General features: G+C 39.6%; 1 protein-coding gene across 1 annotated transcript; it reads left to right on the top strand.

The window, feature by feature from the left end:
• Positions 1–127,965: 127,965 nt before the first annotated feature.
• Positions 127,966–247,322, top strand: FSHR (follicle stimulating hormone receptor; the record flags this gene model as incomplete). The annotated part of the gene is made up of 10 exons (XM_084901011.1): positions 127,966–128,117; positions 179,600–179,671; positions 209,044–209,118; positions 211,656–211,730; positions 229,242–229,313; positions 230,480–230,557; positions 233,599–233,667; positions 233,779–233,853; positions 241,545–241,730; positions 246,089–247,322. The coding sequence occupies 10 exons, from the start codon at positions 127,966–127,968 to the stop codon at positions 247,320–247,322; spliced, it is 2,088 nt and encodes a 695-aa protein (XP_084757137.1).
• Between the last annotated feature and the right edge of the window lie 41,036 nt (positions 247,323–288,358).

Raw genomic sequence — 288,358 nt, 5'->3', positions numbered from 1 at the left:
GGAAGCTGAATGATTTAAAGAATCATTTTCACTGTTTGTTGATGGCGGGGCTTTTTAAGTGGCAGGGCTTGGATGTTTCTGCGAGCAGGCTTTAGCATTTTTGCACAGTCCTAAGCAGCACAAAATTGAATTAGAGCAGCTTCTTGCAAACCATCATGAAGAATATGTATTTATCAGTTTTAAAAGCTTCCTGGAAGATTTAAGAGGGCAGGAGTATTTCAGTCACAACCCATTAACCCTATTTATCATCCATTGAAAATGTCTAAGTGTGAAACTATTTTCAATCTCCGTTAATGTGCCTAGAACTGACATAGCATATCATACTTAATTTCCACACTGCATTATGTAGTTGTGTTTTATATTTGTGCATCCAGAGATGGCAGATCTCACATACAGAGGCTCTCCTTTCTGCACAGCCAGCTAGCATGACTGAGGCTTGAGCTGTCCATCCTTTAAATGAACAGGAATCAAAGCTACTATGCAAGGCGGTTCCTCTTAGTCCTCTCAGTATACCACACCTCTCCATCTTAGAAAAGGTGGCACTGAGCATAAAATATGAAGTAAGTTTGATTTATACATATACTTCAGCTCTGAAGAACATGTGTATGTTCTAATTTTGGCTTTTTTAGTTATTTTCCCCGTTGATTTTGCATAAAGTCTATTAACCTTCTATTACACCCAACTGGACAGCAATTGGTACAATAAGTTGCACTCATTAAAAAATTCACAATGTTTTAGTTACTCTGCTAAATAGCTGTGGGCAGTGTTTCACTAACTACTTAAGACAGCTCTAAGACTTAAGCAGTGCAGGTATGACCATCATAACTGCTTCATATGTGAGGGAGGTAAGAAAGACTCAGAGAGTGTAAGTAATGGGCCCACAGACAGAGTTATGAAATGTGATTCAAACCCTGTGCTGTCTGAGTGTGAAACCCAGTCCTTGTCTGTAAAACACAAGGAGAGCCAGACTTGAGAGATAAACACACATAATACCTATCATGTAGAGGAAGTATAGAAAAAGTATACACTTTTTTAAAAATATAAATCAAAGTATATAAAAGCAGAAAAGTCAGTTGAAGCCCTCAGGCAAATTCGAAGGAAAAAGGGATAAATACTAGCAAGAGATGAGACCAGGATCTGGGTTATAAGTAAAGAAAGTAATTGGTGGGCCAGGATTCCTACAGGGGCAGCAGAGCCAAAACATGCAGGGAAGGTCACAGGGGAAGCAGGAGGGAGGCAAGGAGACAGCGGCCAGGATTCAGGTGAGTCACAGAGCAGAAAAGGGTCAAGGGGAGACAGCTCCAAGACATGTTTTCATCCTTTACTGAATGTAGGATGTCTGGCATTGTTCTGCCAATATTCAAGGGTGAAGCTGGTCCAAGTGAAAGTACCTCATAGGAGGGGAGATCAAAACACACTGAAATCTGCGGGGAATGGAGAAGTCCCACCATTGAAACAGTTCCAATTTGGGCGGAGATTGTGGACAAGGTTATGCTGCAAAACTGGATCATGCATGGGGCTGAAGAATGGAGCTCTTGGCATTGTGGCCCTATCCATATCTGAGCCTTTCTTTATTTCCACTCCAAACTTGCTTCAGGCAACAATCAGTCATATACTCCTCTGTGATCTCAAAGCATTGGGTATATGTCTCTCCGTGTATGGCACTTATGTTAGACTAATGTGTCTCACCCACTAGCTGTGAATGTTCTGAGGGCATATCCACTGAGGACATACTATTATTTTTTAAATATCACAAGCTTGCCTTTACCAAACACACTCAATGCTTTTCCTCTTAGTGACTTTTTTTCAAGTGATGGGAGAAAAGTGATGGAAGACAAGGGAAGTGACAGTAAGGAAAGGTATGCATAACCCCAGGAGTCCTCATCAACGAAAATTGGCTTATCATCTGCATGCTTCTAAAGATTGTTGCCCTTCATGTGTACTAATAAGGACCAGCTCAACTCAATTTACCTGCTTAGAGTGCTCTCTGGCTGTCTGGGAGCAAAGACCCATTCTTATTCAGGACAATATTCTATTTCTTTGGGTTTCATTCCTGAATCACATAGGGATGCTGCTGAGGTAGCTGACATCCCAGGAGGTAATGGAAATGGAAGCCCCACTTGGCTTGGGTGAGGGCTTGCTTTAGTAACCCTGCTAGCCAGGCAGACTGGGGAGCATACGCAGCATTCCTCCATGTGTCCCTGAACTTTTTTAACCTATGTCTATGTTGAACCATACCTCCTGAGCCTGAATTTTCATGCTGATTTTAATCATGTGCAGGAACAAATAATGCATCTCACTCTACTAAAATCACAGGTACTTAAGTAGATTATTAGTTCCATGTCTTAAAAATCACTATGCTTACAAAGGTCAGCTAAGAATATAAGCTTTGCTTGTGAGAACGTGGTAAGTTCTTAATGATGACATTTCCAGAGGATGATCTCTATGTAATGAGTAAACGTGCTGATTATCCAGGTCCAGAATTGGCCTACTAGGTTGGCTGTGTTATTTAGATCCTTCATATTCTTGTGTATTCTTTGGCATACTGTGTCTAACTAGTATAGAGAATAAAATACTAAAATATATAACTATGATTATGGATTTATCTATATTTTTAGCTCTGTCAAATTTTTGCTCTATAAATCCTGAATCTCTGCTTTGAGTTATAAGCAATTTTAGAATTATTATGTCTTTCCATTGATTGCTTCCTTTATCATTATTAAGTGATTGTCTTCATGTGAAACACTCCTTTCTTATACCCTTATCACGGCATGTCATTTCTAAAATTCTTTCTTTCAAACCATCTGTGTCTTTATATTTAAAGAGTTTCACTTTTATATGTTTGGGCCTTCCTATTTATTCAGTCTGTTAATATCTAACTTTAATTGGAGTGTTTAGTTTATTACAGTCATACCAATTTGCTATTGTTTTTCTACCTGCCCCATGTTTTCATTTATTTATAGTTTCCTCCTTTCTTTTCCTGTTATCTGTAGGCTAATTAAACATCTTTTACATTCTATGAATTCCCTGCCAGAGATCCAAAGGCTTGTAGTTCTGCCTATTGTCAGTGCCTGAAAGCTGCCGCCTTATATATTTTGTCCAGTGTTATACTCCCATGGAGAGAGTCAACTCCAGAGCCAGCTGCATTGTAGTTGAAAATGCTACACATTTTCCGTTTTTGATGAGCACCATACAATATGAATTCTTTTTAAATTTCTGTATTTGTAGGATACAAATTTGTAGCAGTGCTGAAAAAGTAGGTACAATTGTCTTTTAAGTCACACATTTTATGTATCATGACTGAAAGTTGACAAAAATGGAGCCTTTCTAGAGGAACTTCCTCATATGTCCTGCTTTCCAAATTTTTAAACTGGACTAAAACCAATATTGTTTTACACATTGTTTGTTAATCCAACAGGAAATCAGACATTCTGCCCACAGGACTGATGACTATAGACACTCTGTCTGAAGTTAGAATGATGAGCATGTGTAGCCAAGATTAGTTCATCTTAGCACCTATAGAAATTATTTCTCCTGTTAATGTAACTATTTCTTGCCTTTTCTCATAAAACCCCCTTTCCTTCACCCTGTTATCAGGACACTATTTGAATTTCTGCCTGAATCTGTGCTTCCAAAATTGCAATTATTTTATTATAAATAAACTGCCTTCTTCAGTTTTTTGTTTTTAGGTTAATATACCTAACTGCTAATGGCCTGGTGCATGAAATTCATGCACAGGGGTGGGGTGGGGGGAAGGGTGTCCCTCAGCTCAACCTGCACCCTCTCCAATCTAGGACCCCTCAAAGGATTTCCTACTGCCGGTTTACAGGGATCAGGCCTAAACCAGCAGTCGGACATCCCTCTCACAATCCGAGACTGCTGGCTCCTAATCACTCACCTGCCTGCCTACCTAATTGCCCCTAACCATCTTGCCTGCCAGCCTGCTCACCCCCAACTGACCCCGCTGCCAGTCTGCTTGCCCCCCGCTAGCCTAATCACCCCAACTGCCCCTTGTAACAGCATGCTCACACCCAACTGCGCCCCCCGCCCCAATGGCCTGCTCACCCCACCTGCCCTCTCCACTGGCCTGCTCACCCACAACTGCCTCCTTGCTGGCCTGCTCACCCCAAACTGACCCCACTGACAGCCTACTGGTTCCCAACTGGCCCTCCTGCTGATCTGCTCACCCACAACAGCCCCCCCCTTCACCAGACTGATCACCCCCAATGCCCCTCCCCACCAGCCTGATCACCTACAACTGCCCTCCCCTCTTGGCCTCTAACCACATCTACCTCGGCCCTGCCACCATGGCTTTGGCCAGAAGAATGTCCAGAAGGTCTCCTGGGAGGTCTCCCAGTCTAATTAGCACATTACTCTTTTATTAGTATAGATAATACTACTGCTAATACTAAATACTACTAATAAAAAAAATAATAGAAATAATAATTATAAAAAGAAGGATGTGGACAGGAAGAGGAGGAACAATAGAATTGTCTTTTTATTCTCCCAATAGAAAGTAATATTATACACTTGTCAAATAAAGAGGCAATAAAAACCATGCAGTCAAAATAAATAGAAAAAAAAAAGACTGTATGTAAGTGCTTTAGGCATTTAATTAACAAAATATTTTGCTATTTTTCTGGACTCTGAATTTTGAGCTGTCAGCATTTAACAGTTGTTTTCCTTAACAAGCATTCAAAAGAACATATAGGTTTCATGGCCCACAAAACCTAGATTTTAGAATTCTGAAAGATCCTATAATGATATTAAAGTAAATCAACAGAGATTTTAGATTAAAAAAAAATAATCATTTGAAAGAGTTTAATTTGCTTAAAGCAGCATGCAATGATTTTGGAGGGGAGGGATATGGGGACATTGGTTGGTGATAAAAGAACAAACCCAACTTTTCTATCATTTTTGCCTCCTTCAGTTTGGAAAAGGTAAGCTCTAAGGAAAAAAAAAATATTCCTTTAAAATTTCTACTTGAATCACTGCATATATCATGGGGGATAAATCTATTAAAAGACTATAAGGAAAAGCAAATATCCAAAGTTCAGCTTCCAAGAGAAACAGAATATACACATGCATGCAGACACATACAGACATACATATTTTCCACCTCCTATTTTTAAACAATATACCGGTACACAAATAAATACATTTGGAGAACTAAATCAGACATATAGATTCCCAACCGCGAAGATGATTCCCTCCCATCCTCCTCAAATCCCACAAAGAAGTTGGTGAGGGGAGCAGTTTCCATGATCTGTTAGGCTCAATTAAGACCACAGCTGTCTTAAAAAATAAACAAGAGAAGAGGCTATTTTGCATTAGAATGCATTAGGGGAATAGACCTGGGAAGCACAGATGGCTGTAAGCAGGGACACTGGAAAATTACTACTCTCTTTATTTTCACAATATCTGTGTGACTTTCCGGTCTCAAAAACCCTATCCCCACTCCCTCTCATATCATAGCCAATTAGCAATAGAAATTTTTATTACTGGCTGTGATGGCTGTCTTTTTCCAGCTAATCTTGTAAGGATAGGTGCCCATTTGTTTCTGGGCAAGTCGTAGCACACATGCTTGTTATGTATTGGATAAAGGGGAAAAAATTGGAGCCAGGTTCTAAAAAGGTATTTGGCAACATAGATGTCTTTGAATAAAGCACTTCTGAGCATTTAAAATGGAAATGAAAATGACACTATATGATATGTTTAGGCCCAAAGCTAACTGGCAAGTTGAGAACCAGAAATCCCTGGTCCCATTCCAGGTTTAACTAGTAACTCATTTTATGAACTCTGCCCTCTCCATGTCATCAAAATGCCTCTACTTAAAATTGTCTAGCATTTAATTATCTCTCACTTCTTCATAAACATACTGATGAGAAGATAAGATTCTCTGATCTTCCCAAAATACAGCTGAGTACATTCCAAGGAATAAAAATGAATACAATAGATACAAAGTAACAATAACACAAAGTGTGCTTGTTTGGGTGCGAGCACTTGACTTTGAATACTGCTTCCTGGTTGAGTGGCAAAGCTCTCTGGAGTCTCTGGCTACTGGGTGTGGTTGTTGAGGGCTGTTGAACGCTTAGCAAAGTCTATCCACTGCATTTGGGGTGAAGTGCAACCTTGCAAGAGTTTCATTTTTACAAGACAGTCCACCATGCCCATTGTCATCCTGTGCACTGAAATCCCCACTCACATTAAAGACTGCCTCTCTTCATTACAGTGGCTTTTCCATGAAGTCCCCTGGCTGCTCAATAGAATATACAATACATAATGTTCAGGGGAAATGTAATTATGGTTATTTTTAACATTTAATAAAAGAAAAATCATTTATTTCCCAACCAGAAACTACTTGTTTCTTAATTATAGTCTAAAAAGATATAGGGTTTACTTAAAAATCCCAATTTAAACTGACCAAAAGTAAATTTAGGCAAGTTTTTTAATATATATATATATTATACATATATATATACTAGAGGCCCAATGCACGAAATTTGGCACTGGCATGAGCCCCATTGTGGTCTGGGAGCCCTCAGAGGATGTCTGACCAATGGCTTAGGCTTGCTCCCTGGCAGTCGACATCCTTAGTGCTGCTGTGGAGGCAGGAGAGGCTCCTACCACCACGGCTGCGCTCACCATTCCTAAGCCCAGCTTCTGGCTGAGCAGTGCTCCCCCTATGGGCAGCTCCTGCATTCAGCGTCTGCCTCTGCTGGTCAGTGTGCATCATAGCAACTGGTCACTCTGCCAATTTGTGTACGGTATTAGCCTTTTATTGTATAGGATTTAAATTGACTATATCTTCTTTTAGGATCTAATTGTTAAGTATGTAGTGAAGAAATTTTGTAAGAAAATTAATTATTTTTGGTTATTCTAATCTTTTACTGTTTGCAATGGCTCTGAAGTAACATACCTAATAAAAAAATCCCCCTAAACCTCAATGTCACATAAATACTTCCCCAGAATACCTACTTTTAACTGACCATGTTCCCCCTTTGAGGACCATGCTTCTTATTCTGTCATCTCAAATAGGGACCTTGGGGACCACAGGTGAGGTTGATGTTCTCACTCTCTACCACTATTTCCCAACCTCTAATGAAAATCCCTGCTGCTTTGATTTCTAGGCCTTCTAGAAATACCACCCCTCCCCCTTCCTCATTGCCATAATTGATCACATCCTTTATTATTAACTACATTACCCTGCTGAAAATTTGGCACTTTATCATCCACATGGATTCCATATCTAACATCCTGACTGTTCATTTCTTTGACCCTCTCCACTGACCTACATACCACTCCATCTTTGATGCTCACTCCCTGGTGTACCTTAGTCCTTGCTGTACCTTTTGTACCACTTTCAAAATAATTTATTTCTACCACCACTCTATTATCACCCTTATCATCCTATCTACTTTTAAATCTGATCATGATCAAGTGTCTCCCACATAAAGAACAAATTATCAAAAACCTCTCCATTTCCCTCCTGACTGACCTCCATTTCCCTCTTGATTTACCTAATATCCTATCTTTTCTATGCCCCTTCAGTGTCAAACTTCTAAAGGAGTTACATGTCTGCATTATCCACATTCTAATCTGGTTTCTTCTCTTCATTGTTTACAAATGGCTCCATATCACTGAATCCAGGGGCTATTTCGCAGTCCTCATCTTACTCAATGCTGCTGACCACTTCCCCCTCTTACAAGACTCCGTTCCTCTGATTCTGAGACTTACCATTGCCCTGCATCTCCTCCTCATAGCTCATACCTCATCTCCTCTCACATCTCATCCTCCTTCCCACAGGTATTAAATTCTGTACTTCCTCAGTGCTGGCCAAGACCCTCAACTCCACTTACTCAGTATCTTCTCCACGGGCAAGCTGTCCATGCCTTCAGCTTTAAGTACTACAAGTGCAATCTACAGTTACATCCGTCATACTTCCAACTTTAGTATATATCAATATCTACCTGCCTACTTTACTTCTCTGCTTTGATGCCTCAATATACTTCATTCTTAAGTTATTCAAAGCCAAATTAATTATCTTCCTGTATCAACTCCCACTAACTAAATAAATAATAGAAACTGGTTCTATTCCAAGATTTGGTCAACCCCCTAAGCTGATTCTTACAACCTCCATATTCATCATTCTGTGTCTATTTCCAACTTCTGTTTATGCTATCTTCTAAGTGTCCTTCAAATGCATCCTCTTGTGTCCATAGCCACTACCTTCACCCTAAGCCAACCTATAAGTACTCTTACCTGGACAATTCCACTGCAATAACTTCCTAACAGATTCACCTTTACAAATTCAAGTGATATTTTCCCAAAATAAAATTTATCATGCTCCCCTAATCCTTTAAATACATAATGGGGCCACTGTACTGAATATGGAGACCTAATCTCTGCCCCTCCAGGAGCCAGTTAAATTATATTCCTTCAGCTCTCCTTCAGATGTGGCCCCTCTGAGAAACCTTTCCTGCTTCCCTGACATCCTCTGCCCCCTGCAGTTGTCCTTAATGAAGTGGGATTCAGAAAGTTCTAAATCAAGTTTGGGTGAAGCTGATAAGTAACTAATGAGAAAATCAGAAGCCTCACTCTTCCCCTAAAATCTGAAATGCTACTGGTAAAATTCTCCAGCAAAAAAAGCCCCTGTCTCTTTCAAAGGCCATTACCCTTCTTCACCAGGAATGAAAATGTGTAATTCCCAGCTTCAACAGATTGTTTTTTACCATGCCTGGCAAACATGGTCTTTTTATCCATTCACAACTCAGCTGAGAGCAGTCAGCACAATCAGAATGAAGAGGTCTTTTGCCTTCAGAAAAAAAATGACAGCAAATATTAAATAGCATTTAGTGTTCACTGTTTCAATAAGCTCATTAGAGGTCTCTAGTCTAACTTTCTATAGAATTATAAGGCTATAATAGAAACATTTACCAAAAGTGCTAAGCCATTTTTCAAAATGATTTGGTGTCCCCAATATTGAAGAGAATCGTTTTGGAACACATTTTCACAGATCACCTTAATTCAACTTGAACTAAATTCATTTATGAGAGCTGCTAGGCTGTACATCTCAACTTATCTCTGCCTTGAATTTGCCTACGATGGATATTGCTTGAGCTGCAGGGATCATTGAGCAGAGAATACTTCTGCCCTTCCTTGCCCTTCTCTGTTATCAGAGGGAACTTGCAGCTTCTTATGTTTCCCTAACGAGGAGTTCAGAAGTAGCCATTGCATGTGGCCTGGAAGGGGCAATAGAAAATGGCCTTCTCCATCCTCTGGGGTGGTTGTTGTCTCTGTCAAGAGTGGTGGAGAGTGTGGCAACAGGACAGAAGCAAACTCTAAGAAGCTGTTAGTCAAGGCTGCCCTCTCTGGGTCTGGGACACACCTGCTGAACCTGACCACCAAATCAGTTTGGGAACATGCTGCTCTCATCTCTGCCCTTTGCCTTGAACCTGCTTGTGAGGCCTAGCTTTTTTGTGGTACTCCATTGACAGTCCTTTATGAAACTAAATGTCTCTTGGATCTCTGTGCTAGAGTCTTTCTCATTCCATCATTTTCTATGTGGTGACAATTCCCAAATCAGAATTCTTGGTCAGCTGTCACTCCTGAGCTACAGACACAATTACCTCTTAACCTACTAGACAAAGGCACCTGGATGTCATATAAGCACCTCAAACCTGAGATGTCCAAATCTAAACTCAAATCTTGCCCCCCACATCTGCTCTGTTTTCTAGATTCCCTATGTTTATGGAAAGCATCAACTCTCTTCCAAGTAATCTAAGACACTACCCTGATGTATTAGTCAGCTACTGCCATAATAATAATGAATAACAAACCATATCAAAGCTCAGTGGCTTACAATCTCAAACACGTATCCTCATGTCTGTAGGCTTAAAATGATCATTTGATTAATCTTGCATGAGCTTGGCTGGGTAGCTCTGCTTCCTGCTGCAGATCAGTGTGCTTAGCACAAGTGATAGGCTGGGTCCAGGTCTGCACCACATGTGTCTGGGACCCTGGCTGAAAAGGCAAATGGCTCTCCTGAGCATTTTCTTCAGATACCACACTATTAGATCACAAGAGTCAACCAAGACTGGCTGCTACACTTAAGGCCCTTGCTTTGATATAAGTTACATGGACATATCTAACATAAAGGAGATGGAAGTAAATATTTTCTCCAAAAATAATTTAATCTATCAGATTAGGCACCATTATCAATGATCTCCTTCCCTTTATCAATATTTTATCACTCCTCTACCACCATCATTCCCAGTTAATGACTAAATTGTTCATTCCACTTTCTAAATATTTCTGGACTCAGTGATGCAGGTCACCATCATGCCCTCCCTCATCTACAACAGCTTCTGGATGTCCTACCTGGCTCCAGGTCTCCACCTCCATGTCTTGATAGAAATAGTGTTAAAATTCTGACTCCTAAAGGTGTATCACAAGTACTTTGTTAAAAGTAACTTCATTTACATTTTAAATTCCAATTTTTACCTTCCCGTTCAATGTTTAAGCCACAAGAGCACCTTTCAGGTCTCTGTATCTATGTTGCTCTATCTCAGCTCTGAATCACTGGATGTCTCACTCCCTTGATCTGAAACCCACATCCCCATCTCCCTCCCCACCATTGCTTTGTGTGGCAATTGTTCCTTTTCCGTCTATTCATCAGTTAAATATCCTTTCCTATGGGAAACCATCCCTGCCCTCCAAAGGCATTGTTAGGTTTTCCTCCAAAGCACTGCCACAATGCAATAATCATCTTCTTATTGCCTGAGTTCCCTATTTCTCACTAGACATTGCCTTATATACAGTGTGGGATCCATCTTAAACAATGTGCAGCACAGAGTGGGTACTCAGTGTATATACAGCATAAATAAAGATAAATATGGTTCTAATAAAAGTATTGTAGCTGAAACCAGTTTGGCTCAGTGGATAGAGCATCAGCCTGCAGACTGAAAGGTCCCTGGTTCGATTCCGGTCAAGAGCATGTACCTTGGTTGCTGGCACATCCCCGGTTGGAGGTGTGCAGGAGGCAGCTGGTTGATGTTTCTCTCTCATCGATGTTTCTAACTCTCTATCTCTCTCTTCCTCTCTGTAAAAAATCAATAAAATATTTTTTTAAATAAAAAATAAAAAAACTTTGGATATAGGAATAAAAACATCATTATAATCTTTATTTTTTTAAAAAGTATTGTACTCAAATTTGCTATGAGAATTATAAAAATTATCAGAGTTGGTAAAGTCATCCTATATAATAACAGTGTAATATGAAAATAGACCAAATGGAGGAACAACCAGACCTTATGATGTGCTCTGATCACTGGGGACAGACACTAAACACAGGGGCTGCCCCCTGGTGGTCAGTGCACTCCCACAGGGGGAGAACCGGTTAGCCAGAAGCTGGAAAGTTCAGGGGAGGTGGCTGGAGCCTCTCCTGCTTTCACTGCAACACTGAGGATGTCCTCAAGGGCTCCTGGACTCCAAAAGGCTGCAGGCCTGGCTGAGAGAACCTCCCCCCGCCCCCACCCAGTGCACAAATGTCCTGTACCAGGCCCCTAGTCATTAATAAAAGGGCACAGAGATATGTGCCCTTTAAATCATTGGTCACCAACCTTTTGTACCTTATGAACCACAGTGGTTCAGGAACTACCGGTTGGCAACCGCTGCTTTAAATAGCTCAAAGCTGATATTTAGAAACAATATGCTATCTGCAGTATTTATTTCCTATAATCCTTTTCCCAGATTGGTGCCTGAGTGTCTCATTCCCATAAGGGCAGGTAGCAAATTTGTGTTAGATAATTCCCAGTGCATTACTAGAAAAGGTTTAAGAGTTATGCTTCCCATTGGTAAGTACATTTAAACAATCAGTTTTTTAAAGATTAAAAAAAAAAACTTAAAGGATTTGCTCATTAATATTGGGATTTCAAGCACTGAGAAAAAATACAAAGAGATATTTGGAGACAGTAAGACATTCTTGGAAAATTTCAAATTACACTGGATAAGTAGTCACTGACTACATCCTATATAATAAAAGCCTAATATGCTAAGTGTCCAGTCATCCATTCAACCAATCAGAGCAAAATATGCCAATGATATGCTAAGTCCATTCAAATGCTCACTATGGCGTGCACTGACCACCAAGGGGCAGAGGTTCCAACTGGTAGGTTAGCTTACTGCTGGCCAATCGAGACTTAATGAGATAGGACAAACTTGTCCTAGAGCTCTCCCACGGTCTCTTCCTGGCTGGCCAACCTCCCGCATCCCTCCCCAGCCCCGAATGAACACCTGTGTGGTCCCTCAGCCTGGCCTGTGCCCTCTCGCAATCTGGGACCCCTCGGGGGATATCAGAGAGCCAGTTTTGGCCCAATCCCACAGGCCAGGCCAAGGGACTCCACTGGTGCATGAATCTTTGCACCGGGCCTCTAGTATATAAATAATAAAAATGAATCCCCGAAATTCCTTCTGACTTAGATTTTATATTGCATTTATATACTCTGCCTCCTTTGAATTTTGTAATAGAAATGATGGATCAGTTTTAGAGATGCAAAAATGAAAAAGCTTAGGGACTAGTATAAAATAACAAACAAAGGTACAATCAATCCAAAATTCAGACCAGAATCCAAAAGCTTGTACTTCTTTAAGGAGAGAGAGGGAGAGGGATAGAGAGAAGAAGAAGAAGAGGGGAGAGGGGGGAAAGGGTGTAAAGGAGGGAAAGAGGATGATAGAGAGATTTAATTTAATAATGCTGATCTAAATTAACTATCTAGGAGATAGAAATCTGCAATTTTGTGATTGGTCTTAGTTCCTCTAGAGAGCTTTGATATGAGCATTTGGTTGTGCTGAGAGTAATCCCTGTGTTTAAAATGGAAAAATTTGCTTTACTGTGGCTCCTAAAGCATAAACTAACAACATTAGGAAGCAGCTTAACAGTGATTATGAGCATAGACTCTGGATGGAGCCTCAAATTCTGTCTCTGAATCTTACTAATGTGTGACCTTGGGTAAGTATTTAACCTCTCTGTACCTCAGTGCCTTTATCTATAAAATAAGGATGCTAGCACAGTGATCTCATAGGGATTGTTGTGAGGGTTAAATACGTTAATGTCTTCAAAGTTCCTGGCACATGGTAAGTACTTACAGAAAAATATTCTTATCTTTTGCTCAACTGAACAAAAAAACTATTTGAAAGCATTGCAAATAGGTATTTTGATCCTCAATGTAGCACATAATTCATTTTGTGCTGTGTGTTATGAATATGAGGCTGCCCCCTCTAAAACTCTAGGATTGCACTGATTATTTAATATTTTATAAGGTGGGTGGAGAAGCATGCTTTAAAAAAAATAAAACAAAACAAAATAAAAGCCCACATCCAATGGGTTTTCATTTGTGCTTAAAGGGTCTTGGACTTGGTGGTCAAATCAGAATGTGAGCATTAAATTGGGGGTTAGATATCATTCTAGAAATATACTGATTGGCATCTGGATAGTGAAAAAAAATTGTAATTATAATTTAAGAATAAATGGACTTTTCTAACTAATGCCATTTGGGGAATATTTTAAGGCCCCAAACAAGGTGAAAATTCTTCCATTGAAGAGACTAGGAAGTTCTCAAATGCCAAAGACCAGTTCTCAGTGAAAAGCGTTAATTCTAAAACTCAAGACTTAACTTCAGGCTTTGTTTTCTGAGGAACAGAAGGTTCTTAATAAAGTTGCCTAGACAACAGCAGCTCAGTCCCAGGGCAACAGTCCCTTTGATTTCTCACCAGCCTACACCAGCTCATACCAACCCTATAAACAACTTCAAAGCCATTCAGGGCCCCTAGGAATGGCTGCTGGCTGCTGTTAGTAGACCCATGTGGCTGCAAACAGAAGGATCAACATATCTAATTCAGCCTACCCAAGGTGTGGGCAGGATGTAGGTCACAATGGAGCAGCTGGTGCTTATGGGAGTCTCATATCAGGGTCAGCTCCAGAGTCAGTCCTCCCACAGAAGAAAATGAAGGATGGTAAAGGAGATTCAAAAGAGCACAAGGTCATCTCCAGTGTTTGCTTTCTTCTCTAAACCTTTCTGAGTTTTTCATCTGTTTTTCCATAATAAGCACTTGTTTTTCTAAATATTTCTAATGATAAACATGAATATATTTTATACTCAATCAGGAATCAAATATTTTGTACCTTTGTATACAGACCATAAGATATTGAAACTGAAAGATTTTAATCCTACGTGTCTCCTTCATGGTATTTTTATCACAGTTTTGTTCAATTGTTGAATTATTTAGATAACATCTCTCTTTCCTTCTAGTCTGCAAGATCCGTGAAAGTGGCAACTACCTTTATCTCTTACACCAATATCATCTCTATGCCTGGTGCTCAAAGGCAATTATTGAATGAATTTTTAAACTTTATAAGCAGTTTAAAACTGTAGCCGATTATAATAAATGTTGCAAGTTATTTGAAGAAAGTCCTCTTAATTATATAGGGAATCATTCTGACAAGCTCTCTTTGTGAAGCAGATAAAAAGCCATCATGAGGAAAAAGTAAACTGAAATAATATAAATGATAATGTTTCAGAGTTATATTAGAAGTATTCTGTTTAAAATGGGTAGTGGGTATATCTTTCAGTGGATCTAAGTCCATGAAGACAGAGTATGTTGAGATAAAGATACTATATAAACACAGATAGATATGACAAATAACAATATGTTATATTGTGTGTGTGTGTGTGTGTATATATATATATATATATATATATATATATATATATATTGAACATATATATACATACAATATAATATATACATACCCCCAAAAGTTAGCAGCTTATTTAATAAGTACTTATTATCTTATAGTTTCTGTAAGTCAAGTATCTGGGTGGTTCTAGCTCAAGTCTCTCACAAGATTGCAATCAAGCAGTGTCTGGGGCTATCATCATCTCAAGGTCACTAAGTTGGGGCTGAAGTATCTCCTTTCAAATATATATAATTATGTAACCACCACCACAATAAAAATATAGTGTATTTCCATCATTCTCACAAAGTCCCTCATGTCCTTTTGAAATAAATTCCTTCTACTACTCCTAACCACTGATATGTTCTCTACCCGATCCCTATAGTTTTGCCTTTTCTAGAAGATCATATGAAATCATACAGTTTTTGCCTCAGGCTTCTTTCGCTTTTATTGCTGAGTACTGTCCCATTGTAGGAATGTGCCACGCAATTTTTTTTTCCATATACAAGGTGATGGACACTTGAGATGCTTTCAGTTTGTAGCAGTTATGACTAAAGCCGCTATAGACATACATGGAATACTATTTAGCCTTATAAAAGAAGGGAATCCTGCTGTTTTCCATGACATTGGTGGATCTAAAAGACATTATGCTTAGGAAAATATACCAGTCACATAAGGACAAGTACTGCATGGTCTCACATATGAAAACTAAAATAATCAAACTTATTAGAAACAAAGCAGAAGAGTGGTTGCTAAGGGCTGAATGGAGGAGAAAAGGAAGAGGCAATGGTCCAAGAATACAAAGATTCTGTTAATCAAGATAAGTTTGGGAGATCTTCACACCATAGGGCCTATGATTAATAATACTGTATTGTATATTTAAAAAGGTTACACCCTAGCTGGTTTGGCTCAATGGACAGAGCATTGGCCTGCGGACTGAAGGGTCCTGGATTTGATTTCTGTCAAGGGCACATGCCTGAATTGTGGGCTCAGTCCCCAGTGTGGGGCATGGAGGAGGCAGCCAATCAATGATTCTCTCTCATCATTGATGTTTCTATCTCTCTTTCCTTCCTCTCTGAAATCAATAAAAATATATTAAAAAATAAAAATAAATAAAATTGTTGCTAAGAGGGTACATCTTATGTTAAGGACTATTACCAGAAAGAAAAATAAAATAAAAACAAAGGAGGTGAGAGAAAACTTTTGGAAATGATGGGTAAGTTTATTTTTAAAGTTTATTGATTGTGGCAATGGCTTCACATGTATAAACTTATCTCCATCTACAGAAAGTTGTACACATGAAGTATCTACAGATTTTATATGTCAATTATACCTCAATAATATGTTTTTTGAGTGGGAGTAAAAAAATGATAAGAAGATTAATATTGTCCAGAAGGATAGTATAAAGGAAATTAACAAATAAATAAAAGAAAAACTAGCATAATTGAAGGTCATGAGTCTCCATATTGAAGAAGGCCATTGAACACCAATTAGTTACTTTTTGGTCCAGCAGTGAAAACTATCTACTGAGACAATAAGGTAAACAGTGAAACTAACATAAATTAACAATTAGGAAAATGGAAAATGAGAAAGTAGCAGAATGTGTCATGGTAAGTTTGCTAAATTCTCCTGCCATCTTGGGGGACATGGCTCCATATTACACTTAGCCCATAATGTATACCTTGTAATTTCTGAAGGACTAGTTTTCCCCCTTTATCTGTCATGGATTAACATGTGGTACTATTGTATATGATGAGACTAGTATGAAGATTACTACACTCACTGATGTGCTAGAGATGGCTGGCTTGTGCTGGCTCAGGAGAGTTGTTAAATTTTAATTATTTGACATTACATTGGTGGCTTAAAATAAGCCATGGTGGAGGTATTTACAGAAGAAATCAGCAAATATTACAAATCAAGGGGGGTATTTTACTGTTAGCTTGTTTCTTCTTAAGAGCTAGTTTACCTGTACACCACTACAACAATTTACTATGTAAGTATAAAAATGTATGAAATGATCTATACCCTATTCAGTGTGATGAGACCACCAAACATTGAGTGTTGCAGCAATACATACTTTCTATGAGAGTTTCTAAACTCTTTCTCATAAGTTTTGTGCTTTCCTGGTCATAGACAGGTAACAAACACCTGGAAGCCTGATACTGATCCTTAGGCCACACATTGGGTATATAAATTCTATTCTCCACCTTTAAGTCAATTTCATCTAGCTTAATATCTTCGTTAATTCCTATCTAACAATAAAAGTTTAATATATGCTCAAGGTAAATTTTCAAAACAAGTTTTACTTTTAAAATATTTTCTAAAATAAAATAAAATAAGCCCTAGCTAGTTTGGCTTAGTGGATAGAGCATCAGCCTGCTGATTGAAGGGTCCCAGATTTGATTCTGGTCAAGGGCATGTGTCCAGTTTTCAGGCTTGATCCCCAGTGGGGGGAATGTAGGAGGCAGCAGATCAATGATTCTCTCTCATCATTGATGTGTCTATATCTTTCTCTCCTCTCTGAAATCAATAAAAATATATATATTTAAAATAATAATAGAATAAAATAAATTAAATGAAATAAAACACTGAAATGCATAAGAAACTTTCTATCACACAATAAGTGATCAATAAATACCAGGAGTGAATATCAGTAGATTATGAACTTTTTGATTCATGGATCATTGTTTTTGTTTGGTTTTGGCTTTGTTTTATATGTATGCTCCTTAATATTTAGCATGATGCTTGGACCTTCCTACATGTCCAATACCTATTTATTGACTAACTTAATGATGAACAAATAGATAATTATAATGTTTATCTTCCTAGACTTAATTGATACATAGTTTTGACATTGAGACCAATGCACAGGAGTATCAGAGCACAGGAATTTTGCAAACCTCAACATGCACAAATCCATTGGGAGCATTTCCTCTGATCCGAAGTTGCCCATTTTCTGAATTTAGTCTCAGAATTTGACAAAAAAAGAACAATGCAAGGATTTGCATTGAACTTACATCTAAACTGATATGGAAACTTATATGGCCCTTTGGTTTTTCTTAAAGGATAATAAGGTGTACTCAGTGTAAAGTAACCTGGCCCTAGTCATCTCATCTGCCAAGTGAGAAAACTGGAGATTTTTATTTTATTTCATTTTAAATTCTATTATTTTGCATAATTAATGAATTGCTTGTGCAAAAGGACTATCTTACTCAAGAATAAAAATTAGTTGTGCTTTGTGCAATGAAGTAGAAATCATTAATTTTTTTATTAGAGGAAATAGACTTGCTGATCTATAAGTGTCATCAGGAAAGACTTCATGGAAGCTGGTGATTTGACAAGTTTGATTCAAAGTTTGTGGGTACCTAAACATCTGGTGTGATCCCTCTTTTACCTTCTATGCCTGCCATCTATCATCATCAGAAAACAAGGTGTCAACGACCATGAGATTCAAGAAGCAGAACATATTTCTAAGAAATGTATAAGGCCAGACATTTCAATGGCACCTGATGAACCGTGTAATAACATCTGTATTTCCCTGTAAAGGTTTTGTCACATCTAACTGATGCTCAGAATCCTAAAAGAATGTAGTAGGAGGAGTGTCATCCATCAGATTCAGGGGAGCCAAGAGTCTGGCTTACAATTTATGTTTTAAAGCCATAGTTCTTAATCTCTCTATGAAAAGCTACATGCCTTTTGCACAGAATTTAGGCAGAAATTTTTACATAAATTTAAGAAGGTCTATGACTTCTGTAGCTAAATAATTAATAAACTCATTTCTCTCTGAAATGATATTATTCTGACTCTTTTTAAAATCTTCCCTTTCAAAAGTGGCATTCTAACATGTGGCATTCCAACATATCACATGTGTTTTGTAGTCTAATATATTACATGGTGTGTGGGCAAGTAGCTGAACATGCCACATGGCCATGTAAACCCACACCTTTCTCCCTACCATGTGCCTAGAATTGCTTTTCTTCTATACTTATTCATGTTTCTTTGTTTTGCTTCTTTTCTGTCTCTGTTGACCCTTATATTTGGGATCTGCCATGACTTCCTCCACATTCAAGCCATCCCATGTAAACACAAACATATACTCTGTACCACACTTCCCTCCACACACACCCTTCTCCCATAAAGACAGGGAACTGACACCATGGCTGCAATGAGGACTCATGAGGTATTGGTGAGAGTGGTTGTGATGCAATAGTTTGCGAAATTGTGTTCTTGTACTTTTAGTTCTATGGTCCTGCCCCAGAGATTTAAAGGGGAAGAATTCCTGGTAGAAACGACTCTCTTTTAATAATCACTATTTCAAATAAGGATTCATAAAATATTTTTTAAGTGGGGATTTATATTAGGATGATTTCCTGAAACCAGATCCTGGAATATAGATTCATGCATAGTAAATAAGTGGTCTGTGGCCTGATGCAAGTCCTTCAAAGAGAATGAAAGTACCATATTTTCCAGCGTATAAGACGACCCCCTAATTTTACAGTTAAAACATAGGTTTAGGCCTATATTCTCTGTATTAGACTACCCCCCACTTCAAAGAAAAGACTTACTTTGCCGTCAAGATCTGCAGGTAATTTTTGTGCAATTTTGGTCTTTTGCCCCCGATGTTCGGTTGACTTGTTTTCATTTCAAAAGTTGTCTTATACGCCGGAAAATACGTAGGAGTTGTTAGATAAAGGATGGGGGTTCCAAAATGGTAAAAGACACCCAAGGAGTCCTGGCACAGCAGTAGCAGTGTCCACTATAGGCTTCTCGCCTGCCAAGTCCGCAGATGTGCCCAGTTCTCCTTTCGCCTAATTTCTTAAAGATATTCCTGCTGACCTCTCCCTCCTCAAAAGTCTTTTGCTTTGGCTTCTGTGACATGATCATCTTTAATCATTTTAGCAGCTCCTGCCCCGCCATTTTGCAAGGTCATCTAACTTTCTCTGACAAGTAAGTTTTTGGAGTTCCCCAAGCCTTTGATTTAGGATGCCGTCCTTCCCTATATTTGTTCTGTCTCCACTCTCATTTGTTTTTAACGTTGATATCTCCAAACGAGGCCGTCAACCTGATTTCCAGATGGGTGGTGAATATAACTGTCCTCTTTCCTTCTGATACAAATATTTATATATATAAAGTTTTATATAACCATCTGTATTTACAGAAAGCTAAACATGAGTTGATATTGATGACTCACCTATTACCACATGGATCACCACAGTGCTCCCTCCTGCTTATCTGTAAAATCCCACTGCAACAGTGAAAAACTTGGCTCCCTCCATCTATCCCAGATACTCACATAGAAGTATCAGAATTGTTAACTCACACCCGCACAGGATACAGTTTTATTAACCAGAGCATATCATACAGTTTCTTTTGTCTTTAGTTTTACTGACTCTAGTCACTTCTGAAGTTACTTGGGCCAGCGCCTTTTCCTCTCACTCTCCATGATTAAGTTTTCATCATTAATCTCACTTCTGCTGAACACCATCCCTAACATAGACTGAGTAACCAACAGGTAATTTTTGCATGGCTGCAAAAAAAATAAAGATTTAATTTGAAAACTCTCAACTGCTTAAGAGAGAAAGTAGGAAAAATAAGACAAGGCAGGGTTTGGTTCAAGCTCCATCACTAGTTATAATTTGTGCCAAATTAACATCTCTAAAACTCAGCTTCTTCACCTATAAACCAGGGATGTGGATAACCTAACCGGACTGTCGTGAAGGAAGTTTGAAAGAATGTGCATCAATTTCCGGGAAAAACATCAAGAACACAGTGAGTACATTCTAAACATTAGTTCCTTTTCTATTTTTGGAGACTTCTAGAGTAATCAAAGTTTATTTCAAGGGTTCCAAGGAGTACCTAATCACTACAATTACTTTTCCCTGTCCAGCTAATGAGCCCTGAAATTCTTTCTAGAGGCTCTGAGCTTTGTATTAATGGTGACAATTTAGGCTTAAATGTACACATTTGGGGAGAAAGACAGTAATACTTTTCCAAGGAAGCAATTAACAGCAATAATATTAACTGCTAAGAAATGTTAGCAATTACTGTGCTTCAGGCACTGTGCTGAGCCCTTTGAATGCAAGCCTCACAATGATCCTCCTTCGAAAACACCATTTTTAAGCACATTCACACATGAAGAAATTCACCCATCTTCCAATCACTGCCTTAATACCTTAACCAAATAGAGAGGCTAGACCGGTATATGGTGGCGGGTCCCCAGGCTTAAGAACTGGGGATATAAAGCATAAATGTGCATATTTCCAATAACTACTTTTGCTATAGTTATTTCTCACCCATTTGGATTATGTCAGACATCTGTGCCTTCCAGAATTCAGCTCATCTTAAATCTGCCACCCGGTGACCTCAGGCAAGTTATTCAACAATGCGTGGCTTTAGTTTTTGGGTTCCTTTAACACTGAAAATTCCAATGCGCTGAACAGGTTTTGAGAATGTCTTCCTGGGATGAACTTTACTGTAGGCTACTTATTTACAAATGCATAGCCACACTTCCTCACTCGTGCCTTCTGCCCTAAACTATTTGCAAAAATGTAATTTGCTGTCCCTACTCTTAAAATGGTCTCAAATAATACCTTCCCTGCCGATTCCTCTTGCTGCATGTTTCTTTAGTAATTAAAACAGAATTTCATTTCACATAGGGAACCCTGGTTTGAAATGCCAATATAACACACCCAAAAGCAAAGTTTGAGCTCTCTCCTGCTTCAAGCACTGTGCTGAGGGCTGTAAAAGCATTATATCATCTTACTCCTTCTATCAACCCTGTGATATAGTTACAGATCTTGTTACCCATTTTTTCAGGTGAAAAAAATAAATAACCCACACACATACACCCACACATACAAACCAGCTCCAGAGACCTTGGGCAACTTGCCCAGTAGGTAGCAGCAATACAGAATCCTGAATACCTGATTCCAAAACCCAAGCTTTTGACTTTTAAACTGTGTCTCTTGAGACAGGTGATAATTTACATCAAAGTGTTAATAAGAGGAGCATTAAACCAAGGTGATAGAGCTAATATATGATAAGGCAAAACTGTGCTCTAACTGTACAGTGCCTATTGGACACTGAAATGTTACTTTCAGAGGCAAATTAGTACTTCCATTTGCCAAAGGAGGAGGATGAGATTTTTAAGTCTAAGAGACTTGTCAAAAGTGGCTCTGACTCCTGCCCAGGTAGCTTCCTATTGCTAAGATGCCAATGTCAGAATTATTTAGAGATATTCACTTTAATCCAAAAAAACAAAAAAACAAAAAAACAAAAACAAAAACAAAAAAAACAAGTTGTAATTCAGGAGACCTAAATCAGCAGGTGATTTTTAAAATGTCCCGGGAGCTTCTGATTTCTGATATATTCCCAGGTATACAAGCATCATACAGATTTGCCTAATACAGGGGTAAGTCCTATTTATAATAGTAAAATTCCAGGTTGGTACTGATTAAGAGGATTTCTGATTCATATTCATTCTCTCTCTCTCTCTCTCTCTCTCTCTCTCTCTCTCTCTCTCTCTCTCTCTCTTTCTCTCTCTCTCTCTCTCTCTCCCCCCAACCTCCCGCCTTCCTTCTCCCTCCCTCCCTCCAGGCAAACATGGAAAACTTTCAAAACACATTTGTGCCTTGGGTGACAAGAACACTCTCGCTTCTAACAAGATCCTAACCCTTCATTGTCTCTGAGGCAATGGAGAGCTAGAGGGCACCCAGCGCCTGGCCCTCCAGCTCCTGGTATCAACATCATGTCTGTAGGATGGGATACTTATGAACTGTTTTTTCTCTTTAATCTGACCAGGCATGCTTTGGTAATATCTTTACCCCACTCCTTAAGCTGCCCTCCCCTGCTGCCCACCTTGCTTCTTCCTTTAGCTTCATCAACCCTGTACCCCAGAAAAGTCCCTTCAAACAGCCACTTTCCTCTTTAGTCAAAATACTCCCTCCCTAGAATTTTTTACATCCTACCTTTTCCTTTTCTTTCACCATCCATTTCTTCAGTAAATTAATTTAAGGAATATATTTTGAGTATCTGTTTCCATGCCATTTTAGAAGCTAGGGAAAAAATCCTACAGTGTTATGTTGCTTGTTCTCTCTCTCTCTCTCTCTCTCTCTCTCTCTCTCTCTCTCTCTCTCTCTCTCTCTCTCTCTCTCTCTTTCTCTCTCTGACACACACACACACACACACACACACACACACACACACACACTCATGCATCCTGACCATGGCTTTCTACAATAGTAGGAAGTCCCATATACAAAGAGTCCCATTTTCTGAACCTTTCCTGAATTCTCCCTTTCCCCTTATATATGAACTAAAACTGTACATGATGAGGGTTTTATCTCCCACTTGAGGATAAGCCAATCAGATAGATGACTCCTAGCTAAGGCATCAGTTATTGATTATGAACTTAAGTCTCTCCTCCCAATTAACCTACATTTAATAATTGATTTATTCTATCTAAATATCCTTCTCTGTGACAAAATGTGGGGTGTCTTTGGCATCCAAGGATGATTTCCAACTCTCCTCAAGCCACTATAACACACAGCCACCTTCTTCACTCCCAAATCCATGGAAAATTAGTATCTACAAAGATCTTGTTTTTCCCAACCTAGAAACCACAAAGTGTATTGCTCTACTCTGACTCATCATACATACTTTCACCTAGTTTAAAGTTCTGCATAAATTTGGAGCTATTTTAATGTGCCTTTTCTGCATTTTTTCTTTACAGTTTTCCCCTCATTCTTCTGGTTAGATAACTAATCCATGCACCCAAGTGCGGATACATAAAATAGAAATTACAAAAGTGTTTTGTTATCCCTGACTCTGCAAGAGGATATAAAAGCAGGTCATTGACAGAAATAATTCTGGCATACACCTAGTCAGGAAAAACATGTTATTAAAGAAACACCCCCCCCCCAACAACTTTTTAGAGACAACAGACCCTACATCATTCTGAGTATGATTTTCAGATCTTTTCCTGAAACAGACCTCCGTAGGAAATCAAGAGTTAAAAGTGCAGACCATCTGAGATAGAAGGGAGTAGGCATGCCACTAACAAGGGGATACAAGTGCAGCAAGGAGCTCTTGTGCCACCCGGCACGTTTTAGTCCTCTTATGTTTGCACTCTACAGAGTAAAGGCCAAAGTCTTCTCCAAGGCCCTGTATGATCTCCCCACTCCTCCAGTTATCTCTTCCCCATCCCTACCATGCTCCTTCTCACGCACCCCACCTCCCTGATCCTCCAGAAGAGCCAGCAGGCACTTCACAGATGTTATTGCTGCTGCCTGGGGCATTATCTGCCAATGGCAACCATATCCCACCCCAACACTCTCTGTTCCCCATCCTTGCTTTATTATTTTCTATAACATGGGTCTCCCTCTAACTTACTATATATATTACTTACAACTTATTTATATATTTTGAAGTTCAATACATAGAATGTAGTTCCATGCTAGAAGGGAAGTTGTCTGTTTTGTTTTAGAAAAATACTCAGTACAGAGTACATACTCAATAAGAATTTGTTAAACAAACAAGTTAGCTGTGCAACCATGATCCATGATTATAAAGACAAAACAACAAAGTAATTCAGTGTTTTCTGTTCTGGCACTAACAAATAGGAACTTTTAAGTATCTCACAGGCAAGGCATTGACCACCATGAATCACTGTAAAAAAAATCTATACTCTTTCCATGTTTTTCTGATAGCATTAGGAACAAGATTCTTTGGGGGCTAAAATGTCACGAACATTTACTAATTTCCTTTTCACGAAATCAAAGGTCAAGTTTCAGGTTCAAATCCATGGTAGGCAGCCGAATCTTGCTGAAATGCAATAACTTTTTTCATGGTTTCTTCATTTAATTTTATTACCAAGTATTGTAGTGACATAAAATTTCTTTCTTTAAAATACTATTTACAGGAAGAAAAAAGAAGGGGAAGGGGAAAGAGAGATGAGAGCTAGGGAGAGAAAGAGGAAAAGAAGGAAGGAAGGATTAAAGAAAACAGTGGCTGGGCATTGATGCATGAACCAAGAGGTCCCTGGTTTGGTTCCCAGTCAGGGCACATGCCAGGTTGCAGGCTCAATCTTTAGTGGGGACATCAGGAGGAAGCCGATCCATATCACTCATTGATATTTCTATCTCCCACTTCCTATCTGTCTAAAATCAATTTTAAGATATTTAAAAAAACAAAGTAAAACATCAGTTCGGATGGTATATATAGTTTGTAAAAAAAAACAAATGTTAAAGATGGTATAGCAATTCCTAGCTTTTGGAAACACCTACCCTTGTGATTACACAACTCCCTCTTCCTAAGGGACACAGAAGGCGTGTCCTTTGGATGTTAATCACTGCCAGCTGTAGCTGCCCAGGATACCGGTCAAACACACAGTGTGGGCACATATCCTACAAAATGCATGCTCTGGGATAGCCCCTGAGTGCCAGCCAGGTGCTGGGAAAGTTACATGAAAAGAGAAGAAATTATTAAAGGGAAACAAAATTCACGACTCTTACTAGCCTCCTGTTAGGTTGATTGATGTTTAGAAATTGGTTGGAGTATAATGGACCTGTGCGAAGCCTGGGGGCTGCTTGTAGGTGAGCCTCAGAGGATGACGTGTCATTTCATCATGCCAGTGAGTGGCAGTGTGGAGCCCAATCCCAGGCAGGTGGTGGGTTTATCCCCTGTGCAGTCTGTACAAGAACACTGACGTGCCCCTGTCCTGGCCTGAACTCATCTTACCCTCAGAACACAGCACAGCAATGTGCTGATTGCTGAGCCTCCAGGGACCAGGGACCAACTGCACCACAGACAACTGCACTTGTCATTCTGATAAAAGAGCCACAGACATATTTGAACTACACAGAAATAACAGGGGGAAAAACACATCCTTCTTATCTTTCATTGTACATTTGAATGCAATTTATTTTCATTTTTATATTTTAAGGGGAAGCTGTTGAAGATTTCATGGTTAGAATAGAAATGAAGTACAGAGCATTCGGCCCCTTTTTTTTTCCACAAAGGTGACAGGATGAATATATTTGCCTTCAGCTCTGAAATTTGTATTCTCTACTATCTGGGAAAATAATACAGGATAATGTCCATTCTGCTGCCTTTTGCCCCATTCTGTTCAACTTTGCAAGGTAGAATTTTAGAGAAAAGTGAAGCACATTCATCTTTAGCTGGTAATTTATTTCTCCCCCATGTAAATATTTTAAAAGGCATATTATTATAAGTAACCTTAACTTTTGGTGAATTGAGGTGACATTGATTAATAAAATTACATAGGTTTCAAGTGCAACAAATCTATAACATATCATATGCATATTGTATTGTGTGTTCACCACTTAAGTCTCCTTCCATCACCAGGTATACCCCCTTTCCCTCTTCTACCTCCCTCAACTCCCCCCTTTCTCTCTTATAATTAGCATACTATTGTCTGTGTCTATGAGTTTGTTTCTTTTTTGCTTAATCCCTCACCTTTTATCCAGCTATCCTGCCCCCCCCCAAAAAAAAAAAACACACCCTATTCTTCTTTTAAAACTGAATAGATCACTGAGCTCAATTCAGTCTCACAGGATTACTTCTCATCCTTCAGTCCCCCTGTGCTTCCAAGGAAACCTCTGCATTCCTTGGAGAATGCCCGCATAGGAAGGGGTGATGTTTTTGGACGCCATCGGTCATTTCAGAATTCAACTTCCCCATGAGATCTCTTGATAAGGACTTCTAATACAAGTAGTACCTCCTTCCATCGCTGAATTTTCAGAATGAAGGCATGCCTTCATTAAAGGAATCTGTCGTGTTCCTTACAACCACCATCTCAACCTCAAGTTAAATCAGAGATGTCTTCAATGAGTTTTGAAAATCAAGAATATTGCCAATGACTTAGAATTGAGCTTTGGGGGAAAAAAAGGGGGGGGGGTAATAATTTAAAACTAATAAGGCAAGTAGTAATTTATGATAAGAGTGTGGGAAGGTTGATCTGGCCTCTGATTCCCCCTTGGATATCTTCTGACAACTTTAACCTGTGTACAAATTTTGTTCCAACCCCCAAAATAATGTTTCTTTATTGAATACTGCTTCACAGCTCATGATTTTACCCAGGATTATCTATGATCTGGAATGCTCTTCTGCCTAACTCCATTGTATTATTGGAAATTTTCTTCCTCATTCAAGAATGATTTTAAGCACCAGTGTCTTATGGAACTAATAAAAATAATAATATTAGTTTATTATTTAAATAATGGTGATCTCTTTGAATGATGATCTCAAATGTAACATCACCTCCATAAGACAGATATGGTTATTCCCTCTTTACAAATGATAGATCCTTGAAGAATCTTGAGGTTTTCTGTGTATAAGATCATGTGACCAGTAAACAGATCATTTTACTTCTTCTGTTCCAATTTGGATGTCTTATATTAGTTTTTATTTCAAACTAGAACCTATTTGCTTGAGCTAGAACTTTTAACACTGTGTGACTAGAAGTGGTGAAAGAGAGCACTCTTGTCTTGTTCTTGATTTCAGAAGAAAAGCTGTCTTTCCCAAGGTTTGCTTTCTGTTTGTCCTTCTGATTGACTGTTGTAACATGTGTCTGTGCCTGAGTTCTAAACTTATGATTCTTCTCAGGTCTTTTCTGAGCCTAAGACTTTCCCTGGGATGTGAAGTGACTTTCTGATTTTGCCTGGGCATGTAGTTGGTTTGAATGTCTTCATCTTTAAATGTGTGGCTCCCAAAAGAAGAAAAAGTAGGAAATGAAGGAGGAAAAACCCAGAGGTGCCAAGCCTTTACCTGAAAGCTTCAAGCCTTTGAATAGACTCAAGAGTTTCAAAGTATCAGACAAATATTCTGCAAGTATAATTGTGTGAGGGTAACGGATTCAAGGCACACCTATCTTCCACCATCTTTCCTAATATCCAAGTCATACTTTTTTTTTTTTTTTCAATCCTCACCAAAAATATTTTCCCCTTGATTTTTAGAGAGAGTGGAAGAGAGGGAAAGACAGAGAGAAATATCAATGTGAGAGAAATACATTTATTGGTTGCCTCCTGCATGTGCCCTGACCAGGGCCTGGGCCAGGGAGGAGCCTGCAACTGAGGTACATGCCCTTGACTGGAATCAAACTTGGGACCATTTATTCCACAGGCCGATCCTCTATCCACTGAGCCAAACCAGCGAGGGTTCCAAGGCTTACATTTTAAAATAAAATAATTATTTTTTACATTTTTGTACCCCAGGTACAAAAGGTGCAGTAATTTTGATTAATTACTATCCTTATTCCTAATAATTTGCAAACTATTTTTCTATGCATCACCCACTTTTATTTGATGGCTTATTTGTTCATCTGTTTATTTGTTTATTTATATACTAGAGGCCCAGTGCATGACATTTATGCACTGGAGAGGGGAGGAGTGTCCCTCAGTCTGGCCTGCACCCTCTCGCAGTCCAGAACCCCTCGAGGAATGTCCACCTGCTGGCTTAAGCCGGCAGTTGAACATCCCCTGAGGGATCCTTAGCATTCCTAGGGAAGCAGAAAAGGCTCCTGCCATGGCCACTGTGCTTGCCAGCCTTAAACCCAGCTTCTGGCTGAGCAGCGCTCCCCCTGTGGGAGTGCACTGACCACCTGGAGCAGCTCCTGCATTAAGTGTCTTCCCCTTGGTGGTCAGTGTGCATCATAGTGACTGATCATTCCATGCCTTGGTTGATTTGTATATTAGGTTTTTATTATATAGAATTCCTTCTTCTTTTTTTTTTCTTTTTTAAAAATATTTTATTGATTTTTAACAGAGAGGAAGAGAAAGGGATAGAGAGTTAGAAACATTGATGAGAGAGAATCATCAATCAGCTGCCTTTTGCACACCCCCTACTGGGAATGTGCCGGCAACTAAGGTACATGCCCCTGACTGGAATCACACCTGGAACCTTTCAGTCCGCAGGCCGACGAACTATCCACCGAGTCAAACTGGTTTTGGTAGGATTCCCTTCTTTATGTATAATATAATAGACACTTTAGAGCCCTCCATCCAGTGCAAAGACTGGAAATTACCAAGAACTTAAATCATAAAATCTTTTTATATTCCTTATTACATGACCTACTAGCTCATAAATTTCTGAATATTATAAATATAATTTTTTAAATGAATTTTTGTTTATTAAATTCAAATTCTATATTTAGCTTTTAAACGAACTTGATTATGATTTCCAAATAGTGTTTATACTGCTGTGATCCCTAAGAAAGGAGATACCTACCAAGACAGGCTCCCAGAGGCTCAGTGGGCTCAAATTAAAAAACAGCCTAGGAGCCATTTCTACTCAGGAGCCTCTTACACAAACTGTGCTTTAGGGAGAAGCTTGCACTAAACTATCTGCTGCTGCACCGAACTGCCTGCCAGCACTGTGTTTCTGCCATCTGAGCCAGCTCTTATAAAGGATTTCCTGAATCCGATTTCAACCAACAGGACTGAAGCTTTTCCCTATACAATTGTAGCTATGATATCCCCATCAGCCATGTCACTGATCAACCAGAGTGGCTGCATTCTGACCAATTAGGAGGGTGTCTCTTGGACCAATCAAACTTTGAGGATTGGGCCCTTGCTTGCATGAGGATGAACCAATCATGGAAGGGGCAGGAACTTTTATAAACCAGCTCCTCTCTGGCTCTGAGAGCACACTTCCCCCTTCCACTGATGTTTGAAGACTGTGTTTCCCCTGCAAGAATTGAAACACCAAAGATGTCTTGCCAGAACTGAGTGGAGCAGACCAGTAGAAGGCAGAACAGACCTGCATGAAGCAGAGCAAAGCAGAGCTGTCAACCTGGAAAAGGGCCTAGCTGCCTCAACCCACGGCCTGTTTTCACAGCCATGCTATATCACAATTTACTGAATAAATTTTTCTTCACTGCACTCCAAATTGGGAATCACTGTTGATATTGTATTGATGCCAATGACCTTAGGTTAACACTACCTTATATTTTTCTGCACTATTTAAGGTTGTTTCTGTGGAGAATATGTTTCAGAGCTGCTAGAGCCCCCATTCTCATAGTGGAATTCTGATCGATCTCTTCCTAATGTCTTCTGAGATGGTTTCTCAACCCAATCTTCCAGTATATTAGCTCAATTATAGCTTAACCTTTCCTATTTACATCTCTCTGACCTTTCCCATGGGCATCTCCCCTCTCTGGGAAATCTCTTAATACTTCAATCCCAGATAATGCTCTTTCCGAGGTTCTCTACCCTCTTTTATATTTCACTAGTGGCCTGGTACACAAAATTCGTGCGGGATGTGTGTGTGTCCCTCAGCCCTGTCTGCACCCTCTCTAATCTGGGACCCCTCAGGGGATGTACAACTGCTGGTTTAGACCCAATCCCTGTGGCTGCCGCCATCTTTGCCCCACTAATTTGCATATTCCCTCCTTATTGGCTGTGGGCGTTGAAGAGTGATGGTCAATTACCATATTTCTCTCTTATTAGTATAGATTGGTGCCCTGGCTGTAGATGGGCAGACTAGGAAGAAGGGAGAATGATGCTCTGGGACAGATGAGTATGTGTACAATATTTGGTGTAGCATCTATCTATTACCACTCAATTTCCATGCTGATATGAGCTTACTGCCTCTGGCTGGTACTGGACTGGATCTGCTACTTCTCTCTCCTATGGTAGCTATTGTGCAGGTGATGATCTATCCAAAGCAATACAATAGGGAGGAAAGGGCATGACTATAAAACTATATCTAGAAACCCCCAATGTCCATTCACATTTTATTCCCTCGAACTTCTTTTGGTCTGCAGCCACACCCCAAACCCCTCTCACAAAAATATATTCAGAGGCCAAATCACCTTACTCCCAAAGTGTTTCACAATGTTTTAATTTTATTTGGTAAACTTGTTTTGAAACCTATCAACCTCCTTTTCCCTTTTGTGGGAATTCTAAGATTCTAGAGAAGAAAATAAGGCTTACTTGTTCTCCAACTGGTCCAGAGCTAGAGGTCAATTTTCTATTACTTGTACTTTAAGACATCTTTATTTGCTACTAATCCACTACATCTTACTCTATTACTGTCTAGTATGTGAGAGAAGGAATCATTTTTTCTTCTTCTTTATGTCATCAGTGTCTGGACAGTATCAGAGAGGTATACTGAGGACCTGGCATAGGTTAAGTGCCTTGGCTTTTATGAAGGGAAATAACCTGGAATTCCAAATGTCAGATAGCTTAGTGTTTAGCAAAAGATGAAGAGAGAAAAACACACCTGAACTGGTCTTTTGTATTGATTTCAATGGTGGAGTAAATGAACCTAGCTTATCAAGAGTTAAACACATAAATTATATTCATTTCAGAATGCCAGTGTATGAAGAATGATCTATTACATTCCAACATGATTGCACTGATAACTAATGCAAAGCTAGCTTTTCAGCTGTGTATCAAACCCTTTTCTTCTGCCAGGTATAACGGTACTTAAGTGCCTCCCAAAGCAATTGCATTTTTGTTTCTGCTTTTAATACCAGACCATTAATCCCAATGTTCTGTTTGGAATAAGGTAATATGCGTGAATCCAGGCTTAAGAATTATGATAGTTAAAGGGCCACGTTTAAAGAGGCAGATGCAAATGGGATTTCATTTCTTTCTGGTATTAGATTTTTAAGTGCCAGAAAAATAACAATCTACAGAGAGGAATTTTTCAGTAAGAGCTGCAGCTCTGATATTTTAGTCACAGTTCTACCGAAATCAGCTGCAGATATGAATCATATTGGAGTAATGGCAGTTCAAAAATGAAATTGTATAAAACTGATTTAAATTTTTGACAGTATGTCTATGTTGTATAGACAATTAAAAAAAAAAGAAATTCATGGGACAAGGAAGTGATTACTATAAAGCAGATATACTTCTTTCTTGAAAATTATAATGCAATATTTTATTCGCTAATGTTTTGTCTGCTCCTTCTCCAGCAAGCTTTGCAGCCCACTTGAATCAGGCCCATTTATTTGATGTATCTGATGGAAAAAGTAAAAGTGATTGAGAGACATGCATTTGGGATCAATTGCCATTGAAATGGAAATATTTTTACATTTATACAAAGAATGAGAACTTTTCTACCAAGCGTCCACAGATTTCTTTTTTATGTTTTCTAGAATTAGAAGGAATCCCCACGTAATAACATGGACCAAATCTTTTTTTTGAGAATGGTAAATCAGACACTAAAGTTATTTGTGACCTAGATCCTTCAGTGGATGACTTTGATACATTAATTCTCCCACCAGGGGAGGTGAGTTCCATTATCCTTGCTATGGGAGAGGGTGTGGGGCACAAGGAAATAAGGTCACAGAGAGAATCAGTGCCGCAGTCACAGGCCTTGCTTTCCTACTCGTTGCTAACTCCCCGTGATCCATGATTGAGGGGAACTCTCTGCTTTTACCAAATCAGTATATTAAAATCCATAGCCACTAGGTAGCAAATACAAAGGTGTTTCTTTATAGCGCAAAAGAATTTCCTAGCTGCCGAGACCTGTTTGGCTCAATGGATAGAGCGTCAGCTTAGGGACTGAAAGGTCCCGGGTTCGATTCTGGTCAAGGGCATGTACGTTGGTTGCTGGCACATCCCTAGTAGGGGGTGTGCAAGAGGCAGCTGATTGATGATTCTCTCTCATCGATGTTTCTAGCTCTCTATCTCTCTCCCTTCCTCTCTGTAAAAAAAAAAAAAAAAAAAAAAAAAAAAAAAAAAATCAATAAAATATATTTAAAAAAAAAAAAGAATTTCCTAGCAGATCCCTTTAAATGACCACGACATTAAAAATACTAACATTTAAAAATTTAATATTAAAAATATTGAGCTATTTATTTTCTATTTAATTTGCATTCACCATTCCAATAATAGTTTCCATTTATCAAGTGTTTATATATCTTATGCATATTATGTATTAATTCTTCACAATTCCCCTGTAAAATGGGTTCTATGTTTAGCCAACAAGTGAGGAAACTGGAGCACAGAGAATGAATAAATATCCTGAGGTCATATACTTAGAAGGGGATGAAGGCAGGATTTGAACCCTAGTTTTCTGAGTCCAAAACTCATGCTCCAAGTCATACACCATATCTCTGTTGCATAGAACATTTTTTCCACCTGTGATATGACACTATGCCACTTAGGAACTACATCCTTTTGACCAATCACTCTACTCATGGTCATATGAATTTAATTTCAGGCAGGTGCTCATTTAAAGTTGTTACCTGTATTTGCCCATCAGTTCACTGGATGAGGATATGGAGAATAACAGAATATATGATGTGGTCACTGTCCTGTGGAAATCTTAGTCTATTGGAAGAAATCTCCTGAATACTATCAATGTATCCTAAATATTGACACCTATTTATTGAATTTTCAGTATTGTTTTTAAAACCCTAATTTTAACATTCTATTTAAAATAATATTTTACAGTGATTTATACATTCTTCTAAGCCAGCGTTTTTCAACCGCTGTTCCGCGGCACACTAGTGTGCCGCGAGATGTTGCCTGGTGTGCCGTAGGTGCAGACAAGACAAGAATTTTATAATTTTTCACTATTTTGTTTACTTAATATTTCATAATAAAGTAATTATAAAATACTTTCTTTGTGTTTATTTGATTCCTATTCAAGAGAATTACTTTATATATAGTTAATATAGGCACAGAGTTAAATTTTTTAACATTTTCTAATGGTGGTGTGCCTCGTGATTTTTTTCATGAAACAAGTGTGCCTTTGCCCAAAAAAGGTTGAAAAACACTGTTCTAAGCTATTCTGTGCTAGAAATTGGTTTTTGCAGCCATATATCCTATTTTAACTAGCAGATTTTTTTTCTTCATGTTTTAACATTGGGGAAGTCTATAATATTTCTGCACCATTTCTCACCTTTTTAGAACTTTTGAGGGAGAGTAATCTCAACTGTTCAAAAACTATAAGTTAACATTACAATAAAATGATGCTTTGAATTTCCAAAAATATTCAGAATTAAGTAAATTGATTGACTCAAGAGAAATGACACCTTCAATATTGATTTAATCTTTCCACCTAGGTATATGCTTTTGTCCACTCATTCAAATTAGCTTTGAATATTAACAATCCTATTTGACGTTGTCTAACATGAAATTTCTCATTAAAATATACCTGAGATGAACTAACATTTTTAAGTTTGAGAATTAAAATTTATTTATTAAATAACATATTTGCTGTGTTTTTTAAATTACTAGTTTTCTATTATATACTTGTCAATGTTTTTTCAATTTTAGTAGTCATTTCCTTTAAGTATTTGTGTTTTTATTCTTATAAAACATCTTTATTACATATGTTTAAAACACTTCTCTAAATACATTCAAGTATTGCTTTTAAACCAGAAGGAAGTGGTCTTCTGTGCAGCTCAGCCTTACTGACAGGTTTCCCTGCGAAATGGTGGGGTAAAAGTAGGCTTATAGTTGTGTGACTAAGTTGATTCTTGTATTATTGTTTATTAATTATTACATTATTTTCCATGCGAACAATTGTGAACCTACCTTTGCCCCACCTTGTATGCAGAGTAAAATCCAAACTCCTTATTATGGCATATAAACCCCATTAGTTCCCTCTGTGAACTTTTCTCTAGTTAGTACATTAGCTCTCAACTCTGGGCAACTTGACTCCCTAGGGCACATTTGGTTGTCATATGTCAGAGGAGGGAAATTGCTGCCACCTAGTTGGTAGAGATTAAAGATGCTGTTAAACACCCTACACTACCCACCACCACAAAGAATTCCACAGTCTAAAACATCAATAGTGCTGAGATTTAACACAAAAACAAAAAAAACAAAAAACAAAACAAAAACCTTCCCCAGACAAATGGGGCTGGGTTGTTCCGGAATGTTCCTTGCACTTAGGCTTCAGCCTCCACCTTTAATTCCTATGTGTAATGCCTGCCTCAACTCCTACCAACTCCCAGAGCTTTCCAAGTGCAATGCCCCCTCCCTCTTCTGCAGTTTTATGGCACATTTTGGTCCTATTTATATGTTACCTCTCTTAAATGTTTTATTTCCCCAACTGTATTATACATTTTTGAAGTATAAAGAATCTATCTCCTCTCTCTCATATACCCCCATGATACTTATCACAGGGCTGCACATATCAATATAATAGCTGCTAAAAAGTATTTGTTGTTTGACTTGACACAAGGAAAATAGTTCATTTTGATGGTGGCCTCCCTTTATTGCCATGTCGTTCGCTTACTATATAATTGATTATGGCTACTTGCAGTCATTGAATTCCTAATATGTAGACTCAAGTTCAGTTTCTTTGTTTTAAGACACTGACAGTTTTACCAGGTCCACAGCTCAAGAAAACATAATAGAATATTTGTGATCAGGTATGGTCTTATTTCCCTTTGTCAGGTCTCTTGGCCTGTTATTATCCCAAATGAGTGGCCATATGGAACAAATCACTAACATGAAGGACAGGGCAAAATTACCAGGAAAGAAAGCATGAAATGGTAAACGTTTTATTTAATCTAGAATGATATGGAAATGTTTCATCTGATGCCAACCTGCTGTTTTAAACAGCCTCAGCCTCATTATTCAGAACTACTAATGCTAATGTGTCTTTGCAGTGGGAAGCTTGCTAAGTAGGCTAAAAAACACAGTAGCTGCTTCTCATATGTATAAACAGTTCAATTGCAATCAATTTATTGGACATGTATGGAGCATTTATAAATAAAATGTCCATATGTACAGTGCATTGTTCACACTGCACGGTGGATGATATAAAGATGCCCTCAGAGGCCTAGCACTTTTGTGACCCTTTTTGTCCATAAGCTTATCTAGAGATAACTAACCACTCTTTGACGTTTATCACCATTGATTAGCTTTGCTAGTTTTAAAATTTCATATAAATGGAATCAAACAATATGTACAAAATTTGTGTTAGGCTTCTTTTTTGTCAACAGTTTGTGAGATTAATTCATGCTCATACAACTATAGCTTTTTTATATTGCTGTGTATTGTTCCATTGTATGAATATTATTCTATTTATTTACCTATTCTATTACTGATAGGCATTTAAATTGTTTATAGTTTGGGGCTATTGTGAAGAAAGCTATCATAAACTTTGGTTTGCATATCTGTTGTTTCATACGTATACATTGAGTAGATATTTGAGTTTTCAAAACAATTATACCAATTTACGCTCCCACCAGCAGTAATAAGAGTTTCAGTTGCTCCGCATTCTCAAGGACACATGATATAATTGGATCTCTTAACTCGGGGCTTCAGGTGGGGTTATAGCAGTAACTCACTACTGTAATTGCATTTTTAATTAGTACTTTCTTGATGACTATTGATGGTGAGCACATTTTCTTATGTTTATTGGCTATTTGCATATTGTCTTCAAATCATTTGCCAATTTTACTTTTAGTTCACTCATCTGCCTTTTTTAAATGATTTATAGGTGTTCTTCGTATATTTTGAAATGAATTCTTTGTCAGATATTTGCTCTGCAATATTTCCAACCTGTGACTACTTTTTCACTCTTGCAATGATGACTTTGGGTGGATAAAATTTCTGAATTTTAATAAATATCATTTAATCAATCTATTTATGGTTCAAATTTTTGAGTTATATTATTAAAATGGCTGCTTACTTCAAGAACAGGAAGATATTTTCCTATGTCATCTGCTATATGCTATATGCTTTATTGTTTTACTTTTCACTATTAGTCTATGATTCATCTCAAAATACTATGGTATAGATTGATAGGTATCAAGTTACATTCATTTCTATATGAATATCCATATACCTCAGCACCATTTATTGAAAATACTATCTTTTCTCCCTGATTCATAGTGACATCTTTTGTTTTAAAGAAGATGTCTGTAGATATGTGGGTATATTTTTGGTCTCCATTCTGTTCCACTAGTTTATTTGTCTATTCTCTTGTCAATATATCACACAGATTCTAGGTCCAGCAATGGAATAACCATAGGGTGGATTCTGACCAATAGTATTTTCATTGGCTGAAACAGTGGTCAGCAAACTGCGGCTCGTGAACCACATGCGGTTCTTTGGACCCTTGAATGTGGCTCTTCCACAAAATACCATGGCCTGGGAGAGTTTATTTTGAAGAAGTGGTGTTAGAAGAGTTTTAAGTTTAAAAAATATGGCTCTCAAAAGAAATTTTAATCATTGTACTGTTGATATTTGGTTCTGTTGACTAATGAGTTTGCCAACCACTGGGAACAACCAACAACTTTTCATGATAACTATTATAATTATTCTACCCCATGCAAAGGTGAGCTTATACATCAATATTTACACTGTAAGTTCCTTGAGGAAATCAATTTTGCTGCCTGTTTTGTAATTGCCATCCTATACCTAGTAGATAATCAATAATAATTGACTGTCTCAAACTGTGAAGTTTTTCAACTAATAGATAAATAAGAATGATGGTGTTAGAATATTTAAAAGGCTAAAATCTTGTTGGGAAAAAAACAAACAAACCAACAAACAACAACAACAAAAACACAAGGTAAAGTTATTTTACATAACACCAGGCAAGTTGTTAATCTTTTGTGCTCTGTTGATCTATGTGTAAAAAGACAAAAATACTAGTGTAATAATATTTCAATCTTATAGAACTACTGTAAGACTGAATTAAAAACAAATTTAAAAAATAAAAATAATTTTTCACTTGCTAGGAAAAGCTAGTTAACCTAAGATGGTATTCTTTTTTAAAAATATGATGTTCACCACCAATCCATATTTATATTATAAAATTTATATTATAATATTTATATTCCAAAACCTTGTAAGATCCTAATGAGCATTTAAATTAGCAATAGGAGAATAGATTAATTTTAAAACAAATTTAGAGTTCATTGTTCTAGTCTTTGCTTGAAAACTGATCAACAAATTATATTATGCATTTATACACCAACTCTCTATTAACTAGATCCCTTTCTCAATTGATTTGGCCAGGTACATGAATATTTGTAATACTCACAAATGCTCAATTAAATAATTGAAACTTTCTTTGGATTTGTCCAATTTAATTGAGTATACCCATGAAATCAGAATCAAATGTAAATAATGGTTAAAAAATGTACAATCTAAACAACACTTACATAACACAGAGATGAAAATATTTCTTTCTCTGTTTCTGTCCCAAGAAAAAGAAGGTGTTTATTTAAAAAAAAAAAGCCAGAATAAATTATTTTCTTATATTTGATTTTTAAAATTTATTTTTAATTTCAGTTTTCCTCACTACAAGGTGTTTGTCTAGCTCATTTTTAGTTCTCAATAAAGTGTGAATGAATGGCCAAAACTGATTTAGCTCAGTGGATAGAGCATTGGCCTTTGGACTGAAAGGTCCCAGGTTCAATTCCAGTCAAGGGCATGCTCCTTGGTTGTGGGCACATCCTCAGTAGGGGGTGTGCAGTAGCTGAACGATGTTTCTCTCTCATTGATGTTTCTAACTCTCTATCTCTCTCCCTTCCTCTCTGTAAAAAGTCAATAAAATATATTTTTTAAAAGTGTGAATGAATGCAAAATTACTCCTTTGTGCTTCCAGACTTGTGTTATACAATTTGCATATCTTGTTACAATAATTCGTTAACATACAGTTTCCTCCTGATCTCTGAAGTCCTCAAGAGTTAAAACTCCTTTAATTATCTTGCTTCCCCATTGCCTGACACTTAGAATATGTCTCAGCTAATGCTGATAGGCTCCTCATAGTAAACTCACAGTGACCAGGATAAACATAACCACCTTTAAGGCTTTGACAAAGACGGTACAAAACTGAATAGGAAAGTATTAACCAGCACATTGTGTTAGGCAAGGCATTTTTGCACACAGGTGAAAGGGGACTGACAAGGAGAAGGAATGCCCTACTAAGGTAGAAAAACTATGAAAAAGTCAACTCTGTACACAAAGATGGTGAGCTTCCTATTAAAAACAATTGACCACAATACAATGGGACATAAGTTCTTAACTAAATTAGTATTTATAGAAATTCAATAACTAGATTATACTTCTAATATGAGCTGTCTTTGCCATGATAATGAGTTTATATCTTTTCTGTACCCTACCTTTAGGCTGGATTAACTAGCCATCTATCTAGCCAAAAAAATTAGTCTAGCCATTTGTTCTCTTCTCAACAATGTCCAGAATTGTAATGTTGAGTCTCTATTCCAAACTTGCCAACAATATTGCACTTAAAAGACTATACTGTATAGGTGACCCTGCTTGATGGGAAAGAGAACTAATCAAGATGATGAAGTAGGTAATATCTATGATTGCCTCTTGCCATGACTACATTAAAATCGCAACTAAATTATAGAACAACCACCCTTAAGAATCACTTGAACAGAATTTCTATAACCTGTTCTCAGAGCCCAAATATTTCACATTGTCAAAATGAGAATCCTGGGTTTGGGGATGAGGAGGATGAGCATAAATAGGTAAGATTCTCAATTCTGTGAAGAAACAGGGAACTAAGCAGAAAGGCAAGCAGGGATGTAGGAGCTGGGAATTCAGCAGTAGGAGGAGGACAAGGACTAGGTCTTGGAAGCAAACATCAGGGTGTATTCAGGAGCCATGGAGCACATGCCAGAGGGCAAGCCCCTGCCACACCTGGCCCATTCAGAGTTAGGCTGGAGTTATTAGTACTTAGAGCCAGGGATTAGAGAAAGGCCACACTGTTAGACCAGCAGCTTTTAGCTGCGGGGAGAAGAGGCATGCAGAGTCTGGATCCAGGCAGGGCCTGACATACCTAACAAATTAGATCAATTATGTGACTTTTCCCACAGATTTTTCCATGCAAACTCTGGGCTGAGTGTCAACTTCAGCACCGGCGTATGTCAGGGCTCAGAGAACAGTCTCTTCAACCAAATAATACAAATTGAATTTATGAAAAAGAGAATCGACTGTGTGGGTTAAACCAGCATTTTCCAGAGATGCTTTATTATTGGTTTCAATAGACCTTTATTATACATTTTGGAACACATTTCAAGTCAAGACGACAGGTAGGTTTTTGTTGAAGACTAAATTTCAGCAGCAACGTTTGAAATCTGTGGTGTGTGCATATTAAACCATAGAGGCCTTCACTGCAGAGGATGAAATGATTAAACTCTGCCTCTATTTCTGAGATCCTGCAGCATGAGGGAGGGTATGTGTACTGTAAACAGTTTATTTATAGCCTGGCCTTGAGACAGAATATTCTCTCTCAGGTGCTCACTGGATGTCTCTCTGTTCCTTTAGGTATGTGTCCACATCATGTTAGTCTGTGTTTGGTGAAAAATAATGTGAAATAAAGTGATAGCAGACCACACATGGGCAGAGTGACCGTAGTCACTGCCTCCCTTTGGGACCCTCCTCTGCTCACATTACCTCACATTCCTTACATAGAAGAGCAAGCTGAGAAACACAGTCAGGGTGCCCCATTACCCTTGGAGAATCTGATTTTTTTTTAATGAACCAAGAAGACGACCAAGGACTAAAGAGAAATAAAGAGTGACGGTGATGGAATTAAAAAGGCCTAACCTTGGATCCTGGCTTCCTTCTCACTCTCGTAGCTGAGAAATCATGAGCAAGCTACAGCACCTACCCCTGCCTTTGCTCCATTATTATAAAGTGGGAGCCATGAGGTCTCTGACACCTTGGGTTTAGGTGAGATGAACAAAGAGTGGTACATGTTCAGGGCATGGACCCTGGGCCATAGCAGCCTGGCTGAAATCCTGGCCTTGCCCCAGTCACTTATTTCTGTATCTCTGTGAAATGGAGCAAACCATAGTCCCTAGCTACTAGGGCAGGTAGTGTAAAGACTAACTGGGTTATGATGTGTTATAACAAAGAAATATATTTCCCCATGTTACTGTGTAATGTACCCTGTGCAGGTCACAGAAAACAGATTCAGGCATTTGGACTGGGTTCTAAAGGGAGTAGGCATGATGAGTCAACTTGGTATAGGAAAGAACGTATGGATTTATTTATTTCCTTACTGCCTTATTTCTGGTTTTATTATATGTATTGTTTTATTAAGTAGTTGCCCATCTCCAGAGTTTCGACTCACATCACCATCTGGGGGAATGCCACCCCCAGGCCAGTTGTATGCAGCAGCCATGTGGCTCTTAGAAGGCTGGTCTGGGTACAGGTTTGATTGTGTAATATCTCTAACCATGGAACCTTGCTTACCGCAGGGTGAAGAGGAATCACAAATGAAAACTGACTTTTAATTTCTTGCCATCTAGGTAGGATGAGGCTCCAAGTCAGATTTAATGTGATTGAAAGGCAATAAAGAACAGCGGCCGATCCTGTGCAACCCAAAGTTGTAATTTTATTTCTGCCACAGAAGCACAGAGCAGTGAATGTTATCTTCTCTCCAACTGTTTTCTCTTCCAGTCCCTAGGAAACTTACCCAAGTTCCCATAGGGAGCATGAACAGCACTGTAGGAGACTAAAGGAAGCAGACTGGAGGAAGTTGGGGAAGGCCTTAGTCCAAGACTACGAGAGCTGTGCCTTAAGAGAGAGGAGGCCTGGCTTTGGCAAATCAGTTGGCACCACAAGACAATGGCAGGTGCAGAACTAAATCCAGGAGGAGTGATGTCAAGGCCATCTGATAAATCCTGGACAAGTTGAGGACAATCTTCCTCAAGTGAGGAGGAGGCAGGTATGTTTAGAATCAGGAATAAAAGTATCATCCTCCCGCCCTCTAACTGGTTTGATCCTGAGACAGTGAGTTATAGGTGTACTTGAGTGTAGGCAAAATTGGGGAGATAAGAAGCTTGACAAAACTCTTAAGTTTAAAAGATGAAAACAGAAGGTTCTTTGAGCTTGAGATTCCTTAGAGAAAATGGGAGGAGAATTGACTGGCCTTCCTATATATTAAATATATTACATAACTTTGAAATTAAGACAGGTTTTATTGGCACACAAATGGAAAGATAGGCCAATGAACCATAAGAGATTTTACAGAATTAGATCAAAATGTATATGAAAATTCATTACATGATAAAGGTAGCATTTTAAGAATAAATGGTATTGAAATAAACTGTGTTACCACCATATGGAAAAAGATAAAGTTGGATCCAACATGTTTTCCAATGAACTGCTTTGATGAAGAAAATAGTTCTGAGAAAACATGGGTGAGTTCCTTTATAAACTTGGAGTGAAGAAAACTTCCCTAACTATGATTCAAATTCCAGAAGCCACACAGAAAATTAATAAATTACTCTAAACAAAAACTTAGCAAGCTGGTATTTCAACAGACAAATGATAAACTGGAAAATATATTTGTAATACATATCACAAAGCACTAATAATTATAAATTGGAACAAAAATTACAGTAACAAACAAAACATAGCAAAAGTTATAAAGAGAGAATTCATATAAAAAGAGATATTAATAACTGTTTTTCATATGACAAGATATTCATGCAAAGGAAAACATAAATTAAAACTGCACTGAAGTATCACTTATCACCTCTGAGAACAACAGCCACCCAGAAATTTAACAAATACTCTCTGTTGGTGAGGTCCAAGGATACCAATCATTGTCATGCTTGCTGGTGAATGTCCATGGAGGCTAACCTAGGAATAGTCATAAACATTATGAATGCATTGTATTATCTTTCTAGAACTTCCATAACAAAGAACCACAGACTGGATAGCTTAAACCAACAGAATTTTTTTCACAGTTCCAGTGACTAGAAGTCTGAAATCAAGGTTTGGGCAGGGCAAAGAATACTTCCTTGCCTCTTGGCAGAGCTAGAGTATCATGGAGATGGAATCTAAGCTGGGTAAGAAGAGAAGTGAGGGCATGAGACATGTCAGTGTGCAGTTTTCTTTGTGCATGCGGCATATTTGCATGTCTTGCATGTACTATTGTTTATTTATTCATTTCTAAACATTAATTGAGAGCCTCCATCTGTGTTATGCACTGTTTTAAACACTCTAGGATATGATATTGAGCAAGACAGGAAAGTTCCTTCATGCTACCAAGTTCCATTCCAGGAAATAGTTCATAGACAACAAAGAAATAAACACACATACACACAGAACAAATTTAATAATGTTCACAGTTATGCAGATAATTAAAACTGGGCAATTGAGGAAAGGTTAACTACATAGCTAATACATTTAAGGTAGTCAAGAAAAGCTTCTGTGGTGAGGTGATATTTAAGCTGAGATCTAGTTTGTTATAAATACAGACATGAGGCCAGTGTAGCTAGAGCAAGAGAGCTGAGGCGGGAAGTAAGGGCATTAGATGGGAGAGGTAAGTAGGGGCCAGATCTGACAGAGCTTTGTAAACCACAATAAAATGATAGGTTTTATTCTAAGCATGCAAGGCATGATATGAGCTGATTCGTGTTCATCAATGCTCGGTCTAGAAGCCGTAGAATGAATTGTAGAATCATTTGCAGTGGAATTAGGGAGACCAGTTAGGAAGTTATTACAATAATACAGGTGAGAAATTATGGTGTTTTGGTTATGGAGATTGAGAGAAACATAGATTTAAGGTAAGTACAGTTCATATGTACACATGTAATACCTTAATCAATAAAAAATAAATAATAAAAAATATAAGTACTATTCAATATTTTGCACTTTTATAGTGGCCAATACTTTATTCCTAAACAGGGACACATATGGCAGGTCAGAGAAAAATAATTTTGAGAGGTAAGTGAATACTGGACTTCAACATTGAATATTGTCCCTAATTATATTCACCCCATAGCTATGGGCCCTAGAGGCAATCTCAAGCATACTCATTTATTACAAACTAGAAGCCCGATGCACAAAATTCATGCAAGGGGCTTGACCCTCACACTCCCAGCTGCCTCAGCTGGCCCTAGCAGCCCTGGCTTCGTTCAGAAGGTCATGGAAATGGCCATTCTGCTGTTTTATCTAATTAGCATATTAGGTCTTTAGTATATAGGATGGTTCCATTCTACCAAAAGCTTACTACAGTGCCAATAGGAAATTCACTCCTTGTCTGAAAGAAAGGAGAGAGGAAAGGAAGTGAGTGAGGGAGGGAAGAGGAGAGGAAGAAAGGGGAAAGGAAGAGGAGGAGAGGGGAGGGGAGGTAAGATGATAGGAGACAAGGGAGGAGGAAGAAAGGAAGGAAAGAAGAGCAGAAAGCCATTGAAAAGATGGCTATATCCCATCAAAGGGACTTTTTAGGGGAAAGAATACAGTGCATATGTAGCTCAGTTTTCAGTTGTTAATTATTAATTTTCAATTGTAAATTGTATTTATAATATTCAGCACGTCTTCTCAGAGGCGTGATTTTAAAAAATAGCATTTCTATTTATCTGGGAAAGGATTAAACATGCACTTGTCCTAATTTCCTCAGCCTGCATGTGGCGGTGAGCGCACCTGTCCCTGCTGTCCTCTACAAACAATGAGGGTACGAATGCTCATGGAAATCACTGCACTGCCAGTGAGATCGGGGGATGCCTCCATCCACATCAACCTTTAAGATGAGGAATAACATCTGCCTTTGCATAAGGTGAGGGCATGGAAAAGAAAAGACCCCAGAGACATGAGGGACATCAACACGCTGACTGTGACATAAATACTAACTATTGGTCTGGAATGGCATTGCAGTAAAACCTGTGTAATAACAGATTGAAAAGAAGAAGGGGGTGGGGGGGAGAACAGCTTAAATTGAAAACCACAAGTAAGTTCTAAAGGGTAAAGATACAGGTCAGCCCAGTGGATTCCAGTGACAGTAATGGCAATGGTCTGTGTAGGGGAATATGCCTTTAAACAATTCCCAGCAGGACAGCCAATTTAGAAACTCTGGTCCCATATCCAGCGGTATTATTTCAAAGAACGGGTCTGGGAAAGAATATAGAGATATTTGAACCTGAAAACTAACCTTAACATAATTTAAATGTGCTGTGGACGGCCACACCTGTGCCATTGGCAATTACTGTTCACAGCTTCATTTTCAGTACAGTAAACTACAACCTTAGCAATTTTATTTTCTATCCCTTTAGGATGGCTTTGAAGAGGTCCTGCATTTGGGCCTCACTTGCTCACAAGTAATAGAGTGATATTCACACCTTTATTTAAAAAGTCTCAAATTGGAGAAAGGATGCCCTCAAACTTAGATGCTTTTCACTTACTGATAGGATTTTAGAGAAGGTGCTAAGAATGTATAATGGTGGGTTATCATTAACATTTTCTGGATGTATTCTGGATGTAATATAAATTGGAAATACATGTTAATCGTTAAGCAAAATTTATGTTGGTGAATTATTGCATAAAATTTGTGTCAGAAGCACGACACCTGTCAGAGAGTCCCTTGACACAAGGTGACCAGGGTGGCGATGCTTTCCCCAGTGCTTAATCATGTGACTCTATAAAACAGAGCATTCATTTGAGAATTGCTGACACCAAGTAGCAAAAAAAAAATAGGAGCCAAAAATAATGTTTTTGGAACATGCTGTGATGAGACTAAAGCGAGTAGGCCTGAGAGGTATTCTAGAATCAAATTAAAATGGCACTGGTGGAGGCAGGTCTGTCCTGGAAAAATTGCAGCAAAACATTTTTCTTTCTCAATGCAAGAAGCTGCAGGGGGATGCAGAAGAAAGGGCTGTGCCAGCACCTTCCCGGTGAGAATGTTTCTTCAGTACCGAAATCGCGAGAAAACCTCCCTTGGCTTCATCTTAAATGATCAAGTCACTAGACCAGTCTCTGAGTAAGTGAGAGCCCTTGGAAAAGAATTATAGTCTCTTTAGTTCAATTCTGCAAGTTAGGGCTACAACATAGTAAATCCACTTGACCCAACAAAGAACGAAGTATGGCAAGGGTATATTTCAAAAGGTTGACCGTTATTTAATTTCCTTCTCAATCCTCTAAGTCCAACATAGTGCTGGATACATGGTCCATAGCTAGCCCTTCATGCTGGGTGATTGATCCAAATATTATTGAGGTGATTGACCTCAAGTTTGAGAAGGCAGATACTGCACCTTTTGTATATACACTACCACCATTTTGCAAGAAGAATAGGAGTTGTCTTGCTGATTGTCTAAACATTTTTAAGTGATAGAGAAAACAGTAATAATGCATATTAAATTATGTGTGTCATTCTGTAGTTGTTACATTGCTAACAGCACAAAAAGTTGAGGAAATATTCATCAGGTAATTAAAAAACTATTACCTAATTCAACAAAAAGTTTCTTAAGGCCTTGAAGAAATATTAATTTCTGGCATACATCTCCATTGTTTTATGTTTGTATTTCTCCTTAATGCAAAGATGATTTCAACCAATATTCATATGGGAACTCCTCATATTCATCAGTTGCAACCATAGGCTATCTACAGATAAAAAATTTCAACAAAAACATTATATGTGAATCAATTGGCTTAATGAAATTTGGAATAAAGAATACTGTTTATAATTGATCCTAAATTGTATGCTATATCCTTTATATCAATAAATTCAAAATAATTCATAAGAGAGAGAGAGAGAGAGAGGAGAACCAGTTCTCAGACACTTACCACAAACCCACTGAGGGCTGGGTATAGAGTAGATAGTCCTAAAAGTAAAATCCCCAAAGGCAAAGAAAACGAGGCTTGAAATAACCAAATTTCCATATTTAAAATATAGAAGTACAGATGGAAATCTGGGGCACAGGAAATCTAAAAATGCAAGAATTAACAGATGCTAGTCAAAGCAGGTAGAATTGACCGGTATTCTATGTTTTTGAGAATACCTGTAGTCTTTGCTCATACTTTTCTCTCTCCACAGAAACTAGTAACTAATTAATAATTATTAAGTAATTACTATATAACAGAAATATACTAAACAGATTGCATAGATCATCCATTTAATGACAATAACCCCCAAAGTCAATATGGTTATCCCCATTTTTTCACATGGAAAACAGGATAAGTGTGATGTGAGGCATCTTGCTCAAGGACACAACCTGTCTCTCCCCAGGGCCCAGTCTCAAACTCTGCTGGTAACTGCTTCTGGGAAGTTACTGTTTTTTTTTAGACTAGAAACAAGTACTTATTTCTATTGAGTCAAATCTTCCTGGATTTAATCTTTCCAGCCTGTATTCACCACAATTGACTCTTCAACAAGCTACCTCACCTAATCTTTTGCCTACATATGTTTTCTACCCGTTTGCTTTTTTCAAGTACTCTTCTTCAAAATAACTTATCTTCACAAGTCTCAATGCCAAATTCTACCTAGCCTTTAGGATTAAATTTAAAAGCAGTATTCTCTGTGGTGGATTCCTTGATTTTCCTAGTTAAAAAAAAAATCCTCTACTCTTTTCATCCAAAACAGCTCTTAACCCCTTTCCACGCTGAGTTAGGCAGCTTCCCCCAAACCTAGAATGTGGAAGAACTCTACCCACTTGGTCCTACAACTGCCAATATCTACTAGCATAACCAAAGATGAGAAATCCTGCAGTGCATACTTTTATAACTTTATTTTTCTCTATGTTACCCCCATTGATTTTACTCTGGAACCTATTTAGTTCACTCCAAATACTCATTAATAGCACATGGCTCCAGTGTTCAAAAGCAACCACAATTGGGGAAATACTGGTATATATTATTCTCCTTGGCCATGGATGCAGGGACACCAGATCAGGTTTTATCTTATATCACTCAATGCCACATACCCATTTAATGCTTTGCATTTAGAAACTGAGAAAATATTGGTGGAATGAATGAACATGAATAACGAGTTACATACTTGAGTGGCCACAGACAAAATGTGAACTCTGCATATACTTCCACAAAGCTTGGTTTTTGGAAGCACTCATTTTACAAGTATCCAACTAGATAACATCTCTATAGCACGTTGGGCCAAAAAGCAGCCTAAGTAGCAATTGACAGAACCAGAGAACATCCATCACAAGATGTAGGTCTGAACTCTTTCTCAGTTTACTGCACAATTAGGAGAAAATAATAGCAAAAATTTAGGAAATACCAATACAGCCTGTTATTATCCCTAAGGTGTCATCCACACTGTCTTGCCAGAAGTCTAAAATGTTGATAGAGGTTCCTTCTTTTGGATAGGCCTATTCCCTATGCCCCTAATTGCAATCTTCAGGTAGGAATCTCTTATGTATACCTTATGATTTTATCCTCTTTTTAAAAAAAAATATATATATATATTTATTAATTTTTTACAGAGAAGAAGGGAGAGAGATAGAGAGCTAGAAACGTCGATGAGAGAGAAACACCGGCCAGCTGCCTCTTGCACACCTCCTACCGGGGATGTGCCCACAACCAATGTACATGCCCCTGACCAGAATCGAACCTGGGACCTTTCAGTCCACAGACCGACGCTCTGCCACTGAGCCAAACCGGTTTCGGCGATTTTATCCTCTTTTTTCAGATTAGAGACCACAAGAGACCATGGGTACCTTCTAGGGAGAGGCCCTTGGGTGGAAAAAAAACCTTAAAATAAGGTCATCATAGGGCTAACTTATCAAATGTCAAAATTTTCCCAAATATGTATATGGGTACGTATATTGGTATGTGCCTTTGTATATAAAGGTTTCTTCCTTTTGAAAGCTTTTTTTCCCCCAGCTACTGACATCTATGAAGACATTGAATAGTTAGAATAAAATTTGTATTAATAACAAAATTATTTTCCTTTTAACTTGATCCAGAGCTGCCAGGAGGAAAGCTCAGTGGAAAAGTTTGAAAACTGCAGATATAATGAACCCAAGTTCTGTACAGCCTAGCAAAAAAATGATGGAAAGATGCATCTTTATTACCAATTACAGGCTGCCTGCTGTTTTCCCTGAAAAATGATCAAATCTGATACCTCCTAAAAGCAAGTCACTGATGCATGCTCCTTCCCTGCCCACCAACCTGGGGCTGCCTTCTCCTGCCTCATGCCCATACACACACTCCCCACCATGATTAATGGTTCAGGAAGAAGAGGAATGGCTGCATTAGTGGTACACTAGAACAGGAGCTAGTAAAGGGAAGGAGTGAAGAGGTAAAAAAAAAATAAAACAACTATAAGATAATTCAAGAGAATTATGCAAAGGAAAACACACTGAATGGGAATGGGGGGAATAAATAATTGAGATTTATGGCAGAAGGGAAAAAATAGTGAAAAGAAGAGGGGATGAAAGAGCCCACCCAAGGGAGAAAAGAAAGAAGGCAGTGGTGGGTCCTGGCAGGAATATTTGTAACTGGATAAAGGACAGAAAAGAAACAGCTCATAATTTCTTGACATCCTGTGAAGAGGCCATCAGTTCTGACTCCTTATGTTTTACGCAGGTTTGTGATGTCAGAAAGCCCATTTCTCTGGCCAAGTCAGAGGCCCTTTAAAGTAAAATCAGGTGGGTATGGGGCTGACAGGGACTTCTGAAAGTAGTAATATGGGGATAGTGGCTAAGGATAAAAAGGAAGGAATTTTAACTTTATTCTAGAATTGAGATGCTACAGATTCTGAACTAATAGTGAGGCATGGTTCATCCTATGCTGTGGATGTTTCTCCATCAGAGCTATTTTCTTTCCAGTGATCAGTGAAGGTTTTCCTTGATAACAAATGCAATGAATATAAGAATCGGGGGCAATGCAAACTTTACTTGATAGGAGGGAATATGTACAGAAAGGAGATCCCGTAATTGTACTGAAAATGGGAAATTGGGGGAGCAAATATTCAGCAGACATTCACTAAGCACTTTCCAGATGCCAATCTATCCCCTTCTGAGTGAGCAGAGCTGGAAATCTGGAATGGAGCCCAGGATCTGCACCTTAGCAAACACTCAAGCTGATTCTGGATTGCTAATTCTCCAAACATTTTTCCAGAAACACTATTTTAGGGCATATACTGTATATCTGTACTAGAGGCTGGATGCACAAAATTCAAGCAAGAATAGGCATTATTAGCTGTGGTGGCCGCCCCTTGCAGCCACAGCAGCTGCAGCCCAGCCTTCATCTGGAAGAATGTCTGGTCTAATTAGCATATTATGCTTTTATTATTATAGATTATTATAGATGGCCCCTTGAAAGGCCACTATTTTATTTTTATTTTTCAATTAAATCTTTATTGTTGAAAGTATTACATATGTCCTCCTTTTCCCTCATTTACTTCTTCTAGCCCTCCCCTGTTCACCACCCTATTGCCTGTGTCCATTGGGTTAAGCATGTAACTTGTTGTTGCTGCTTTTAATCTAATATTCCATAAAAGAAACATTAAGAATAATACTTGTATGACAAGAGAGAATGTGGTATAGTGGAAAGGGCACAGTTATTATAGGCAGACAGACTTGGACTCAAAGCCCAGCTCTATCAGATACTAATACTAGAGCAATGGTTCAGCTCTCAAAGTGTGGTTCCAAGTATCATTTGGAAACTTGTTAGCAATGTCAATCCCATGGTCTCATTCTGGACCTACTGAATCAGAAACTCTGGGCATAGAAACCAGGACTGGTCTATGCTTAACAAGCCCCTCAGATAATTATGAAACACACTGCAGTGATGCTTTATTTAAACTCAGAGCTTCAGTTTATCAATTTGTGAAATGGTGCTAATAACCTGCCTATGGCTTACCCATGGCTTAAGGTTGGTATTTTTAAATGCTAGACACCTATATTAGTCTTTAGGTCTTTTCAGAGTTATAAATGACAAATTCAAATTATTACATTAAAAAGAGTCCAGCGAAAACATAAATCTGGGGAGAACTGATGAAGCCCACACAGAGGCTTGGGTCGATCCTCCACACTCCCCGATACAGGGCAGGTGTTTCACCTACAACTATTTTAACTCCCTGATACATATCTGTTCCCTTCATCAGACTGCGAGCTCCTCAAGGGCACAGTTCATGCCATCCAAATTTATTTTTCTATAACCAGGATAGTAGGGCCTCAATTCATGTTTGAATAAAAGATCACAAAGGTTAAAAACAGTCTCTGAATCGTCTTGACATCAGAAAAGAGAGAGGAGAGAGCTGACAATGATATAACAACTCATCTAGCATGTACCAGCCCACAGGATTTGTCACCAGCCCAGAGCAAAGTGTACCAATTCTTTGCTTAGATTTCTGTGTCTTTTAAAACAAAGGCATGGTGCATGGGCTAAAGATGGAGCCTCGGCAGCACAATTTTTCTGGATATAGCTATTTCAGGCTTCCTTCTGCTGTGTGCACAGCTCCACTGCAAGTATATATGTCTCATCCCGAGCAAACTTTGTCCTAGGTTTGGTGAGTTTGATAATTATCCTGTAGGCAGGTTCGTGAAAAGATGGGAAATATAAATGGTTTCCTATGACTCACTGGGTAAATCATCCCTCAATTTACAGATGCTTAGACAATTCATTAATTGATCTAAAGCAACGGTCAGCAGTTGAAATTTTTTTTGAGAGCCAAAGTTCTTAAACTTATACTTCTTCTAATGCCACTTCTTCAAAATAGACTTGCCCAGGCCATGGTATTTTGTGGAAGAGCCACATTCAAGGGGCCAAAGAGCCACATGTAGCTCGCTAGCCACAGTTTGCCAACCACTGGTCTAAAGCAACATTTCACTTGAGGGTGCATTATAATTCAGAAGAGAATGGGATTCTGCTGGTCTAATTGGGCATAATGCTTTACCCGATCCCTCTTATCTACCTACTGGTCTGAACACAGGTAGGGTTGTGGTCAATTAACAAGATTCCATCTGTATGGTCTGCTTGGTGAAAAAAATATTTCCAGCCTCTAGTTTTGACACATTCAGTTCCTCAGTAGCCCCAAATCTTTCTTCAGTATGTACATTTCTTTCTCTATTTGATCCATTCTTCAGCTTCTCTTTATTTAATAAGCAATGCCCAGCATATGTTCAGAAAATATTTAGTTATTCCATTTCTAGTCCTTGCTTGAACACTTCTTTGATCCTATCTGTCTGTCTGTCTAACTGACACTTATTTTGGTTCTCCTAGTCACCTTAGACTATTTAATTCCCCCTGACATTTTTAGGGTATTATCTAGAGACTTCTATAATATCCCAGAATCTGCTTCCTAGTTTATTAATCACTCCCATTTGTCAAAAGTCATACTCTCAATAGTGTACAAGCAGTTCTTTTTCTGCTTTTCCATCCACCTCCAGTCAGTGGCACCTTCCCAGGAATATTAACTCAGAGTAGTATACTGTTTAGTATACCATTCCCAGGTGCCAACTTGCACTTACCAATATTACTAATAATATTAATATTGCCAAATCCAACTGCCATTTTTCTCTCCTTACCTTAATCAACCTCTCAATAGCATTTGACACAGTTGACCCCTCTTACAAAACATGGTTTGTTTTCCTGTGACATTATGTTTTTCTATGTGTGTTTTTTTCTATCCTATTGTCCTTTGCTAACCCTTTCTCCTCTACTTCATGTCTGAATCCTGGGCCCTCTCCCTCTTCTCTTCTCCCTCTGTACTCCTCACTCCCTGGATGATGATAGGGCTCAGATTTAGGATGTTAGAGTAAGAACAGTTTTAGTGACATCAATACCTAGAAAGATCTGATTGAGCAGATTAATAAACCAGGAATCCAATGTTTTGAGACAGCTGCCTATATGGATCTTGGAATCATCAAAAAAACATGTCAGGCAATAAAGTATGATAGCATTTGTGAGCTAGGTTTCAGATCATTTGATGAACCTGAAGGCAAGCCTGTAAGTGTGGATGACAGAGCCAAAGAACCACAAGGGGCTGGAGGGCTAAGAGTACCCTTGGGATCTGAAGTATGATAACAATCTCACCTCTCAATTACTAATGACTTTAGTCATCAGTGACCTTTCTCCTCTGGACCATGTACTGTAAGTGTGTCAAAAGATACAGCATTGTACTATTCTCTATTGTTGGCCATATTGTAGGCCCTGGAACCGTGCCCAGGAGAGAAGGAACTGGGTTATATATCCTTTCAGCTTTGCTCATCCATAATCTCACACAAATAATAGACTAGCACATAGCACATGTCAAGAAGGACCCAGGAAGTATTAATATAGCTTTTGGAAACAGAATTATCTTTTCCCTCAAGTTTGTAAAATGCTTAGAGCCTGTACGGTTCCCTTTACCTTCTTTTTCCATAGGGACAATCATTCTGTCTAGACAAATGTAGTACAGCCATAGACTCAGGTTGGTAAGAGGGGTCTGAGGGTGGATTGTGAGTTGGGTCTTGAGTATCTGGCTCTTGAGAATATTGTGCAAAGAATAATCTGTGGTGGAGAGAGGGGTGATGCTCATATGGTTGCCTCTGATATCATCAAAGTGATGAGAATAATTCTAATCTTTTCAGGGGCCCAGTTTCTGAAATGGGGGAGCATGCCCATCACCCCATGGCTGGAGAATTCAGGCCTACCATCCTTGACCGTGGATTTCAGTTGGTTTTCAAAAGTTAGATCAATCCAAGAAATATCTGGATATTTCCCCACTTCCAAGTAACATTAGAGTGTTCCAGGCATGAACCTTATAAATTCAACTTCCAAGGCATCAATTTAGGACTTCGTAAAATGGACAGGGACATTTCGGTGAGTGAACTAAGAATCAAGGCTAGAAAAGGCCACTGAAAGCAACACTTTAGAAACTCAATGGTGTTTTTGAGGGTTCTACAATCTATCAGGACTCACAGAGATCTCTGATGGAGACAACAAAGAGAGTATCCTCTTCTTTCTGCTTCTTCCAGCCAAGTTAGGGAAGAAGTAACATTAAATAGTTTATTTTCTCTGGTGATTCATTTGGTCTATGTGTATATATATATATATATATATATATATATATATATATATATATATATATTCTAAATATGTTTTGTTGATTTAGACTCATCTTTTCATTTCACAGTAACCATCACATCCACCATGACTGAAGAGAGCTGCCTAAGAATATAGGCTGGGAAGACATTAGCAGCCTTTCAATCCAAATCTTAGCAGAGGAAGATGTACTCCCTGGACACTCAGGGCCTTGAAGCTTCATAATTAACATGAGATCAAGCTCATCTAATAATTGTTGCAGACCCAAGTGAATGAATGGAATTGGTCCTAAAATTCCCTGACATTTGTGTAGTCCTATAGCTCCCAGTTATATTGTATTCCTTATCATTGGAAAATGTGTTTGTGGCTTTCTAAGTCAAAGTGACCTGAACAAATCTCCCTTTCAGCCTCAGCCCCAATCCAGCACTTTTGCATTTTAAATTTATAGCTACAATTCTATTAGTTACCAGCAGTATTCTCTAGATTAAAGCTGCATCAGATATCAGTTTTCTTTTTTTTTCTCCTGAAGAGTATAGTAAAAAAATAATAATAATAACTCAATAAATCTGGCAAATTAGCAATAAGATCTCAAACTTTGGGGCATATGTGTAACTGCTGTTGTGTCAGTAAAACTACTGACAGCTGAACCAATCAGACTACATATTACTATTTACAAGCAGAAAGAAAGAAAGACAATTCTTCCACCTAATTTGAATCAAGTACCCCACAAGGAACAAAAAACTTTCGGAGGTGAAGAATAGTATTATTTTCTATGCAACTATCATAATCATATATGAAATAGAATATTTTGAAAGGTCATTTCTTCAGGGGTTTTTTTTCACTCTAAAGTTGAAAACTTGGACGGTGTGAGTTTGGAAGCATTTCCCCTCAAACCTATCAGCTGCGGTATTAGCTTGGATACGAAGAAATCACCTTGCCCTGATTGATGGTTGCCTGATTGTAATATAAGAAATATTAATTTCAAGTTCATGAGAAGCACTTAGAGAAGGAAAGTAAGGATGCCATTCATTGAAAAGCTTATGAGTATTCAGACCACTGAGATCTACTCTACTTGAAAGGAGAACGGGAGAGCATGGAGTCATAAAGTGGCTTCTTTTTGGAGGGTTGTAATTGAGTCAGTTATGAGTAATCAATATCCCTGCCTTCATTGTCCATGTCTCCCTAAAATAATTTTCTTCCCAGACAGTGGCTCATAGCCCTGTCTACAGTGACTGCCATGGACTTCAAAAGCAAAACAAAACAAAACAAAACACTTTATTCCGTAACTCTTCCATCTCAAAATAGGCAGCCTCCAGTAAAGGGCTGAGTGTGATGCCCTTGTGCCTTTGGAATCTCACCCTTGCACTCAGCATCCACCCAGCATGTACCACGTACTCAGTTCCAGGCCCTTTGCTGGCCCTGCAGTGGTAAAAGGCACTGACTCCGCTCTGAGCAGGTCACCGGTGGGAAGCTTTATAGATACTCTGCTCTCCACCTGCAATGCATTCCTTTACCTTATTTCCATTTGTTCCAACTCTACATTTTCATAAAAGTTCTATCACAGTCCCATCACATTTGTTAAATATTCCCTGAAACTCTTTTTTTTTTTCATGAACACATGAAGTCTGTATTATTCTTTTGGCATTGAATCATTCCTAGTCTGAGTTGTGTATATATGTTGTTATTTATATTATTATAATTAATTATATATCAGTTAATATGTCCTGTGCATTTATGAGTGTTTTTTTGTTTGTTTTATATTTTTAATATGTATTTTTATTGATTTCAGAGAAAAAGGTAGAAGGAGAGAGAAATAAAAACATCAATGATGAAAGAGAATCACTGATTGACTGCCTCCTACATGCTCTACACAGGGGATCAAGTCCACAACTGGGCATGTGCTCTGACTGGGAATTGAACCATGACCTCCTGGTTCATAGGACAATGCTGAACCACTGAGCCATGCCACCTGGGCATAGGGCATTTGTTTTATTTTCCCAGGCTAGAACATTCTTGAGAGCAATGACAGCTTCAACTGTTTCTGGAATCCTTAAAAAAAAAAAAAACTTAGGTAATACTGTATGTGTAGTAGATATTCAACTACTTTTTAAAAAAAATAAAGAAGAAAGGACAAGGAGAGGGAGGATGGAGAAATAGACTAAACATTTATGAATTCTGATCTACCTAATCAAATCCTCATCAATGTTAATAAATCTCACAAAGGCTACAAATACAAATCACGATGGATGCCAGGTAAGAATATTATAAGAATACTGAATTTTCTCTGTAAATCAGAAAGCTAAGCTTAGTGGCCTTATTATTTATGTTTAGTGGTGTGTGTGAAGTTAAGAAGGGAGGGAGGAAGGAGGGAGGGAGGAAGGGAGGAAGAGAGAGAGAGAGAGACAGAGGGTGGGGGGGAACCTGTGAATGAGACATTGAAAATATAATAATAGAATCCAAAAGGACTGGCTCTTAAGTGTTTAGTCCTTTCTAAATCATGCTTTTACTTATAGTTTTACAATCACAATATTTTTCTGCACGCATCCATTCCTATCATCTTCCTCTCCCAAGACCTACCACCTCTTAAACAAAAAGGCAAAGCTTCTACGAATGACTGGCAGCGGGAAATGTCAGCTGTCAGCAAATTGACACCAGCTAGTGTAAGTACATATGGGATTTTGGCCCAGGACTCCAACTCAGCTGGTGAGTGAGGATCTTGGAAGTTCCAGAGACAGCTGTCCTCCACACTAAATGTTAGTGAAGACAATTTGAACCCATTCCAATTCGTATGACCTGAGCAAGGAGCAAGGTGACAGAAATGAATTGGCAATTTTGCTATTTGGGTAATCTGATCAATATATCCAGCTGAGCAACATCACTAGCTTGCTGAGGGGTTTCCTGGCCTGGGACAGGACTTTAGCCAGACAGGGGCACTGGAAATCCATGGCCCCAATTCATCTTCAGGCTCCAGAATTTTGGGGGAAGAGACACCAGAATAGGAATGATGTGTCTTTCGCCTAAAGAAGCCAGTGTGTTATATACCTTATTGAAGGTGTGGAGTGGGGAAGCAGTATGCATTGTTTAGGAGGTGAGTAAATAATAAAATCAAATGGAAATTTATGAGGTTTCAAAAATATAAATTATTGAAGATCAGCACTAGTGGGTTCATAGGAAATTGGTATTCTCAACTTCCTAATACTCAGTTTATAAGAACCACAAACATGTGAACAACTTCCTAAACAGCTGTGAAGATTTTGAACTTCTGGGCTATTGCAAATGGCAAGATGTAGAATTTTCTGCATAATGGGGTATCCAGCAAAGACCAAGCTTTAACCTATTTTTTTTTCAGAGAAGGAAATTCTCTATTTTAAAAAATTGTACGTCATTTGTGTTTCAGGGATTTAACTTTTGGACAAGGAGTCTCTTTGTCTGGGAGAGAATGCTTTGTAAAGTTAGTTTGCAAAACATTTTCCTAAGGGCACCAGCAGTTCTTTTTTTGAATCAGGGGAGTTCTCTTGGATCTGGATTCTAGAGTATAAAGAACCCTGGACATATTTAGTAATTGATGGACAGTAGGGATAGTGTAATCTTGTTCCTGTCACATGGTGAACATCAGGGAGGTAGGCAGGGAACATGTCCACTCAGAGACTCTGCAACACAATCGGGATATATGGTCTTTAGGAAGTGCCTTGCTTTAAAATAGAGGACCTGGCCATATATCAAAAGAAGTAGCTCAGGAGAAAGCCATGTCCCCTCTGGAGGCCAGAACAAAGGTACTAGCAATGTCCATTAGCCTAGAAATTATGGTGCAGAAGGAGCAGGCAAACCTAAAGGAAGACAGACTCAAGAAGGCAGGCGGTGACAGGCAGAAGCTCAGAGGGGCAGCTGGGAGCCAGAGGCTGGCTAAGACAGGAAGAGACGCCCAGGCTGATTTGTGAAGTAAGTATGAGTAAGCTCTGGAGATGACAATGCGACAAAAGACTAGGCTTCCTTAACTTAAGCAGGATGGGAGCTCTCACAGAAATTTGGAAATCAATGTAACTATGTCATTATTTTATAGACTCACACTATTTAGGTGAGGGACATGTGAATTATATCTGTAATTAGTGTACAAGCCTTCCTATTTTTACCCACATAAGAATGTGCGGTAAATAAAAATAGGAAGGCTGATTACCACCCACTCTCAAAAAAAGAGAGAGAGAGAGAGAGAAAACATGAAAGAAGTCTATAAAAGGTGAGTCGTTTTTCTGGGTCACATAGAGATAAGAGTTTCACTAACATTCTGTTAAGAAGGGGAAGTCAGTACTGACATGTAGTATGTAATAATGTAGCTTGTTATATTGCAACTATGCTTGTTATTTAGCTAATGAGATGTAATTCACCCAGAATCAGCAAAAAAACACTTGTTTGTTAACTTACAATGGTTGTATTAAACTGACAAATTCTCAGATACCTAGAAAATCAACACACACAAAATGTCCAACTGAAGTCTTTACCTCTTATTTGGATATTACATGATATCTTTCTCACTAAGATATCACCTCATGTCTTTAGAATGGCTATAATCAACAAATCAAGTATTGGGGAGGATATGAAGAAAAGGGGACCTTTGTGCACTATTGGTGGGTTATAAATTATAAATTGGTACAGCTACTATGGAAGTTACTAAAAAAATTAAAGCTAGAACTACCATATAACCCAGCAATTATATGGGAATTTAGCCAAAGAAATCCAACACTAACAGGAAAATATATATGCATCCCTATGTTTACTTCAGCCTTATTTATACTAGCCAAGACATGGGAGCAACCTAAATTTCCATCAGTAGATGAATGGATAAAGAATGGTATAACTATCCAGTGTAATATTATTCAGTCACAGAAACAAGAATGAAATCTTACCATTTGAGACAACACAGATGAACCTAGAGGATATTGTGCTAAGTGAAATATTGATAAGTCAGACAGATAAAAACAAATGTCATATTCTTTTACTTATATGTGGAATCTAGAAAACAATATAAATGAACGCACTAACAGAACAAATTGATGGTCACCAGATAAAAGGGGATTGAGGGAATGAGTAAAAACAGTTAAAGAGAATAGAAAGTACAAATTGTCAGTTATTAAAATAGTCATGAGGATATAAAGTACAGCTTATGGAATGTACTCAATAATATTATAATAATTATATATGGTGTCACAGGGGTACTAGACTTATTGGGGTGATCACTTGATAAGGTATATAAATGTCTAATCACTGGGGTATTCACCTGAAACTAATATATTTTATGTCAACTGTAATTGAAAAATATTTAAAAAATGAACATACATCTCTAAGAACAACATCTAGAGGTGTCATGTGAAGGGTCCTTTTCATAATCATGTACCAATGCTTTGGGGGCTCAACAGCCATGTGCACAAATCAAGGGCCAAATGGAAATACAGAAATCTGACAAACCTAAGCCAGGTGAGATACCCATATTAATACCTCTCCTTGGCTATCATTGGATACTTTTCCTTATATCACTTTTTTTTCAGTGACATTAACTTTTAGAAGAAGGGCAAAATTTGAACTATCTCCTGATTTTAAGAGCTGGACCAGTAAATGGATGGATGCCCTGAAGGCATCCTTAGGAAAGAAACTTAAAATAAAATCAAGAAAATGTGCAAGTCCAGAGATCTAGTTGAGATTCACTTTTACTCTGACCAAAGGCAGCATGTTATAGGATTAGGAGCCAAAGTCAAGTATTGGGCCTGCTGCTTAATTTCCATGTATGACCTGACCAAAGCAATTATGTCTTCCTGAGCCTCAACTTCTCCGACTTCAAAATGAAAAGATTTGTGAAAATCAGCACATAAGTTTGCTCTGAATATTAAGTGAAATGGTGTATTTAGGAAGCATTTTGTAAACTATATGTACTGTTCATACCAAACTATAATCTTCAGGGGGTTTGATTTGGAAAGTCCAAAATTGACACTGGAATAAAGCATCGTGTTTTTATAGGTGTGGATGACAGGAGTGGTGAAATACTTTGTCAGAGGGAAGGAGACTCTATGGTAGATGAAAAATCAGAGTCTGAACAAACCCATCTCTATGCTGACCCCCTCATACCTGTGCTGAGATTGGGGCAGAGAGAGCTTTTCAGTGCAAATTGATGGGGCCGTCAGTACACAACTAGGCATTTCTCAGCGCTTCAGGATCTAGCTGGGACCATGTCTTGCAGCCTGTCAAGGGTCAGAAACAGAGAATAGGTGAAGAATTAAGTTCTTGGGAAATCTAGTCAACCAAATGTAAGTTTGAAAAGATAAAAGAAAAAGAAGTCATAATAACTCTTTATAGGTGACAGAGGGCATGGCTGTAGAGGTGAGATACTTTGTTTTGCTATATACTGTCAGTAAAGCAATTTCTTCTCTTAGAAAATGATGTTCCTGTGGAGTCTGAGCTGTTTGTTATTCTGAGCCCCAAACAAAATATTTTTCATAAGAACATCAGAAATGTCATGCTGTATCAAACTCATGGTCCCTCTATTCTCGTGTTTTGCCTTTGAAAGTAGCACCAAGAGAGGGTTCAGGCAAGGACACACATCTTTATTTTAGTGGCTTTGAAAACAGTTGTGGCTCACACTTAGTAATATATTTTGTTCTGAAATCCAGTATTCACCACCTTCTCTCTCTCTCTCTCTCTCTCTCTCTCTCTCTCTCTCTCTCTCTCTCTCTCTCTCTCTCTCACACACACACACACACACACACACACGCAAAAAATTACACCTATACATACCCATGTATATGTTATGTTGTGTGTAACTGATATTTTGTATTTTATTTGATTTCGTTAATTTTAACTACTGGCCCCAACCCACTTAACTGATTTCATGATCCACTAATAGGATCACAACATATAGCCTGAACACCTTGCTCTGCATGCTGTCAACCTCAAAGAATCTATTACCCATGAATTTACCCAAAGCCATCTTTTGGGGAAATGAGTTCTTTAAGGTAAGTACTCACAACCTGAAGTGGAATTTATTCTCACTTGTGAGTCTATAGTATGTTAGGTAAGACAAATATGATCAAATGATCTAGATAAAGGACAGCAGCCTTTGCTTTCCTTCTCTTTCTCAGAGATTCCATCCTTATGGCATAAAGACCATAAAATGAAGCTTACACTGGATTGAACCTTATCACAGTGAAAGGCTCTGAATATTTCTGAATTGCTTTTTATGACAAGGTCTCTCAGGCACTGATTTATCAAACATATACTAATTACATCAGGTTGTATTTCCCAAAGATGGCTGCAAAACCATCCTCCATCTTACATACTTTTCTTCAATGTAATCTAATCACATGCCACTAAGAGTTGTGTCCATTTCTCTACCCCATCAAATCTAGTTGGACCGTATATCTGCTTTGACCAATATGTATGGGGGAAGTGACCAGTGCCAGCTCCAGGAATAGTTCTCAGCTGATCTGGCAGCATTGCCTTCTTGCCTTTGGGAGGCAGCATCCAGGAAGAAGTGTAACTACTCAGAGACCATCATGGGAGAAGCCCAATTTAGCTGAAGGGGCCCTTAAGGATGAGATGTCACATGGAGAAAAGAGAGAAGTCAAAGTGAACCATGAATAAAGCAACTCTCTTGGCAGAGACTTTCCAACTGTAGTGATCAACCATTCAGCCAGATCCTTTCTGAATTTCTGGCTCACAAAATTTTGAGTAAAATAGTTTTTGTTTTAAGCATCTAAATTTTAGGGTAGCTTGAAATGCAGAAATATATGAGCAAAATAATTACCTATACCATGTAAATCTGAAGTTCTTCTATGGTCTAACAAACGGAATGGACTTTGTGATTTTCTTTTGAATTTAAATTTTTGCTTTTTTCTAGTAATAAAATAAATATAGATAATAAAATTGTGTAAATAAAAATATGAAGCACATGTTCACAAATACAATGTTCCATTTCACCAGTATTTGTATTTCACTAGTATCTATCCACTTTTTTTCTTACTGGGTGCTTAGTATGTGTTAAGCATTTCACATTTGAGCTGGATCTTTCAGGATGAATAAGGTTAGGAAGAAGAACTAGAGAAGAACACCGAACAAAACAAAGGAATTCTAAGAGAAGGTGGAATATTCAAAGGCAATAAGAAATAAAAAGGTGGTGGGCTGGATGTGATTCAAGGGATAAGTGATCATTGGATAGAAAGGAACAGTAAGGCTTAGTTAGTGTGGTTGGGGCCATATTATCAAGGGCTTCAGATGCCTACTAAGAAATCGAGACTCAAACCAGCAAGTGATAAGGAACCAAAAAAGTACCTTTGAGTAAAAACATGTCCTGAGTGTTTTAATACTGAGGAAGAACTCACCAGAGGATGAATAATGTGGCATGACCTCAGGATCCCAGTTCACCTCCCCTAATGCTCTGGACTAACAATAGATAAAAGCATACACCAATGGGAATCACTTCCTTTATTTGTTTCCTGTACTAAAATGGAGGGAGGGAAGCCACTTCCTAGGATCACCTGTTCACCTGTGAGTGTAATATAATAATAGGGAACAAAGACTTTTTTAAAAATAAAGAAAGGAAAACAGTTAACCTTAACTACAGCAGCTCAGAGTGGGGAAAGTTTGCACTGGGGGCATATATTTCAAACACTGGGATAACACACTTTATCCTCAGATCTAAGACCACATTTCTATCACAGATTACAAAGCAGAAAACATAAATCACTAGCAGAGATTTACCTTTCTGAGGTGCATTCAGGGGAGTTTTCTCACCCTATGCACAGGATTCAACTTCAGAGTTTACCCTTCCCTAACGTTAGAAAACAGGTTTCAGCAAAAACAGGGGTCAAGATGTTTGGGGTTTTGCAACTAATCTTATTATTACCTCAGAACATCCAAGCAAAGCAAAAGGCAACCAGACCAGATAGCCCATGGCCAAATACTGTAACATAAAGGGACATCGTAGCCCAAGGAATCTTGCTGCTGGGAACAAAGAGACAGAAAAGCACCTTAACCTCTTTGCATGCAAACATCATGGGAATGACACAGGGAAATAAAATTCTCCATGGCAGTGTACAGTGCTTTATGATGATGACCCAGTCTCCAGGGATATTTAAAATTCTGAACCCAGATTCACTGAGTTCTGATTCCCTTCTCATCAGAATTGCTATCCCAATTTTAACTGCACTTCCCCGAGGGCACAGAACATCAAGTCACCATATTTATAGCTGATGCATAATTGCTGTATGCAATATTTATCCAGCTATTCATCTGTTTGCATGTCTTCTGTCTAGCTGTTGAAACTGTCAATAGACAAGTTTCTCAGGATCTTGTAGAGGAGTATGTCACTCACTGGATATTTTATCCATTTGTCTGGTTCTTTTGTTTCTTAAGGGGGTCACCCACCTTTACTTGTCCCTTCTTGAACAGTTTCTTTGGCTTCTTGGTGAGGATTATGCCTCCATTTGACTTTTATTTCTATCTTATAACTCTCATCATTGATGTATTCCAAGGTCCCAAGTTATCTCTTTGAATATTCTATACCGAGCTCCCTACCTTATATAATCACAGTACAATTTCAAACTATTGGAGTTAATAAATAGGACGAGGATTTTATTATCCTTTAAAACACTCCATCAATGTGTATGTATATTAGTGCTCTAAACTGTAGGAATGCCATCTTCATACTTTCCAGAGATTCTAATCTGTGCGTATGAGGAGAGGAGCCAGGCAAGATTTCTCTGGAGTCCAAGCTCTTTCACACTCAGCTGGTCAGGACCTCCAGCTCGTGAGAAGAACTCCAACATGGTAAGCAGCCTCTTCTTAGCTCTCCAATTTTGCCACCTCTCAGTTTTGATAAAATTCCAACTGAGCCCTAGTACAAGTGTTTGCCTCAAGACTGGAGAACCTGGTTAACTCATTACCACACCAAAAATATGAACCATTTTCTTCAACCTTTTTATTTTCCAAAGCTTTGACCAAAGGACATTTTGACATCCTGGTTTGATACTAACCCAGCACTAATCTATAGCATCAAGAGTGGCTGTATCCTCTAGGGCTGGTTGGCCTTGTCCAAAGTATGATCTACCGTTGTTTCAGCTTTTAATTCTTGCTTCCCCAACATATGAGACTTATGGAATTGGAGGAATAAATTTTATTTTGACAGTCAAGCTTTTCCTTCACCCATTGTAAATTTTCCAGGGGAAAGTTTTAACCTTAATTTTTCCCCCATTGTGCCTAGCAGAATGCTGGGAAAATGGCAGATGGGTAACCACTAATTTTTCATTAGTCGATCTTAGATTTATCATTAGAACTTATTGCTTTAGTTTTGTCCTTCAACATAGTCTTGAACTCTAGCTCTCAATGTTTCTCTATGTATCTACATTTCTATCCTCTCCCCCACTTATTCCTTTTGGTCTTTCATTTCTTATGAGTCTCAGCCTTCACACATTCTAGTTTAAACCTAAACAACAGGCAATGGTATCTAAGTGTCATCATTATTGAAGGGCAGAGGGTGAGATGGGATAGGAGGTACATTTGTCTGGACAGGGGAAACCCTCTTTGAGCCAACCTCCTTTGGAGCCCAGCGCTCCTGCTCTCCTTGCTTTGCCTCATCTGTTGTGGATGTTATGGAGATGTCCCCCTGCAATGCTGCCTGCTCTTGGCATCTGTCTGTTGTAGCTCTCACCAACAACCTCTTCCCTGCTCCATCCACCCCCTTCAGTGAACAGGGCAAAATCCCTATCTCTTTCTCCCCTGCTGTTTGTAATCATTTCAGGAACAACAGTTGCCATAGCTGCCCTGAGAAGAGCAGGTGCTAACAGCTGTGTGTGGGCCAGACACCAGTGATAATCCATAGATTCTGCTGAGAATGTCCTCTTCTGCTTAGATTGGCCACAACTTTCACTATGATATCCAAATGGATAGGGAATTGACAAACCTTTATCTCTTCCTATCACATCTAGGAAAAAAAATCTACTTTACTTTAACTTATAATTGTAAACTTGATTTGCTAAGTGGTAATTAGACAGTGGAAGATGGGCAGTCCAGAGCACTCTTTAACTATTTATAGACCATGTCATCGCTTTATTTATCACTACTACCTCTTCGCAGATTCATTTAACCTATAAATTATCAATGGTGTCTATGGAAACAAATAGGCATAATGGACAGTGCTCTTGGAGAGAGAAGAGGAGAGAGAGAAAGAGAGAGAGGGGGGGGGGGAACAAAAAGGACCATATCAAAAAATAAAAAGTTTCCTTTTTAAAATCACACACATGTCATTGTCATTATATCTGTGATTTCAAAAGACAGAAATTAGGGCCAGTTTTCCTCCAGCACAATAATCACTCTTCCTTCAAGAAAGTTGGGTAAAGCTGGCAAGCCTCCAAGATCTGGCCTTTTTGTCTTGAGTGTCCCCCATTTCTCTGTCCCTCCCCTCCTTTAGTTGTCTCCTCCTCCCACTCTGGCATCCAGTGTTTGCACTCTCCCCATAGAGAAGTTTCCTAATAGCCTACCTTTAAGTACAGCTTAAATGACTGCCCCTTGGTCAGGGGTGTTGAGAAAGGATGCCCTAACAAAGAAGGAAACTCAAGTCTTTGAGCTTGAAGTTTTATTCTTCCAACCATTGATTTTTTTAGCAATCACACTGATATTTAAGGACTTAATGCACCATCTCTCCTGATATTCCTGCAATTTCAGAAATCTTTAGAGGCCAATACTTTAAAAAGTCATTCAAACATCACTGTGCCATGAGTGCTTTATGTCTAAATGTATGCTAAGCCCAAAGGAGATGCCAAGAAAATTGACTTACTATATTTAATCAGTTGTGGTGAAGGGAGAGAAACTCATTCATTTATCCCTCCCAGTGTGTCTTTATTGAGCTCCTTCATTGTCATACAAGGGCAAGTTGGTTGGGTGGTGGAAGAGTGGCAGGATACAAAAAAATAAATATAAATAAGGTATATTCTTATCATAATAGAGGAAATATATATATAATTATAGTAATAAGAGCTAAAATTTATTGAACAGTTTTTTCATATGCCGGATGCTGCTCTAAGTGTTTTTGCAGTATAAACTCATTTCATACCCACAACAACCTGTGCCTCTTCTCAGATTCGCTTAAATAAGGCATAAATTTTCAGTTGGTTCTATGCGAACAAATTGGCAAAGTGGATAGTACACCTAAAAAAATACAGAAAGGGAGACAATATGGAGGACAAAAAAGATCTTGTCAAAAATAAAACCAGTTTCATTTCTAGAATCTCACGTCTCACGTAATGCATAGTCCATGCAATTATGTTTTAGAAGATAGAAATCAGGGCAAATTTTCCCTCTAAAATGTACAGGGTGGGACAAAAGTAGGTTTCCAGTTTTTTATATGGAAAATAATATAATAATGAACAAATAAAAATACAAGAATAAACCGTGTTTTGCGTACTCACACTGTAAACCTACTTTTGCCCCACCCTGTACATTCATCGCTTCTCCAGGGAAGGTGGATAAGGCTGGTCCAGGGGAAGCAGGGCAGACCTACAGGAAAACCCACAAAGTCCAAAATTTTCATGGTTAGTTTTATTCCTCCCATTTTAGAAAGGACGAACTTGCTGAAGATGACACAGCTGGTACATGGCAGAGCTACACTTTCACTCAGGGGCCTGGCACCAGAATCCATACTTGTAACTCATTCTCTAAAAGTCACGATTATCTCATGAAATAGAGGTGCTTATGATATGCCAAGGAGCACAGACAAAGACAATTCTGTTTGCCTATAGACTTAGAAAGGGTGTTATAGAATAAGTGGCTTTTGAACTAAATCTTGAGAGGTGTAGAGATTCACCAGCAAGGAAAGAGCATTTCACAGAACACCAACAGCGTGTGCATCATAAAACAGCATGGCATGTTAGGCAAATGGGAGGTATTTGGATGTGAGTGCCTCTTCAGATGTGCATGTTTGGAAGCACGGACACTGGGACAAGTGGTAAAGCTGGAAAGATGAGCACTGTTGAACTTATAAAGGAACTTTTAGTATACTATCCCTCCCACATCTGGTTAGATTTAAATGAATCCTTTATGGCTCCTTACATATTATTTCTTTAAGCACATTTTCACTCTTTCCAAACATTCCTGCATTTTCAGAAATCTTTAGAGGCCAAAAACCTTTTCAAGATTTTCCTGGGAGCTCTGTACTCCAGCAGTGTCCCATGCATTCCTGTACATTAACAACATATTATGTTATTCCTGTATATTAACAACATATTATGTTGTTAGTTTACTAATCTGTCTCCTCTACTACTCTGTGCTGTTTTTGAGGGTGGAAAATGAATGCTTAATACATATAGTAGTTCCTTGAATAATGTCTGCCATGAAATAAATATTCAGTAAAACCCATAACTTCTTCATACAATTACAGGGTCTGAGAAGTCCTGAGTCACTGGGAGGACTCAGAACTCTGCAGTCAATGCAATAGCTGGTTTACAGGTTTGTCTTTTCACCTGGGGTGCGGCTCTTCAAAAATGTTTCAGGAAAACTCTTATCCTTCAGATTCAATCTGCTGGCCCTTCAGTGCTGTCCAAATAGATATTTCTCTTCCTAAATGTCTTTTCTGATCAGCAAATGCCTCTTGGGCAAAAGTGGACCTCAAATGCTAGGCTTTTCAAGATGGTATTGTAATAATTGCTTAGTGCTCAAAGCAGATTTTAAAAAATTAAAAATGTGTCTATGTTTTGTCCTCAGTAGAATGGTTAGTCTGAACTACTTAATTTTAAAGTTACAAAAGTTGAAATTTAAATAATATTTTTCAAATATATGCAATGGAGCTTCAACTTGAAGCCCCAAACAAGAGATATTAAATACAAAAGTGGTATCAAAGAGGTAGATTTTTCAAAGTAGATTTCAGAGAGCTAGTTAAACAACTGGCTCACAAGAAGGACAAAATGTATCAAGAGAAATGCAACAGAAGTGTGGATTTTCTAAAGCTCAGAGAAGGGATTTATGAAACTAGAGTTTGAGAGTTTGAAGAATATTCTTTGTAGTTCAAGAACAGTGCTGACTCAATCTAAGTTCAATGATGAGAGGCTAGCTAAGGCATCTCATGTAACAGAGTAGAATGTTTTATCTATGAGGTAATTACCATTCGGGATGGTTAAAGATCTATGAATGCTGGGGACCAGATATGGAACTTATGGTAAAAAAAAAATATGAGTTGAAGATCATGCTTAAGGTAATCCAGCATCAAAAGGGTTGCTTCCAGCCCTAGCCAGTTTAGTTTGGTTCAGGATAAAGCATCATCCTGCAGTCTGAAGGGTCCAGGTTCAATTATAGTCAAGGGCACATGCCTGGGTTGCGGGTTCGATTCTTAGTAGGGGGCGTGCAGAAGGCAGCAGATCAATGATTGTCTTTCATCATTAATGTTTCTATCTCTCTCTCCCTCTTCTCCCTTCCACTCTGAAATCAATAAGATACAATAAAAATAAAGGGTTTCTTCCAGGGGCAATTAAATTCCAACAGAGGGTATATGTTGGCCACATGGAAACCAGAAGTTGAGGGACACAAAGAGCAACCAGTCAAAGAGGAGTTAATTGCCAAACGAAAGAAGCTACTACAGTCAGAGGGCCCAGCCAGGGAGCCTCTAAAGAACCCACAATTGACACAAGGGTCATTTATACAGCTTTGAGTCATCAGGAAGGAGAAGCTGTCTTCTAAGAGGTAAGTATTTTTGTTCCACTACCTCTTCTTTACGTGCAACTCAATCCTGAAAAAGATCAGTAAGTAGGAGAACAGGTCAGCAAGCAGAAAGGGTAGATCTGATTGCATTCTGCTCCCTGAAGGCAGGAAGCCTCGGCTGCAAGAGAAGGGGAGAAATCTTCCCATTACATGAAGATTAACGTCTTGCTTAATATATTGGAATGGACATCTTGCTTTCTGCATTGGGTTTATATTTGTGGCTTATTGCAACAACAGGACTTTCTATTACCTATGAGTCACTGGAAAATTCATGAGGGTCACTATTGTATTTATTCAGAAGGGAAGAAAGAAATTTTCAGTGAATTAATTTTTAAGGGTCATGGAACATAAAAATAAGTTGAGTTTTTTTATGAGACACCACTTTTCTAAGTAAAAAAAAAAAAAATGACATCAGAGTTTTAATAAGATGATTCCAAAAGGGGAAGGTAGTAATATAGACAAAGCAGAGAAGAGGTTGAAGTCAGGAAGGTCTACAAAGCCCCTATTACAAATAAACATGGGATAGTGATAGAATGGAGGCCTTTCAGATGCTGGGCATCTGGAGGTAAGAGTGTTTGTGTCACCCCTGAACCAACTGGGGAATGTAAAAAGAAAAAAGAAAATGTCAAAAACCCTTGTTATATATTTAACCCCTATCATTTATTTTCAGTATTGCCATCAACTAAACCTTGCTAATCCATACTTTCCTGTTCCATAAAATAGAAAAAATACTTGAAAAATAAGTTTGGTAAAATATATAATGATAAATGAAGTCAGCATTAAATGAATAAAACTGAATTATCGAATAAAGAATGAATAAATGCCCATTTCTGGTGCACAACTGGGAAGAAATAAGGAATAAACTCCACATCTTGAAAACACAATCAAGATGCTACATTAGACTTGATCTTCCCGGTGTAAACATTTCTTTGTGTTTTATTTTAATAACCAAAGTCATGTTGAATATTAAGTAGATGGCTCTACTGCCTCCAGGGCAGTCTGGAGGATCCACTTAGACTGGCACAACCTGTTGGAGTGAATAATCCTAATTTCTATTCAGCTTAGTCTTTACCAGCAAATGTTCAGTCAGAGCTGGATGCTAAAGGCTGCTATAGAGTCTTCCCATGACAGCTGAGTTGAAATTAATGCCAAGATAGTGTCAGCTGCTGGCTTGCATTAGATTCTCTTCGACTGAGTTAAATATTAAAACAAGGCCACCTGATAGAGTCATCTTGGATTCCTGCAGGAAGGGACGGGACGTGCTGGAAGCAAAATGAGGTGAATGTGGGATAGCATAATAAGTTCTGTAATTTAAAGTATTAATATGAAAAATCTGAATGTGTCTCTACCTGGAAAGGATCTATAGGCTATTTATCTACTCAAAGTGACCTTGTAATCTATCAGTCATTAAAGTGATGGCAAAGAACATGAATGCCACCCTGTGGCTACCAGCAGAAATTATACCTAATCTAACTTAATTTCACATAATTAGAGGGTAATGAGAGTGTGATTATAAGAAATAATGCAGATGCCAGGAGAATGAGGGACAGCCCAGATAAACAGTTATCACTGCTAATATATGACTCAGGGAGACATCACCAAAAATATTAAGGAAAAACACTCCCTAGTCTCTCCTTTGAATAATGTAAGCAAAAAAATAAATTCTAATTATAGACACACAGAGCACTAGACAAAGACATAAATAGATTACTGGTAATATCTGAGAAGAAAACAGAAAAGGAAAGATATGTCTTGTGGTAACCTTGTCTTTCAAGCATATTAAATTTATGTATGACCCTCACATATACACAAAGATAATTATCCCTACATGCATCTCATTATACACAAAAGTGCACATTCCAATTCCTGAACTCATATAGTACATAAACCCATTTTTTTTCTTCTGTTAGTTTTTCAGCAAAACAATTGTTGATTTCATTTCTTTATTCACCAGATTTTCATGGAGCCAGGTACTTTCCTAAGTCCTGGGGCTATAATAGTAAAGGTTCCTGCCTTCACCAAGTTTACATTCTATGTGGACCAACAAACAAACAAACAAAAAAAAGCAATAAGTAAATACATATCAGGTGGTGAACAATTCTATGCAGAAAAACTGAATGATGTAATTGGAATAGTGAGTCTGAAGGATAGAGGAGGGGGAAAGCTTCTCTAGTAAGACAACATTTGAAAGCCTAAATGTTGGAGTCGGGGAACAAGCCATGAGAATATGGGGCCAGGAACTCCCAGGCAAAGGAAGAGTGCAGTGCAAAGGCTCCAAGGTCAAATTTGCTTGGTGTGTTTGTGGAACAATGAGGATGCCAGCGTTGCAAAGAGCAAGGGATTGAGAGGAGTGACTGGGATGAGGAAGGAGAGCTCATGGTGGCGGGAGAGCAGCTGCACACAGCGCTTTGTGATCAGTCTTGAGAACTTTGGCTTTTACTCAGAATCAGAGCTTTCTTACATGCTCTGACTTACATCTTAAAAGTTTTTAAATATTTTTATTGATATTTAGAGAGGAAAATGTAGAGGGAGAAGGATAAATATCCATGAAAAGCAGAACATCAATCGCCTGCCTCCTGCACGCCCCTCACTGAGGGCTCAAGTCACAACATGGGCTTGTGCCCTGATAGGGGTCGAACCAGTGATATTGTGTGTGGACAACACCCAACCAACTGAGCCACACTGTCCAGGGCTCTGACCTATCCACACCTGAACCTGATCCACAGTTAACCTCACCCAAAGTAGAAGGAGGCCAGTTGCAGAGCTGCATGTCTCCCAGTGCATCTGTAATAACACTTCTCCCTATACATCCTTTCTACTATCACATTTGAGCTTCTATAAAAGACATGGGCAAACTGTCTGACTTCTTTGTTTCACAGTCCATCCCAAGTTACCACAGTAACATAGGTTCTGAAATTATTTAATCTACTTTCAAATTCCATCTCCAAGGTGAGCCAAATCAATGTAAGAGAAGAAATATTAGGCTAGAGAAGGCCAGTGGACTATTTAAGTGTTTTAAATCCTTACCTACAGACATGCTTAGAGATAGAAAAGAGAAAGGATGAGAAAGAGAGGTAAACAAGGATGTGAGCAAGGAACATTGATCAGTTACCTTCTGAATTCCCCAACCAGGGATTGAACCCACAGCCCAAATATGTATGTGCCCTGACAGGGACTCAACTGGAAACCACAAGGCAATGCTCAACCAACAGAGCCACTCCAGCCTGGCTACTATTTAAATTTGAATGTGAGTATGGGAAACTTTAAGGAAAAGAGCGTGAGTGTTTGTGTAAATCTCCATTTTATTTAAGGTTTCTAAGTGGAGGAACAGAAGGTCAACCCATAGATTAATGAGCAGTCAATTTGGAATAAGAGGAGCAGACGACCTGATAATATGGCTACAGGAATGTGGCGCTTTATTCCTGTGCAGGGACACTAGGAGTGCTTGGCGATTTCACTGGTCTTCCATGCCCTGATTGGCACTTAGGTCTCATCTCTCTTCCAAAAGCCATTTGAGTGTCTGGCCGGTTTCATTCTTCTGTCTTTTTTTTTTTTTTACAAACAAATCAGAGTGGTAGAACCACAAGTCATAGAAAACCCTGACTTGGCTGTTGGACAGATCATGGTTTGTGTCTTGGTTCTGCCCTTCCTAATTGCAGGATCTGAGACTTATTAATTAACCTCTCAAACTCTAGATTTCTCCATCTGCAAAATAGAAGTACTAATAGTATCTGGCATGGAAGACTTTTGTAAGGCTTAAATGCTTGTGCCTTTATTAGGCACATAAAAAATTTCTCAATAAATGTTTGAAACCACTTTTACAATCATTAATGCTTCACAGGCAGTGCCCAATAGTAAAAAAAAACAAACAAATAAACAAAAAACAAACAAACAAACAAAAAACAGTACAATAGCATTCATAGTAAAAGCAACTGGGGTGGGGGATGTTTCACATCTAATCGCCTCTCAAGCTCCTTGCTTTGTAACAAATGGTGAATTCCTCTTTAACAAATGACTGTGGAAAACCATTACTGCCCTGACAGGTGACAGATGCCACACTGGACCTTGGCCCTGATTTCAGGAGAACTCCACTCACCTTGGTATGGTTTCACTGACATATCTGGAAATAGCGACCCTAGTGGGCATTGTAATACTATCATCTAACATGAATTTCGAGAATTAATTTATAGAAAGAAATAAAATTAATAGAAGTGTGTGCTATATAAATTTTAAACATGGAGATTACAAATCCCAGTTTAAGAAATCACCAAATTTTGCTTTTATCACTCACAAGAATATATGTAGTACTTGGAGTAAGTGGTCAAGTGGGCTTTGGAGGCAAAGATTCTATAATTCCTAGATTTAGGGCTTCCTACTCCCAGGGGATATCTTCTCCACAGTTGGAAGCTCATTTCTAAAACAAAGTGATTCCCTAGAGCACATGTGTCAAACACAAGGCCCGCGGGCCAAATCCAGCCCGCCAGGCCTTGCAATGTGGCCCGCACCGCGCTGTCATCACTGCACTCCGCTGTCAGTTTATGACATTGTCAGTTTATGACTGTTCAGTAAACCATTCGGCCCGCGATTTAGGCTGGATTTTAGATTTTGGCCCCTTCTCTGATTGAGTTCGACACCCCTACCCTAGAGCCATGGTCTGCAAAACGCGGCTCGAGAGCCACATGCGATTCTTTGGCCCCTTGAGTGTGGCTCTTCCACAAAATACCACAGCCTGGGCGAGTCTATTTTGAAGAAGTCATACCAAGGCATTAGAAGTTTAAAAAATTTGGCTCTCAAAAGAAATTTCAATCATTGTACTGTTGATATTTGGCTCTGTTGACTAATGAGTTTGCCGACCACTGATCTAGAGAAAAGGCTTTGGATCTTCCCAGTACCCTTCTCTCACAACTCCCTGTCCCAGGCCGCAGTCGAATTCCTGCTCCCCCATCCTTTCCTCTTTATTCCTAAGAACAGTCTGCTGCACACCTTTTCCTTTCCCAGAGCACATGCAGAATGGCCATACAGCACTTCCTCAGGACTCATCATGTATCAGGCCCCTGAGCTGCGCCATCGGATGAACTACCTGTCACTCTAGATGGCAGAAGGAGAAGGAAACCTTATTACTTAATAATACTGATTAATAAAAACACATGATGGTATTACTTCTCTTTAGGGAAGCAGGATGGATATGGTGTGGTCCTCATATTAAAAGGCAAACATTTATGCAGAAAAACAATCATCTGAGATAGTAGCTGAACTATATGAAATTGCTGGCATTTGGTCATTTTTTCCTGCAAATATAGCAATCTCATACAGTTCAACCTAATAAAAACATTACATTATTTTATAAAGTGCATATTGCCTCTGGAGGGGGAAGAAAAAAAAAGTGCTGGAACACTGAACTACTATTTGCCATCACAAAAAGGCACCGTAGGCGATCAGTGTGATTCAGAGGAACCCATGAGTTTTCCAAACACCTTTTCAATAGTATTCAGAATGAAGACACCTGAGTGGGCACCATAGCATCATTCTGTAGATGGGAATTTGAAAGGACCACTAAAAATAAATTGTCCGACCATAATGTAGTAAATCGATGGCCAACATGTTCTCATTTAGTGTCCAATTTTTGGCACAAAAAGTTCTATTTAGAGAATGGGAACATAGGAGGGAAACTGTTGCAGAGAAATAAGAGTTGTGAAAGGGGAGGTCCCTAAGAGTTTAGAGGGCAGTAGAAGGGGCGTTGATGCCCTCAATAGGCACAGCAAAGTCAGTAATTATAATCACTGACCAAAAGAAATGTCTCCCTCTCAGTTTAGAAATCACATCTCAGATTTCCTTTTATCAGATTCAATATATATGTTTCTAAGACACCACTCCTCCATGGATGTGATTTTTTTTTCCCCCTTCAAAAATTGTTCTTGGTGAGTAGACCTCAGCCCTGTTTTGAAAAAAATCCCAAAGATAGCTTTGAAGCAGGAAGAAAAGAAAAATCAGTGAGTCTCCATGAAAAGAAGGACCAGGAGGCTGAGTTCAAAGGGACACTCTAAAAGCCCTACTCTTTCTCATTCATATGTGGGCCTAGTCATCAGATTATTTAAACTCATTCAGAATCTGAGGCCTAATGCAATATACTTCTATGAGATATTTCCATTTTTAAAACATATTCCCAACCATTATCAAATCAATCCCATGAAATAGGTTAAGAAAAATAATGTTAGCTCTATGAATGTGTAAGAAAAATGGAAATTGGGGGCTAATAAGGAAATGGAGCCTTGTGAATTTGCTCCTGACCTCACAAGCATTGCAAGATCCCTGATTACAATCTAGGCCTTTCAGTTGTTGGTTTCAGAAATAACACACAGTGGGTGTAGAGAGGTCTGAGTGCTGGCCCTCTGTGTGCATATGGGTCTGTTTGGTTAGCTGCAGAAACAGGGATATATGTGTCTATTTCTTGGACCCTTTGGCTGTGCTCAATTAATGATGGTTCTCAGCCCCCTGCCTCCCCAAGAGGAAAAATTTTACAGTGGGGAAAGTGAAATAAAATGAGTGGATATACAGAATGGTTAATCATGAGAAGAAATGAAGGAAAAGAGTTTTCTGGGTCAACATTTGAAACAACAAGAATGTCTTTTGAAATGTTGGTGCCTCCAAGACGGGGTTCTCCAAATAGCTCAGAACTGTGGTTTCAACCTGCAGCTGACATCCCTAAGGTTGTTAATTTTCTCTGTTAAACATGAATAATATGCTTTAACCTGGGGATTAAATAGACTTTAAAATCTAATTAAAAAATGAAGATTGCAGTGTACTTCCCCTTATCCAAAGGAAATAAAATACAAAAGAAGTTGCCCTAGAGGTTAATATGACAAAGAACTTGTTATCTTGATTCTTTCACCTTCCGGAAACATTTCCATTCAAACCTAAATTGAATATTGGATGAGTTTTAATGAAGGATGGTAATTTCTTGAAAAAGACAATTATTTTGTGTCCTTATTTACAGAGAGAACCAAAGAAACAAAAAACTCTGAGACAGAAGATTGCCTCAAAGTATTTTCTTGCCATAAAGGTCAGAATACAGGCAATGTTGTATGGTTGGGAACACAAACTATTTCTTCATGAACATACACATCTTTGGGAATGGTAAACACAGTAAGCTATCACCTTAATACAAATTAGTTCATTAAGCTGAAACCAGTTTGGCTCGATGGATAGAGCATTGGCCTGCAGACTCGGGGGTCCTGGGTTCGATTCAGGTCAAGGGCATGTATTTTGGTTGTGGGCACATGCCTAGTGGGGGGGGGGGTGTTCAGGAGGCAGCTGATCAATGCTTCTCTCTCATCGATGTTTATGGCTTTCTGTCCCTCTCCCTTCCTCTCTGTAAAAAATTAATTTTATATATATATATATATATATATATATATATATATATATATATATATATATATTAAATTAGTTCATTAAGTTGTTACCTCCACTCTAAGCCAGCTGTCACCTTCATTCTCGGTAGGACATTGAGGGAATGGGACATGGGAATAATACATTTTGATGTGGGAACACTGAATTCGATAGGAACACAATTTTCAGTGCTTGTGGGCAGCATGAAAGCCCGTTACCTTTTTGCCTGGATATGATACTGTATTGAAATTTACAGGATATTAACCATTATTTTTTTAATTAGAAAATATTTATTCACTTTTTCATTCAATTAATATTTTGAGCACTGACCATTTGCCATACAAAATGGGAGGGCTTAAGGGGGAGAAACTGACTAATTCATGACTAATGCTCTCAAACAGTTTAAAATGTATAGATATAAACTTGTTTCAAAATAAGCTTTACGTTCCTTGAACCATATATACTGGAAATGACATTAGGGAGTCACCAATTGAGCATTAAAAATTAATTGGGAGCATGGTGAACTATATAACGCATTAGTTAAATGGCTTATGGTACATGTGTAATGGAATATAATGAAATCATTTAGAAATAGGATTCTTGCGTTCTATTTAGAAACAAGAAATTTTCACCATATATGAAATAAAAAATCAAGTTTAAATTCCTCATCAGTTTTATCCCTTCACAAGTAATGGCTTAAAATAACAATATAGTACATCTCTTAATCTTTCATTTGGCTAAGGAGTCCTTTGCTGGAGTCTTCTGGGGTCACTGACATAGGAATGCTGTGCAAGGCAGCTACTGGCTCCCCTGGGGCCTCGCCTATCTGGGACCTGTGGGATGACTGGATTTCTCTGTAAATGTGGTCTTCTAGCCTTAAGGAAGCTAGAGCAGTTAGCCGCCAAGCCTTCTGCTTGCATCATGTTTCCCAGTGTCCCATTGGCCAAGGAAAGTCATTGGGATGATTCCAATGTCAGTGTTGGAAGGTTCCATACCAGGCATCTACATACATGGAGGGATGACTCACTGGAAGCCATAGTGTACAGCAGGTCCTCAAATAATGTTGTTGCCTTATAATGTTAATAAGAAAAGAAAATTGATTCCCAGCTGGACCATTCTCTGTATGGAGTTTGCACATTCTCCCCACCCCTACATGTTTTCTTTGGGTTCTCTGATTGCCTCCCACATCTCAAAGATATGCTCATTGAGTGGGCTGATATGTCTCTATTGTCCCAGCCTGAGTGTGTGTGTATGGGGGGGAGGGGGTTTGACTTGTGATTGAATGTTGTCCTGTCCAGGGTGGGTGCTCACCTTGCACCCTGAGTTTTGGGTTAAGCTCAGGCCACCTAAGACCCTGAACTGGAATCAGCAGGTTGGAAAGTCGTGATCTTATTTATTTTTATTCATCTTCCTTAAATATATAAATAGTTCACATTTATATCAGCATTTAATATTAGAAGTGTTTGGGGTCTTTATTTAAAATTTGGTGATTCTTTTGTGACCAACAAGAAACATGCTACAGTAACTTAACACTTGTTTATATCAATTAGACTATGGTAAAATTAGTTTCATTATATATCATTTGCTTAAAGTCACATTTTCTAATAATCTATCAACAATGTTAAGTAAGGCTCACTTTATATAATTGGCCAGAAATTGAGTGTAATTATAATCATATTTTAATATACATACATTCTCATACACACAGTCTGAAGGAGATACACCAAAACATTAATTGATCTTTAGAGGAAGAACAGTGTGCATATAAGTTTTTTTTTTAATGTGCGCTTAATTTTTTCATACATTGAGCAAATATAGGATGCATTATTTCTATAAATATCCAAAGTTAGTTCAAATAAAATTACCTGTGGATATTCCCCACTCAACAATATAGAATTGGTTCAGCTGTTAAAATGTCTGAATGATTCTCATTTCACACCAAAAGTTCTACTTAGAGACACTGTCTTGCTTCTCTCCTTCATTCTTCTAGAAGGAAATTGGCAACCTTGTCATTGCTATTTTTTCAAAACATTGCTGAACTTCACCCATCCTTTTCATTTTGAAGTTTTGAAAATTACATGAGTCATATGCTATTCATCAAAAATTACAGTAATATTACCATGCTTTCAGACAGTGATTTAAACACACTGGAGGCAAATCAAGTTACATTCCTGAAGGTCACCTTGTTCTCCAAGAACATTCCCATCCCTCAAGCCCCGCTAATGTGCTTTCTGTCTTCCTATTGTCTGCACCCTTTTTATGGTCAGTCATTTCCTCCAGGCCCACGCTGCCCCAAATCCTTACCTCACAAGCTCAGCCCTCTCTGATATCTTTTTTTTTTTGTAGTTTATTTTTTTTTATCAACTTATCATGTTCAGTTTTATAATGTCATTCAATGGCCAATCTAGTGTGCGTGCAGGTCCCTGGTGAACACAGTGGTTACTCAAATATTTGAAATCTCTCATAAGCTCTGAGCTTTGCATATAGCTCTTGAACATAAAACTTAGATTATTTAAATTTCAAATAGTTGAGCCTTCAAATTTCAATTAGTTCAGCCTTTGGGTTTTCAAAGGTAAGGAGCGGTTTCTATCCTGTCCCTTGCGGCAGGAGAAAATAGAATATAAAATTTCTTGTTTGTGACCACTCAGCATTTCTTCTGAGCTGTGACACTGTGAGAATAAACAAGTAATCTCTTCTGTCAAAGAACAGTTCAGGTGACCACCATTTTGGCCCACATGACTTGCAGCTCCCCTGGGGGCCGCCATCTTGAAATGGCCAAGGACATTAGCCAATAGTGAAAGACAGTGTGCCTGAGCTCCAATAAAGAGTGAGGGATAGGTAAGGTGTGTAAGAATTAAAAAGCTCAGCAGACCACTGGCTCAATGTGCATGTGCTCTCAGACTATGTGTGTGCGCCCTCTCCTGCAGGAGTTAAGGTATTTGCCTTGCTGCCTGGCTCCTGAGTATGCTTTATGTTGTACTATGATCCCTGAATTTGGGGGCTCACCTTATTTCTAACAACACCACATTTGGGGGGAATGGAAGCTCCTTTTAAGTAGAAAGTCCTGGGCTTGGAGCAGGTGTGCCTATTTTGGAGATCTGACAAGGGCATCTGGTGAGAAGGCATTTTAGTAAATGAAGAAACATATCTGCAGTGATCTCTTTTACTCATCAGAAACTGAACAAACTCATTCTGAAGACCCCTTTTCTTTCCCCTCCACCTACTTCTTGAGTGTGCTTTCTATCATCTGAAAATGAGAGAAGATGGTTGGGCAGAGATAAGACTTATACATTAATATTTCTTGGAGGCAGACAGCTCTTCTTGCATTATGGAGCTATAAGGAAATGGGGTTGTTTCAAAAGCAATAAAAGTTTCCTTTATAGTCTCCTGTTTTTTATGCTAGTTGTTTAAATGTGAATATTTTCTGGCTTTTTCAGATGATAAAATAGGTGGGGAAATGTTTATCTAATAAAATGCATGCTATTAAAGAAGCAATTTTGCTTTGGAAAAAGGTGCATCATCACTTTCTTCCACTAGAATCCAAAGTAGAATTTAGGAGCCTTTTCTTTTTTCCCCATTTTTTTTCTTTTTGAAATCTCAGCCACTTCTTCTTGGATCAGTGTCCATGTCTGTGTCCTGTCACTGTCATAAGAACATGGTGGTCTCCTCATGGTGGTGATTCTCCTGGGACGACCTCTTTCTGGTGGATTTGTGTGAGAGAGAAGACTGCTTATCCAAGCCAAATAGAGTTTCCCAGGATCACTAGTAATGAGCAAAGCAGGTACTCTTGTCAATGGTGGCTATCTCCAGAATCTAAGGTTCTAACCAATCTCCTTTATCTCCTTTACTGGCTATGGTTACACCTCAGAGAGTTTACAAACTCACTAAAATTATATGTATATAAATGTTTTCTTTCTGATGAGGTAAGAAGAGGTACTCAAAGGGTCCCAAATGGTCCTAGCTTTATGTTGAGCTTACTTATGGGACTAAAATCTCTTATGGAAATAGATTCTTGCTATCTCCCATCTCCCCTCCCCCCCCCCAACCTATCACCAATCCTGCCCACACACGTCTGAACCTCCATAGTGGGTGCAGCTCAGGCCACTGTTAGGAGCTACAAGCAGCAGAGCCAGGACCATGTTCTCAGCTGTGTTGAGCTGATTCAAACAAGATCATGTGCTTCTTTTTCCTATCTTCATAGACTTTCTACCCGAAGTCTTTGTGGGACACTGAAGAGCCTATGAAATTGAGGGTTGAGGCTATGGAAACTGAAAAATTCCAGTCCATGGGAATGTTGAGAAGATTGGCAGCCCTGTCAGTGGAAGCCACCTTTGTAAAGGCCAAGGGCAAGGGCATCCCTCCCCACCGGTGTTTGCGGGCAACCACATGAGGTGGCTTAGCATGCTGCAGCTGTGCACCTCTCCAGCACTGATAAAACTCTGCCTGAAAGGTATTTGCTGATGATTGTCAACAATCAAATGAATTATAGATGATGTTGGTAAACAAAATGCTGCCTTGATGAATGATGAGTTGGCTCTTTTCTGACATGACTGCTAAGTCATTCAAAGCGCTGATTAAACCCATTACTGTAAAATAATCACTATCCATTACCTTTAATGTCATGAACTGACATCCTAGTTAAGGCAGCTGATGGTGTCAGCAAAGTGATTTGTTGTACTGCATGTCCATCGACAATAAATCACTTCGATAAATCAATGAACAGTAGCAATAAAACAATATATTTTCATATTTCTTGACATTCAATTACAGAGTGGGTATACTGACTTATTCTTAAACACAAACACCCATGTGGAAGGATTTAGCATTCACCAGCAATGAACACAGGATTAATTCTATTTTAGTCTAGACTGGAGGAGGCTTGTATAATTGTGTGTGTGTGTGTGTGTGTGTGTGTGTGTGTATGCTCACACCCACTCCTTCAGATACTTAGAGTTGCTGCTGCCAAGAAAACATATTATACAAGCATAATGATGATACTAAAAATGTTCCTCATCCTAAACTTAGATAAGAAAAGGCAAAAACATAAAATAAAGAATAGTGGAGGAGGAGGACTAGGGAGACCTGAGAACTATATTTTAAACCACCTGTTTGCCCTTGCACAAGTCACTTAACCCAGGGGTCGCATGTGGCTCTTCGGCCCCTTGAGTGTACCTCAATCAGATTGAGGATGTTTTTAGCAAAGGCGAGCTCAGGAGCACCCTAATTAAGTTAATAACATTGTACCTGCCTATATAGTTTAAGTTTTAAAAATTTGGCTCTCAAAAGAAATTTCAATCATTGCACTGTTGATTTTTGGCTCTGTTGACTAATGAGCTTGCCAACCACTGACTTAACCTTTCTGGCACTTTATTTCTTCATCTCTAAAACAGGGATAATACCTACCTATTTAAGAGAGTTCTTATAACAATCAAATGAAGAGATAATATACATATATGAGAATCCTTTGCAAATTGTAAAACCTTTAAAACTTTCTTTTCATTTTCCCTATCATGAAGATACTCTTAGCTTTAAAATGTTCTTATCTTATACAGGGCGTGGAAAAAGTAAGCTTACAGTTGTGAGTGCATAAAACACAGTTTATTCTTATATTATTTGTTATTACATTTATTATTATTATTAGCCTACTTTTGCCCACCCTTGTATATTGATGGCTCTTTGCAGGCCTACATGTTTTATATGCACTTAAACCTTAGCTAATTCAATTTTAGTACAGTGATATTTTATGTACTGAATCCTTCCTTATTCACTGACATATTATCTAGCACTTAGTTTTGTGCCAAGCAATGTCCTACACCTTGAAAGGACAACAGCAGGAAAAATAAAGTTTGCCATTTAATGATGAATACAGGGAAAGAATAGAAAAATCACTGCATAGAAATTAGTTCCCCAGATACCCAAAAAATATTTTCTTTGCCATTATGGTAGAAATTTTTAAAACTGTAGCACACATTTTGAGTCTTCAATTCAGTTCCCACAAGTATTGTTCAGAAAACTATATGATATTAGAGGCTGTGCATGTTAGACACATATGACTCCATCCCTCAGAAGGGCCTACTATTCTAATTGAGAGTAAAAGTAAGTATACTAATAACTACAATATGAGACATCATTTGTGAAGAACAATCATAAAAGCAGCTACCAAGTTCCTTTATGATTAGAAGAAAAATAAACTATATCTGATAGGGCAAAACAAGTTGGTTCTGGAAGGAAGAATTAAAGTTAAATAAATAAGTAGAGCAATGTGATGAGAAATGGGGTAACTGATTATGCAAACAAAGAAGTTCCCAATGGAAAGATAAAGGCAAAGGTAGGGATATGGATAAGGGCAAATTGGTATGGGAATTGGTGAGTTCACCACTCTTGATGTATTTGTTTAAATAAGCTAGGATATATTGTGGCAACAACTCCTAAGTCCCAATGGCTCAACATAACAACACACCAATACATCAAAGGTTTATTTCTTGCTCACACTGTGTATCCATCAGAGATCAGTGGGGACTCGGATTCTACTCCTTTGTAGCTGCATGATCTGAAATGTGCAGCTTCCCCTGTTGCTTTAGGAGAATAAAGAAGCCTGGAGAACTCACACCTGTTCTGTGCTCTGGCACAGGAGTGGCTCATGTCTTGCCTGCTAACAGCCAGTTAACCATAACTAGCCATATGGTCTGCCTAACTGCAAAAAGCTGAAAAAAATATAAAGTAGGTTATTTGGTGAGCATGACTATCTCTGCCATCACTGGACTATAAAACATGTATACGTGGGAGTAAAAGATAAAACAAGCACTGTCAGTTACTTCCGGCCACCGATGTCAGAATGGGGAGTTTTGCACTTACTAAAATAGAAATTGGGGTGTCCATGGAAAGTGCTAGATCAGGGGAATGACCAGATTGGGTTAGGCTAATACCAGATATTATCCTGAAGGTTGTCTTCTGGATAAATTGGGAGGCTATGGAGAGATTAGTGTGATACCTATATTAGAGAGGTAGAGAGAGAGGAAAGAGAGAGAATTAAAGCCTAAACTGGTGTCACAATGATGACAATGGAAAGAACAGGACATGTGTAAGGAAATGATGGAGGTAAAACCCATTAGATTTGCATCCATTGAATGTGGGACCTGAGGAGTGGGGAGTAAAAAGGAGTGCCTTGAATAATGGTGGTGCCATTGTTCAGATAGTCCAGAGGACAAGCCACTTGGAAGACTCCATACCTGGGAATAAAGGTTGCAAATATGAGAATCAGTGTTGAACTGAAGCACAGGAACTATAGCAGAAGCCAGAGAAGTGGACCATGTCTAGGGTGCCTTGACATCCATTCAGAATTGCTTAAGACTTCTCATAGGCTACTCTGCTATTTCTTTACTGCTATTATGGCCACACACATTACCACTAACATGTATCTTAATAATTAACAAACACCAAAATAGTTTTTAAGGAATTAGTGTATCTCAACACCATGAATAATTACTATTAATAATTCAAAATATAATTCTAAAGTTTGAATTGATAGCACAGTGGACTTAGGCTGTTTGAGTTCTGCCTTTTCTACTAACCAGGTGTCAGACCTCGGGGAAATTACTTCATGAGTCTATATTCAAATTTCTCATGAGATAAGTGCTGTTTGCACACACACACATACATACACACACAAAATAAGTCATCATTGTGAGATCCTTCCTGGTCACTCCACCTAAAAAGTCAACTGCCACCTTCCTCCCAGCATCACATATGCTTTATTTTTTCTCCTTATCCTCTAATATGCTGTATATTTTTCTTTTTACTTGTAGTCTGTTTCCTCCACTGGAATATAAGCTCCATGAAAACAGAGATATTTGTGTATTTCTATCATAAATAGTACATAGAGGGCTCTCTATAGAGAAGAAGAATATTACTACCTTAAAAGAGCTTGCAAGAGGATTTGTCAACAAAGTAAATTCAGGACCTATTGTACTAGAATTTTTAAATTCATAATGAGTATTTCCCTGACGCTAAATATATGTTTATATTGTCACTTTAAAATATGCATAATATTCCAATATATGTTCCTTAAATTTATATTGCCTTTTCCTGTATCTTTGATTTAGTATCATCTTCTTAGTATGGAATATCCTATTTAATAAAAGAGTAATATGCAAATTAACCATCACTGCTATACCCACCAGTCATGCCCATCAGCCAATCAGGAGCAAGTATGCAAATTAACCCACCCAAGATGGCTGCAACCACAGAGAGCAGGAGAGAGGCCTGGGTTTTCCCGGTGATGGAGGGGGCCAAGCTTTCCTCACACCCTGGCCAGCCCAGGCCTCTGTTTAAGGATATATTTTATTGATTGTTTACAGAGAGGAAGGGAGAGAGAGGTAGAGAGTTAGAAACATCGATAAGAGAGAGAAACATTAATCAGCTGCCCCCTGCACACCCCCTACTGGGGATGTGCCCACAACCAAGGTACATGCCCTTGACCAGCATAGAAACTGGGACCTTTCAGTCCATAGGCTGACGCTCTATCCACTGAACCAAACTGGTTTTGGCTATAATTGCTTTTTAATTATTTATTTCTTTCAGCCTATAGGGTCAAGTCTTCCCAGAGATTTCTCAAAAACTTATTGATATTAATAATTTATCAGAAATAAAACAAGAAAACCTATTTATAGGCCTCTTTCAGGCTCTGTGGTTCTTTGGGCTCAGTGAGCATAAGACTTTCTTCCTATGACAAGGAAATAGGGTTGCAATGTAGAATTTTATTAGTGAGAGTTATTATTGATCTAATGGCATCCCACCCATTCCCTCAACCTTGGTCTTTAATTTCTTCTTTAGGCTCATAAAAGCAAGCTCTGTTGACCAGCTGGCTTTGCAGGCAAAAGCTCATGGCCTTTTCTTAACTCTTTCTAAAGGTTCTGCTCTTGTTTTACTTCATCTCCTTGATTTTGAACTATTGATCCTCTACTTGGCATCATATCTAGGTCTTGTTTCTTTAGCTAGAGCTTCTTAAGGAGCAACTAGCATGTTCTGGAATTCCCACAATGGCTAACATAATATTAAGTGCACCATACATGCTCAAAAGATGTTGTAAACAGTGGACTAGCTCCATTCCCAAGCACTCTAGCATCATGGGAAATTACTGTATAATGGAAAATGGGGTTTGCCTATTCTGATTAGAACTAGTTCAAGGAGGCAAAATTCCCAATGTGTCCTTTTTGTTTATGCTGTTGTTTTCCATAAAATTCATACTTTTTCTTTACCTCCCTCCAGCCTTCCTCTCAGTTTTATAGATGACTGTAAATGATAAACTTCTATTTATTTTACTAGAAATATATACTAGTTTGATTTTACTAAAAGGCCTTAAAGCCATCATTTTGCAGCTTTTTAACTATTTTAACAATCAATCCTGCAAATTAAATAAGGATAGCATTTGTTTTATCCTCAATATGTTGATGAGAAAATGAGATGTGAAATTTTCAAATGGCTACTCCAGGTTCATATATTTAGTAGTTAGCATAGGTGAGAGTAAAACGTAATCCATTTAGCCTAGAGTCAGTATCTCCAGAACTGGACCAATGCTCATTTCAGTAAGCCCCACTAGCCCTCAAATTCCAATTAAAATCCATTCCACTTGAAAGTGTATATAAACTTTAAACAGTGGCAATGTCTCAATATTATCATGAACCATTCCTCTTTGGTACTTTACTAAAAGAGAATCCCAGAATTTAAGGCTATGATTGGCCCATCTATTCTACCCCCTATTCTTTCTCCTCCGGAATCAACAATTCCCTTAATTGAGCCACTCGTTAAACTGGAAAACATGTTCATTTTTCTGTAAGAGGCATTTCGGTTCCTTTTTTACTGAATTGGGTATGAGGATTGTGTCTGAAATTAGTTAGGGAGATAGAGTGGCAAGTGTGGTATTACTACTTGCAAAATGCAATTACGCCCTGGGATGGTGGCCAAGAGCCCTGGCAGGCAGACATGAAACCAGGGGAGGGATTATATTGGAGCCATATTAGTACCCTCTAATTGCTGTTTTAACTTTCTCTTTCCAGCCATACTGGTTGTCCTGGCAGGGACTTCATGCCCCCAACATAAGGGCAAGAGCCAAAGTGAATTTATCATTAGATTGAATTTGTGTTTGAATTAGTCTGAAACATGGCCATGAGAAATTGTTTCCTTTACACCTCTGGTATTGTTCCAGATGTTGCAGCTGCTTGTAGGTTGTCATGCTGCTGATTCAGCCCTGGCCGTAGGGCTGGGAAATGAGAGCTGATCAACCTTTAGAAGTCCATACCCAAGTTAACTGTAAATAGGTTTGTAAGCATTCCAGAGACTGAGGCTTCAGAAAAAAAAATACTCAGATATTACACTGAGAGAGATATAGCATTTACATTTCTTTTTCTGGGAAAGGAAGCTGTAATATCAGAATATCAAACATAGTATTTTTTGCAGGAGAAAAATGAACATTTTTCTCAAATATCTCCTATCCCTTTACCTGCAACTCTGGGCTAATTATGTGTACTAGAAAGTGTCATTTACTTCAAAGCTTTAAAATGCAAACTCTTTTGAGATGGGGAGCACATCAACTCTAAAGTGTCAGTATGGACAAGCAGGAGAGCCCGGGTCAGCTTGAATGAGGTGAATTTACAAAGGAGAGGGTGTACAGAAACCTCACGTTTGAGGAAATCCACAAAGGAGAGGTTGTACGGGATGAAGTAAATCTTATACTGTAACTTCAACTTTTTTCCAGAGTGAAAAGTGTTAGTTAACATAAAGCATCTTGAGAGTTAAATACATCTGGTTAAGCCAACTTTTCTCAAAAATTATTGTCTTACCCAGTTCACCATATGTGTACACCAAAAATTTAAAACAATAATCAGATACCAGATTCAAAGAATACCTCCTGTAGTTGAAATTAACTATTTTAAAATTCTTTCACTAAAGATGTTTCCTTCACGTTACTCTGAAAATGCCTGCTATCTATTTCTGTTACTTATTTGGATCTCTATTTGCAATACTAGAGTTACATTTCTATTTTTGTTCTGAGTGTTTTATATAGTGGCCTTAAAAAGTTCAGCATTTATTTATATAAAATAAATAATTTCTGTATATCTATTTTTATTATCATGCCTATAGTTAGCAATGCTGTACTGTGTACTTAAAATCTGTGGAAAAGGTGGATCTTATGTTGTGTTCTTACAGTAATAATAATAAACTTTGGGAGGTGATGAATATATTTATGGTCTTGATGGTGATAATGGTTTCATGGGTGTATAATTGTCCCCAAACTTATCAAGTTGTAACACATTATAATATGTGCAACTTTTTTTTAATGTCAATAATACCTAAATGAAGTGGTTTAAAATAAACTCAGCATTCTGCATTTTGCCCATGCTGCGGAATTTTGCCTGTATTGCAGAATTGGAATAAAAAGAGTAACACGAGTCCAGCTTTCAAAGATATTCACATGGAAATACGGATACCATGATATATCTAGCATGACACCCACTGACTTCATTCACCCTTGCTACCAGAATCCTCACCACTTAGCTATTTATCATGAACCATTCCTCTCCAGTGCTTTACTAAAGAGAATCGGATGTTGTTAAATGGTAAGCATAATGTAATCACCTTAATCTTATAAGAACCATTTCTTCTCCTTCTCTGTACAAAGCATATACTCAGGTCAGTATTTACCTTCTGACTAGACTAGAGTGACTGTGAATGTGAAGAGCCTCTGGTTTGAGCTAGGATGTAGGAGAGTATATGGGACATGAAAGAGCAAATATGACTTGAATGAATCAAGTATTAATGGGAAAACAATAATCAGAATAACAAAAAATGAAAAGGAGAAGAAGCTATTGAACAGCTAGGGAAAAAACACACCCTGTTGTGCACTAAACTGGACACTGGCTTTGAACATTTATTGAGTCCAAGTGACTCCAGAGAGAAAGGTCACTCGACACTCGACAGCTGCTGCATCATCCTCTAACCCTTAAGAAAAGTGCTTAGGCTAACCAGAAGGCAAAAGACTTCACTTATATAATCTGTTAGAGCTTCCAAGGGAAAAACTTGTGATGTCTATAGCTCCAACCTCCTAACAGTCTTTTATTACTCTCCTCCTTCTCAAACCCATTCTCCACAAAGCAGCCGAAATGATAATTACAAATTGGGTCAGCCCTTCTTCAACCCAATCAGTGACTTCCTTTGCATTTAGAATAAAACTCAAACTCTTTGCTATGGCTGACAAGGCAATCTGATTCTTGCTTACATCTTCCTTCTCATGTGACTGCCACCCTCCCTCCTATGGCATATACCCTCCTGGCCTTGTTTCTGTTCTTAAACATGCTGACTTCATCCTCACTTTTGGTTTCTGAAGGCCAAACGCTGAGTCTGCAGCACTCACCTTTCACTTCTTCACTTGCCTGCCCCTTTCTTGGGTGCCAAGTTACCAGCTAGAATGTCACCTCCTAAGAGAGGGCCTCTCAATATGTATTTTGCAAATAACCCTTTGTTACTTTCCCCTCTAGCACTTTGCAACATATAAATCTTCCCATGAGGGCAATAGTTTGTCCTTTTTTCATCATCATTATATTTAAAAGATCCAATCAACTGTTCTGCATATAGCAGGCACTCGAATATACATTGAATGAATAAATGGTAAGAGGTCAGTATCTTAGGGAGAAAGATATGTGGACCAAATAGTGCCTTGAAGAGCAGTCAGATATTGTAAAAGTTTAAACTCTTCAGAAAATTAAACTCTGCCTCTTTTTTGGCCAAGTGTGAAGTCCCCCAAAGACTATGCTTTTCCCTGTTTTCATTTCTTCCTGGTTTCCTTCAGTACTGGGAGTCTTATACTACAACTGGCCTTTGAAAAATGTTCTTTTTGTCTTCTTGTTCTACAGGAGTTTGTTCACTGCTTTATCTCTGGCCTCTAGACCTCTGCCTGGCATCCAGTAGGTGTTGAATGGATATTTGTTGAATGAACAAGAGTGGAAATCCTTGAGGACAAGAACCATGCCAAATATCTCTGAGCCATTTTTAAAAATTAAGTAACATGTCGAGGAATGAGTTGACATTAATGGATTCAGGCACCAATATTTAGGAAAATAAACATACTACAAACTTTCTGAAATATGGGATGCATATTTTTGTCTTCTTGTGTGTAGACCACTGAACACAATTTGCCATTTCCTTCATGTTTCTGGGTTATTAATATACTTGTTTACTTTGCCCTCTGGGGATATAGTTGAGTCTAACAGATGGAGAAAAGAAAGGAGGCACACCAGCCAATGTAGCCACTCACAGCTCCCTTCGGCCATTATGCCAAATGGCCTGGAGCATGTAAGATGGACATTCTAAGATAACCAAACAAACAATTTCCTTGGGAAAAAGAAACCGATCCAAACATGATCTCTCTAAAGATAGTAACAGGCTTCGTTTCTAGTGGAAGGTGGCTCTCTACTCCCTTTTACCATACAGTACACATTTAAGAAAATAGGTTGTCAATTCTATTAAACTTTCCACCTAACATTATGCCATTATTCTGAGAAAATGTGATATAAAGAGCAGAGTCTGAATCTCAGTTCCCTTCCAGCCCTGCAAGGGAGATGTGGGCACTGAGTTACACACCCACATGTCATGCTTTACACAGAACCTGGCACACAATAAGTGCCTGACTCCTGGAGTTTCCTCGTCCTTCCCCAGTGTGCCCTCTGCTCTCCTAAGGTCCTCACTGACCTGTAATCCTCATTCTCCTTTCCAACACCTTCTGCCATTTATCAACAGTCCTAAGGAAAGAATTTGATTAATTCACCTAAATGCACTGGGTTCTGGAAATTACTTAGATGGTTTCCTTCCAAAGGCATTCACGTTTGGAAAAGGGATAATAAATTCATCCATAGGAGTGACTCTGAAATAATAGAACAGCAGGCATCATGGTCAAACTGGAAGTAGTTTGTCCAGGGTGTTGCTTTGCTAGTGCTCTTCAAATCTTACTATGTGAGTAAAGCCTTGCACCAAATATTTTAATGTGTACATAAAAACTTGTGGCTGATAGTTGTGATAACTCAGAATTATAAAAACTTTCTTCTTCAAATGTAATATGGTTCAGCATAGCCCACACATTCCCTACCTGGAAAATAATGTAACTGCTGTGTCTTTATATAGTGGCACCTCATTCTGACTTATTGGCGGATTTTGACTGTTCAGAGAGAGGGTTTGAACGAAGCCACTCTAAGCTCTTTTTTATATTGGAGATGATAAAAGCATCAGCAGGACTTGTAAGAGATGGCCTGGGGTTGCCATATGAACATCTTTAGCAGCGGAAACCTGCCCCTATCCAAAGAGAGCACTTTGCTATTTTTCAAGATTTAGGGAAGAGACTGAAGTGCAAGCATGATGCAATTTTGAAAGACCCCATTAAAGGTAGACATTTTCACACCCACTGGAAATGGGGATCGATTTGTCTGAAAGATGGCAGATGGCACCTTTCCCATTTCTGTGGCCATTATAGGATGAATTCAAAGTGGAAATTGACCTGCAGACCTCAAAGTTCTCTATAACTAAAGAAAATCTCTCACATAAACCAGTAATATCTAAAGTGATTTATTTTGTGATTTTACATAGTCTATATTAATAAAGGGGTAATATACTAATTAGACCAGGTAGACCAGACATCTTCTGGACATCCTTCCAGACAAAGCCGTGATGGTGGGGACTGAAGCAGAGGCAGGTAGGGGTAATCAGGCTGGCAGGCAGAGCAGTTAGGGGCTACCATGCTGAAAGGGGAGAGCAATTAGGGGCAATCAGGAAGGCAGGCAGGTGAGCAGTTAGGAGCTAGCTGTCCTGGATTGTGAGAGGGATGTCTAACTACCAACAGTTGGACATCTCCCAAGGGGTCCTGGATTGGAGAGGATGCAGGCAGGGCTGAGGGATAATCTATAACAATAAAAGCATAATATGCTAATTAGATGGGACATCCTTCTATACAACCTTCCTGATGAAGCTGCAAGGAAAGTCCAGATCCTAGGTGCCTGTCAGTGACCTAAGGGAAGTCTGGGTCCAGGAAGCCAGAGGAAAGTCGGTGCTAGCGGCCAGGGAAAGGAAGGCCTACTCTTACATGAATTTTGTGCATCAGGCCCCTACTATACAAATAAAAATAGCATATTAGTTGGAGTCTCAAGAAATAAATCTATATTCCAGCATGGAAAAGGAGGTGGTTTAATTTGTTTGGCTGCCTATCACCATTGCTTATCTATATATATAAAAGCCTAAGCTACCATTATGACCAAACAACCAGAACAAGTGGTCAACCAGTAGCTATGAAGCCCACTAACCACCAAGGGACAGACACTCAATACAGGAGCTGTCCTTGGTGGTCAGTGCTCTCCCCCAGCCAACCTCCCTTGGCCTCTCCTTCTACTCACCCTGCTGCAATTTCCCTAGATTCCTATCCCTGCCAGTTGGCTCCTCTGATAGGCCCTGATAGGCCGGCCAACCTCCCAATAGGCCTTGATCGCTGGCTAGGCTGAGGGACCCAACCCATGCATGACTTTATGCTCCAGTCCCCTAGAAGTTTATATGTTTATGCACTAACACTAAAAAAGTAGGCTGTCTATGCTACCAAGCCCAACTTTCATCAACTTTATGTTAAGTACTGAAGCAGAAACCAAGAAATATACTGTTTCTTTAAGAAAGTAATAGGTTGACACTTTCTGAAATGATCCCCACTTCCTGCTATTCACTTGCCTCTGTGATCCCTGGATATACAGTCAAACCTCAGTTTTTTTAATGTCTCCCATCTCGAACAATACCATTCTGGGGGGGAAAATGTCTGGGTCTTTGAACAAAACTTCAGTTCTCTGCCTGACAAGCCTTCCATGCTGATACATCAGCAGGATAAAAAGTGTCTCCCAGGCCACAAAGGAGAGGAGGCAGTCAGTTACCACTAAACCTCTTGTTGTTTACATCTCAGGAGATTGTTCTGTGAATATTTGTGTGAGTGCGTGTGTGTGTGTGTGTGTGTGTGTGTGTGTGTGTTTAATTTTGTTGCTGGAAAATGGACAATTAGCATAATTTTAAAACATAAAGAGGCTAAGGGTTTGAAGAAACAATGATCACAGGCAACTAAAGAGGAAGAAAAACTGTTGTTGATTTGGATAAACGGAAGCCAGGTGGTGACAGCATTTCAGAGGCAGTGATATGTGGGAAAGCAAAGATGCTGTACACTGACTTCTTAAAAGGCACCCCTGGAAAGAGTGTTGACAGAGTGATTAGTTTAAGGCTAGTAGGAGGTGGTTTGATAAATTTAAAAAAGAAGTGTTTACTTATAGATTAATCTGTATATTAGACATGTACTAATGTATATAGACACGTATATAGGAAAGGGTAAAACAAGGAGACATTTGGGGGTCTGAAATGAATTCATTCAATTTACCTTATTTCTAATGGGAAAACATGATTCAGAAAAAATCACATCTCAAACAGCCTTCTGGAATGAATTAAGTTAGAGAACTGAGGTCCCACTGTATTGACTTGCTTCCACCAATCCACCAAACAGAATACGGAAAACATGGTGGGATGTCCCTTCCAAGATTAGATTATAAACATATCTCTCTCTCTCTCTCTCTTGCTCTCTCACTCTCTCCTCCCTCTCAGTTCTTTCCCTCTTCGCTTCTGCTCTCTACAATGGCCAGCCATCATACTGGCAGTGAACTCCCTTGCTGGGAAACACCATGGCAAGAAGTGAAGGCAGCTTCCAGGAAACAACCAGCGAGGAATTCAGGCCTTCAGTTCAACAGCCTGTGAGGACCTGAATCTTGTTAACAACCACATGTTGGAAACAGATCCTCCGCTAGTTAGGCCATCAATTTGAGACCTAAACACCTGCCACTACCTTGACTGTGGTCTTGAGAGGCCCTGAGACATCTGTCCCAGCTATGTCACACCGATCCCTGACCTATGGAACTGTGAGTTAATAATTGTTATTTTAAGCCACTAAGGTTGGGGCAATTCATTATGCTGCAATACATAGTTAATGCAAGAACATTTGAATAGCTAGCATGCAACAGAAGGAGAGATAATGGGTAGTATATATTCCTATAATATAAAATAAGATGGAAGACTCTTTGATTACATGAAAATAATATCTATGTAGTTAGACATATGACTTCAAAATAAGACTAAATCAATTCCCTCAGAAAACCAAGATATAGAGAAACCAGAACATCAGGCCAACATCCAGAAATAAGAAAACACTTTATCAAAAAGCAGAGAAAAACACTGATTTTACTTTTTAAAAATTCTGTTCTTTTATCAGCCAGTGCCCAGGAAGGTAAACAGAAACCACTCTACATAGCCTATGGAGAGAGAGATTTAATGCAAGATATTAGAAAAAGGTTGGAAGTTCCCCAGGAGCGAAAGAGGGAGGTGTGATATTGACAAGAGATCAAGAAGCCGCAGGTGCCACTGCAAGAACCTGAGGGAGGACACTTGCTTCCAGTGCCAGTGAAGGTGCCAAACCAGAGCCAAGACCCTGCTGTCAGCACTGCTGGCTCTTCTGCCTGAGCTGCAGGCACCGCAGAATGGCTCCTCCTGCTGCCCTGGCTCCGGGATCCCATGAAGATCTCCTGTGGACAGAGCCTCCCCTCAGCCCCACTGGAAGGGGACCTGGGGAAATGTAAGATCAGCCAACAATACCTGCCGCACAGATTAGAACCATATGAATCATTCTCTATGAATGATGGTATATATTTTTCAATACTAAATTTATCACAAGAGGATACTTGGTGCAAATTCCTCGAGTGCTTTACATTAGTTTTACAAATTAAGCCCCAGATCACCACTGTATTCATGTGATAACAACTGGATGAATACGTCCACTTCAGCATACTAGTATTTGAATCTACCGGACTCCGGATTTTTAAATGTTGCTCAAACCTGTTGAAAGAGTGGGGTTTTGACTGAAAAGTGTAGATTATCTAGTCAGAACAATGTATTCAAAATTTCCTTATATATAATACTTACAAGCCCAGTATATGCAGATTTATATTCTCATTTCATTGAAAAACATAAGTAAAAATGTGTTCATTATGTATGAGATTTTAGCATCCAAGTATTTTCCTTGCCCGTATTCATTCACAGAACTATTTTGGACCCCAAAAATCTAGCCACACCAGGTGATATTCAGTGTTTTGAATATTTTACACAAGATTTTTTTTCATGCAATTACTCTCTCCTCATCTTGGTCAAATTTCTCAGGCACACATGGGAAGGGAGCTAGGTTAGTAATGAATTTCCACCTGATTATTACCCTAGCTTTCAGACCTTCTAAAGCTTTGTTTCTTCTATGCACTCTCACTGCAGAATGGCTCCTCCTGCTATCCTGATAGAATACACTAGTGTTAGGTACATATTACCTTGCTATCCAGAGAACATGCTACTAGATAGCAATGCCCATATTTTCACTTTAATCGATATTGACTAGAGCAAAGATGTCCCAAGCACTGTGGTAGGTGCTGCCCCATATCTCCTTTCAGTTCTAACATCATGAGCCTCACACTCCACCTTTCCTGAAGCCAGTGCTTAGTGAGTAGTCATCAAATTGCTGATCAGCTCAAGCATAAGTGCAGATTCAAGAGAACTAAGGGTTTTCCAATCAAGGCACCATCTGCCACCTATTATGGTAACCAATTTATTCCTGTCTACCTTTAGAATCCCTGGTAACTTGTCAAAGGCATGGCTACTCCAGAGAGAAAAACCTGGATGCCCTACTTTAACGCTCGGGTTTATACCAGTAATTGGATTCCTTCCTTCTTGAAGAGGCCCAATTAGACATAGACAGTCTTGTCACTAGTCCTGTTACTTAAAGAGCCTTCATAACACTCAACTGCAACTTCCACACTCCTTGTATGAGCCTGTGCTAAGCTGAGGTAAATGGCAGCATTACAGCTGTTTCTGAAGGCTGATGTTGAAGAAGGAAGTGTGAGTGTTGATAGTTGTATCTGAAAATATGTACTTATCGCTAGTGTATTCTATCAGGCTCCAGAGTAAGTAAGGGCCTTTCATATGGTTCTTATCCTGGATTCTAATTTGCTCATCTGAATGAATCATTCAAACTGCCAGTGTCAACTGAATAGGGCCTGAAAAGACAACACATCTGGATCAATGACAGTTGTCTCAGGTGCCGTGAAAAATGGCAGATGGCAGAGAGAGCGTGTTTACTTCTGCTCCCTTTCAAGACCTACTGAGATGATAGCAAAGCAATATTTAAAAGGTATAATCTCCTAAAGCCAAGAAGAGAAGGCAACATTGTGAAATCTGCCAAGCAGGTGCACAAGGGCAAACCCCAAGAGCTGATTCTCAAATGAAGGAGAGAATGCTGAAAAGAAACTTGGTTCATACTTCAGAACCCCACAGAAGGCTTAGAAAAGGGCATCCCCTGTCACCTCTGACATGGGGTGTGGATGGGCTCCAAATGGGAGAACAGGTTCAAAGTGTGTTATAGAGCCATTGGACTCCATGATCATCTCTACGATTTAATGAAGGTTCCACCCCATCAGACTAGAATTTTATTCTCAGGAGGGGGGGGAAACCAACAGAGTGTCTTTGCTTTGGAGGACAGAAAGCACTGGTAAGAATAGGAATATGAAACCAAGAAAATAGAGAAAATATAAAAGCCTACATGCAGAATCTTGATACTCTCACCACTAACAACAAATCTAAACAGCTCTGAAGAGCATAAAAACAGAGAAAAGCAACTTGGGGGGAAAATAATAAATACAAATATATCATTCATATACTTAGAGAACTGAGTATACAATGCTATGCAAAAGTATATTCAGATAAAAAAGGAAAATGTCTATAAATTAAAACTATGATAGCATTCATTAAAAATTTAATAGAGAAGTTAGAAGAAAAGATTAAAAAATTATCCCAAAAGATGTTCAAAATGGCAGAATTTAAAAAAAAATGGAAAATTTTTTTTAAAGAAGTGAGGTAAGGCAGAAGAGAGAGTTATGTAATCCTAATTTTCCAAACAGAGAAGTTAATATGTAAATAATAAAACTGGAAAATCAAGAAATAGCATACACATGTTGTATAGAGCTATGATAGTAACCAAACTGATAAAATAATTGGAAGCAGCTATCTTTGGGAGATGAAAATGGAAGTGATAAGAGTAGAAGACTGCTATTTCTGGTAACAGCCTTATATAATAACTTTATAATTTTCATATGTAACTTTAATAAAGATAAGCACTTATTTTTTTTTCTAAACAGCACAGGCTTTGCACCTGTCTTTTAACATCTTAGCTCTACCACCTATAAGCCTTGGGCTTATCACCTGACTCCTTTAATGCCTCCTTATCTACACTCTGGTGGAAATAATCTACTTCACAGAGTTGTTGTGAATGTCAAATATGATAATGTTTGCAAAGAACTAATCAAATAGCCTAGTAAATTTAAGGGCACAACTATTATCATTATTCCCTAAGTTAGCTAAAAGCAAACTTGTCATTTGCCAGAGGATTCTCTTATTCCGTTCTTATGATAACAGAGATGGAAGAAGTTTTGTAAGAAAAACTATGTTTCTAGAGTTCTCTCTGGCCTCTGTGAATGGCATTGACCAACCAAAGGCTTCTATAAATTAACCCTCATTACCTATAGGGCTTGATGGTGGTCTTGGGGACCCCCCAAATAGCATTAAGAAATATTCTTTTAAAACTATTTGAATTTGAGGAAAGAAGAGGAAAAATTCCCTTGAGATTTAAACAAAAAAACGTAGTCACTTTTAAGAAAAAGGAAAATATATTGTTACCAGCTATTTTAATAGTGTAAAGTCAAGAGCAATTTTTCAATGCATAAAGAAACCATCAGCTGAAAATGTCCCTATGCAATAAACACATAAAGATCTCTATTGAGAAATGATAATCTGTGGCTCTATCACATTTTTTAACATCTTGAGAATGAGGCACTGATCACCCTTTGTTCCAGGTTATAATTTCAAGGGTTTTTTAATAGCACACCCCCTTGGGAGATAAAGACAGGGTCTCTCTCCAGAGCACCAGGCAGGCATGCTTACTGCTCCCAAATTATGGAAACAACATGCATTCATCTGGATCTGCCTGCATCATCATAATGGGATTGTGAGACAAGAGAAAGTGTTGCAAATATGTTGATGTTCATGCTCTTTGCTATGATAAAATTCTCCTGCCATCATCCATGACACTGTGGAAAACTAACTTCTTATCTTGCAGATAGGGTAAAATCTCAGACCTTCACTATTCTTGATAATTTGGAATCTTACCTAATAAAAGAGCAATATGCAAATTAACCATCACTCCACTACAGTCACAAGCCATGTCCATCAGCCACACCCACCAGCCAATCAAAGCAAGTATGCAAATAAACCTAACCAAGATGGCTACAGCCACAGAGAGCAGGAGGGAGGCTTTGGTTTCCCAGGCAACAGAAGAAGCAAGCTTTCTGCCTGCCCTTGCTGGCCTAAGCCTCCAAGGCTAAAAAGTTTCAATTATAGAAGGTAAACAAATCCAAACAGAAATGGCAGCAGCCACGGAGCAAGCAAAAGGCTTGGCTCCACTCAAGGCTACAAAGTTTCGATTGTAGAAGGTAAATAAATTCCAGATACCACTTGGGTGGCCAAGGGGCATGGCTGGCCTGCAAACCACCTCAGGCCCCTCACTTAGGCCACCCCATGCTCCAAGGGAACCCCCATCCTGATCCAGGACACCCTTCAGGGCAAACCAGCTGGCCCCCACCCATGCACCAGGCCTCTATCCTATCTAATAAAAGAGTAATATGCAGATTGACCATTACTCCAACACACAATATGGCTGCCCCCATGTGGTCAAAGATCCTGCCCCTATGTGGACACAAGATGGCCACCACAAGATGGCCAGAAGGAGGGGGCAGTTGAGAAGGACCAGGCAAGCAGGAGAGGGCAGTTAGAGGCAATCAACCCTGCAGGGGAGGGTAGTTAGGGGCGACCAGGCTGGCAGGAGAGCAGTTAGGCATCAATCAGGCTGGCAGTGGAGTGGTTGGGGTGATCAGGATGGCAGGCAGAAGGGGTTAGGGGCAATCAGGAGGCAGGCTGGTGAGCAGTTGGGAGCCAGCAGTCCTGGATTATGAGAGGGATGTCCAACTGCTGGTTTAATGGACAGTAGGATGAGACATCCCTCGAGGGGTCCCAGATTGGAGAGGGTGCAGCCTGGGCTGAGGGACACCCCCCATCCGTGCATGAATTTTGTGCACCATGCCTCTAGTATTAGATATTTATAGAAGTATGGATTTTTTGGAGATCCATATACATAGGCCCCAAGGGCTTTTTCAAGCATAATAGAAGGTTCCCTAGAATCCAGCATTGAATGCCCTTGCTCAAGTGGCAGTTTGGGTTAAGAATCACAGGCATAGATATATGAAGGTATATGGCACATACAGAAGTGAGTGAGTAGTCTGGGTGGCATAAACAAAAGATTGGAGAGACAATGGGGTGAAGATCATGAGGCATCTGGGAGGTGAGGAAGGATCAGACTCCGTAGGCCAGGATTTGGTCTATGGGCCAAATCAGGCCTGCCATTTGTTTTGTATAGTTCATGAGCTAAGAATGGTTTTCCCATCTTTAACTTGCTGGGGGTGAAAGGGATTCTATCTTACGTAGCCTTCTTATGAAAGATATTTTACGTGAAAATTATGTTACATTCAAATATATGTCAATGTCCATAAATAGGGTTATATTGCTACATTGCAACACCCATTTGTTCACGGCTGCTTTTTGTAGGACAAGGCAAAGTCAAGTAGTTGTGACAGACACTATATGACCCATGCAACCCAAAATAGCTCCTTTCTTTTTTTACAGAAAACAAGTTTGCTACTCTGGTATAAGTCCCTATAATGCTATGTTTGCATAATTGGTCATTTTTCCTATCAACGGTTAAAGAAATAAAATAGCTAAATAAAATCAGAATCATAAGTCTGACAGCAGTGTAGAGGATATATTAGATGAAGAAGCAGCTATATATAGATCCATCACTTGGATATTATTGTAAGGACCAAAATTACAAATGAAAAGGGAATGCCCTTGGAGGAGAAGGTGGGAGCAGTGAAGAGAGGAAGGGCGTATGTTGTGAGACATTTATCATACAGACTTGACAAAACCTAGCTGGGGAAAAGGAGAAGAAAGAGTGGAGAGAAAAAAATCAATATTGTGCGTTTGGTTAGCTAGAATGACATTATTTGAAGGAAAAAAATAAATAAATAAATAAATAAAAAAAAGGAGGAGAGCCGAAACCGGTTTGGCTCAGTGGATAGAGTGTTGGCCTGCAAACTGAAAGGTCCCAGATTCGATTCCGGTCAAGGGCATGTATCTTGGTTGCAGGAACATCCCCAGTAGGGGGTTTGCAAGAGGCAGCTGATCAATGATTATCTCTCATCGATGTTTCTTTCTTTTTTTTTTTTAAATATATTTTTACTGATTTTCCAGAGAGGGGAAGGAAGAGGGATAGAGAGCTAGAAACATCGATGAAAGAGAAACATCGACCAGCTGCCTCCTGCACATCCCTTACTGGGGATGTGCCAGCAACCAATGTACATGCCCTTGACCAGAATCAAACCTGGGACCTTTCAGTCTGCAGGCCAACGCTCTATCCACTGAGCCAAACCGGTTTCAGCTCATCGATGTTTCTAACCCTATCCCTCTCTCTTCCTCTTTGTAAAAAATCAATAAAATATATATTTTTTTAAAAAAAGGAGAAAAATTTAGGGTAAGAAGAGAAAAATAAATGCAAATGAGTTTGACCTTGTACATTAAAAATGTGGTATATCTGAAAAACTGCCAGAGAATCCTTGCTGCTAAACGTTTGCAACATACTCTTATGTCATTTATTGCATGGGACAATGGGTATGTTTTTATATAAAACTAATATTAAGATATAGTAATCTCTCAAGAATATGTTCCATATCTCATTCATGTAGTACCTGATATAATATATTGTTTCAATAGGTAATTCCACTTATTCTTAAATGAATGAATTAGAATGTCAACTCCTTAAGGGCAAGAATATGTTTTAAACTGCTCTAGAGCCCCTCAGCACCCAAGATATTGCAGAGAAAGAAGACAGTAAGCAGGAACCAGTAGTTTGTGATAGATGTCAAGGGGACAAACCCTTCAATGAACAGGAGGAGAATGCACTGGCCTTCAGACCGTCCCCTGCCTTACTCAGTCAATGTTCGGTAACAGCACTTTCGATGGAGATGTAGTCTGGTCAAAAACCTCTCCCTTAGCAGGTGGATGCTGCAAATGCAGAAAACTTGCCTTTTTCCTTTCTGTCTTGAGGGGACACAGAGAGACAATGGTTGCTATTTTATAAGACAGGTCATTGGAAAGTTGACAGTTTAGATGAATGGGTGAGTATTTTGGCAGTGAAAAGAATAAACACGGGGGCATTAGGAGGGCCATCAAGAGATGCCATCCCTAGAGGCTGAATAGACTCATCTGCCACTGACACTATTCAAAACCACAGTCCAAACTGCAATCGTTTGGCAAATAGACTCTCACATCATTAGAGGGAAAATATAGGTAGTGACAGGCAAAATTGGATGAAGTTTACCTTGTTATATGTAGTGTATACCTGAGGGTATTTTTGAATGTGTAGATTACCATTTGAAATTAAAATCACTCTCCAGTAGTTGGGGGGGGGGGGAAGAATAAAATAAAACAAAGGGATGCTGTGTGGAGGCGGAGTGAATGTGGGACTTCTGCTGAATTCGTAACGGTGATTCCTAGGAGGCAAAGGGCAGAGTCAGATAGGTAGCCATGGCCACAATCAGTGAAGTCTGCAAGCAGGACAGAGGCGAAAAGGTCATCATTTAAAATGACTTTGGTCTCGTGATGATTGTACCTTACTATGGACCTTTGCTCTTTACTTCTTTGGTTCACAGTCATTGCCTCCTCATTCTAAACCAGGGCCCATTCTCAATAAATAGTGCCCAATGGTATTATGGTAGACTGGAACAGAATAAAAAATATATTCCCTCCTTTTCCCATTTAATGTCTACAGTTAGTCAGCCAAAACCAAGCTCCTCACCAGCCTTTATATCACCAACAATCCTAAATTATACTTACTTTTTAAAGGCATAATGCCTCCAATGACCCTCTTAAAGAACAGATGTACCCTAGGATAGTAGCATTAATAATTTCATGTGAAACATCTCATTTTATGAAGACAGCTGAGCAGACCCAGAGAAAAAAGTGGCCACAGACAATAACAGGATCTGAGAAAGAGAGAGAGAGAGAGAGAGAGAGAGAGAGAGAGAGAGAAACTGACCTGGAAATCAGAGAGCCTCTTAAGCTGAACAAAGCCCACTGTGCTCAGGTCACTATCATCAATGAACTGTCCACAAGAGTTGTTGAGGGCATCTACAATATTGAGATGGGGCAGGGAGCAACTTTGCAGATCAGTTTGGGCTGTGACAGCCTCTGACCCCATTTTTGTTCTTGTCAATCACCATGCAGAATTTACCCATTAAAACAAAAAATGAGTTATTTTTTATATTTTATGAGTGAGCTTCAACTAAAGATTTCAAAGCACCAGCCAAATTCTCCCATCTTCCTCTAGAGAGCCGGAACACATGAAGTTCTTTTTAAGCTTAAAAAATAATTATGAATCGCTAGAAAATAGAGTTTGTGGGATGGATCATCCTTAAAAATTACTTATTGAAAAAGGCAAAGTTTATTGAGACTTCCCACGGAAAACTTAGCCGTCAATAAAGTAGAACATTGTGATTGATCATATGTTGTGGCTAAAGATGAGATCAATGTTGAGGGAAATAAAATAAAAAAGAATCCATTTCTGCCTCAAGGAGGATGGTATAAGAAAAGAGAAAGGAGATACCCAAGCTTCTGAGTTAGGCTGATCTACTAGTACATTTGATTACTGCCTCTATTGCTTTCTGTGTGGTCTTGAGTAAGCATTCTAACTTCTGTGAGGCTTAGGGTGCTCATTTGTAAAAATAAGTGTGATACATTATCTCACAGGCTCTTTGTAAGAAATGTGGCTGGTACATGGAGGGTGCTACATTTGATCTTCCACTTCAAGCTGGGCAGACAAGGCTTACCCAGAATAACAGCAATTTAATAGAGGCAGTTTGATATAATGGATACAGCAGGAAGGAGCCAAAAGACTTGGCTCTGAGACATGACTCAGCCACTACAAAAACTAACTGCTTTTTATAGAAATTTTCAATTTATAAACATGATACTATATATTCCCAGTAGGTGATCTAAAGTCAGTAACAGGATGTCACTGAACCTCAGTTGCATCATCGAAATATTGGTTACATCATGAAAACATCCAATCTGATTTGAATAGCTCCCATTTCCTGCAGTAGGTAATCTTATCTTTGGCTTTGTGGTGTATCTGACATCCAAACATCCAGTCTGATTACTAAGCTTCATAAAATAAGTAATACTTGACAAAGCAGTACAACAAACACAGAAAGACCCTCATGAACTTGGGAACCTGAATAGATCATGAGAGCTTTGCATTTCCCTTGAAGTATGGATAGGGTATAAATAGATATAGGAGAGATAAGAGGATGTCCCCACGTGAGGGTGACAGACTGAGCAAAGGCAGGGAGTCAGAACTGAGGAAGATGTGCAAGGCTGAAAGAGGAGAAGAACTTGAATGAAGCAAACACAAGTGCTGGAATATAATATTCAGCAAAGTGAAGGCCAGCATTCAGATACACCACAAAGCCAAAGATAAGATTACCTACTGCAGGAAATGGGAGCTATTCAAATTCTTGTGTGACTGAGCTTCTCTCCTGTTGTGTTCATGGCTGTCACCACAGTGAACAACCAACACAGCGAACAACAACACCTCTAGAACATTTTCCAGTCTTTCAGCTTCCTAAGTGGACATATCTAGGGCTCAAGCTACAACTTATGTTTGTTTTGTAGGAGACTGAGAGCAGACACCCAACAACGTACAGGAATTGGCCAGTGGCTGCACCAAATATAATACTATAATGATGTGAGCCACATGGTTTGGCAGCAGAATGGCACTGCAATCAAAGAACATGGGCCATACAACCGAAATAATATCAAACAATTTAGATCCAAGTTTTTTCTCTGACACCTAACACTATGAAAAGAACTTTAGTGAACAACAGCACTTCTTAAAATCTCTTTCCTTCTCCAGCGCATGAATTGTACACCTTGCACCTTCTCTTAGGCCTCTTCTCAAAACCACCTAAAACCTGCCTTCAGAACCTTCTTGTTATCACTCTCTGCTCCCTACCAATGTGTCAACCCCAGATCATAAAATGAATCCGGGGAGAAAGTGGAGAGATACTGAATCAACCCACTTAGCATCCTTGACAGGCAGAGCAGGAGGGAAATTTTGTAGCCGTTCACATATTCATCATTTCACAGAAATCTCCAATACCTCCTCTAGATGGAACCAAATGTGTTCAAGTATGTTCAGTATTTTGCAACTCATCTGGATATTACAAAACAGTGGCTCCAAAAAGCGTAACTCCACAGACTTAACAAGATAGGAGCGTCAGCAATGGTATTCTGTTCAGAGCACATCTCTAGAGCAAGGTCAGCTCTAGAGGCAAGCAAGCACCCTGGTGCATATCGACTGGAAAGTAGGATTTGAGCAGAGGGGAAGAGAAGGGTGTTGGACAGCTCAGATTTAATATAAACTACAAACTCCAAAGTTCTTCAGTGGAATTTTGAGCTTCTGGCTTGTCTAATCTCAAGAGAGTCTTCATTGAACACTTAACTTTTCCCAGTGCTACCTGCTACTCCTGCAATCCCTCTGTAAAAATCAAAACGCCACTCGCCTCTTCTATTCTGGTGGAAATGAGCAACTATGATCCCCAAGAACTAAAGGAGCAGTGCCTCTGGGGTTTAGGGGCAGAATTCCTTCAGCTCTTCGAATAGCCAAGGGGAAACCAAAAGGAAGCTTCTCTCGTCAGTTTATCCATTCCACTATCTCTTTCCCTTCTCTCCACTTGACACACAAGTCCCTTTCTATCAATAATTGAGAGCATCCTAAAGATAATTTACATATCCCCCACATTAACAAATCCTCATCTACTTTTTATGACAAGCCTGCGCCCACCTACAAACCTCTCCCAAAGTATACAATGAAAACTCAAATTCCTGTGAGCTGTGTTTCTGCAAGTCAGAAAGATGCCCTACATATTTTTTAACTGATCAGTCTAAAAACAGCTTCGGCCAATTTAAACCACTTTTTATAAAATACCATTTGCATCAGGTTTGACAGTCCGCCTGCTACTTTTCCATGCCATTATGATATAAAACAGCTGAGTTACCAGTTCTGGGAAAAACTAACTTTCTGTTTGAAATAGCAACGGAACAGTAATGGTCATAAGACTGGAAGCCACCTTAGCCCTCATTATGAAGCTCAGCCTGGGAAGTCTAGGGGAAATTAAGTCAATCTGAAGAACGCAAAGAAAATGGTGTGTTACGTAATCGGGGACCAGGACGCTGGTGGCTCTGTGCTCGGTATGGCTTCAGGGGATTTTATCAAAGCTCCCTAGGAAAGCTTTGCTCTCCTTGCTCTCCTTCCCCACTGGATCTTGTGGTCCTCCTGAGGCTTCCTATCATAACCTCCAGCTTCAATGGCCATTGGTATGGACACGTGACCAAGAACAGCGATTTACAGACCTTTCCTCATAGTATCCATAGTGCCTGGTGGATTTGGAGCGAACGGGGAGCCCTGCCTCTTCGTTCATGGACTAGGAAAAGTGTGAGCTGGCCCTTGTCTCTCCTGCCTCGCTGGGTATCATTGCCTATAGCAGGAGAAAATGAAATGGAGACAATTAGAACTGAGAGACGGATATGCAAGGGAAAAAGCATGTCAATGTCAACTCCTTATTTGTTCTCGATTGACCCAGAGCTGCCCTTGGGCCCTTAGCTGTATGCGTATTTCTGTGAACCTATTCACTTAAATAGGATAGTAAGACCCTTATAGTATAAGCCAGCTTGTGTTCAGTTTCTGTATATATAGAGAGAAATTACTAAAAAACAAACAAACAAATAAATAAAACAAAACAAAATAAACAAACAAACAAAAAAAACACACAGAAGTTAATCATTAGAACTGGAGCATTACAAATATTAGGCCCCAGAATTCAGAACTACTTGATTTCAGGTAGAGTGTGGTTGATAAGATTGCTTTCATCTGCACTGGAAAACAGAATTATTATTATATAATCTCATAGCAGATGGTTAAGTGATCTCTTATAAGCTCTTGGGTCACAGACCAATTGTACATACCAAGGGGGCCTTTTGGGACTAGAAGGAGTAATGTGGGGAAAGTGGAGGGTGCTGGCTTCCTCTTATGGTTACCAAGGGGTTCTATTAAAGAGTAATGCCTTAGTACCAGCTGACATGACTAAAACTATAAAAGGACTCAGGTTTGGTGTTTAATTTTTTTTTTCAATAAACCCTTTTCATCTGTTATCAGCATCCTTCTTGATCCTGTCCAAGCCTCATCTCCTGCACATAACTCAGAATCCTAAATCTATGGCAGGTCAATGAAGGAGCTCTGGCCATGTGATTTTCCCACAAAAGAAACCACAAAAAGCAAGATATACATTCAGAACAGTAAGTGAGTGCCCACTATGTGAATTTGACATGCCTTTGGGGAGTAAAGATTGTTTGACCACATTGAGATCACGGTAGATCACCAGGAAAACCAGCTACTGGGTTTCCTTTTATAGGAATCATATTTTCACTCTTTTCTGAAATCAAATCAGGCCAAAGGAAACTATGATGAATTGTGAACTCTTGGACATATACCAAAATTACAAAATCACCTTGTGACCAGGGTGAAACCTTTTTAATTGTTGAATCAAGTTCCTTTGGGGGTTGGTATTCAAATCTCCCTATTACACATTTTCTATTTCTTTGTGTTCTTAGAATAGCATTACTGCAATTCAGCTCTAATTATCAAATGAATCTCTAAATTTACTGTTTCATTCATCTATTCATTTGTTCATCTGTTTGTTGACCAAATATTAATTGAATTAATGCTATGCAGCAAGTGGTGGGTCAGGTAATACCAGAGCAGAATACATCTGAGATTGAGAAAATGATTACAGATTGTGTATTGTAACCAAGTGACTATGTGATCCTGGGTCAGTCATGAAAATGTTCAACATCTCAAGTTCTTTATATGGAAAATGGGATTAAAAAACGCATCTCACAATTACAAGATTGTCCAGGCGCATAAAATGAAATCAATATGTACAAGTCTATGTTAACATAAATGAAGGATTACACAAATAAATTAAGGGAAAATGAGCAAATCAGAAAAATTCCAAAAATAAATGTAGAAGAAATTAGAAAAATAAAAGTGTCACTGGATAGATAAATGCTACAGGCAAGAACCATAGGAAATTGCAAACAAAAGACAAACAAACAAACAAAAAACAGTGGGTAAAACTTTGAGGAACAAGATATTTTCATGGCCTCAAAATATCTTCCTAAAATATATACAAGTATGGCAATGTAGCCATAGCCATGGCTTCTGTTGGCACCTCCTCCAGGTGAAGTCAAAGTGCTAACACATCATCATAAAAGTGCTGGGCTCCAGCTGGCCTCCCACTTTGTGTCTCCACAGCACCCTGTTCCAGCTTTTCTCTCCTTCCAGACAGACAAGTTCCTGCCTCAGGTCAGCAAGAACCATCCCAGAGAACTCCATAGGGGTGGCCAAGGAATTAGCCTATAATTGATCCTAGACCAGTAATCCCTCTCAGGTGACTGACATAAACCATAAACAAATTAAAAACTGCTCCAGTAGGAAGTATCCTCAATTCACATCACACAGGATTTCTACAGAAAACTACCCTCTAAAATGGGCTCAAATTTCCATCGAATAAATATTACTAATCTACCATGAATGATCAGCAAAAGTAGCAGAACCCAATCATCTCAAAACTTTAAATAATTGAGTTATCAAATATATACTAAAAATAAGAATTTTCAAATAATTATAGGAATACAATAAAAAACAAAAATGTGAGAAAAGAGTAAGGCAAATTTGAATAAAATCTGAACTAAATAAAAGTTGAAATGCAGTGATAAAAATTCAAATTGCCCCAACATAAGAAATTTTTACAATTTCTTTGCTAAGCTCAATATCTATTGATAATTATAATATGATTTGCCTTAGTGTTACAGCTCTTTTATCTGCTATCTCTATGGTCTTCAAAGTTGTAAAATATTTTACTACCTTTGATTAGGAACACTGGAACTCATCTTCCTTGCTCTGGAAACTTGGGAGCCTCCCGGGTGAAATCCTGTATAAGGACAGTGGGGAGGGACCAAAGAAAGAGGCAGCCACTGCGGATTGACAGGTGGCAGACCAAAGACACAAGGGGACTTACTGATGAGGCTTGTCTTGGGTGTTTGCAAGACCTGTTGACCTCTGCCCCCACCTGCCAGAATCTTGAAAGTTTATGTAGATGCCTTAAATGGGCTCAGTCAAGTGTATGTCAGATGGTCTCAACAACACATTGTTCCCTCAAGACCGTGCTCCTGCAAGAGCTCTTAGCATATGAATGGTAGGTGAAACATACATGGACAAGGGAGGAGATGAGTGGCCTTCAAGTGCCTGGATCCAGCTCACAGGTCAACCAGGGGTCATGTCCTTTTGGAGAGCTCAGTAAATAAGTCAGAGTGCAGTTTTCTAATGCCGTGTTAATAGCTAGCCTAAGGTAACATTCTTTGTTTGCTTTTCTTGGCAGGTGTTTTCTAATGATTCTAGCTTTACCTTGAATACCTGCTGTTGAAGACAAGTCTCCAACAACAGAGACAGGGGTTTGTGGCTTCTACAGTTGCCTCTATCCATGGACATATGTTCCAAGGCATCTCTGGCCACTTTTTCTAGTCTGTGGGCTGCTTTCATTAGTGATAAATAGCCAGATTGATCGTGATGATCTTCTGGTCAGTATTGGCCTCATCCTAATCACCTCATCAAGCTGGACCCAAGACTGAAAGGATGTGATGACCAGTGGTGACCTGAGGAAGTGCTTACTCAAAACCCCACAACTCCATGAAATCTTCTAATATTAAGAAAGGAAGAGGACAAAAAAGATAAACTTCAGAATAGCTATTTATGGAGCAATAAAATTTGGATTTTGCAACTACCTTTGGATGCTCTTGGTACTCTCCTTGCCCCAGCGACTCAGCCACACAGAGGTGAGTTGCAACAAAGTAGCAAACACAGCTTAACCTGGGGAGAGAAAACAATCATCTCTGTTGATTTCCCAGAGCATTTGGCTGCTGTATCATTATAGTAGAGTAAGGTCTCATAAATCAATAAAAGTTGTAAGGGTCATCACTTAACTCTGGGTGCTACATCCCACCCCAGGGAAGAGGATTTTTTTCCTCCAGCTCTGGGACTCTGTCTCTTCTGTACCTTCATTCGCTGCTCTCTTCACTTGTACAGATCCCAGTCAATCTCAGCTCCTGCACAGTGCACAGAGCTGGAGGAAAAGATCCTAAAACATGTTGGTTACAAAAATCTAAAAATGCTAGCCATTATAGTTTCAAAGGCCTTTTATAAATTAATGAGTAAACCAAGAATAAAGTAAATAGATTCCTCTAAGTTCAGAAGAAATGGGAATATGAGTCTGGGAAGATAAGCCAGCACTGTAGCTGTCACATACCCAAGGCACGTCTAGGGATCCATTTGGGCTGGAATATTGTCAAGATGAAAGGGAAGAATAACTAAGCTTGTGCATACCCCAGGCAGCACCCTGTGCCTTCACAATTGCCCTGCACAAAGAAGGGCTCAAAAACAGGTATGTGTGGTAGATCACAAAAAAATAAAAATAAAATCCCTCAGTAGAGACAAAAAATAAGGATGTATCATGCTCTTTGCTCTAGATCCCCTGAGATATATCTGGGTTTAGATCTGAATTTATACTTTCTTTTTTCAACCTGAGAATTTAATTTAAAGTATGCATGGGCCCTAGCCTATTTGACTCAGTGGATAGAGCATTGGCCTGTAGACCAAAGGGTCCCGGTTTCTGTTCCAATCAAGGACACGTGCCTCAGTTGCAGGCTCCTCCCTGCCCTGGTTAGGGCGTGTGCAGGAAGCAACCCAAGGATGTGGTTCTCTCACATCAATGTTTCTCTTTGTCTTTCCCTCTCTCTTCCACTCTCTCTAAAAATCAATGGAAAAAATATCCTCAGGGGAAGATTTTAAAAAAATAATAAAAAAATAAAATAAACATGGTTCTGTAGTACTGCCTCTGGCTGCCTGAGGAATCAAAGGGCATCCCTCAGGAGATACACATCTCAGCATGGGCCACTTATACTCTTAAAGAAATACAAATAAAAGAAACCACACACACACACACAGAGAGAGAGATTTCATTTACAAAATGAAAATAGGAAAATTGCAGGAGACTACCCAAAATGAACAAACTGGTTTGATAAAGGTTCAGGCAAAACTTTTGGAATTGAAAAATATGATCAGTGTATGTCTGTGGGGAAGGGGGGGGGGGAGAGAAGGGAGGCAATGCAATAGAAAATTTAAACATCTGAAGAGACACATTTATAATATAGAGGGACCAAGTAACTGGAAGATAGACAATGGATGAAACTGTACAGAATAAAGGAAAAGACAGAGAGATTGAAACTAGGAAAGAGAGGGTAGGAACATGGGGGGTGGAGCAACATACATCTAAGTACTGTGGCAGAAGGAAATAAAAGAGAAAATGGGAAGTGAATAATATTCAGAGAGATAATGCCCTAGGGTTTCTTGGAATCTATGAAAAACATTTCTCAGACCCAGGAAGTCGTTAAACCCCAAGAAGAGTAATATTAAAAAATGCCATTCTAAGGTACAGTGCAATCACATTATACTAAAGATAAAGTCTTAAGTAAAAATAGAGAAATGGTAGACTATGGACAAAGAGTAATATTTAGATTAACTTCTAATTTTTTGATGTAGAGAAAAAAAGCAGAAAGTTAATACTACCTTCAAATACATTCAAATTTGTATCCTATTAAGAAGTATATCTGGAGAACAAGAATGAAATAAAAATATATTCCTGTAAACAAAAAATGAAAGTCTGCCACCTGCAGACCTATACCAAAGCTTATAAAGGATATTATTAAAGACAAAAGAAAAAGGACCCTAAGGATGAAAAGGGAGTAAAGAAAATGCTAGGCAAGTGGATTAAACTAAACAAACAATTCCTGTACAAAATTAGAATAATTAATAATATAAATATTATTTTAAAGTAATAAAAGTAATTCATGAGGTTAAAAACAAATAGGATATTAAAAAGCTAAGAATATCATAGAAATTTGGAGCTTGTTGTTCACAATTAAAACATTCATCCACTTGACAATATTTGGTGAGCATTTACTATAAACAGGAACTATTTGATCCACTATCTTTATTAAAGTGAGCAAAATTAAAAAAAAAAAATCTATTTCCTGTAATATTTGCATGTTAGTATAGAAAATCAGGCAATGAGCAAAATAAATAAATAAATAAATTCTATGGATAAAAGTAGAGGGAGAAAGAAAGATAAAGAGAGAGTGCTGAATAGCCTTTCTGTCCCTCATATCTACCATTACAGTCCACATATTCTTTCTGTATTCTTTCTTATGATAAATAAAAAATTATTCTAGAGTTTTTATATTTTTAAAGGAGAGTAAAACTCAATTAAATATAAACTTAAGTGTGTGAAGTATAGAGGTTAAAATTTCAAAACTAAAAAATAGAAATAATGTACGTATATATCTTCCAAATATATATGAGGAGGGGTGATAATAAAATGAGGGACAAAAAACTCAAACAATTCAAAAGAAACCAAAAAAGGAGGAAAATCTGAAATACAGAAATGCAGGACAAATAAAAGCTTAAAAATAAGATAAAAATGTTTCAGATTTTATAGTAAATGAAAATGGACTAAACTCTATGTGTAAATTGCATGAATTGCCAGATTGAATTACAAAATTCAAACAATATATGCCCTTTAGGTGTAACAAGCCTCAGCCATAAAGACAGAAATATATAGAGGATAAAATGATGAAATAAACATATTAGGCACATATTAGTCAAAGATTTCTAGTATCTAATGTATCTATGTCATACAATCAAAATAGGCTTTCCCACAAATATATATATATTACATATATAAATATATAGTATATTTTATATAAACATTTATGTGTATGTATAAATATATTCACATATGTGTATATGTACAACATATATAATATATATATATGTATTTGAACTTATATATTAAGAGACTAATATATATAAAACCAGAGTTGAAGATCACACCATAATGGAAAAATGTTTTAGTTTTCCTGGGTGATGTAATAATTCTCAGTCTGTATTGCCCTAAATATACCCCAAAATATGTAGAACCAAAAGGGAAAGAAATATTTCAGTTCAACATGAAACCAATATAAAATGTTAGCTAAAGATTTTATATTTTTGTACTGAATCTTTAAAACCTAGTGTAAGTTTTATACTTCTGGCATATATCAATTAGACTGCTCAGAGACTGGAACACTATGCAGCAATAAAAATGAAGGAAAAGCAGTCACACACAATTACAATGAATCTCCGAAGCAAATGCTGAATGACAAAAACAACTTTCACAGGAATATATGCAGTATAATATCACTTTCATACAACCCAAGAGGAAGCAAAAGTAAACATTGTGTTTAGGGATACATACACATGCGGTACCTGTTAGGGTCGCTGAAGGAGGAACACACAAGGCCAAAAGGGGTAAATAATTAGCAAAAGGGAGTGTTGGTTGTGAAGCTGTCTAAAGGTCAGTTCCCAGGAGAGGGGATATCAGTTCAATTGTTTGATCAGACCTAACAGTAACATTATGGAGAAAATAAAGACAAAGACAGTGGTTACCTCTGAGGGAAGATAGAAAAATGAAATCAGGAAAATTCAGAGAAGCTTTAAGGATTTATAGGTAATATTTCATTCTTCGTGGTGTTTTCATGGGTGATCATGTTAGTATTCTGATTTATAGCACATATTTGTTATACTGTATGTATTAAATTATTCATATTAAAATGAGAAAACAATAAAGAGGTTGTTTTGGAAAACACCAGATCGCTTTGCCTATGGCCATTTCCCTCTTCCCCTTCACAAGCTTGCAACATGGCTCTATAGCTGTGGAAAAGGAGCGAATGGCCAGATTGAACACATACAAGTTGCAGTTTAAAAATAAATATGTATCAAGTGTCAAGCACTGCACTAAATACTTTATAGTACCCAATATCTCATTTAATCATTACAAAAACAACTGTGTTGACAATTTTCTGGTCTCCATTGCACACAGAGGAAATAAGAGAGATTACAGATGAAATAATCTGCCCAGGATCGTATGGTCAAGTGGCCAACCTAGGATTAGACCTCAAATCTGATGAATATCAGAGCTGAGCTCTAATACCTGATGTTAGGAAAGCCTGCAACTGCTGGAGTCAGGGGCAAGGAGGACATTTACCTAGACTCTGGGTCACAAATAAACACCTGCCAATTATGAAATAATTAATTACGTACTAATTTGGAGGGTTCTCTATATTGGGTGCTGCCTTTGCTTCACGTCTTATTTTCACCATGCAGCTGGGTAGTTATTCTCTTTTGCAGATGGAGGAACTAGAAGATGGCAGTGCTGGAATGCAAATTTAAACTGAGGGTGCTTCCCAAGTCTTTATAAATGCTAAAGGGATGCAGGTAGATGGTCCATATCTTGTCAATAGCATATGCAGCTGGGCTGACACTACTGGTGAGATATTATCTTTCCACTTGGGATCATGAAGGCCTTTAAATGTAAATGATGACATTTACATGGATCACGAGTATGTGTGTAAACCACATCCTTGAGTGGTGCATGCCTGAGGCAAAAACAGGATGATCTTCTGTTCCTTTATTGAGGTGGGAGAGATGGGAAGGGAAATCAACAAGATGGCCAGGAAGGAAGGTGGGCAATGATTCTAGAGATGCTCTCCACTTAATGAAAATGAAGGCAGAGGCAACGCATTGGGTGTTTTAGGCAGTTTCACTTTCTTAAAAGTATACTTTGAAGCCTGATGCTATATATAGTGAATTATTCATGTTCTCTGGGATCACAGAAAGGCTTTGAGATGTTCTAGGAAAAAGAAGAAGGGTTGGGGTGGGGGGAAGCTGTCCAGAGGGGTTTGGGAAGAAAGGAATGTGTGTACTACATGTTAATGCAACTCTAACCAGGTGTCTGGATCAGCAAATCTCTCTGCAGATCACGTGACAAGGAATCAGACAGGCTTGCTGTGGGAGTTCAACCAGCTTTGCAAATGGTTTTTAAAAAATGATCACACAGTGAACATTCTGTGTGGTCTGCGAGGCTGAAACAGCCTGCCTTTTTTCTTCTCCTCCATTATCCTGACAGGTTTTTGTCTCCTTTCTCTCCAGTTCAGCTTTTCCCACTGGTGTCCAACCCCTGCCCCCCATGGAGGGGCAGTAGTTTGAGATATCTGAGCCAAATCTGAAAAACTTGTGATCCAACAACTACGGGGGGGAGGGGGAGCTACAGTTGAGGAAACCCCACTGCACAATCTGATCAGGATTTCTGTTAGTTCTTTGACTCATAGAGATATTTCAACAAACCTGCAGGCACAAAAGGGAGAGGACAAAAAAAATCATTTACACTAGAAAATCCTCTCACCAGCCCACTCCTTCTATTATCTTAATTTGCTAGTTAAAATTAATAAAGGAAAGTGAGCAAACGGAGGCTAGACATCATAAGCATGGTCAATCTGGGCAGCTTCCCCAGGGAGCTACAACTTCACACACCCCAGGGAATCACCCATTCACTCCCTGCAGATCACTGAGGGAAAGGATTGAACAGAGGAGATGGGCACATGCTCAATGCAGTTGGGTGATGGGGGAAAGATGCTTGTCTATCAGCCTAGCCTAGGAAATAATGGATTGGCTAGGGGGTGGACCCCATCAGAGGCATGCAAGATCTTAGAAAGTTAAAAACCCCAGACTAAGAGTTCCCTCTCTCTAGCACCTGTTTGCTCTTCTGCTCTCTTGCACTTGTCCTCTTGTTCTCTCTGACTTTGTGACCAGCACACACCTGTGTGCTCACCTGTTTTCTCTCCATAGCTATGTGGCTTTAAGCGGCCACATGGCCAATGGCCTTGCAGTCCCCATACCCAATGGACTGCAGCTGGGAACACAAGCCAAGGTGGTCGGATGCTGAACTGGACTGTGCTTTAATATGGAGCAGGAACTACGGGCAGTGGCCTTTATTCTAGCCCTGATGAAGACAACATTGGACTTCTTCCATGACAAGAGGACAGGGATGAGACTTTGAGGGGAACCGCCTTAATTTTACATCATCAATAAAGCTTTCCACAAAACCCAATCCTCCCAGGAAATCTTTTCATCACGCACCCCAAGAATTCCACTTCCACCTGTAACACTTCAACAGGTTTCTCGTATGGGGAGCAAGAGAAACCCACAGTGGTCCCAGGCAACACAATAGATAAGGCTGGAATGTCCCTTGAATGGTCACAATAGACATAATCTAAGAAAAATCTAAAGCCAATATCAGAAAAACTAAAAACATCTCAGTCAGATGCAAGGTGTGACTGAGAACACAAGTCAGGCAGCCTTGCTGTGCAAGTCAAGAAGGTTCTGGAAGCAATGTTCAGACAACATAAACTGCTATAGGGTGGCTAGAGAGATGGAACCTCTAAATAACGAGGTCTCACCAGATTGACAGCCTTGGCTACTTCCACAGATGGTGGTAATACCTGGCTACTATTTTAGTGAAACTTCCCTCGGGGAGTTCCTGGGCTTTTCTAGCCCAGCCATCCAGCAACGACTGGTGCTCCCAGCACCAGCAATGACTCCCAGTGCTGCCCCTACAGCAACTTGTATCTCCTTGATAGACCCTACCATCTCCCGAGTTCTTTGGACTAGAGGTTTTTTTTAAAAAATAATGATCATGATCATGATAATGCTGATGATCATATTAATGATGGAGGTGATGATGGCAATAATGGTTTTTACTAAGCATTTACTATGTTCCAGATACCATATACTGAGAAGCCATTATTTTTTTTAAGTAGTTTCATTCCTTTTTTTTAATATATTTTTATTGATTTTTTTACAGAGAGGAGGAGAGAGGGATAGAGAGCTAGAAACATTAATGAGAGAGAAACATCGACCAGCTGCCTCTTGCACACCTCCTACTGGGGATGTGCCCGCAACCAATGTATAATACATGCCCCTGACCGGAATCGAACCTGGGACCTTTCAGTCCGCAGACCATGCTCTACCACTGAGCCAAACCTGTTTTGGCAGAAGCCATTATTTCATTTATTCCTCATAATAACACCACAATGAAAGTATTATCATCATAGCCCTTTTAGCAAATCAGGAAAATAAAGCACACTTTGCTTAAATAACATGCTCCAGTTTATATTTTTTAAATCCCAGAGCTCATATTTGAACCTGGGGTTTCTCTGATTTTGAACTCTAAGCTCTCAATCCTGTAAAACAAACAATGTCTCCCAAATTTGAGTGATGCACAAACTTCTTTAAAGGAAAAAATAATCTTGTGCACCTCACCTCCAGTATTTACTTAAATCACTTTTATTATAATGTTATAAAGTGCAAAAAAAAAATAAAACTAGCTATAAACTCCTCCTAAAATTATGAAACTGAAATCAAACATATATTAAAAACATTTACTATCTACAGCATAAGACCAATAAAATTAGAATCAAAACACAAGATGAAGGATGTTATCCTGCTAAAGTAGATTGTCAGTGTGGGTTTTACTAAGAGAAAAATGAACCTGACGTAGGTTCTTATTTAGTAATTTTTTGAAATGCATTTTGGCTTCAGTAATTCAGATATTGCCTGTTAGCATAAGTATGTTATTAATTATTTCAAAGCTTTGCTTGCTGGTTCACAATAAATAGACTTCGCATGTTTCCAGAATGCTGCCAACAAACAATCTTCAAGTGTCAATTTTAATTGTCATTTGATAATTGTGTAATGCTGTCTTGTTTACTTGAAAAGCAGGTTATGATTGCGGCATTATTAAATTTTTCATTAAATAACCTTGATTGCCAGAGGCAGCTCTCATTTCATGTGCTTGGCCATGCCTGCCGTGAATGAGGCGTGACTGGCTTGTTCAAAGACGGGTTCAACGGATGTTGGTGCAATTTGGGAGTGCCTGCAGGGGAGCATATTGTTTTGAGTCTGATGTGCATACAGGCTACGGGCCCTTTCGCCCTCTGATTGCTCAGGTCTCCCATTATGTTTCTTCCTCTAATACTTTCATTAATGCATCACTCCCTAAAGTCATTTGATCTTCCCTTAGTAAAATTAAATTTATAAAAACAAGTGCAAATGTCTACATGGAAATGATGTGGCTGTTCTTAGGACGAAACCTCAGAATGATTCAGAACATGCCTGCTGATTTATCAAATGACATTGCAATGCAATGCAAACTTAAAAATCCTTTTATGAGACATTTGGGCTGTTGAAAATTTGCCCATGGGATCCAATTTGGGAAATAGGAGCCATGGCTACTGATTTCCCAGTGCTTAGCATGTGGGGAGTGAACAGCTCTTTCAAGGATTCTCTGCTATTAGAAAAACTAGGTCCTAGAGTCATCTGTCAAATACATGCAGAGGCCAAAACAGGTTTGGCTTAGTGGATAGAGCGTCGGTCTGCGGACTGAAGGATCCCAGGTTCGATTCCGGTCAAGGGCACATACCTTGGTTGCGGGCACATCCCTGGTGGGGAGCATTCAGGAGGCAGCTGGTTGATGTTTCTCTCTCATAGATATTTCTAGCTCTCTATCCCTCTCCCTTCCTCTCTGTAAAAAATCAATAAAATATATTTTAAAAAAATACATGTGGAGGCTTCAGGCTCAGGCTCCTTCTCCTGGACCTTAACCCATGCTACAGATTCCAGTTTCTTCTTCTATTTTTAAATCCTAACCCAAGATTATTTTTCCATTGCTTTTAGATAGAGTGGAAGGGATCTGGGGGAGAGAGAGAGGAAAAGAGAGAGAAACATTGATGTAAGAGAGACACATGGATCAAGCCTGCAACCCTGCTCTTGGTCGGGAATTGAGCCCAAGACCCTTCAGTGTGCAGGCCAATGCTCTACACACTAAGCCAAAGGGGCCAGGGCTCCAGTTCCTATATGCCCTGCCCACACACAGAGAGACTGCTGTTTCCACCACTGATGTAAGGAAAGTATCAGCCCTGAGTCCTAGATAGACTTTTTCATTTTACCTTATAAGAAGACAATCTTGATCACTCTTTTTGAATGGATGAGGAAATTATAGCATTAAAAACTGACTTGTCCAATAACACCCAGAGAAGGAGTTAATAGATCCAGAATGTGAACCCCATGCTTCCTGGCTCCTGGTTCATCCGGTTCTCATTAAAACACACTGCATCGTCTGAGTACCAGATCTACCCACTTAGTAGCTGCGGGGGTTCCTATGTTATTACTATGACTGGAGAGGAAGGAAGGAGTATGAGAACAAAGGGAAAATTCAAGCAAGAGCCCTTTTGCACATAATACTTGAACCTCTTATTCTGTGAACAGAACTCCAACAACAATACTGATGATGATGCAAAATTTTAGATTTACTTCTCTGGCCATTGCCATGTATTCTATATGCCATTCGTTTGAAAAGCAACCATTAAGGACTTTTCTTTTCTTTTCTTTTTTTAAATCACAGGACCCTAAAATTCACTTGTTAATTTAAAAAATACTTATGTAATAATATATCAATGAAGACAAACTTTAAATATTTTGATTTTATTTTAATGGAATAAATAGCTATTTGGGAATTGCTAGATAATTTAGAAATAGACTTTCTTGGTTTGGGAGATATTGACAATTCTCAGAAAATACTGATTTCCTCACAAATGTGAATGCAGATGGTGCAGGCTGAAGTTCACATATTTTTAGATGGCTAAATTGGGTCCATTCATCGTAAGCCACACTGGGCCCTTAAAGATTTAGATAACTGGCCTAAAGTAGGATTAATAATTAATGCTCCTCAGATGGCATTATTTAAATTAGAATGCTCCAAACTTGGGGAAATATATTGCTGACTATTTCAAATGCCTTTTCTAGAGTTCCCTTGAAACAGATGGGTGTTTGCATTTGAGAGGGGATAAAACCTGCTCCAGACTCAGGAACTAGAGCCTGAGGGGGAGGGGAGGAGTCCCAGGAGTGACCACTACTTATGACCCTGCATTTTAAACTTGGGGCTGTTCCTACATTAGTCCACTAGCATTCTGTAATGAGCCTGCCTTAGCAGTGCTTGTAAAGACCTAATGGAGGAGAGTCATCCTTAACAGAGGAGCCAGAAGCCAAGAGAAGTAAATCAGAAGGTAACTCGGTGATGTGGCATTTGGGGATAGCAATGATTTGGAACTGAGTTGGTGGGCAAAGTAACAAGTAACTACCAAGATTCATTTGAGGAACATGTAAGCATTTAATGGGGACTGACCCTCTTGGAAAATAAACTTGGGAGAAAGATTGGCTTTCCTGACACTTGGGTCATGAAACAATTAGGATTTTGAACTCCACAGCTGTATTTATCATTTGTATGTATCCGGCACAATACCTGGAATTGAAGATACAAAGGCCAACAGAACATGGCCTCCGCCTTCCAAATTCTAGTGGGTGGTCATTCTAGTGGGTGTGTATGTTGTGAGGATGAGGGGATAATAAGCAAGTTGGGAAAATTGCCTTTTAACAGTAGGGGGTTCAAGTATGAGTAGCCATTTTCAGGTTTATAACTTGTCATAAGAAGAAAACACTTGGTGCTTCAAAATGTTCCTCCTCTGTAACCAGCCATTAGCTAACTTAGATCAAAGGACAATGACTCAGCAGAAGCCACTTAGTCACAGGCCTCTGGGAGGTCGGATTGCTCCCTGGGAACTGTGGTTAAGCCCAGTCTTTATAAAGTAAATGAATGACTATAACAAGAGAGAAATAAATTAACACGTGTTAAAACATCCGAAGAGTGCAAATGAAAAAATGAATCTCTGTGAACTGAATGCCAAAAAGGAGCAGAGAGAGTATCTCATAACCAACTTCATCTCCTACTAAGGAAGAGGAAGGCTGTACTCTGAATTTCAGCCACTGTGTTCTTTCCCATCAACATGGCAAGGCAGCTTTAGCTCCTTCCTTGAGTCCCCGGGCCGATGGCTGCAGCCAGGATTTCTACACAGAGATTGATGGAAAGCCACTCAATGCATTATGTCTCATGAAGAAAGATGACAGTTCACTCAGACAGTTTTCAAATCGAAAAACATGATTTCTGACTGAAGAGGCAAAACCCAAGCAAGTGTCAGATTTGGAAAAAGCCATTTCTCTTCCACCTCTCTCTTGACATTGTCCAAGTATTGACGAGTTATTGAAAGGTTTAAAATGACTCACCGCATGTAACAGTCAGAACTGACTTCTCTTGAGGTAGCTTCTGAGACCTTGATCAGCACACTTTCTCTTATGTTTGAATGATCTTTGTGAATAGGAGAAATTTCTGATCTCTCAGGCTAAGACTGCTTGCTTCCCTTAACTGTAGAAGTTCAACATATACACAATACAATTTTCTGAGAAGTTTGGTGTGCAGCAGAATTTCATTAATTAGTTTGTGTGTGTCATGAGATGAAAAAGGTTGAAAATCAATGATTCCCAAAATAATGAACTCTTCCCAGCTGCCAGCTGCTGTGGGGTAGTTTTATTCCCTCATTCTCAAACAGGAGGCTGTGGTATTAGGCCAGCAGTGATGTGAAACTGCACAATAAAAGAGTAATTTCTTTGCATATACTCTTATTAAAGATATTTTATAAAACTTGCCAGTAAATCAAACAGCTATATTGTAAAAATAGAATACAAATTTTGCATGGATTTATAATATAAAATAAGACACTCCAAAGTAATGTTTTTACTGGGGATCTCTCTGGAAAATCCCCTCTCTCCGCCCCTGCTCCCCTCCCACCGCCCACCATCCACCCAGTAAAGGTAGTTTGATAGAAATCATTGAAGAACCTGGCCTTAGAGGAAGCATCACTTTTCATTTTTGGCATTCATGATGAACATCACTCATGTTTTAAACAAAGGGAATCTTTCTCTCATCGTTGGGAAGACTTAGGCCTTAGAAGCCACTATCTAACTGATACTGTCAAGTTAATCCAAGAAGCATTTTTATGTTTCTTTATTTCTAGACATAACACAAAACATCGTGTCATTTGATCAATGATGCTGTCATGAATGAACATTCACGTGTCAGCACAAAGACAAAGGGATTGAAAAGAGGAGTGGCCCGGGTTGGAAGCCCACTGTCACACTGGAAGGTGTTCCTGGATCTTTTGGATTCAAGGCATCTAGACTGTGCTCCCGCTCTCCCTTCCTCCTTTCTCCCTCCACCCCCACCTCCTTCCCCACTCCTCATCTGTTCTTTTGGAGCCTCAGACTCGCTATATGTGATATTTTTTAGATTATTGCAATGCCTTTGGTTAAATTACCTGTTAAAAGAAACTCTAATGTTTCCTATTATGGGCCAATTTATAAATTTGAGGTAAAAGTGTTAAAAGATCTTCAAGAATAAGTTCTCTACTTCTTATAAGTTAGGACAGTCCAAATCCACTAACTTTGGCAATAAGCAAGAGGTTTCCACATAACAATGTCAGTCTGACATGGGAAATCAGAAGTGCCTTGGCTCCTTATGGGATGAATTCAGGTTGGGGTACTGAGCTGCCCAAATGCACACCCCAAATCAGATAGGAGCTAACCTTTGCTGCAGAAGATGACATTCATTTCCATTTGGCTTCTCCCTGTCCTGCAGATGTTCTCATCTTATTTCCATGTTAAAGATATCCCTTCATCCCATGTTGGTAGGGTAATCATAAGACTCTGGTGCCCAGGACAGTGCTGGCATAATTACTAACAGAGTCTCCTTTTATTCATAAGTATCCTAATTTACCTGATACATTACATGTTTTCTTTTAAAACTTACTGCAAAAACTAACATTAAAGCTAAACTATTTCCAGCTAAGTCAGAGCCACAAAAATTAAGAAGACCTAAAGCGCATGGAGGCAGGCTCTTTGGCCACAGTAAGGTTGGAGTGACTCAGCAGGACCATTCAGCAGAAACAAATAAGGAACCATCACTTCCGGGGTCACAGAGACAACGGAGGGAGGGACTCTCTCCCCTGCCGGCCAGTCACCCAGCCTCAGCCGGCCACTTCCCATGGGTCCCATCTCCTGGCTGCCCAGCGTTCCACGGCAGAGCTGCTCCTACACAAAGGGGTGCTGGCTTTGGAGCCCTGGCACTTGTATTTTAATTCTGGGCTTATCAGCTATGTGACCTGGGCTGATTCACTCAACCTCTCTAAGCCTCCGTTTTTCCATCCACAAAAGGAGGATAATCAGAGTTGCCTTGCAGCATTGGTATAGGGATCAGAGATTAGGTAAGTAAAGCACTTAAACTGGGCTCTAGTACAAAGTGAGCACAAGATAGATGGAAGCTGTTTTCTTAGCCTGAATCGGAATTCTGGACAATTTAGGAGATGGCTCTCCATATCTTGGACAAGAGCCTCTCTTTGGATAGCTTCCCTCCCGTGAATCCTGGGTGCCAGCAAATCTCTTGAAGACAGTCTTCATTTTATACCTGAATTTGCCCACAGCAACCAGTATTTCAGTGCAAGGCACAAAGCTGTCCTTCAATTCATTGCTGAGCAGTTAATCAAATGCCCCCCAAGCCCAGTGAACTCTCCTGGCCAGGCCTGCGGCTCTTCCCCTGGCCCTACAAGGCATCAAGGCACCAGGGTTACCCCAGCATCCACAGGGGAGGGGACGTCTTGTGAGGCAAAGGCACGAGGCCCTACGTGGAGTCAAAATAAATTTTTCTTTGAAAGCTTTGAAATTTCACTGCTTCTCTTTTCTTTAACTATTTCATAAATAATGGAATGTTGGCATTATGTTTCCTCATTCCAGAGGAAAATAGAAAATAGACCTTGCGTTTTCAGTTTCCAGTGCTGCATTGCTGGCAACTGAAACTCATGCTTTTCATAAACAGATACCCTACCCCAAGGTGCTATTTGTTTTGAATATGTGTATATACTGCATCTGTATACATATTTTACATATATATACATATTTAAAGTATACTGTTGAGAGGTCTAGTGGGTGCAAGAACCAGATAAGCCAGAAAAATGCCAAATCTACTTTAATTTTACTGCTTTGGAGACTTGGCTTAAAGCAAATGTTTCCTCAAGAAGAACTATAGCATATATAGCTTGTAATTAACTATAATGCAATACATTAATTCTCACTTATATTCCTATGAGGTAAAGAATGTCATATGCTGTAGTTATGTTCTTATAACGAAATATTTAAGCTCCTCAAGGCAAGGGGCAGTTTCCTAGACTTTGGTACTCGCCAACTCCTGGAGCTAAACGTTTTGTTTGATATCAGGTGTTAGTTCATATAATAGCAGCTTCACTATAAGGAATCCTGAGAACATTCATTCGCCTTGAATTTCTATAAAACTTCCCAGGATCAAACCACCACCCCACTTCCCCCAGCCCCTGCCTTCATATCAGTACAATCCAGGGGCTGGGGGAAGTGGGGGGGTGGTTTGATCCGTCTCAATCTCCTTATTCTGAAACCTGGAAATGTGGGGCAACAACAGGGACCCAGTGACTCAGATGTGATTTGGACTCTTTTGTTTTTAAAGAGCTTGAGACTTTCTGTGTCTCTCTCTGAGAAATTTCATTAGTGTGAGAATTTCAAAAGCCACTTTTATTTGCTCAAAAGCATCACCCAATTGCCCATCAAGCTTACAAAAATGCCTTCTCTTCACCTAACATTCTTCAGAGTAACATTTTTGCTGATATAATTTGGCTGTGGACTTCATAAAGCGGTCAAGGACAAGGCAGGGAGGGTATATCATGTCTCTGCCCACACTGGTCAGCCTTGAACTCCTCAAGTCCTGAGTGGGAGAAAGGGTCTAAGAGGAGAGATAGGGTCAGTGAATGGACCGGTGACCAATGGTTTATGGTAACTGGCTCAGGCATGGCCAGTGGCAGGCAGTTTTGAACAATCATGTCCACATATCAGTTCACCACATAAACAAATTGGAAAACTGTCATTAAAATGAGTCACTCTTCTGGGGATGAGCAGTTTACTTTTTCCTTTCACAAGACCAATGAGAAGGATATCATGTTTGTACCAGTCTCTCATGTGCTTTCACACGTGCATCTTATTCTGACTTCACAAGAGCCTTGTAAGCTAACTGCATGAATTCACATTTTAGAGAAGCAGAAACTGACATTCAGATGATTAAAAATCTCCTGAGCTGCCACAGTAGTGACAAAGCTATGACTAGAGCCCAGGTCTCCCAATCCCAGCATACCTCTCCTTCCTTTGCTGGCCTGTGGAATAGGTAATACAGACCATCAGCTGGGGGTGTCTTGAAGGACACTCCTCTGGACCACGTCCCAATCACTCTGGATACCATCACGTGCTCTCAGCCTCCACTGCCAGTGCCCAATAAACTTACATTAATTCTCACTTGTATTCCTATGAAGTGAGAATTAATGTAATTAATTCTCATCGGGTCAAGCACTCACCACTGGCTTCCAACCTGAGTGCTAGTGCAGGGTCACCTGGTGGAGATGTTTAGCTCGTACACACCCCAGCCCAAGAGGGTTCATTAATATTATGGCCAAAATGACTCTTCTGTCTCAATATGCAAAGAGTGTGCTATAGCCCTAACTGGTTTGGTTCAGTGGATAGAGCATTGGCCTGCAGACTGAAAAGTCCTAGGTTTGATTCCCGTCAAGGGCATGTACCTTGGTTGCAGGCACATCTCAGTGAGAGGTGTGCAGGAGGCAGCTGATGGATGTTTCTCTCTCATTGATGTTTCCAACTCTCTATACCTCGCCTTTCCTCTCTGTAAAAATCAATAAAATATATATTTTTAAAAAGTGTGCTATGGCCATCAGGCCACATATAACTGGTTGTGGAGCTGGTGTGCTAGGCTCAAACGTAATGCCCCATCTAAGTTCCCCCTAGTAATTATATGATAGGACAACAAAATATCAATAAAGCCTACCATAAAAGTAAACATAACGGGAACTATAATAAGTATTAATTATTACTTTATGAGTGCTTGACCAGGTGAGGGTAAGTTTATTGGGCACTGGCAGTGGAGGCTGAGAGCACGTGACAGCACTCAGAGTGATAGGGACATGGTCCAGAGTAGCATCCTTCAAGACACTACCCAGCTGATGGACTGCATTACCTATTCTGCAGGCCAGCAAAGGAAGGAGTGGTATGCTGGAGTTGAGAAGATTCCAGAATGCTACTTGAAATGAAAAATTATCATATTTTACTAAAAAATTCAGAAGCTAGATTTTTATGCTCTTTTCATACCATAAGGAATTTTTATTCCTGCCATAAGTCTTACAGTATACTACATTAAGGTCTATAATATTTTAGCAAGGGTACATTAGATTCACATGAACAGCTGAAATTACAGCATGATAATGTATAAAGAGAGAAAAAGAATGTGTTTTTAAAAATAAATATAAGGGTACAAAATATGAATTTATGAATGGAGAATATATATCTTTGGCCATTTTATAACATCACTAGAGGCCTGATGCACAAAATTCATGCAAGCGGCTCAGCTCTCACAGGCTCGGCAGCTTGCCTTGGCCCCCACACTCCTGGCTTTGTCCAGAAGGTCATTTGGCTATCTGGTCTAATTAGCATATTATGCTTTTATGATTATAGATAGTTTTAAAAAGACCAGCCTAAACTGCTTTTCCTCCTAGGGTAGCAACATGCTCAGTTAATAATGGAACACACTACTAAAGGCTGAAAATGAATCTTTAGCATTATCATTGTCAGCATCTCTATTAGTTGGCCTAACTTGTACTTTGGAAAACAACAAGAAAAACAGGATTAAAAATACCTAGCAATGACAATGATGTCCTCTCTAAATGCTTATGCACCTGCAGTAAATGTTGGAAAAGTGGCTGCAATAATTTAGACCTATGTGAGCACCCCTCATAGCCATGTGCTATTGAGTTCCTCTCATCAAGAGGCAGTGTCTGTGTCCCCAGCCCTTGAGTCTGATCCAGACTTGTGACTTGGTGTGACCAACAGATTCCAATAGAAGTTATAGTGTACCAATTCTCAGCCTCTTGGAAGGCCACCATGTGAACAACACCAAACTAGCCTCCTGAGGGATGAGTGATTATGTGGCACAGATCTAAACCAACCCAGCTGAAGCCATCTCAGACCAGCACATCCCAACTAACCCAATAACTGACCAACTACTCAACTGAACCCAGATCTAACTGCTAACCCCAACAATCCTGAATAAAACAACTGGTTGTTTTAAGACTAACATTCTGGGTTGGTTATAAAGTGTCAAAACCTAACTGACTCAACATATGAGAGGAACAATCATCTTCTAGTCTTTAAACTTAGTTTCCTTTTGTCAAAAGAGTCTCCGATACAATGTTTCTACCTCACTCCATTTTACAGTCCTGCTTGTAGGATTTTATTATTTACTAGAGGCCCAATGCATGTAACTCACACAAGAGTAGGCCTTCCTTCTTCCAGCTGCTGGCACCAGCTTCCCGCTGGCACCTGGGACCTGGGCTTCCCTGTAGCTCCAGCTTCATCTGGAAGGACATCTGGTCTAATTTGCATATTATACTTTTATTATTAAATATTTTTAAAATATAGATGTGGCTACTTGCTATAGCATTAGGAAAGCTTTTTGCCCAGCCAGCAAACCCAAGGATGTTTTTCCCACTGACCCCAGAGGCCCTATTTTTACATGACTGCCCTAAAAGGAAAATTAGCTTGCAAAATAATTTTTCACATTTATTTATAAGCGATTTCAAGTATCTGACCTGTGACAAGTCTTCCATAATGAAGAGCTGTACACAGTCGTGTGAGACCGTCAGAGTTCCTGAGATAAAAGTTTCCTGAAGAAACTGCACTCACCCTCCAGTGCTGCAAATACATGCTCCTACCCTGTCTTGAGGTCTAAGAAACAAACTTTAATTTATGAAATCAGGAAGGTAAAAGGGAACTTGAACTCCTAAAACATATGTTCCCAAGACAATTTCTAAGTCAGCAATCATACTAAGCATCACCTGATGTTTGCATAATTCTTTTTTATTAATCTCTAGGAAATCTACAGGGAAGTCTGAGCAAATGGCCTCATAAGAAAGCTCTTCATGAAATAGAATGAAGAAAAAAAGGTAAAGGAAGCTAGCAACAGGATCAAAAGGATGATGCTCAGGTGGAAGATACACAGAGGATAAAACAGATCTGTAGTCACACAATTTTCAGGACTGAACACTCAGCAGTAAGGTGTCTAATTCAGGTTTATCGCCAGGAATCTCGTGGAAAGTAGTTAAAGTCTCATTTTCCATACCTGATTCCCTTTTATATCAGAGAAAGGTTTTTCCCTTCTGTATCCAATCCCAGTGCCAAACAGTTGCCACAATTGGTCTGCCCAATTCTCTGATTATGGTGTGAGTAGCCATTTCTCTGCCCTGCAGAAGTCTGCGACTCCAGATAACTGCTTCTGAGAGCACCCATATATGTTTACAGCCCACGCAGTGTCTGTCTGGCCAGACTCTCACAAAGCTCCTAGAACTCATAGTGGTATGAAACAACCCACAATGACATTTCAGGCTTCAGCCCTTGAGCTAAAGCAGCCCATGTTGGAGATTGTTCTAAAGTGAAGCTCCGGATAAACTGGAGAACTTGCAAAGCTCTATCAGATAGGCAATAGTGGAAGGAGTTGGACATTACCAAATGAGATGATGATTCGAGAGGTACAAATCAGCCAGCGGTTGGCCCAGCTCCTACCACCTCCCAAGTGCAGACTGGTAAATGTGCAGGAATTTTACAAGCTGGTTGACATTTTACAAGCATGGGCAATTTGGTATATACTATGACAGGAGAATGTACGCCATGGAAATGGAAAAATGCTACAAATAACAACTTTTTCTGAAAGATGATTATTAAACCTTTATCAGCATATTACAGACAATAGCTATCCTCAATTATTTTAAGGATTAACTTTAGAGAGATTATATTGGGTCATCAGCAATGCTTTGCAAAGCTTTCCAACAGTGTTCACAAAGGCAACTTTACCCTAAAATTTACTTTCTCCTGTTGTCCCTTTATTGATAATTTAATTAATTCATGATATGTCATTATTCCTGGGTAAGGTAGGGGAGAGGGAAAGAGAAGAATTGATATATGTATAGACAGCAGTTTCTTATAGCTCAATTTTATGCAACTAATTACCTAAGTATAATGCTGAAATTTATTTTAGCAAGTAACAACTTATAGGCAGAATCTTAGAGAATATTCTGCCTTTCAATCTTCATAGATTCTGGAGTTGAAAGTAACAAGCCATTTTCCTGAGTATTGCCAAACATTCCTCAGATCTCTCATTGTCAAGGAGATTGTGAATACCAACAAAAGAGCTGGGATTGTCATCCACAGGGAACATTTAAAACTAAGTTAAAAGCACAGATTAAGTAAATTCATTTGTGTCAACACTTCCAGAAGGCAGTGTGTAAAAACGTCAGAAAGAATATGCAATAGGTGTGGACTGCCAGCATTTACCAAATCTCCACTAAAAACAGCCCATTCCTTAGGTCCCTTAGTCAACTACCCCTGGGGATAACCCTCTCAGAAGTGCCTCCCACCTAATGAGATCAGATTGTCCCGGGCACACTAGCAGCTTGTCTTCTGAGCAGCGCCATCCAGGGTCATTAATTACAGCAGGAAAGAGGACCAGTGACTACCACAGAAGTTCTGGTGTTATATCAAGTGGGTTGGAGGAAGACATCCATGCCAAGACTAGAACAAGCCCCTGAAGTTTACTGACTGACACTCTTAATGCATTGTAGGTTTGTCTCTTTGTGGAGAAAGTCATCATGTCACTCTGTTGAGAAAAGAAGGGTGACCAGCAGGGAGGAATACTTCTACAGTGAAATACTGAAGACTATGCCAGACATGCACCAAAGTTCTACTTCCTATCTTCATCTTCCTTGGATCAGGGTATAAGAAACCCAATTAAAAAGAATGAGGGAGTAGCTTATTTTGCCCCCAAAACACTGGGGCACACAGGACTTTTGCTATTCTCCTGGAGTGAAAAAAAAAAAGCATCCCTTGGATCATGTGACTCTGGAGGCCAATCTCATAAGGGCACTGAGTGGAGCCTCTGAAATCTGTGGAGATTTTTCTCTGCAAATGCAGGAGGAAAGCAGGTGGATGGATAAATAAGCATGGCCTTGCTCCGTGTCTACTTGCTGGCCTTCCTAAGCTTGGGCTCAGGATGTCATCATCGGATCTGTCACTGCTCTAACAGAGTTTTCCTCTGCCAAGACAGCGAGGTGACGGAGATTCCTTCTGACCTCCCCAGGAATGCCATTGAACTGTGAGTATCAGAGACTGCGGGGACTGCCACTGCAGGCATTTGTGTGCTGGGTGCTAGTGTTATTTTCACATTAGGCTGATAACTGTTGAGCTGAAATATTTCTGAATGCTTGAATAAAACAAACTCCCCCATCTCAACACTCGTGCCCTGTGTCTCTCCCAAGGATTTTGGTGAGCATTGGTCACGGTGTTTATCTGGGAAGTGCCATGCAGAAACCTGAATGCCTTTTCAATGTATTTGCTCTTGGGTTACACACTCTCTTTGGTGGAAAAGTAAAACTAAGAAAAAGTAGAAACTTAGAAGACCTAGGAATTAGAGGCAGAAAGAAAGCTTTGATTTAAGTGGCATGTACAATGTGAGTCTACTGAGGACACTGAATTCAAGAATACAAGGGTCATTGTTGCTTTGGAAGCAGGAGCAAATAATTCCCCAACTGAGATTGTGCTTCCTGGAGAGAGAGAGGGATGGAGGAGACAAGGGAAGGGGTGTGAAGAAAGGAAGAGAGAAGAGAAAAATGAATTGGGGAGGGAAAGAGAAAGACAGGATAATCTTTCATACAGGTGAAAATATATGATTCTAACTTTGGATTTTTACTGAACTATTTTAAAAGAAAGTAGACAGACAACATTGGACAAGAACTTCAATATAATGTAACTCTATCTGTTTATTTTGCAAATGAGATATCTGGGGCCTGAAGAGTCAAGAGAAATGCTCAAACTCTCACAATGAGTTGAGGCAGAGCCAAAACTAGACATCAGGCTTTTTGATTCACATTCTACTGCTGTTTTCTCCCCCAAAATCTTATGTCTGTCTATATTAGAAAAAGATTACTACTTCCCCTAAGAATTGGCAACTTGTGGCTCAGAGATTATAGCTATCCTTGGTGTTTTTAGTGCAAGGCTTTTAAACAGAAGCCACTATTCTGGAAGCCTGTTTCAAATCTGGTTCCCCTTAAAGCTATGGATGACTCTTGCTTTATTGCAGAAGGTGGTCATCTCTTCAGTTCACTCAAACGCATCACTGTTGTATTTCAGAGTTTCACTCAGTGACAAATGGTTGCAGACTTGGTTGGTCCTGCAGCTACTTTTTCCCTTGACAGCCCAAGTCCTCAGTTCCTACCCAGAGAAAGCAGCAGCGCAGAGAAAATAGCTGGTCTGCTCTGTGTTTTGGCTACACTACTTCAGATGAGACAGTTATTCCTGATTATGGCAAAGTCAGTCTGGTTTGTTAGGTAATTATAAACACAGGAGGTGGCCCATGTAAGAAGTCACTTGCTTCTATGACCTTGAACAATTAGTTAACCCCCTTTGAGCCTTTGTTTGTCACTTCTAAATCCAACCTGCTTGATTGGATTGTTGTAAACACTAAAAATTAAACACACACACACACACACACACACACACACACACACGCGCGCGCGCGCACGCACACACAAATACATATCCATTTCCATGCCTGTCTCTTCTCCACTTCTTCCTTTTATTTTTCTCTGTGGGTCAAATAGTGACAACCAGTTAATAAAGCAGAGCTCCCCTAATGAGGTTTAATTTGGAGTGCTGCTTCTCTATCCAAAACTCCTTTTTTTCACTACACTATCTGCTTTCTGATATTTATTTATAAGAATAAATGATAGAGTGTAGCATCTAGAATCCCTGAGAAAGAGTTCACACCCAGGCTATGCCATTTTTTGCTCTATCAAGTGGGCTCTTGGCTCTACAATGGAAATTATGTCTTCCAGCAGAGTTGCTATGGGGATTAAGTGAAACCATATATGTACACATGTAATACCTTAATCAATAAAAAATTTAAAAATTTAAAAAAAGAAACCAGGTAAAATGCCTAGCACAATACCTCTGAGGTGGTGGTGGTGGTGGTGGTGGTGGTGGTGGTGGTGGTGGTAGTGGTGGTGGCTACTGTTGTCAACTGTAAAATACTAGGAAAAAAACACCACAGAGAGTATTCATGATAGAATGAGTCAATAGATACGGAAATGCTTTGAAAAATTTATGTAAAGATCTTCATAACTCCGAGATAGTTTATAGTCTTCCACTTTACTTAAAAATAACCTTATTTTTCTCCTAGTGGCTAGAACACTTATTTTGTGTACATTTCTTTCTAAGAAATGTTTTCCTTCAGGCTTTCAATAGCTTTCAAAAACTCAGGGAGCAGGTTTCATTCTGACCATAGTCAAAGGAATTTTGAGTCTGACTTACTTGAGAAACTTCACCTGGAGGCAGTCAATGAACCTAGAAAGGACCCTTTGATCTTGCTTTATTCTTCCTAGAGGTAGAATTCCTAAGAATGTGAAAACCTATTCAAAATCTGAAATTTTAACTCTAAGTGACACTGTGGATACAGCTAACCTTCTATTTATCAGGGTTCAATGACCACAATACTAAGAGGACAAAAGGGTCCACTGATGGTCATTCTTGGCATAGGGAGACCTGAATTGAGATTATATTGTAAACTGTCTGTATTGACAACTCTCTTCACAGCGAATTCTTATCTCACTACAATCTTAACTGACCAGCACTTCTAATTACCTCAATTATATTTTGCCATTTCTATTTTCTTCCAGTTCCCTAGTCCTTATCTTGGGGTCTTGGTTTAGATAATTCTTAATAGCTTGTTACCACAGAGTATTGTTTAGTGAGGAGCGTTAAAGTGTGCCTAGTTTATCCTGGCTGGTGTGGCTCAGTGATTGAGCATATACCTATAAACCAGAAGGTCACAGTTGGATTCCTGGTCAGGTAACATGCCTGGGTTGTGGGCTTGATCCCCAGTAGTGAGTATACAGGAGGTACCTGATCAGTGATTCTCTCTCATCATTCAAGTTTTTATCTCTCTCTCCCTCTCTCTTCCTCTGAAATCAAATATATACACACCGTATTTTTCGGACCATAAGACGCACTTTTTTTCCCCCAGAAGTGGGGGGGAAAAGTCCCTGCGTCTTATGGTCCAAATATAGCCTACACATATACTGTAAAAAAAAAGTTTTTTTACTTGCCCGGCTCTGTGTGGTCTCTGTGTGCTTGCCCGGCTCTAAAATGGTTCTAAATGCTGCTGTTTACTTTACAGGGTTGATTACATGTGTTTATGACTGCGATGTTGGGTTTTAATGCACATAAAATATTTTAGGACACTATTTGTTTCAGAATCTTTTTTTCTTCATTTCCCTTCTCTAAAAACTGGTGAGTCTTATGGTCCAGTGCGTCTTATGGTCTGAAAAATACGGGGTGTGTGTGTGTGTGTGTGTGTGTGTGTGTGTGTGTGTGTATATATATATATATATATATATATATATATATATATACACACATTTAAAAGTGTGCCTAGTTTCATCTTTCCTTAGTAGGTCCTTAGTTCTATAGGATGTATTAGTGTTGTGTACCTACTAGGGAAGCCTTTTCTATGCCAATAAATTCCGTGATCTCCAAGAGGGAAAAAGAATTTTTGATGCTTGTTTCATTGTGGAATCCTTTTCTCTAAAAGCATCTTTACCTAAGAATGAATATTCTGCAGAACATACTTTGGGAAAGGCTGATTCACTTGGGATCTATTCAACCCCAGCCACTGGAGCAAACTCCCTGCAAATTCAGAATTGTAGCCACACCTCCTATCTCCTAAGTCAGTGCTCAGTAATAGAGAGTGATGGACTCTTGGCTGGGTTTTCATTGTTTTGTGCCAGAGTAGTAGCTGGGTAAAGATGTGCTCTGCTCTCCTGAAGGAGCTAGCTCTGAAATACAGATGATAACCATGATGGAACTAGGTGTTTCTTGTTCTGAGTTGATGAAAGGGATGATAAGACAATGGATTACAAACCTGCTAAAACCACCCTGACAATCTCATTTGTTGACTAGTGATGGCTTAAATTTCATCATGCAGGTTTCACTTTCCTGATTGCCCGTATTGAATCACTTTTACAAACTCCCTTCATATTACTAGGAATGATTCATTACCACCATCTTTTCTGGGATCCTGGGCATCTAAAGCCTTGATTGTATGATAACTTCCTGTTTTATCTTCTTTCTTCCTAACTATATCTTCTCCAAACCCACCTGCTCATCGTGATCCATCTCTCTCCATAAAATACCACTGATACCATGTTATGATTCCCAAGTTCAAAATCTTTCAATGGCTCACCTTTTTTAATTTACCTCTCACCATTCTCATAGGAGCCAACTATTCTGCAAGACTGATACATACTTGTTCTCAAGCCCACTTGTGCATTTCTCCTCCCTATGTCTTTATGTATGCCTGCTACTTACACTATCCTTGATTTCTTCTTTGCCTCTTGAAATTCAACCTACTTACTAGTATCATAGTCATACTCAAAGGCTTCCTCTTTCATGAAGTCTTCCCTGACCACTTCCATCTTTATTTAATCTGTGTTGTTCATTGCACAATCTTGCTTTGCACATAACTTTTCATGTGTGTCTTGTTTTCTCAACAGCAGTAAACATTTCCTTTGTACTCCTTATGGTGCCTGGTTCAATGCAGTGTATTCTTCTTGGCCCTCAATTACATGTAGAACAAATGATATAATAAATAAGGGGAAATTACATCTGTTTATTTGCTCTGCTCCTCAGTACTGATGAAAACAATATTATAAGAGACTAAAGGCCTGGTGCACAAATTCGTGCACCAGTGGGGTCCCTCAGCTTGATCTGCACCCTCTTGCAATCCAAGACTCCTTGGGGGATGTTGGATTGCTGGTTTTGGCCTGATCCCCACAGGCCAGGCCAAGGGACCCCACCAGTGCATGAATCCATGCATCGGGCCTTTAGTATGCATATAAGATCTTTGGTTAAACTCTTCCCATCCTCCTACCTCCTCCCTTCCCTCTGATATTCATCAGTCTGTTCCATGTTTCCATGCCTGTGCGTTAGTGTCTGTCCTCTGGTGGTCAGTGTGCACCAAAGCTGCCAGTCGAACAGTTGAATGGCCACTTAGGCTTTCATATATATAGAAGATGATTATTGCTTTCCCTGTGGTACACTACTATAGGATTTGATAGTTGCCTTGCTTTTTTGTGTGTTTGTCTTAAGCAAGTGACTAATACGTTATTTGATGATCCATTATTTATTTAAAAAGAGAGATACATAGACTTGAAACAAAGTTCCTAATTTAAAAAGTTGAATATTCTATATTCTAGGCATATCACTCAGTTATCTTGACTTAATAGTATCTGCCCCTACATACTTACAAAGAATATTAAAAGGACAGATGAAATTGCCAAAATGAAGTCACCATAAACCAGGCAGAAATGTTCAAAGAAATATAATTTTTTTTCAATTAAGGTCAGATTCCAAACCCTGGATGTTAGTTTTCCTGCCCCATATGTGCTTTGAATATTGTAATTCTGTTTGGATATCAAAAACAAACACCTCATTGTGCAGGTTGCCCTGGATGCCTGTGTCTGGAGACTCCCACTGCCTTGTTTAGATATGTCTCTGAAAGAAACAAATAGCACTGTTTTCATGTTAATGCTGACATAAGCCTTTCTCTCAAAATAAAACTGTGCATCTACTTTTGTGAGAAATTATATGTCTATGTCCAACATTTTGAAGTTAATTTGGCTGAGGGTACAGGAGGCTTATATTCACTATAGAGGAATCAGAAAACTGACTCAAGTAATAGCTCAAGGATGCAGTACCTTGAAATGGAAAGGGAGAAATTATATTTCAGGGACAGAATGCTTTAAAAGAGAAGGTGAACTTTTACCCTGAAAATTGGCTAAGAGCTATAATTTACAGAGTCATTATCAGAAATTGAAGAGTAGGGACTTGATAGCTCAGAAGGGCACTTGCTTGGTGATGATAAAATCCCCTGGTTTACCTAAAGGTGAGTGCTGTCTTTCCTCGCCCCAGTCCTCTACCAAAGAAGCCTAAGCTTCAAAAGCAGGACATCTTGGCCACAAGTGGAAACTTATTTAATTTTTTAAAAACATATTGCAGTGACAATGGTTAATAAAATTATATATCTTTCAGGAGTACAATTCCACAATACATCATCTGTATACTGTATTGTGTGTTCACCACCCCAAGTTAAGTCTCCTTTCATCACCATCTATCCCCCCTTTCCCCTCTTTTACCTCCCCTCATGCCCATTTCCCTCTGGTAATCACCATACTGCTATATGTGTCTATGAGTTCTGTTTTATGTTTTGCTTAATCCCTTCACTTTTTTCAGCTCCCCAAACTCCTTCCTCTTTGACAGCTGCCAGTCTGTTCTCTGCATCTATGAATCTGTTTATAATTTGTTTGTTAGTTTATTTTGTTCATTAGTTTCCACATATGAATGGTATCATATGGTACTTGTCTTTCTCTGACTGATTTATTTCACTTAGCATAACTGATTATCCTTCTCCAAAGTCACTGTGTTATCTAGTCACTGTGGATGACTGGATTTAACTTTTTTTTTAAGCTGCTAGACTTAGACTCTCCAATTTAGCTTTATTTAGACTAGATTCTAGCTTATACATCCTACAAGGTCAGTTAGGAAGAAGAGTACATAATTATTTTTAATTGCTTAGGATCTAATTATAATGAGATTTGGATGTTTGTTCTGAATCTGACCTCTCCCTGAAGTATCTTAGAGAATGTTTTGTGTCTCTGACCTGAACATGCCATTTCCTTGTTCTTTCATATGGAATATGCCAACTGCTCCAAAAATCTTCAAGGGGTGTACAAAAAATATTTGAATAAAGCAACCAGACTCTTAACATAAACTTGAACTCAGTTATATTTTTAGTCTTAGAAGAGACTTGAGTCCACCTTTTCTTATTCCTTCTCCCAGGCCAGCTTCTTCAAGAGCCAACACAGCCATTCCTGTGTCAGAAATAGTGGAAAATGAACCAATTGTTTGTATCTCCTTAATGCCAAGCTTGATGGAAACCTCTAAGAAACATGGACCCAAAAAGTTCAGCTAAATTTCAATGAAACAAAAAGATCAATTGAGGACATGAAACAGAAAATCCATCAGAAGATAGGTGAAAAGTTGACGTACAATTATGCTCAGTTTTCCTTCAATTCTACAATGCTTTGATTTCACAAACATCTTTAGGCACCAAACTTCTCAGAATCAATAGGCTGTTTCTAAGCCTCAGAGTCCGGGGCGGGGGGGGGTATGTAATTCCTAAACTACTGTGAATTCAGATGTGGGTTTTGGCAAAGGGGGCTGGTGAGAAGGGTTCTCTTCATCTTAATAGACAGTTATGTTAAGTAAAGGGTTTTAGAATTTGATTTTGAAACTAAATAAACAAAAGCTGATGGGAGCCCATGGCGTTCAAAATCCTCCTGGAATAAGAAGGGAATAAAAAAGAAAGGCCTTTTATATGGAAGGACCACAGCCTTGAGCACTAGATTTTTAGCTGTGGCTCCAATTTAAAATATTCTGTTCCTTCTAAGAAAGTCTACTAAGTCATCCATCAGAAGATAGGATTAAATCCCTAGAAGATAGGATTGCCTCCACTTGTGCTCTCTTCATCATCTCATGGTAACAGTTCCCAATTGGTTTCTGTCCATTCTTCCCGCCCCTCCTTCTCAGCCTGTTTCCCCTCCCAGCAACTCCTGCTCTGAGCTCTTGTCTAATTGCTCTGTGGGCTCCAATGCCCAGACTTAGGACAAAGATTCCAGATTTGGCATTAAGGTTCTCTACATTTTGGCCTCAAATGAACTCTCCTGTCCTCTCTCATCTCCCATTCTTTCAACCCTTTACTCTATGCACGATTTTCTATTCCCCAGCTCCCTGATATATCTTATATCCCCCTACCCCAATACTATTATTTTCTCCAACCTGAAATGCATTCTCTCACTCCCAACATTGTTGTTTTTTGAGACCAGATTAAAGCCACTCATTTTTATGATGTTTCTTTCAACAGCAAATATTTATTGATTATATTTGTACAAGGCACTATACTGGGCATTTGGGAGAGAAGAATCAATAGGAGAGTCACATGCCTGCTCTCACAAAGTTGCAAAAAAAAAATAATAATAACATCACACAGGTAATGATGATAATATTTTTCCTCACCATTACCCACAAGGATCAAAATCCCGCCTCAGAACCCAGAAAAGTCGTTATTAGTACCACTCATTTGACAAGTAATTGCAAGTTGCTTTGTGCATTTTGAAATCATAGTCTGAGCATTGAAAGACATGCATGCCTAGTGAAAGAAGACGCATGCCTGCTTGATGCCAGAAGAAAGCTCATGAGAAGACAGGTGTCTGCCTGTCCTACCAAGATCTGACCTTATGCCAAAGGTTGATTTCAGGAGCTGCATAGGGGCACTTCGAGAAGACCCCACTCTTTTAAAGGTCAGGAAATCCCTGCTTTATTTTTTTTAATGAGAACACCAAGCTGAAATAAAACAGAATGATGAGTGAACATCAGCAAATTTAAAAAAGGACTAAACTGCCAGGTGTCCAAGTATTTAAGTTTGACTAGGAATTTTCAAACTATAATAATACAGAGACTGGTGGAAGCACCAAAGAAGGAAACTTAGGCTGTTGCTGTTGCTTAGCCAGTCTCATAATTTTTCCTAAAGTCCTTGTGCTCATGAATACTATGATGTGGATTTTGCAGAGGGAGAGCAAAGGGTGTTTACATGTCAATGGATTGTGTATGCCAGTTTCCCCCCCCCCCCCCCCCCCCCGAGCAGCTGAGGTCATCCCTGGCATCTGGTAATCACACCATTAGCCTTAAAAACCTAAATATCTCTTCTGAAGAGGACATGCCTTAAAAATGTCTACTTTGACATAAAGGGGACACTAATAAGGAATTAGTGCATGCTCTTGAACTCCTCAGTAATTTTCCTCTCTTACAAATTTCAAACTATTGTATTTTTGTATGGCTATGTTTAGAATTTAAAAATGAATTGAGTGCAAATGAATGGTCACTCTCCATCATCAGATCTCAGCCTGAGCAAGTATCAACAGGCAGACCCTAAGTCTCGCCATATTCCCACCAAGACTAATTTCTGTTCAGGACACAAAAGGAAGAAATCTTCATTTCATTGGTATTTGTTTTGTGGGTAAGCAGTGTAACATTTCAAAAAGTATATATACTGGGCTAGGAGAAGATGGGGGTGGGGCGGGGGGGGGCAGCAGAAAAATGCATTCAAAACACTCTTTAAATTAAAAATTAAAAATTTTAAAGGCAAGGGGAGCAAGTATAAGAATTATGGGGAGCAACGAAGAGGTCATCTGGAATCCTGCAAACAAGAGCAAAATTGCTTATCAGGGCCCTGATTGTGAAAATCTGAGTTCCTTCAATAAGCACAGTCTTGGATTGGCATCTGATTCCCCCAAACAAATACTAGACAAAAGAGGAAAGAGAACAAACAAACTAACAAGATAGGATAATTACAAAGTAGCTCAGGTAAGATTCAGGAGAAAGAAAAACAAAAACAGCAACAGAAAGAAATGGCCCCGCCTTAGAATTGGGGAATTGCTCTATCAGTGCATAGATCTTCCCTCTGGGCTGGTCAAATTCCCTGGAAAAAGATTCTTCCAAACTCCTACTGTATATGGAGGGTGAAGCCTTAACTGCCAGCATTCTGGAGAGTGGGATAAAGAGGTGGGGGTAGGTCTCAGCACGCAGCAGTAATAAGTAGTCCCTGGCACCCTCTAGTCTGGAAACTCTCTATTCTGCTTTCTTTAAATAAGAAACATTTGGTGTTTTGCTCAGGTGAAGAGGAGCATGTGCCTGACTGCTCTGAATGGGATTTATGCCTGCTTCTTCTTTTTTTTTTTTTTAATATAGTTTTATTGATTTCAGAGAGGAAGGGAGGAGAGAGATAGGAACATAATGATGAGAGAATCATTGATTGGCTGCCTCCTGCACACCCTCACTGTCCCCTCCATGATAGCGGCATTTCCACTGCTCCAACATAAGACCCTTTTCTTCCTTAAACTTACAGCAATTTGAGCATTTTCATGTTGTTTTCCTATTTATTTCCCCTGCTAAAAGCTAGAACTGAAGTTTTATGACAGCATGGATTCTAGTGTGTAAAATAGTCCCTTACACAAAGTAAATTGCTCAATACATATATGAATTGAATGAATGGATGAAAGGAAGGGCCTTTCAAGCAAATAGGAACTGGAAGATTGAATGTAACAAATATCTGTTAAGTCCTACTATATCACCATGCTTTATGCTTCTTACAGTATTTTGCCCAATTGTCTTATACTGTAGCTATTATTTTTCCAATTTTAAGAAATAAGAAAAATGAAATCCAAAGAACTAGCCCACACAGTGTCAGAATTGAAACTGAATTCCCTGATATGCCTGATTAAAAAATCCAAGTGTTATTAGGGACATCGCTTTCTAAGTTCTATAAATGTCTAATCACTATGCTGCATACCTGAAACGAATATAATATTAAATGCCAACTGTAATTAAAAATTAAGGAAAACCATTTTAAAAGCCTAAAGTGTTTTTTGTTTGTTTGTTTGTTTGTTTTTATTAACTGTGAAAAAAAGGAAAGAGGATCTCCGTCCTCTGAAGTCCTAAAGATCTAAGCTCTTTATCTGAGATTAAATATTCACAATGCTACAGTCACCCACAGTGCAAATATACATGATCTTGTCTCTCAGATACAGTAGGCTCTCTGAGGGGTAGTGCTGCCTCCCTCTCTCACACCCAGCAGGATTGGGCACCCAATAACTACTCAACAAGGAGGACAGAGACAGACCAAAAGACAGAAAATGTGTGAGTGGGATCATGAATAAATAGAAGGAAGGCTGAAAAGTGTCAACGGCCACATCCAGTGCTAAACTGAAAATAACCAGGTGCTGCCTAATAATCCAAAAAGGAATTTGAGCGATATGTGCGCCTGTGGAGGAGGCAGGTGGAAGGGCTGCTTCCAATTCTCTGTTGTCCTTCACATTTCCGATGACGATGGTTCCCCAGTCATACTTCGCTCTCAGGATGCTGAGTAGCGGATCTTCTGCAGGTGCAGAGTCTTAGCAGCAGTGACTACCATGAGAACATGGAGCACTTGATGGAGGCGTGAGATCTCTGTAGATCCTCCCTAAATGACCGTCATACAATTAGATGAACCCTGATGACATTTCAAAAGCTCAACAGAATTTTGTGGTTTTTTAAAACTGACCTAATATGAACTCACAGCCTCTTTGCTAAGGTTTCTTTCTAGATTTGGGAGTTGTACCTTTGTTTTCTCATTTTGGATGTGATTTAAAGTCTGGACGAAGGCTACTCTAACTAGTTCACAACTTCCTATGAGATATGATTGGCCCAGTTGCCCCCAAATATGGCCCCTGTTATTTGTCACAATACCACCATTAATAAATTAAACCATGAAGCTTTAACGATTCCCCTAATTTCTAAGACTTTTAAGTTGCAACATGTATAAAGCCTTCTTGGAGGATAAATATCTTAAGCTCTTGAAGTCTAGTCCTTTAACATTTTTTCAAGTGTGTTCCTTACAACCTTAGTTTCATAAGACCCTCAGGGAAAAGTAAATGTTTAAAAGATCCTCCATGATCAAATAGGTTTGGAAAATGCTGCATGTTATACTGCTGTTCTAGAGATTCACAATGTCATAACATATTCAAGGCTCTCCGAGGCATTCCAATTTTATAGAACCCATAAGTGTTCCACAGAACACACTAGGAAACTGTGATTTAGTGAGATGTAGTTAACCAAAAAATATGTTTTCACAAATGGGTATATATATATATATATATATATATATATATATATCCATAGGAACTAATGGGTTGAGAAAGGTATTATATACAACCCCAAATATGTTGTAGACATAAATTTTATAATTCTATGTGGGCCATATCTTCACCTTGTGTGAACCTGCTTTGTTCTTTAAATCAAAGAATTGTTTGCTGGATGAACTTGAGTGAGCATACATTTCCTCCCTAACCTTACTTGTTTTAGGACTAAGAAATGAGTTCCAGTAAAGTCATTTGTCTAAAGTCATGTGAATAATTGAAAGTATTGTCTATCATCTATTTCCAAAGTCAAACATTTTAAATCCTCAATTTCCAAGCTTCTATGGCAAGCTTAGTAATAAAACATATCTCTCAACTCTAACAAAGCACAGGCAATGGCTCAGCATCCTCAACCAGCACCACCTCTAACTTTTATTCCAGGGTGGGAGCATTGCACATAAAGCCTGTAAAATCATTTGGTCTGGTCCTGCCAAGGCATTATGGGTGAGTTAATTAAATGTTTGACCAAATATAGCAGGTAAATTTTTTAAGTTGATAATTTTGGATGGCCCACAAATAATGTTATAAATATCCTAATAGCCCTTGGCAGAAAAAGTTTCTCCATCTCTTTTTTTTTTTGCGAATATATATATATATATATATATATATATATATATATATATATATATATATATATATATATTTAAGAGAGGAAGGGAGAGAGAGAGAGAGAGAGAAACATCAATGTTGAGAGAGAATCATTGATTGGCTGTCTTCTGCACAGCCCCTACTGGGGATTGAGCCTGCAATTCAGGCATGTGCCCTTGGCTAGAATCAAACCTGGGACTCTTCAGTCTGCAGGCCAACGCTCTATCCACTAAGCCAAACCAGCAAGGGCTCCATCTCTGTTTTATCCCCTTACTTTCTGAGGCTCTCTCCATTTCTCTATTTCTCTTCTATCCTTTGACTTGCATAATCTCTATTAATTCAGTTTTAATTTTACTAATTTTTTCTTCTGCAAGATCAAATCTACTATGGAGATATTCTTGTGATTTTTTTTTTGTCTTAACTAGAGGCCTAGTGCACAAAATTCAGGGGTGGGGGGGGTGGGAAGAGGTTGCCCCTCAGCCCAACCTTCACCCTCTCTAATCTGGGACCCCTAGAGAGATGTCCAACTGCCCTAAATGGGCAGTCAGACATCCTTATCACAATCCAGGACTATTGTCTGTGTCCATGGGTTATGCATACATGCATACATGTTCTTGGTATTGCTCTTAAGAGTGCTCTTATGCTTAAACATCCCCATGCCCTGTTGCAAATAGAGTGAGTTCCTCTGGGAAGTGAATAAATGTGTATAGTCTGCTTCTCTCCTTGGGCAAGATCTCAACCAGGGCTCTGTAGGCAGGAGTGGATTCATTAACAAGCTACTAAGTCCCCTATTCTCAGAGCTAAGCACTTGGTGGAGGTTAGGGTAACAGCCTAAAATCCTCTGTGCTTGATTCTTCTATCATTAAACTACTATCTAATACATTCAGGCAAGAGCTATTGGGGCCCAGTACTCTCAGCAGGCTGCATCCCATAAAACCTCTATGCACACAAATATGGCTTGGTAAGAAAGCACTTGCCCAGGGACTAGCCATAGCAACAGGCAGCTGGAGGCAGAATGAGAAATGTTCAAGTCCTGCTCCTACTGGGAGAAAGCCCTCTGGCTGGAACCTGGAAGGAAAGGAAGCCCTGTTCTTAGCTGTTGCTGTCTAGAGTGGGGTGTGATGAGAGAGGTGGGCCATGGTCTTGGTTAATTAACTATTATAAAAACTCTTGCCTTTTTTGTGGATTTTCATAGCTTTTATTTTTTTTCTTTATAATAGCTCTTTCCTCTTTTGCTTTTCCAAAGGCTTTGAATATTATTTATTTGGCTTTGTATGTATAATTTTCACCAGTCTCACTACAGAACAGGTCAGCATAGCTCCTCTCAAAGTCATGCTTAAAGTCAATCCCAAGGCCATGGTTTTGACCAGGCCAAAAAAAAGGGGGGGAGGGAAAAGGGGCAGTGGGAAGGCTGAAAGCAGCAAAGCAGTCTGGTACTTAGAGTTATCATATCTGAAGTTCTGGGTGTGCCCTTGAACACCGGAGAATAGTTGGGCAAGCAAAGAGGAAATAAATGTTATTACAATCACGTTTTTTCCCATTTTTACTTTAACATTCTTCATGTGCATTGTTAGCTTTAAATAATTCAGTATGCATGTCCTAAATATTGGTCTTGTGACTGGTAATGGCTTTATCACCTACCAAATAAGGCACTAACTGCTCTTCTTGGCAGACATAACAGTTTCTTAAACGTTGTGATACAATGAGTAAAACGGAGGGAAATAGAATCACCATGGAAAGGGTGCTTTCCAGTGCTGCTTTGGTTTGTTAGATCAAAGGACAGATTTATTTTCTCCTGAGCAGGACAGAGACAGGATGACCTTCTCCCTGTGTGTTTACAGCCCTGACCATTCAATGGAAGGGATTTCATCAACAGAGAACATGTACTTGTACCAAATGGAAATAAGCCAAAAGTGACGTCAAAGTCCTGAGTTCAGCATCTTCACAGAAAAATCATTGAGACACTAAACAGAGCAGCACATCAGCCACAAGCTATTACAGGCAACACACCTTTGTCAAATGCTTACCCTGTGTACAGCCATTGCTGAGATGTTAGGGCCAAAGACACAGCCCAGACACACAGACTATTTTAACCAGTTAACTGCTATGATATTTTGAATTTAATTAAAAGAGGTCCACTGCTTGAGTCTACAGACACTTATGGCGTAAAGTGGTTAATGTAGTAGAATAGAATGGATACAAATACACAGACACAGAAAAAGAGAATAAGGCTTTTCAAGACATCATGTGGGAACATGATAAGGGTAGGATGTGCAGACCAAAATTTGAGTACTGTAGAAGTTCTCTAAAGGGAGAGGTACCTACTAGACTTGAGGATAAATGTAGGGCACTTTCTTAAAAAGGTATGACACATGCTGGATAGAAAACATATATATATTTAAACACATAGTAATGAGGGAGATGCATAGTAGTTAGAAGACTTGGAGGACCAAATAGCAGTAAATCAAAGAAATCATTTTCTGTCCTAAAGAAAATATTATTGTTTCTGGATTATCAATTTCATTTTTACAAATGTGCCAAGAATAGCATTTGGGTGAGAGTTTAAGAAATTATAACATTTTGCCCTAACAGGTTTGGCTCAGTGGATAGAGTGTCGGCCTGCGGACTCAAGGGTCCCAGATTCGATTCTGGTCAAGGGCATGCACCTTGGCTGCGGGCATATCCCCGGTGGGGGGTGTGCAAGAGGCAGCTGATTGATGTTTCTAACTCTCTATCCCTCTCTCTTCCTCTCTGTAAAAAATATATATTTTTTTTAAAAAGAAATCATAACATTTTTATACCAGATCTTCAAATTCAAGAAAGTTTATCTGGGGGGGGGGGGGGGGGGAGTGGTTCTCTTTTAGTGTGATTCAGAGAAAATTAGTGGGATGCAATACAGAGCTTTGAACATTTCTATGACTGAATGTAGAACAAACAAAACCTAGCCTTAGTTTGCAGTGAAGAAATACAAATTACTTAAGTCACTCTAAGTCTTTCCAAATAGAATTATTTTTATTCACTTATTTGTTTTAATTGTGTGGAGCAGGGGCCAGCTGAGACCATATTATGCCTAGAAGATCTAAAGCTACATGTTTCTGAAATAATTCCTTCAGAGAAAGTTCCTTAAACATTGGGTTTGTTTCATCTTTGATACAGTAAGCAAACAGACTCCATTAGATCTAGATAACTTTTCCTAGAATTAACCTGCACTTACCATTTTTTGTTTGTTGATTCCCTAACGCACATTGCTTTTCAAAAGAAAGGAGTAAAAAAAAATTTTTTTAAATGGTATATGTACAAAGATAATAATTTAATAAAAAAAATTGCATTAAAAAATGAATGAATGAGTATAAAACAATAAATATCAAGACATTTTTCAAATATCCTGCCTCCCCATTGATTATATTTCTCTAACTCTGCCTTCGAGGCGAGAGCAGTCAAGATCAACGACTGATCTGCAGCCCATCTAATTTTGTTTTCTGTATTACTCTGTTTTCTCCAGTCCAATAATCATTATGGTGTAAGTGACACTCCAGGGGAAATCAATTTCTTCGGACTAAACAGAACAGCCCAGTCTACCTCCCTCTAATCATAATTGGGGCTTTGTTTATTTTGCAGTTGTTTGGGCTGGCCACCCTCTTGTTTTCACCTGAGTGGGATATTGTCTGCCGCAGCCTCTGGGAAGATTAAGCCGGCCTTCAGGAACCGCCCTCTTGAGCAGGGAATAATTAGAACCACTTAGACATCAGAATTGCATTTTCCAGCAGCCGCCTAGATGTTGTTTTCCTCAAGATTGTTTAAAGGAAAAGCCTTTAAATCCTTAAGAGGATAGAGTCTTTCTTATATTCTCTCCACTTAGGGGGGGGAAAAAATAAGTGAAGCTACAGAAAGCATTCAGATTTGTTAAGAGTCTCAGAAACAAAGATCCCCCATACCTCCTTTCTGTCTTATGTCTGCTAAGCATTATTCATGTCTAGGACCTCAGGAGATGTTTGTGAACAAATGAAATGAATGACTTGCACTAAACAGAATAGATGAGTTCAATTGAATTGGATTGGACTGGACTGGACTGAACTGAACTGAACTGAACTGAGCTTCTCTGACTGACAGTAGCTATCATGAAACCAGAGGGAAGGGCAGAGTGTTGCGTTTCCCAGCCAATCAAGGCCAGAACTTGGAATGATCAGGAAGTCCAGGCCTGCCTGGCAGTTGAGGAGGAAGCAGAGGTTACATGGTTTCCCTAGGCCAGATAGCAAAATGGAAGCAGAGCAGACTCTAGACACAGAAGCAATACAGACAAAAAAAGAACTGGGCTTGCCTGGACTGAGTGCACACCACGTGTCAGGGCCAGCTCTAAGTGTGCTACTGAATCTGCTCACTTACTCCTCAGGGAAACCCCTCAGGGCAGGCCCCACTGTTAACCTCGCCTTCAGAAAAGCACCTCTGCATAACACAATTAAGTACCTTGCCCCTGTGGCACATCCAGGATTTGGACCCAGGAAGCAAGACCCCAAGATATTGCTCTTAACCATTTCCAGACATCATGGGCAGTGGAGGAAGAGATAACATACCTTAAGTGAGAATTTTTTAAAAGGAGAATAAATATTAGGGAAATGGGGAATCAGAAGAAAGGAATCCCCCCCCCCTCCCCCAACCTTTCTCTTGAGGATTTGAAATTTTAAAAAACAAAACTGTTCCAGTTTCCTTGACTTAAAGATTTCTAAATATCCATATGTCGTATATCTTGGTTTCCTAAAGTTAGGCCTTGGTAAGGTCTGCCAGACTATATTGTTCAGAGCTTTATGTGAGTGTAGGGGTTCTAATATCTGGGACTTACAGGCTTTGTAAAAAACACATAACTCATATTAACTATATGAGTTAATATATTAACCTACCCTTTATATTCCATAACATAGTTCCATGATGTTGAAAATGTTCTCTGATGTCTTGGGACATGAAGGCCCTAGTCAGAGCTGGACACTGTGCTATGCCCTTACTTGCAGAATGACCAGAAATCTTGATGGTCTTATCTCTCAGTCTTTTCCCCACTAGACAGAAGGAATAGTTGAGCCCTGGTAACAAACTGTGACTGAAATCATTCAACAATTGAATAATTGACACAGTATCATGTCTAGTCACTGGCCTTTTCAGCCTACCACTTCTAGAGACCCTTTACAGCTTTGTCAATTGTGACAGGAATCTCACATGTGCAGTGAAAATCCTACATTTATTTGCCAGCCTCTTTCTTTTGACTTGTCATGATTAAGTGGCAGCAGGAACAAGTGGAAGAACTCATTGTCTTTTTATTGACAGTTTGCCCTCTAGATCCAGCCCCAGGAGAGGAAGAGCAGAGGTTAACAAGCTCACCACCCTCTGCAGTTTCCTAGCTTTTAGTCTGTTAGCAACTGACACTCCATCTGCACAGCTAGTGGCAAGACTGGGGAGTAAGGGCCACGCCAAATATATGTGTATGATCATTCCTGGCTTTCCTTTTCCAACTCCAATGTTTAATTTAAAATCAACAATTCTACAAATCTGAGGCACAAGATGGATTTAAAATTCCTCAAGAAATCGAATGGTATTTTCTAGGAAAGAAGGAGGCAATGATTGCTGAGCACCAATTCATTCATTCATTTGTTCATTCATTTGACAAATACGTATTGATTGCCTACTGTGTGCCAGAGACAGCTCTATGTGCTAGAAATACAGAAGAGAATAAAACAGGCTGCACAAAAATATGGTAAGTTCTTATAGAGCTTATATTCTATATCAGATGACCAATAATGAACATAAAATATAAATAGATATATAATATGCTAGATCAGCAGTTCCCAATGTAGGGCACACACCCACAATGGGGCAATTTGATTTTTAAGGAGGGCAAGTCGAGAATGAGTTACTAACAGTTAATTTTTTTGCATTTCTAATGGTTTCAGGGGCCTCATATACAGTATATAAATATATATTGTGATATATTTATGCATTTCAGTTCTCTACTATGTTTTGAAGCTTTATTTGCTATTTTTCATATCACTTCATTTTATTATTATTATTTAACTATTTTTTAGCGATTTCTTCCTTAGTAGTTCCACTGTCCTCTTGTTCTTTTATTTTTCTCTTTCATGGATGCCATGGTCTTTGGAAGCTTGTTTAGACCAAGTTAATGCCTTTTAGATTTCCTCCACATGAATAGGAGTTCACTTTTTGAATAATAAGAATTATATGTCACGGGGGGTGGGGGGGCACGCATCAGGATTTTAGAGATACTTAGGTGGGGCAATGCCAAAATAAGATTGGGAGCCACTGTGCTATAAGGTAATATACGCTACAAAAAAAAAAAAAAAAAAAAAAAAACATGGAAAAGGAAATATCAGAGATGGTAAACATCTCAGCCAGGAAACCCTTCTGAAAAGGAATCAATTGAGTGAAGTCCTAAAGATGGGAGAGAAAATGACAAGAGCAAGTGCTCTGAGGCAGGAACAGGTCTGCACCCACAAGGAACAGCAAAGAAGTCAGAGTGACCGAATGCATGAGGAGAAAGGGCAGAGTATAAAATAAGCTCAGAGAGTCTCAGTGACATGTGCAAGTGATGAAGAGCCAGTACCCCTGTAAGGACCCTGGCTTCTGTTCAGGGTGAGATGGGAAGCCAAGGAAGGTATGTCATCTGATTTAAGCTTTAACAGAATTACTGTTGAGACTAGAGAAGCAGGAAGATTAATTAGGAAGCTCTCACAATAATTCTGTTTGAAAGATTATGGCTCATATGAAGGTGATAACAGAGGAGACGATGCAAAGGGGTCATATTCTGGGCATATTTGGAAGGTGGAGTCACAAGATCGCTGACACACTGAATTTGGGGTGTGAGGGAAAATTGTGTCAAAGATGCTAAGAGGGTTATAGCCTGAACAAAAGTGGAGTTCCCTTTCTCAGGATAAGGAAGAATGCATGAGAAAAACAGCAGGGGACCAGGGGGAGGTAAAAAATTACAAGACAGATTACGTGATGTAAAGAATTCAGATCTTTATCCTCTTAAAAAGTAATTCTATTGCCTAAAGATTGTGACTTGTATTTGATTACATTCTTGTTTTCCGATGCCACCCAGCCTCAACTTTTGCCTAGCCCTAACCCTTGCCATTAAAATGGCGCACTAAAAACTTACACTTAAAAAAAAACTCAAGAGCTTCTGAAGAGTTACATTATAATTTAGGATTAGCTTTTGAAAAAAATGCCTTCTGCTCAGGTGGCTCAGTGGAGCATCGTCCCATGCACCAAAAAGGTTGTGGGTTCCACTCCTGGTCAGGGGGCATACTTAGGTTGTGGGTTTGATCCCTGGTCAGGGTGCACACCAGAGGCAAATGATCAGTGTTTCTCTCTCACATCAATATATCTTTTTCTCCTCCCCGCTTTCTCTCTCTCTAAAGATCAATAAAAACAAATCCTCAGCTGAAACCAGTTTGGCTCAGTGGATAGAGCTTCAGCCTGTGGAATAAAAAAAGGTCCCGGGTTCAATTCGGGTCAAGGGCATATACCTTGGTTGTGGGCACATCCCCAGTAGGGGGTATGCAAGAGGCAGCTTATTGATGTTACTCTCTCATCGATGTTTCTAACTTTCTATCCCTCTCTGTTCCTCTCTGTAAAAAAATCAATAAAATATATTTTAAAAATAAAAAAAAACATATCCTCAGATGAGGAATAAAGAAATAAATATTTCTTAAATGTAGGAAGTAACATTTATTTTAAAATGCCTTCTATTATAATAGTTAAACATGTTCCCTCCATGTCTACTACCTTGACCCTGCAGTAGTAGAATGACAGAGAAATTCATATGGCACCAGTTCATTTCAGTGCAAGCCAAAAACATGCCCATGTGGCCTGTCAGTCTGCCTTTGGTTCTTTCTGTCTTGAGGGTACCCAGAAAAATGCTCAGAGTGTGCTTTAAGCAAAGCATATTTCATCTCAAAGCTGAGAAAGTAAAGAGCTCAACTTTCCTGCCAGGATTTTGAAAACACCATGAAGTGGAGAAAAGAAAATAAGCTACTGCAAGGGCTGTTTCTCTAATTAGGGGCAATTTGCAGTGGCGTGTGTATGGCCTGAATGAGCAGGCATCATGGAGAGGAAAAACAAAGGAGGTTTAATCAAAGTGCTTTAGATGATAATTTTCCTAAATAAATGAATAAATAACTGGAAAGGCATCATGTTCAAGATGAATAATGTGATGGGGGTTGTTTGTTGTTAGTTTTTCTCTTGAAGACACAGATCATGAAAGATTAGGCAGAGAAGAGACATTACCTTATGGATATATTCTTTTTTAAGAAAATAAAATCTTTGTAGTTAAAAAATGAAAGACTTGGGGACTTTGATATGGTGGTCCCCAGTCTACCTATGGTGGACTTCAAAGCTGGAGCTTAGGTTACTATGTATGTAGCTCTGCCTCTGAGCTTTAGTCACATGCATGGAGGTGTTCCAAATGGTAACTCAAAGGTTAAATTATGTAGGACCCCCAGGCAGGTATACAGAAGCCTTCACAGAATGTCTAGAATGTACTTGAGAGCCAAAAAGTGATGAGTCCTCTTCCTGCACTGCTCTCAGCTACAGCAATGCACACAGGGGATGGGGTTTTTAGAGATATCAAAACAGGCCCAATTTCCATTCCTGACAGCTCTTTTAATTCAGAGCAATAGCCAACATTTACAACGTACTCTGCAGCTTTCAAAACACTTTGACAGGCATTTGGTTCTTATAATGTGTAAGTGTCTTATTCCTTTTGGACTGCTATACCAGAATACCATAGTCAGGTGATTTAGAGACAATAGAAACTTATTTCTAACAGTCTGGAGTCTGGGAACTCAAGATCAAGTCACTCGTAGATTTGGTGTCTGATGAAAGCCTGCTTTCTGGTTCACAGACAGACCCTTCTTACTGTCTCCCCATGGGGGAGATGGTGGGCAGCTCTTTGGGGCCTCTTTTTTTAGAGCATTAGCCCTATTCATGAGGGCTCCACTTTCATGACTTAGTCATTTCCCCAAGATTCCACTTCCAAATACCATCATTTAGGCATTAGGATTTCAGTATATAAAATTTAAAAAGATAAAAACACTCACATCACAGCAGTAAGGTAAAGGGTATTATTCTGCACTGTACTGATGAGAAATAATAATAATTATTATCATTATTCTGTAGTGATGAAGAAATGGAAGATCAGGTGATTTGTCCTTTTTGTACTTCTGTTCATTCATTCTATGTTGAAAATTGCCCCTTACAATCATCAACTGAAAAGGGAGTGTGTTCAAGGGTGTTGCGATTTCAGTGACAATCTATATAAATGTTTGTTTAATATTTGCGCAAGAGTCCTGTAAGGTAATTTAGTGCTAATCGATTTGATCAAACAAAGCAAAACAAGCCAGTGATTTAAAATTTGCCTTGGCTAAAAAAGGAATTGAATTGTACAGGTGTGAGGTAAATAAAATTGATGGGTTTGACAGGGAAATCAAAGAAAAAAATTTAGGTGCATGGAACCTCCTGCAGAAGAGATTATTGAATGACAAAAAAGGAAAAAGAAAAAAAGAGGGTTCATCTTGTCTGAATGTTTGCCCAAACTATGCAATATTTGCTTTTGGAACTATTGGCATAAAAATATCCAAAACTGTAGAGAATTTTTATAAGAATTTATTTGAGCTCAAACTGATGACAATGCTGAGAGGCAAGATTTCAAATGTTCCCAAGAATGAGTTTTGCAGTTTCCTCTAGACATTTTGTTGTGTTTTTTGTTTGTTTGTTTGTTTGTTTTTAATATATTTTATTGATTTTTTACAGAAGGAAGAGAGAGGGATAGAGAGTTAGAAACATCAATGAGAGAAAAACATCGATCAGCTGCCTCTTGCACACCCCCCGATCAGCTGCCTCTTGCACACCCCCCATTGGGGATGTGCCCACAACCAAGGTACATGCCCTTGACCAGAATCGAACTCAGGACCTTTCAGTCCACAGGCTGACGCTCTATCCACTGAGCCAAACCGGTTTCGGCCTCCTCTAGACATTTTTAATTAAAGAAGGAACTAAGAAAGATTACATGGAGGTGGGAGAAAGCAAAGTATGAGATAGTTAACAAAATTATGTGCTCCCTTAAGGGGTCTATAAAGATGATTACTTTTGGCATTTTAAAAGTAGCTAATCTAGATGTACAAAAACAATGGATGGGGTATGACTACCCAGTTAGGAATTTATGATCAGATCACCCTGTGAGGTTACTTTCAATTAGATTTATTACAGCACCCCTTTTCATTCATAGAACAATTTTTAATGTATGTAGCCTAAATTTCCTCAAAGTCCACCAGCAGAGTAGAAACAAAGCACATTGTAATGACAGTAAATTATAAAATCTTGGCTTCTTGCCCTATTCCTTCTTGCTACACCCCCCAATAATGTCACTTTTCACTCTGCCCTTAAAGGGTTTCCAAGTTACACTGGCAGTTCCTGGAAGTGTTATAGAACTTACTAGATGACTGAAAAATACACAGGAGTACCTGGAGATACAGGAAAAAACCATTTATTTCCAGATGCACTAGTACCGTGACTCGGGGGAGCCTGTTTCCAAATGCTGAGCAAACCAATATGGAGAAAGCTTTCTCTTTATACCTTTTGGTTTCTTTGTCCCCCAAGTAAGGATCAGACTTCTGGACCTTTTCTGGGCTTTGCCAAAAGCCCTATGTGTTAGGATGGGGGCCGTGAGACCTGGCTTGGCACCAGTGCTAATAACCCCTCCTGGGGTTGTGTATGGTTCATGGTTTATGGCCTCTATAAAATGTATTTAGGTAAACAGTTCTTGCAAGACCAGATAATTAAGGAAGGGGCAGTGACTTGATTATAGGCTAACAAGAATGTGCATTAAGGACACTGATTAACTAGGTACAGATTGCTAGCCTCCTCCCAAAAATGTATTTTTATGTTCCCCCTCTGAAGTGGATCACATGTGTCCAGAAACAAAATTATTCTACTCTGAGCTTCCTCACCAAAGTTCACTGCCCATGAAGTCAATTCATGTGATGCCTCTCCAGTCCCTCTGATGCCACAATGAGGGCTATTGGGATAATGAGCCACCGTCTCTTATGGAGCAACTAGTACTACCCTCCCTAGTGGACTGGAGTCATCAGTTGTTCCCATTCAGCCAGCCATTCACCAGAACTCTTGCACTGGCTGTTTCCCTGACACACCCCAAGCTCCCTGCCATGTTTCCCTAACCTTATAATTCCCCTGCACTACTAACCCCCCTCACACCCCAAAGAGCTCCCTCAACTTTTACTTCTGCCTGGGGCCCTCCCTGTAGGGCACTCAGACACAGTTCTCAGCCTTGGGAGGTGTTAGACATTCTGGGTTTTCCCTGTGCCAACTTTGCTGCCAGGCCCTCCACACACACCTTTGCATCTCTCCTGTGCCATCAGTGGCAGTGAGGGAACTTCTCTACTGAATGAGACATCCAGCTAACATCTTCCATCTGATAGGGCTTACTCGGGGTCTCCTGAGAATCTGCTCCATAATGGTTAATGGGAGACAGAGAGGAAGCAAAGGAAAACTGGTCTATACCTGATTATTTTACCCTTTCCTCTCTGTGGAATTCAATCTGACTAGCAGCTGCTCTATTTACCTGAGCTGAGGACTAATCAGGGTTCTAAAGAGTAGGGTTTTATTACTCTTACTGGAAGCACTGAACAGTGCAGCTGAAGAGGAAGAAAAAGAAAGGCTCAGTAATATCAAGAGCCCAATATATGTTAAAGTGAGTTGGGCGGAGTATAGCACCAGGGAGACATCTTTTAACCTCACCTCTGTCTATTTCTCAGACTTCTTTCTATGTGTGCCTCTAGCTCCACCTTCATTGTTTATGTCTCTGACCATTCTTGAAAGTGAATTATTTTACCCCAACTTTTCCACCTGATCTCATGTTATCATTTTTGTTTACTTCCATGGGTTCTATTTTCAGCACAGTGATGCTCACACATAATAGCAAAGAGGTAGGGAACCCAGTGAAAGGATTTATGGGATTATCTTAGGGAAATTATGGAACCAAATTTGGAGGTGGAACCAAATTTAATCATTTAGAAAATTTTGCTGCACATTGGACTAGGAACTAGGGTGAGGTACAGATGTATGGGGTGCAGATAACTTTAACACATATAGATTTAGAAGTGTTTGGGCCTAGCTGATAAGGTGGGGAGGAAGGGGGTTGCTTTGGTTTGGAAGGCACATCCTGGAAGCCTAGGAGGATCAGTATTAAACACAGAATCTGCATATTCCATAGTTTCCATCAGTATTTTTTTTTTTTAATCTGAAACAGAAGTAGATCTCTCTCTCTCTTGAACCTTTTCCTTGGTCTACTTTAGGGCTATTGGCTCCAAATCTCTGACCAAGCCAATGGCTATAATCCTAGCTAACAATGGTTGGATGCTCAATAAATTCCAGGTCATGCTTTACATAGTCATAGATGAAGAAGGAAAAGAAGCCTTCCCCTCTTCCAAGCTCCCCTTTCTCACGCGTTTTCCTTCCTCTTAGAGCTGGCTGCACTAAAATGTTTCCACCGTTATCAAAGTCTCAGGAAGAAGCAGTATAGGGCAGGAGAATGCTCTCTTGTTTGTGTTTTGGCATCTAATTAAAGCCAACAAAGCAGATACGGAGGAAGGAGGCTGGAATCTTGAACTAAGAGCATTGCTCTAAGAAGTATGGTAGCAAAATGTGGGTGCAGAAAAGGCTATTGCTGACATAGTGGGAGGTTATGAAAAATTCTAGCATTTTCACATGTCATGTACCAAGTACTTAACTATGTGTTATATATTACATTAAGGACTGTCCATGCATCTACATTACCTCATTTAAACCATATTGGGGAATTTGGGCTTTGTTCCCAAGGAAAGTAGGGAGCCCTGAGAGATTTTGAGCAGAAGGGTAAAATGAATAACATCCTTATTCAGAAGTATTATTTTTATCCTCATTGTACAGAGAGGAAAACTGACATTCAGTTTTGGCTTATGCGTAGAATAGCAGACTGAGATCCTAATCCGTCTGACACTAAAATCATACCCTTAACCTCACCATGTTTGTAGAACCTTTGAACTCATCATCCTGCCTCAGTCTTATCCCTCCCACCCATCTCCACATAGCTGCAGAAGAAATGTCTGAAGCATCAATTTGTTCATTTCACTCCCCTACTGAAAACTTTTCTTGGGGACAAAGCTCAAATTCCCCAATATGGCTTACGAGCCCTCCTGACTTGAATTTTGCTCACATACAGATGAAGCTCTTATAAAGTCCTCATCCTTCTGTCCTACCCATGATGATTTTGCTACAATTCCTGGAAAATGACAACTTTCCTCTTAGTTGTGGCTTTGGTACAAGATACTACCACACCCAAGGTGAGCCTGGATACGTGTTTTATTCTAATACAAACACGTCTCCAAGGTTTACCTCATCTCAGAAATCTCTAGGGACCCAAAGGCTGTCCTGTTTTCAGGGGTCCTATAGCCATCCCTGTCTCTGCGTCATGGAACATCTCACACCAAATCAGTTTTCTCATAGCCCTAGACCAAGTCCTGAGAGCAGCCATTGTTAAGTATTCTGTTTCCGCCCCAAAACCTGGCACCAGGAGTGACATAACCTTAGCCGCTCCATAAATCAGCCAAGTGAGTGAAGAAACCTTGGCAGCAAATGCTGACTCTTACTAATATTGCTGTAAAGGCAGCTCATGAGAGCAGTTTCTTTACCCTTTCCATAAGATAATTTATGGGTTGAGTTCAGGGACTGTGTCTCTAGCAGCATGTCCTACTGGAATGCATGTGGTCCCCTAGGTTCAAATCTCAGTTCCATTACTAATGATTCCCTAAAACCTGACATCTCCATGAGAAGCTTTTCCTTGTCATTATTTTCAATTTCTCAGAAACAGCCCCATGTTTGTTTACAGCCTAACACTTAAAGCAAATTACAATGATCATTCCACTAGATTGCATAGTCTTTATGTATCAGGACCATGACAACCTGTTCTCTCTATTCCCACAAAGCTAGAATCATGTCTGGCACATAGAAGGTGCTCAACACATATGCTCTTTGACTTTGGTGTGAGATAATAATAAATATCACAGGGATTGTCATGCCCCACATGTATGAAGATCAGGGTCTAGAGAGGTCCATCCAACTGTAATGATCTCTCTCTGCTTCCATCCCTCCAGATATTCTGGTTGGATCCTGTGTAGGGTCATGCTGTGGCCAAGTCTTTCTATCTTCCTTCTTCCTATAATGCAGGGTTCCTCCACTCACAGCTTCAGGGTTTCAGGGAGCCAGCTGCTCTCCTTGTACATCCTGTGCCCTAGAACTTGTCTTAGGATCATTCTCTTAGGACAGGAATGAGGCCAAATGAATTTTTCAACCAAATGACTTAAACCAAATTCTAGTTCTTTGTATTTTAGCATTAGGCAATAATACATTTTTCTGTACCTTTTTACCTTTCAAAGGTAAGGTAGCTTGTATCTTCTCATGTCACATTGTCTTTACCACACTCAAAGACTTGAACCATCATTGCAACAGTATTCAGCACTGAAATGAACCTAATATGTTATTAACTAGGGGCCCAGTGCATGAATTCATGCACCTGAAAGGAACTGTGGGCCATGAGGCTGTGGTGGACACAGGGACGGATCTCGGGCCATCCTCCGCACCCTTGCCTGGCCCCTCCTGCCGTAGCCCCAGGTCCCCTGTCTGCTGGCAGCAATGTTCCACCACTCCCATGTGTTGCCACCACTCCCATGTGCTGCCGATGGCATTGGCCCTGTTCACACCCACTGATGGCATGGAGGGATTGGGGCTGGTGTCATCAGTGGGTGCAAGTGGCAGCTGCTGCCCCGATTACCCTTCAGGAACAGGGGAGGTGGGTGGAGAAGCCCTCAGAGGCAATCAGGGCAGGCAGCCACTGCTCAGACCTGCTGAGGGCACTGACTGGTTGGGACCAATGAAGGGCACCAGCAGCAGGTGTGAGCGGTGGTTTAAGTACTGGCTGTGAATGTGAGAGGTGGCCACCAGCTCTAATCGCCCCTCAGGAGCAGGGGAAGGTGGAGAAGCCATGAGGGGCAATTGGGGCTGGCACCAGGTGCTGGCAGCAGATGCAAGAGATGGCTCCAGAGCCAGCATCTGGTGCAAGCTGGGCTGGAGCCAGCAGTAGGTGTAAACACCAGGCATGACTGTGGTACATGGGAGCAAAGAATTTTTAGTAAATATCAGAGGCTTGCCCCAATGACAGCAACAAGCACCGCGTATTGGTCTGGTGCCCCTGCTCCACTATCCCACTGCAGCCGACACCTGCCATGTTCTACATGTGCCCCCTGGTGGTCAGCACACATCATAGCGACTGGTTGTTCAGTTGTTTGGTTGTTCCACCCTTCGGTCTATTTACATATTAGGGATATATCTATACATTTCCTCCACCTACAATTTCTGCTTTTATTTGAATTCAGGTTGCCTCAGTCTCCCCAAGGCAGAGTGAGAGAGAAACCATCTAAACTTCTTACTCCTTTAATAATATAAAAGTACTGTGATTGTTCCCATTATCTTGATGATATTTTCCAAGATATTTTCACATATACTACCCATTTTGAGTACCATGGTAGGCCTATGGGCTTCTTACTTCCATTATTTTTCTTAGTTGTGGCAACAGAGACTCAGAAGCAGTAACTCATTCACCCAAGGTCACATAGCTGTTAAGTATTTCAGCCACAGAATGAATGGGGGACTCCAAGTTAATGTGTAGACCTTCTCATTGTGCTCCCCCAAAGGCAAGACTGTAGTTTATGCAGAAAGGAAAATCTAGCCCACTGGTTGACACATTATATCAAAGCGGTGCATTAAGAGAATATTGTCTTGGTCAAGAATAAACATATGAGTCCATAGGGGCTCCCCAGGACGCAGAACTAATTGGTCCCTAATCGCCATATTTAACATTCAGATAACACTGAGCTCTGTGATCTGAGACACAGCAAAGCTTAGGTGCAGGTGGCTATATGGCGATGGGATGGTGCTGGGGCTCCAAAGTTATTCATCCACACAGTGGTCTCGGTGTCACCCTCTGGTCACCAGGGAGGGAAGTAGAAGGATGAGTTTGCTGGAGAGCAGGCCTGTAGCCAGAGAGGCACAGGAGCATAACCCTCCTGCTGAGGGGACAGCAGTGTGACCTGGATCTGGGGAAACGTGCTTTGACTGACTCTGCCTTTCTCTCTCTAAGCCTTAACTATTCCAATTTCTGAATTGGGAGTCATAAGTTCCTTTAAAACAACTCACAGGTCACTTGAGTATGACGGGAGATAATGGGTGAGAGGTAACTAAGGTTCTTTATACGTAACCAAGGCAAAGGCAGAATTTGCTGCCAACAAGTCTGCCATCTCTGTCGGAGCCGGTGTAACTGGGCTCCAAGCCTCCCTCAGTGCATTCTGGGGTCCCTTTCTGCTCAGTTTTAGTTCAGAAACCACCTCCACAGAATGTCACTGTGGCAATAGGAAACCAGAAGCCATGTCTCTAATGGAACAATTCAATTCCACTAAAGCTAGTTATTCTGGGGGTGGGGATAGATAAACAAATTCACATTCTCACAGGCTCTCCTTAGTTATCCTTGACTTAAAGGGGAAAAATACATTTGGGCCAAAGGGAGGAGGGTGTGGGGGAGAAGCCTTGAATGTTCTTTTATTTAATTCTTCTCTCCTAACCTGCTGAGCTAACATCAGCTCTCTCCCTGTCTGTGTAAATCCACAGCTTCCCAGAACATAAGGTGGAGATGCTGCTGGATGAACTGTTTTCATACATAATCATCCTTTTAAAACCCAGTGCCGAGGAGACAAGAACTTGTGGGAGCTGAGAATATAGCTTTCTTGGGCTTAGCCTCTCACCCTAGCACCAGCCAGATTTGTAGAACCACATAAGGCCATCTGCACATTTTCCCAACCCGTGTTTTGCCAGCAGGATAAGCAATGTGTTACAATGGCTTAGCCCTGTCAGGCAGAACTGGCTCTGGGAGCTACGATCCTCACACATCTGGAGGCACTGGCATCTCCCCAAGGTCACCGGTAGTTAAGGCTAGTGCTCTTCCCACAGCGTATCCGTTTTCACGCTTTAGGTCACAGCTCCCAGAGCGCTGTCCTGTCTCCCTGGTCTACCAGCTGACCCTTTCCTTTCCTTTTCACAGTCCTGGGGGCTTTTCTTCTTCCTCTTCCCCCGCCCCAACCCGCCCCAAATGCTTTCTCCCAAAAAGACATTTGGGATTTATCTCCGGAATAAACGTTTTCAAGACTAGATCTCATTTTGCCTTAATGCATCTTTCAATATACAGATGACCAGCTCATCTAAATATCATCCAATGCTCTCTTGTATATGTCACCCAGTAGTCTGCTACTTCTGATTGAAGATTTCTCCATCTATCAGTGTATCCTCAATAGTATATGCCTAGAATTTTATTATAAGATTTTTTTAAATATTCAGAAATGTGCAAAAAGTAACATAATGACCCCAAGTGTTTCAAGACTCAGCTTCAACAATTATCAATAAATATCCAATCTTGTTTCATCTATGGCCACCACCTTCTCAAAAACCTCCTCTACTGTATTATTTTAAAGAAAATCTAAGACATAATTATCTTATCCAGAAATACATTCAAATGAATTTTTACCAGGGGAAAAAAAAAAGTGACATTTCTCTTAGGCAATTTCATCTTCTTATCACAATACATATACATTATCCTGAAGCACATTGGTCATATCTATTTAAAGTTTTGTGAGCAGAAATATAATTATGAGAATGGGATTTTTCTCTTTGCTGAACTTGAGGACTCTAATTACAAGAAGCTCACACACATAACCAAGGTCTTAATCTTGCTTCCCATGGGAAGTGACACTTTAGGTGAAAAGAGTGTTCTAATTGCTACCCTGTCCCTTGGAAGCTGAGTATCCTTGAGTAAATTGTCTTTCCTCGGTTTCCTCTTCTATAGTTTAGGGGGCAAGTTGCCTGCCCCCACTTGCTTCACCAAGATGTTGGGAGAATCCCATGGGCTGATCCATGTGGAATCATTTTGTAAAGAGGACATTTTACACTGTTCCAGTGTAAAAAATAATTACAAAGTAGAAAAAAAATAGATGCATTGCAGAAGCAGAGCTCAGCAGGAGTGCATAAGGAATATGGGGATTTGCCTGCCAACTCTCCTGTGGTGCTTCCTGGCGCCCCCTGTGAAAGCTCCTTATGGGCACTTGCCGGGGAGGCCAGGAGAGCAGCAGCTGCAGTGTGTCTGTGGGAGAGGCCTCCTCACACATGATCCCAATCAATAAACCCGCCATCCTGGGCAATGACAGCTGCCTCCACCACTGTCGGGGTGCTCAGACACAAAAGCCACCAGAAAATGATAGTTTACCTTCTTTTGAGACCTGAGCAGAGGGACAAATCACTGTCTCTTTCCCCTCGGAGAGAAGAGAAATCATCTAATAATACTTTCCCCCAGCTGACCAGAGAAACAGAGTAACCTGCTGAGCTGCACGCTGATGATTATTCTTTCAGCAGAAACTATGATCGGTCTGCATTCAAAGACCAAAGGCAAAAACACCTGAGGAGAAGAATGGACAGTGGATTAAAACAAAAAGTGCCCTCACAGGACCAGCCGATAAAGAATAGGAGGCAGAGCAGGCACTGGGAAGTAAGGAAATGACAGTTGGCTATACAATGGCCCTGTGTCTGTCAGAGACGGTTCTGGGGCTACCATCTCTCCTACATTCAGAACATGGGCTCTCCCGAGCATCCTGATGGTTCAATGAGGACAAGTTGGCGACAACGAATTAGGACAAAGACACGTCCCAGAGGGCGTCTGCCCATAGTCAAGTTACATAGCCAAAGGCATGTGTGAAGCAAAACTCAGGACTCCCACCCCCCTCTTTTTTATTATTTATTTAAAGGAATCACTGTGTGTCCATAATCATTGTGTGTTCCTAAAGCTAAGTGCTATGGTAAGCAACCTTGATAAATCACAAAGGCGTACATGAAAAAAATTTGTATCTCCTTCCAGCCAAGTCTCTGGCTGGGGTAGCTAGTCTACTGATTCCATTGCCAGAATTCCAAACAGCCCACCATGGTGCAAGGGGGCTGGAAAAGTTGTCTCTGGCTGGACAGCAATCTCCAGCCCAAATGTCCACACGGTGGGAGGGTAGCACAAGAAGGAACTCAGACAGAACTTAGTATGGTTGGAAACTGTACGAATTTGTTACAAGTGAGGGGGTGGGATTGACTGATAGGCATTTGTGATCACCTGCTCTATGCAAAGTTCCATACCACTTGTTATAAGGATGACAGAGAAAATAGAACCCTCCATAAGAGGCTTAAAACCTAATGACGGTGCCAAAGATGCAATCAACTAAAAAGTAACTATATATCGAACCTCTGCCCATTCCATTTTTCTTGAATTGTGTCAGCTAATTTACTTTTATGGAATATTAGTGAAAGTCATATATCTACCTAGAAATAAATGATTTGCAAGACAAGTACTCTTCACAGAAGAGTTCTATTGAGGAATTTAATGAGCAGAGACAATATATTAAGTGGTAAGAATCAACATTAGGGCTGGATGGCTTATGTTCAAATCTTGAGTCTGTCACTTCCGGAAATATATCTGCTCTGTGCCTCAGTTTTCTCACCTGTGAAATGAGGATGGAAACTGTTCCTACACTACAGTTATTGAAAGAATAAGCTGAGTTGTAAAGGTAAAGCACATAGAACCATGCTTGGCAGGGAGTGAGCATTAAGTTACTGTTGGCTATTATTACTGGGCAATGATATATTAAATATAAAGGGTGCAGACCACGTGTAAATATGAAGTCTTGAATGACTCAGTATGCAAACCATCAACATCCAAATCTTGCTCCCAAATGTACCTTCCTGGCCTCTGCTTGTTCTGACCTCTGGCACTTCCCCTGGGCCAGCCACCTCAATAGCCCTGCTCCCCTAGACTGTTTCTTTTTCTTACTCCTCAACTCTGGCCCCACCTAAACAGCCTTGTCTTAATTTCCTAGAAGAAGTAGAAAAAATTTTAATCTTCTTTATTGAAGGACTAGAGGCCCGGTGTATGAAAGTCATGCATGTGTAGAGTTCCTAGGCCTAGCCTGTGATCAGGGCTGATCTATTGGGTGACCAGCAGGGTGATTGGGGGACGGGAAGGGGTGTACTGGTACCTGTCTTGGCCAAGATGGAGCTGCCTACTTGCTGGTCCTGCCCGCTCACTGGCCAGCCCCACTTCCTCAATCACCATGCCACTGCCACTCATCACTTCCCTCTGGGGGGTGACCAGCAGGGCAATCAAAGGGGGTAGGGGACTGTTGGCACCTTCCTTGGCTGAGGGTCCTGAGGGCAGCTCCTGCATTTAGCATCTGTCCCCCTGGTGGTCAGTGCGTGTCATAGCGACCATCATTCCACTGGTCATTCTGCAGTTCAATTGATTTGCATATTAGGCTTTTATTATATAGGATTATATAGGATATCATATCCTTTTCCTAACTTGAAATTTCATTTTCCTAATGTGGCAGAGTTGCTTTCCATATTCCCTTCGTGTGGAGAGAAAGCAATTTCTGAGGGATTACAGAGGGCTGCTTCAAAGTGACATTGAGCTGTGCCAGGTTGTGACCGGAGCAGGATGCTTTCCATGGCAGGTGGTTTTCTCTTTATTTGACCAGCTCTCATACCCAAAACTACAGTTGCCCTATTTCCCCTCCATTTCCCAACTTTTCTAATTGTCCATTTGTTCCACTCCTGGCACATATTAGGTTATAAATATTTATGGAATGGATGTATGAATGACCCTTCAATGCTCCATATATAGTTAGCTATCTAAACTTTTGACCCTTTTAACTGTCTCTGAAGTATATCCCCTCATCACAGTAACCTTCACCTTCAGAACACAACTTGCCCTTCCATTCCAGCCCACTCTCAATGTTCTCAAAAGCACACCCAAACTACTCTCCCTCTGCACTATGCCTCACTCTGTTTTGCTTTCATTTCTGAAACCTTCCATGCTCAGCTGTTACATGATAGATTCTTGGCATACAATTCTAGATGGGACATTGTCAACACTTAATAAGCCTCTCAGGCCCCCTGCCTACTTTATAACTAGATCTCAAGATACCAACATTCTAAGCTAGGTTTGGTTGACACATATAGACCAAAGCAAGGGCTAAGGAGACAAAAGGTATGTGAGAGTTGGAAGATAAAAACACTCAAATATTGCTATGTACTGATGTGTCCAGGTGAGGAATATGTACTCAACATATATTTCAGTATGCGTTTCAAAGCCATGAGAGAAAAGAAAGGCCTCCATTTTTGTATTCAGAAATGTCTTTCTGAAACTCATCTCTTCTGCTTAATAATTGTATAAATTTGGGAAAGTCACCTAGCCTCTCTCAACTCCAATTTCAATAGTGGATAGCTATTCTTGCTTTGTGGGGTTATTAAGAGAACTACAAAGTAGGTATATAAAGTCACCTGACCCCCATATTATTCTTGTCACTTAGTACATTTCCAATAAAAGGCAGTGATTGTTAAGAATTTTTTGATTAACCATTGTCAATCAAATTTCTCTTGTATAATCATAGATAGATCAATTATTGTTCAACATGTACTTATTGAACAGCTATTATTTTTAAGACACCAGATGAATAAAATACATGGCCTTTCCTTCTGGGGCTACTGACGATAGACCACACATACTCCAGGAAGATGTGCAATGACACATTTACACCAAGGGATCAGTGACTGCATCAGAGATGCCTGGAGAACCAGGATTGAAGTGGGGTGTGGTGGGGGAGAGAATTCCTGCTGTTGGCTCGAGGATAGGGATGTGGGTGCATACGGAAGGATGAAGACAAGGGAAGACAAGATTCCAGGATACAGTCAATTTTACAATTTGGCTGGGAGTTGATCCTACTATTCAGGCCTAGACACTCATAAAGAGAGGTGGGAAGGTAGAAAGCCTTATCTTCACATCCTTGAAATTTCTAACAACAACCACATGGGATTTTGTAGTTACCAAAAATTGCTTTCTTAGGCCTTCCTAATAACTTAGTCAGAAGGCAAAGCAGATGATCATATATGTACTTTACAGAAGAGAAAACCGAGGTCTGGGTGGATTAACTGATTTGCTTAAGGTAATTTAGTTTACTTTTGAGGTAAGGTCTAGTTTTTCTGAATGACAGACGGAGGGGTTATCCTCAGCTTGCCACGAACCTCTTGTAAGTCAGCATTCAACTCTCATTTCCACTTGGAAGATCCTACCAGCCCCACAATGTAAATCAAGGTCAGTACATCCAGACGCATCTCCTAGTAGAGCTTTGTTTATCTGACTAGTGACCTTGAGTCCTACAGCTCCCGGCTGGATGGCAAGGGAGGACAGCTTACAAAGACAGAGGTGCTTTGTTCTGAAAGACTAAATGTATCAGTCTTGAGATTGAGATGGGACATTTGGGGAGTGAGAACCAATAGGCACGTTGATGAGAGTTACTTTGCAGAGCCTGATCTTTCTGAGGAAGCAGAAACTTCAATTGTTTTTCTCATTTAAATATTTTCCACTTATTTTTTCTTCTCAGCTTCCTGACTTTTGGAATGTAATTGCCAACGTCTGCTTTTAAGCACAGAAGGAGAGGTATTTGGCCTTCTAATGCATGAAGTGACCTTAAGTAAGCTTTCTTGGGACCATAGCCCTTTCACTGAACTTAGGAAAGAGGGCATCGAGTCTCAGGAGTAACTGGGGTGGTGGGTAAACCTAAGGAGGGAGTTTACCAACACAACACAATTGAGGCATATAAATACCAACAGCACTCCCCTCAAGCTCACCCCCATCGCTGACCCCATATACACATACACCACACCACCACCACCACCACCACCAAGGAAATTACCCTTGCTCTTTCAGTGCAGGCTGACTTTTTTTTTCTATTTAAGACCATTCCTAATATTCAGATAAACCAAATTACCTTGGTTAAACTACACTCAATCTTTAAGCATTGTGTTATGTTTGAGAAGCATCAAATATGACTGGCCCCAAATCTTCATCTCCTGCAATTACCCTGTCCAGAATTGATGGCTTGGACCCTTTCCCCCAAAGTCTTAGTATCTATTAATTTTTTTACTCAAAACAAATATTTCTATCTGTTACCTGGAGTCACTGAACTTTTCTTCTGGCGTCTCCACTGACAAATCCTTTTCACCCTCCACATGCCCCAAGTAGTTTTGGAGATCTGTTCTCCTTTCTCTTCCATCTTCCTCCCTCCCACTGCCACATACCCAGAGGAGCTTCAGGCTTCTCAGGGCCAAGCAGGGCTGGACCAGCTAGATTGCCTGGGTGGGTGGGGTGACTGTACCCTTCTCTGTCTGCCCTATTCCTTCCAAAAAGAAAGACCTATGCGAAGCAACTAAGTTTTCACATTCATGGCATCCTCCAGTCTCTTATCATACCATCCCACAGGTCCTCGGGAACAAAATATATCTTTCTAAAAACCATTTTCCCTTATTAACTCTGTAAATCAACTTGCTTCTATCAAAGTTACAGATTGACTAGAATGCAAAGAACAGAAACATTCCTCTTTCTCAACATTCCCTTTTCTTCTATGTAACAGAAAAATCTTGATGGATATGAAAGAGGATGGAAGCAGAATGGCTCTCAGAGCAACTTTCCATGGTGAATCATTATAAACTCTGGCCAAACAAAAGCACCGCCATGTTTCTACCCTTACCCTCCTTCACAAAGAATTCTGGCTCCAGGGGCCTCTCTGTAACACCACCGGTTCCTACTCAATACAAAGCAAGCCTCTGTCTGTACTGCAGGGAAATGGCAACAGCTGACCAGAAGGTCAAGGTGTGCCTGTTAGTCTGATCAGCCTTCTGGGATGCTGGAGAAAAGCAATTTGCCAGCTTCAAGGACCACCCCTTTTTCTCTGAGGGGTCACTGGGGTCAAGGTCAGCATTTTGCAAAGATTAAATCTACTTTAATCTTCCTCCATGTGAGGGTTTGCTACATAATGACCTTTTCTATTGTCAAAAGAAAACTCAGACAGCCATATTGATATTAATATTTTATTAAGCAAGAAACAAACTGTTCACACACAAGGATAATTCAAACCTGAGAATGGCATGACTCTCAGAGGCAGGACGCTACAGGATGGCTTATAAGGTGAAAATGAGGATGCTGTTTAACCTTTACAATGATTAGTTATTACAATGAGGATTTCCAGATAGCAGGGGATTGGTTAAAACTGATTATCTTATATCATTTTCAGAAGATGACTTCAGTTTCACTTATGATTATCAGAAGCACTTACAAGACATAACCTAAATTAAGTTTCTTTTACATTCATGAAATGTGCTAGATTAAGTTTCACTTATGTAGCTTAACTGGTTTTGTTTTGTTTTTCTGTTAAAGAGATCATCAAGCCTAGTCTCATTTCATTTTAACACTAGAGGCTTGGTGTACAGCATTCATACACGGGGGTCGGGGTGGGGTCTCCTCAGCCTGGCCTGTGCCCTTTTGCACTCTGGGACCTCTCAGAGGATGTCTGACTGCTGGCTTAAGGAGCAGGACTAAGCTGGCAGTTGAACCAAGAGGTGCTTAGCACCCTCCATGTGCTCACCAGCCATTAGCCTAGCTTCTGACTGAGTGGTGCTCCCCCTGTGGGAGTGCACTGACCTCCAAGGGGCAGCTCCTGTGTTGAGTGTCTGTCCCCTGGTGGTCAGTACACATCATAGCGACCCCGTGTTCTGCCTTTGGGTCAATTTACAGATTAGCCTTTTATTATATAGGACTATAAATGTTTCATGGGAGTAGCAAGAGGGGAATATTAGGGGACAAATTATCTGTCAAGAAGCCTCCTTAATGTTTTCTACATTCATTAATATAATCTTATTTTTCATCTTTAGTCTTTTAATTAGTCTTTGGATAATATTAATTTTTTAAAATTTTATTTACAAAGATTTTTTAAGATTGATGGAGAGAGAGATGTGAGAGCAAAACATGGATGGACTGCCCCTTGTAAGCCCTTTTGCCCCCTATCAGGGAATGAACCTGAAATCTGGGCCCTGATCAAGAACCAAACTAGCAACCATTTGATGCATAGGACAACACTCAACCAACTGAGTCACACTAGCCAGGACTGCATTATTTTAATTTAAAATATTAAAGCAGTCTTGCATTATTGGGATAAACACCACTTGCTCATTGTATGTATTTCTTATTATATGTTGCTGGGTTTGATTTGTAGTGTGTTATTAAAGATTTTTATGTCTATGCATGAGGGATATTAGTCCATAGCTTTCTTCTTTCATCCATATCTAGTTTTTGCAATATGAATTTTAGGATCAGCTTGTCAGGATGCAAGGTCAACAAGTAAAAATTATTTTTACTTCAAATTAACACTGAACAATGAGAAAGCAGAAATAAAATCCAATACTGTTTGCAATGGCTCAAAAAGTTTTAAAATACTTAGGTATAAATCCATAAAATAGATACAAAATTTATATCCTGTAAGTTACAAATGCTGATGAAAGAAATCAGGAGAAGTCTTAAATAAATGGTGAGATATACTATATTGTATTTATAATTGGAAAATGTAATACATTTAAAATGTCAATTCTCCCCAAATTGTTCTATAAGTTAACATAATTCCAATAAAAATCCCAGCAGGATTTTTTTTGTAGTTACAGATTAGAGCTTGTTCTGACATTTACATGAAAAGGCAAAGAAATTAAAATAACCAAAATAAGTTTGTAAAAGAACAAAATCAGAGAATTTACATTAACCAGTTTTAAGATTTACTATACAGCTATAGTGATCAAGAAAATATGGCATTGGCAAAAAGATACATAGATTAATGAAATAGAATAAAGAGTCCAGAAATAGATCCACACAATTATGGCTAACTGATTTTTGACCACAGTGCAAAAGCAACTCAATGGAAAATAATAACCTTTAAACAAATAGTGTTGGCACATATGCAAAAATGAAAGAGAGAGAGAGAAAGAACCTTGACCTAAACCTCACACTTTTATTTAAAAAAAATTAACCCAAATCCAATATGGATCATAAATCTAAATGTGCAACATAAAATTATTAGAAGAAAACACTGGAGAAAATTTCTATAACCTGGAGTTAGGCAGCATTTTTAGAAATGGCATTAACAGCATTATCCATGAAAGAAACAATTGATAAATTGGACTTTATCAAAATTAAAAACTTTGCTCTGTGTAAAATACTGTTAAGAGAGTAAAGACAAACTACAAATTGGGAGAAAATGTTTTTAAGCTACATATCTACGAAGGATATGTATCCAGAGCTCTCAGAACTCAACAGAAAGAAAGCAAGGGTAAAGACTTAGACACTTCACCAAAGAAGATAGAAGAATGACAAATAAGCACATGAAGATATGCTCAACATCAGTAGACATTAAGAAGATAATTAAAACCTCAATGTGATAAAACTGTACACCTATTAGGATAGCCAAAACAACAAAAAACAAAACTGATACTTCCAAGTGCTGACAAGGATGCAGTGCACTTGAATTTTCATATACAGTTAATGAGAATGCAAAATGGTAAAGCTGCTCTGGAAAACAATTTGGCAAATACTTATGACTCTCTAATTTCACTACTTATCCTTAAAAAAAAATGAAAACACACATTCACACAAAAACCTGCGTATCAATTTTTATTGTAGCCCTATTCAAAATTACCTCAAAATGAAAACAGTTCAAATGTCTTACTATGGGTGAATGAATGAGTAACAGTAGTGTATTCTATACAATAAAGTACTACTCAGCAAAAGGAAAGAACAAGCTATTGGCCTACACAACAAAATAGATAAATCTCAAGTGAACTATACTGACTGAAAAAAAAAAGCCAGTCTCAAAAGTTATATTTTGCATAATACCATTTATATAATATTTTGGAAAGGCAGAATTACGGCAACAGAACACAAATCAGTGGTTACCAGGGCTTAAAAGTGGGCGGGTCAGTGTGATTTCAACATTGAACCACAGGGAATTTTATGGTGATGACGCTGTTCTGTATTCCAATTGTGGTGGTAGGGATTACATGAATCTATGACTCATAGAGCTGTATACACACATTGTATGTTAGTTCTTTTTTTTTTAATATATTGTATTGATTTTTTACAGAGAGGAAGGGAGAGTGAGGGATAGAGAGTTAGAAACATAGATCAGCTGCCTTCTGCACACCTCCTATTAAGGATGTGCCCGCAACCAAGGTACAGGCCCTTGACCAGAATCGAATCTGGGACCCTTGAGTCCGCAGGCAGATGCTTTATCCACTGAGCCAAACTATTATAGTTAAGGCTGTACGTTAGTTCTAAAAGACATACTTACTTTGTTACACTGCAGTTAAGAACTAAAAGTGAGATTGAGTAATAAGCAACTTTGAACTATAACTGTACATAACAGGTCCTCAATAAATGTTAGTTCATTTCCCCCACTTTTTCTTCCTCTTAGCTAAGGTGAAGCCCCAGTCCAGTGACCAGTGCCCTTACTAGCTAGAATCTGTGTGTTTTGCATAGTTCGGAGCTAGAAAAGCCTGGCCAAGACTGTGCAAATCTGTACCCAACCCCTGCAACTCAGCTCCTCACCACCACGTTTTAGTCTAAAATTAGTGTAAAGGCCCCGTTTAAGAGGAACATCTATTGCTTAGACCAATAGGTGTTTTCAAAACAGGAAATGTCAAAAGTCAAGATACAGATTTTATTCTGCAACATGAAATGTATCCCCATGTTCTGGAAATTGGAGACATGTCCTCTGTTAAATGCAAGGTATCAATGCTATTCTGTCACTCCTGCAAAGCTGTTGCTTTGCCACATACTGTTACTCTAGACATTATCACTTATAAATGTCAGCATCTGTAATGAAGGATCCCTGTATTTCTATCTACCATTGCTATTTATTTCTACCAATTAAATATTGTAGACAACTGTTTTGTTTCTATTATAACATGAACTATTTATTCAGAATCTGCTCTAGGTTAAAAATTAGTATCTAGAGAAGCATAATGTGAGCTTAATTTTATTTTATGTTCTTTTGATACAAAGCATAGGTATTTATCTTGATTTCTGGTGAAATCTAGTCTAGTTCTTATTAGAAAAAAAAACACACAATCCTGAATAATGCTTTCTTTTCATCCCCACAGAGGAAATAAAATTTTTTTAAGGATTTTTCCCTCTGTCAAAATACATGTTGCTCTTAAAGATTAGGTATAGATATTATCAGGTTATTGCCTTGAAGATTAAATAATTCATCCTTCAAAACCCCATAATAGTTAACATACTTATTATCTTGGGAGTGAATTTAGATATAGGGTTGCATTCTGAGCACCGTCCTGTTCCCTTTTCTCTGAATCTATTTTAAATAGTTCTATGCATTTGTTCTTGTCTCTAACAGGGTTCATTTGAACATTCAACATTTGCATTTTACACAGTCAGTAAAAGATAATTATTCAAGGCATATGCTTTCTGATTAAATGAGTGGAGCTTCTAAACAGAAAACGGACATTAGTTTTAAGTGCATTACGAAATACTTAAATTTATCTTTGGTGCGTGGAGCAGTGATCAGCTTTTCCTTGGTGTTCCTGTGTTTCATTTTTGGTAACTGTCATAGTCAGCCAGAGCCCATAGATTCCAGAAGGAAGTGTATCTCTGGTTAATCCTCTCAGATCTTAGCAAAAGCAGCTCTAAACTGACCTTTATGTGACAGTCGCCTTTTATTATTGCATCTTGAGCTAAATGTTGTCAATAAAAATCACAGTAAAATCAGGTTGACATTAATTGAGGGGACCAAAAGAACTGCTTCAGAGGCAAAATATGTTTGCCATTTTATCAGATGCTGTCTGAGACCCTGGTGAATCATTAAAGTGGAATCCTGTTTATTCACTCTGACGGAGTAAGGGCAGCCCTCTTTCCATCACCATCCATCCCCCCTACACCCTCTTTACCTCCCCACCCCCTTTTGCTCTGTAATCACCATACTGTTGTCTGTCTATGGAGTTTTTTTGGTTTCTGTTTTGTTTAATCCCTTCACCTTTTTCATGAAGCCCCCTACCTCCTCCCCTCTGACAGCTGTCAGTCTGTTCTCTGTATCTATTGAGTCTGCTTCTTTATGTTTGTTAGTTTATTTTATTTTTTACATGAAGGAGATTTGGCTTGGCCTGGTACCTCTCGCTTGCTGGCCCTGCATCCCACTGCCCAAGTCGGCCACCTCCCTCTGTGGGGTGACCAGTGGGACAATTGGGGCCCCCAGCTTGCACAGCCTTGGCTGGCCTAGTGCTCCCCCCTTCCTCCCCCCCCACCTCTGATTGGGGCCTGTGATCTGGAGACAGCTCCTGCATTGAGTGTCTGACCCCTGGTGGTCAGTGCATGTCAAAGCAACCAGTCATTCCACAGGTTGTTTTGCTGTTCAGTCGATTTGCATATTAGGGTTTTATATAAATAGATTTCATATACTAAGAAGATAGTACATAGACTTGTAGAATTTTAGTACATACTAACACAGGCCAATTATTTAATGGTTAGGGCTTGGCTAGTTTGAATTTATACACAGGAAGTAATAGATCATTTCACTGAAAAGGAAGTGTTGATAGATTATGGGGTGCCTCAAGGGGAAGACAAATGAGATAAGACTTCTAAAGGCAATGATGATCAATGGAAGAGGCATATTTATGGCTTTTTTTTGCCTTGTTTTACTTTTGAGTAGGAGAGTGTCGAGGCAAGCAGTGCTAGGAGGAGCACTCTGATCATGGTAGATGAGACAGACTGGACAATAGAGACCAGAAGAGGAGGATCTGTTAGTAAGTCATAGCCAAGCCTGCAGACATGAGGGAATGCGATCCAGCCTGGTGGTGGCAGAGGGATGGAAAGGAAAGGGTAGGCTTAAGTGGCTTTGACCTTTACTAGAGAAAAGAAGGGCTAACTATTATTCAATAATCCCTTCAGGTGGGTTTCACTCTGTATTGAGCACTTAACATAAACTTACTGCTTTTGCTTTAAAAATTATATGACTGAAATGGGAGTGCACTTGAAGAGGATTCTACCATATAACACATTGTAAAATTTATCTGATAGGAACTTAGAGATCATCTGTCCCAACCTCTTCACTCCACAGATGGGGCTTGACTTTTCTCAATCACTTACATACCTAGTAGCAGAGCCCAGATTTCTAATTTTTTACCCTAGTGATCTTTCCTCTTCACCATGCTGCTTCTTCATGCTGAGCTTTTATATAAATGGGTTATAAATCAGGTATCAGATTCAGGTAAGAAGATGAGCGTGAACAGGTGATAAAACGAATGTGAACAAGTGATAAAAATGTGGTGTAGAGAGAGAACCACTCAATGCAAACAAGGAACAGGGGAGTCGGGAATGAAAGTCTCCACAACCTTGATATAAAGGTTACACAAAGAAAGAGATAAAGTCAGCAGTGATATACAGTTAGCAGTAGTGCCTACATTGCTTTCATCAGCCCTGTACAGATGTTGAGATAAGGGGAACATAAATGGAAATAAAAGGAAAGCAGATTCAAAACAGCTATTAGAAAGCCCTGTTCCCTGGAAGATGATAAAAGTGAGGAATTGCCACTCTGGGAAGGTTGTGGAGGGGAAGTCATGGAGGCTCAGGGCACAGTGAGGTGTCATTGCAGCTGGGCTCTGAGTAGTGCCTGACTCATGAGTTTCTCTCCTAAATGAAACATCCTGGCATTATAAATTGACACAGTAGTTTGTGCCAGTGTCTACATAGTACAGATTACCCAAAAATTTAGCTGAGTATGTGGTCTAATGGAAACAACATCTACACAACTGGACCACCCCTCTCCAGTCATTTCAGTATCAAGTAGACAATTCATGTGGCTGAGCTCCTGACTTGCAGATGTTTCTGGCAATCCTAAATGGTGCCAAAAGGTAAAGCCAAATTACCCTCCCTGTCCTAAATCCCTCAACAGCCCATGTAATAAGAACTAAATAACAGGGGAGAAAATAAGCATATGAATGTTTTCCATGCCTTTCCTTCCATTCACTCTCCCATGATGTTCATAATACTTTTTTTTCTCAACGACAAAGCATTACAAAGGATGACTTGGGGAAGGTTTCCACCAACTCAGAAATCATAGCACATTGATCAAGATGGATTTAGTAGGGTACAAACAGAAAATCACTTGCTTTACTACCACTGCCAGGCAAACCTGCTCTGTTGACGCATTATCCCCCACCCCAGATGAAATATGGGGCAGGCATAACTGTTCCAGACTCATAAATGTAATGAAAGGCCACTGTTATTATTAAATGTCCACTTTCATCTGATTTAAAACTGCCCTATCGCACTGCTTGGGCCTGCTTCAGACTCAAAAATCTACAACTGGTAAGAAAGGAACAATTTCTTCTCTCGTTCTTATTCCATCTCCTTCCCCCATTGCTGCTGACTCTGGCCTCACCTGGGTCGGGCACAGAAATGAGGGAGCCTAGAGCTAAAGGCACTGGAGCTAATGCTGCTGATACAGTGGCCCTCTGCCTTCAGGACCCTCTGGTGTGGCACATGGGCTCCTTGGGATTCCTCACACTGGAGACCTCTACCTGTGCTTCCCAGAGATTGATTCCCCTGCCCCGGGCTTCCAGCAGTCCACTCCCTGCAAGGTCTCTTTGGGGTCAGTTCATTATCAAAATAAGTCCATTCCCCTCAGGCTAAGCCGTCCAGCCCTCTTCTGCAGGGTCCAGATTCGGCTCATGGGAAACCCACACCCTTGTCTATGGACCACCAGCTCTCTCCCAAAGCAGCTGGCCACTTCTGACCTTTAGAGGTCAACCTTGTCCTCTTTCAGCCTCTATATCTCCCCTTTAATTTGTTCTACTAATACCTCCCACATTTGGCTTATGGTGAGGGACAAGTGCCCATTCCATACCACGGAAGAGGGGAGACAAAGAACATTGACACGTCTGTCCCTCAAGGGAGACTTCGCAACCACCAATGCATCCTTGGCATTTGTGTGTACATCCTGTGTGTCAAGGGCTAATGCTAACTGAACCCACATTAAGGTGAGGAACACCTGAATCTATTCAATTGTTCTAAACAGTTAAGACTCCGGCCAAAATGTGGAAAACTTCTGTTTTTAAGTAAAATTTCAAGTCAAATTGTATATAGGAGTCACCTCTGCCTACCTTGGTACCTCTTTCCCGCTATTCCCTGCCCCACAGTCTTCAAGACCCATGTATAACAACAAGAAAAATGCTAACAATTGGATGTCCAAATGATTCTGACAGTAGGGTAGTCATCTGCTGGGTCATGGTAAATAGCCAAATCAAGTTATTTAAAATCTTTTTTTTCCTGGATGATTTACTTATTTAGTTCAATCCACCCATTTGTATACCATAGTTTTCATACACACATTTTCAAGAAGTTGATTAGGATGAGTTTGACCTAAAAGTGTGAAGCACAAAAACTCTTGGCATTTTGAGGTCAGGAAGATGATCAATTTCTTTTTCGCATATCTTTTGCCAAGCTGTTCTCACTCTAATTTTTAAACTTGTGTGAAATTCAAAGACCACAGAGCCCAGTGTCATTTACACTTGGGCCATCATAAAAAGGCAGCTTTCTCAAAAAGAATATTGGCTGTTTTCCAGATGGCCAGAAGCTTTTTATGAGATTTTAAAAACTATTCTCCTTTAAGCCAAAAGGGAAATTGAATTTGGCCAAGGGTGAATAGACTCTTCTAAAAGACACATTCACAGGATCCTGAAGTTTCCCAATTTCAGGAAAGAAAACAGTAAATCCCACCCACCTCATTTATCAGGGAAGAGATATTAAGTAACTTGCAATAGTAAAGAAAACATTTATTTTCACAGTGAGGCTTGATACGTTGTAAATTTATTTACAGAAATCACCCAGGCACTTTATTCCACCTTGCAGAGTAGAATAAAGGTGCCATCTGACAAGAAGGGTATGATGCCACTTCTAAATCAATCAATCAATCTCTCTCTCTCTCTCTCTCTCTCTCTCTCTCTCTCTCTCTCTCTAAGTTTAAAAAGAAACAAATAAATAAGTGATGCTTGGGATATGGCCTGGTGAGAATTTCAATCTTGAGTAATTAATTATGAAATATTTCAAGCACAAAGTATATAGTATAATAAAAAGTAGAAAATACTATAGATGTGGTTGTTTACCACTCTTTTTCCTCCTGGCACAGAGGTGAGCACTATGATAATTTTGGTGTTGATCAATCTCAGAATTTTCCTTTCCATAAATAGATATGCATTACTACACATGTTTTAATATATAAGTTTTATTATTATTATTCAGTTACAGTGAGGCCAACAGATCAGAAGGCTAATGCCATTGAAAGACAGTTTGTCACACTCACAGATCCTAAGAGAAGAGTGCATGCCACACCAAGGAAGGGTACACGGGGAAACACCAGAGTCAGTCAGGAAGCAGAGGGTGCCACAGGAAAATGTGGCAAGAGTCACTATTTTGGCTTCCATTTAAATGAATAGAAAAGAGAGGGCAAACAAGTTTAGAATTGGCTAGTATGAATAATTTCAGCAGACGATGGGGTGTATGGACTCTCCAGTAGGAGTGATTGGGACAGAGGAATAATGGCCCAGAGAGTAAGGGCTCTAGAAGGTAGGCGGTGGGGCACACAGAGTTCAGATTGGCTATTTTGCAGATGAAAGGCACACTCACAGGCCAATTGTAAGCCAACTCTAGGAATTAGTCCTGAGAGGAGGAGTTCCTCTAAAGTCACAAAGTCACAAGATATCAAAACATCAAAAATATAGGATAAAAAGATGACTCGTGCAAAACAATATACAATTTTATATGGCAGGTTGTTAACCTTTATAAAAATCTAGAGGCCAGGTGCACAGATTCATGCACTGGTGGGGTCCCTCAGCCTGGCCTATGCCCTCTCACAATCCAGGACCTCTCGGGGGATGTCAGACTGCTGGTTTCAGCCCAATCCCATGTGGTAGGAAGTGGAAGACAGGCTGAAATTAGCAGTCCCCATTCCTGTCTTGCGAGCTCATTTGTGCCTGGCTGGTCCCCATTCCTCTCTCCCCAATGTTGAATGGCTGAGCTATTATTATATGATGGCATGAGGGTATGATGACCATTTGCATATTAGCTCTTTACTATATAGGATTGCCAACCAGCTATTTAGAGTACTTGTAGCAGTTTACCCTTCCTTCAAGAGTATAGAAAATGTCCCATTATTCCACTACATCTGCAGTATTGTTATTCTGAAGTTTTCCTTTTAATGTTTGCCAGTGAGATGGCATGTAATGGTATCTAATTAATGTTTAAATTTATATTCTCCAGTTACTAGTGAATTTGAACATTTTTTCATGTGTTTATTGGACATTTGCATTTTCTCTTATGTAAACTCATTGATCACATCTTTTGCCAATTTTCTACTGGGTTGCATGTATATTTTTGTTGTTATGTTATAAAGGTCAGATTGCTAACACTTTTTTAGTTGTATGTGTTGTAAATATCTTTCCCAAGTCTATATCTCATCTTATCAATTACTTCATGTATCTTTGACTTACAGAAAATTTAAGTTAAATATAGTCAAGTGTATTAGAAATTTTCTTTCCAATTTTGGTCTGTGGTTTTTTGTGTCTTTTTAAAGAAAGTCTTCTAAACAGAATATTGTATTTTATTTAAAAGTTTTAATGTTTTGCTTTTTCCAATTTAGATCTTTAGTAAACCTAGAAGTGAGATTTTTAGTATGATAATAAGGAAGGATTTTATGTTATTTTTCCACTAGGATAAACAATAGTATCCCTTATTGATTAGTCCATATTTTTCTCCATTGATTTCTAATACTACCTGGTCATTTGTCATTTCCTATCTTTTATAGTCTACTGTATTTTTGTGTTCTTTATTCTCTTCCATTTATCTATTTCTTAATCCCTGTCAATACCACAGCATTTTAATCACTGTAACTTCATAAAAATCATATTGCCTTTCCTATAATTTCCCTGATCTTGTTTTACTACTTCAAAATTGGTTTGGCTATTTTTCCATATAAATATTCATCAGCCAGTCAATTTCTATGCAAACATATCAAAGCAAAAACAATATTGTGCCTTAGATGGGTCTTGCATGTAATTTATGGGTTAATGTTGATTAAAATAGATATCTTCACAATATTGAGACTTCCCATTTAGAATGTGCTAATTTTGTTTGTTCAGGGCTTTTCTTAATGCCTTTAAATTAAATATTTGATTATGCTTGCTTCATAAATTGCTGTCTTGTTTTCTTAATGTCTTATTGTATATGTTTTGTGGTCATTGTAATTTATATATTTTAAAATATTAAAAGAATGCAAATTATTTTGTGTACTAATTATAAAGCCAGATACCTTACTAGACTTTCTTATTAGTTCTAATAATAATCTGATTATTTAAGAATAAAGTTTCTTTGTTGCATAGGCAATCATGTTAGCTATAAGTAATGACAGTTTTAAAATAAAAAATCCTGACATATATTTTTCTTCTCTTACTGTGTAGACAAGATATCTAGTACAAGATTAAAGAAATATGTAATGGCAGAAATCCTTGCCTCATTCCTAATTTTAATGGAATATGTCTAATATTTCACCATTGACTATATTTATTGTAATGGTTGATAGACTTAATTCTTTAACATATTAAGAATATTCCCCCTTTTCCTTGTTTGTCAAAAGTTGTGTGTGTTTTTTTGTGTGTTTTTTTTATCATGAATGGGTTTTTGTTTTTATCAAATACATTTTCTATAACTCTTGAGAAAATAATGTGGCTTTTCTCTCTTAATTCCTGCTATGTGGAAATTTTCTTTAAGTTTTCTGATATTTAACAACCCTTGAATTCTCAAACAAACCCAAACTGATGATGATGTATTATTTGTTTACACTCTATTGGATATATATTGGCACTATATTATTTCAGATTAATCTATTTACAGTAATAAGTGAGATTGACTTAAATCTTTTCATTACTTTATTGCATCTGTCTGGCTTTATTACTAATGTTACACCAGCCACATAAAATGTGCTGGAGAGTATTCTCTTTACTAGTCTCTGGAATAGTTTGTATCAAATTGAGATTTTCTATTATTTTAAAGAGGTAGAATTTTTTTTAAGTCAGATGATGCTGACCTTGTTTTATGGTGGGTAACTTTTAAGCTACCAATCCAATTTTTTAATGTTTATAGACCTACTAAATTTTTCTAATCTTCTTGAGTCACTTTTGGTTAAATATGTATTTCTAAGAAAATTATCCATATTGTCTGACTTTTCAAACCTAATGTTATAAAATTATTCTTAGTTTTCTCTCATTTAAAACCCATTATACTGGTAGTTAAGTGCCACCTTTCATGTTTTTCATTGTTTTATTGTTTTTATTTTCTTCCTTAAAGTTAACATATTTTTATTCTCTTAATCTTTCTAAATAATTAGCTTTTGATTTTATTGATTCGCTTCATTGTTTTTAATTAATTTCTATTCTTATCTTGATTATTTTTTCTCTCCACTTTCTTTAGATTTATTCTCTCAAGGAGTACTTAAACTTTGCACTGTGCTTTAAGTTAATCTGTTAGACTCATTTACTTTATTTCTAAAATGAAAATTCACTAAGAATAAAGTTCCTTTTCCTTTTGCCTTTACTAATGCTCCCTATTTAAAAGAAATTTGCACACACATTTTATTTTAACTAATTACAGTTAAATCAATAAAAACATAACAAATTAATTATCAGAAAGTTTCTGGTTAAAGCCTGGCATGATAGGTTGGTTTTGCAACTTTAAGTTATAAACAGTTTTCTTTAAGAAACATTCAAATAATGTTATTTTTCTATAACAATCATTTTTAGTGTTAGATTTCTAAATCAACGTCCTTGAAACTATTGTAATAAATTTTTCAATATTACAAGAAAGTTATTTTTACCCTCCTTAGCAATAAATTTATGTAGAAACTTAACCTTATAATTGTGAAATACTACATTTAGTATAGATGGAACTTAAACTCTATGTATCAAATTAAGTTTAGCTGAGTGTTTATCTTCTCAAAACATTTTTATCAACAGTTCCTAATTTCATAAATTTTCTTATTAAACAGCTTTTGAGTTTCCCCCTTAAGTTCTGGCCACAAATAGAATAAATAAATATTAGATTTATAATTTTCTGTTTCCAGGATTCTGCTGTTCTTTCACTAGTTTCCTATGTTGGAAGTGTAGCTCATTAATTTTCCATCTTTTTACTTTTTCTGGTATAATAAAACTTCAAACTTATCTATAAGTAACTAAAACTAAAGCCCATAAGTTTTATATGTTATATTTTAATTAAATTCCAAATAATTCCTAATTTTTATTGTAATTTCTTCTTTGACCCTTATCATTTAAAAGGATGTTTATTTTGTTTTGGTTTAGGCTTTCCTGTTGGGTATACATGTTTTGGGATGGAGTGGAGTTAATTATATTTCCTTGTTGATTTCAAAGTGGTTTAATTGCATCATTGCCAAAGAAAATGATTTGTTTGATATCAATTTGTTTGTGACTTAGTTCTTAGTCAATATCTTGTTAGTATTTCTTATTAAGTAGGTAAGCTTTCTAATGATTATGAAAACCCACCTATTCAATAAGGAGCACTAATTTCTTTGTTCAGCATTCCTTCTTGCTTTTTGTTCTTCCCCACTGAATTAAATTTTCTTACAGATATTAATAAAGGAATTCTTTTGCTAAAACTCTGTGGTTAGTGGATAATTAAATTTGTCTAAATGTGTCTTTAGCATCACATTTGAAAATAAACGTTTTGTGATATAGTACTCTAAATTGGCAATTATTTTCTCTAATAATTCTGAAGATATGTTTACAAGTTTTCTAATTTTTAATTTGATGATAATATATTTTTTCCTCTCTGTTTGCACCTAAAATATTTTTATTGTCTACAGTTTTAACTAATTGATATCTGGCAGTAGACTTATTTTTGTTCTTATCCGGCTTTGTTGAGATTTCTGAGTCTGAGGATTTATGTCTTTTATAAATTATAAAATATTTTCAGATTATATTTCATTGAAAATTGTCACCCATTTTCTGTACCTTTCTTTCTAAAATGCGTAAGAGAGAGAATGCACAGAGGGAAGAAAAGGATCTTTTCATCTCTCTTCCATGTTTCATCTCATGTACTAGTTTTCCATCAAAACACAAATCCTTTGGCTAAAAAGTCCAGGAAAACTGCCCTTCCCCACACTTTGGCTTCAGTTTACCCTCTTAGTATTCTGGTTTGCATTCATTACTCGGGTTTTCAGTTGGACCCCTGGAGGTTCCTCATATATTCTTACAAGCTCAGCAATGTATTTAGAACAATATTTTTTATATGTTATCTAAGAAATCTATGCTATTTTTAGTGGAAATATCTTCAGGTTACCTAGTTTATAGCCTTTCAGGAAATGGAAATCAAGACTCTTCATCTTCAGAAAGGATATAATTATAGTAAGTTTTAAATACTTGCCAAAGCCGGTTTGGCTCAGTGGATAGAGCTTCAGCCTGCGGACTGGAAGATCCCAGTAGGGGGTGTGCAGCAGGCGGCTGGTGGGTGTTTCTCTCTCATCGGTATTTCTAGCTCTCTATCCCTCTCTCTGCCTCTCTGTGAAAAATCAATATATATTTTAAACACTTAATATAGGTACAGGCAATGAACATTCTTAAAATATGCCTGCTACTATTGGGTTCATTGTCTCTTTGAAAGGTCAGCTACGAATGACAAAAAAGAGAAGAGGTATTCAGGGTTGGAGTAGAGGAAGGGCTACAGTAGGCAAAATGGTGACAAGCAAGGTTCATATTCAGCTCTACCATGAGCTGTGTGACGCTGGGCAACTTTTTTAACCTCCTAAACCTGTTTCCTTTTATACAAAATGGTGCCTGGCTGCCTCACTGCTTCACTGCTTTGTGGTGAAAATGAAGAGAGACCATGTAAAAGCAATTTCAACCATCATTAAATGGCAAAGACTTAGCTGCTGTTAGCTGATAATAATGCATTAGGCACTTATTTATGAATGGATCGGCTGTCATATTTTTATGTCCATTCTCGTTTCAGGAGGTTTGTCCTCACCAAGCTTCGAGTCATCCCAAAAGGAGCGTTTTCTGGATTTGGGGACCTGGAGAAAATGTATGTACCTGACAATATCGTGTGTGAAGGCCTCAGTCTGGCTATAGGCAGCAGCTTCAGATCACACCTAGCGGGATACCCTCTGCTTAGAAGCCAGAAAACTCTCCATACTGGCTCCCATTTTATTTCTGCATCACAGTTCCCAGACAGTAATGTGGAATCTTTCAGAGTGGGGCACTGAGATAAACACAAGCAATCCAAGAATTCTCACTGCTCTCTTCTATAAGGTGTTGTTTCCAAAGTACTCATGAGTGGAATTTTTGCAAACAAAAGCCCGTTTTCTCTGCTGACATCATTCTTCTTCAGGGAAACTGTCTATCATTTCTGACTAATATTTAATTGACAGCAGCACCTAACATTTGTGCTTGAGAGCTAGGCTTCCTGTTCCCAAGCCACGCTGACAAGTGGTAATCGATACATAAACATTTAAAAGTATTGGGGAAGTTTACAGCACTGAGGGAGGTTTCCTTTGATAAGAGAAAACTCCTTCATTAACACAAACATTCACTTCTTATTGGGTTAGTGTACGTAGGGACTGTACCAAATAGGATTTTCTCAAAATGGCAAGCAGCAATAAAAAGCAGAACAAATTCTCCCATATTTTAGGTAGCCCACTCTCCCTTTGAAGGCTCTTAATTCCATCTCCCAGGCCTTTCGGGCTGGGAAAAAATGTATTCTTCACTGCAGTGGCAGCCAGATTTCAGGACTTAAGTGCCAATAATTACAACAAATAAACAGATCACACAGAGAATGAAAGCTACCCTCCAAGGTTACATGTGTTTCGCCTTCTTGAAGCCATTCAATTTTTCCTCTTGGTTCTTTCCCTCACCCTGTCATCATTTAAGAAGAATATTTACTGAGGTTTGAGGAAAAGAGAAAGATGCCCATGAATGAAAGAATTTATTATTAAACCACCTGCTTAGAGGGGAGTGGTCAGAATCCTGGGATTGGGTGTTAGTTTTAACACAAACTCACTGTGTAACCGCAATTCGGTCACTGTATCTGTCAGGGCCTTGATTTCCTCACCTGGGGGCTAAAGGAGGTATTCTAAAGGGGGCAGGTGGTTTATGTGCTCTCTAATTTCTCAGTGTGAGAAACCTCCAGGTGGATGAGAGCCCCTCGGATTTACCTTCTTGAAGACATTCAACACTCACAGGAATTGGAAGGTGAGGCACTCATCTGAGCAGAACTCACCAAGGTTAACAGGAAAGCAATAGATTTGGAGAGCTTTTGGCTCAAGGTGTGCTCCTGATGGATTATCTATTCCCCTGCCTGAAATTAACATAGACCAGATGATTTTGATGCCTCATAATTGCATCAAAATTATACCAAAATACAGGAATATCAGATATCACAAATAATCCACCTTAATAAAATTCAATCAGCAATGTGACTGACCGCTAATTGGACGTGCAGCCTCAGATGAGACCTCTCTGGAGTGATCTAAATGGTTGAGCTGAGCTGACATAGCAATGATTTCAGAGACAGGGCAGCTAGAAACTCCTCACCCTCCTCAGATGAAGCTTGTCCATCTCTGCCTCATGTCTTTATTAATCAGCCTGCGCTAGCACAGTGAGTACACAAAAATTAAAATTATAGTGATCTTATTTTTTCCAATACCCTTTATGTCTTAAGGTTTCAAAAGCACTACCTGGTAGAGAGACTAGTACTGAATTGAACTCTGAACAGACTGTGCCTTTCCATCTCTGCTCACCTTCATTCATTGTCGCCCCTTCTCTATGAGTTCTCATCTCCTTTCCAGAGCTATCCCCTGCGTTTTCTTTTTCCTTCAGTTTTTAACCAGTTTCCTGAACTTAATAAATATTGGCTTCCTCTCCAATATCACCTTCTCCAGAAATCATAAAATTCCTTTCATTGATTTTCAGCGTGTATCCAAGGTACACCTATTCTTATTTAAAAGAAGTGGGGGTTGGGGAGGAGCTTTCTGTATAAATTCTGCCTCCCTTCCCTGCTACCTTCCCCTCTCCTCCTATCACTACTACTCTTTAGAAAAAGCACCTGTATTCACTGTCTCCCTCTTCTTTCCTTTTAATCACTCCATAGGCTGCCCACAGGCAAGGTGGCCACCGATTACCTAACTCTATTATTCCAGCAAAGTCCCTAACAATACCATAACTGGCTGATCTAATTACTTCTACTTTGTCTTCCTGGTACTTAACTTACATGTACTGAAATGGATTTTACTGACCATTCATGACATTCTTAATGCTCTTCTTCCTTTTAATTTCAGTGATGTCACACCCTTCTGCCTGCCCTCTTACCTTCCCAGACAGCTCCATAAGCCATTTCTCTATATTTCTTGTTCCTCAAAGTTCAGATATTCTGGGGATCCATTTTTGGCTAGTTTTCTTTTTTTATAGTCATATCTCTAAATCATTATTCATCAAAGAGTGTCATACTATCATGGCACCTTAACCTTCATCTTTAACCCCCACCTCTCTTCTGAGACTGTAATTTTTGTTTTGAAATGGAAAGTCTCCAAAATATCCACACCTAATTAAACTGCAAGTGCCTCAAATTCAATATGTGCATATTATCTCTATCCTTAAATTTCTCATCTTCCCATGCAGCACAGAGAATAACATCACCATCTGCCCAGACTCCTAAGCAAGGAAATTCTGTCTTCCTTGACTCAGGCCCCTCTGTCCCTCATATCCAGGTGCTACAGGAGTACTATTAACACTCCCACAAAATCATTTCCAGAATGCCCTCCTCTCACTCCTGCTGCCATTAGATCCAAAGTCTCATTAACTTGCATAGATAGCCTCCTGCATGAGGCTGCCATGCCTGTCCCAGCTTAAATCTCCCCACCACTCTGCTGCCAGACCTACATGGCTCAAACTCACTTGCAGAAGAAACTGGAAGGGCCCTTATTGCTATGGATTTAGTTATAAGCCCTGGCACATGCATTGTATCACACACTTTCACCAGGTAGGAAAATGTGCCATTTTCCAAACATTTTAATTACCAGAAATAGTATCACCTATTTAGAATGCGATGGCTGGTTCTTTGGACAATGCCTAGCACACGTAGAGAGATTAAAAAATAGTATCAGGTGGAGGAAGGGAGGGAGGGAGGGAGGAAATATACTTTCACATTGGGCTTATGTAGATGCTGTCCCTCTGCCTAAAATTCCACTTAAAATTGAAACAGAAATCTTGCTTATCCTCCAGGCTCCAGTTCAAATATTCCTCTTTTGTCCTGTCTTTCCAGAACTCTTCAGTGTTTCCAAATCACAATCTCATGTTCAGAGTATTAATAGCATATTTATTGGATTATATAAATAATTCAGAATTCACGAGTTTTTCCAGATCCCTTGATTGTTCTTAATTTTTCATTAAAGTACAACAATAAGTTCTATTGCTTTTAACTCCTTGCTATGACTCTTATCTATGTATTGCCTTCTCCAGCTTCCATCAGCATGCTCTCCCCTCAGCCAATCCATTCTCTACAAAGCAATCAGAGTGATATTTTCTGAATTCATATGGAATGATGTCACCTTCCACATCTGCCCGCCCACACACACACACACACACACACACACTTTCCCTTCATGCCTTACTACTGCTCTTATCATTGAAAAGAAAGAGAGAGAGGGAGAGAGGGAGGGGGGGAGGGAGGGAGGAAGGGAGAGAGAGAGAGAGAGAGAGAGAGAGAGAGAGAGAGAGAGAGAGAGAGAAGATGAGAGAAAAGTTAAGAAAAGAAAAAGAAACTGGACCTCTCCCATTCTCTCCTTTTGCTCTACTAGCCTCATTCTAGTTCATAAAATGTACTATGTTATGCTTCCAACCAAGGTCCTTGCTTGGCACACTCTATTCCCTCTGACTGGAGTGTCTGAAGTTGGTTGGCTCCTCCCATCCTTCAGATCCCCACACCAGAGTCACTTGCCCAGGAAAGCCCTCCCTGGTCTCCCAATGAGGATAACTCATACCATACACTCATAACAGCACTGGTCTTTATGTGCTGGCTACCATTTTAGCAATTTTATACATATTTAGGTGATAATTTAATTAATTTCTAACTCCCCTATTAGACTAAAGAGTCCATGAGCACAAGGACATTTTTGCTTTCACTTGATAGTGGATCCATGGTGCTTTCACTTGATAGTGGATCCACAGATTAAATACAATAAATAACTGATAGATGCATGAATAAAAAATGAATGAATAAACAAATATAATTAGTTGAAGAGACAAGGTATCCAGATATAAAAAGAAAACACTAAATAGTATGAATAGTAATGATAAATAATGTACAAATTTAGAGGCATTTGAACACTGGCTGAGAATCTACTATGATCTAGACATTTACATAGCTAGAGTTTAAATATAACCCAGGACAAAAAAAAATGTGCAAGCTCATATGTGCAAAATCAGTGGCACAAACTGCATTTGTTATAATTCCTTTTGTTGTGAAGGGAAAAAGAAAATAAACCTCAAACAGGCTTAAGGGAGAAAAAAGGGAATTTAATGGCTCATTTAACTTGACAATCAGAGAGAAAGAATGGCTTCAGAAACATCCCTATGCAGGTTCAGTGTCCTTAGGACTTGGGCTCTTTTCCTCTCTAAGGTCTCCTTCCATTATGTTCATTTCAGTCACTAGCCCCACCACTAGTGGCAGTATAGGCAGTCCCAGTCCTGCCTTCCCATCTTGGGATCTATTCAGAAAGACAGAGCTAACCTTTTCTTGATCTATCCCAAAAAAATCTGTAGATTGGTATGACTTGCTTAGATCACATAACCATCCCTGGACCAAACACAGCAGCTAAGGAAATGTGATGCTCCAATTGGCCGTGGCTGGGGTAAACAGGCTCCATTCTTAGAATTGAATGCATCTACCCCAACCATATGGACCTGGAGTCAGGGAGGGAGACCCACAGACAAAAACTGATGTTGTTGCTGGAGAAATAGTGGAGACTACATGCCAGTAATTGGGCAAATAACTAAGGTCTAAAGAAAACTAGTCCTGTTCTCATCCAGAAGAGAAAGGTCTCTATGGGCAGGGTGGATGGGGATTTGATAAAATTGATTCTTCCCTCTTCCTCCTGTTAGAATGGTTGAAAGAATCCAATGATTCTGCCCAAGCCCATGCTGATGATTCTCCTTCTTTCATTAACCCAGCTTAACCCACTCCCCTCTGCCTGAATTCAAAAGGAAAGTCTTCTTGGTAGAACTGGGGCAGGAGTGTCACCATCAGAAATGAAATGATCACTGTTCACACCTTAGCTTTCATCAGCATCACCGTCTCAACCCTCTTCCCTGCTTTGGGGCCAGCTGGGGAAAAAGGAAAGCATTAAACTCTGCAGCGTGAAGTGGCTTTGCAAAGTGCATCGTAAACTGTTTACATTGACTTTAATTACTTTGGAGCCTTATGTCAGCTTGGTATAAAGTGTGAAGATTACACTGAATAGGGTGGGGGGGCTAGGTGACAATGTGGTGATTTATGGTAACCAGGAAAATTATGTATGGAAATGAGAGCAATTTAAAAACATATCTTCCATGCCATTATAACACTGGAGAGGGAAGAAAAGCCAGTATATAACAAAATATCTTTGAAAATAGGAGCATGATGAATATGTAAATGAGACCAATCAACATCAGCTGAGATACGTATATGCAGATGAGACCGCAATGAGCCAAAATGTGAAATAGCTCCCAAACCATAAATATGAACCATATAAATTTCATTTGAAATATTCATGATAACATAAGGACAAAAAAAATATAATCAAGTGATTTACTTGCATATAAAAATGAGAATACTAGTCTGACACTCCACCCTCTACTCCTAAATCACAGGGGGTGAAAAAGTTAACAGAGGGACTTATAAAGAAAGATTTATTGGGTGAGAACTGTTGCAAGCACACTAAAAACGTTGAGGATCCTCCAAATTCTCAGTCTGTGGAACTCATTCAGCACAGATAAAAGGAAAGGAAATAAACCAAGTAACTATAGCCATTATGGTGCCAGTGCTAGAAAATGTGGGTTCCAATCCACTTTTCCTCCTTGAGCACCTCCTGTTAGATAATGTAGGTGTAAATACATTTCTACCCCGGCCTTCTATGACTCTGAGAATTAATGGGGAGAGAAACTTTGAGTCCTACTTCCTGGAATAACCAAGCAAGAGGGAGAGTAAAAAACTATGGGCCAGTGTTGGGACAGTTAGATTCTGAACGGGAAGAGGGGATTCAAGTCCTTGGGCATCAAAAGAATAGCAAGGCTCAGTGTTTCTCACCTCAGGTTGCACTTTAAAATCCCGTAGGTAGCTTTGAAAATAAACCACAGGCCTACCTTTTCCAGGAATTTTTAAATTCCGTTTGTCTAGGGTAGGGCCAAATATTGATCATTTTTTAAAGCTGCCTCGATGATTCTAACATACATCCTTAGTTAAAGCTACTGAAATGGATGTGTAAGTCTGAATCCAACTCACAGAAAGAACATCCATGAACATGTGCAGTGTCCCTATATGATGTGGTTGGAGAATTAAAAGGGGGAGGGTGGTAGGAGATGAGGCTAGAGAAGAAGCTGGGGTGGGGCCATGGAGCACATGGCCATGGGGCATGCTCCAATATCATCGTGAATGATAGAAATTAAATGGGTTATTTCAAACAACCACGTGAATGATCTGATTTACATTTTTGCTTTCAAGTTCCAGTGTGTCAGCTCATTTCTGGGTAAAGCTTGGGATCAGACTGGCTTTAGTCCAAGGGTTTGCAAACTGAGATGCCTGTTTTAAGTTGCAAATTAACTTAGTCAGCAGTTGGGAAATGTTAGAATTTGGCCAACTAAGTTGTCGTTATTGACCCAGGCCAAACAAACATGAGTAGTTAGTATCTAGAAATGAAAGTCCTTACCTCATTTTTGTTCTCCATAAACATTCTGAAAATAAGTTGTTTTATTGTATTTATTGCTTCACCAAAAACACAAGAAGCTGTTTTCTTGTCACATTTTGGATTGATGTGGTTTTAGTGTATCCATTAAGTCTCCTATTTTCAACTGTTTCTGTGTGGGTCCTTAAAATAAACTTTGCAATATCTAATAGCTACCCTGCTCAAAAAGAGAATAATGTATTAGGTGTGTATTTTTATGCTTGGGTTTTTGCTTGTTTGTTTCTTCTTTGATTTATTTCTGTATGATGGGTAGGGGAGGGTGAGTCTGATAGGGAAAACAGATTCTTGAATTCTAGTGATGTTACGATGCTTCCAACACTCTATTCCTTATAACTCTCCACATCTCAATCCCTTATGCTTTATCCATAAAGATAGTGCCAGTTTTCCTTTGCTAGACAGGATTACAGGAAAAATACATGTAAGAGCTCCAATGTGTTAGTCTGCTCCAGCTGCTATACTGAAATACCAGACTGGGTGGCTCACATAGTAGACACATTTTACATTTCTGGAGTCTATAAGTCCAAGACCAGAATGCCAGCACACCGTTGCTTATAGACAATTGCCTTCTTGCTATATCCCCACATGGATGAGAGAGAGCTCTGGTCTCTTTATCCCCTTATATGGGCACCAATCTCATTATGACAGTTCTACTCCCATGACCTCATCCTATTACTTCCCAAAGTCCCCACCTCCAAACATCACCACATTAAAAATTAGGGCTTCAACATATAAATAGGAGCGGGGAAGCAAATATTGAGTCCATGGCATGCACTGTGAACTAGCAAGCTTATGCAATAAAAATGTACACATTGTAGACGATCACTTGATGAGGAAAGCATAGATCCGCCCTCATTTACATGTTCCATCTGTAAGACCCTCTACTTTCTTGGCCACTTGACGCTCCAAGGCATTCATGGTCCTGGTGACCTCTGCTTAGTGCCTTTCATTCAGCAGCTAAGGCTTCCAGGAGGCAAGACCTGACAGAGTACTCAGACAAGGCTTTTCTGGATTGCCATCAAATACAATCTTCCATTTTCTTTTCTTTTCTTTTAATATATTTTATTGATTTTTTACAGAGAGGAAGGGAGAGAGAGAGTTAGAAAGATCGATGAGAGAGAGTCATTGATCAGCTGCCTCTTGCACACCCCCTACTGGGGATATGCCCACAACCAAGGTACATGCCCCTGTCCGGAATTGAACCCGGAACCCTTCAGTCCGCAGGCTGACGCTCTATCCACTGAGCTAAACTGGTTTCGGCCAATCTTCTGTTTTCTAATCAACAGCCATGCAACAGCTCCTTTTAAGACTTCTCCTTCAGCCATGCTTACCCTTCCAACCTTTCTTGACAAGACAGGCTGTGGGAGAGACCTTCAGATGTTTGTTGGGGCTCACAGATATACCATAATAAAAACTTTTTTCCCCTCTGTCAGTAACTCAATGTTTTTGTCTACTCAGAGAAGATACAATTAAGGCGGCATAATAGTCAAGTTAAAAATAGCTTTCTGGCTCTGCCTGGAGATGTGTGTGTGTGTGTCTGTGTGTGTGTGTGTGTCTGTGTGTGTGTGTGTGTGTGTGTGTGTGTTTTAATAGAATGGTATTAAAATAAAAAAAGCTGCAATCTAAAAGCAAGCTTCAATCGATGCACAAACTATTCATTTTTATTTCCTCATTTAGCCAATGCCCATCATGACCACATCCATCTGGGTCGTTTATGACTTAATAAGATGCTTTAAAGAGTAAAAGACACAAATAGAATATGGACTCACTTGCCTGCCCAGCCCCTAACAAATAAACTACCTGAATCTTACACTTTATAAACTTCTCTTATGGTGCTCAGATCCACCCTGGTCAGCTTGCGTGGAAATCAAATGATCAGAGATGTGTGTTTATAGTGCAGACCATTCCAGAAGTTAAACAGGCAGAGAGGAAAAGCATAAGAGTGAGGGACCAATGCCAAAGGAGCCTAAATGGATAAAGTGGAAGTTAACAACCCCAGTGGGCCTGAGATTCTGAAATAATCTGGGCACAGAGATAGCAATTGTTGATGCCAAATGCTTCATAAACATGTAATTTGCACTTGGATGTGAGCGTGCTTCAAAAAAGTTAAAAGTGCATATAAACACAAGGTATGAATATAAAAAGAGCACATTTGCTCTGCTTCCCCTTCATGGTGTCTCAGCTCAACTGCACACTGACTACTGCCCTTGCCTTCCTCTCTCCTCATGTCCCTGAGAAGCACCACACAGAGCTGGGTACAGTGGAAGAGAGATGGTGGGCAGAGTTCATGGGTCTGTCAGCACTGGTCCTTTCCCAACCATTCAGAACTTTTCCTCAAATCAGACTCTCAACATTTAAAAGAATCTTCTTCATTTTTCTCCCAGTAAAAATACCAGCATCTGAAGAATGTGTTGACATTAAATTCTAAGGAGTTCATGAACTGGCTTTTTCAATACAATTTGCCTTTGGAAAAAGACACAAAGTGGGGAATGACAATTTCAAAGGACTGAATCGCTTCTGGCGGGATTTCAGTTAATGTGGCACCATGTGCTTAAGGAGATTCGCTTTAGTGCATGAAAAACCATATCTGGATTGGACTTACTTGTTTGGCCTGCAAAGTCCATCTGTACACAAACTAAAATTAGAGGAAGACAATCTCCCCATAATCACACTGACAACAGTGCCTTTGAGTTCCCATCTACTGAGAACGGGCTCCCTCTCCGTCTGACTGACCAGGTGGAGAACTCGGCCTTTTTCCCCCGTGAATGTTAAAAATTGAGATGTCAGTCTTCATGTGCTTATTTAAAATATGCCCCTTTACACCTTCCTTTATATTTTACCTTCCCTGCTTGTCTTTATAGGTACATAAAACTTCTCAGTCCAATCAAGTAAGACACTTAAGATGTGACTTTGCATTTAGTAAAGCAGACATTTGCTTTTGGGGGAAAAAGGATGGTTGGCTTAGTTTAGCACCAAATTCCATAACAAGGCAAAAAAAAAATCCTACAGAGAGAAGTTCCACACTAACTTCAAGAAAACAAGGCCAAATCAGAGATTGCCTATTGGGGCTTTTTAAAGGGAGCGGATTTATAGACTTCAGTCAAGTGCTCAAGACAAGTGCAGTCTGATGGATGACATGGGCGAATCCATCAAATGATTTATCTGGGTTCACAGAGTAAGTGATTGTGACTTCCATCACTCCCTGAGCACCTGTGAGGATGAAGCTTGTAGAGTTAATGAGCTTTCTCAAGCCATGGACACCTCCTTCTTACGGGTGTATGTGCTGTTGTGTTTGTTCTGTTCTATTTGTGAGCACTCCAAGACAGACCAAGCAAACTCAGAGAAGCAGAATCCATCCATCAGTCAATAATTCCACAAATTCTCCTTGAGCCACAAAATATGGGTTAATTAGGTAAGGGAATGATTTGAGGAAGTGTATGTGCCTACAACATTACCACTAGATATTCTGGGCAATAAAGATAAAGATACACGTCCTGCTCTAAAGGAGTCCCCATCTTGGTGAATAATAACAATCACAGCTGTCATTTATTGAGTGATTATTTGCCAGAAACTGAGATAAGCCACTTTACATGCTTTACCTTATTTAATTATCATAATCTTATCATCCTGATTTTATGGTGAGGGCATTGAAACCATTCAAATTGTATGACTTGCCCAACATCACATACCTACTAAGTGATGAAGCCAGGATTAAATCCCAGGCATTCTGACTCCAATGTGCACACAGTAATCTATTAGTCTGTAATAACTCTGAATGTAGCATGCAGGTCTAGATAATATATAATATAGGAAGATGCTAATATTGCTCTCTAATGGAAAGAAGTAGGACATACAGAAATACAAATTTACAAAGTTATCGTCCATTTTATTTGTAGTAGTAACAGTAGTATGGATATATTTGCATTGGTTTCCTATTTTATGATTTCAAAATACCTCTTTTACCTAGTAGCTCACCAACCCTTTAGTGGCAGCTGGGGCAGGTAGCTGTGCTCATCTCACAGATAAGGACATGAAGTTCAGAGAAGCTGGGAAAGTGTTCAAGATCAAGATCTAGGAAGTCATAGAGGTGGAATTCCTCTGATGCCACATCCTGTACATATTCTCCATATAGGGCTTTGCTTTTTGCAGTACAGCCATTTACTTATTAAAGAGAAGTTACACCTTCAAAGTCTTACAGTTGCATCAGTACAGATAGTCACAAACTATCCAAATCAGAAGGAAAAGCAACAAATTATTTTCAACAAGTATATAACTTCACATGCAGGTGTTTTTGCTCAGCATTTCTCATACTTTCTACTAAATCTTGATGTCCTGGAAGTGGATGAATGTCTGATCCAAGCAGTGAAAATCCAAAACTGGCCTTTTCCATCTCTAAGAGGAAATGCTCTGAAAGGGTGTGTCTATTATTAAAAATTGGTCCAAACTATCTTATCAAAACATCATTTTTAATGGAAATTTTCTTTCTAAATCTACCATATTTATTGGCTTATTTTCATGTTTTTGCCTACTTCTCTCTGTCTCCCCTTGGAATTATATTCGAGTAACATGTAGATTCATCCAGAACTTCTTAGTCAAGACACAGAATTTCATCTTTGCAAGAGAGAATTTTTCTTTTGGTTAAATGCAATGAGCACTTTATGAATTCCTGCTAAGTGTCTCCTCCATCATGGCATCTCAAATCTTCATGTGCATATAAGCCATGTGGGCAGTTAACTAAAAAGAGATTCTGACTGAAGAAATCTAAGTGGAAATTGATATTCTGCAATACTAACCAGTTCCCAGGTGCAACCAACACTGCTGGTCCATGGTCCACAAGGAGTGACAAAATCTAAAAAACACTGCCCCTGTGTAAGCGACTGTGTAGTGAAGGATCTGAGATAAATGGCTCACACTCCCTGTTCCAAAGTAGTTGTTAACAAAATACACTTGAAACAACTAAAGAAAAGCACAGGACAAATGCATAAACTGGTGCCCCATTGTTACAACCACATGATAATGGGAAAAGGTGTCTCACGCTATTTCTCACTGTCAGGTCACATTCTATTGTTAAAATAGTCCTCAGTTTTTAGTATAATTAGTCACTATGAAAGTATTGTTTCAGATCCTGGAAGCCCCTCTGTCGGTACTCTGGAAATACAGTCAGACATAGAAAATGCCATTCACATGCAACTATTTCAAGAGCTAACCCAGTGTATGGTTCATCTGGGTAAATTGAGCCTGAGCACTCCTTGTGCCAGGATTTCTGTATCAAAGGCAAAATGTGGAGACTACATGTGTGCATTTATGACCTGGCAGTTTGAGGTGGGCCAAGGTCAGAGAGAAGCACATAAGGTTTTATCCAGATCAATCACAGCTAGATTTGTGAGGTCCGTTGGGGGAAGTGGGAATGCTGGAAACAGAAAGACCTTCTTGGCTCCTTCCTCCTCCGGCCAAGATCCAGAAACATTCCTGGCACACCCAGTGAAGCTCACTGGAAACCTAGAGCAGAACGAAAGCTATGCTGCTCTGCCTGAGCTCCAGAGGAGGAATGCCACAGAGCTAATCACTGGACTGAGATTGCCGGTTAATGCCCTTCCTCCCCAAGCCATCCATCAAGTTTATAGCAGCAACAAGAGTTCATTACCGAGTTCCTGTTTTGCACATTCTTGAACAAGGTTATGCCTCCAATTTTTAGTGTGGTGTATAAAATGAATGAGGGAAGGTAGGAGGGTGAGAGGGTTCCTGGAGGGAATGGTAATAAACAGAATAGGTGCTCCTCACCAACTGGAAGTGTGAATCTCCCCCAAGGCTTACACCTAGATAATCAGAAAGAACAACACATCACAAGCTCTCAGGTTCATTCTTATGAGAAGTTCATTAGCTGCTTTTATTGATCTATCATTCATCTTTTGGTCTTGCATATTAGGAGCTGAAAGAAAACATGGGATTGGGATATAACCCCCAAGAAGTTTGTAATGTAGTTATAGAAATAAGAGGAATTTGTGTGAAACAGAGAACACAAATCAGAACATAGGAAACCTCTAAATATTGCTGTCTATACCTCGGGGTGTGGAAAGCAGCTCAAAGAGGTGGGAGTTTGATCAGTGTGGAGCACAGGAGGTTTTGCCAAAAGGAGAGGGGAAAGTGTTCTGAGGGGCAGTTATTAATGAAACAGAAGCAAAGTCATAATGAGAATCTGAGGTCTTCCTCAGGCTCCCACAGCCCTTGTCCTTCCATCATATTACATAGCCCTTGTCCTTCCATCACATTATGCACCTGGGGCTTCCACTATGCTCTGAAAGATCAAATGACAGTAGAAAGAAAAGCTCCATGCTCTAGGATAACTACCTGAATTCACCTGGGTATTGACTCCTTTAATGGCCCACCCATGATTCTATAGGTAAGATACTAGGAGCTAGTCCATCACTGTCCTGATAGTATACTGGCCTGTGCACATAGGCAGAATCAAATTACATTTAAAATGGCTTAGTGTCATTGATTTGGGAGAACTCTTGTTTAGGAGGTCAGTTTTCTCCATGGAATAGATGTCCCTTAGACTGGGCTTCTGAAGAACCAAAGGAAATGGGAGATGTACATATGTCCACTTACCTCAACCTAATTATACAGTCAAATCAGGGCACATGCAAAATTCATTTCAGGGCCCAAACTGCCAAATTTCTCTGCTTTCATAGACTTATATGAAATAATAAACACATGCTATGACCACATTGAGTCAGAAACACAGTAAAAATGGTGGACCATGCCTGGGATAGGCTGGTGTGACCAGATCTCTTAGTATAGGTGGTGTTTTTCCTTCTTGAGCACAATAAAATTCCTCAGTGTTTCCACAAATCCAAGTAGGGCTGAAGTCATAACAGGACAGAGTCTTCTCCCAATGAACAACAATAGCATTTTCCTGACCTCTAGAGAAAGTCAAGTGAATGCTTAGATTTCTCCGTCATAGAAATATGAGGTGTTAGTATGCTTTTTAAAATGCTCTAAGATCTCCTACATGCCACCTTTTTTTTTTTTTTTTAATAAAGTGTTATCAATGTCAGGATAAAAAAAAAAAGTCTTCTCAGTGAGTTTACGGGTGACACAGCACTATAGCTGGCCTCTGTCTCTTGGCAATCCTTAAACAATGCAAATGACAGGATTTGATTGAACTAAATATTCCACTTCCTTGGTCCTTCCTCATCATCTCCCTCCCTTTGGTCCTAATCCATTTGCACTCCTGGCTCCTGCCACTGGCGTCTAGGCATGCCAAACTTAGAGATACATTTGGCTCTTTAGAGCTTAATATGTCACATTGAAAGCCATAAAAAAGGGAAATTGCTGTTCCAACATTCACTAATGTATGATTAAAAGCATAACGATGTCCTTTGAAGGACTTCAAAAGATACAGTGACAAGCACATGTGGATTCTGTGCCCATCCTATATAGAGAAGAAAATATTGATGGCAGTGAATTTTTCAGACCTTAATCAAGGCCATTGGTGAATTTCAAGTCCCACCCTTGCCAGATTGCCCCTGGCCCCTAGTGAGACAATCCTTTTGTCAGGTTGCGATGTCTCTCCACTATCATTCTACCATCCCGTCTTTGGCATTTAAAAATCTCATTCCCCCATCAACATCAAATCTCACTCCAAAGGATTCTTAAACACTGAGGTAGATGGTCACCTTTAAGCCAAAGGCTAAATACCCCAGAATTAGGCCACTGGGCAAAATTTGGGAAGGTCAAGTTTCAAAAGCACCAGCTCCAGACTCTAAAGTATAAAATATGATATGAAGAATATGCACTTGCCTTGCCTACGTCCCTGGAATACTTCCAAAATGAATTGCTATGTATATGGAGGGAGGATGGTGAAAGTCCTGTTAAGCCACTATCACAGCACCATTTCTCCAGCCTTTTCTTCCTCTTCACTTCTTAAATGTCCCATAATGACACAGGAAGGAAGCTCTGCCTGAGGCTGGAAGACCCTATGCCTTCCCTTCAGGCAAGGGTGTCAAGGGAAGGATCTCAGAAAGGTCCTCAGGAAAGATCTCAAGGAAACTCCTTAGACCAGACTCGCTATCAAGTCTAGTAAATTGCATCCCAAGGTTTCCCAGCAACCCTATTTTAAATCTTCCATAGCATAAATCAGAAATATATTTTTAATCCTCCAGGGTCAGCAATCAAAGGTAACACGAGGACCAAAATAATTCTTAATAAGAGATATGCACAGTTCTGGAAAGAGAGGGTCTCAGTTCTGCCCACCCTAATTGCAATTCTGTTTGCTCGTATAAGTTAGATTTTCTGCATGGCCGACGGAGCTCTGTGACATGTCACCCTGAGAAGCTGGACTAAGCAAAAAAGTGTGCTCTCCCTTTTTCAGAAACAGCCAAGGCGTGCTCACTGTAGTATGTAAACATTTTATACTGAGTGAATTCCATTTCTACCCATGCTCATCACAAATGAGCCCCACCAAAAAGCTCCAATACATATGCATGGGGGAGGGGGGCTCTCAAATGCACTGTATGAAAGAATTAGAGCTAAAGCAGGAGGCACATAGCGAAGTTTCATTTAATTAGAATTTCAGAGAAGCCTAAAGAAAAAAGTCTGTATCTCCTTAAATGTTCTGTTTCTGCACCAGTATAGCTATCTTGCATTGTCAGGTGGCTTGAATTTGAAATGATTCCAAAGGCATAGCCTTTAAACCCTGAATGTTTGACTCTGGTAATATTATCACAGAGAGATAATGAAAGAAACGATTGCACTCATTTCTATTCCGAATTTTGTATCAGTGTCCACTTTTCTTTTAATCAGGGTGAGAGACTATTTCCCCCTGTATCAATGCTTGAGCCCTGACATGATGCCATTGCTTTCAGCACATCCCCTGAGTGTGCTCATTCCTTATTTTGATTCTCTCCTGTCTTCTCTTCAAGTCTCTTTATTATCATTTCTCCCCACCTCAACCATCCAACATTATTTGCTGCTATTCATTTAGAAGGACCCTCCTCATGGGCCCACATCCATGCTCTCCCTTTTCTTGCCTTCTCATTTCTATTCACACTATTCCCCATGACTCTCTCTGTATACACATAAACATGTAACATGCATTTCCTCCCTTGGCATACATTTACTGAGCACCTACAGTACACTAGACACTGGAGAGACAATAGTGACCAAATCAGACAGAGATCCTTGCCCTCATGGATTTTTAGATTCTTAATCTTTTGAAAAATATCAAGTACCCAATAGAAAGAGTCAGATGGCAGGTTCTGAGTAGTGATGGGGAGAACAATGAGAGCAGGGTTAAGGAATCAGAAGAGCCTCTTCCAAGAAGACCTGCTCCCTGGTCTGAGGTGCAACAGTCTATAAGACTCTCAGGCCAAAACCAGTTTGGCTCAGTGGATAGAGCGTCGACCTGTGGACTGAAAGATCCCAGGTTCGATTCCAGTCAAGAGCATGTACCTTGGTTGCAGGCACATCCCCAGTGGTGGGTGTGCAGGAGGCAGTTGATCGACATCACTCTCTCATGGATGTTTCTAACTCTCTATCCCTCTCTCTTCCTCTCTGTAAAAAAAATCAATAAAATATATTTAAAAAAAAAAAAAAAGAGTCTCAAATTCCACTTTGGACAACCATGCCATACCATGCCCATGCTCACCTCTGCAGTACTTCCCTGGGCCTATTCCTCAAATAAACCCAACTGCACTTAAATAGGAAACACAAAGCAAACAACTCTGTCTTAAGTAGCTCCCAAACCTCGGCGAGTATTGTCTCCCAGGGCCCCGTGTACGGCGCAGTACTGTCTGCCTTCCTGTAGCAACCTAGCAGCTCACCCAGACTGTGGAGCCAGGAACACGGTCCCTGATGGAAATGGGTTTGCTTTTGTTTTTCGTAATTAAGATAGGAATTTTTATGACTATAAAAGCAATACATGCTTGCTGTAGGGAAAACAAACAATGCAGAAAGCTTAAAAAAAAAAGTGATGGTTTTATATAATTCCACAATGAGATATCCGCTACTAACATTTTGGTGAACAGCCTTTCACAATTCTTTTTCTGCTGATACGTGGTTTTAAGAAATCAAAATGAGATTATATTATGCATGCTCTTTGTTTTTATTGTTGGCAGTATTACAGATGTCTCCCAATTCCCCCCCTTTACTCACCTCCGCCCAACCCTCACCCTCCCCCCCCCTCCCAGGTCTTCACCACCCTATCGCTCTTTTGTATTCTCATTATTTCATATAACTGCATGCTGACACAATGTTTTATAGAAAACTGATAGCTACTGAAGTGTTAAAAGACAAGGGCAAGAATCCCTAATTCAGGAAAATGATAAACATAAGGGATCAGGTATCTTTTGGGAAAAAGAAAGAGTCTACAAAGAACATGACTCCTCTAGTTCAAACCGAAAGCCTTGCAGAGTGCTGAAAAACATCACTGCGGACACACTTCTATGACATGAGGAAGGTGCACTCTTTGTTAGTCTTGGAAAGCAAGCAAGAGAGTAGAACATCACTTTCCTTTTCGTTGTTCCTCTGAATCCTCCCAGGAGGCTGAGTCTGAGAAGCCCTGTGAGACGGGGGCCTCTCTGAAAGGTTCTGTGAATTCGTTATCTTTACTGTCAAAGGGTTTTGAGTATTGTTAGAGGGAAATCAATGTAGAAGACATGTAGTTTCCGGAATGCAAGCCTGGCAACACAAGAAAAACGAGACATGGGGCTCCTTTAAAACTGACCAGGAAACAAGAATGTAAAAAGCCCCCAGAGGACCTGCAGCCAGCTTTCTCCGAGATAAAGGACCTGCTGGCTGCAGCAGCATGTACACGGTACTTGCTACACCACAATGAGCTGGGGCAATGGCACTCTGGTCTATGCATGTGTTAAAATTTTGCTTTAGACTTATGTTTAGGAAATATACCAGGCCCTTACGGAAATAAACTTGTGATCTGTCAGAAGACATTTGGCACTCAGCACATACACATATAAGTACACATATAAACATGCCATAGTAAAACCTTTCCCATGAATGCTTTAAATGTCACCATTACACTTTCTTTAGTCTCCCTTTCTTCTTCTCTATTCTTCCAGAAGTTACATGTTCTACTCATTTTATAGTTACCTTATCGTTTTTTCAATCCATTGAGTGTTTAATTATCTTGACTGCAAATTATATCAGTGTTTTCCAAGAATTTATTTATAAATTTGTTCCTTTTCATACTTTTCTGTTTTATCTTATGATTCCTATATCTTCCTTTATCACTTGGAGCATTTGAAAAATATCTCTTATAGTCTTATTTTAACTCCTGGTCATTAAGGTATAACTATTCTCTCTGGTGTGGTATTTCCTGGTATGATTTGCAACATTTTCCCTCAGCCTATCGTAGGAGTTATGTTCAGTGAGAGTCCCATGCTCTGGGTACAGAAACATCCTAACAGACAGCTTTGCTTCTCGTTTGCTGCTGTGGAACACTTTCATATTCTCCAGTTTAGGGATGACCTTTCCATTAATTTCGTGGCTTGAGGTTACTGTACCCAGTGATGGTGTGAATTCTCAACCAACATCATCATGTGTCACCAGCCCAGTGTTACTGCTATTGCAGGTGGCTGTTCCCACCTGGGGCCTAGGCTGCTTCTTTGAAGTCTCCCTAGTCAATAAGAGGAGCTTTGGAGCCCCCATATCATTAATATGCAGCTTATCCTGACTCCTGACTTCATTCAGGTGGTTCAGCTCTAGCTCCTCTCAGACAAATACAGATCTGCAAGTTGGGAGGATCCAAGTGATTTTGAAGCTTCAACTCTGGCCATTAAGTTCATTAGAATTGTTCCTTGGTCCTTCGGCTTCCGTATATATTCATCATTCTGGTCAGGTTGGGGATAGAGTCATGTCATAGTTTCCAAATAGACTAAGTATTTTTTTAAATGCTTGATCTATTTCATCCAGCATTGGTATGTATCTAGAGATAAAGAGGCCAACATATCAGATTTCCATATCAGCCAGAACTCTCAACATCAATGTTTGGTTGTCTATGATAGTACACCATCCTCTCGTGACTCTCCTTTGAAAACAGGATGGCAGAGGAAGGTAACCAATCATGTAAATAGAAGATATACCTTAGATTACCTTCTACCTTGACAAACTGGGCTGCTGGAAGCTACTGAGCATCTCAAGGAAGAAATGGTAGAAATGCAGGAAGGAGTTGTAGATACAAGAGACCGAGGACACCAAAAGCAACTTTCCCCAAGTTTCAGCCCATGGGAAACATTTAATTCAAGATCATCATTTTATAAGTAAAGAGATAAAGCCTGAAGAAAAGCTGAGTACTTGCCCAAGGTCAAACAAGCCTGTTAGCAGTAGAAACAGAAGTAGAACTCTGTTTCCTAAAGTGCTCTACAGTTAAAGCATTGTTCACTAGTAACATGTAATCCCCACCCAACTCAATCAGATTTAACCAGTTGTCAGACACTCCCACTGGTATGTTTTCCTGTCAAGCTGAGATCACTACAGGGAGGGAAGGAAGTAAAGCCACTGAAAGAAGCTCAGATGATGTAGGATTGTAGGCTAATTAAGCTCCCTATGATACCAGGAGCTACACTAAACTCAACTACCCCCCCTCCAGGCAAATTTGGTTATGGACCATCCCATCTCATTTCTTCCAAAATACATTCATTCCCTACTCAAGCTGAAAATATCTCCCCTGAGTTCGACTCATTATTAACTCCCCTTTCAGCAACTATTTAACCTCACTTTTAACTTGGTAATTTTTAAAATATATTTTTATTGATTTCAGAAAGGAAGGGGGGGAGAGAGAGAGAGAGAGAGAGAGAGAGAGAGAGAGAGAGAGATCAATGATTAGAATCATTGATTGGCTGCCTCCTGCATGCACCCCACTGGGGATCGAGCCCAAAACCCAGGCAAGTGCCCCTGACTGGAATCAAACCCAGGACCTTTCTGTCCACAGGCTGATGCTCTATCCACTGAGCCACACCAATGAGGGCTAACTTGGTAATTTTTAATCCTTAATTTTATAAAGTGTTTGGGAACTAAAAGAAAGAAAAACCAACCTTAACTGAACATCTCTCAGCCTCCATTCCCAGTTCTTGCTAGCAGGTTATAAACTGTTGCCACTATAATACACCTCTTTAGGTTATACAAGCAGCAAGCAATAAAAGACTCACTCTCAACTCTGGGGAGATATTTTTCCAATAGTTTTCTCATTTCTTCATTGTCTTTGCACCTCCTCAGCACTCTGGAAAGCCTATGGGCTTACACTGTCACTGACCTTGTCTAATCATATTGATTGTCAGTGATTGCAGTCTAATTGGAAAAGCAAGTTGCTATGGTAATTCCTGTGTCTTATATCTTACATTTAAAGATACAATAATCTTAAAAGGAGGGAAATTGCTTGCAGTTGGTGACATAGGAAAACATAATTATATATACAAAGTTGTGAAACTAATCTATTTAAATGAATTCTAAAATCTAAATTGGAATTTGATATAATAAATTGATCCCAGAATGTTTATCAGTTGGTCATAATGTTTTTCTTTTCCTCCAAATACGTACTTTTTTTTTTGGGGGGGGGGGGGGAATAAAGAAAATGTATCATGAACAAGCAGGAAGGAGGTGACTACTCATAACCTAAAGTTAGATATAAGGATCCATAGCATCAGGAGGCTGCATTGTGTGCTTGGAAGAACATCAGCATGGAAGTTGACAGACACAGGTTCTGCTTCTCTACCTTTAACTTGCTGTGTGACTTTAGGTAAATTACCATACCTTTCTGTGCATTATCATTTTCACTGATAATAGCTTTTGCTTCTTTCATTAATTTAGTCAATCAACAATGACGTATTGAACAGGAAGCTTTGAAAATCAGTCTCAATTAAAAAGAGTAAAGAGCAATTTCTCATTAGAAGCATCTTGAAGGCAGAAATTGTATTCTGTTGAGTATGACTGAATAAGAGGCCTGAAAAGTAATTTGAGATTTGGTACCAAAAAATAAAGCATTGTTAATACATCTTCCCTCCAACTCAATAAAATTTAAAGCCTGCATGGTGTGATGTAATGGTTTTGTTCTATTAAGAATTCAACAGTGGCCACTCTACTTGTAGGTGTGGCCCTAAGGTAAGGGGCTTAGGACTAGAAGGTAGCATCACCAGCACTCAACTGCTGAGCCACACCAGCCGGGCTGTTTTGCTTCTTTCTAAGTGTTTGTTTAAACCAGTGTTTCCCAAACTTCTCTCATGATGAGAATCACCTGGTGGAGTTGTTAAAACACAGATTCCTGAATCCCAACTAAGAAGTGCTAAACTAGAATTTTGGGGAACATATAGGTAAAATTGTATACTTAACTAGTGCTCTAAGACAGATGTTATATACAGAGCACTAAGTTAGGTATGCAATTTTACCTATATGTTCCCAAAAATTCTAGTTTAGCACTTCTTAGTTGGGATTCAGGAATCTGTGTTTTAACAACTCCACCAGGTGATTCTCATCATGAGAGAAGTTTGGGAAACACTGGTTTAAACAAAGGTTTCCAGCCGGGACCGGTTTGGCTCAATGGATAGAGCGTCGGCTTGGGGACTGAAGGGTCCCGGGTTCGATTCCGGTCAAGGGCAAGTACCTTGGTTGCGGGCATATCCCCGGTAGGAGGTGTGCAAGAGGAAGCTGATCAATGACTCTCTCTCATCGATGTTTCTAACTCTCTATCTCTCTCCCTTCCTCTCTGTATAAAAATCAATAAAATATCAATATATATAAAAAAAAATAAAAAAAAAAAAATAAACAAAGGTTTCCAAAGCACAGAAAAGGCCTGGACAGAAACTGAACTGGTTCCCAACATACTGGGTGGCCTTGACCAGCTGAATCAAAGACTCCTATTCGCAGAGAATCCAGTCTCCTCCTTACTTTCTAGAATGACTGTATTTTTCTTCAGGCATTGACAAAGTCTCATAAAATGGGAAGCTTTTTTAAAAAACCATCTTCCTTTTTCCTGACCTAGAGATCTCTTTGCTGTAAAAACGGGGACATTTTCAGGACCAATGGGAAGCAAAAAAGAGCCTGGAGTAGGGCTTTGGATTGCCATTTGGGGTGGGATAAGTAAATGTACTGCCCAGAAAGGGATTATGGAGTCAGTGAAAATAGGCCCCTGAATTTCTAAATTCAAAGAAATTCAGAAAACGTAGCAAAAGAGCAGAATGGATAACAGCTCTGCATGCAGGGTGCTTATGAGGGTGCTACACTCAAGCGTTCCAAGAGGAAAAGAAAACAATCAATGTGACTCAAATTCAGAAATGGCCAAATGTGATTTCCTTGTTGTTCCCTCATTGCAGCCCATAAAGGGGGCACTTCTGTGCCAAGAATAAGAGTTAATGGGGTGGAAAATGAAGGAGCATAAAAGACAGAGTAATTATGTGTTACAGAGTGAAAACAGAGGCTGGGAGGAGGATGAAAGCCAATTGGGGGAGGGTGGGTCATGCTACAGGTATGCCAAGGATAGCAAAAAGGCACAGCAGATCCCAGAGAGATTATTAAGGAAGATTTTTTGGGTGCTGTGGGGTGAAGGAAGTGGACAGGAAAGCCCACAATAACTGCCATGTATACATACATTTGGTGTTTCTTTGGTAAAGAAGCTCGGGATAGATGACAAGGAATGAATCAACACTGGCTTACAGGGAGCTCAATGGAGCCCTCTTTAAGCTGACAATAAAAGCTTCAGGAGAAAAATGACTCAGGCCAGCGGTACTTTTTTTTACTGTGTCCAGGGCTCAGGGAGAACAGCCCTTGCTGGATACCCTGCTGCTGCTCCTTCGTGGCTCTGCCCACAGAGCTGCTCCTAAGGGAACAGGTGCAGTGTCTTAAGAAGGATGCTTTACAGAGCCCCTGCCTTCACCCCAGCTTGTTAGAAACGGAAGCTGGCTGTCATGAAGAACTGCCAACCATGTGGCTGGCTATCTTTAAATAACAGAATCACAGAAATAATTAAAATCATGGAATTCTAGGGCTAGAAGGAACCCAAAAGATTATCTGAATCAATAGTACTGTTTTATAGATGAGGAACAAAAGTAACTGATTTGATCAAAGAGAGTGGTTAATTAGTGGCAGAGCTGAGACTAGAACCTACATCTCCTGGCTCCAGTGATGTAATAAAAATAATAGTAAGCAGCATAACCTTTGCATAACACTGTGTGCTTTGGTTCCTCCTGCATGACATGCATTATTCATACGGTCATCAATAGTTCTGCCAACTACAGAGGATGGAGTATACAATATACTGAGAGACAGGGTCTTAGCAATATCTCATAGAGGAAATGGATCTCAGAGAGCTTCAGTAATTTGCTAAAGTGATGAAAGACTTCCGACTGCCACTTGGGAGTCCTTGTCTTATGCAGCTCTACATTACTGCAGTGTAGACAGCAGGGCGGGTGGGGGAAGTGTTCAAATTCCTTAATATGAACACCTCCCAGGGTCTGTGTGCTAATGGAGTTAGTAGTCCCCATGGTTAAAATGTTGTTCTTTCTGGCAGACCACACTGAAGCCAAGGAACCCAATCAATGTTTGAAAGTTAGTGTTGATACTTCCCTTTCTTCTTTACACAGTGTTCATTCCCTTATGACCTTCCCAACCCTTTGTTTTCCATTACTTAGAACTCAATGAATGACTATTTAAATAACTTCTGAGATGCATACACAGAGTAATAAAGGAATTGTCTACCTTTTCTAACTTCTAACTTTAACAGCATTCTACCTCCAGAAAATCTCTTCCCCTTTCCCTCCTGCTCTTTCTCCCTCCTTCACTTTTTATCCCTCTCTTTTAATTCCATTTGCTTTCCCAAACAACAATCATACTCACGGCACTCAATCCTAAGTACTAGATACACTCCTATATCCAGACAGAGATAAACTCTTAGGCCATCACCTTTTACTCCACCCTTTTCTCCACTAGCCACTCCATTTTTATTCTTTTGCATATTACATACATTACCTTGAATATACTCCAAATTTTAATTGAATCATCAGAACACTTAATTGTTTGAAAGAAAATGACTCATGGCCTACTCAAACCTCTCCTGAGTCATCACTTAAGAACTGCTGGTCTAACGGAAATTGCAAAGAGCCATTATTATGATAATGATGGTGGGAAATGAAAAGACGTTTGCAAGAAATACTGAAAAAAGTAATTGTGTGGATTTAGGATATATTCAATTTTAAAGAGTAGTCAGAGATGATCTCAGGATTTAAAGCTTGGATTGAGTCAGAGCCAAGAGGGAGACAGATGGAGCTGTTGGCCACATCTGTGATTAGGGAGGGGAGGAGTTGGAAGAGGAAAATAAACCTGCCCTAGACTAGCTGTCCATGAAGGGTTTGCAGAACATGTAGTAGAATATGAATTTGGCAGCTACAGACTTGGGACTCTGGTCTAACAAGGAAACTTGTTCCAATGACATGTGAGGCATCAACAAAAAGGTACTAACAGGACAAACTTGAGGGATACTATAATAAAACAGAGCTTGAGAAATGCTGACATCTAAAGTGGTTTGAGAGGGAAAATATGGCATATGGGTGTTTGTGAATTCAATGACCTCATCTTGAACCCAGGTAAGTAGAGCTAAAGGCATCCAGACACCATTAGTACATATCAAATACATACATGTGTTTATTGCATGCTGTATTAAATGTAAAAAACACTAGGACAAAAGCCTATCTTACAGACAAGCTAGCCTTGCCACTTTTTACCAGACTTGGGCATATAGCTTAGAGAAAAGAGGATAAATAAATACCAAAGACAAACTTCACCTTCTTTGCAGTTTTGTGGATGCCATTATCAGGATTCAAATACTACTTTTCCTTCAACTATCTATCGGTCTATCCACTAAACATTTGTTGAGTGCCTATTATTGTACATTCCAACTTATCACTAGATGATGGAAATACAAAGATAGTCAGACAAGATAACCATCCAGAAACACAAAGTCAGGTTGGGGAGTTAAACAATGCCACCACCACCACTCCCCAAAAGCAATGACCACACAATGTGTGAACTGCTTTAACTGAGAAACTACAGAAGTCTTGTGAGAATGGGTTGGGAAACTTGAATGATAAGAGAGTAAGGGAAAGCTTTTCAGAGAGGGTGTGGGGTTTTTTAAATTAAGTACTTCATTCCTCTTAAGTTGATTTGGACTCCTCTACCATTCTTTTCACATCTTCTATGTCTGTGTTTGGGAGAAAGACCTGGTGGGGTGTTACTAACCTTTCTTCTAAAGAGCCTTCCAATCCAAAGTGTGATCTCAATATCAGCATGATCCCCTCACCTAAGGTACTAGAAATGCAGAACCTCAGGCCCCATTCAAGATCTTCCCCCTGGGAATCTGAATTTTAACAAGATCCCCAGGTGATTCGCATGTGCAGGAACATCTTGAAAAGCACTGTCATAGAAGATGAGAGCCTCACCTCAGGAAACAAACTTCCCACAGTGAGGGCCCCTCACCCAAGAAGGGCAGCATTCAGTGTCTACCTTGAAATGAGAGTGAACATTTCTATTTTAGCATTATTATTTTTAAAAAATGTTTTACCATACAGACCACCGGGCCATTTTGATATCTATCCCAACCCCAGAGCTCTCCTCTCTCATGAAACTTTACCTCTAACTTTTAGAAAACACCATCACACCTTGAAATTGTGGCAATTGTAATGATTTGTCACAACTGCAAAGAACATTCTTAACAGCGTCATTTGAGACAAAGAATGATTTTTCAATTAGGTAAGCTCTTTGGGTGGAAAAATTCCATAGCCTCTCTTCAAAGACCCGTTGAGTGATCCCCACAATTGTGTTATCTTAGCCAAACCAGATCACCTCTGCTAATCTACTTGGAGACGGTATGGGCTGCACTAATTCTAAATTACACAGGTGCACTGAAAATGAAGGGAAGCTAGTCATATATATATATATATATATATATATATATATATATATATATATATATATATATTGCTAATTATCAACACTAACTAAATGTAAGGTGTTACTACATATTTTCACATCTCTTCCTACACATTTTCAGTGTTGTGATTTCTTGTTGAAACTTTTTTACATATGAAAAAATTAACCTAACTCACATCTGCTCTACTTACTCCTGTCTCCAGGTTCTATCTCCAGGTTTCTCTTACTTCTGTTTAGTCTCGTTATCTTATACTACAGAACCTTGTTTATTTAATTTATTGTCTTAGTAACCATGGAAAAAATGTTCCTTGTCCTGAAGCAAGTTTTAAGACAGAAATCATAAATCTAAGAGGACCTTTTGGCCATCTAGTCCAGCAGGTCTCAATCTTTCATGCGCATTAGACTCACCTTTGCTTGGAGAACTAAAAGGAGGAAAAAAAACACCAAGTCAGCCAAAACTGGTTTGGCTCAGTGGTTAGAGCATTGGCCTGTGGACTGAGAGGTACAGGGTTTGATTCCAGTCAAGGGCATGTACCTTGGTTGCGGGCATATCTCCAGGGGGGCGTATGTAGGAGGCAGCTCATCGATGTTTCTCTCTGTAAAAATCAATAAAATATATATTTTTTTTTAAGAAAAACATCAAATCAAACTCCAGACCAAATAAATCCAACTCTCTGGTGTGGACTCAGACTTTGGAATTTGTAAAGATCCATGAGAAGATTCTAATGTGCAGCCAGAGCTGAGAAACTGATCTAGTCCAACTCAACTTTCCAGATGTGGGATGGGGGGAAAGAGAGCCAAGTTGGAAAGGAACCTTACATAAAATCATCAAGATAGAACTAGGATTTGAATCCCTAATTCTGGCCAGACAACATGACTAAGATTTTCCCGTTGTTCTCTTAATTCAATTCTCAAAATGAAACAAACAAAAATGGAGTTTTAGTGTTCTTGCTTAAAAATAAGTCATTTTCAAATAACTTTAAATTCACTGCCTCCATCGAGGCCTCAGGCAATAATTACCCTGGTTTCCCTCAGTGCAGATTGGTTTTTCCTGTTTTAGAACCACGTAGAAATGGAATTATACAGTATGCATTCTTTTATGTCTGCATTCTTTCACTCAGCATACTTTTTTAAAGATTCAGTGATGTTGTATCAGCAGTTTGTTCCATTTTATCCACGAGCAGTATTCCATCGCATGAATATTCTATAGTTTATCCAATTGGGTTGCTTCCAGTTTGGGGCTATTACAAATAAAGCTGCTAGGGGCATTTGTGTACAAGTCTTTGAAAGTGCATAAATTTTTATTTCTCTTGAATAAAGATATAGGAGTAGAAATATTGGGCCCAACATGGCCCAGGAGGCAAGATACATACAAGAAAATGGTTCTCGCCTTAGTTGGTTTGGCTCAGTGAATAGACTGAAGACTGAAGGGTCCCAGGTTCAATTCCAGTCTAGGGCACATGCCCGGGTTGTGGGCTCGCTCCCCAGTAGGGGGCGTGCAGGAGGCAGCCAATCAATGATTCCCTCTCATCATTGATGTTTCTATCTCTCTCTCCCTAGCCCTTCCTCTCTGAAAAAAAAAAAAAAAAAAAAAAAAAAAAAAAAATATATATATATATATATATATATATATATATATATATATATATATATATAGAAAATGGTTCTGCATCCAGGCAGTTCTCTTTATTAACAGAGATCAAAATGCCAACTTCATGGGCATGTTCAAAGGATGGGAGAGAAAGGATGGTTGGTAAATAAATGATAATAGAAATAACTAGAAACAGAATTGGGCTGGATTGTTCTTAATGAGATACTTTCCCTGTACACTGTTCACCTCCCCCCAATGCTCATCCAGCCAAAGGCTCTACCTCTCCTGTCCTTCAAGGTGAGGCCATAAAATGTGAACTACAATACTTTCTGAATTAATTTAGAAGTGTTTTATGGCTTGTTGGTTCTATTAATTTTTAGTTATCTTTTAAGGAGAAATGCCTACCTTTAGGGCATTATTAGACTCATATATGACCACAAGCAGTGACCAACCTATTGGTAACTGTAAGTGAACCTGAAAATAGCTTTTGGAAAATATGACTTTATTTGCATTTAAACCCCCTCTGTCGTCTAGTTCTTCCCCCATGTCTTATTCTCCACCTGTGCAACTCTTCCACTCCTTCCGTCTGCAGGCCAGAGGATCAAGATAAATGGCCAATGTCTGGTGTGTTCTATTACACACACACACACACACACACACACACACACACACACCCCTTATCTATGTTCAATGGTAAAAGTTGTGAAGACTTCAATTTACCAAATGAATCATAAAAGATGCTTTCCTAGAATAAGAAGCAGTTTTCTCTCATAAAATGTCTTCCTCGTGGAGCCTTGTGAGAAGTGACCCTGTCTTCACTGAGGTGACAAGCCCCAGATGTCATTAGCCCCCCTCACTGAGGTGGCTGCTGTTCACAGTTACATTTCCCCTCTCCCACCAGCCAGTCTCCTGTCCTGCCCTCCAGGCTGGTCCCTTGATCAAGGGCCTTTTTTGAACTCTTCAGCTAAACAGGCCAGCAGACAGGCTTCTTTCTCAGCCAATTTGAATAATGCTGCCTTGAGATTTCCGGAGACACTCAGTTTTGGCTTTGGAACTGCATGCAGGTCTTCCTTGGGAAGCCTAATAGCATGTTTCATCTGTGAACCACTTGATAAAAATTAACTGACTAAGCTACGCCCTCTCTTCACAAACTAGGCTTTTGCACGATGGCCTTCCTTCTCCACTGCCCTCAAATTACTCCAGGAGGAAAGAAACTGGGGCTAAAGGATCTTTGGGGGGCATTTTAGGCAACATTAATGCCAAAGACCTTGAAACAGCAACCCCACTTGGGTAATGACTAAACTAGGGAAGGATTTAAATCCATGTTTATTTAAAAGACACTGAATTGAGGTTCTCATCTCCCACAGCCTAGTCAGCAAACATAAGAGCTTGACTTCCTGGTCTAGGGCAAGGTCACTGAGTACAGCCCATGGCACTAAGTGCAAACTGCCACTTGTCTTTATATATAATATTTTATTGGAACACAGTCATGCTCATTTACATGTTATCTATGGCTACTTTTGCCCTAAATTATCAGTTGAGTAGTTGCAACTTAGACCAAATGGTCTGCTGAACCAAAAAATATTTACTTTCTGGCCTTGTAGAAAAAGTTACCAACTCCCAGTGGAGGGAACTTAAAGTTTGCTCTCAGCCTACACGTTCCCTAAATATCTGTAAGCAAGTCTTTTTCCCTCTGCAGACTCAGTCTCTACATCTATTGATTGAAAAGCCTGTAAAGTGAGGCATCGCCTTGGGTTTGTTCTCCCATTGTTTTGCAAATATTAGCATCTAATAAATTTGCTTTATTACAGCTGACTTCATGGAGGGCAGAAAAGTGTTTTGTGAGTCTCATGAATCATCCTAACCACCAGCCTCTCTGCTAAGCACTGAGTCCATTTATGGAGTATAATTGAACTGACTTGAATTATACATCTTTCTTCACAGAGAGATCTCACAGAATGATGTCTTGGAAGTGATAGAGGCGAATGTGTTCTCCAATCTGCCCAAATTACATGAAATGTAAGCAAGAAACTATGGGGTTTGCTCATGATTGTTCTTGACAATCACCTGAAAGTCTGCTTCTATTCCCAGCTCTGCTCTGTCCTCATATCCCTGCAATTTCATTTTAAGATGAAAGTCAGCCCAAAGGGAACTCAGCCTGATATCCAGGCATTAGTCCAGAACCTAGTTGTACCCGATTTCCCCTACTCCCAGAGTTGTTTGCATAATAAACCCAAGAAATTGGTTCTGAGACTGCCAGCAAGTATCTCCACCTCATCCTTTTATTTAAAGTCATTCCATAGTCAAAACTCAAAATTAGTCTCACATGATGTAGTTGAAGATGAGTAGTGCTCGTCTGAATACTTGCCTATGCCATATAATCACAAAAAAAAACTTTGGCCAAGATACAAAATCATTTTGAGCCTTAGTTTTCTTATTTATAAAATGGGAACAATATAATTGCATGCCTCATAATATCACTGTGATAAATGTAATTAGATCTAACACATCAACTGGCATGAGTGTTTCAATGATTCTTGTTTCTCTTACTCTTCCAATCAAATTTCCTTTCTCTTCCAATCAAATTTCCTTTCTCTTGTTGACATTCTAGGTTACAATATGTCAGTACTCACACAGATCCACTTCTGTTTCATATAATGATTATAAATTACTTCATAGAATCATAGGCTAGCAGACACTTTAGAAATGGTCTAGTTCAGAATTTTCCAAAGTAGGTTGTATATCATTAAACACTCAGGAATTTTTTGTGTTTAAAAAAGAGTGGGAAATTATATGGTCAAATAAGATTGGGAAAATCAATCTAAATTTGCTTACTATAGAAAAACTTCTCAAAACCTATAATATGAGGATATATACTTGGAATCTCCAAGAAACATATTATATTAAATGGCTCTCAACTAATGTCACTGCAAAGGTTTCTTCTGTGGCACATACATTAACATCTCACAAAATCTCCATGAAACACATTTAAGAGAGCAAATGAATCACTCTTCTAATTTTACAGATGAGTGATGAAAGGCACAGAGAAGTTATAAGGCTTGCCTATCATCACCCAGCAAAAGCCACAGCAGTATAAGAACTTGAATATAAATCTCTCAACTCTTGAATCTTTTTAAAACTTAAAATATATCAAGTATTTGCCAAGTATCAGTAGGAAATAGACATATAGATATATAGATATATATGGTCTCTAATGACCAGCTTGTAATACACAAACAACACACACACACACACACACACACACACACACAACTTTGTTTAGGAAATACAGACACTCAGTCTGTCCATTTTGGCAGACTCTCCTTCCCTTTTCCTTCCTACCACCCACCCAGTCCCCCACCCTCTTTCTCCCCCGTTGTCATTAATCCTCTGCAACTGTGCCTTCCCTTCCTCTTCCCATTTCTCTCCTGCTCCATCCTTTCTCCTCTCTCTGCTTGGCCTCTCCTTCCCCTAGTGGGAAAAGGAGACATGACCAGAGTCTTAGAACCCACAGGAAATAAAGAAATGAACCCCAGAGCAGCCAGCCCTCTGAGCAGAGTCAAGCAGACGTCCCCCTATGCAATGGGCAGTAGAGCTAATGAGGCACCTTTCCTGCATGGAGAGGTGCTCACCCCCATGTAGTACTGACTGTACTTAAAATGATCAATTACCTGGTACTTGGATCTGGATAGCTACATGTTACTACAATATAAAAACTAATGAAACAGGGAGGAAGTCATTAACACAGAGCATCTCTGCAAATATGTATTGATTCATCAAGATAAGGAAATGGCAGCTTCTCTGTTGGAATACAAATGCGAACATGCTCACCTTCAAACTATTGATCAGGACATGGCACAGGGCAACCTGGAGAAGTCACCACCTCCCACCAGCCGCAAGGGAGCAGCCACAGTCTATAGTAGGAAGAGAATCACTGGCATATCCCCAGCTACTGTCTGCTGGGGTTTCAGGGTTAAAGCCAGAGAATCATAGGCTAGCAGACACTTTAGAAATGTCTGAGATGCCCACTGTTTGCCCCAACCTTTGTCTTCCTTTGCCTCTTCACTCTTTTGTTCTCCACCCTATTTCGTTGTTTTCCATCCCCTTATCCTTTGTTGGCTGACCATACAAAAGCTCTATTCCCCATATTGGTCTCATCCCTATCTTCTTACCATCCTCACACCCTGGGAGATCCTTACTAGTAAAAGACTCAGCGGTGCTCAGGGTGAAAACGACCCACCCAGCCAGGGCTTTATTTGCCTCTGACAGACAGACTAAGGAAGACTTTGGTGATGAGAGTTAAACAGGACAGAGTTCATATTTAGTTTGTGTGGGTTAGCATGGTAAAAGGCACTGCATGCATGCTCAATTTTTATTGAAACAATAGATGGATAAATGGATGGATGGATGGATGGATGGATGGATGGATGAATGGATGGATGGATGGATGGATGGATGGATGGATGGATGGATGGATGACATTGGTATATACTGCATAATGTGAAAAATACTATAGTATTCCTTACTGTTGAGATTATGTTCGTGTTCTTTTACAGAAGAATTGAAAAGGCCAACAATCTGCTGTACATCGACCCTGATGCCTTCCAGAACCTGCCCAACCTCCGATATTTGTAAGAATTCCTGTATTCTGGTGCCCCCTCTATGATCAAAGTGTGTGTAATCCTATTTTAGCAAAATGTCCACTTCCTACTCTGGGAAGCAGTTGCTTTTTATCATAGATGTGAGGCAGAAGTGGAGAGACACTGGCTGGTGAACTTTAGTTGAGTTTAATGAGTGAATTTCACTAATATAATTGCATTTTGTTTTCATTTACTAAAACAGACATCACAAGAAATGCCATTTGCATTAATGGGACTGTCACACAGACCTCTTGCAGAACTCAGTCTTAATTTAGTGTTAATGCAATGCAGCCAAAACTTCTGCTAGCATTTAGTTTGCAACCTTGACCTCAAAGACATCATCTCCTCTGTTCTGCATATATGCTTTTTTTTTTCTTTGACAGGTTTCAGTGTTTGATTTTGTAAGTTTTGGTTAATAATAGACATGGTATTGATCAGCAGAGAGATTCCTGGCGTTTGAGTTCCATCCCCTGGGCTTGCCCCCATCAGCAAAAATACTATTTCTTCTACTTAAGTGGCTTATAAATTAGCCAAGGGCTTGACAGAGCCCTTGATGCTATGACGTGGCCCCACAAAATAACAGACAAGAATTTGGGCAATGGAACAAACTTTTTCTAGTTGCCTTATGTATCTCAGACAAGCTTATTTCCTTGTTGAGAGAATAGAAATAATAAATCTGTTACTTATTAAATAATCATGATGCATAACCAACAACCCTATAAGAAAGAGTTGTAAAGCAACAACTATTTATCCTTTCTCACCTGTAAGTTGATCAGAGGAATGGTGCTGCTGACAGGACTCTCATTTTCCTGACCTCAGCTTAGCTCACTCATGCATCTGCAGATAGTTGGCAGGTCAGCAGGAGGCTGGCTGACCTGGATGGTCTCAGTTGAAAAGACAGCTGTCCTCTGAGTGGTGCTCATTTCCAGCAGGCTAGCACAGGCTTATCCTCATGGCAGCCTAGGATTCCAGGAGAGAGAGCTAAATCTTTCAAGCCTCTTGAGACATAACCCCTGAACTAGCACACCATCTCTTCTGGTGAATTTTATTAGCCAAAGAAATTTAAGACCAGCCCAGGTTCGAGAGGGGCAGAAACAGACTCTTCTTCTTGGTGGGAAAAGCTGAAGTCACAACACCAGGTATGAGGACACAGGGAATGATACAGAATTGAGGCCATGTTCGCAATCAATTTTAAGCACATACAAAGTTTTGCACGGTATCTGTCACATAATAAATGCTCAATACATATTAGCTACTATTGATGTTATGGCCCAAAATTTTGATCTATAGAAACTGGGGTTAGTAGCTTCAGTTATTACAAGAACAAATAAGGAAAATTAGGCCATTATGTGCCATAGATCTCTGAATGGAGACTGACTGAAGGAATAAACAATTTCACAGAAGGAATAAACAATTTTCCCTGGATCTGAGGGGGGAAAAAACAAGGTCAACCACTTCTGAGGTAATGTCAGTGGGAGGATGGGCTTTGTTGGCACACAACCTGTGCGGTTACATAGGGCCCTGTTTTCAAAAGGGCCCCACACTCTGAGAACCTCAGACTAGGTTTAGTTCTCTGCTGCTTTGTCTTGAAATATTTAAACATTTCTGAACAAGGGGGCCTGCATTTTCATGTTACATTTAACCCCATAAATTATGTAGGCAGTCCTGCTCAGAGTTAGGGTTATGGTCACTTCTAGTTTCAGAGTTGGGAGTTTTGGCTCCTTAAATGGACTTTGCTGTACTCTCTGCAGAGGCTAGCTGAGGTTAGGCACAGAAGTGGAGGAAATGTGGATTAACAAATAAGGTATGGGTCTTAGACTCAGAAAATCTAGGACTTTATCCTGACCCCATCACTTACTCTTAGGCCAGTCACTGCACTTCTGGGATGTACGCGGCTCTCATGAGCCTCGAGTGAGATGTATATATATATATAAAATATATTTTTTACAAAATATTTAATACTAAAAAGTGCTCAAAAGACATTTTAAAATATACTGTTATTTATAAAATGATTATTTTTGATCAACCGAAGTCTATGAGTCCATCCTTAGGAAAATTTCTGTAAGTGTTGATTAGTTAAGTGTTGAAAAGCTAAGTCCTTCAGTTTTTACCTAGAGTGTTTCCAATGAGTTCAAAATGAGAACTTTGGGATATGCCTGAGCAGTATAAAAAAAATTAAAAATAAAAAAATAATATATATATATATATATATATATATATATATATATATTTTAATTTTTTAAAATTAAATCTGCATTATTAACATATATATATATGTTAATAATGCAGATTTTTTCCCAATAGATTGAGTTACATATATGTTGATATATATGCGATTTGATATGTATGCTATTTTGTTGTATTGACAGCAATCTTCAAAACTTCATATGCTAATTTTCTTAAGGTTTTTTAACATCATAGATATTTTTACACTTGAAAATGTCGAATTTCATGCCAAAAAAAGAGCATTTGAGGGAAGTTTTAATTCATTACTTTATTGGGAAGAAAAGTGCTGCTGAAAGTTATTGTATACTTTGGGAAGCTTATGGTGAATATGTTCTATTTCAAGATACTTATGAACGCTGGTTTAAACACTTTAAAGGTGATGATTTCAATGTGAAAGATAAAGAACATCCAGGTCAACTAAAAAAGTTTGAAGACTAACAATTACAAGCATTATTGTATGAAGATGCATGTCAAACTGAAAAACAATTTGCAGAAAGATTAAACGTTGCTCAGCAAACAATTTCTGATCATGTACAAGCAAAGGGAAAGATTTTAAAGGAAGGAAATGGGTGCCACATCAACTGAACAAAAGACAAATGGAAAACCAAGAAATCATCAGTAAAATGTTGCTTCAATGGCATGAAAGAAAGTTTTTTGCATAAAATTGTGACTGAAGATTAAAAGTTGATTTATTTGGGAATCCCAGATGCACAAAATCATGGGTTGATCCAGGTCAACCATCAACATCAACTGCAAGGCCAAACAGCTTCTGAAAGAAGACAATGGTCTGCATTTGGTGAGATCAGGAAGGTGTGGTGTATTATGAACTTCTAAAACCAGGTGAACCATTAATAGGAATCACTACCAACAACAAATAATCAATTTAAACCACACTTTGGTCATAAAACCACCAGAATGGGCCAGAAGACACAGCAAAGTAATTTTGCTTCATGATGACACACCATACCACTTCAAAACCAGTTAAAGACACATTAAAAGATCTTGCCTGGTAAGTATTAACCCACCCACCATATTCACCAGACTTTGCTTCTTCAGATTATGTTCTGATCAATGGCACACGCACTTTCTGAGCAGCACTTCAAAATGTACTAAGAAATGGAAAATTGGGTCTCTGAATGGTCTGCCTCAAAACAAGAAAAGTTCTATTGGGACAGTATTCACAAATTGCCTGAAAGATGGAGGAATGTGTAGCTATCATTGGTCATTACTTTGAATAAAGCACTTTTGATGTTTCTCTTGAAATTATCATGTTTTCTTTTATTACAAAATACTCATTTTTAACCGGTAAAGGGTCAATTCACATTTTTAACTGATACCGGTTAAAATAGCATGAATAACAATAAAAATGGTAGAGTGGGAGCAGATGAATAAAGAGATGAAGAATCACTGCAGTCTTGGCCAGGTGGCTCAGTTTATTGGAGTGTTTTCCCATCCACAAAAGGCTGTGGGTTCAGTTCCTGGCCAGGTCACATACCTAGTTGCAGGTTCAATCCCCAATCAAGGTGTCTATAGGAGGCCTGATCTCTCTCTCTCTCTCTCTCTCTCTCTCTCTCTCTCTCTCTCTCTCTCTCTCTCTCTCTCCCTCTCCCTCTCTTTTCTCTCTTTCTCTCTTTCTCTCTTTCTCTTTCTCCCCCCCTCAATAAAAAACATATTCTTAGGTGAGGAATAAAAAAAAAATTAAAAAAAAGAATCAGTGCAAAAAAAAAAAAAGAATCATTGCAAAATAAAAATTTTAAAAAGATTCATTGATGCATAATTTGGCCCCAACATTGGCTCCCACTTGTGGTCAGCACCATTCATTCTTATTAACAAGGACCCTGGGCCTTTACTCTAGGGGCTGGGGTTTGGGGAGGAGCTAGGGAGATGTGGGCATAGAAGAAAAGGAAACTGGCAGAACTCAGAGGACAAAGTTATGACTTTGACTCTGGAAGAGGCTGAAATCTGTGTCATCTGTCATCACGTCCAGCCTCTCCTTGGTGTCCTTTTCTCACCTTAAGGTGTTGAGTAGTCCCCATCCCCATCTGGCTCCCTATCATGTTCAGACAAAGCTGGAGGTGACCGACTCCAGCTCCATCCTTGCCTGAGAGGAGAATACTGTTCACGGTGTATTTAAAATGAGCTTTCTAACTGGGAAAAGAAAAGAGTTGGTAAGCAGTTTGGAGTTCTGTCATTGTCAAAGGATCTTCCATGAATGCTCTGGAAAAAAATATCCTTACATAATTCTACAGAGTCCAAAAGTCTGTCACATCCACTTCCATGCAAATCTGCATCAGGAAGCTGAGACAAAGGATTGTTCATCTTAAGCCTTTTTCACTTATTGCCCCTGGGCCTTCCCCACCTGCACGCTCCTCCCCAGAATGTGGCATCCAGTGACCTTAAGAATCCAAAGACATTTCCATTAGCAATATATCTATTCAAGATTCAGAAATATTTTCCCAACCGTAATGAGGAATCACCTAAATTCATGTTTGGTCCTTTAATCTGAAAGCTTATATAATGGAAACAAAGCCCAGTTAAGCTTCCTTCCACACTTAGTATCTGAGCAGAAGTCATAAACAACATTACCATCCAGCAACCAGGCAGAGGTAGACAGCAACGATTTCAGATATTCTTTTGGATGATGAAATACTTGCTAAAGAAAAGAAAAACACACACAAAATGGATGAAGAAATCAGAGGGACCTGTAGGACTGAGTAGTTGTTTATTGCCTTAAGCCAGGATGAATGTTTATAATCACAGCCATCAAAGCAGGAAATTAGAAGGGGTAAGGGTGAGTTGTCATTTGACTTGAGCATCCTAATTGCTGTGCGCACACACACACTGAGAAATGTTTTTCTTCCATTTGATGTTGATTATTTTATGGCGCAGCATTTAAGACAACCAGAAATCAGTATTTTTCATCTCTGCCTTCATATTTCACTGAGGAACCCAAAGTGGTTAGGGAAAACACTCATGAATAAAGAAATGTACTTTGACTAAAAGAATATACATCAAAGAATTCACCTGGGTGGATTTTTTTTTATATCAGTATTGTACTTGCAGGCAATGTTTCTCTCTTATCACTCCACCTTCCTGGAGTTGACCTTTTGTTTATGAAATATTACCTGCTGATCTATAAACAAGGTTCACACAATATTCTCTTGCCTTTGCATCCTGTCAATGTAATTCTCAGGCAGCTGGATGTTGCTTTTTGCTACTCAATAAACTATAATCCCATTTGAGCAAACCCTTCACACACATTGGTAGGCCCCATCTTACTGATGACCACCTTCCATTCACATGTGGGCCTGTCAGACCTCCTTAGGATATCTGCTAAGGGCAATCACGCCCTCTGCTTTCTCCAGTTTGGGATAATTCCTGGAGATTCTTTCACTGGGATTCGCCTCAGCAACTCAGGCTATTTCTTTCCTACCCCTAAATTCCTGTCTTTCCTTCATTCCTCTCTTTCATTTGATTTGTAGGGATAATGAAAGTAGCTTTTAGGCCTAGCCAGTTTGGCTCAGTGGATAGAGTGTAGGCCTGTGGACTGAAAGGTCCTGGGTTCAATACTGGCCAAGGGCACATGCCTGGGTTGGGAGCTTGATCCCCAGTAGACGGTGTGCAGGAGGCAGCCAATTAGTGATTCTCTCTCTTCATTGATGTTTCTATCTCTCTATCCCTCTCCCTTCCTCTCTAAAATCAATAAAAATATATTTTAAAAAAACAAAACGTAGCTTTTCTTGTTATAAAAGCATTTGTTGGACATTGCATGGCAAAGGCACAAAGGGCAGGGACTGGGGCGGTAGTATACAGTAGCAAGGAAGCACACAGGTTTCACTGCCACTTGTCTGGGCCAGGTTTCAGCTTCTGCCCTTGCTAGTTGTGTGACTTAACTTCTCTAAGTCTCAGTCTTACTTTCTTTAACTTGGAAATAGTGTTATCTGCTTCCATGGATTGCATTAAGTGAAATACTTGGAAGAATGACTGACATTTAGAAAATTCTCAGTAAATGTTAGCAATTCTTATTCAATTCCTGGTACTATGATTAATTAGCTAAGGGAGCCCCTGTAAGGAACTTCATCTCTGTACCTTAGTTCCCTCCTCTTCTCAAAGGAATAATACCTACCTTTTGAGACTGATATAAGGATTAATTCAATAACTATAATCATGGTGATGGTGGTGGTATCTCCTTCCCTTTCCAATATTTATTGAAGGCCTCTTCAACTGTTTCTTTTGGATAGAATACACTGATCAGCATTCAAACATGGAAATACATAATTTGTATTTTTCTAAGGACAAAGGCATCCTTCTTACTGAACTCCTGAGATATCCATAAACATCCTTCCAACAAACAACAGTACATTATCCTGCAGAGTTCTAATGGAGGGCTCCTAACTTCCCTGTACTGTTATTTCCAACCATGTGATCATAATCTCTCTTACCATCTCCATCAAAATAAAGTTCAGTTCTTCACACTGCCAGCTGGTTGGCTAATGCTTCCCATATTTATGTTGATTTACAACTTAATGCTTTTTTTAAATCATACTTCACTGCATTTGAACCTCACAGCAATCCAAAGAGTAAGCAGCACAGTAAGAGAATATATGCATTTTATAGAAGTAAGCTTGCCTTGCCTGTGGTCCCTGGTTAGTGGGCTCTTCTGAAAGGAATGCGCAGTGCCCCTATAGACTGTATTACTCTCAAACATTAGATAGTCAGCAACACTTTCTATGGTGCCTTGGAAAGGATATATACTGGAGTTCAATTTTACATGTTATGGCAGCCACACACAGTGGAAAGGTTGCTGCCTTCCCATTTCTCCATTATTTTGGGTGTGAATTGGCCAATGAATGCAAACTCATTTGTTCAGTCAACATTCATTTATTGAAGTCATAGTACTTCCGGGACTTTGTTGTGGATGTTGGGTGTACAAAAGATGACAAGGCAAATGAACCCCTACCCATATGGAGCTTATTGTTTGATGAGATAAACAATGCTTGATAATGTCATGTGGAAAAATGGTATAATGAAAAATAAAGCAAAGAAATTGGAGAGTGATTCCTCAGAAAGGGTGGTTGAGAAAGGATGGAAGACCTTGTGAGAGATACAGCAGACATCTGTAGATAGCTCTAGCTCACCTCAAGGAGCTCAGTCTTCTGGGGGGGGGAAACTATTAACCATTAACCCCTGAAAATAATAACACATCTGTAGAGCTGTGTGGCACTGGTAATAGACAAGAGTACTGACCCAGGACCTTGGGCTTGACTCATCAGGGAAAACTTCTTGGGAATAAAGTGAACTTAGCTGCAATTTGAAGGATATGCAAAATTTAAAAAGACAGTAAAGGAGAAACTTCCTGTGGAAAAAAAAATAGTTGAATAAAAAAAAATGTGAAAGAACCATTATGGAATGGCAGAGGATGGGGAGAAACTGGATCCCAACTGAAAAGGTATGCATATATGCATAACTCAGGGACAGAGACAATAGGGTGGTGAAGGCCTGGGCTGGGGGCAGGCTGGAGGGGATAAAAATGAGACATGTGTAGTGCTTTCAACAATAAATATTTTTTAAAGGTGTGCACTGAAGAGAAAGACGATTGGGTTTGGTAAGACTGGAAAAAGATTAAGGCAGAGGAGTTAGGTCTAATGCAGTAGGAAAGAGTAAGCCATAGAGATTCTTGAGTAGAAGAGTGGCAAGATGACAGTGACTTGGGCTGTGGATTGACTCTTGGCAGGGTATAGACACACTCAAGGGAGTCCTGCTAAGGGGAAGTGGCCATAATCCAGGGGTACCTTAATGGTGGCATCTGGAGAAATAGGAAGGTAATGGGGGACACAACTACTACTGGTGTATAATTCACCTTTATGTCAGACATGGACCAAGTGACTGCAGTGATTTTTGCCCACTCATATCTCATAAATCTCAGTGCTTTCCACACAAAATCATTCTGCAGAGAGCACTCAGTCTTGGCCAGAAGTCATCTTACACAGGGACTGTGATTATTGGGAAGAAATTATTAGCCATCTCCCTGGTTGTCAGCATTATAACTAACTAAACATGTTGTCATGACTACGAGGATGTTAGGGCACAATGGAAATTACACAATTGCTTCTTTTATCAGGAATCTATCTAGCACAGCCAACTTTGCCTGCCATTGTCAACTCCAGGAAAATACGGCCAGATTTTCCTTCTAGAACACTAAAGTTCAGGATGAGATTTTAGCCTGAGCATGTCAGTTCAAGGAGGGTAGGACCTCCTCTTGTCAGAGGGCCTGATCTGAAAGAAGGTGACATTTTTATGCCAGTAACCTCTCCTCCTTGTTCTTCTAATCTGCCCCGTGTGCCATCTCCTGCAAGAAGACCAGGTCCTTTCCATCTACAAGATAATTATTTGATCCATTAACTCACATCAATATGTTTAGGACTCGATATTCTTTCAGGAGATTTTGTATTTTTTTAAAAAAGAAGCCTGTAAAAGGCAATGCTAAGCCCAAGAAATGATCATGATAGACTCCCAGGCAAGGGGGCTCAGAGAGAGAAAAGTCCCTACAGGAGCCACTTACATAGTGTATAGGTAACCATCTACTCCACCCACCTGCAGAGTCTCCAAATTATATTTTCCCAGGATACACCTTCTTATGAGGTAGGTGTATCCTCAGCTCAATTATTTTAAAATAAGATCTGTCTCTGTCTTCAACAGAACAAGTCTAGAGAAGGCTCAGAGGGAAAGGAGTCTCAGATTAGCTGTGTAAAATCAGCCCAATTTCTTCCTCATTACTAGTATCACCCCCAGACAATGATGAAATAATCCCTTTCAGTCTCAGTTTCTTCATCTGCAAAAAGGAAATAACAGAATATGTTTCATGAGGTTAGTCAGATGAGGAAATGAACTCTACATCCTCAATGATCTTTTTAAGCCTTGGTGCCTAATTGTCATCTTCATCAACCTGTGACTCCCAGTGTCATTGTCTGTCCAGCATATTCAGACTCAGTATGGAAGGAGAAAGGCCTTCCATGAGACAGGAGGAACCAGCATCTTGTAGATCACTATTTCCCAGATCAGGCTCCTCTCCAGGATTATAGCTGAGATCCTATGGGCACATTAAACCACCTATCAATTATTCTCCAAAGTTCAACTCCTAGAGCTAAAGGAATGGTAGGATGAACCCCTGCTACTTCGGTCCCCCACGATGAGCACAGACAGCCCCATCAGGGCCTGAGAGGCCCCGCATGTGGAGGTGAGGCTTAGGAGGCAGACAGCCCCTGTTGGCACTGGAAAGGCAAATCACAAATCCTGGGCGCCGGCCTCAGGTACAGGCAGGAGGGAAGACAGCTTAATGAGCAGGATCTGAAGGGGCATCAGGAGAATCACAGCCCCCATGTTGCTTCTTCCACCTCTGCAGCCTCCATGTTGGGAGTTTTATGTGGCATTATTGTCCTTACAGGCCCTTTTAGATTTGCAGTTATCCCTGGGAGAGGCCACACACTAAGATTTAGAGTGAATACAGGAACTATCAGCCACATCTCTGTACCGATGAAGGCAGACCCTGAAGCAGAGATGGGCCAGAGGAGGCTGGGAAGTACAGTGGGCAGCAGGGGTAGGCTGGTCAATGAGAGGGGGGAGGGTGTCAACTGCAATTACCAGATTTTTGCCACACCAGGGTCATGACCAGGTTTTCTTCATCTCTATATCCCCAGTGCCAGACACACACACACACACACACACACACACACACACACACAAAATATTCATTTTTTTCTTCCAGAGAATTTTGGCTGTGATCTAGATCTCTGCCACACTTTTTGAGGGACCCATTATTTTCCTCTTTGTCTGCATTCATCTCATCTGCTTTACCCTTCATAATGGGTGTGAACACAAGTGTATTCTGGCCTGATATTCCCAGAGTCAGCCTGTCCATCTGGGAAGATGTGTTCTGTCTTCTCCATGGCCCGGCTGCAGGAGGAATGCAGTCCAAACTGGCTCAGGACTGGGGGCAATGAAGTGACAGATGTCAACACCTGATTCCACTGACCTCTAATCTAGAGCAAAGGCCATGTCAGAGTACAGGGTCTGCCACAGGTGAGCCCCCACACAGAGGGCCCTCAATGGGAACGTGTCGGAGTGGAACCTTTCTGTTTGGGTGGTGGAGGGTAGCAGCTGCTGTTTTTAGAGAAATATCTTGGGGCATTACAGCATGTGAATACTGCAGCGACAAATGCTCCAAGGAAGAGAATTTTCCTCTCCAGCAGATATTATGCAATCTGCTGCCGTTTAATCATGAGCTCAAACACCCCACAAATAATGTCTAGTTCTAGAGGCCATGAGTTTGGGATTCAAAAATAGTAGTGGTAGGAAGAGGGAGCAGGATGTTTGGGAGACATGGGAAGAAATTAGGCAGCAGCCTCTCTCACAAAGCTCATCCAGCACAGTTTTCTTAGACAAGAGCCAAACCATAGCAGCCATCAGAACACAGAGTCACTGAGCAGGACATCAGGAGAAGCTCTTCTCCTTATAGGAGAGCCACACACTCAGGTCCCAGTCCTGCCCCTGTCTGTGAGAACTTATAAGCAAGGAACCAAGCTTGAGTGGAGAGAAAAAAGAATGACCCTATGTCCTTCAAACCAAGAAAGGGAGGAGATGAGTCAGAGTGGGAGAACTTTAAAAATTCAAGACAGCAAATGAGTGCAAGCCCTGCTAATCGCTCTAGGTCATTGCTGGGTGATGTAGGGCTGGGGAACAGAATCATAATTTAGGAAGTACTTTCACTTTGTATTAACTTATGTAGACTTTTCAAAGCCCTGTGAGATATTTATGGATGGTTCCATTTTACAAATGGGAAACTTGAGGTTTAGAGATGACTGAATTGCCCAAACTCTCAGAATGGGCTTAAGAAATGATCTTGGGGCAGAAGGGCAGGGGAAAATGGTACTTGCTGAGCATCTACTTACTAAAGGACAGACCCTACACTAGGTATCTCATTCACACAATTCATCTCATCTTCCAGTCTTCCAAAACCGTGAGGCCTGTATTTTCCCTGACTCACAAATGAGGATTTTTGAAACTCAGAGATTATGTAGTTGATAGAACCAAGAACTGAAGGCAGGAATGTCTGACCCCCACCCAGTTCGTCCTGCTCTCAGCACCACATAGCTGGAGAGGAGTAGTGTGTGGATGACACATATGCAAGGAGACCAAGTGTTCTGAGCACAGTGTTGACACTTTATTCACGTTTGCCATTTGGTACCTGTGAGCACCTACACAGGCCAAATTGAAATATACCTAAGAAGTAGCTTTCTAAATAATTTATGTTAGAAATGAGTTTGGGGAAGGGTGTGCAAACTGTTTAAAATCTTAACTCTTCTGTAACTCCCCTATGTAATTTAAAAGTAAACTGCTTACCACGAATTAATAGTTTGATTAAAGTTATTCTTACATCAGCATCCAGAAAGGTCTCAAAAGAGTACCACTTGCTGAAACCAGTTTGGCTCAGTGGATAGAGCGTCAGCCTGCGGTCTGAAAGGTCCCGGGTTGAGTTTTGGTCAAGGGCATGTATCATGGTTGCAGGCACATCCCAGGTAGGAGATGTGCAGGAGGCAGTTGATCGATGACTCCCTCTCCTCGATGTTTCTAATTCTCTATCCGTCTCTCTTCCTCTCCGTAAAAAATCGATAAAATATATATTCAAAAAATTGTGCAACCAGATGCCAGAAACCTGGAATGTAGCACCTCTTATAGTATCAGGACTTTAACATCCTGATACACGAGATCTGCTCTAGCCCAAAGGGATCCTGTAGGATGCTCCAAACTGAAAGAACAAATAACCAATAGTGAGAGCTGCAAAATAGCCCATCACAAACTTCCTTTTGTACATTAAAATACACACCTTTTATCAAAGGTTTATCTTCAGTTCAATTTTCTTTTGATTTGGTTGGCCATTAAAGAACATGGTTTCTTTTTACCCAGACATGGTATGTGTAGAGGTTAATGGTTGGGCTAGGAGTAGGGATCTCATCCTGTGACTAATGTATTCTGTACAACTATAGAAGTTTTTCAGAGCCTCTGACCTTACCTCTCCAGGTTGTAATCTAAAGGGGGCCATCCAAAAATACCTGACCTCATTCAGCTGGGCCCTCTCTGCTCTGATAGGAGGATGGTAATGATACCTGTCTCCTAAGGTAGAGGGGAGGATTAAATAAAATAATCAATGTTAAGTGCATGGTGTGGTGCCTGGTGCAGAGGAAGTGTTCAATAAATGTTGGCCATTGTTATTATTAATCCTACTTTCCAGAGCAGCACAGCACAAATCTATTACCATTTCCTCCTGGCAGCCCTTCAGAATCTCAGGCTTATCTTCCCAAGCAAAACATCCTATGCACTGGACAATATAGTCTTCTTTATTTCTCACTCCATCAGCAAAAAAAAAAAGAAAGAAAGAAAAAGAAAGAGAAATTTTCCCCAAAATAACTGTATTTTTAATAAGGCAGATGCACATGCAATTGCATTATAAATGTGTGCATTACAAAATGTGCACAAAATAATACTGTAAAGCATGAAATACAAATGAATTAAATAATATGCTTTTACATTTACATCTTGCCTCATATGCCATTTTATATGGCACAAAAAGCCTATTTTACTTTCACTACATTTGTTATAATAACAATACTTTAAAGAAATAATGTCATAGGATGAGCTTCATTATTTTTTAACTAGAGGCCCAGTGTACATAATTTGTGCACTCGGTGTTGGGGGAGGGGTGCACCTCAACCCTAGTTGTAAAAGGGTGCAGGCCAGGCCAAGGGACCCACTGGTGCACGATCGGGGCTGAGGAGGGATTCAGGAGGGTGGCCAGCTGGGAAAGGACTGTGGGAGAGCTCCAGGGCATGTCTAGCCCATCTCACTCAGTCCCGATTGACTGGACCCCAGCAGCAAGCTAACCTACTAGTCAGAGCATCTGCCCCCTGGTAGTCAGTGCATGTCATAGCCAGTGGTTGAGCAGTTGAGCAGTCTTAGCATATCATTAGCATATTATGCTTGATCAGACAACCAGACAACTAGACACATAAAATACTAGTCTTTTATGATATAGGATCCTTTGTTTAATACTGAGAAAAGCAATTCAAATTATATCAATATTAAATTTAAATGGCTGTCAAAGCTGAGAACAAATTTTCACTGAAATAAGTAGATCCAATAGAATGCAAGTCTATAGCCACATCCTTGACTCGTGCTTAGTGTTCAACTCCTAAACTTTTATGCAAATATTTTTATGAAAGTTAGCTAGTATTTCCTAATGTCAATCAGATGTTCTTACCAACAACCCACAAGATGTGCACTTTTATAATTCTCATGAAAGTATGCAAAATCTAATAAAAACTTAAATAGGTTAAAAGTTGTATTTCCTTGTTTTTAAAAATATGCAAATGTGTTCATAAATGATGACAATAATTATTTTCAGCAACAAATTAACCATTTCCATGAATTTTTTTGAAATGCTTTCTATGCCACAAATTTCTTTCAAATGCTATTTTATTCCTTCTCATTGATACATCACCTTTCACTTAAAGATACAAATAAAATATGTCTAAATTGAAAATATCTCTTTTAACACTATTTGACAGCCATTTGTCATCACAGGAAAAGTCAATCAATTTGTATCACTTGTATGTTTTGTTTTTGTTTTTTTAAATGTGTAAATCACTGTCAATTTTGTCAAGTCTTTGCGGTAATCGCCCTTGAGATGCCAACAAACCTCTAGGTGATGATCTGATCAGGACCCAGAGACTAAATAGAATCAGACAGAAAAAAGGTGGCTCCAGGCAGGTTAACAGAAGAAAGAGGAAGAAATTAGAGGAAAGAGGCAGGAAGAATCTTGGAGACTTAGTTGTGGCTTCCAGTGGTTCCAAGAAGACACAAGGAGCATCAGGCAGCAGATATCAAGCCAGAGCACTCAGGCATCGTGGAAGCCCCACTGAGACAATGAAGAACCAGATCTAGAAACCACATTGCAGTACCCAAGAGAACTAAGAAAAAGCAAGACATGCTCCTAGGGGAAAATGGATATCAGACAGGTCTGTTATGGCAAATGGAATATAAGGTTGAAGCATGACCTTGGATGTGGTGCTAAGTTCTCCTATAAGATAAATTTATCATTCTCCTAGATACAAGGTGAAGGAGCTAAAGTCTTCAGGTATCCCCTTAAGGCCGTACATCTTAAAAAGTGGTATAGCTAGGACTTGAACCCAGATCCTCTAAGCACCAGAACTGCTAGATTTGAGGCTCTGCTACTTACCCTGAGAATAGGACCAGGGCCCAGTTATTAAACCAGAATACTAGGTCAAAACAGAATATGCATCCAGGCTAATAGGGATGAACTCTTTAAAATCCTGCCCTTGGGCTCATTAAATTCCCCTTGATTGCTAAGGTGCCTGGTTTCCATGGAGACAGAGCCAAGTTTGAGCTGAGTATAAGTTAAATGGGCCCAGTTATGAAAGTGTGAGACTGAGGAGGCAGGAAACCAGGCAGGATGTGAAACAGGTCACAGAGGTGTCTAACTTGATATCACTCAGTCCACAACCTTTCCAGTCCAGAGATATTAGATGGCTTGTGTCCAGTTTATGCCAGAGTTGGCATGTTGGTTCTCCTGATCCCTGACCTCCAAACCTCCCTGCCTGCTTAAGATTAATTACTCCAAGTAGCAGTGATACCTGACAAGTATGTTAACTAGGATTTTGATACATTCTTGGTGAAAAAAAGCAAGAAACATCTTTGAAACATCAACCAATTAACTCAATATTTTATGAACACATAATGCATTCCAAATCTGCACACAGATTTAATAGATTGTCAGAAAATATTAAATATGATCCTTGTTTTGATGTTTCATTAAGGGAATGTTGCATAGACACATGAGAAGAGATCTAAAAATAAAAGGCTGCTATGATTAAATAACAAATGTGGAGTAGGACTGTGCCAAGCTAGAAGGTATTTAGTTATGGCAATGTTTCTGTTGGGAATGAGTAGAATCACACAGGTTATAGAGAGCAACCATGGAAGCTAATTATTCTTCAAACTCCAAAGGTTAACAGAAGCTATCTCTCAGTAGTGAAACCAGAGATAATTTTTACTTTCTTCTGTAGATGTTCCCATATTTTTCATAAGTCTCACAATAAATAGATATTACTTTTATATTCAAAGAAGATAGTTTTTTTAAATAACCAAAATATATAGAACAACTACAACTCTCATACATTGCTGGTGGAAAAGCAAAATGGTATAGCCACTTTGGAGAGCAGTTTGGCAGTTTCTAACAAAGTTAAGCATTTACTTACCATACTGGCCAGAAATCCCACTCATAGTTATTTACCCAATAAAAATGTTTTCCTTCCCTCCCCTCCCTCTTCCCACAGTATACAAATGTTTAAAAAGGCTTTTTTTCCCTTATAATCACAAAAAGTGGAAACAACCTATATGCCCTTTATAATGAAGGTTAATGGATAATCTATGGTATATCAATGCAATAGACTTCTACTCAACAATAAAATGCAATGAACTGATACACACCATGACATGGAAGAATCTCAAGTGCATTATATCTAAATAATATGTGAAAGAAGCCAGATTCAAAAATTTCACAATATTTGATTGCACTGACATGACATTTTAGAAAAGGCAAAATTTCAGGAACATAAATAAATTTGCTGTTACTAGGTATAGCATATTAACAATCCCTGTCCTCAAATAAAAAGCATTGGAAGATCATCTCAAGGGCGGCTGAAGTACATAATCAAAAGTAGAATTGACCAAGATGGGTTCTACATAGATAATTAGGAACAAAATATTTAAGAACCATCACAGGGAGCCCATAGGAAGAATTCCCTGACTCTTTAAATACAGAGAACAAGACACCAATGTCTGCTCTAAAACCATAAACCCCAAAAGACACAATCTTTCACAATGATGAGAGTACCAGTGAAGGTTCTTTAGACTGAAGCAATCACAGCCAATTCTGGCTTGGGGAGCCACACACAGGAAAGGTAAATGGGAGCAGGGAGGTATTGGAAGGATTCTGAGTAGCTCACAGGAGTGAGGGAAATGATGAGGAACAGTGTGTCAGACAATTCTCAGATGCCACTTGAAAACCTTCTTCACCAATGCTGTGGCACCCAGATCCACCAAAATGTCAACCAGCTTAATGCAAGTACAACTGAACAGCACCCAGTAGCCTTGTATACCACTCTATCCTGGGAATTCTTTCATACCACTCTAAGATACCCAGTAGGAACTCACTGGGCACTCACAGTGTGCGAGGCAGAAGCAGAGAGTTAAGACCATCAGGACATACTGGACCAAGAGGAAATAGTAGTCTATAGATAAATGCTTTCCTTTGTCCTTTATTCAGAGCAATAGTTCTGAGATCCTTTTTGAAAACTTCTAAATCAAGTCCTTGGCATTAAGTACCAATCACCAATTGGTACTTAATACCTTATCCTTGTATTACTTATCTTTCCTCCCTCCCTGTTTCATTCCCCCATCCCAAACTCTCTGAACTCATATTATCAAATATAAACTAGCTCTGCAATTTCAACTGTAGAAATTCATGGACTGCCTCTCAATGGACTCGACTCTAAGGAGACTCCAATCTTTTCCTAGGAGACAGCTGTGAAGAGGCATAGAACTCATGCTCTAATCTCAACCGAATAATTTGGAATGGAGAAGAGACAGTTCTCCAAAAATACGAGGAGATTAAAAACAAAACGATTTAGGAAAATTTTGTTACCTAGCTGAAAATCACATGCATTTTTTTTTTGTTTGATTTTAAACATTATTGTTGAAAGTATTACAGATGTCTCCTTTTTTTCTTCATTGACTGCTTGTGACTCATACTTGCCCCCAATCCCGGGCTTTCACCATACTATTGTCTGTGTCCACTGGTTATGCATATAGGTATATACATTCTTTGGTTAATCTTTTGGATCATACTGACTTCTTAATCTTTAAAAAAAAAAAAAAAAAAAAAAAGTCTTCATTGTGGCATTCTAGACCCTGTGTGCTTAAGGTGCACGTTTCTCTCCTCTAAGGAATCAATAACTCACTAGACCTCGTTAAAGCCTTAAAATAGAAAATGTAAGCATGATTCATATATATTATGGGATTTTCTGGTACCTTTTTCTAATAGCTCAAAATTAATATTTTAAACATAAAAAAGCTTAAACTTTAGCAATTGGTAAAATAGCCAGTTTTATTTTACCTCATTCTCATTTTCTCTCTTTCTAGGTTAATATCCAACACAGGTATTAAGCACTTTCCAACTGTTCACAAGATTCAGTCTCTCCAGAAGGTTCTACTGTAAGTTTCTCCTTGAACTGTTACCAATACTTTACTCTGGTACTGTCTTGCCCAATAGCCTCGGGCCTGTAATATGCATTGTTTAGTCTGCATCTTCCAAATATGTTGTTTTGGCTGAGCAGAGATAGGAAAGCAAACAGCGAGTGGCCTTGGTTTTACCTAAAGGCCTCTAATCTCAGTCTGGTGGAAGTCAGCAGGCTCCTCATAAGACAGGTGTCAATAGAGCCGGCTGATAGCAAATCAAGCAGTCTCTCCAGTCTTCGCTATTTAGTGCCTGGTATACAGTTCCCCTGAAAGGTCCCTGTCTTCCACCATCCTTTCTTCCCCCCTCACTCCCCGCCCCCTGCCCCCCCCCCCCCCCCCGAATTCCCATGCTGTCCTAGGACTAAAGAAACCACCTGACAAACAAATTCAAACTATATTAGTGACATAATGTATTTGCCTTTTCTCAAGGCACCTGATTTTGAAAGAGGAGGAGAAAGGCAATGTATAATGGCAAGTGAAGTTGTAAGACTCTGAACGGACGCAGAGGAAATGGTGGGGGGAGGAGGGGACATAAGCAGCTAAAGGAGGAAGGAGAGGGGAAAGGGAGACTGGGAGGGACAAAAAAAAGAAATATTCCAAAATTTCTCATATTATTCTGAGCAATTTACTACTTCTACGTTTATATGTTAGATCAGACCCCACAGGGAATCTTAATGAGAGGACAGAAAAATGAGACTTTCTTTAGCCTTTTGTTCAGGAGAGAAAAATCAATGATAACATTTTCCTGTATCCCTAGGAGAACAGAAGACAGGAAACTGGCATAAGAAGGGGATGGGGAAGATTGGGGTGGAGATGAAAGGTCAGTTTAGGTGTTTTTGTCTTATTTGAGCAGACACCAACTATGGAGATAAGGACAATAAATGTTAGGATCTTACCACAGTGAAATTAGCTGGGAAAACTTTCAAAGAGAACATATTACATGTATATAATTCCACTGTTAAAAACTAATATACTAAAGATAAATTAGATGCCATTTACTTCCCAAGCTTTGAACTTATCATTCTTCAGACAATAATGATTGAAACATTACCTCAGCTAAACACTACATTATGCCAAGCAACTAAAAGTGGGAAGGTCACGTGAGCTAACTAAACATCTAATCCATCTGCAATTTCTTCTAGAGATGTTCAAGACAATATACACATCCACACAGTGGAAAGAAATTCTTTCATGGGACTGAGTTCTGAAAGCCTGATTCTGTAAGTAGAGAAAAACAAAATCCAGGGAAGGGCCATTTGGTTTTTCATTTAATCATCTCTTTCATAATAGGATACTCCTTTTCCGTCTGGGTAACTTTGGCGTCTCACCATTTAAATTTCTCCCTGGTTCTGTGTTTTTCTCTCATGGCCCATCTTTGCATTTCAGAATCACAACATGGAATCCTGTTAATAATGTATGAAGCTGTGGTGTGATTCAAGTATTTAAAATTGCTCTTTGAATGATGGTCTCCTGTGATGCAACATCTGTTCTGAAGGACAGAATAGCTCACGCATCAATAAAGCTAGTTATTGCCTGGCAAGGCTTTTGTTGCCCAAAGAAAAAGACAGGAAGGAGGCTGAATCCAGGAAGATATGAATCTTCCCTGAGAACTATGTGAAGCAGCTCCATTCAGCCCCATGCTGAGCATAAGAAGACTTCTCATTTTCTTGGAACAATCACAGTTTTTTAATGAGCTTGAGTTACTCCCTCTGACTTCTGGGAAAGTTCTTAATGCATTTTGTGTCATTAATGAACTACCTTCTAATATTCTGTGCCAGGAGCCTGAGTGGGAGTGTAACCACTTCCCAAGATGGCCAAGAAATAGGGCACTAGGGGCTCCCCAAGTGTTTGTGAGATCCTTGGAAGTCAGATGAACAGAGGACTTTTAGGGAATCAGTAACTGCAATTACATCTGTAAGGAAAGCATTTTATCTTTCCATTTCACACATTGTTGTATTATTTTAAAATATATACATGTGTTTTTAATATGCCAATGAGTACAAAAGGTAAGTTTCAGTCTGGAAAGAATTTTCATCCTTTTCAAAACAATAATATGACCAGCTGGGAAGAAAGGGAGATGGTGAGGCTGAGGCTGAGGGAGAGGGAGAGGAATAGGGAGAGAAGAAAGAGATAGAGAAATAGTAGAGATAAGGACATACTAAAGAATAAAGCTAAGCACAGTATTTGATATAAATTAATTAGAGAATAAATGAAAAGGTTTGAAAGAGACTAGCAGAGGAACTGGATGTGAGAAGGAAAAAAATAAAATCAAAGGCATATATTCAAAGTACACAGTATTAGAATAAAAATTATAGATGAATAATACTTAATCCTTTCACTTAATATGTTTTTGGTAATTGGAATTTGTGTGTGTGTGCACGCATGTGTGTGTGTGTGTGTGTGTGTGTGTGTGTGAAGAAAAATTTTATTCTGATTGGCCTGTGATGTGAAGGTTGAAGGAAAAGTTAAAATGAGAAAAAGAAGGTTGAGAAAGGAGGTTGTGTCCAGTTGGGCTTTAAAAGATGAGTGTGGTTAGGCAGAGCAAAGGGCAAGCAGAGGAAGCAGAATCGTCAAGTCCATTTGTTGGACACATATGTTCAGAAAATAATATCTATTCTACAGAAAAACAGATGGAGCCCTTGCAGATTTACACAGCCCTGACATAGATTTAAGGCCAGCCAACCATGCCCCATGAGCTAAGGCTGGTTTCTACCTTTTGATGATAGAAGCAATTACATCTAACCTAAATTAAGACAAATGCTATTCCCCTGGGAAGAAAAAATTATTATTTTTAATGGTAGTCCCATATAACCCCCAAATGTACTCAATTGTTACTATTATATTTTAAATTAGGTCAAAATTTTTGTGGAAATTATTTTATAAGTAAATATAATGTATCTCTGTAGTAATCCCCCATTTTGCCTCTTGATCTACAAACCCTGAAGTTTACTAACTGGCCCTTGGCATAAAATGTTTGCTGACTCCTGTGTTTGCTTCAAAAACCCCTCGGGATCCCACAGGTAGGGGCAGCTGCTTCCTCAACTCTCACTACCTGGGAGCGGCTGACAAGGAAGTCAGGAGGCTAGATGTCTGGGCCAGGCTTTCTCCTGGGTAGGGGATGGGCTGGCAGGATGTGGGGAGAGGTGCATTGCTCCTCCTAAGCCATCAGAAGCCACCAATTAAATGCTAATGTTTTAAAAGATTTATCTTGCTCAGGTCTGGATTTTTTTTTTTTTTTTTTTTTTTTTAGCTAAACTGGCTTCCAAGAGGAAGACAAAAACCATAATTGTTCTGTGATTTTCAGCACCTTCTAGCAATTTATTGAAGTCTAGAAGCTAGAGTCCCCAGTATGCAGGAGCTTCACTGGGCCAGCCTGTGAACAGTTATTTGTAAACCCACCAAGTCCCACACGGAAAAGAACCTGGCAGCACATCAAAAGCAGGTGGTCAGAGGCTCTTACGGCTAAGCTCTCCCACCCTGGGATTTCAGTTTTGTCTCTAAATCCACCCAGGAACACAGCAATGCCGAGCTGATGGCCCAAGGGTTCTTGGACTCCCTGTCCAGGCAAACCTGCTCACTAACCTTCTTTGCACAGTCTGGATGCCTGTTCCACATCCAGCCTCCTCCATGCTCACTCATACCACCTCCCCACACCATGACCCACAGTCTCTATAATTGATTTCTCTTCCTTTCTGACTTAACCCAGAGCCACCTCCACAAACCTCCAATAACCAGGTCCCTATGGGTGACAGGAGATGTTCAGGTTGTGTGACAGCTTACCTAATTAGATCACATTTTGATGACAGCCAGGCCTGCTGCTGTGGCTGAGAGTATGGGTGAGAGGCTTAAGGCCTTAGAGAAAGGTGATATAAAATGTTTGCTGTCTTATAAACAGTTGTTCAATCGTCGTTTTGATTTCTGTCCTTCAGGAGGAGGATTACCATCAGCTCCCCCATGGCATCGACCCTGCACACAAATGATGTGTGCAAAGACCTTGCAGGATCCAGGCTGCTATGCCTTTTCAAAATCAAATTTCATTTATTTCTCTGAATAGGTAAAACATGCACATAATGTGAATGTCAAACATTTCAAAAGGTTATGCAGTGATAAATCAGTCTCCCGTCCACCCCGAGCCTTAGGGTGGCATTGTATTTATGGCACTAACCTGCACTGTCTGACCTTGCCCCAGTGCTTCCAATTATGAAACCTTGTATTGTTTGCATCTGACATTATTGGTTTTTTAATGGGCCTTTTATTTCAGATGGCTGAGTAAGAATGGGATTGAAGAAATCCAGAGCTGTGCATTCAATGGAACCCAACTAGATGAGCTGTAAGTAGCCCTGACTATTCTTCCAGGCCATTGAGAGGGAAATGGCTCTTAGAACAGTGATGTTTATGTGGCTTTGTGTTTCCCTTCTTCTTTCCTCAACTCCGTCCCTAGGAATCTAAGTGATAACAATAATTTGGAAGAATTGCCTAATGATGTTTTCCAGGGAGCCTCTGGACCAGTCATTCTGTGAGTAGCTTGTCCTATTCCCACGCACAAGAGATCAGCATGTAAAAATAAGTTGGAAGTCAACCTTCTCCAATTCATAAAAGCTTCAAGATAGGGCTGGAATCAAGGTCATGTTGGTCTGTCATCTGCAAACTATAGCGACAATTTAGGGCTGGTCCACATTCTAACTTTTAGTGAAATAACAACATTTTAGGAGCATTTACCAAGTCCCAGACAGTGTTTTAAAGGTTTAAGATGCCTTTTCTAATTTAATCCTTAAAATAAGCTTCGCAAATATAAGCTACTGGCTTCATGTTAGAGAAGGAAAACTGGCTTCCCTGGAGGGGTTAACTAACTCATCCACAGTCGTGCAAATTTTAGAGCAGGACTTTAACACCAAACTGATCTGACTCAGTACTAACTCTTAACCACTCTGCCAGATCCCTCTTCCCTGGAAGGGAGAACACATTCCTTCCTTACCCTCAATGCACAGAAGTTTTCCTCACCCAGTGAGATACACACACACATCAATTTTTGAATCCTCGCTACCTGGATTCCAGGTCTCCTGGGATTCATTCAGTGCCTCATAGTCCTGCATCAGCACTTCTGTCTCTATTGTTGCTTTCAGATCTTCTCTCTCCTCCAGGAGTGACTTTCCCTTATTCTCATCTGCCTCTGCCTTTCCACAGGGTCATTCTAATTCCCATCTCTTCCCTCAGTCAACAGTGAATTCTTCCTTCTGTGACTCCCACTGCCTTTATGGCTGAAAGGACCAAAATCTGCAAGAGCTTTTAGAAAATGTGTTTTTCAGGGCTCTAAGCAAGACCTACTACACCTACTGATGAATTTACTATAGGAAGAAAGAGGGAACCCAGAAGGAAGGAGTAAGATGCAAGAAGAAATAATGAGTAAAAAAACAAAAACAGAAAACTCATGAATAAATCTAAAGGTTTCCTAGATGATCCTATATAGTGAGCATCTGGGATCCACTCATCTATACCTCTTACTCGGCAATCAGTATAACATACTATGTGTGGTTTCATACCTGTCACCTATCAACATCACTTTCATTTTTACCAAAAAGCTTATATTCTTCTTCTGGCTGGAACTTATGTATCTCCTAGGTTCTTTTTCTTATTGGGCTTAGTGGGTTTACAAATAACATGAGACCCTATAGGGTGAAGCAGAAATTCATAAAACAGTTGGTATTGATGATAAAGGATGTGTTGTAACCAGTACATGAGACTCTGCCTCTTTGAAGAAAAAAAAAAAAAGTTCAAAGAAATATAAGCAAAAGGAAGAAGTGTGAGCACTTAAAGGGGAAGTGCCAGACAGACTACCTGGGTTTAAAGCCAATTCCCTCCTTGCTGCAAGCCATGGTTTCCTCACCAAAAGGAAGTGGCAAAAACTATATAATACCTAATTCCTAATACTATTGGAGGCTTGATAATATTATAAATGTACATAAATGTGTGTATGTGTATATTTATAGATTCACTCATTGAACAGATGGATGTTAAGAACCAGCCCTGTGCCATGCACTATATATAGGACAGGAGACAAAAGAAAGTTCCTCCTCACAGAGCTTATTCTCATAATGGGCAGTCAGACCCTAACTAAACATATAACAATATATCAGACCATGATGCATGCTATTAACATCAAATAGGAAAAGGCATAACAAATAAAGAGTGCCAGGCATAGTCAGTCCATGGGCACAATTACACAAAGTACTTAGAACTTGTAATGCTTACTTAATGGTTCCTATTCTTAGCGTACTCAAAGATAAATAAACTTAGAGAAAGTGCTTTGGATGTCTTTGACCACCAGAATAGCAGTTTGTCAATTGCACATAACTAAAATTCCTAAGGGGCTTAAATGTTCCTAAACAGGTACTTCCCTCTGTTATGGCCAAAAATACTCGAATAGGAAGAGGTTTCCATAAGTCACCTATATCGGGTGCATTATTAAGTCATAGCACCTTCACCGCTGACTGCTACTGAGAACATTCAAGTTGGACAGAATCCCATTATCCTGGAAAGTGATGTGCTAGAGATCACACTGCCACCATAAGCCACAGAGCTTGGACCAGAAACTAGGTTTTCTGCCTCACATGCCCATGTATTCCCACAATCTCATGTTGCCTCGAGTCCAGAAATATGTCTAATTAGATTAGGTCCCTGCCATTGGCAGTGAACTAAAACAGAGGAGGAAATAATTATAAAAACCAGGCTCCCATTGCAAGAACATACACACAGCACAGAAGATTGCCTTCTATGGTTGTACAAGCAGGTCCCAGGCTGAGGCATATGTGTGCAGGGTGTGCCCTCGGAGGGTCTGATGGAGAACACACAGAGCCCACCAGCTGCCTGACCATATGGCCAGCAAGAAGAGGGATGTCACTACCACAGGCAGCTATATATGATCCTCAAGTTACAGGTCCATTTTCACCCCTTTACCACAGGAATACACCTGGCCAAAGAGAAGTAAATGAAATTTACAGAAAATCCAAAGGAACTATGAGCCCTTGCCATGACTTAAAAGGGTAGAGAGTAATACTGCATTCCTCCACCTTTCAATCTCAATGCACGAGAATATATATGCAACATCCTTGACAAGAATCCTGCCTATCCTGTAGTAATTGCTAGTGTTCTTCTCCTCCCTTTAGAGGGAAGAAGACTGATCACCTTAACATCAAGGCTCCTATTCTGGGGCTTTTAGGTTAGTCCACAGATGTCTTTCCAGCCTCTCTGCTTGCTGACCTGGGACTATGGCCTTTCCCATCTTCCACTTCTGCAACCTGATGTGCCAACCCAAGCTACTAAACCCTAGTGTGTGAGCTGCTTGGTAAGCAATGTGCAGAAGACCTGCCCACTCCAGGTGCTGTGGGTTGATGGGTAGGAGGAGTGTGTACAGACTGCTCAGCCCACAGGAGATGCCGCTCAGGCTAGTGCTGCGACTGTGCCTTGGATCAGATTCCTCTCCCTGCCAATGAGACTGTGATATGGATATTTGCATACAGGGGGTTTCCTGGGAAGTGCTTGATGGAAGAAAACTCCGGCTGAGAGGGAAGTTGGCAGCAATGCATTTGTAAGAGGCCTCAGCTGATCCCATGGGGGGCTCTGGGGTTAAGATGGCCCTTCAAAGTTGTACTGGATTGAGGCCAGGGGCCAGACCTCTTCATCAGTAGTTACGGGGTGCAGACTGTCCCTAGGTAGGAGCCAAATCTTGGGTAAGTCAAACAAGGGCAATTCCCAAAGGAGAGCTCAGCTATGAGCCATCTCAGCAGTGAGATGGTGCACAACTGCCCTCAAGCAATGGTTCTAAATTTGACCATACATCAAAGTCATGCTAGTGAAAGCCTTGAGAGCCCATCCCCACACACAGAGTTTTTGATTCAGTAAGTTGGGGATGGAGGAGAAGGATAATTTGAAAAACTGCAGCTCTGAGAACTTCTCGGCTGATATTGCTGGTCCTCCCAGCCCAGAATCACTGCCTTCGCACCAACACTGGGGCTTGAGAAGCCTTGCCCTGTTCTCTACACATTATCCTCCGTGAGCCAGCTGTGTGAATTTTCCTCCCCAACAGCAGGCATGTGCAAGGAATCCTGAGGGAGTTCAGAGAACACCCAAACCAATAACTCCTTTCCTGAAGGCAAAAATGTTAGTTGAGTGTAAAACAGGGAACCTCTGGGCCCCCTAGGGTACAGGGGTGAGATGTTCCATTGCAAAGAGAAATAGATTCAGAGAAAGCCAGGGGCACACAGACAAGCTGCATCGGATTTCTGAGGAGCAGCCTAGCATCCTGATTTCCCCCTCATGAGTCCTGACCTTGAATGCCAGTGGCCATCTGAGTTTTTACCTGATATTCTGAACTCACTCAAGTTTGTTTTTTTAAGCTATCAAGCAATTGCTGTTTCTTTAGGAACCAGTTTCCTGTGGGAAAATTTTAATGCATTGCCTTTGCAAGCTGGAGCCAGTACAATCATATTCTGATAGTTTATCAAATTGATTTGGCTATAGTTCAGATTCATTTAATAGTTGAGATTCAAACACTGAGTTATTTGTATAAGAATGATTCTCTTCCATTACCAGTGTACCCACAGTCCTATAGACAGTAAATTGCCTTTTTATTCCGCCTGGGATCATGAAAGAGAGGTCTTCTAACCATCTGTCAGTGTACTACACAGCAGAAATGTGCTGGCACTTATGGAAATGATTGACCTATAATAACATCTTTGCTGGGAAAAATAGAAATTGTTCAAATCAAATTTGTGGCGCTGGCTATAACACACTTTATTAAACGGGGCACAGAGCACAATTTAACTCCTGCCTCTCCTGACACAGCATCTTATTACTGACTGCTGTCTCCCTCTCCACTTCACATCGCAAAATCAAGAATCCTAACAATGTTGAAACAGTTTAGGATTACTAAATCTCTTCAGCGCCAGCCATCTTCCATGAAGACTCCCATTGGTACATGTCAGGATTTAAATTCTCAAAACCAGTCACTGCCAGAAAGTAGCATGTGCTGAATTGTTATCCAGAGTGACGTTTTAAGACTGCAGCCATTAAACCAACCAGGAAGACAAGGATTAAGAACACCAGCCCACCCAAGACTACCCCGTCCCCTTGTCCAGCGCCCCCATCCCTATAAATGTCAACAATAAATCAATCAGCTATTCATTGAGCTTAGTAGGTCTTACAGGTGATACATGTAGTAGATGTTGATTGAGTAATGACTATGTGTCTGATACTATGTTAGGTGTAGGGGATAGAGGGACTTAAAAATAAATAGTACCTAAAATATCCTGCAGAGGGACAAATGTCACTGCCCAGACAATAAGCTCTGCAGAAATTGTCACAGAAGGTTATAGTAACATAGCAGGTGTCCAATAAATCTCTGGCATGGGATACAGTGACATTCAATTGATGAATTGACAGTGTGTGGGAAGGAGAGCTCCTAGCTTATGCCTAAATTTCTGCATCAGCCTTCATCTCCTTCCTATCTTCAATCCTTTCACCTTCTGACTCGTTTAACAAGTATTTATGAACACCTACTATGTGCCAGGCTCAAGGTTCTCAAGATTAATCTTATAAAAACACAGCTTTCAATAAGCCATTCTTCTGCTTATGTAAATTTTAAACTCTGATACCTGGCTTTCAAGGTTCAAATCCTGTGGATCCCCTCCTCCCCGCTCACTTTAGTCCTCAAAATCTAGTTGCTCAGAATAATCCTTCTAAAAACCTCTCACTGTCACCCTTTGTGTTCTGGGGGTCTCTCAAAAAGCCTACCTTATCCTATAACCATATTAACCTACTTCATTAGATATGAATAACTGATAATGTCTTATTTTGCTACTTCCCCAGGGATAGTTGCATCCTAAGAGTGGAAAGTGCTTCTACAAAGGAATTAAAAACTAACATTAGATTTTCAGGCCACATGGAAGGATCGCAGCCAGGGAATGGACTGTGTGTGTCTGTGTGCCCGTGTGATTGTGTGTGTGTGGATAGTATCTGTTAAGTGTCAAATCACATGGAACAGTATCCTCTTATCTGTATTACTGCTTACATAATTTCTATGAACTTTTCTTACTCCGTGGGGAAACCAGAGAAACATTTCTCTGCCGGCTCAAAATGTAGACATCTTGAAAGGTTCCATGCCTGCTAACTTCAGCAAGTATCAGTAACCATTAGGCAAACACATCTACAATCACTTTTATTTCCCAACCACCCAGGAACCACTTTTACTAAAATGTTTGCTTTATCAAACCCTAAGTGTCTATCAACCATTCCCTCCTTTCAACACCAATCAGGAGAAGATCTGGGTACCAGGACTTTGACAAGATGCCTTACTCTCAAGGCAGCAAAGCCACGTAGTGCAAATGACAGCAGCTCACAGATTTTGTAGCTGTGAAAAGGAGGAATCAGCTGACTCCAGAACACTGAGCAGACAGAAAGGCACCAAAGCTTCCCTAACAAGTTCCCAATCACACACCAAGGCATTGGATTGCATTCATGTCAACACACCCAACACATTATCCTCCTTATTCTATCTCCTTGTAAACTTTGCACAAGGCTGCTCCTTTCCTGGTGGCTTTGATGCTGTCAGTCATATAGAACTGCCTGCTGCAGAAACACCCTTTTGCTGAGCTCCCTGTAAATCCAGATTTTCTTTCTCAGTCTATGTGGCATATTTCTTTTTTTCTTTTTTTAATTGCTCCCCTGTAAGACTTGCTCAAGCCTCTCGTTGTTATTATGCTGCTGAGGCATCTCTGCTCATCAGACAAGTATCTATTGAGTAGATTTCATGAGCACAAACATGTGCCAGATATGATACAGAACACAAAAATATCTTAATAATCCCTGCTCTTAGAGCATCTGAAATCTGGCCGAGGAGACAAAACAAATATACATGAAAAGTCAAACAATATGAAACCATAGAAAAGATAATACAAGGTACAAGATTCTTTGTAATTGCTAGAGGTTAGAAGACATCACAGTTGGCTGGGGTGATCTATTGATTCCCTTCCCCAATCCTTCAGTGTTACTCCCCAGCCTATCTTCAAACAAAACAACCATTTCCTGGGTGCCTGCAATGTGAAAGGCACTGTTTAGAATGCAAGGAACCCTCTGCCCTCTAGGAGAGATAAAATGCAAATACAAAGAGCTACTTTATAAAGCAAAAGATAGTAAGTGGTGAGAGAGGCAGAAAGCATACAAACATAATGCTATTGTGCTCCGCATGGCTTTCAAGGAAAAATACTTCTACAACTGGTAAAAATGAGAGAGACAATGGAATCACAGAGACTTCAAGGGGAGTGTGCTTCGGTTTGGCACTGCTGCATAAAAACTACCCTAAATCTTAGTAGCTTAAATCATTCCACTTTGCTCACAATTTTGTGTTTCAGAAATCTTGCTATTTTGTCTCTGATCATGTGATGTATGAGAGAGAAGGAGAGATTAATTAATTTATGGATAATAGCTGCCAGCCACGTGCTGTCTTTTGCCCCGGAGTTCTTTGTGTATTTTATTTAACTCATTTAATTCTCACAACAAACTTTTGTGGTGGATATGATTATTATCATTCCTATTTTATAGCTCAGAAAATTAATCAAGGCCATAAATCTGAGAGGTAGAGGGGCAGGGTACATATGCAGGCAAGTCTGGCTATGGATGCCATGTTCATAACTACTACTGTATATTGCTATCTTGACTTTGTCCGGAGGATGCCCCTACTACCCACCAGACTCTTCTTCCCCTTACAGTGTATTCTCTTCTCACCCTTTTCTGATATTTGGCCATAGATTCCACCCCAGTTCATCAGAACTATTTTAAGCTGGTTTTAACATGGAAAGGAGATGATCAGAGTCCCTCACTCCTATGCAAATTTGTTGGTCTATTCTATACACTGTAGAAAGGGAGATGGAGGCAACAGTTAAGCCCCAGATCAGCCAGGATGCAAGTATATTCAGAATTCAATGTATCCTGTTATCTAAGTCCTCCTACCACAAACACAAGGGTTAGGACTTCTACTGAACCAAATTTCCTGTTAGCAGAATATTGGTCTGACCAAGGTATGTTGGATGAATTGGAGTTTCCCTTCTCACCCATGTAAGAGTATCACTACTGTGTCTGCTATTTTGCCTGCTAATGGAGCAGAACATTTTAGACCCATGGTAATCGGGTTATGTTCACTTTTTCTCTTTTTAGAGATATTTCAAGAACCAGGATCCATTCCCTGCCTAGCTATGGCTTAGAAAATCTTAAGAAGCTACGGGCCAGGTCGACTTACAACTTAAAAAAGCTTCCCAGTCTAGAAAAGCTTGTTGCACTCACAGAGGCCACCCTCACCTACCCCAGCCACTGCTGTGCCTTTGCAAACTGGAGACAGCAAATGTGAGTCTTCTCCTGTCCACCTCTTGACCCTTGCTTGGGAGCTCTCCAATGCAGAAGTTGGTCCACAACTTCTATGTACCTGTGGCATTAAGAGAATCCACTGGATGCGAGATCTTCTTGATGAAAGCCCGTAGACATATGCTAGATCAAAGCCCGGAATTGTGAAGAGTTTCTAGTTTCTTTGAAATGGGATCATGGGAGAAGGCTACCCACATGGTAGACTACCTACCAAATACTAAATGAGATAACATGAAAAACACCAAGTATAGTGCCTAATGCATGGCTGATGCTAAATTTATATTTCTTCCCTTTTGCCTCTAAATAATGGATTTATCCTTCAGGTCCCAACAAATGTCCCAGGAACCACCAATGTCAACTTTGGAGGGAAGAAGCATAAACACCACACCAGAGGCTGATGCACACACATCCATGGCACATCCCAGCCACACTAAACCTCTCTAATCTATCTTTGGATTTTAGCACCTCACAGGGAGGACAAAGTCTGGGACATCTGTTCATTTGGCTTTCAAGGTTGGTCAGGTTAAAGACGGTGATCCCAATAGAGCCATATCCCAGAGATAACTGAACCAAAAAAATTTGAGATAATCATTGCCAGGATTTGGAGAGGGAATATTGTGGAGCTTGCACATGTTCCAGACATTCAAAGGATCCATTGGAGATAGAATTATGGGATACCAGGAGTTCTCTGGGCTCTCACCCACCCCTGAATTGATACAATCCACACCATACAGTACACTCAATCTTGTGATGCCTTGTCACCACTCCTATATGTTAGCCCAGCACTGATACAGCTTTCTGGTACTGTCATTTCGCTGTTTAATGCTGTCTCCTCTATTGTGCAACTTTTAACATGCATTGACCTGCTCATGTAGACATATCTCCTGCTCAAAAGCAAAAACAAACAAACAAACAAACAAATAAAAAAACCTACAAGCAAAACATTTTAAAGTGGTTTTGAAGTAACTAGAGGTTCACCCTCAGATCCATCTGAAAGATTTTCAAGAAAGGGATCACTTTTCAGAATTTGCATGCAAATTCACTGGGAAACAATCCAGTACTGGACACTCCTCACAGATTAGCTCAAGGGCCAGAGAATTTCTTCCTAACGACTAAAATTCTTCAGGGCTTGGGCTGAGGCAGGAGGCTTGCCTCTTTTATATTACACACAAGAGTTGTTCTAGCCAGGGCAAGAAATATACCAGCTCACTGCCAAAACCCTGGAACTGAATACCTCTCAGGAGAAATCTCAAAGGATATTAAGATCACTGCAAACACAGCACATGCTATGCTGTTTTTGCCAATGTGCCACAGGAATATATATAATCTTACTGTGTTGCTCCTACTCCTGTCTTGCCACCTGCTATAGTGTAGATGGAACCTCAGGGCTCTCCCAACCAGAAATCTCCAGGGCTGCCTTGTACTGTGCCATGACTTGGAGCCTTCCCTGGTCCCTCCACAGCACCCAGCTTTCTCCCTCTCTAGGTCCCTATGGTAACTTGCCATCAGGGCCCATGCCTCTTCTTTTTTTTAAAAATGCCCAAACAAAGGAAAATAGCGGTGAGTGTTTAGTCTTTAATTGATACATTTACACACACAAACACAAAACAAAACAGTTATGCAATTCGGAAGATAACCACAGGATATTTTTAACGGTGTCATTTCATTGTATACCATATTAGGTGTAGTTTAGTAATGAGATTCGAGTTCAAAGTTGTAGGATGAAATTGTTCTTCCAGTCCTCATTTGGAAATGCCCAAAGTGTAAGTAGTAGGCCCTCATGACTGTGAGGTTTTGGTCATTGGCCCTTCTGGCCTCTCACCCAAAGACTTTGTTAACCACACCCCTCATTTGTCACTGAACCAGTTAGTTAGTTCCTTTTCATAGTTATACTTAGCTTGCACTGTTGTTTTGTTCATTTTGTTATTCAATTTCTCTTGTATCTAGACCTTTTCTTCACAGCTAGCTTTTAAACTGATGCACAGTGACATATACCTCTGAATGCCCACACAGGGCCTTGACCATAACAGGATAGTAGCCACCATCATCTGTCTTCTTACTGCTGCTACCTCCTGAGGGCTCACGGCCAGGCACTGTAATGCTTTGTACCTTTATCTTATTTAATTCTCACAAAGGTAACAGTGCTATTTCTATTCCCTTCACACAGAGATTGAAACTGGGGCTCAGAGACAGTAAATAACTTGACCAGCACCAACCAAACTCAGATGCAAACCCTCTGGTCTATGTGTCTCCAAATCTCAGGCTCTGGGCCACCCCACCATGCACTTCCCAAATATCTGTTCGTTGATTTATCATGGTCTGAGAGTACCATTTTCTTAACTGACCCTAAACTGAATTCCCAACTCTCTGATTCTTAGAATGTGCAAAGGGACTGCAGGGGCAAGATGTTGTTTTCCTTGTTTCCATCTTTGTTTGTACTCTTTTCTCAGAGACATGCATTGTTTACCTTGTCTGCACTCAGGTTGTTGGGTCACTTCTATTTTGGGAAATGAAAGCATCAATAGTTAAAATATATTGTTAGTGGTATCAACTGTAAGAATCTTCTCAGAATCCAACATCAGCCCCGGGAAGTGAAGGCTGTCTCTAGATGGTTAAGCCAGATTTGTCCCCTATAACAGATTAGAGTCTGCAGGCACCAGATTACTTGCTTTCTGTTTGTAGATTGTGTTGTCACTGATCCAATGACAGCTGTGACAGCGTTTGGGAGTTAGAAGTTAGAATAAAGACCACAGAGTATTCTCTTGTCCCTGCTATGCCTATCTCTGAGCTTGCCTCGCCTTTCTTGTAAGATCTCTGACTAAAACAAAAGATTTCTTTGCATTTTCAATTACATGTAGGTTAACTGTAAAGCCCCCTTTCTGCAATCCATGACTGATGTCAGAAGACCTATTACTCTCTAAAACAAAAGATGGCACAGTCTCTAACAACAACCAAAAAAGGGAGAGTCCTTTGGGCCAAAAGAAAATGATTTCCTGGCAAACCATCTCACTTCTCAGAGAAAGAAAAGAGAGGAAAGGATTCTTCCTAACAACGCTGCTCTTAGACATTAGGGGGGAGTTCAGTCTGTGCAGGTTTGAGACACTTTGGCTGTACTCACTCTTGACTGTCAAATGGTATCTCACTTTCTTCACTGCCTCAGCCAATCTCTCCTGTTTATGAGGGTCTTTGAAAAGTTTTAACACTCGCTTCCCACTCACATGAAACTATGTTAAGGTTTGAGAGAAATGCAGTCATTTACATTAATGTGAGCTTGTCCCTCAGGGAAGGAGGGAGTTAGGGAACTGCATAGTGCTGGTGATTCTGATTACCAGCCAATACAAACTCACAGTCCTCCAGTTCCATCCCAAAGGAGACCCAGTGTGAAATATCCCATTTCTTTGAAGCCTTCACTTTAAAACAGAACTGTTACCCTCTCTATCTCTACCTGTGCAATTCACCTGTCTGGGTAGAATATTTATGATCTGGCTGTCATTCACATCACTTCTGAAAGTGCCCCTATTCTATTGACAAGGCCTCTTGTACATTGGGTATAAAAGGAAAACTGAGGCTGAAAAGTGAGCCCAAGAAGAGCCAGCTCCCAGGAGATGACTTACAAACTTGGGACAAATAAGGGCCCCTTGCAACCTGCATTTGCTCTTTGGGGCATTCACTAGGGAACAATTTAATATGAGAGAGCTGTGGACAAATGCATGTCTGAAGCCTACTGTGGCCCCTAGAGAGTGAGATAATAATAGGGCTGTTGGTAACATTTCAAGCAAATTAGCAGATCTCCCAATACCCTAAGTATCAAGGAGTCAGGGACAGGGCCTGGCTGGGAACTAACTACAGACACATCCTCCAATTTATGTAGATAAAAGAAGCAAGTATGTTCTCATTTGAGTCAGAAAACTGTCCAGATCTCCCAGCAACCCGAGTACAGAGTACAGGGACAAGACTAGACACTACTTGGGCATATTAAAAGATAGCTGAATGGAGATGGGGGAGGGAAAAAGTATAGTTGATATGAGATCTGTAAATTATTTGCACTTAACAGCAAAGGCTTAGCTAGTCCCAGGCGCCTTCCTCCCCACATTCAGGTTGTGGCCAGATGGTTTCCCCAGTGGGCCATCTAACTCTAGGAATATATACATGAGTTGTTCTGCTCATTTACAGGAAGCAGCATTAACCCTTGATCTCAGCCTCAAGGGCAGACAGACTTGGTAGAAAAGGGAGAAATCTTAGAAAGAAACCCCATCATTCCTACTCTATGCAAAGACAGTGATATATTTGCCATTCTGGATCCAGGATGTTGATTCTATTCCTTTTGTGTATTTTTCTAGTTCTGAGCGTCATCCAATTTGCAACAAATCTATTTTAAGGCAAGAACTTGATGATATGACTCAGGCTAGAGGTCAGAGAATCTCTTTGGCAGAAGACGATGAGTCCAGTTATGCCAAAGGAATTGACATGATGTACAGTGAATTTGACTATGGCTTATGCAGTGAAGTGGTTGATGTGACTTGCTCACCTAAGCCAGATGCGTTCAATCCTTGCGAAGATATCATGGGGTATGATATTCTCAGAATCTTGATATGGTTTATTAGCATCCTGGCCATCACTGGGAACATTGTGGTGTTGGTGATTCTGATTACCAGCCAATACAAATTCACAGTACCCCGGTTCCTAATGTGCAACCTGGCCTTTGCTGATCTCTGCATTGGAATCTACCTGCTGCTCATAGCATCTGTTGATATCCACACCAAAAGCCAGTACCACAACTATGCCATTGACTGGCAAACTGGAGCCGGCTGTGATGCTGCCGGCTTTTTCACGGTCTTTGCCAGTGAGCTCTCAGTCTACACGCTAATAGCCATCACTCTGGAAAGATGGCATACCATCACCCATGCCATGCGGCTGGAATGTAGGGTGCAGCTCCGCCATGCTGCCAGTGTCATGCTGGGAGGCTGGATCTTTGCTTTTGCAGTCGCCCTCTTTCCCATCTTCGGCATTAGCAGCTACATGAAGGTGAGCATCTGCCTGCCCATGGATATTGACAGCCCCTTGTCACAGCTGTATGTTATGTCCCTCCTTGTGCTCAATGTCCTGGCCTTTGTGGTGATCTGTGGCTGCTACACTCACATCTACCTCACAGTGAGAAACCCCAACATCGTGTCCTCCTCTAGCGATACCAAAATTGCCAAGCGCATGGCCTTGCTCATCTTCACAGACTTCCTCTGCATGGCACCCATCTCCTTCTTTGCCATCTCTGCCTCCCTCAAAGTGCCCCTCATCACTGTGTCCAAGTCAAAGATCCTCCTAGTCCTATTCTACCCCATCAACTCCTGTGCAAACCCTTTCCTCTATGCCATCTTCACCAAGAACTTCCGCAAGGATTTCTTCATTCTGCTGAGCAAGTTCGGCTGCTATGAAATGCAAGCCCAGATTTACAGGACAGAAAACTTATCCAGTGCCCACAACTCCCATCCAAGGAATGGCCACTACCCTACAGTTCCCAGGGTCACCAATGGCTCCAATTACACTCTTGTCCCTCTAAGCCATTTAGCCCAGAAATAAAACAATGTGTAAATATAACCAAGTGTGGAATAATTGTTTTGCCTTGGAAAATTATGCCATGGAATAGCTGACAGAGTGTTTCTTTTCCTTGCTTACTTATCAGGTAAATTAGTTGGGAAGTGTTAACTCCATGTGGAATATTAGAAAGCTGAGGTATTAATCAGAACATTAATAATTAAAATAATACAATACTACAAAATCACATTTCTTTTGCACTTTATAATGTTCACAGTGCTTTTGTTCAGACCACCTCAACTGATCCTTATAAAGGTCCTATTAAATAGGCAGAACATGGGTTATTCTTTGGAGTTTTTCAGATGAGGAAATCAAGGGGTTAAGAAACTCAAAGGGTTAAGTGACTTGTTCAAAATTGCTTGGCTTGTAAGAGGTAAAGCCAGAAATAGGTGTTCTGAAACCAGAAAAATTCCAAAAGCAGCAGCATAATATTCATTCATTCATTCATTCATTCACTCAACAAATATTTATTGAGAACCCACATCATGGCTTTGCAATGTGTCAAATTGGATAGGCTAACCTACATTTCCCGAATTCCCTGCCTTACGTTTCCTACTAGGGTGGGCCACAGGGAGGATTCTTGGAAAAACAGGAGAACAGCAAGGATGATGTAGCCATTTGGTCATTCATACAGCTTATTGCTGATCTGCTAATTCAGCTCATGGCTATGCAGCAGTAGCTGGGCCAGCAATTGCTCCACCTTACCCTGGATCCTCCTTCAAGTTCTCTGACTCCTGGACTAAGGTTCTATCTACTACCAATTAGAATTCAACTAAAGAAACACAGCCAGTGGTGTATGCACACAGGTATATAAAAGGTGTCCTAAAAAATGAATATACACTTTAAATAATTAAAAAGGCAGTGTTTATTAAAATACAGTTCATTTTTAAGATTGATCTATGAGCTGGTACAGTATATATACATTTTTTAGAGACACCCTGTATATGTTACAGGGAATTGGCTTATACTTGTGGGAACTGATTAACCAGCCTTTATAAAGATGTCTCTCTGCATCTGATGCTGGAGAGTGAAGTCCACAGGGCAAGCAGTCAGAAAGGGAAGATCATGAGCATTCAAGAAATTATAAGCATGATATGAAACCCCACAAGGTCAAACTGAGCCACATTTTTGTTCTTATTGCCTCTAATCTGATGATAAAAGTATTCTGCAAAATCCGGGGGGGGGGGGGGGAGTCTTCATCATGGAGCTAAACACTAGGGCTCCATGTGTTAAACATAGGGAAACCTTCAGACCTCGCTTCTGGAAGGAAGACATGAAGGGAGGAATAAAACAAGAGGAAAAGCCCTTCTTCACGTGTATCACCAAGCTGTGACAGATTTTACCAGAAGTGACACTCTGCCTTATTTAGCATTCATTAGAAGAGCAAAAACATTATATAGCATTCATTAGAATAGCAAAAACAAATTGTTGAAACTGATTTTTTTTATTCTAGTATGATGGCCACAAGCTTTAGGCTCATAAAGTATTTTATTAGGAAAGTTTACAATGACAGGCAAGTAATGAACTTTCAGCATTTGGATAATAAGAGGCATTGGAGAAAGAAGACACATATATAAGATGTTTTGTATGTTTAATATATTAAAGAAAGGAACTAAAAGCACAAAATAAAGCCAACCATGAGATTGTGCTTGCTGATTGTCCTCAAATGCTTTCAGCTGCAAGCAGCAGACTCCAACTAAAAATGGCTGAAACAATGAGGCCAATGACATGAGATTCTCCAGACTTGTATGGGAAACTCAGTGGTCTCAAGGACCCAGAACCCATGGAGTCTTCAGCCATGATTCCCTGGTGGTGGTAGCAAGGTTGCTATCGCAATTATAGATGCCACATTTAGGCATGATTGGTTCAGTAACAAAGAAGGGAGGTCTTTCTTTCTGTGCATCTGTCATTTCAAAGGGAAGAAAATTTCTTTTAGGGACCCTCTTACCCATTATCTACGATTACTGCCATGGCTGCAAGAGAGATGGCAAAACAAATCTCTGTCACATTTTGCCTCTATAGGAGAAGGATGTCTCTGCCAGCCAGTAAGCTGGAAGGGGGAGCTGCAGTGGGAGGAATGTTGGGTCAGCAATCCCATCCTCCAGCCTGAGTGAACCCAAATCCTCTCCCATGGGATGAAGCCCAGGGGGTTCAAGGTCATGGTGCACATGACACCTTCACACCTCACATTTTATGTCCTTATCCCTCTCTCCTCTCCCTCTCTACCCATACCCTGTAGTCTCCCCCCCCCAAAAAAAAAACCCCAGGTTGGTCTGTACTAGTCCTCCCTAGAACAAACTCTGAAATCATACACTACTTAAGAAATGTCCTGTTTGAGACAAAATGTAAAAGGAGAAAGAAAAGAAAAAAGTCACAAATAAAAGAAATGCATTAGGATAGAAAGAGGGGAAATATGAGTAGAAAGAAAGAGAAGAGCAAGATCAATTAAAGAAAGGAGCACTGTGAAAGGGAGCCAGACCCTGATTGTGTCTCTTTGGGCTACTATTTGCCCACTTTGGTCTTAAAACCCTTTCAATTTGTGGCAAAGGTTTTAACTCAGAACACTGAAAAGGCTCTTAGATACCAGAAGAAAGGTCCACAGCTTCTACCATGGTTTTCTAGATTTCCCAGGGCTCCACACACCATGGTCTGGTCCCTGGGATCTATTTTAAAAAATGAGTAATGGAAAAAATATTTCTGAAGGCCCTCAAAGCCTTCTCGCTTCAGACATCAGATAATGTAAGGACAACTTGATCCTTTTCATGAAGACCTAGAGTCTTCATAATATCATATTTTCTCCAATAGCATTATCCACAGTCCCTGAGCATTCTGTTCTGGGATAATCAGCCTCAAAATGCACTAAATTCCAAAGTTGGTAAGGGTGCTCTGTCTGCATTCTCTTGCTTCATTTTCTTCTGTTTACAACACAAAATCTTGAGGCATTTCTTATTAAACAAACATAAAGGGAGAAAAATATCATAAAAAGCATCTTATTTTTAGTGATAGTTTCCATATGATAAGATGCAAAAGCACTTTCAGCTCTGCATTTGGAGAATTTTCAGGCAATTCTCCCCCACGTATCATTAGCTAGGGTCATTTAAACTTCCAGGTATTAATGATCTGAATAAAGATGAGATTTGGGTACCGAAGGTTTTTAGTTGTCTCATAAATAGCAGAAGCTATAGTGCAGGGTTCCTGTTTTTGAAAAATAAATCTACCAAAGAGCTATATGTTCCTGATTTTCATAAAGTGGGTGAGGGGAGAAGAAGAAGAGGAAGAAAAAACTTGAAAAATTCCAATTAGGGTACACTGCCTATAAAGTGATTTGAACACTCTATAGGCCACATCCCTGCAGAAATTCCAATAAAATTATCCCCTCCACCTTTTTCAAGTACAGCATGAGCTTCTTCCAGCCCAGGCTCCCCCATATCTAATAAGTCAAGGTAGTGCTCAATCAGGAAATGGCCAAGGGGACCTCCATCCACATTAAGCTGACCCACCTTAGGCTGGAGGTCAATCAGCCTGGCTTGCTAAGCCCTCCTTTCTAGGGTGTCTGGAGTACTTCAGGCAGCTTATTTGCTATGCATTTCAATGAACATCTTTTTCAGTGTTTCCCAAACTTTTGACATATGTGTACCACTTCTATAATTTTCGTAATGCTGAGTACCCCTCGTACTCATGAGAACGTAGAATTAGGCGCAGCTAAGCACGGTGCAGGGCATATCCCCACCAAACTCCGGTGCAACACGTACCCGCACCAAACTCTTCCTGTACCGCTGGGGGTACACGTACCACACTTTGGGAAACACTGTTTATATCAAAATTCAAGAGCCAACTTACTTGTGGAAGGGAGTCCATTCAAAAGACATACAGCTTAGCATTTGGAATTGTGATAAATTATATCTCTGGTGACCACTAATCAAAATCAAAAGCTGTAAAGAAACCCAGCTCTGTTTTCCATTCATTCACTCACTCAATAAATATTTATTGAGGGCCTACTCTAAGCCAAGCATGATTCCAGTCACTGGAAACACAGGGGTAAATAAACAGACAAAATTCTTCCTGCATGGAGTTTACATTCTATTTAGTCGAGGTAAGGATATGAGCTAAATAAGTCAAATGTGTTGGCAGTGACAAAACACAAATCAGGGAAGCAAGATACAATATTAAATGTCAGGAGTTGACCTGAAAATATGACCTTTGACTAAAAACAGGAAGGAAATGGAAGTGAGACATGTAACACAGAAAAGGGTGTTCCAGACAGAAGGAACAGCAAGCACAAAAGCCTTCAGGCTAAGCTAAGCGTGTTATGTTGTAGAAAAATAAGGTCAATGTGGCTGGAGCAGAGAAAAGGGGATAAGAGAAAATAGTAAGGGACAGAGCCAAAAAATATTACAGGGAGCCAGATTATTTTTATTGCCTCTAAAAAGTTAAAGGTGAAGTGGTAGAAAAATATCTGAAAGTTCATACTAAGTATGAATTGAGCCTATGTGTATTGATCTCCCAGCCCAGTACTGACTGAACACCAAAAGTGACTTGAATTCTAGTCACTTTTCATTTCCTTTAACAGCTGTTGCTCCTCCTCCTCCTCCTCTTCCTCCTCCTCCTCCTCCTCCTCCTCCTCCTCCTCCTCCTCCTCCTCCTCCTCCTTCTGGATTTCCCAGCCCCTCTTTCATCCTCATTATCTCTCCTCCCTCCCCATAGCAAAGCTGCTCTCCTGCAGAGCTGTCACTTTGCAAGGGATTTGATAAATGATTCACAGCACAGTGATAATAATCTCTTAAATCTCAATGGGCTTTACACATTCTAGAAGACTTTGACTTGCACTGGCTCATTAGATCCTTAAAATGTTCCTGTGAGGTAGAAGGATTCTCTTGTTATGAGAGAAGAAATAACATTTAGAGGTTTAGTGACCTATCCAGGGTCATGCAGCTAACAGAAGGCATAGCAAGGTTAGAATTTAAGTTGCCTACTGTCCCCTAGCTGGAGGTACATAACAGTAGAGATACTGGAAACACCAGTTTTAGCATGAATGAAGGGCAGTGGCCGTGTCAAACACCTCTGGCAGCAGGACTGGCCCAGCCGCTGATGGCTACTGTGTTCTCACACAGCCAGTGAGAGAAAGGTCCCAGGGAAGCCACGATGGTGCAATGTTAATCAGATGAACAAGGAAAATGGAGCACAGTGTGGCACTCAGGTGAGCAGAATTTTCATTAATTCCCTGCAACACTATTTCTCCTCCTCAACAAACAGGGCCACCCTGGCTGGCCTGCAGCTGAGCTCAGCAGAAGCCAGGGAGGGGGAGAGTAAAAGTCCATGAAGTGCACTCTAACCCAGGAGAGCCCTAAGTCATGGGCAAAACTTGGCCAGGGGCCAAGGTCCATAAGAAGGAGTTTGAACACTCTAAGGTATTTCCTTGAGAAGGGCATAACCTTTAAGCGTATTTTTGCTCATCCCTATAAGAGCCCATTTGTATGAAAAGTGGCCAGAACCCTTTTCTCTGCCATCATCAGTCATCTCACAAATGAAACACTATGAGGTCAGAAGCGCCCTTAGACCACTATGAGGCCCCACTTCGGCCATGCCCCACCCCCAACTAGGGAGTCCAGCAGCCACAAGGCCCGGGGAACATGAACACCCAGCCTGCATTAAACATGCTGATACTTGTGGTCCCGAAATCTCCTTCCAAAATCTTCAGGATCTGCCTTGTCCTCCCTACAGTGAGCCACACCCCCAATGTGCACAGCCCCAGGATCACTGTCTGCAGGGTGTTGATGGAGCCCAGAGGTGCAGCCCCGTGCACGCAGGATGGGGTTAGAATGGGAAGAGAAGGGAAAAGCAGGGAGCCAGTGCCTCCACTGGCACCCTGCCCTGAGTCCTGCAGGCATTCATGATGGTCTGCATGAGGAGTAGAAACGAATTGGTGCCCTCCCATCCCCACTACTGAGAAACTAGTGGAGGTTTCCCAGGCAGCTTTTCCTCCCTGGATAAAGTGCTTTTTATTTTTAGACCAACCATACCAAATTAATATAATAATCCTTCAATATACAAATTGCAATCACAACAGCATCCACATAGCAGTGAGGGGTTGGGGTGCAGTGGGGAGAATGGCAGGGGAGAGGAAGGTTTGCAGGATTCCAAATGCTTCTGTTGCCCATAGTCATTCTGTAGCCTGTGAGAGCATGAGGTCTCCCATCTCTGTGGGCCAATCAAGGCAGCCAGAGGCAGGGGAGCCTGATGCTGACATTGAGACAAACCAGGCACAGCAAGTCCCTCCAACATGCCATCTTCCCACCATGACAGCCTCCAGGTAAAGCCAGATCTAGTTAGGAGGTAACAGGAAGGCGGTTATGACTCAAAGTAGACTCATCCTTCTCATCACACCTTTGGGCATAGTTTTCCAGGGGCTGTTGAATTGAAAAAACCTAAAAATCATCCTATTCCTTCTCAGTTAACAGGCCAGTCTTATCACTTTCATTTGGGATACATCCATGTTGACCCTGCTCTGCCCTCAGAGAATTCCACCACATTATAAACCCCAGGCAAAAGGGCGTTTATTAAAACCTATCTCCACTTCCTTCCCCAGTTCTGCATCTTCCGGGTGACTGCAGCATCCACACGGATCCCCCAGCCTAGACCTCAGCTTCACAATTCTTTGACTTACTTATTTCCAGTGCCTTACATCTTCATGGGCTTTGGTAACATGTGGCCACAATCCTGATCTTATGATTTCCAGAAATTGTCCTCTCCCTCAGAGGTTTTCCCCTTCAAAAATCTGCCCCCTAGTTCCTTCACTATTCTACCACCTTTCTCAATGCAACCTTTTCTCCTGTAACCTGCCTGTCTTTTAGGCTGTCATGCCTTTGCATTTGCTATGCCACCTACCTGGAAGACCCTCCCTGCATCTGCCTGCCTAATAAGCCCACCTCATCTATAAAAACTCAAAAACTCAGCTCAGCCCAGCTGGCATGGCTCAGTGGTTGAGCATTGACCTATGATCCAGGAGGTCACTTTTCTATTCCCAGTCAGGTCAGGGCACATACTCAGATTGCAGCTAGATCTCCAGTAGGTAGCATGCGAGAGGCAGCCAATCAATGATTATCTCTCATCATTGATGTTTCTATCTGCCTCTCCCTCTCCCTTCCTCTCTGAAATCAATAAAAAATATATTTCTTTAAATAGCTCAAACAACAATTTTTCGCTTAACATATGTTTATTAATCACCTACTCAAGAGCAAGTACTGTGCTAGGCAACAGGATTATAAAACTGAGTAAAATGTCTTCTTTTCCCTGTAGAGACTAGCTCAGGGAACATATAATTCCATCTGTGTGGGAATTTGTCACAACCAGACCTACCTTACGAGAAATGCCAAAGGCATTCTTCAAGAGGAAATAAAAAGATGCTAATTAACATCATAAAACATAGGCATGTGTGTATGTAAAACTCACTGGTGATGGTAAACACATAGCCAAAGTCAGATTCTCTAGTATTGTTATAGTGGTGCATTGTTTACTTAAAATTAGTTTAAAAGTTAAAAAGAATGTATTAAAAATAACTGCAAATATATGGTAACAGAAGATGATTTGACTTTGTGGGGTGAGCACACACAATGCAATATATAAGTCATGTATCACAGAAATGTATACTTGAAACCTATATGTCCTTATTAATCAATAAAAAACAAAAATAATAACTACAATGTTTTTTATTGGATACACAATATAAAAACATAAATTATAACATCAATAACCTAAAATGTGAGGGGAAGAGAAGTATAATGTTTCTATATGCTAAGGAAGTTAAGCTGTTTTCAGCTTAAAATAAGATGTTACAAAAGTAAGATATTTTATGTCAGCCTCATGGTAACCACAAAGGAAAAACCTGCAGTAGATACACAATGGATTATGATAAAGTAGTCAAAGCACAACACTTCAAGTCAAGTTAAGGAGTAAGGAACAAAGGTTCTTCAGAACAGTCAGAAAACAATAAATAAAATGGCAATATTAAGTCCTTACTACCAATAATTAGTTTAAACTTAAATTAAATGCTCCAATCAAAAGACAGAATGACTAAATGAATTTTAAAAAAAAGATCCAACAATATACTGCTTACAAGAGATTCATGTTAGCTTTGAGGATACACACTGATTGAGAGTGAAGGGATGGGGAAAATGGTTTTTCAAGTAAATGGCAACGCAAAGAAAGAAGTAACTATTGGGTCGGCAGCTAAGTAATTGCGGATTTTTTAAAGAAAATCAAAGACAATTTTTTCATGGAACTAAATAACTTTATTCTGTAATGTATTGCCCATTTTGATCAATGACCTTTTGCCATCTTTCAGGCAGCATCATAATCCCACGTTCAAAAAACTTCTGGTTTTTATTAGCAAAAAACTGAATCAGGTACGATTTGACATCATCATCATTATTGAAATTTTTACCATTCAAGGAGTTTTGTAAAGATCAAAACAAAAAGTAATCAGATGGTGCAAGGTCAGGACTTTATGGTGGATGTGGCAAAACATCCCAACCAAGCTCCATTAATTTTTGCCGAGTGACCAAAGATGTGTGTGGCCTTGCATTGTCATGATGGAATACAACACCTTTTCGATTTGTCAATTCGGGCCGCTTTTCTTCAACTGCATTGTTTAATTTCGTTAGTTGTTCAATGTAGACATCAGAATTGATCGTTCGGTTGGGTGGTAAGAGTTCAAAGTAGATAATTCCTTTGTAATCCCACCAAACTGATAACAAAACCTTCTTTTGATGAATATCAGCTTTTGATGTTGTTTGAGTTGGTTCACCTGGCCTGCTCCACGATCTTTTCCGCTTGATATTGTTGTAAACAACCCATTTTTCATTGCCAGTTATCAGTCGTTTTAAAAATGGATCATTTTCATTACGTTTCTTTAGCAAATCGCAGCTGCTAATGCGTTGCGTTAACTGTGATTCTTTCAGTTCGTGAGGAACCCATGTATCGAGTTTTTGAACATAGCCAAGTTGTTTTAAGTGATTTTCAATGCATGTATGTGATACATGAAGCTTCTCTGCAATCTCACGTGTTGTACTGTGACAGTCCGAATTGATTATTGCTTTGATTAGGGCGTCATCAACTTCAACTGGACAACCAGAGCGTCTTTCATCTTTGAGTGAAAAATCACCAGAACAAAATTTGGCAAACCAATTTTGACACTGCCGTTCTTTTAAGGCTTCGTCACCATAAACAGCACATAACTTTTTATGAGCTTGCGATGCGTTTTTCCCTTTGCGGAAATAAAAAAGCAAAATGTGACGAAAATGTTCCTTTTGATTTTCCATTTTTCAACGAACGCCAAACAAAAACTACAAAACAGATCAAAAAACTTTTTTTACTGATTAACAGCTGAATAGCCAACTATCAAATACAAAATGTGTTTTACATTTGTACTACGTCTGCAAACCTAAAAATTCAACTGAAGCCATATATGTGTGAAACCCGCAATTACTTAGTTGCCGACCCAATATATTCACAAGAGACAAAATACTAAGCTGAAAAGAGTCAAGAAAGACAACAAAGGGCATTTCAAAGGGGTCAATCCATCAAGGATATATAACAATTATAAATATTTATGCATCCAACACTTTAGCACTTAAATATGTAAAACCAATAATACATATCTCTGACAAAGGATTCATATCCAGAATAAAGAACTTCTACAAATGAACAATAAAAAGATAAACAATCCAATAAATAAGAGGAAAACAGTAAAGAATATCAAAGAATTTTTTAAAATATATTTTATTGATATTTTTACAGAGAGGAAGGGAGAGGGATAGAGAGCTAGAAACATTGATGAGAAACATCGATCAGCTGCCTCTTGCACACCCTTTACTAGGGATGTGCCTGCAACCAATGTATCAATACATGCCCTTGACCAGAATTGAACCTGGGACCTTTCAGTCCACAGACCGATGCTCTATCCACTGAGCCAAACTGGTTTCGACTCAAATAATTTTTTTAAAAATACAACATAAAAAAATGTACATAGTTGCCTTATTCATAAAAACCAAAAAACATTTCCAAATGCAAATGTACATCAAAAGGTGAATGGATAAATTTTGGTTTATTTAAATAATGGAATATTACTCAGCTGTAGAAATAGCATACCATACACTGATGAATCTCAAAAACATTACATGAAGTTAATGAAGCCAGACACAAAAGACCAAATCCCATATAATTCCATTTATATGAAGTTTAAGAATAAGTAAAATTAATGTGTGGTGACTGAAGTCCAAAAGTGGTTGTCCTGGGGTAAGGTTTTGACTTTGAATAGTGAAAATCTATTTCTAGTCTGTTTTGTGTGGTGGTTACACAGATGTAATTACTATGAGATGTTTTATGCCCCCAAATATCTGCATTTAAACCTCACATTTAAATAATAGTTTTGCTCATTGTAAAATTCTAATTTTCTTCAACACTTTGAAGATATTGATTCACTGCTTTCCCATATCAAGTATAGCTGTTGATTATACATATCCTATATAATAAAAGCCTAATATACAAATTGTCCCCTCCATCAGGATTTCAACCACTCGCTATGATGTACACTAACCACCAGGGAGCGGCACAGAACATGGTCACATTGCCCATGTGCTGCAACCTCTCACCGGCTACTTGGGGGAGGGGGGATGGGGACGGAGGTGTTGTGAGAATGTGGGGTGTCCTCCAAGCTCGCTCTCACTCCCCCTGCTACCCCACCCCAGATGCCAGGGCTTGCATGCCAGGGAAGCCCCCATGCTCAGATGCTGGGTACCCACAAGGAGCCTGCCCTGTACCTATGCAGCCTCTTTTAAGTGAGCCAGGCTGCAGCCACTGGGACCACAGGGTTCACACAGGAGCCAGTCTGCGAGGCCAGCTGGAGAGATCACGCTGCCCACTGGCTTCCATGCAGCATTGCTGGTCAGCCCAGAGGCCCATGCTACACCCCAGCCCACAGCATCCAGCCACGCTCACAGCATCTCCATGTGGGGACTTAGGCGCCATGACTCAGGTAGAGAAGGGCACATGGAGGCCCAGGGCTCCATGTGCTGCCCAAAGCCCAGAAGTCAGCTGGGGCCTGCCCTTCCACACCAGATGCTCATGCTTTGATCACCTGTCAAGCCTAGGGACCACACCCGTGCATGAATTTCGTGCACTGGGCCTCTAGTAAGTATATAAAATATGTAAGTATAGTCATATAAAGTATGATTATAATATGATTTTCTTATTCCTCTGGGTAATGTACTTTTCATCTTTGAAATATTTCAGAATTTTCACTTTTTCTTTTATATCTTTTAATGTCCCTGGCACATCTTTGCCTGAAGTCACCTCTTCTATGCAATACTTTCTGTGTCTTTCCAGTTAAAGGTATTTTCTTCTATGATTCTGTTGATGGAAATTTGTACTTCTATTTCAGTCCTTCACGTCTCTCAACTTGCCATCTTGTCATCCTTTTCCAATGCTTTCTGAGAAAATTCCTGTTTCCACATTTTAGTCTAACATGTTCTTTGGCTGGATCCATTCTCATATGTAGCCAATCCACTGAGTTCTTTATTTCAACAATTATATTTAGAAACCAATATCTTCAATTGGTTTCTCTTCCTATTTGCTTCCCTGTTTGTTTTTTAATATCTTCCTTTATCTTTAAAGATAATCACTATGCATATTTGCTAAATTATTGTTCATTCAGTTTCCTGTGGTTTAGCTTATTGTGTTAAATTCATTTCATAGAACATTTACTCCTCACATGTCTCACCAATTTTTTCTTTGTAAGCTCATCTTTCATTCCCTTAAGATTACCAACTGGTTTGCAAATAATGTCTACACAGGAGAGATGTAAAAACTTAGGCTTTGCCCTAGCTGGTTTGGCTCAGTGGGCTGAAGGGTTTCAAGTTCTTTTCTAGTCAAGGACATGTGCCCAGTTGCAGGCTTGATCCCCAGTGGGGGCATGCAGGAGGCAGTGATCAATGATTCTCATCATTGATGTTTCTATATCTCTTTCCCTCTCCCTTCCTCTCTGAAATCAATAAAAATATAGTATTTTAAAACACAATAAACTTATGCTTTGCTTGTTCTCCAGGTGAGTTAAAGAAGGATGGTCTTCAAGGTAGAAAGTCTCAAAAGTTGCAATCAGAATTCCCTGATCATCACCATGCATTCTTCTGGCCATTCACCTCATCTCCAAGCATTTCTATATATAAAAGTCTAAGCAACCTTTACAACTGGTCACTATAACATGCACTGACCACCAAGAGGAGGCACTCAACGCAGGAGCTTCCCCCTGGTAGTCAGTGCACTCTGACAGCCAACCTCCCATACTCCCCTCCACTAAGCAAGAAGGCCCCAATTGGCCCCGATTACAGTCCAAACTGAGGCACCCCACTCATGCACAAATTCATGCAGCAGCCTCTAGTGTTCTCATAAACATAGTCAGCATCTGCTACAATGCCTAGCCCACTGGATGGAAGTAGAATACAGGATAAGGGAATGCTCATGGTGTACAGAGGTATTGTAGCTACAGGCTTCTCACTTTGGCTCTGGAGCTGCCCTCACACTACCTTTGTACTGCCACTTCTGCCTGGTACTGCTGCTTGCCTGCTCACATCACCAGAGGAGAAAGGACCCATTAGAAATCTCTCTGCCAGCCAATCCCTTGGATGTCCCTGTCCTCTCCAGTCCATCATTTCTCCCACCTGGGCAGCCAAACACATTTATTCCCCTAGGGTCCTCACAGTTTTTGCCTTAGTTAATGAAAATGGTTGAAATCCAACAATCATTTTTTTCCTGTGACTTCTCTGTTGTTAAGATCATAGAAGAAAGACAACCACTGAAAGACAGTGCCAAGGGACTCCAGGTTTATTAACGCTATACAATAAAAACTTTGTAAGAGAAATTGTTAAAAACACATTGTAAGACGAGGTTATTTATGACTGAGGTCACATGCCTGCTCCCAGCTCAGGCTACAAAGCTTTTCTGACCATCCTCAGAACAAAGAGAGAATTTCAGAATCGATATAATTTAATCAAAGCTCACCAGGAGCACGAGAGAGAGAATATTTGACTACTTTCAACAATTGCTCAAAGGCAGTAACTCCTGAGAGGACTAAGTAGACAATCACAGAAATATATCCTGTAGGACACAGTGTCTGCCCTCATCTAATTCACCGTTTCGCTTAATGTATCTTGTCAAACTTTTATAGCTCTTTATCAGTTCCTTTCTCTCTCTGATAGCAAATCTTTGTCTAATTTATTTGTTCTGTTCCAATAAAAAGATACAGACAATGGCTAGGATAAAGAGTCTTCAGAGATTATCATATGAGAAAGGCTACAATTCAATTCCTTCAATGAATTCTGGGTTAACACAAATTACTCTGAAAGAGAGCAAGACACTCTCCATACTCAATTATGGAAATCCTAAATCACAGAGGATAGAACCCAGCTCCTTTTCTGTTATATATTTATGTATTATCAGAATTCTCCGTTATCTTATTTGTTTGTTTGTGGGGGGAGGGGGGAAAGAGAGAGAGATTTGCATCCTATAGAAAACTGAGTAAAGCAGCCATGATTTTTTTTTTCTAACAGAAGTTTTCCTGGTAGAGGCATTATTTTATTCTAATGAAACTATCAATTTAAAACCCAAACTACTTCTGGATAAATGTCTAAAGTGTTCCTCTTACAAGGGCTCTGTGAGTAAGCATGAAATAAAAATGCTGTCATTATTATATTGATGATGAGATTAAAAATAAATCTTTAAATATATTGAGCATCACAAGACTTTCCCCAAATCCCTCAACTGTAGAGACACAAGGCCATCATCATCACAGGTTATGAGGATTCAAGATAATTGAGAATGGCCCTGACCAGCGTGGCCAGTTGGTTGGAGCATCATCCCATATACCAGAGGGTCACGGGCTCGCCTCCCAGTCAGAGCACATGCCTAGGTTGTGGGTTTGATCCATGGTCAGGATGTGTATGGGAAGCAACTTATCAATGCGTATTCCCCACATTGATGTTTTTCTCTTTCTCCCTTCCTTCCTTCCTCCCTCTCTAAGAAACAAACAAACAAGATAACTGAGAATTCTTGACCAATCAATAATTCCCAGAAATACTGAGCATTTTCTCTATTTCTTCTCTTTTCTTGGTTCTGGACCTGAGCAGATCCATATGCAGATACATATCACAATACCATTATAGAACTTTTGCCATTTCAGCCTCTACCTCTCTTCCCTTCCCTATGGTAAAAACTCTTCCCTTCCCTGTAGCAAAAACTCATACCCATGGCTCTCCCAATGAGAGAAGCATCAACAAAGCCTCCATCCACCTGGCCAAATAACCAGGTTACAAAGTAGATAATGGCCAACCAAGATTCTTTAATCCCTTCTTTATTCTCCTTTCAGAGATGCTAAAGCTCAACCTCTTTTTTTTTCCTTCACTGGTAAAACAGGAAAAGCTCTTGGGAGAAACTGGAACAGTCATTGACAAGTTAGGTATTATCATTTCCCATTTTACAGATTAAGCAACTGAGGCCGCTAGAAGTTAAGTGACTTGCCAAAAATATCACAAGCAAATGGCAACAACTGAACAAAAATGCAACTTTTATACTTCCTAAAACAATATTCCCATTTCCTACATTGTAGGTTTTTAGCCAGATGCTCAATTCATCAAAGTCTGCAAAGAGTTGAGAGGACACTGGTATTCCTCAATTTTTATTACTTCAAATCTCAACAACCATTTGATTTCACAACATCAAAAATGCTTATCTATTTCATTGTGGTGGGTTTCAACCACCTGTAATTGACTCTGCCACCCTTAGTTAATGGGCAATTCATCAGTGCAAGGTCACCATCTAGTGGTAAAAGCCACTCACTGCTGGCTACCCAGCACATCTTGACATTTTCTAAGCTCCCCTCTTTGCCCTATTCCCACACCAACTCCCACCCCAGCAGTAATTTCCAGAACACTTCCAGAAACAATTTACAAAGGAAATAAGAAATTTCCAGTTATATAAAACATAAAGTGATTTTAAAATTATTTGTGATTTAGGCATTTACTAAGTTGATACACTTAGACTCACATATAGATAATGATCTATCCCATCAGCAGATTGCTATTAGCAGCCTGGAGCTTAAGAAGACATCAAGGAAGTACTACATATGAACCCTCTGGCATATAATTGTTGATAAACACAACTTGAGGTCAGTGTTGGATTTGACTTTACTAAAGAGCTCCACGGTCTCAGCAACTTCCAGAAAATTAGCATTCATTTCACTTTATCTTGACAATCTATCACATTTGTGGCTTCAATTATCATATATATATATATATATATATATATATATATATATATATATATATATAATTATCAAATATATGATAATTCTCATATATATGATAATTAAAGAAAATCCAGGGAGATGTATGTGTGTGCGTGTAAGTGTGTGTGTGTGTATCCCTGGATTTTCCTCTAAGTTCTAATTCCATATTTTCAACTGCCCACTGGGTATTTCTCACTAGAATTTCAAACTCAACCTGCCTAAATCATAGATTGGCAACTTCCCCTCCAAATTCAAATGCTCTATGTTCACCATTTCAATCCATGGGGCTCCATACTTCGTTATTACTTTAACTCCTTCCTTTCCCAAGGTACTCTCACCTAATCAGTTCCAGGGGCAGTAATTTCTATATCTGCACTGATTTCTCACAGTCCCTTCCTGCCTTTCCCCAAGGCCATTACTCCGATCCAGATCCTCATTCTCTTCCACTCTGGCCACATCATTCAAATATCATTTCAAATATTATTCATTCTACGTATGAAAACCTAACGTGTACCATTTATTAGGTTCTAGGGCTATAACAGGGATCAAATGAGACAGCAGCCTTGTTCTGATGGGGTTTATATCTTACTACAAGAAAAGAGAAAAGAAACTAATATGGGGAATGTGGAAAAGCATAAAGAGAAATTTTTCATTCTGCCACTTTGATTCAACACAACAAGATCTCTATCATTGCCAGAACCGGTTTGGCTCAGTGGATAGAGTGTTGGTCTGCGGACTGAAAGGTCCCAGGTTCTATTCCGGTCAAGGGCATGTACATTGGTTGCGGGCACATCCCCAGTGGGGGGTGTGTAAGAGGCAGCTGGTCGATGATTCTCTCTCATCGATGTTTCTAGCTCTTTATCCCTCTCCTTTCCTCTCTGTAAAAAAAAAAAAATCAATAAAATATATATATTTTTTTAAAAGATCTCTATCATTATCTCAAATCTTTAGTTTTTTAGTTATTCGACTCTACCCATCTTAAGTACCTGTAATAAAAAATAAAAACTGAAGTTGTACATAGTTGACAGAAAAAAAATGGAAAAGCAAAAGTCTATATTTTTTCCTAAACCTCAAACTCTTTCTTAACTTTAAAATTATTTTCATAAATTAAGAAACAAATTCTAAACTTCTCAGAGTGGATAATTAGGGGGTGGAGGGTGTGCATGTGCCTTGATAGGTCAAAGGCTGTGAAACATCCAGCTTTTGTTACCAGGAGGCAAATTAGTAGTGGATGCCTGTTTTGATCACTTAGTTGGAAACCTAAAAGTCTAAATTATGTTTATAGTCCTTACTAGAAAGTATCAGCCCATGAAACTGATACTCATTGAGCCTAAGAAGCAATCAACAAGATGTGTGTTTGCTCATATTTGCAGTATTAAATGCCGATACTTAAGTCTTTATATACTTGAGTGATTCATTCTTTCATTGAACAAGTATTTATAGCATGCCTACTATGTGCCACATTGACCTGGTTTCCGGTGTAGAGCAACATGACATTGTAATTACCCTCAAGACATTTGCAGACTAGCATGACAAGGATCTGTGGAATAGTGAGAGAGATGAAAGTTATAATAAAAGTTCACATAAAGTTCTAAAGGACTATATGGACAGTAGTCAAGCAAAGCCTCACCAGAGACTTTTGGGCTGGGTGATCTTGAGAGTTGTTTCTCAATAAAGATGAAGAAGATAATGCAGACAGAGGAAAGATGCCCTGGGGGGCATGACATAACAGGATTGGGGCAGCTGCCAAGACAGGACTTAGAGTCCCCACATAGAGTCCCAACAGTAGATAACAGAGGGAGGAATAAATCAGTTATCAAACTGAAACAGAAATATCCATACAGGGTCATACTTGCACAAAATTGAGATATTGGCCAGTTTCCAATGTTAGCTTGTTTGACATATACTAAGATGACCCTGAGTTATGAATAAACAAACACATGAATCTACTCCAAAAACATAAATCGCTGGTAACTTTTCAGCTACTGACTCTGCCTTGAATCATTTCATAATTTCTCCAAGATCTTAAATTAACATACCATCAGTGTGCCCAGTTTTCCCAAGACAACGATGAATTTATTAAAAGAAACTTTAGCGCTACCCGCTGGTTTGTGTTATAAATTGTTTGGCTGTTTATGTTGTTACCACAGCAACAGGTAAACAGTTAAAATTGGCACAGAACATGGGGTACTGCTAACATATTGCTTTATGAAGTACTTTCTGGTGGTATTGCCATTGGAAGAGTTTTAACATAATGAGCCACAGTCTCTGAAGAGAAATCAAAACAGAAGTAAAGAGAGTAAGGCAAGGGGCTGGGACCTAGAGGGGTTTCATGGGCCATATCCTGTGTCAGGGAACTAACTGCTCTTACTGGGGAAATCTCTGAGGCAAAGAGTGGGGTAAACAATGTTCAGAATGCCAGTGTGAGCTTCACATCCCAAAGAAGGAGAGGATACTCAGGCTTTCCAACCTAATTGATCAGAGATCACTTTTTCACCTAGGCTTGGGGACCATCCATGAAAATCCATTGAGGAAACGCTGAGCTAGACAATATTATACTTTTAAAAGCTATGTTAAGAACCTTAAATGAATATTATTGAGAGAAGCCAATTTGAAAAGATTTTGTATTGTTTGAGTCCAACCATATGGCATTCTAGAAGAGGCAAAACTATGAGGTTAAAAAAAAAAAAATCAATGGTTGCCATGGGCTAGAGAGCAATGAATAGGCAGAACACAGAGGGCTTTTAGAGCAGTGAAACTATCCTATAATGGCAGATACATGTCATTTTATATTTGTCCAAACGCATAGAATGTACAACACCAAGAGTAAACCTAATGTGAACTATGGACTCTGAGTGATGATGAAGTGTCAGTGCAGGCTCATCGGCAGTAACGAATGGCCTTCTCTGGTGGGGGGTGTTAATAGTATGGGAGGCTGTGCACTCTGTGTGGAGTCAGATGCCATGTGGAAAATTCTCTGCACTTTCTGCTAACTTTTGCTGTGATGCAATTACTCTAAAAAAAAAAAACTGCTCTGAAAAATAAAGTCATTTTATTTTAAATAGTTAAAACTCAGACAGGGGAAAGAAACAGTGGCTATCTGGTACAGGCCTCCCCTCCTCTGCATCTTTTTCTTCCCAGTCTTAACTGGGCATCAGGAGGCTCAGCTGCAGACCCTGCTGTTGCTCCGGCTGAGTGATCTTGAGTAAGTTGCTTCACTTCTCTGAGCCCGTAGCTTCATCATTTCGTCACTCTAGTGAGAATTGAACTATGTGCTCATGGAGGTCCTTTTCATGCTAACTTTGATCCTTCACTAAAAGAAAGCCCATCCTTGAAACCTCTCACAGCAGAAAAGGGGCATAGAGAGGGGCAGGGGAAGCAAAGGAGAAGATAAGGAAGGGTACTGCATTTTTCCCACAAAGTCAGTTCCCTTTATTAAATGGTTTTGTTTGTTTGTTTGTTTGTTTGTTTTGTTTTTTTGTGTGTGTGTGTGTGTGTTTTCACAGATCAGCAATACAAAATAAAAGTAGAAATAGATCCCACTTAGGAGCTACTTAAGGGAAATATGTCTAAAAACTTCTACATTCACTCTAGCGGGACAAACCAAGTAAAATGGCGTTAAAGGCAAACATTCAATACACCATTTTAAACCAAAAAAAAAAAAAAAAAAAAGAACATATGAAATGCCATGCACAGCACACACCATTCCTTTTTTCTTTTTTCTTTTTTTTTTTCTTTTCATTTTTACAGTTGTTGTGTTCACACCAGCCCTGCTGCCTGCCTGTGTCACTCCCTGGTGACAGACACTGGGCTTGTTAAGGAACAGCCCAGGGGCTGTGAGAGTGCCCAGATGCAGAGGTATTCTGCTGCATGCTCCCTGCAGCCTGTTTCATTTTTCATCCTCCAAGCAAGTCCGCAATGTGCAATCCTGCCTCACACTGCCAAGGTGGGGAGAGCACTGGCATTTTAAAGTGTGAGTTGAGAATGCCTGCTTCCCAGTAGTCACTGATGATAATCAAACACTGTCAGATCAGATTGTTTTTAGAAATATCCAAAGTTTGGCTTTCATAGGTTAAAAAATATCCTATTTTATCAAATTATATGTGAAACATTTTGACACAGTGTTCTCATACATTAAGAACGTACACATGAGGGGGATATCAAGATAGATTTGCTTGATATTGACAATTGGTGAAACTGGGTGAGTTGGGGATTCCATATACTGTTCTTTTTAGTTTATGTCTCTTTGAAATTTTGCCCATTAAAGTTTTAAACATAGAGTGAAACTCTAAAATGTACCCAGGTCAAATTTTCCAAATATATCTGTAAGTTCCATGAATAAAACTAGATGGCTGAATAGATCAGGGATTGACAATCCTCAGCCTGTAGGCCAAATCTGGCCTATTTTTTTGTTTTTGTGAACAAAGTCTCCTTCTAACTTAGCCTCATCTTCTTTGAGGAACATCTGTGTCAAGCAAGATCCCTTTCCCTGGGAAACAGGTCTGGGACTATTGGTACCCAAGAAGAGCAAGAACAAGGTACCCACTTCTCAAATCTAGAATACTGGAAGATTCCAAATAAGTTGAGTGTTCACAATATAAATCATCCCAGCAGCAATCCTACTTCAAGCCCACTGCCATCACAAGGACCAGACCGAAGAGGGAGAGTGGCAGAGGTTAAGACTTACTAGCTTGCAGTTCTGCTCAAAGTGATCCGCTGCCAAAACTGAGGCATAGGCCCAGGATGGCAAGGCCTGGACTCCCATTACTCTTCCTCTGAAGTCATGGAGCTCAGAGACTTTTATTTTGGGGCTGAATTTTCACAGGAGGGGTTACCCACTAGCCTTATGTACTGTTTTAAACTGGGGGAGAATGAGAAGAGAAAGTAAGCTGTTGGGCCCAGGACACTGGGAGCCAGAGAGTCGAGAAGAGAAAGAAGAGGATGAGCTTGATGGGAGTGGAAAAGGCAAAGAGGAAAATCAGGGGATATGGAATAGCAAAAATAATAAGCCAAAACTAACTAGATAGAGGCCATTCTTCTACTGTATTACTGCAGAAGATACTGAAGACCCAAGGTACCAGAAAGGGGTGAGAGAGAGGAAATTCAGGGTAGCATTCAATAAATAATGATTGAGCCATGATCACCGAGCTAGGTGCTGTGGAGACAAGGTAAATAGTGTCCGTCTCTGAGCCCAGGTGCATACTCATGAGGGAGAGAGAGAGCTGTAAACAGAAAATTATAATACATGATAGTTTCTATGGGAAACGAAAGTTCTGAAAGCAGGGCATCTAAACCAGGGAAGTCTTCATGGAAGAAGTGTCATTATCAAGACCAATACCTGAAGAATGCATGAATAGGAGCTAAGCAGGGGGAAGGAAAGGAAGGACATTCCAGACAGCCAGAATGACATTTCAGGAGCCTAAGTAATCCTGGGTGCATTGGTGTGTGACCATCCCTGTTCGTCGGGGCTGCCTGGTTTGTTCTTATTATCAATAACTATCAAGTCACATTCAAAAAGTGTCCCCATTTTAGATAAGTTATGTGGTTTCTCTGACATCTGGCAGAACATGGACGAAAAACATGAAGAGGCAAATGGACATCTCCTTCTACCCCCCTACGCCCCACCCCTCTAGTTTCTGCTGCAAAAGAAATCTACGCAACAATGCAAAAATGTTCTGGAAGGGTAGTCTGGCAGAATAATGAGTGGCAACCAAATTAAGAGCAGGTCCTGCCAGTCCTGGAAAGAAACAGGAAAGGTAAGACCGAATGGGGAAGGCAAGTGTTTCTGAAAGCCTGAACCTCGTGGAGCATCTAAACTTTGATTCTCCCAGAAAGTGGTATAAAACTGACTCCAGGCAAAACCAGAGAGAAGCTTGACTGTATTTATCCATGAGCACAGGATTTTTTTATTCTTCATATAAATTATTGGAGCAAACTTTCAGGGGAATTTAATGTTAGAAAATGGGCAAAGAGAGTCAGATCTAGACTTTCTCCCCCAACAAACAGTACAGGTGGAAAAGCCAGAAGGGAGTGAATCTTTCTAAAATGTTCTGTCGCCATCACAAGAGAAGAGGATATAACCTCTATTACTGGGCAGACAATCATGTGAGTGCTCTTGAAAACCTAAGGCCTTTCGTGAGTTGGAGATGATAGAACAATAACTAAAGAAAGACGATTCTTTTATCACCTGAAAATAAGTGTTAGTTCTTAAACAACATTTATACCGCTCAACGCCTGGGTGATATTTTTCAGTGACCACCGTAGAGCTTAGGAATAGAAATTGTGTCATCCTGTTCAAGGTGACTGAGATCTTGCCTCTCCCTCAGGTTTCAGGTGGGTAGAGCCAACCTGCGAGACTGAGACAGGACATGTGAGGGACCCAGAATTGTCCTTGATCGTTGGTTCCAACTAATTCTGTCTTTCAGCAAGGGAATCTTGCCGTTAGCACCTTCGTTTGCCTTCTTTCTGAACCCTCTCCTCTCCCATCCCAGGTTCCTGAAGGCTACTTATTCTTTTCTTTTGGCTCCATGGGGTTCCTAAGCTATCCCCAGAATCACTAGGAAATGGACCAGTGTTGCCAATGGCTGGTTCCATCACTTGTCATCATTCCACTAAACTCTACTTGTCTTGACCTGTCATGCCTTCATGTGCACCCACATTTCCATTCAGGGCCCAGGGGAGATTTTGTCAGCCAAGTGGTGTCTTTTATAGAGAAACCTTAATTAGCCAAAATATTCAAGGAGGGAGCACTGTTCACTCCGGTTAATCTGATTCTCTAGTAAACAGATGATTCAAGACCAGGGCCAGAATTGCAGTGGGCTGTGGTAAAATGCAGGCATGTGAGGAAGACCGTCACCACCTATTGTTTATGCCTAAAATCTATGGGCTCTTAGAATATGAAAAAGCTCACATATGGCTTAGGCATCACCTAGTCCAGCCCACATCAATTTGCAGATACGAAACAGGTCTAGGGAGATTATTACCCAAATTCATATATTTCATCATAAAAAAATAATACTTGTTACAACAGAAATGCCATATGTGATAGGCAGGTACCACTTCCAGCTGCTTCTCATGACCAGCAGGGCCCTTCTTTGCCTTTGTTGCAGTTATTTGTCAAAAGTCTAACACGTGGTCCCCAGTATGTTGTCAAGAAGGGAAGCACAGAGGCTGGCACTCAGATGGAAAGGGGACCTAAGGATAATGTGTCAATCATTCCAGCATCTCTTAGAAATTTTTCTGTTTGGGTCAATTTTTCTGGAGGGCTGGAAGACTTGCAAGAAAAAACCATTGGCCTGGTCACTTATTCTTGGTTAGTCCAAGAAAAGGGTAAAATTGTTCTTGTTACCCATAGCAAGTTAGGCCAGTAAAAATCAGCAGTCATATGGACTTAAAGCAACAGCAAACATTCAGAATTTGCTAGTACACTGCAATATTAACTAAGACCACTACTGAAAATGAGAGGGAAATGGGAAATCAGAAATAGAACAAAAGGAAAAATAGGGTACTGAGACTTCACACTACAACTTTCAAGTTGGAACCAGGTTCATTTTCTGGTTAAAAATACCTGTTTATATTAAGGCACCTTGTGGACATGTATTCCCAAGTGTTACCATGGCCAATAGCAAATTTGTTGGTGTAAAACCTATAATACCATCACTGACCCAGAGGACTCCTCAGAGAGAGGTGACTCTTAAAGAGGTATAGTTCGGTAAACTGAAATGTATTTCCAAAATGACTGTGCTTGTGTTCTCAAATACTATAAATGGGGATGGGGATATATCTTGTGAAGTTTCTTTACTTCCACTATCCTCATACCTGTAGTTATAGAGTACCTGCCTCCCTAATCCCAACCTTTCAAAAATCTCTTCTCCCAGCTCCATCCAAAGCCTCTTGCTTCCCTCATCACTTTACCTTCCACTCAACCACATCACAAAAGTCTATAAAATCTACCCAGCGGCGGCAGAACACTACTTCAAAAAGGGCAGAGAAAAAATTGAACAAGCAAAGCCAGGCCTGCTCCTCCCCCTCCCCTTAGCAGAACTGATGCAGGAAAGGCTGCACTCTTGTTTGTGAATCCATTTGACCCATCATAAGTAAGATATGGGTATTTTTGCTAAAGACTTAAAACAAGCTATTAAAGAATAATTTTTTAAAGATAACAGCATGACTTTGGTACTAATATAAGATGGAACCTGTATGAAAAATATTACTTAACTTATTAATGAGAAAAACAACGGAGAATCAAGAGCAGACACATATAGGCAATCAGGACCACTGAAATTATATAAATTCAGACAATGAAAGATGCATACCGCAAGAAGACTTAATAATCCAGAAGGGGGCACTATACAACACCTAGTAATCCATTGAAGCGATCCTGTAATATTTTTCTCCATTAAAAAATTGTTCAATTTCTCCTGACAAGGTCTATCATTTCTGTATTGACAAGCACCCTTCCCAAGGCTTCTTTGTGCGAGCATCTGATTGATTTCTGTGCTAAAATAACCGATCCAGGTGTGGAAAGAGCTGTTGCCCATCTTGGCAAAATTCATTAGCACACTTTAGTACTCTGCAGTCCCCCCACACTATCCAAAAAAGCAGGGAAGAATCCCACTCCCTGAACTTTATGTAATATTGATATATAAGTCCCTAAGAAAGGATGCCTTTTACCACTAACAATAAAGTTTGTGAATTTGGTGACATGACTCACCCAGTCTTCATTTTTGTCTTCCTAGCATCCAGGTATCCCTCCATGGGAACTGGACTGAGTGTTCATCGTTATCCACATTCAAAATCAGCACTCCATTTCAACTGGAAGACTGACCCCAACTAACAGGACCCAATTCATCTCCTCGATATCCCAAAGAAATATATTATAGGCATACCTCAAGGATAGTGTGAGTTCCAAACCACCACAATAAAGCAAGTACCACAATAAAGCAAGTTGTAATCATTTTGCTGTTGGTGTAAGGTCTTGCCTTCAATTTATTTTTTTTAAAGCAACATTTTTGAAGAGCAACAAAGCTAAGTGCAATAAAGCGAGGTATGCCTGTATTGGAAGTACAACTCACCATTCCTTGGGATTCATCTCAATCCTAAGGTTAGAACAGTTTCACCTCAAGCTAACAGCCCTTCTACTTAGAAATGTCTTCCTAGAGAGGCAGTGCCATGCTGCGGAGAGTTCCAATTTGTCCTCAGAAAGACCAGGATTTAGTACCAGTTCTGTTATTAAAATCAGAATAATAACATCAAACTTTCAGGGTAGTTATGAGGATAAAAAATGAAATAGTATAAATACCAAAGGTATTTAATGCTTCTTATCCTGTTGGTCACTCTAGGAACTGGCAGCTGCTCTGGCTTTGTTCCCATCAGTGTATTTGTCAGTTGCAGTCTGCATTTCATCTCCATAAAGGGCCTCTCACCTCCCCTCCCAGGTGGTTCATGTGTTTTTTATCTCCCCTTGCTCCAGGCTCAATGTCTCCCACTTCACGTGCTGATGAATGTGTCCACAGGCCTGATGGTCTGCCTGCTGTACTGCATAGCTGCCCTGACATGAGCCCTCAGCAGTTATGCATCCATAAAAAGAAAAGCTATCTCTTTTCTTTCACCCAAGGCTCATGGCACCCAGTTCCTGAGCCACTGAGACTGCCTTGGTTTTGACTGGAAGTTTGTCAAAATCCCCATAAAGGGTTCATATGCAGTTCCATTAGCAAGAGGCTTCTGTAGAAATGACAATGGTAATGAAATATATTGATTAGAGCAGCAAAGCTCAACTTTTTAGCAGTCAAAATTATACCTTCTCATTAAATTGAGGCCCCAGGGAGCAAAAGAATGATAATTAAACAGATTTTTTATGAAAAAGTACAGGTAACATCTTCCTGTTCAAAGCAATCAGAAGCAGAGACATAAGGAGAAGGAAGCATGGTATGCCGAAAGCTGGAAGAGCTGCCTCCATGGGACATTCAAATTGTGATCCCTTCTCCCAGCAGCCTCCTCTAAGCCACTCTTCAGAGGCCGCCTCTGAGTCAGCATCTGTGAGCTCCGTGAGAGATGCAGGGAGCTCAGCAGCCTCTTCTTAGCCACTCCTCAGAGGCCACCTCTGAGTCAACATCTGTGAACTCCATGAGAGATGCAGGGAGCTCAGCAGCAACAAGTAGAGCCCATGGAAGAAGCTCCAGAAGGCAAAGTCCAGACTTACACAGATCTCTCTCTCAAAAAAAAATCAATAAATGAATTCCTTGCCTACAAAATTGTGCTACCCAATTTTACAGATTAAAAAAAAAAAATCCAGGGAGATAAAGCAACTCTTTAAGGGTAGGACAATTTGTAAATGACAGATCAGAATTCAAACTCGGGTCAGTTTGATTCCAAAGCATGTGCTCCTTTCAAGAATTTTTATCACTGTCACCATAACCATGTTCATCTGCATTGGCATTGAGCCATTTAACTACAGAGAAACCTTTAATTGACATTCTCTATATCTTTGCAGGCAACAGGCTTTGGTTGAATAATGGAAGGCATGAATTTATCCATAACGAGGCACAAACCTTCACATCTTCCTCATCCTTTTTCCAGAAAGAGCCATCAAAAAGTACCAGTTCCACCGAAGCCGGTTTGGCTCAGTGGTAGAGCATCGGTCTGCGGACTGAAGGGTCCCGGGTTCGATTCCGGTCAAGGGCATGTACCTTGGTTGCGGGCACATCCCCGGTAGGGGGTGTGCAAAAGGCAGCTGGTCGATGTTTCTCTCTCATCGACGTTTCTAGCTCTCTATCTCTCTCCCTTTCTCTCTGTTAAAAATCAATAAAATATATATTTAAAAAAAAAAAAAAGTACCAGTTCCAAACAGGCCCTCTGCCAAAATTTAATTATCTAACCTTTGACTGACTCAGTGACTGACAATTGTGAAGACCTGGGTCATATAAATACACAAATAACTAAAAGGTAATATGAGGAAAGGATAATTCCTTGCTCTACTAGATCCTAGCTGTGTGTACCTGGGTAAGTTTCCTTACTTCGCTGAGCTTCATCAGTAACTTAAGATCCTTTAAGTCTCCACAAAAGGGTGTGAGGTTAAGTGATATATAAATGTTGAAAATGATGATCCTAAATGCTTGCATTAAATAGTAGATTCAATCTCACCTCTTTTGGATAAGATATTTAACCAAATAATCAAAGTGATTTTTGAAGAACAATACTTTTAAAAGAATAAAAATCATACCTTTTTCACAAATATAAACTAAATGTGTCAAATATTTTATTTAAATCATTAGGTAATGAGGGAACTAGTACAATGATACAATCAATTCAAGGGAGAATTCAAAGAACACACACGTGTAGACACAGGAAAACTGAAATGAATTTACAAATAGATGTGGTCAATATCCACATGGCAGTAATCATGCATGTTATAGGATAAATTTTACTTGCATTCCTATAGACAGGGATCATTTGTATTACACTTAGAGTTCTATAATTTTCAGGTTAAATAATACATCAAATATAATAGGAATAGACCACTATAGAATCAGATAATCCAGGTGACAAGACATAGAATTCTATAGGGTACCCAGTAATTTCTTATTGCCATTATAAAGTCTTTTACATGATTAACAGTATCCCATATTTCCAACATCCTATTCCTATGGCAGAAGCAAGAAAAGAGTGTCAGAGTCAATAGTGAAGGAAAAAAAATTCATCTGAAGAGTCAGAGCCTCATAAACCAGACCGACCTTGCTTCACTGGCCTTACTGGACATGCTTGTTCATTGAGCTCACTTCAGCATGCCATCTATGAGAGACCTTGACTGAGTGCTCTTGAGGATCCTTCCATGCCTTAACCCATCATTCTCTCTGAAGGAGGTATTCAGGAATGGGTTAGGATTATGTCCCCACTACTTAATAAATGAGTGTTGCCCAAGAAACTAGTACCATCCGTATCACCTGGAGCATGTAAGAATGCAGGTTCTCAAAAGGCTAATGGGGGGAAAAGGAGGACCTATCTAATACTTTCAACAATTAAGATTTTAAAATGCAGATTTCTAGGCCATGTCTCCAGCCCCCTGAATCTGAATCTACATTTTTAAAGTGATGTATGAAAATAAACATTTGAGTGGCTTGAGTAATCGTATTATAGCTCCACCACTAATTAACTGTGTCACCTTGAGCAAGTCAATTCATTTCTCTCGGTCTCACTCAGTTTCCTTGTCTGTAAAATAAGGTCAGGTCCCTGGTCTTAGAGGTCCCCTCCTAGTCTCTGAACCCATCTTACAAATATTTATTTCTCTGATGTCAAGACCCAAAAGCTAATGTCAGGCCACCAACTTCTGGAGCTTGCAGCATGTAGAGATTTAGATAAACCTTGCTTACATTTTCCTCTTGTGTCCTTCTCCAGGGAAGATAAATTGACACACAGACCTAAAGACATTATCCTGCTTTCTGAAGCACCAACAATGTGCCCAGATTTCCTGAGAGCCAAATAAGTGAGAAATCTCACCATCTGCTTTCAAGTCAGGATTTTCCACAGTTTTGCTCCCTGATTGAATGTATTGCTTTTTAAAGTCCCAAAATAATCAATTCTGACAAGAAAGATTCAGATATGCTTTTCAAATTATAAAAACACACACAACACACACAAATTTCCTGACAACCCGATAAGATGAGAGAGTGAATTACCAGCTTGTTATTTTTAAACGTATTCATTTTCTTCAAGCAAGCCTCCTTGTTCTTCGGGGAACCTCCGACCCCAGTTACAGCATATAACACAGAACTCTACAAAGCCCTGTCTTCACCATGGCAACACAGAGCCCCCTCTGTAGGGAGTCAGAACTACACTTAGTCCATATTTGGGGGATGTTGAGGGAGGAAGAGGAGAAACACCCATGTAGATGCAATCAGTGATACACACATGCAGATGAGGTATTTTCCCACCTCGACCTTTATTACATGCACATTGCAAAATGCCCTTCAGCACATGCACATTGCTGCTATCCCAAAATGGGTTCTCAACCGAATTCAATGTCTACTCAAAAAGTATACAGAGCACAAAGATTTGGTACCAATGGGTTCCACAACAATGTTTAAGCCCTTACTATAGCTATAAAGTCTATATCATTTGTCTATTCAGTTCTCTCTCTGCCCCTTGGATACCACAATCCACCTGCTGTCAGATTGATCTTCTGTCTCTTCAGATTATTCAACAGTTTAATGAGAATTTATAGAACACTTACTCTCTGCCAGGTCCTATGCTTAGAGCAAAGCAGACATTATCCCAGATCTCTTGTGAAGCTCAGAGTTTAGTGAGACACATGAACCTAACAGTGACACAGACACAGTCACTTCAGCATGAAATTTCAACCTGTACCATTGGGGCCTAATCTGGTTCTGACACTAAAGAGGGACTTCGTGGTGGATTAATTTCTTGAACAATCTAAGTATTTCCAACTCGGTAAATTAATAAAATCAAATAAAGCAAAGAAAATGAGAGAGAATAAATAAAGATGAAAGGAAAAAATGGGGAACAAGAAAATAGAGGTAAATACAGTGGCACAGGCTGACTAAAAGCTCATGTCTAGATGGGATAAGGAACATGTGCAATTAATAAATAGAAACACAACCCAATATAAAAATAAAGAACTTAAATCATCACTTAACAAAAAGATATCCAAATGGTTAATAAATATATGAAAAGTCGCTTACCCTCATAAACCTTTAGCAAAATTAAAGTTGAAAACATGAGATTTCCTTCCAATGAAAACAGCTAAAATTAAAATCTTCATAGCAGCATCATTCATAATATCCCAAATATCCATCAACAAAGAATATAGTATATATAGTTTGGTATATTTATATCATGAAGCAATCAAAATTCATGAACTATTACTACATGCATATGAACCTTACAACTGAATATCTCAAAGAAGCAACACACAAAAGCATACTTACTATATAATTCCATTTATATAAAATACTAAAAAAAGAAGACAACGATGACAACAAAGGTGGCGAAATGATGGTATTAAAAGTCAGAATGATAGTGGCTGTGAGTAACTGAGAGGGGACCTATAAATGGTGTCTCTGAGTGCTGGTTACTTGGGTGTCCACTTTTTTTAATAATGTGAGCTACAAATTTTTTATGTGTGCATTTTTAATGTGATTATACTTCAGTTTTAAGTCTGTTTTAAAAAAGAAAAAAACTGCAACCCTGCTAGTGTAGTTCAGTGGTTGAGTGTTAACCCATGAGCCAGGAAGTCATGGTTTTTAATCCCGGTCAAGACACTTGCCCACATTGTGGGCTTGATCCCCAGAGTAGGATATATACGCAGGAGGCAGCCGATCAACGATTCTCTTCCATCACTGATGTTTCTATCTCTCTCTCCCTCTTTCTTCCTCTCTCTGAAATCAATAAAAACATATCTTTTAAAAATGTTTTTAAAGAAAAATCTTCAACAATCACAAGTACTTTTATATTTTTAAGAATGTTTACTTCTATTGGATTAAGCCACTGGAACTGTAGAGCTTGTTACAACAGCTAAAGCTATTCTAATACAGAACCTTAGCAGTTGTCAACATTCATTGTATAGATAACGGAACTATGGTCTGGAAAATTAAGGGACTTACCAAGTGTCACAGAGCTAGTTAGTGAAAAACTCTAGTTTGTTAAGCTACAAATCCAGGTGGTCATTTTCTTTATCGCTTTCTCTGTCTCACTGTCCCAACTCACTTAACACTCTCGTCCCTAGTGGCTCCCAGAAAATAAACGGTAATAGAAAGTGATATCCACCGACTCAGCAGACAATTTCATATCATAGTACCTACCCTGGAATTGCTCCTGAAATTACCAGATGTCTTTCTGTAAAATTGGTCATCGAGTTTGGTGTAACACACCTTGAAAAATAATACTTTTTCCAAAATGAAAACTTTATTAGCTAACCCCAGATGTTTGATTACCCAAAAATCACATGTATATTCTGCAATTTTTTTACTTATTAGCATCAAGATGGACTGGACTATTGTGATTAAACCAAATAATGCCCTATAATGTCTTTTAAAAATTGTCATCAAAGAAAAACTTATTTAAAATAAACATGTGAGGATAAAAAAAAAAAACTATTAAAAAAATCACGTGTTTTAGCCATTCAAAAAAAGCAAATTACATAATCTTAAGCATTCTTAGAGGAACTGGTAGCATTTGGGGGTGTTTTCTTCCCAGTGAAAATTTCAACCACACCCAGGCAGCTGTTCTGGATGTTTAGTTTAACTCAGACCCCCACTGGAGGCTGAGAGAGAGGACCAAATGGAACCCTACCCACCCACCATCTTTCCCAGGGCTGGGGTTCTGGGATACGGGAGCTAAACGCAGAGTCCCCCTGGTGAGAGCTTCCAGGTCTTACCACAGGAAAACCCAGCAAAACAGGTTTGTGTCATATGAAGCCAGACTTCCAGTCCCCTTTTTTTATTATTATCTCCCTCTGTTTTCTTGAGCTTTGCTGTTATGGACTAGACTGTCTCCCCCTAAAATGTTGAAACCCTAGTTCCCAAAGTAACAGTATTTTGAGATATGACCTTTTTAACCTTCATTATTTCCCTAAAGGTCCTAAGGGCAAGGTCCTAACCCAACAGGACTGGTGATTTTATAAGAAGAGACTTCTCCCTCTCTCCTTACCTACAAAAGAAAAGTTAAGTGAGGACATAAAGAAAAGGTGGCTATCTACTGGACCATGGACTTCAAGCCTCCAGAATGGTAAGAAAACAAACATGTGTGGCTTAGTCACCCAGCCTGTGGTATTTTGTTAAAGTAGCCTAAACAGACTAATGCACTTGTCAGCCTGAACAACTATGTTGCTGCCAGATCATCTCCAGGCAAAATCCTCCCTTAGTAGCATTTGCATTATCAGAGAAAGTACTTAGAGACCCCCAAGTTTTCAGTATCCAAGAGTTTGATCCAAGAATTCACGTAATGGTGAAATTCCAGACATCATAGAGGGCCTGGTAGGAAGTCATGGATAAGAAATTGATTGGCAAGTTGGATGAGCACATATCAGAGAAATTTAAATGCCCAGCTCAGTGGAATTTATTTTAGAGACAATGGTGAATCACTGAAAGTTTTTGAGAAGGAGTATCATAACCAAAACTTTACTTCGAGAAGATAACTCTGCCAGCAGAGTAAATAATTTTATTACTTCTATTAATTCCAGTGATTTTTATGGTAACTAGCAGGTATTGAATATCTACTCTTTATCAAGCACTCTGTATGCACCATCTCTAATTAAGTGAGGGAAATTGTGAGAAAGACTTTGAAATGCACAAAAAAAGGTTACTGGTTATCTCTGATGGAAATCTAATCTGAGTTGTGATTTTTTTGAGCTATTCTGTAACTCTGTAAGATGTAGAAAACTGATAATAACTAATACAAATAACTTTGTCCATTGAAATGCAAATGAAATATGCCCAGTGGAATGCAATTTATTATTGCCTTGTGGAAAAATTCAGTTTGAACCTATTTTTAAATTCATTGTGGTATAATTGCCTACCGTGTTTCCCTGAAAATAATACATCCTCCGAAAATAAGACCTACTTCAGGTTTCCTTCTAAGTGAAATATAAGGCATCCCCCTGAAAATAAGGCCCCCCCTAGGCTAAACATGAGAGATTTGGTCCACTGATTCTGAAAGAAATGGAGTCAAAGAAATTCACCAGAAAATTCAGGAATTGGATTGTTATGATGATGTTCCAGAAGATGATGACATGATTGTCATTGAATAAATGAGTAAATTCTTGATACTGTAGGATTCACAGTTTGTCTGGTTTGTGTTGACAACTACCGTACTACCGTACCGTATACCGGTAATAAATTTCCTTTATTTTCATTTAACAATAAATGTGTACCTTATTCTTCTTCTTGGAAAAATAAGACATCCCCTGAAAATAAGACCTAGCACATCTTTGGGAGCAAAAATTAATATAAGACACTGTCGTATTTTGGGGGAAACAGGGTATATTATATGTGGTTCTTTGAATTTCCCTTTAAGCCTATGGTATCATCTTACTGATTCCCTTGTTAATTAATAAGTTATGTAAAATCTTTGTTATATATTCATTATATATTGGTATGATTTTACCCAATAATTCTCACAACTTTGTGAAATTAATCCTATTATCATCTCCTGCTTCTTTAATAAAAAATAAAATTAAATTAAAAAAAAAAAAAAACAGCTTCAGGAAGAAAAGTAACTTGTGAAGATCACATTGACCTTGAAATTGGGATGGGATGGCAGACTACTTGTATTTTCTGACCCCTAGATTGCCACCTTGATACCTGATCCCTGAAGCCTGTCTCTGAAGTCCTCCCCATCAATTCTCAGCTGAGAAGTTCTCTGCTGCATCATATTATCACTGTCCACAATATTCCCACCACCATCTGAGCTATCTGACCAAGTAATCACTGTAAACCAGTAACGAAAAAGTAATAGCCAGAATTGATGTTTGTAACCGAGATTTGAGCAAACAGAGTCTCCATCTTTTCTGAATAATCTGTCAGGCACCACCATTTGAGCGTAAGAATGGCTGTGGGACAGGGCGATGGACAACATAGGTGAGCATTTACTCTGTCTGATAATAAATAGGCTAACACCATCCAGCACCATAAAGAGAGGCTCCACTTCTCTGCTTCTAATAACACCATTGAAAGTATTAAAGCTGTTGTTCATGATGGTGATTCTAATCACTCACTTTCATATAACCCCAGTGGTAGCCTTCCCAAGTGAAACCATAAGATGACAATGATAATTCCTTAAAAATGTATAATACTATATGCCTTTCATATCTATTATTATAAAATAGCCTTGGGAAACAAACCAAATTTATGTTATCTCCATTCTACAGATGTAGAAATTAAGTTCTATAATACAGATGAGGTGACTTGCCTAAAGTCAGCCAATAAATTATTGCAAAAACTGGATTTTTCTTAACCCAAATCAGGTCTCTACTATTGAAACCTGTTTCCCCTCGCCCCTCCCCCCTCCTCCAATCCCATTTTTCTCCCCCCCTTACATACATGTACACGTGCTCACACATATGCAATATTAACCTTGGGCCATATCAGCAAGTCAGTACACACAGCCCCTAAGCAGTGCCCTCTCCATCCCACACTCCCCCCACTCACCCCTAGGCCCGCTGCTCTAGGCTAATTTCTTCTGCTCCATGGGGGCTTCATTTACATGCCCCATCTTTCACAGTCCTGGACTGGATTAGCTCCTACTTGCTCCCATGCCTCCCCCATGAACGCATCCATCACACTACAGTGTAATTGCCTCTTTACTTGACTGTGTCACCTAATAAATTGTGAGCTCTATAAATGCAGAAACGTGGCACACTGAAGGTGATCAATAAATACCTCGAGAACAGCTGCAACCTCGGGTCAGACCAAGTCTTCCCGGTAAATCTCAAATGTACACCAACAGCTAGGCTCAGGTGCGGCTTTTAGTGAAGCTGAGCAGGCAAGTCTTGTGAATTTCCAACAAGCCATGCTTTCTGTAAGAAGCAAAAATGTCCCCCCTCAGGCCCAGCATTTCCCCAGGCCCACATATATTCTCAAAGAGCAAACTAAGCTCTTCTGGACACTGGTTTCCAGGTCACAGCCACCCAGGGAGCATCTGTAGGCCTTCAGGTAAGTCAAGAGATAAATGTTTTGCCCTTGGCTGTGTCACTAGTGAAATGGGATGAATCAGGCCTCCAGCCTTGGCTGGGAGGGAGCATAAATTTGATTCAATAAAAATAGATAATATTTATTCAACAACACTTACTAGATACCAGGCACTGTTTTCAACATTTAAGATGTACCAACTTAATCCTTACAACCAACCATCTTATGAGATAGGTATTATTATTATCTCAAATTTACAAATGAGGAAACTGAGTCACAGAACGACTAAGTAACCTACTAAGGTCACACAGCGTGGCATGTATCCACCTTAAGGACAAGTTAAGGCTTCACCAGTTCACAGACCATGCCCTCCAAGAAGCCTACCAGAGTACCCCAGCTAAAGGACAAAGCCTGAAGTTCTCTAGCAATTGTTTTTAGTACTAATTGGTAATTAATTTCTCCTCTGATGTTCTTAAATGAAAGAGAATTATGGGGTGAAAGATCAAGGGAAGATGAGCCTGGGACACTCAAAAGGAGAGTGAGATCATTAATTAGCTAAGACAGTGGTCAGCAAACTCATTAGATAACAGAACAGCAAACCGCTGCTCTCAAGCCGCCTGTGGCTCATGAGCCACGGTTTGCCGACCACTGGGCTTAGAGAACACTAGTCACTCCACAGGAGAGCTTGGCTGTAATCCTAAGGAAAATCTCCACAAGATCCTTCAGCAAGTTATCTGAGTTCTGAGAGAAGAACTTCTCTCTATTGCTTCTCATAGACTAAAAAAAAATAAAAAGGAAACTCCCTTTGCCTTCTGTTGGATAGGAGGAAATCCCTGGAGCCACTAAGAAGCAGTAGAGGGTGGAGGTAAGGCTTTGGGCACCAGACCCTGTTCCATCTCCATTTCATAAATGCTTCATAACTAATAATGCAAAGATGACAATCTATCCTAATTAGCCAATTATTTTGCAGAAATCAATAGTCTGTCAGAGGAAATCTTTTTGGGCAGAGGCTGTTTAATCATCTTCATTGCCATCATCATTATCACCATGATAGATAACACAGTGAATTCTTATGTGCAAGGCGCTATTTATGAAATGATCACATCTGGTCCTCTTTCTATCCTTGGGAAACATTTTAGTAACTATCAGATGCACAGGGCACTGATTCTTCACATTGAACCAAGCAAGTGCCTGCTCTCAGATGGTTTTAAGAAGCCTGACAGCAGACCCACAGAATAAAACAATGAAACAAGAAGTGTACATTGTTGAAAAACAAGTTTTCTATGTAAATGGTGCTGTGAGCTACATGACCTAGGGAGTAGGTTCGAATACCTTCCTCAGCTACTCACTAGCTATGTGACAACAAGCAAGTTACCTTTTATCTCTGTACCTGTTTCCCTAGAGATAAAACAGAATTCGAACATTTCACCAAGCTCTGATGATCAAATGATGCAATAGCTTAGGGATCTTAACACAAGATGAGCCCAGGAGAGGGAACTTGTTGACCAACTTTTACAGAAAACTTTCTATAATTCTTCCCTGATTTGTTAAACAGGAAAAAAAGCGTACATTCTAAACCTTTTCTTAATATCCTGAATCTTGATATTGATATCGTATCACAATAAGAGATGTAAGACTGTTGGCTTCCATACTGAGCGACCTCCATTTTTGCCTTCTCCCTCCTCTTTTCAGGGACTTCTCAGAGTGCCAGCTTCCCGCAGAGCTCCCTCCCACAATATCCCTTCCTTTGCCTCCTGGCTTTTCCACATAACCAACCTAAATTTTCACAAAACAATTACTCAAAATCGATTCTGGCCAGGGCATGCCCCTGCTGTCCCTCCTACACAGTGACAGTCACAGGATTCGTGCCAGGCTCTCCACTTTGTCCCCAGAGGTCTTTGGATCTGACTGCTTCCATATGTTTTTCAGATTGTTAAGGCACTCCCCCAAAATGGTAGTTACTAAAGACGTGTATAACTTACAACTTTTATTTTCCCTTGGACCTGTGTTAGTTACTCAGTCACTAAGCCTTATGGAAGTGGGGGGAGCTAGAGACCGCTTTCTGATTATTCCCTTTTTCCCCTAATATTCCCAAACTATAATACTATATGTACTACTTTTAAAAATAAAGAATTAAAAAAAAGTAAGAGCTCATGTTCAGAACAGGACTGCTCAGGGTGCACTGTGCTAGTCAGGGAAGGCTCCATGTAGAGACAGGATGTTAACTGGCCTGTAAGCACGGGTTTCATTTGCATAGGCAAAGAGGAAGGGGAAACACTTCATGTGAGGACTGTTAGAAAGACTTCTTTTTGCTTTGGATTTCAGCCATGACTTGTCTGCCACTAAAAGGGAAAGCTATAAATTTCAGTCTCATGCTCAGTTTTAGCTGTATATGCCTGCACCAAGTATCCAATATAATAAAAGCCTAATATGCTAAGTGTCTGGTCACCTGGTCTGCCATTCAACCAATCAAGGCGTAATATACTAATGACATGCTAAGGCTACTCAATCACTCTCTATGACATGCACTGACCACCATGGGACAGACGCTCTGACCGGTAGCTTAACTTGCTGCTGGGGTTTGGTCGATCAGGATTAAGCAAGACAGGCCAGACACTCCCTGGAGCCCTCCCGTGGTTGCTCCCTAGCTGGCCAATCTCTTGCATCCCTCCACAGCCCCGATTGTGCAGGAGTGGGATTCCTTGGGCTGGTTTGTGCCCTCTTGTAATCCAGGCTGAGGGGCCCCCACCCTCGCCCTGCCCCAGGGTGCACGATTTTCATGCACCAGGCCTCTAGATATTACATATGTCTCTTTTTTCCTCCATTGGCCTCTTCCCGGCCACCTCCACTCCCCTAGCACATGCCCTCACCCCCCTACTGTCTGTGTCCATTAGTTATACTTATATGCATGCATCCAAGTCCTTTGGTTGATCTCTTACCTCTCCTCCCCTGCCTTCCCTCTGAAGTTTGACAGTCTGTCAATGCTTCTCTGTCTCTGGAACTATTTTTGTTCATCAGTTTATGTTGTTCATTATATCCCACATATTAAGGAGATCATGTGATATTTATCTTGCTCTGACTAGGTTATTTTGCTTAGCATAGTGCTCTCCAGGTCTATTTATGCTATTCAAATGGTAAAAGTTCCATCTTTTTTTTATAGCAGTGTAGTATCCCACTGTGTAGATGTATCACAGCTTTTTAATCCACTCATCTGCTGATGGGCACTTAGGCTGTTTCCAAATATCAGCATTGTAAATAATGCTACTACAGAGATAGAGGTGCATATGTTTTTCCTGATTGGTGTATCTGATTTCTTGGGATATATTCCTAGAATTGGGATCACTGGGTCAAATGAGAATTCCACTTTTAATTTTTTGAGGAAACTCCATAGTGTTCACAGTGACTGCACCATTCTGAGTTCCCACCAGCAGTGCATGAGGGTTCCTTTTTCTCCACATCCTCACCAGCACTTGTCCTTTGTTGATGTGTTGACAACAGCCATTCTGAAAGATGTGACATGGTATCTCATTGTCATTTTGATTTGCATATCTCAAATGATTAGTGACTTTGAGCATGTTTTCATATGTCTCTTGGCCTTTCTGTATGTCCACGTTCAAAAAGTCTCTTATGTCCTTTGCTCATTTTTGATTGGATTGTTTATCTTACTTTTGTTAAGATATATGAGTTCACTATAAATTTTGGAGATTAGGCCCTTATCAGATATAACACTGGCAAGTATGTCCTCCAATGCAGTGGGCTTTCTTGTTGTTCTGTTCATTTCTTTTGTTGTGCAGAAACTTTTTATTTTGATGTAGTTCCATTTGTTTATTTTCTCCTTAGTTTCCATTGCCCTAGGAGCTGTATTGGTAAAGATATTGCTACAACATATGTCTGATATTTTGCTGCCTATAGATTTTTTCTAAGATTTTTATGGTTTCCCATCTTACCTTTAACTCCTTTATCCATTTTATTTTTGTGTATGGTGTAAGTTGGTGGTCTAGTTACATTTTTTTTTTTTGCATGTTTCTATCTAATTTTCCCAATAACATTTATTGAATAGACTATCTTAACTCCATTGTATGATCTTGCCTCCTTTGTCAAATATTAATTGAGCATAATGGCTTGGGTCGATTTCTGGGTTCTCTGTTCCGTTCCATCGGTCTATATGTTTGTTCTTGTGCCAATACCATGCGGTTTTGAGAACAGTGACTTTGCAATATAGCTTGATATCTGATATTGTGATCCCTCCAACTTTGTTCTTTCTCAAGATTGCTGTGGATATTCAGGGGTCTTTTTTATTCCATATGAATTTTTGGAGAGTTTGTTCTAGGTCTGTGAAATATGCTATTGGTATTTTAATGGGGATTGCATTAAATCTGTAGAGTGCTTTAGATAGTATGGAGATTTTAATGATGTTGATTCTACCAATCCATGAACACAGAATATTCTCCCATTTGTTATGTCTTCCTCTATCTCTTTTTTAAATGTCCTGTAGTTTTCTCAGTATAGGTGTTTTAACTTCCTTAGTTAGGTTTATTACTAAGTATCTTAACTTTTTGGTACAATGGTAAATGGGATTTTTTTGTTTGTTTGTTTCTCTTTCTGTGAGTTCATTATTGATGTATAAAAAAGCCATAGATTTCTGGGTGTTAATTTTGTATCCTCTACATTGCTGAATTCATTTATTAAATCTAGTAGTTTTTTAATGGGGTCCTTAGAGTTTCCTATGTACAATATCATGTCATCTGCAAATACAATAATAACAGTTTTACTTCTTTTCCAATTTGGATGTTTTATTTCTTCTTCTTGTCCGAACATTATGGCTAGCACTTCCAGTACTATGTCAAACAGGAGTAGTGAGAGTGGACATCTCTGTCTTGTTCCTGTTCTTAGGGAAAATGATTTTAGTTTTGCCCATTGAGTATGATGTTGGCTGTAGGTTTGTCATATAAGACTTTTATTATGTTGAGGTATGATCCCTCTATTCCCACTTTGCTGACAGTTTTTATCCAGAAAGGGTATTGGGTTTTGTAAAATGCTTTTTCTTCATCAATTGATATGATTATGTGATTTTTATCTCTCAATTTGTTTATGTGATGTATCACGTTTATTGATTTGTGGATATTGTATCATCTTTGCATCCCCAAAATAAATCACACTTGGTCGTGGTATATGATCTTTCTAATGTAATGTTCAATCAGATTTGTTAGGATTTTGTTGAGGATTTTAGCATCTATGTTCATCAGAGATGTTGGCTTGTAATTCTCTTTCTTTGTAATGTCTTTATCTGGTTTTGGTATTAATATACCTAGTAATATAGGCTTCATAGAAAAAGTTTGGAAGTGTTCCTTCCTCTTGAATTTTTTGGAAGAGTCTGAGGAGGATAGGTTTTAGTTCTTCTTTGAATGTTTGGTAAAACTCCCCTATAAAGTTGTCTGGCCAGGGCTTTCGTTTGCTGAAAGTCTTTTGATTATTGCTTCAATTTCCTTAATAGTTATCAGCCCATTCAGATTTTTTATTCTTCCTGATTGAGTTTTGGGAGGTCATATCCAACTCTTACTTTTTACCACACAGTTATCTAGCCCCTTATGATCACCAAGGGAAGGTTGCCTCTGATTCATATTTAATTCTTCAACTGAGACCTTTTCTCCTTATTCTAACCTCTGATCACATATAGAGTTTTGTAAGGAGTGGTTATAAGGTTAAGCCTCGGACTGACCTGCTGGCAAAGCCACAAACAAGTCCCAGCTTAGAGGGCATAGCCCTCTTAGCATAATTAAGCTTGACCTTATGACGCCCCCTAGGTCCTTCCTGGGTAGCTAATGGGCTGTGGGAGGTGCAGCAAGTGCAGCCAAAACAAGTGAAACTCACAAGAACATTGTAAATATGGTGACCACTACCTTTGGCTATAAAATAAAGGCTCAGCTTGCCAGCTGAATCTGTTCTGTGGTCTCAGCCAGGCATAGGAGATCCACCTAGACCCAGTTTATTCTCTTTGTCTTTTCTTCAATCCTTTGCTGCACCCCCACCCCCACCCCCACCGGCTCACTAAACCCTTGGCTGTGCTGGCAAGGCAGAGTTTACACTACCTGAATATTTTACTGTAATCTTCTTGGGCAAGAAATTTGCAGAAATGTCTGTCCTACCTCTACCGAACCCTCTGGCTCGGTCTGTAAGGAGGGGCATGCCTGGGTACAGGATTTCCCCCAGCTCTGTCACACACACATCACCACCACCACCACCCCTGCCAGAGGCCAAAGGGGAAGCTTTGGCAGATAAAAAGTTCTTGTCTCCAACTGGCCTGTTGTCTCCAGGGTGGAATTATTCAGCTGATTTGGGTGCACAACTAACTCTGAGTCTGAATAAAACTCAGGCTTCCAGAGTGTGAAGAGCTAATAAATCCTTAGTGAATAAGCCTTTCTAAATTGAGTTTACTTTCTGAGGCAATCCGTGAGCACGTCTGGTTTTTTTCTATTGAAGCAGCAAACAGCAACTATAAATATTAACAAGATGGTAGATGAGAATGGGAGTGTGGGGACAGAGAAATTGGGAGTTAGACATAGTTCCTAAACAGGATTGCCAGGTTAGCAGGGTTCCTTCTCTCAGCCTCTTGTTCACTAATCGAGGCTGCTTTTAGGGAACTGCAATTCCAAAAAAGAACAACCTACACTCCAATAGAAAGGACAGCATCTCATTATGCTAAAACTATGGGAGCAAGAATACTATTAATTCTGTGATTGACAAGTTAAAGTTCTGTCCCGAAGACAGATTCTCCCATTACCTGAGTCACCTGTGGAGTGTTTTGTGTGTGTGCATGTGTGCTGTATGTATGTATGTTGTGTGTGTGTGTGGTTGTTGCTATTTTGTGTTTCTGTCTGTTTGTTTTGGTGAATAAACACGGGACATTTTTATTTTTCTTAAGAGTTCAAATAATTGCTCTGGCTGGTGTGGCTCAGTTGGTTGGAGCAACGTCCCATAAACCAAAAGATCTTGGGTTCCATTCCAAGTCAGGGCACATACCTAAGATGTGGGTTCAATCCCCAGTT

Source organism: Pipistrellus hanaki (genome assembly GCF_964339955.1).
Source record: "Pipistrellus hanaki genome assembly, chromosome: 12".
Taxonomy (NCBI): Eukaryota; Metazoa; Chordata; class Mammalia; order Chiroptera; family Vespertilionidae; genus Pipistrellus; species Pipistrellus hanaki.
Note: the sequence above shows the minus strand (reverse complement) of the source record. Positions and strands in the feature narration are given on the sequence as shown.